Source organism: Sus scrofa, chromosome 11 (genome assembly GCF_054392235.1).
Source record: "Sus scrofa isolate SSC_HxYL_T2T_F1_AM1 chromosome 11, Sscrofa_HxYL_maternal_Yorkshire_Landrace_v2.0, whole genome shotgun sequence".
In the NCBI taxonomy this organism is placed as follows: Eukaryota; Metazoa; Chordata; class Mammalia; order Artiodactyla; family Suidae; genus Sus; species Sus scrofa.
Genome location: NC_139393.1, coordinates 54,918,548 through 55,204,660, shown reverse-complemented (window position 1 = coordinate 55,204,660; position 286,113 = coordinate 54,918,548). Strand labels below are relative to the sequence as shown.

The 286,113-nt window shown below is 41.8% G+C and overlaps 1 protein-coding gene across 50 annotated transcripts; it reads right to left on the bottom strand.

The window, feature by feature from the left end:
- Positions 1-49,798: 49,798 nt before the first annotated feature.
- LMO7 (LIM domain 7) lies at positions 49,799-271,736 on the bottom strand. Of its 50 annotated transcripts, none has more exons than XM_021065682.2 (33): positions 271,367-271,736; positions 196,383-196,453; positions 179,267-179,336; positions 153,281-153,387; positions 116,622-116,652; positions 115,726-115,839; positions 110,892-111,090; positions 107,236-107,488; positions 106,585-106,833; positions 105,961-106,239; positions 105,480-105,683; positions 103,888-104,610; positions 102,874-102,903; positions 93,955-94,072; positions 90,108-90,250; positions 88,393-88,825; positions 86,170-86,478; positions 75,668-75,782; positions 74,435-74,596; positions 73,467-73,654; positions 72,427-72,487; positions 69,850-69,906; positions 67,891-67,916; positions 67,200-67,304; positions 66,508-66,600; positions 65,727-66,079; positions 64,473-64,538; positions 62,794-62,846; positions 59,399-59,612; positions 55,829-56,107; positions 53,221-53,329; positions 51,952-52,054; positions 49,799-50,542 (listed from the first exon to the last, which is right to left on the bottom strand). In XM_021065682.2, exons 1-33 carry the CDS (start codon positions 271,424-271,426, stop codon positions 50,520-50,522), a joined length of 5,400 nt encoding a protein of 1,799 aa, XP_020921341.2. In that variant the 5' UTR covers positions 271,427-271,736; the 3' UTR covers positions 49,799-50,519. The 50 variants fall into 50 exon arrangements, with proteins under 50 accessions (XP_020921341.2, XP_020921346.2, XP_084838077.1 ...); XM_021065687.2 differs by having other exon boundaries at positions 73,467-73,573; XM_084981951.1 differs by having other exon boundaries at positions 105,480-105,680.
- Positions 271,737-286,113: the final 14,377 nt, after the last annotated feature.

Here is a 286,113-nt window from a genome sequence, read left to right as displayed (position 1 = left end):
TTCTTTTGGCTGCCACCTGTGGCATATGGAAGTTCCCAGGCTAGGGGTCCAATCAGAGCTACAGCTGCCAGCCTACACCACAGCCACAGCAATGCCAGATCCAAGCCGCATCCACTACCTATGCCACAGCTTGCAGCAATGCTGGATCCTTAACCCACTGAGCAAGGCCAGGGATTGAACCCACATCCTCACAGAGATAACCTGATGAGCCACAAGAGGAACTCCTATTGTAAGCCTCAATCAACTCCCAGTCATAGTTAAAAATAGGCAAAGTGGGGAGTTCCTTGGTGAATCAGAGGACTATTAAGGACCTGATATCATCTCTGCGAGGATGCAGGTTCAACCCCTGGACTCACTCAGTGGGTTAAGCATCCGGCATTGCCACAAGCTGTGGCATAGGTCACAGATGCAGGGGGATCTGGTGTTGCCATGGCTGTGGCGTAGGCCGGAGCTGCTGCTCTAATTCAGCCCTGGCCTGGGAATTTCCATATGCCAAAGGTGCAGAGACAAAAAAAAGGGGGGGAGCAAAATAGGAGTTCCTTGGCAGGTTAGTCGTTAAGGATCTGACATTGTCATTGCTGTATCTCAGGATGCTGCTGCATGCTGTGAGTGCAGCCCAAAAAAGGGAGGCAAAGTGATAGTCAACCAACGGTGGGTGGTTGACAGTAGTTATAGTTATAAAAGCCTGTGCTTCTCTGCTCCAGAGCCAGCACAATCCCCACCTCCCACCTCCACAAGTCTTTCCAAAAGAGAAAGGCATATTTTTCATGGTTTCTACATGCAAGACATACAAGAAAAGAAACAACAACAACAACAACAAAAATGGGTAAAGAGACCATAAGAGCTTGTGGAGAAAGAAACTTCTCATTTTCTTAAGAGAAAAAGGGTCTTATATTTTATTCTTTTAAAAAAAAATTCTTTCCCTATGTAGTCTATATTTCCCACTTTGTGTTGTATCTGATTTCTTTCTGAAAATTTGGAAGTTTTTTTTCCCCTAGTATTAACATTCATATTTATAACAATGCATAATACATTTAATCCTCTGTTTCTTTTGAAGAATAGAGATTTTTAGAATTCTTATAGGTTATACATCATTCTTTTATGGTTTGTACTACAGGATCCTTATTTAATAAATTCTTGCCTACTCAAAGTCTTGGGGGCATTCTGATTAACTCCACACTTTGACCAAAGAGAAATTAGCATACATATTTTGCTTTCTCTTCACTTCCTTCAACTCTGCTGTCCCATTTAGCTGATGATATCTTTTTAGCATTTGCCTTTGTAATGATAAATATAATTGGACCTTTATCCAATGGATTACTAAGGATGAGTCTCTGGGAGCAGTTCATGCCAGGTGCTAGCAATAAGGATGTGCATTATTCTTTAGAAAATTTTAAAACAATAATAAACCAACCACAAGTCAGTCTCGTCGTTATTACTAGAAGGCTCCAGGAATAAAATATCAGTGATAAACTATTCTTTCTCCTAAGAAGAAACTGGCCCACTGCCACCTACCCCCTTTGTATTCTCTATCAGTTGTTTTAACAGCTTCACCTAATATCTTTTAATATTTCACTGTAAAAAATGAAAAAATCAGCCCAATAATAATAAATCACTCTTCTCTCTCATTATCTCTTTCCAGTTACTTGTCAGGGTTTATAACATTTGCATCTTCTTCTATAACCATATTCCCCATATTTGTTTTTGTACCGTTATATAGATTCAGTATGTAACACTTTTTTTCCTATAATTTACCACTTCTATCCTGATTGGCTGAAGCTTATCCTCAAGTGATTTTTTTGAAATGATACATGGAATCAAAATTCCCTGTATTCTAACATGTTCAAAATGTTTATTGTCTTAATATTGGAATAATATTTTAGCTGGGTATTAAATTCTTAAGTGCTGCCCACTCTTTTCCATGAATCAGTCTAAACCTGGATGGTTGCTTAGTGTTTTTTTTTTAACCGAAATTTTTCTTTCAGTCGTAGTTTGTATTTATCATTCTAAGTCAAATGTTCCTGGGAAATAGCATGCCCTTTCAAACTGTAGATTCTTCTTTTATCCATAAAATATTCTAAATATTTTTCTGAATAGTTATCTCCATTTTTCCTCCTGAGGTCACCATTATGCATGTCACATTTGTCTATTATTTTTTCTCTAACTTTTAAAAATTCTTTGCTTCCATTTCCATATGCCCACTTTTTATCAGGCCCCTTATTGAGTTTTCATCAACGTCTAGTCTCTGTCGGGCTGCTAATAGTTTTGCCTTTAGCTCTAGAGTAGTTTGGTTTATATTCTAGTTCTTTTTTGCTTTGACTCTTTCCTGAACACTGATAACTCACAGTTTATCTCCTCATACCCTCTAGCCGCCTCTCCCTGACCTCATATTTCTGCTTTGTCTCTTTTCTACATTGGAGCAATTGCCTTGTTTTATTTATTTATTTTTAAGATATGGTGAAATATCTGGTTACAATTCCCAACTGCAATGTATTTCTAGTGAGTATTCTTTTTTTTTAATGAGTTTTATTTTTTCCATTATAGCTAGTTTACAGTGTTCTGTCACTTTTCTACTGTGACCCAATCACACATACATATGTACATTCTTTTTCTCTAGTGAGTATTCTTTACAGCAATTTGCTTCTCATTTCCTTTTCTTCTTTTTTAGTAATAACTTTACATATATATGCTGATTTTTTTAAATTTTTCGCCATTTGAATGAGGTTAATTTTTCATGAGAGATGATATGAATGAGGGTCACATGGGGTAGGAGCCAGGACATGGCTGCTAGTGTGTCATAGTAGTATGCATGAGCTCTTGGAGCACTTACTTTTCCCTAATTGTAGAGTCTGTCAGTAGTAAATATATTCATAATATAAAGATCCCTGCAGCTCCATCCACTACCGCAAGGATGCAATGCTCCTTGCAAATTGTATTACTTATATAATTCCTCCCTTGTCCCTGCTCTTCATTTCAGAAAACAAAACCAAGCAGAGGGAAAATTTCCATGCCAGCCAGTAAAACTTCTTCCCAGTTTTCTGGCAAAGATCATAATTTTGCACCTCTTCCTAAGGCCCCTGAGAAAAGCACACTGACTTCTGGCATCTAAAGGGACTTCTAATTCTCCCATCTCTCTGTTTGATCACCACCATCATTACACAACTTCACTTACTCTCTCCTTCTAAATTTATGCTATCTCCCACTTTTATTGAAGATAATGATTATGTTCTCATCTCTCAATCTTTTCTTGTTGTTTATGGGTAAGTCAAAAGGAGAAAAGGGAAATGCCAACTTTAAATGGAAGTCACTGGATTTTCTTACAAGAGAACCAATTCTGCAACTAAGAATGACATTTGGATTAAGATGGCAGAATAGAAGGACTGGAGCTCAACTTCTCTCCTAAAAACAACAAAATTCACAACTAAAGACTGAGCACTCTTCACGCAAATGGACTGGAAACCTTAAAAAAGATATACTACTCCAGAAGAAAAAGAGGAGGACACATCAAGAGGTAGGAGGGGTGATTTCATTATATAAACAACCCCATACCTCCTGGGTGGGAAGCTCTACAGACTGGAAACTAACTGGTTCACAGAGACTCACCTACAGGAGTGAGAGTTCTGAGCCCCACATCAAACTCTCATGTGTGGGGATCTGGCACAGGGAGAAAGAGCCCCAGAGCATCTGGCATTGAAGGCCAGTGGGGCTTGTGCACAGGAGCTCCATGGGACTGGGGGAAACGGAGACCCCATTCTTAAAAGGTGCACACGGACATTCATGTGCACTGGGTCCCAGGACAAAGCAAAGTCTCCATGGAAATCTGGGTCAAACCTGACCGCAGTTCTTAGACGACATCCTGGGAAAACAGGGGTGAACATGGCTTGTTGTGAGGGAAGGACATTGAAAGCAAAGTTCTTGGGCAGCTGCCTTTCTCTGGAGGTGGCCATTATGGGAAAATCTGGCCCCACCCATCAGTCAGCTGCTGAGAAGCCACAGGGCAAACAACAACCCAGTTGGGATCACAGCCCTGCCCCTCAGTAAACAGGCTACCTAAAGACCCCTCAGGCACACAGCTGCCTCTAATCCCATCCAGAGACTAAGCCCCACCCAACAGAGGGATTAGAATCAACTCCACCTACCAGTGGGCAGGCATCAGCCCCTCCCATCAGGAAGCCTACAGCAAGCCCCTCATACCGACTTCAGCCACAGGGGGGCAGACACCAGAAGTAAGAGAGGCTACAACTCTATTACCTGTAAAAAGGTCACCACACCAAAATCCTATAAAAATGAAAAGACAGAGAACTATAACTCAGATGAGGGAGAAAGGAAAAACTCCAGAAAATCAGCTAAGCATGGAGGAGATTCTTAGCCTCCAGGAAAAAGACTTTAGATTGTTGATGCTGAAGATGATGCAATACATTGGAAATAAACTGGAGGCAAAGATGGATAACTTATAGGAAACACTGACCAAAGAGATACAAGATATAAAACTTCAACAAGAAGAGATGCAAAATACAATAACTGAAATAAAAAATTCGCTAAAAGCAGCCAACAGCAGAATACAGGAGGCAGAAGAACAAATAAGCGAGGTGGAGGACAGATTAGTGGAAATAACAGATGTGGAACAGAAAAGAGAAAAAAAACTGAAAAGAAATGAAGAGAGTCTCAGAGAACTCTGGGACAATGTGAAACGTACAAACATCTGTATTATAAGGGTGCCAGAAGGAGAAGAGAAAGAGAAGGGGAAAGAAAAAATATTCCAAGAGATAATAGCCAAAAACTTCCCTATCATGGGGATGGAATCACTCACTCAAATCCAGGAAGCACAATGAGTACCATATAAAATAAACCCAAGGAGGAGTACACTGAGACACATATTAATCAAACTGACCAAAATTAAAGACAAAGAGAAAATCTTGAAAGCAGCTAGGGAAAAGAAACAAGTAACATACAAGGGAACCCCAAAAAGGTTATCGGCAGATTTTTCAGCAGAAACTCTGCAGTCCAGAAGGGAGTGGCATGATATACTTAACGTGATGAAAGGAAAAAATCTCCAACCAAGATTACTCTACCCAGCAAGGCTCTCATTCAGATTTGAAGGAGAAATCAAAACCTTCACAGATAAGCAAAAACTGACAGAATTCAGGAACACTAAACTAGCCTTACAACAAATACTAAAGGAACTTCTATAGGCAGAAAAGAATAAGAGAAGAAGGAAAGAAAAAAGAGCAGCAGAAACAAATCCAAAGCAATTAATAAAATGGCAATAAGAACATACATATCAATAATTACCTTAAATATTAATGGACTAAACGCCCCAACCAAAAGACACAGACTGGCTGAATGGATACAAAAACAAGATCCATATATATGCTGTCTTCAAGGGACCCACTTCACTTCTAGGGACACATACAAATTGAAAGTGAGAGGATGGAAGAAAATATTTCATGCAAACGAGGATCAAAAGAAAGCCAGAGTAGCAATACTCATATCAGACAAAATAGACTTTAAAACGAAGAATATTTTAAGGGACAAAGAAGGACATTACATAATGATCACAGGATCAATCCAAGAAGATGATATAACAATTTCAAATACTATGCACCCAACACAGGTTCACCACAATATATAAGGCAACTGCTAACAAGCTAAAAAGGAGAAATCGGCAACACAATCATAGTGGGGGACTTTAACACCCCACTTACAGCAATGGACAGATATCAACCAGACAGAAAATCAATAAGGAAACACAGGCCCTGAATGAAGCATTAAACCAGATGGACTTAATAGATATTGATAGGACATTTCATCCAAAAGCAACAGAATACACATTCTTCTCAAGTGCACATGGAACATTCTCTAAGATTGATCACATCCTGGGCTACAAATCTAATCTCAGTAACTTTAAGAAAATTGAAATCATATCAAGCATCTTTTCTAACCACAACACTATATGACTGGAAATCAACAACAAGAAAAAAACTGCAAAAAACACAAACACATGGAAACTAAACAACATGCTACTAAATAACCAATGGATCACTGAAAAAAATCAAAGAGGAAATTAAAAAATACCTAGAAGCAAATGACAATGAAGATACGACACTCCAAAACCTATGGGATGCAGCAAAAGCCGTTCTAAGAGGAAAGTTTATAGCAATACAATCCCACCTCAGGAAACAAAAAAAAGCTCAAATAAACAAGCTAACTTTACATCTAAAGCAGCTCGAGAGAGAACAGACAAGACCTAACATTAGTAGAAGGAAAGAAATCATAAAGATCAGAGCAGAAATCAATGAAATAGAAACAAAGAAAAAAACATAGAAAAGATCAATGAAACAAAAAGCTGGTTCTTTGAAAAGATCAACAAAATTGATAAACCCCTAGCCAGACTTCTCAAGCAAAAAAGAGAGAGGACTCAAATCAATAAAATTAGAAATGAAAAAGGAGAAGTAAAAACAGACATCACAGAAATACAAAGGATCATAAGACACTACTATATGCAACTATATGCCAATAAAATGGAAAACCTAGAAGAAATGGACAAATTCTTAGAAAAGTACAATCTTCTAAGATGAAACCAAGATGAAATAGAAAAGATGAATGGACCAATCACAAGAACTGAAATTGAAACTGTGATTAAAAAATTTCCAACAAACAAAAGTCCAGGACCAGATGGCTTCACAGGCGAATCCTATCAAACATTTAGAGAAGAGCTAACACCTATCCTTCTGAAACTATTTCAAAAAATTGCAGAGGAAGGGATACTCCCAAACTCATTCTAGGAGGCCACCATCACCCTGATACCAAAACCAGACAAAGATACCACAAAAAAAGAAAACTACAGGCCAATTTCACTGATGAACATCGATGCAAAAATCTTCAACAAAATACTAGCAAACCACATCCAACAATACATTCAAAGGATTGTACATCATGATCAAGTGGGATTTATCCCAGGGATGCAAGGGTTCTTCAGTATCTGCAGATCCATCAGTGTGATACACCATATTAACAAACTGAAGAATAAAAACCATATGATCCTCTCAATCAATGCAGAAAAAGCCTTTGACAAAACCCAACACCCATTTCTGATAAAAACTCTTCAGAAAGTGGGCATAAGGGGAACCTACCTCAACATAATAAAGGCCATATATGACAAACCCACAGCAGACATCATTCTCAATGGTGAAAAGATGAAAGAATTGCCACTGAGATTGGGAACAAGACAAGGATGTCAGCTCTCACCACTACTATTCAACATAGTTTTGGAAGTCCTAGCCACAGCATTCAGAGAAGAAAAAGAAACAAAAGGAATCCAAATTGGAAAGGAAGAAGTAAAACTATCCCTATTTGCAGATGACATGATACTATACCTAGAGAATCCCAAAGACTCTACCAGAAAACTGTTAGAGCTCATCCACGAATATGGCAAAGTCACAAGATACAAAATGAATACACAGAAATTGACTGCATTTCTATATACTAACAATGAAAGAGCAGAAAAAAAAATTAGGGAAGCAATCCCGTTTACTATTTCATCCAAAAGATAACATACCTAGGAGTAAACCTACCTAAAGAGTCAAAAGACCTGTACTCTATAAACTATAAGACACTGATGAAAGAAATCAAAAATGACACAAATAGATGGAAAGACATACCATGCTCTTGGATTGGAAGAGTCAATATTATCAAAATGACTATGCTACCTAAGGCAATCTACAGATTCAATGCAATCCCTATCAAGTTACCAAGAACATTTTTCACAGAACTCGAACAAAATATTTTAAAGTTTGTTTGGAAGCACAAAAGACCCAGAATAGCCAAAGACATCCTGAAAAAGAAAAATGGAGCTGGAGGAATCAGGCTCCCGGACTTCAGGCTATACGACAAAGCAACAATCATCAAAACCGCATGGTACTGGCACAAAGATGAAAATAACGATCAGTGGAACAGGATAGAAAGCCCAGAATTCAACCCATGCACCTACGGCCAACTAATCTATGACAAAGGAGGCAAAGATATACAATGGAGAAAGGACAGCTTGTTCAGTAAGTAGTGCTGGGAAAACTGGACAGCCACATGGAAAAGAGTGAAATTAGAACACTCCCTAACACCACACACAAAAATAAACTCCAAATGGATTAAAGGCCTAGCTCTAAGACCAGACACTATAAAACTCTTAAAGGAAAATATAGGCCAAACACTCTCTGACATAAACGACAGCAACATCTTCTCAGATCCACCCCTTAGTATTGACAGTAAAAACAAAAATAAACAATTGGGACCTAATCAAACTTCAAAGTTTCTGCACAGCAAAGGAAACCCTAAACAACATGAAAAGACAACCCACAGAATGGGAGAAAATCTTTGCAAATGAATCAACTGACAAGGGATTCATCTCCAAAATTTATAAACACCTTCTGCAGCTTAACAACAACAACAAAAATACAACCCCATCAAAAAATGGGCAGAAGATCTAAACAGACAATTCTCCAAAGAAGACATATGGATGGCCAAAAAAAAACACATGAAAAGATGTTCAACATCACTCATTATTATACAAATGCAAATCAAAACCATGATGAGATACCACCTTACACCAGCCAGAATGGCCATCATCCAAAAGTCTACAAACAATCAGTGCTGGAAAGGGTGTGGAGAAAAAGGAACCCCAGTACACTGTTGGTGAGATTGTAAATTGGTGCAACCACTGTGGAAAGCAGTATGGAGATGCCTCAGAAAACTAAAAATAGAACTCCCATTTGATCCAGCAATCCCACTTCTGGGCATCTATCCAGAGAAAACCACAACTTGCAAAGACACATGTACACAGATGTTCATTGCAGCACTGTTTACAATAGCCAAAACATGGAAACAACCTAAATGTCCATTGACAGAGGAGTGGATCAAGAAGAGGTGGTACATATACACAATGGAATATTACTCAGCCATTAAAAAGAACAAAATACCAGCATTCTTAGCAACATGGATGGACCTAGAAACTATCATGCTAAGTGAAGTCAGCCATACAATGAGATACGAACATCCAATGCTTTCACTGACATGTGGAATCTGAAAAAAGGACAGACTGAACTTCTTTGCAGAACAGATGCTGACTCACAGATATTGAAAAACTTATGGTCTCCGGAGGAGACAGTTTGGGGAGTTGGGGGATGTGCTTGGGCTGTGGGATGGAAATCCTGTGAAATCAGATTGTTATGATCATTATACAACTACAGATATGATTAATTCATTTGAGTAATAAAAATAAATAAATAAATAAAAATGACATTTGGAAATCAATCAAAAGAAAAGGAGAAGGAAATTCAGCTTCGCAGTAGAAAATCTATTCTTCATCAGGAAAACCATAGTAATCCCTACACACACTCAGGTTCTAGTTCATTTTTCACGTGGTTACTATTTCGGTCAGGGAAATCCATGACCATATCATCTTGTTTAACTTAACTTGTTAACAAGGAGGTCATGTTTCTTCTGTCCCAGATATTTGTTATTGCAACAGACATGGCAGATCCTATAGCAACTGACATAAGTTTTAACTCATAGAAGCAGAGAATACAATGGTGGTTGCAGGGGATGGGGGCAAGGGGAAATGCAGCATGATTAGTTAATATGTATAGTTTTAGTTATGCAAAGCGAATAAGTTCTAGAGATCTGCTGTTACCCATTGTTAAATATGAGGACAGATTTCATGTTCTTAGCACAAAATACCATAAACACACACAAGAACACAAAGACAATTTTGGAGGTGCCATGTTTAGTACCTTGGTTGTAATGATGGCACCACAGAAATATGCATATGTCCAAAATCATCAAGATGTATACATCAAATGTGTGGATTTTTTGTATATCAATCGTTCCTCAATAAATCTAAAAAGCATAAAAATAAAGCTTTTGTTTAATATAAATGAATCTATGACCTATCCCATCATAGTATTAAATATGCTTATTTTTATTTAAAAGTAAAATTATAAAGTGAGAACATAGAACTATTCAACAGGACACAAGAACTAGCTTCCACCCATTGGCAGTCAGCTTTTTTTATTTGCGGGTGGCAGAAACGGTAGTGAGACAAGAGAATTTTCACCGCTGAGAGCATCGCAGAAATAGCTGTCACACTTGACATTCATGTTAATTGTGGACAAACTGAATCTTCTGACAGATTTTCTGCAGCCAATAATTTAGTAAAAGTGCTCTGCTTTGGAAAGCCAAGAATGTCAGCTAAAGGTCAGCTCCTAAGGCATTGAAAAGCCCCTTTCTGTAACAAGATGTTAAAATTGGACTATTTTCGCCTCAGTCTAGAATTGGAGAAAGCAGACAATAGGTACTAAGTACCCCTACATTACAAAGTGCAGGGCAAGACCACCTCCGAGGAACTTGCAAAGCAAATGATAAGAAATCAGTCTTGCCAATGATTCACGCATCAATCCTCTTGAGGGTAAAAAAGGATTAAAGTTTAGAGGAATTGCAAAATATCTGCAGCCAGTTCTGGAGGACTATGACATTTTCTCTTCCCATCATAGAGGAGGGGAAGAGGGCAAGGAAGAGAAGGGTCTAGTGAATGGCTAAGAGCATTTGACCTTGACTACCCGGCACACGTGGGGGCCAAGACATGTCAGAACCATCCCTGAAAATGTCTGAGGCAATAAACTGAAGCCCATGGCTAAAGAGTAAAACCCTAAGTAGAGAACAAACTGCAATTCTTGGTGGGACAAGGATTTGTGAGCATTTTAGGTGGTGAGATGTGTCCATTGGGCATAAATTTCCCTGGAGCTGCCTTAAACTTTGCTCCGGAGACCTCACCCCCCACCCCTAGTGTACAATGGAAACTTTAAAAAGCTCTGCATATTTTGTTTTTACAGTTAAGTCTATCCTCCAAATTGCACTCTTTTTTGTATGGTGAGAAGTATGAATTGAAGTTATTTTTTTCCCCTTATCTCTAGCCAGTTGTTTTTGTAGCACTTCTTGAAAAAATTCTCATTTGCCCATTGAATTATACAATTGTTTTTGCTGCATGACAAATTACCGTAGGAATTACTGGCTTAGAACAAGGCTTTTTGTTCTTTGGGGTTCAGGGACCTGAGAAAGGGTCTGCTGGAGTTTTTCATGTGGATACACTTAGACAGTTTCATGGGGCTGCAGAAATGTGAAAGCTCAGTTAGGCTCTGTGTCAGATATGGCTCACTCATGTGACTGGTATGCTGGCTGGTGCCAGAAGCTCAGCTGAGAGTGTCAACCAAAATATCTACAGGTGACCTCTCCAGCATGGCAACCTTAAGGTAGGCAACCTTCTTACATAATGAGTGGTTTCCCACAAAAGAAATGCCCCAAAAAAACCTGAAAGAAGGTGCACTTTCTTTTGTGATTTACTTTCAGAAATTATACAGTGTCACTTCTATCATATTTTTCTGGTCAAGGCAGTCCTAGTCCCATCTAGATGCAAGAGAACCCCACATCCTGATGGGAGTTGTATCTAAAAATTTGTAGCCATCCTTAAAAAAATAACATCATACATGTGTGGGTCTATTTATGGACTATTTTCTTCCATCCCATTGATCTGTTTGTCTATAATAAGTGTCAATAATAATATTGACTATAATAATTTAATCAAATAACTTTCAAGGTAAATCTTGAAATCAAGTTCCTTATTTTTAAAATTGTGTTGACTATTCTAAGTTCTTTGCATTTCCATATAAATCACCTCGATGGGTTCTATTTTTAAAGACCACTTGAAGCTCAGTTGGCATTGCAGGACTCTATTCAACAACTTGGAAAGAATTAATTTCTTAATAATAGATCTTGTGATCCATAAGTGGTATAGTTCTCAGTGTATTTAGGTGTTTTACTCCTTTTTGCAATTTTTTTGGTGTTTGGTATAGAGGTGTTACACTTCTTTCATTAAATTTATTCCTATGTATTTTATATTTTTGATACCATTGACAGTGGAATTGGCCTTTAATTTCATTTTCCAATTGTTTCTTGCTTATATAGAGAGATGCAATTGTTTTTATATATTGATCTTGAGTCCTACAGCCTTTCTAAATTCACTTATTAGTTCTAATACATCCAGTACATTGTTGAAAAGAAATTTTAAGACTGAACATCCTTGCCCTGTTCTAAAATTTAAAGAACAAATTTAAATTTTTTTACTAATGTATTTCATGCTTGATCTCCGGCCTCAATCTCACTCTTCCTTCTTCCAGGAACTCCAATTTACGCGTAAATTAGACTGATTAATATTACCCCACAGAGCTTCTAGACTGTTCCTTTTTTCAGGCTGTTCCTTTCATTCATTTAGATCATTTACTGATATTTTCTTCTAAAATGTTTAACCTCCTGTTAAGCCAATCCAGTGAATTTTTTATTTCATATTTTTAAAATCCAAATGTTTCCATTTGGTTCCTCTTTTATGCTCCAATTTATCAGCGGAGATTACCCATCTGTTCACTAAATTGACAATATTTTAAGTCACAGAATATGTGTGTGTGTGTGTGTGTGTGTGTGTGTGTGGTAGCTCTTCAAGTTTTTTTCTGCTAATTCCAACATCTCTATCATCTCTGGGTCTGTTTCCACTGATTATTTGTTTCTACCACCATAAGGAACATTTTCCTGTTTCTTTCTCTAAGGCCAGAGCAGCCCAGCATCTGAGTTGTGGCTCTTCTGGGATTTCAACTGAATACCTGAGTTTCAAGATCTCTCTACTTTGGTTGGCCAGACTTCTAATGCTGCCCTGAACTCTATAATCTCCAAATCTCAGGTCAGCTCACAGTTCCCTAAGTAGTTGCTTGCTGTCAAGCCTGTACATGCAGCTTAGTAGTTGGCAAAGAGTAAAGGAGACCTCATGCAGGTTCCTGACCAGCTTCCTCCTTTCAAATATCCATCCTTACACGTTCCGGCCTCAGCAACCCCAAACTCTGGCTCCTCAGTTCGGTGAGACTATCATACGTTGCTAGGGTTTCAGATCCCTGTGCCATGATCTGAAAGTGCCTCCAGTCAAAAACCTGGGGTAATCATGAGGATCGTGTGCTTTCCTTCTCTCAAGGATCACCGTCCATCGCTGCCTATTGTCTGTCATCTGCAGACAATTTCCCCACATATATTTGTCTAGCTTTAGAGTTGCTTGTGTTACTAGGCAAGTACCAGTTACCCTCACAGCTCAAAAGTCAGTTGGTATTTTACCATCCAAGATTGCCTGGAGACATCAGCATCTGGCTGAGATTTTATCCTAATTACAGAGATGAAATATCCACAGTGTTTGAGATAATGAGATAAATTGGTTTTCTCCTTGCCCCCTATAGCATTCAACTAATTCAGTATACCGGTCACATTACCATTTCGAATTTCTATGTATAGAATAAGACATAGAGTGGAGCACCAGTACTGCACTTTCATTTGGGAATGGAGGAAATGGTGAGTGGTAAAACATTGACTGTGAAGGGATAAATCTGCAGTGGGTCAGGGCAGGGGAACACCCAAGTTTGGACTCATTCCCAGCTCTATTCCTTATTAGCATTATTGAGCAAGTCATTTAACCACTCAAAGTCCATGCTTACTCTCACTGCTGGATTATAATACTGGCCCCTCCATTTAGTCATGAGTAGCAGATATGAAATTGTTTGCAAACTCTCCATAAATGCTAGTGTTCATTGATAGAAATTTAATTTACGATCCATTTGAAGTAGAAAAACGAAAAAGCTGAATCCTAGAATATGAATATAGCTTCTATTCCCAAATCTGTCTTCTCTCAGCCTACGTAATAATACTAATACCCCTGCCTCCTGACACACACACGCCTTTGTTCAGAGCCTACCACCGGCATAGCACTGTTCTGGAGATTTTACCTTATTTATTTTCTCCAACAAACTTGAATGACAGAGATTAACATCTTCATTTTGTAAATCAGGAAACTAAGACAAAGCAAAGTCAAGAAATTTGCTAAGTCAAATGGCAAGTCGAGAAATCAAACTCGGACTCTTGTGTCTACAAAGCCTGAGTTTTTCCCACTAGACCACTTTTCCCATGAGCCATCATCATTTCTCTAGGCCCCTGAACTCTCTGTAAAGTGAGGATTTTCAGCCACATGGTAAGGATTACCCTCCCTTCTTATCTAAACATGTAAAATTGTAACATGATTTTCTAATCACATTAAACCTACAGAGTAAAGAAGCCTAATCTAATTCTCAGTTCACGTACTTGGAAATGTTGAATTCTAGGGGTTTGTTTGTTTTGATTTTAATACTTAGCTTCTGATCTGCTATCAATAAAGACTTCAGCCTTAACGATGATGTCCTTATTCTGATCAGTCACACGGGCTTTGGTGCTCAACTTTTGTTTCTTCTCTATGCTGGCCTTATACCCAGGGCCTTTCTAGCCATATCATCTGCTGTGGCTTGTCACGGAGGAAAATGTCTCCAGAGTGGGTGTATTTGAACAAGAGTCCCCCAGTTTATTCCGACTTGCCCTCCGTCCACTGAGATAATTTGAAAAATATCAGTATGTGTTTGTGTACAGCTCAGGTCATATTGCAAACATATATTATTTGACCTTATGCCCATTAGTGCTAATTATCATTTATTTCTTTGTTTTTGTATCTATACAATCCATGGCAATAATGGCACTAGTTTGCAGAGCTGGCCTGAGAAGGGAGAAAAGGATAAGCATTCATCTCGATCTCTGCTTTGACAGGATTTGAAACGAGTGGGAGGAAGAACACACTTCTGCCTCCTATGCAGAAACAGAGAGGTCAGCCTTTGAGACAAGAGGTCATTCCACAAGCATCAGTGGACAGAAAGCATATTTGAATAAGCACATCAAAATGCCCATCAAAGAGACACTTCCTCCCACCACCTCCTTGACAGTCGCCATCCCCAGTGACAGATGGTATTGCTGGATCTGCACTGTGTATGCGAAGACATTGAAGGAAAGAAAGCATTGAGCAATAAGACCAGTGAGATTGGTTGTATGACGGATTCAGGGAGCGGAGGCAGGTGTTTCCAATATTTCTGCTACATGTAGGGAGGTGCAGAAGTCTCGTCACAGCAGACATTCTCCTGGAATAACCTGGAGATGCAATGGGGACTTAACCTCCCAGGTTTTTCTGGTCCAAACATTCCTTGATATTCTCTAGCCTTAGTCTCTAAAGATGATGAGAAACTGACCAGTAGTGATGCACTATCTGGGCAGTCACCTCCAAAGCAGTCATTTTTTTTCTTTGAATATCAGCCACAAGGGTCACACATAAATCATCTGGCTGAAATGCAGGCTTTTAAGGTGCTCCCCCTCCTACAGAAATTCGGTTGATCTCTAGCTCCAAGTTGACCTCTTTCCCAATCTCTTGAATTTAAAATTAATGCCATATCACGGTTAGTACGTGATCGAAGATTCCAAACTCTGAAATGTAAGCATATGCAAAATGTTAGCAGGGCAAAAGATCAAGGACATGTATAAGACAATTTGACACATGCAGGGGCCAAGTCAAAAAGGCCAAGTCACAAAATAAATTGCAACTAGCAAGGGCATGAAAGAGCAGCAGAGCCATGCTCTATAAATACATTAGCAGTGTGGGCAAGGTGTAGACTCCTTAATTACTATGGTGGGAGGAAAAATACAGCAATAGAGCAATAGACAGCAGCAAAATGGTGGAGATAAGACCATCATAAGATGTATATCAAATGCTTGGAAAGAATTCATATAACTTCAGTTTTGAGACTTCCCCGCCCCCTCCAAAAAAAAAGCCTCCAACCATCAGAAGCCTAGTTCTTACCATCTTTGAAAGAAAAAGTCAGTCTGATTAGAAAGTACTTTATCAGCTGCTTACTAGACACTTCTGGAGGTGTCAATGTCATTGAAACTCTACATATATAAAACGAAAGTCACCACATTTCCATTAAAAATTATTCTTCTCTTGGGATCTGGAACAAGATGGTGGAATAAGAAAATGCTGAGTGGAGTTCCCATTGTGGCTCAGTGGTTAACAAATCCGATTAGGAACCATGAGGTTGCAGCTTCGGTCCCTGCCCTTGCTCAGTGGGTTAACCATCCGGCGTTGCCGTGAGGTATGGTGTAGGTTGCAGATGCGGCTGGGATCCTGCGTTGCTGTGGCTCTGGTGTAGGCCAGTGGCTACAGCTCTGATTAGACCCCTAGCCTGTGAACCTCCATATGCTGTAGGAGCGGTCCTAGAAAAGGCAAAAAGACAAAAAAGGAAAGAAAATTCTGAGCTCACCTCCTCCCACAGACACACCAAAACTGCAACTGCTTACAGAGCAATGATCTTGAACAGTGACCTGAAGACCAGAAGAAAAGATTTTCTACAACTACAAATATACAGAAGGTGCAACAAGAAAATGAGTAGGAGATCCAGAAACTCGTTCTCAGGACCCACAGCCCCAGCAAGGTCACCCACAATTGGGAGAAAAATCCTAATTGCAGAATTTTCCCAAAGGAGCCAGGAATCTGACTCCCCCATTGAGCTATCCAGCCCAGGGGGTTCTGTGCAGGGAAGATAAGACCACAAAATTTCTGGCTCTGAAAACAAGCAGAGTTTAAATTTAAAAATTAATTACAAAATCAGCAGAGGACCTGAATATACATTTTCTAAAGAAAATATATACCAATAGACACATGAAGGACACATCAGCACTAATCTTCAGGGAAATGCAAGTCAAAACCACAACGAGACATTATCTCATTAACAAAAGACATAACGTTAACAGTAACAAAAGACAACAAAAATATCAATGAGGATGTAAAGAAAGGGGAGCCCTTATGCATTGGTATTGGGACAGTAAATTGGTTAGCCACAATGGAAAATAGTAAGGAGTTTTAATTTTTAAAAAAATTAAAAATAGAACTACCATACAATCCAGCAATACCACTCCTGGGTATTTCCCTGAAGAACACAAAAATGCCAATTCAAAAAGACATATGCCCCCTTGGAGTTCCTGTTGTGGCTCAGCGGAAATGAATCTGACTAGCATCCATGAGGACACTGGTTCAATCCCTGGCCTCCCTCAGTGGGTTAAGGATCCGGTCTTGCCATGATATGTGGTGTAGGTTGCAGATGCGGCTCATATCCCGGATTGCTGTGGCTGTGGCGTAGACCGGCTGCTATCGTTTCAATTGGACTCCTAGCCTGGGAACCTCCATGTGCTGCAGGTGTGGACCTAAAAAGACAAGAGGAGAAAAAAGATATATGCACCCCATGTGTTCATCGCAGCATTATTTACAATAGCCAAGATATGGAAGCAACATAAGTGTCCAATGACATACCAGTGGATACAGGAGATATGGTAAATAGATATGATGGAATATTATTCAGTCATATCGACAAGAATGAAATCTTGCCATTTGGAACAACATGGATGGATCTAGAAATTATTATGCTATGTGAAATAAGTCAGACAGAGAGAGACAAATGCCATATGGTTTTACTTAGATGTGGAATCTAAAAAACCAACCAAACCAAATAGAAAAAGGGTTATAGATACAGAGAACAAATTGGTGGGTGCCAGAGGGAGTGGGGGAATGGACAGAATAGGTGAAGAGGATTAAGAAGTACAAACTTTCATTCAGGCAATAAATAAATCACGACGATGTAATGCACAGCATAAGGAGCATAGTCAACAACATTGTAGTAACGTTGTGTGGTGACCGTCTGTCACCACAGTTACTGTGCAGATCGTTTCGTAATGTATGGAAATATTGAAATACCTGAAGCAAATACTTGCATGTCAACTAAATGTCAATTAAAAAATTGTGTCTCTCCCAGCCATAAAAAAGAACAAAATAATGCCATTTGCAGCAACAATGGATGCAACTAGAGCCTCTCCTACTAAGTAAAGTGAGTCAGAAAGAGAAAGACAAATACCATATATCACTTTTACACTGGAATCTAATATATAGCACAAATGAACCTTTCCACAGAAAAGAAACTCATGGACTTGGAGAACAGACTTGTGGTTGCCAAGGGGGAGGGGGAAGGAGTGGGATGGACTGGGAATTTGAGGTTAATAGTTGCAAACTATTGCATTTGGAGTGGATAAGCAATGAGATCCTGTTGTGTAGCATTTGGAACTATTATCCAGTCCCTTGTGATGGAGCATTATGGAAGATAATGTGAGAAAAATGTGTGTGTGTGTGTGTGTGTGACTGGGTCACTTCGCTATATGGTAGAAAATTGACAGAATGCTATATACCAACTACCATGGAAAAAATAAAAATCATTAAAAAAAAATATGTCTCTCCCAAATATTTGCTGTCACAGCCAATGGCACTACCATTTATCTTCCCAAATCTTCAAGCATTGAAACATTTTGACTTCTCTCTCTCTCATCTTCAATGGTTATCACCGCCAACTTTTACTTCCTTCAAAGCATCTCTTCATCTATTCCCTCCTCTGCATTCACTGCTGTCTTTTGATCTGTCATCTTACAATTTAACTCTTACATTATCTAGGCTTGACTCTCAGGGTCCACTAATTTCATACATTACATTTATTATGACAGTTCTTCTCCAAAGCCACAAGAGTCCCCTCCTTTTTTTTCTCATCAATTCTTCACCCACCAGCATAGTTCAACACACGATGTGAAATCTTCTATGATGTGATTTGCCAGCTCAGTTCTCTCCTCTGTTCTCCAATCAATACCAAACCTCTCAGAATTTACAATCCTCTTTCCCATCAAAGGCAGGCTGATCTTTTTTTTTTCAAGCACCCAAATAGATGCAAATGCTCAGTATGAGCAGCGGTGCTGTGCCCTAGACTCAGGGAGCCTGTGCTTTAACTCCTGCTTCCGGTATCCAAGGTCTGATTATTGTTAGACACTTGGACACCTTTGAATTGTGGCATTGAAAGTAAAAGGAGAGAACGGGCAGAAAACCCAGCAGCAGCAGCCCTGATCTTCAAGCAGAATTTAGCTTGAGCCATAGTGCCTGCTTTTCTCGCAGAATAAATAACATCGGCTTTTATAACCACAAGCCCACGTTCTCAGTGATTTAACTCAACAAAGGTTTATTTCTCCCTCATGCCACAGTCCAGAATAAGTCAGGGAGGAAGGAGGAGGAGTGGAGAGCAAGGAGCAGTGAATAATAGGGGGACCTGGACCCTTTTATTCTTAAAGTGGAATTACTTTTCATGTGACTTCTAAGGATGTTGCAACGCAGGAAGAGAGAAGAAATGAAGGTCGTGTCTAAGAGCTTTTTAGGAGTCTGCCCCAGAAGTGACAGGCTTCACTTCACCCATATTTTATTTGTCAAAACTTGCTCAAATGGCCCTAAATTAACTACAAACGATCTGAGAAATGCAGCTCAGCTCCGTGCCTGGGAAACAGAGGCAAATAATCCATCGATATTATTGAAGCTGTGCTCTTTCTACCCTGTCCAAGACTCTACTCATTAACAGCTGCCTAGAACCTATTCTTAGATTTGCTGTCAAATCCAGCTTAAATCATTCTTTCCTGTCAGGGAGCCAATCCTTTGAACCATTTTTATTCACTTTATTTGCTCACACATGTTTTATTATTCCATCTTCTGGAATTTGCCACCTCTGTTTAGTCTTAACTACTTTGGCTTTAGAGCAATACAATGACTGGCAAGTTCTTTTTTAGTTTTCATTTTGTTTTTTAGGGCCAATCCAGCAGCTTATGAAGGTTCCCAGGCTAGGGGTCTAATTAGAGCTGTAGCTGCCAGCCTACACCACAGCCACAACAAAGCGGGACATGTCTGCATCCTACACCACAGTTCACAGCAAAGCCGGATCCCCAACCCACTGAATGAGGCCAGGGATCAAACCCAGGACCTCATGGATACTAATCAGATTCATTTCCATAGTGCCCACAATGGGAACTCCATGACTGGTAAGTTCTACTCTGCTCTTATCCTGCTTCACACCATAGAATACTAGACCCAGATACCGGTGGCTGATTCCTGCTTCTCAAAAGGATAACGGTGATTTTAATTAGTCCAACATTTATACTGTAGTTACCCACATGGAGAGTTTAATAGCACAGACTTCGCAATCAGTGAGACCAGAGTTCAAATCCTGCCCGGCTCTGCTACTATGTGATCTCATTAGGGTATTAACCTCCCTAAGCCTTAGTTGCCTTATCTGTAAAATGGAGAGAGTAGCATCTACATTCAGAGTTGTTATGAGGACTAAATGAAATATCTGGTAGTCACTTAGCACAAAAGTTGTCACATTAGTCAGTTGAATGAAATGAGAAGGTCATTCGGGCATTGTCAAATGGGTGACAAATTCATAATAACACCAAGGAAAGAATCAATAGTATTACTTTAAGGATAGCTACAGGCTGGTGGGGGAGATACCAGAAATTAGGGAGATTCTGTTATAAATCACATATCTGAAACTACTGTACTGAGAACAAGGAAAAAAATATCTGCTTTCATAAAACAAATATATAGCGCGGAGTTCCCGTCGTGGCGCAGTGGTTAATGAATCCGACTAGGAACCATGAGGTTGCGGGTTCGGTCCCTGCCCTTGCTCAGTGGGTTAACGATCCGGCGTTGCCGTGAGCTGTGGTGTAGGTTGCAGACGCGGCTCGGATCCTGCGTTGCTGTGGCTCTGGCGTAGGCCGGAGTCTACAGCTCCGATTAGACCCCTAGCCTGGGAACCTCCATATGCCGCGGGAGCGGCCCAGGAAATAGCAACAACAACAACAACAAAAGACAAAAAGACAAAAAAAAAAAAAAAATATATATATATATATATATATATATAGCGCAATATTAGGTACTATAGATACCATGATCGCTTTGTATTGTGTCCATTTGGCTGGGCTGAACTACATTTCCCAGAATTCCATTTCTTGTGTCTTTCTTGGTTAGAGCGCAGGAAGGGTTACAGGAGATATAGAGAGCAGAGGGAAACAGCAGCCTTTTTGTAGCTCACCCTCATCGTTGCTGATCTGCTGAGTTACACCCTGGGTGTACAGCAGGAGCTGAGACTACCTTTCTCCATCCTGCTGCTGCTTCTCAGTACCTGAGCCATTGACTCCCAGGCCAGGTGTGTGTTTAGATCCCTGACAAAGCACATTGGCTTCTGAGAGACCCTTGTCAGCAAGACCAGAGGTGAAACAATATGTACAGGTTTTAATCCAACCTCATGGGGTTCCAGCTCATGTTGGTGAGTTCCCCTAAGCCCTGATGTCCCCACTTCACTGCCATCCTCCCCTCCAGACCACCAGCATGAATGCTAAGTTCCAGCAAGAGATGCAGATACCATTCATACACACACACACACACACACACACACACACACACATAATTTCTGTGCTTAAACAATGACTCATACAAGAACTCTGATTTTTATACGAAGAGGTTATTTTAGGCAAGGTACTCAGGTAAGTTTCTCTGAGGAGTACCACATGAGTAGAACCTGAATGAGTCAGCAAATGAGTCCTGAAAATATTTGAAGGGAAATTAGCAAGCAAGTGCAAAGGCCCTGGGTTAGGAATAAGAGTCAGCATGTTGGAGGAACAAGAAGGCCAATATGTCTGGATCAGAGATGGAAACCCTCTGGCTACTGGGCAGAGAATATACTGGAGAGCGTTAGATGAACTAGGAAGTCTGGACAGGGGTTGGGACTATGTGGTGTTGGTAGAAGTGATAAGAAGTGTGCAGATTCAGTACATGAAAGAGAAGCTGATATGGGAATTGTTGATGAGATGGATGTGAGTGTGAAGAAGGAGAAAAATCAAGAATGAAACTTGCTGTTTTCCATTGAGAAAACATATGCCAAGCCTAAGAGGATCTAAAAATAAGATGTTCACCATCCACCAGGAAGCAGTCTGTCGGGTTCCTTTCCCCGCCCAGAGCCCGTTCTCAGCATCTCTCCATCTCCAAACACGTCTCCCAACTCCTCATTTGAATAACTGTCTGTCTTCCATCTTCACTTAACTGTGTGCCATAGGAGCAGGGATTATTCTTTGTCTTTTTTGCCCCAGTCCACTTGGTGCAGTGATTTGTGGAGAATAGGGTTTATTTAAATTTCTTTGTTTATGTTGATTCTTCTTGAAAAAGATTTGAAACATACAATTGGTCATAAGCTTCCCTAATTCCTTCAAATCACATCACAAAGTGGCTTTTAGGGTTCCTTTTTTAGAGAGCCAATATGAGGATTTGCTTGCGTGCACTGATTTTTTTTTTTTTTTTTTTTTTGGCAGATTTCAGGGATTCAATAATAGACCAGGAATCAAAGATTACAAAAGAGGAAATCCTTTTACTCCTGCCATTTACTTCACAAAAGAATTAGAATTTTCTTTCACAAAGAACATTCATATATTAGACAGATTTTAGGCAACTAAATTCTAATCGAGCCAACCAAAGCCAATTCAATATCTTACACATGTTGGATATTAATTAACACAGTTAATTAAAGCAATTTAAAATCTCCCCTTTCCCGATTCCATTAGCACTGGCTTTTCCAACTAATAAAGAACCTTTCTTAAGTATTATGAATTGATATGGAAATCACAAATTGCAGAGGCCTTGTGAAGGAGAAATAATTTATTCATTAATTACTAAAATTCACTGACCATAAATTTGTCACTGAAATAAAACTGTGGCATTTATGCCCAGATGCACTCATAAATAACTAAATAATTAAACTCACAGCTTCAGAACAAAAGCCGCACAATGGGCACAGTGAAATTCAAATAAGGATCTTACAGGACAAAAATAGAACATGGAATAAAAATTATGCTAATCTGCATATGACCCCTTCAGAGCGTTTATGCCAGCAGTTTCCAGAAATTCCACTTGACTTTCCACAATTTACTTTGTATTCACTGTTCCTTAAGAGTGACCAAGTATTCGGAGGCTGCCAGGGCAGATATTTTCCCTGTCAACACCATACGGGGTGTGACAATGAGAACTGCAATCTTCCACCTCCCAAAGCACATCTCCTCCTGTCATTGCATTTTACCAGCATGGCCCCAAGCCTCCTCACCCACTGGGCATGCGCACAGGGGAAAGGAAGGAGGAGAGAGGCGAGCCAGCATTTACTGCACACCTACCATTCGGTAGCAAGTGCCTAACTCCTGTTCTAAAAGTCATTCACTTCTGTAGCCCCCGCAATAATTGTTTCCTCCATTTTCCAACAGCAGAATTGATAGTGAAGGTGGAATTCAATTGCCCTCATCACCCAAGACAAGATGTTTTGTACCCAACTCTTTGTGACTCTGAAAAGAGTTCGTATGTTGCCACCTGCATTTGGTGTAAGGAAAGCACTTCGGGTCTCTGATGTGTCCCCATGCTCTGAGGCATCCTATGTGGACAGCTCCCACCCCCCACTCGGAGATCTACAGCTCTGTGTTGGATCCGCCTTGGGGAGACCAGCCTGCTCAGAAGACAACAGCCTGCTTTTGCATCAGGCTGCTTTCCTTGGCAACTTCTTGTCATTGGAGAGTCAATCGATGCATTGAAAGCAGCACAGAGACTTCTGACACATCGCAAGCATGTTGACTACAGGATATTACTCACACGTACTGTGTTCTTTAACATAGTTTGGAAATATAGGGAAAGGACAATTCAAATCAGTGGAGGAAGCCTGTGATGCTGTGTTAGATCTGAGAAAAGTGGGTAAATCCCCAAGAAACCACAATTTCTGTCTCTTCCTACTCTACTTGTTTTTTACAAAAATAACTGTCCTACAAAATTGGATTGTGATGATCATTGTACAACTATAAATGTAATAAATTCATTGAGTAATAAAAATACACATTAAAAAAATAAATAATAACTGGGCTTGGGTCCACAGAATGTCAATGTCTTATTCTTGCTTTCCAGGTACTAGGTATGTTACTTTGCCCAAGACTTTTATCTCATAGAGCCTGTCTCCTCGTTTGCAAAATGGTGTCAATAAAGTCAACTTTGAGCAGTTACTAGGCACTCAAATGAGATTGTACGTATCTGAAAAGAAGTCAACAGGGGAAATGGAGCTCACGTGTATGTTTCATTTAACTAGCAGAGCAGTGTTGTAAAATGTGAATGTGAACTTAAGAGAGGGATGCATCTCCCCCTTGGCTACAGTCCCCACCGCACCCTACTGCCTTCCAACAAGTAGCACCACGCATGGACACTCTTTGCCTGGCCCCTGAAGCATTTACATTTGCATCTTATACATCTATATGTCCTCTGTGAACTCTTAGGAATTATACGAATATTGTAAATATTATGTGTTTCTTTGAAGGCACGAAATCATATCTCAATAGCCTCGGTGACCTGATAACATACCATAGTATGCCAGGCAGATAGTGAACTCTCAATAGAAGCTTCTAGAAATGAAATCATATTCGTGGTTTCTGGAAATGAGATCATCTTAGTGGTGTCTGGATAGAAGTTGGGGCGCTCTCTATAGAGGACTCACCCTCACAAACCCACTTACATGGCAGAACCCTGGTTTCCAGGGCCCAAGACACCAACCAGCCTTCCTTTTTCCTTCCAGAGAACACTCAGATTCTTTTAAAGAAAGCATCTTAAAGTGAGGCTTGGATGGAAAACATATATTTGTATTCTGCAGCAGTGGTTCAGGTCATGGACGTTTTACAAGGAAATCAAATAAGGAAATCAATAGTACAGAAACCGTTTACCCCAGGGCCCATCTGCTACCCTGTGGTTCATTGTAGTACTTAATATTGCCATGATTAGTGTTTATCCCTTGTGAATTCAAGGCATACGCCGTATTTTGAATGTTTGAAAAGCTATTATGTATTCCTCTAAACAATTTCCAAAGAATCTTTACACTCCCTTGAGTATTAGGCATTGCATGGCCCCAGGAGGGCAGGGGGCGGGGGTTCTGCCAGAACCTGAAGCATGAATTACAAGTAGGTTATTACAGGGGAGGGACAACAAGAATCGCTATTTCAGCCCCACTATTCCCAACTTTCTCTTGCAGGCTGGGTGCCTTTATTTTTATCTTCTAGTGAAAGAATGAAATATACATAAGAAAATTGTATGTTCTAAGCGTCTTACCATTAATTTACATAAATGGAAAAAACCCCACAAGTTCACACCACTGCTACTTCCTTATCCATAATTTGACCGTTTTCTCCAGTGGCTTAAATAATACCTTTCAGGCAAAGCTTTCAGTTTGTTCCTTCTTATTAACTTTATTCCTCTCGGTCCCCTATGAGCTGGGTTAATAACAGAAGCACTGGAGCCTTTATGTTGCACATAAAAAAGGGAGTCAAAATGATTAACCCCAAGTCCCTACCCAGCACTAGAAACTGGACGCTCTCCTCTGGCTCTCTTTTCTTAGTCCCACATCCCATTGTTGAGACACAGAATAAAATCGCCAAGGATCGGAGTGGGCAAGATGGGCGCCACCAAATGGAAATCAACACAGACACAGGTAGGAAAGGATACATTTCAGGAAGAGACTTACAAGACAGTGCATCTTGGGGAGCGTTTAATAAGCCACCTACTATTCTTGCTTTCACTCTGCAAAGTAGCAATCCCCAATATGTGGGCCGTGGATCACCTGGAGATTTGGAGAGTTAATACAAAGAGAGGGGAAGTTAACCAGACAGTGAAAGACAAACATTGTATGATATCACTTATAGGTGGAATCTTAAAAAAATATTTACAAATGAATTTATTTGCAGAACAGAAACAGACTCACAGATGTTGAAAGCAAATTTATGGTTTCCAAAGGGGACAGGTGGGGAGGAAGGGTGGACTGGGGGATTGGGATTAGCATATGCACACTGTGGTATATCCAATTTCGGGCCAATAGGGACCTGCTAGATAGCACAGGGAACTCGACCCAATATTCTGTGATAACCTATATGTGAAAAGAGTTTGAAAAAGAATGGATGTGTATATATGCACAACTGAATTGCTTTGTTGTAAAGCAGAAATTATTACAACCTTGTAAATCAACCATACTTCAGCAAAACAAACCAAAAAAGAGGTGGAAGAATCTCTATTTTCAAAGCATATGTCCTCAAATATTATCTATAGATTACATAAATGTATTGCACATACAGCTGCTACTATTTTTAGTCCTATATAGTTTTTATGTGCTGCTCTGACTTATGAAATACCACTTATTTGAAGGGCTCTTAATTTAAGTGTGGTCTTGTAATTACGCATCGCCAGAAAGACTATATGATAAATGTGTAAATAGTACGGTGTTGAGCGTATTAGGGGAAAAAAGCAGTGGGGACATTTAAAAAGCTGGGATCCACTATCCTCAATGATGTACTCAAGTCTGTGTTATAAATACAATTAGAATTTTGAATAATGAATACCTTGAAGCAAACTTTCCACTATTTTTATTCTTCCTACATTTATTATTTCCATTCATACCTTCATATTCCCATTCTTTAAAAGTTTTGTTTCCCAAGAAACACCTATTAACTAATTTATTATTTGGTCTTTTCATAGTAGACATCTTTTTATTAGAATTTTTTTTATCAGAAACCTCTTTCCCCATTCATTATTTAGGTTAGAGATAGCTGGTTGGGAATTGCAACTATGAATTTTTTAAATTGATTTTGAGTTTATTTTTATAGGGATCACAGAATCTCCACCACTGCTTTCTCTGATTTGAAGTCTCTGATCAACACCATGGGTATCTAATCACCATATTTATTTTTAACACTTTCTGACAATTAAGAACATTCTGCATCACTTGGTTTAGAAACAGTCCTATAGCCAGCAAGACAGTCCTTGGAGTCAGAACTGGCTCCAAGCCAGATAAGTATGATTGACTCTTCTTCAGAAAGAGTTTTAGTTCCTGGAGTTTACTGAAGTAATCCCTCAAGAAAACGTACAGCCACAGTGCTGATTTTGGTATAGACTTCCCACTGTCCAATCTATTGACTCAAAACCTGCTGCCCTACATTAGAAAGCCCAAGAAAAGAGCAATTGTCATTAAGGGAATTGTACTGGTCTTTTTCTATCATTTGGGAAGTCTGTGAGAGACTAAAAGTTAGGGAAGAGAAGAAATCACAATTCTCTTAACCCAGGAAAAAAAAAAAAAAAAAAAAAAAACCTGTGGCTGATTGTGGGATTAGGCAAAAGGCTACCTACAACAACCATGAACTTGGCAGCAATGCACAATTGATGCTATAGAGATGGTTTACATGGATCACCATTTTTATTATAAGCATTATGATCTTACACATAAGGAAACCAAGTCTTAAAATATCACATTTTCATTGGGCTTAATTATAGACAAAAAGTCATGTTTCAAATGCATTATATACACACACAAGGATGCCATAAATCCTTCTGAATGCCCTGTGCACACATCACCTTGCTTAGATAACTGACTTTTGTAACCAGGAAAAGAGTCCTGGATCTCAACCAGGAAAGGCAGGAGAAGTGCCAATGAAAAATGACGAACAATAATGGTTCCTCCCAATAAGTTATTTCTCGAACTGATTGCCAAAAATCACCTGGGGAATTTTTAATTTATGACTATAGCCCTGTGGCTAAAAGTTCATTAGGCCTTAGGCAAAGCCCGGGATCTGTAATTCTTTTAACCCACAAATCATCGCCAGGTTTGGGTATCACTTCCCTGACCTTCAGTCTTGGGATGGCCACACATAATTTTATCACCCCCTAGTATTTTCCTAAACACTCACCAGAGTGGCCAAGGGGGGCAGCCAATCCCCGTCTTCTCTGCCACCTGAAGTCCAGGCATGAGGGACCTTCACCGCCTCTTCCTTGTTTGCTAGCAATCAGAGAAACAGAAAAGCAAATGCTTGCTTTGTAGTACAGCAGAAATTATCACAACCTTGTAAATCAACTATTTTTCAATAAAACTTTAAAAAATGAAAAAAAGCAAATGCTTGGACTAACCATATCTCATATTTGACACTGTCTGTATGAGTTGTTCTATTTCAAGATTTTTTTTATTCTAGTAGATTTACAATGTTCTGCCAATTTCTTCTGTACAGCAGAGTGACCCAGTTATACATATACACACATTTTTTTTCACATTATCCTCCATCATGTTCCATCACAAGTGATCAGGATATAGTTCTCTATGCTACACAGCAGAACCTCATGGCTTATCTGCTCCAAATGCTCTAGTTTGCATCTATTAACCCCAAACTCCCAGTCTCTCCCACTCCCTCCCCCTCCTCTTGGCAACCATAAGTCTGTTCTCCACGTCCATGAGTTCGTTAACTATCATCTCTTCTAAGGTCATTGCCTGGACCAGTCTGGCAATGTTTTCAGTGTTAACACCAATGAGGAAGGGACTTGAGAGATGGGCTTGCTTTTGAGAGATGGGCTTGCTTTTCTGCACCAACTATAACAGAGGCAAAGAAACAAAAGAAAGGGTAAGGGAGCCTTTGCTTCTCTCCCTTCCCACCTGCACTCACCAGGTTGTCCCCCAGTGACCACAAAGGAGTGATGGATCATGCAGGTAGTGATCCTCAGCTGGGAACTCGCTTTTCTCCGACACAGACAGGTTGAGTCACTTTAGTTCCAGGTGATACATGATTTTTGCTGTTTGTTTTGTTTTTGTTTTAGAGACTAGCAGCCAAAACAGTAACTTCTGTTTAGCAAGGTGCCCACTCCTGTTAGAGATCAATATAAAATCTGCATTCTCACCATGATGTCTGAATCTTGTCAAGAAACTTGGCCTCTTCCCAGGGTTCCTGGGAGAACGCTGGTCTCAGACCATTCAGGAATTTCAGTAGAATTTATTCAAGATGTCTGAGGTCAGAGAGAGCGTCACACTGCAGAATAAGAAGACTTCCACCAGCTACCCCGTTCCATTTGCCCCATTCTTCTCATCATCATCTGTCCTCCCTCCCACACCCCAGCTCTGAAACCTCAAGGTCAAACCGTACCAAAGTCTGGATATAAGGCAGATAGAGTCCTGGTTAAAGGCAAGAGTCCTGGACTCAGGCTGCCTGGATTCAAATCTCACTCTGGTCAGCACTCTGCCTCTGGATGAGACTACTGACATTAGAGATGTCATTTGCTAACAAGGAATGATAATGGTGTCTACCTTACTGGGGTTTTGAGTGAATGATACCAAACCACTCCTTAAAGCACAAAATACAGAATTGGGAACATAATAGGTGCTCCTAAAAATCCCCCACTGGGTGTCTTGAGGATCCCCTGAGCTGCTGAAATGATGCGCCTAATCTGATCCCTGCCTCATAAAGGAGGACCAGTGAATATTTATTATAATTAACACTTGAATCCCAGGAAAAGTCAAATTCCAGTGATTTCAAGAAATTTACAATCCAGTTAGAAATATATTAGAAACACATGGAAGGGGAGATCTAAGAAGCAATATACACGGCGACAAAATTAATAACACAGAAACGAAAAGCTAAGCAAAGGCATTTCAGAGTTGAGTAGTCATATTCAAGGAAAGCCTTTTGAAGAAGAGATTTTGAACTTGATATTAAAATGATAAAAAAAAGAAAAACTCCAGCAATCCCACTCCTGGGCATATATCTGGACAAAACTTTCCTTGAAAAAGACACATGCACATGCATGTTCATTGCAGCACTATTCACAATAGCCAAGACATAGAAACAACCTAAATGCCCATGACAGATGATTGGATGAAGAAGAAGTGGTATATATACACAATGTAACACTACCCAGCCATAAAATAGAACAAAATAATGCCATGTGCAGCGACATGGATAGAACTAGAGACTCTCATACTGAGTGAAGTAAGTCAGAAAGAGAAAGACAAATACCATATGATATCACATATCTGGAATCTAATATATGGCACAAATGAAGCTTTCCAAGGAAAAGAAAATCATGGACTTGGAGAATAGACTTGTGGTTGCCAAAGGGGAAGGGGAGGGAGAGGGATGGATGGGGAGCTTGGGGTTTATAGATGCAGACTATTGCCTTTGGAATGGATTAGCAATGCGATCCTGCTGTGTAGCGCTGGGAACTATGTCTGGTCACTTATGGTGGAGCAGGATAATGTGAGAAAAAAGAATGTGTACATGTATGTGTAACTGGGTCACCCTGCTGTACACAGAAAATTGATGGAACACTGTAAACCAGTTATAATGGAAAAAAAATCATTATATATTAAAAAAAAAATAAACTTACTTTGCAAGTAAGAGACATGCTATTTGAAATACTGGAGATTGTTGGGAAACACACACTGACGTTTGTAGCCGGAAGGAGCAGGTCTAAGCTAAGGCAAAATGGGGAAGAGTGATGGCTGATAGGAGTTTGTGTGAGGAGCCCCACCCATTGGCAGCTGTAGGCTCCCTGCAGAGAGCATAAGAGGACAAGCTGTCACCTGCCCTTGGGCAACTCAGAGAGAGAACAGGAGAGGATCTGGAAAAGAAAGGCCTCCAGGAAGCAGCAGGCTGAGTGGGAATGTAGCAGGGGGGCCCCAGAGCTCTGTGGAGCCCATGGAAGCAGAACAGGTGAATCCAGTGATGTTCCAGAAACAATGTCATGACTAAATATTTTCTATGGCTTTTTGAAATCAGAATCACTCATGTGAAGAGAGAAATGTCTCCGTGACATCATCATGCTTCTGGATAACTTGAGGATTGTGTGGCATGGACCACGTGGACACCCTCATGGGAATAAAAGCGGGGTGGGGCTGAGGGGCAATCAGACCTACGTTTGAATCTCAGTTTTGCCTGTTGCAGCTGGGTGAGCTTGGGTGAGCTTGGGCAAGCTACCTAATCTTTCTGAGTTTCAGGGTCCTTCTGGGTAAAGCATGAATAATGCCTACCTTGCAAAGTTCACTGTGCGGATTTCAGGCAGCATGTTCAATACAGCAAGAAATGCTAGCCATTATTGCAAGGCACAATACAGGCGCCTGAACCCAAACCGCGTGAACGGTGTAACAGCTGAGCCTCCTCAAAGATACTCTAGAAAACCTGTATATTTTATTTATCTTATTTATAAAACTTCTAAAAATGTATTTGTATTAAAACTTTTCATTGTTTCCTCGTGTGTAAGATGTCAGCACCTCAGGGTTGTATTTGTCTGCCCCCTAGTGGTAAGATAAGTGCACTTCCCCTACGAGGCAAAATATTTCTTACTATGGACTAGAAACCAGAGGCTGGAGAGGTAGCATGACCTCCCCAAGATCACTACGTATTAAAAGGCAGAATTGGAATCCCAGGTCTCATCACTCCTCTCCGTGTTTTTTTCTTTCTATACACCGCAGGCTGGAAAAGGCTGAGGGAATTTAAGCTGGACATTTAGTGCATACAAAATACTGGCAGAGTTCCCTTGTGACACAGTGGGTTAAGAATCTGGCATTGTCACGGCAGCAGCTTGAATCGCTGCTGTGGTGCAGGTTCGATTCCTGGCATCCACATGCCATGGGTGCAGCCAAATAATAATAACAACAACAAACAAAATACTGGTCTCCCTTTGCTTCACGTCTCTCACATAATAAAACTATTTTTCCTTAGCCAAGCCCTCTGGCCACCTGGCTAACCCCCCATGGAGTCAGACACAATGGTTGTTGGAAAAAAAATAAAGCCCATGATGCTTCAGATGGGGCTGGGCTCCTATGGGAAGAAGGAGCTGAGTTAGGGCATATGAAGAAAATCCTGATTTAAGAACCAAAACTGTTTCCTACAAGTGAGCTGGCCAGGGTCGGACAGAAAGGAGGAAAGCCCTCTCATGTGTCTGTAGTGTGTCAAGGATGAAATGCTGGGCTCGTAGCCAGATGAAATGGCATCTGGACTGTGTCTCTTCTTGCTCTGTGGTCTTGAAGCCTCGTTTGAGACCCATAATTGGGGGCGGCGGGGGGGAATACTATATCTGAGCACCACATGCCAAAATTTTCAAAAGCCAAGGAATTTTGCATCATAGAGCTTCATATAAATGCAAGTTGTTGACATTTTCACACGGTGCTTGGAGGGGGTGTAATCTACAACTTTTAAGGCAATGTATCTAAGTCATTAGGGTTCTGAGGGGAGCGAGGCTCTTAAGCTCTCTGAGGCTCACTTTATTCATCTTTAACCATCACTTTAGGGGTTAATAATGACGATGTCTGAATGGTTAGTGTTGATTGAATCTAAAATGAGAAGCACCGACACTTGATTTTCCTGCTGCCATTGCCCCTCCCCACCAACACAAAAAATACACAGAGCAGGTACCAGAGACGACTCAGGTCAGTCTCCTGGACAATTTGGTAGGAAGCTGCTTGGCACACAGAGGACGACTGGGGGGGGGGGGGGCTCTAGGTGAATAAACAGCCTTCAAGAAGCCTGGCCCCATTAACACGAGGCGTCATGGCTGTATTTAGAAAAATATCTGCTTTTTCTTTTGAGATTTAGGAAAGAGAGTTTGCTGATGTTTAGGCTTGCCAAGCTGGGTTCTATGAAACAATCAGGTTTGGAGGGTTCCCAGGATGCCGGAAGAGAGGCATCGTAACATCTGGCAAACAGGTGAGCTTCCGTGCCCGCATCTCTGGTTCAACCTGAACAGCCACATTTTCTGTGACTTTATTTGGAGGGGCACGTTTCTGCTATAGGACAATATTTAAAAATACAAGCTGGCCAGACCATGGCTCTGATGAGGCGCTCACGAGGCCTGATGGCAGGTCCCACCCTGATTAGTTGGGCCTTCTGCCATGTTCCAGAGGTACCACAGTGAATGCCAATGATGGGTCCGTGAGGGTCGAGAAGGAAAAAGGAAGAGGCTGAGCAGGAATCTCCTGGTGAAATCAGTCAGGCCCCTGACAGGTACTGATTACTTCATGCCAAGCAATGACTAATGCCCCAGATTAATTCAGCTAACGCGTGTAACCACTGCATGACATTTGGCGCCAAAAATCTCCACGCTCGTCCTCTGTGCTGTATTGCTTATCTGCACAAACAGATCGGGGGAAGAACCAAAACAATAGAAAAAAACAAACAAACCATCAGTTACAGCGTTGTCAGGAGTGTCACACTGGTAGACAAAGAATCACAGCCCACTACAGATGGAACCTTTAGACTAAATACACATCCCTGAATCTCCTGCTGAGAAAGTTCAAACTGTGAGAGGTCTCTGGTGCTGTTCCTACAGCGGGCCACCAAGGAAGAAGTTTTTCCAAAAGCGTGTTTTTGCCAAAAAAAATTCACATGCGATCTGCACACTTTATAAATGGGATTTACAGATTTAAAAAATTTTCAAAATCAAAATGACAAGTGACAGCATGAAACAACCAAACCTCACCTCCCCTTCACCTTCCACCACCTATATCCAGTAGGTACCATCCCAGAAGCTGCTGGGTTCATCCCACGGTTTCATGTCACCCCTGCTGGTGACACACAACTGTGCAAGGTGGGAAATCTGTCTGCCGTGCCCTGTTGGGTATGTTTTGGAACTTGGTTATATTAAATTATTCTTCCAAACAAATCCCACCCTGTGGGATATTCTCTCCCTCAAGGACCTAATGGTAGGGCAAGAATACCTTCTCATTCTGGAAGACATAGGTTTTCCATGGGAGTTTATGAAGCTTAAGGTTCAAGCCCCTTCCCCGCACAGCCATGTGGCAACACAGTCACGGTATTTTGTAAAGCTTGCAAAAGAAAAATAGTTTATCTATCTACAGAACAGAAACAAATGCATGGACATAGAGAACCAGACTTGTGGTTACCAAGGGGCAAGGGAGAGGGAGTGGGATGGACTGGGAAGCTTGGGGTTAGTAGAGGCAAACTATTGCCTTTGGAGTGGATAAGCAATGAGGTCCTGCTGTACAGCACAGGGAACTATAGGTAGTCACTGTGATGGAGCATGATGGAGGATAAAGTGAGAAAAAAGAATATATATATATATATATATGGGTTACCTTGCTGTAGAGCAGAAATTGACAGAACATTGTAAATCAACTATAATAAAATTTTTAAACAACTTTTTAAAAGAGAAAGAGTTTAACCACAATCAGTTAAGGCCTCTACCTTTTTCCAATCCTGTTTTCCCTCTGATCTATCTCCCCTCCTGTCAGAAGGCAGTGGCGTGGCCGTGGGCATTTTGGGGTCTGGCTAAGGGGGAGTAGATTCAAGGGTATGCTGTTTGTCTAAAGTGTATTTCTGTGGCTTGCAGTTACTTCAGCATGTGGTAGCTGTCGTGGTTCAGGCAGGGCTTCCAGGAAATGCCTGTCCCTTCCATGCAGGCTCACCCTACGATGTCATGATGTGAAGACAGAGGGGCAAAAGTCAAATGAGATACGAATGTGGTTCCGTGGTACCCAGTTTTAAAAGTATTCGGTAGCAGGAGGATAACAAGGTTTGGAAATGGACAAAACCAGAATTTTCTCTGTCAAAAAGTCTTCCAAATCTTAGAGTTCATATTTGGAAGAAAGTTTGGAGATTTTCGAATTTTGAGAATCTTGGAAATACACATGGCATCACCAAAAAGAAGTGTAAAACTGAAATTTATAAACTGTCAATATTTTGTTCAACCATGCCAAAGGAAAGACCAAACGAACTATTAGCTCTGTAAAAGTTATTACACCGTCAGTTATACAAAGACGTGATCAAAGAGTGTGTAGTCAAAACTATAGGAAAAACTACAGAAGTGTTGGGAAGTTAATGAGTATAAATGTCTAGTGGACTGATACTCACACAATTTGTCAGCTCTTACCATTTTGTAATTTTGGGGGATTTTTAAAATTTTACATATTCACTTTTGTACCTAATTGTATATTCTCCTAAAGAGGGGGACTAATTTTCATGAGCTTTCATGAGCTTTAGACCCCATCCATCTGCATCTGCCCAATTATCTCAGTGCCTTCTCACACAACTTCCTCAGAGCATTTGTATCCCCTTCCTTCTGGAATATTCTTACCCTGGAAAGTGGTCCATTTCATGCCCTCATTTCTTCCATGTCTTTGTCGGCTCAAGCTACTATCACAAACTCCTATAGGCTAGTGACTTATAAACAACAGAAATTTATTGCTCATAATCCTGGAAGCTGGAAGTCCAAGATCAAGGCACCAGTCGATTTGGTGTCTGGTGGACCCTCTTACTTGTTCTTAGATGACCATGTTTTCATTGTGTCCTCACGTGGTGAAAGAGACAAGGGATCTCTGTAGAGTCTCTTTTATAAGGGCACTAATCTCATTCGTGGGGGCTCCACTCTCATGACCTAATTACCTCCCAAAGGCCCCATCTCCAAATGTCATCACATGGGGTATTAGGATGCAACATATGAACCTGAGGGAGACAGGAACAATCGATAGTAATGCAGGTGTCTGCTCTGACATTTCCATGCTCAGGAATCCTTTCCTGGCCACCCTATCTAAAAAAGAATCCCTGCAGTTCCTGCTTTGGCACAGTGGGATGGCAGCATCTCTACGGGCTGAGACACAGATTCCATCCCCAGCCCAGCACAGGATCTGGCATTGCCACATCTCTAGCATATGTCAAAGCAGCATCTTGGGTTTAATTAGGCCCCAATGGTTTCTTTTTCTTTTTCTTTTCATTATTCTAGGAGGTGGATCAAACAACCACTACGGAAAACAGCAAGGAAGTTCCTCAGAAAACTGAATATAGAACTACCATGTGATCCAGCAATCCCACTCCCTGGGCATATATCCGGATAAAACTACAATTCAAAAAGATACATGCACTTCTATGTTCATTGCAGCACTATTCACAATAGCCAAGACATGGAGAAAAACTTTATTGTCCATAGACAGATGAATGGATTAAGAAGATCTGGTATATATTCACAATGGAATACTACTCAGCCATAAAAAAGAATGATATAATGTCATTTGCAGCAACATGGATGCAACTCGAGATTCTCAAACTAAGTGAAGTAAGAGAAAGACAACTAACATGATATCACTTATATTTGGAATTAAAATATAGCACAAATGAACCTACCTACAAAACACAGAGAGACTCATGGATGTAGGGAACAGACTTGTGGTTGCCAAGGGGGAGAGGGAGGCAGTGGGATGGACTGGGAGTTTGGGGTTGGTAGATGCAAAGTATCACATTTAGAATGGACAAGCAACAAGGTCCTACTGTTTAACACAGGGCCCTCTCCAGCCTCCCGGCAGAGACCATGATAGAAGGTAGTATGAGAAAAAGAATGTATATGCATACATACATATATATATATACACACACACACACACACACATGACTGGGTCACTTCGCTGCACAGCAGAAATTGACACAACACTGTAAATCAACTATACTCTAATAAAATAGTAAAATAAAATATCAACAATACTCTAATACATAAAAAATAAAAAACTGCTGCTCCATCTTATCCCTGGCCCAGGAGCTCCACAGGCCATGGAGTGGCCAAAAAAGAAAAAAAAGAATCCCCTTCATTTCCCTTTACACCAGTTATTTCGCAGCACTTACACCACCTGCCACATTTACACATACTATATAATACAAGTGCCATAAGAGGGATGACTTATGTGTTTTGGTCCTGCTTTTTCTGCATTGTCGATATTAGTGCTGTGGATGAAAAATGTCACCTGCCATATCAGGAAACAAAGGATGCTCCAGCCCTCAAGTAGCCACCGCAGCCACACCCAACCGAGTATCCTGAAGGATGGAGAAAAGCAGGATAGTGGCCCTAGATAGCTGAGGTGCATATAAAAAGGAATGATTTCAGTGAGCCCAGGCTCATGCATCTTCCCATATATAGAAAAGCACGAAACACATGAATTTGAGGTGCCTGGTTTTTCTTTAATAGTAACCTTTTTTTATCTTTTGTCTTTTTAGAGCCGCACCCCTAGGCATATGGAGGTTCTCGAATGGGAGCTGTAGCCATGGGCCTACGCTACAGCCACCGCAACGCCAGATCTGAGCTGCATCTCCAACCTATACCACAGCTCACAGCAAGGCCAGATCTTTAACCCACTGAGTGAGGCCAGGCATCAAACCTGCATCTTCACAATTACTAGGCAGATATGTGTCTGCTGAGCCACAACGAGAACTCAATAGTTAACAGTAATCTTTTGGTCTTCCAACTGCCTGGTTTTTGTTGTTAACAACTCCTTTGTATCCTGGTTTCTCCCTTACCTCCTGGGTAATAGTTGCTCAGAGCTGCCTGTCTTCCGGGTTTAAGTCCTCAACTTTGCCTGCCAAATAAAATGTTAATTCTCAACTTTTAGGTTGCGTTTTTTGTTTGTTTGTTTGTTTTGTTTTTTCCCCCGGTAGACAGTGCCTAGGTCATACTGGGCATTCCAAACATATTTGTGAGTTGAATGAATAAAAATGTGTTGTGTGTGTGTATGTGTGTAGATATAAAGACAAAGATAGATATATGCCCAAATCCCTTCAAGAGTTCATCTGGCAGATGGGGAACTCAATTTACATGGTGAAAATGTAATTCAAAGGAGGAGCAGGGAGTATTGTCATCGTTTTCTGTGGCCCCAGGGCTTTGCCCAGTTGTGGCAGCTGCATTTTTTAACTGGTGATCATCTACCTTCAGAAAAGCTCCAGGCTAAAAAAAAAAAAAAAATCTTAGAACAATAAAAAATGTTCTAACAATCCAGTAGTTTTAAAATCACGATCTGACCTTCCTGGCAATTACTGACCTCGCCCACAAAGAGAATGGATTGTGGCTGCAGCAACCCCAGCCCAGAGAGAGGAGGTGGCTCATTAACTGAGGAAACATGGAGACTGCTGAGACAGGACCGCCTCTCCAAGCTGGCAGTGCTCCGGGACCGTCACGCACACTCCAGGGCCCTGAGTTGTGAGCTAAAGTGTTCCTAAGCCTATTCCTACAAAGGGGAAATAAAAAAAAAAAAGCGCAGTAACCCAGAGCTTCTCCGCTTGTAACAGCCTGGATTTGGATTTGTGCTCATGAAGCAAGGATCATTTGAATTTCCTGTTAATCCTTCAGCCCCTCTCCTGCAGGATTCAGCACTGGGCTGTGCCCAGACTACTAATACTGGGCTGATCGTTGATTCCAAAACTAACTAGAAAGTTATCAAACAGGAAGGGGAAAGGAGGAAGAAAAAAAAAAAAAAAAAAAAACCCCTGGGTGTTTTTTCCCCCCAATATTGTGCCAACACTGCCCCCTAGTGTGTTAGAAATACATAAAAAGAATGTTATGCTACGAATAAATCTTTAACAGAAATAGGAACATAGTTGCATTCTGCTCTTTTATTGCTGATTTTTTTTTACCTGTGTCAATCCTGTACTATCTCAAAAACTGAAATAAAGTTTTTAGAAGATAGTTTGTTTATTCTTCCAACACTCAGCATAAGCTGTTCAGCTAAAAGTTAACACGCGTTGTTTGTTTCTATTTGCCAACCACTTTTCTAAGCATTTTACATGAATTGCCTTGGGACTGTTCTTGGTCATAGAAGGCTCATAAGATATAGACTATTAGGAATCCTTGTATCATTTTTGTTTTACGTATAAGAAAACTGAGGCACAGAGAAGGAAAGTAAGTCACTCAAGGTTACACATATGACTCAGCACTGTTGTCCCAACTGTCACACCATCTGCCCCTCATTCTAAGTGCTAATTGCCAAGAAGATACCAAAAATTTAGAAAACTTGGATCCAACTATCAAGAAGCTGGGCATGGGGTCGGGGAGTGGGTGGATGGACAAATACAGCTCTTAATGGAAAAATGCAGAATTCAGGGTGAGATCAATTTCTTGCTCTGATCACCAACAGCTTTTCACATGGAGATCCGAGTCCCTGAAAGTTCAAGTTTCTACCCCCAGATATATTATAACCATGTAAACAATAGAATGGGTCCTACTGCCAATGCTCCAATTCTCCAATGGATGTATATGTGTTTTAGGGCAACCTCCTTCACTTAAAGTAATTTTAAAAAGACATTTAAAGGGTTTAAGATGGGAACACCCCAAACAGGGCAAGACCTAAGTTCCAGTCTGGTCTGAGACGCATTCATCAATTCACATTACTTCTTTGGGTTTCAGATGCCAGAACTGTAAACATTTTTAATTCCAACTTTTAAAATCACCTTATTTTAGGAAAGGATTAAAAGTAGACCACATAGCTCCCAATATTAATATTTAATAATAGATCATATATAAGCACTGTAATAGGTTGGGTACATTAAAATATGCTGAAAATGGAAGGTAAAAAAGAGGTAAATATCAAAACAGTATATGAAACTATTTATTTATCGGTATTAAAAAAAAAATCTTTCCTCCCTTGGAGTTCCCAATGTGGCTCAACAGGTTAAGGACCTGAAGTTGTCTCTGTGAGGATGTAGGTTCCATCTCTGGTCTCTTTCAGTGGGTTAAGGATCCAGAATTGTGGCAAGCTGCAGTGTAGTTTGCAGATACAGCTGGGACTCAGTGTTGCTGAGGCTCTGGCATAGGCCAGCAGCTGCAACCCCTAGGCCAGGAACGTCCATATGCCACAAGTGCGGCCATTAAAAAAAAAAAAAGAAAACAAAAACAAAAAACAAAACAAAGCAAAAAAATCCCAACAACAACAAAAACTTTCCTCCCTCAAAATATTTATTTTTCTAGGTATTTTGTGAATCACAATATGATTATATGATTAACTCTTTTTTTTTTTTTTCCTTTTTGGCTGCACCTGCTGCATGCAGAAGTTCCTGGGCCAGGGATTGAACCCATGCCACAACAGTGATCCAAGCCACAGCAGTAATAGCACCACATCCCTAATCCACTGTGCCACAAGAGAACTCCTGAATACTCTGATTTTACAAAATGTCTTCATGATAAAAAGACTGGAAGATTTGGTTGTGGACAAGTGTACCAGCCTCCTGGGTGTGCAAGGCTGGCCCAAAAAGGCAGGTGGAAGGAGTTTGTCCCTGGCAGGTTTACTGAGTCACCCTTAGTAACTTACTAAGTGACTACTCATTCCTAAATGCCTGCTACCATTTTGTTAAAGATGAGCTAGTTAATTCTCCATCCTACTACCTATCACTCACTGACTCTGCCTTTTGTGTATATATAAACGAACTGGTTCAAATTCTGCTAAAAATATATCAATTCGTTTCTAATGAGAATTTTTTATGTGTAAAATATTTACAAGGTTTTTTTAATTTAACAAAACCGATAACAATGGAAACTTTTTACATATTAATTTCTCATAGTATGTTTCCTGCAAAGAGGGACACATATTTTCTTATTTATTTTTAAAGTTACCTTTATCATACAAGATAATTAAGCTTGTTTTTGTATTTTAAATATCTACTAGGAAAACGACAGGCTGCCACTTATCAAGGAAAAGGTCAGCACATTTGAAATTTTTCTTTTTTTTTCTTTGCAAAGGAAAAAATGCAGAATATCTTCAACTACTGCCAAACAAAGTAATGAAAACAAAGCCATCAAACATTGTTGCCATCAAGTGTAGCAAAGCAGTATTTTGTGGTCATTCCCCATCTCATTACAAAATGTTATTTTGATCCAGTGAAGCTTTGGTTTTTAAAGAGTAGAAGAGTAGTTGCCTAGGGCCAGAGCTGAAGAAAACGGGGAGAGGTTAGTAAAAGGGTTATAAACTTTCAGCAAGATGAATAAGGCCTGAGGATCTAACGGATAATATGGAGACTCTCATTGCCAACACTGCATTGTGTAATTGAAATTTGCTAAAAGAACTTCAATGTCCTTATCAAAAAAAAAAAAAAGGGATAACTCTGTGGGTGATATGGAGGGAATCTTTTCACAATGTATACATGTAAGAAACCATCCCATTGTATACTTTAAATATCTGGCAATTTTGTCAATTACACCTCAAAGCTGAAAAAAGACCCCGTTCTTATAAAATTAACCACATGTGCTAACTTCTGACTATAATTTCTGTAAGACTAAAACTTGCCATAAATGATGTAGTAAAAATAGTATATTAATAATAAAAATAAAAGACTAAATATATTCTGAAATCTCTTTATTCTAAAATAGCCCTTCCCTCAATGCAGAAATGTGCCGTTTTACCGTAAACTGTTGTTTTAAATAAAGTAATTTCCTGTGGAGTCTCTGTCTTTTAAAATATTTTTAATGACTCATTCTTTTTTCTATTTCACTGAAACAGAATTTAGCAAATACCACAAGCTGAGACATGATGGAAACACCTGTTATTACATAGCAAACCTCTCACAGAATTATTTGTTCTCATTCTTGTTTCCTCTTGACTTCAGCGATGTTTTCTGTGCCTTATCCAGCAATATTCGCTGGAAAAAAAAAATATACTTCTGTGTTTCTACATTAGTTTCAGTATATTTTTGCAGCCATTTTAACCTAAGTAGGAAGAAGAAGGGGATTCGCCTTTATGCATCTGTTAGTGTTACTTGTAAGCATTGATTATCATATGTAGTGTATAAAAGATTGATTAAATCTTACTTAACTTTAAACATCAGTGAAAAAATTGTAGAGGTTCTTCTTCATGCTTCTCATGCTTAGTTTATAGAAATCTTGCTTGCAAAGTGATGCCACAAGTAAACTGTAATACATGACAACGTGCCAACTGAGAACACCATTGTCCTCATTCAGCCGCCAGGACGTCCACATGCCACACTACAGGTTTTCTGCGCTACCTGTGACTAATGCAGCCACAAAGACAGACGTGTGTGTGTGTCAACCCTTCTATGAAATATTAGAAATGCTTACAACTTTTTCTTTTCAAGCATAAAAGCACATATCAAGAAATGTTCTAATATGTTCTTCTTACGACACAACGGATCATCTTACCCATCATTTTGGAGATGGCTCCCAAAGAAAGGAAACAAAATGGGCAATGCAGAAGTCACTGGCACCACCACTGTCCCACTGAAAATTAAGTCTATGGAGATGACAAATGCCATTGTATTATGTCTTTTAGTGATGAGTACACATTATTATAAATATGATTTGAGAAAAAAAAAAAAGACCTTAGCATTTTTAGTCAGAATCATCCTAAGGAATTCTCTTTAAATAAACAGAGGCAGGAGTTCCCGTCGTGGCGCAGTGGTTAACGAATCCGACTAGGAACCATGAGGTTGCGGGTTCGGTCCCTGCCCTTGCTTAGTGGGTTAATGATCCGGCGTTGCTGTGAGCTGTGGTGTAGGTTGCAGATGCGGCTCGGATCCCGCGTTGCTGTGGCTCTGGCGTAGGCCGGTGGCTACAGCTCCGATTCAACCCCTAGCCTGGGAACCTCCATATGCCGCGGGAGCGGCCCAAGAAATAGCAACAACAACAACAACAACAACAACAACAAAAAAGACAAAAAAATAAAAAAATAAAAAATAAAAATAAACAGAGGCACAAGGGGGGAATAGTAATTCCTGGTTTTAGTGGGTAAGTATCAACGTGATTGTGGTATGCCAGCGATGGCCCCATCCTAATCTCTGCAAGCTGTATGTTACCTTATATGAAAATGGGCCTTTGGAGTTCCCATCGTGGCTCAGTGGTTAATGAATCCAACTAGGAACCATGAGGTTGCGGCTTCGATCCCTGACCTTGCTCAGTGGGTTAAGCATCCGGTGTTGCCGTGAGCTGTGGTGTAGGTTGCAGACGCGGCTCGGATCCTGCGTTGCTGTGGCTCTGGCGTAGGCCGGTGGCTGCAGCTCCAATGAGACCCCTAGCCTGGGAACCTCCATATGCCGTGGGAGCAGCTCTAGAAAGGACAAAAAAAAAAAAAAAAAAAAGAAAGAAAGAAAATGGGCCTCTGCCAGTGTGATTCAGGATCTAGGGGTAGCAAGGACCTTTGGCTGACAGAGCAGCCCTGTGACCTGAAGGAGGTGCCTGTTTGAGATGAAGGCTGACGCTGAACGCAAGGTAGGCTGTGCTGCTGCATGGACCTTCCAGCCATCAACCCCATGGGAAAGTGGACACCCCAGTGGATGCCCTCATGAAGTAGAAAGTGCAGACAGGACAACAGATGTCGCAGTGACCACTGGCATAGAAACCAGGGAGAATAAGGTTCTTCCACAGGCCCAGCATGGAGACACACCTCTTCACCACGGAAGCAAAGCCAAAGTGAGATGCCAATCATGGAAGAGAAGAGGGGATAGGGAAAATCCTGCTTTGGTTGGACTGCAATCTGAAAAAGATGGAGAGAAGCAACAGACAAGACTAGGTTTGGGTCTTCTGCTTTCAGACGGAATGGGGCTCTAAGCAAATATTATTGGTAAATTATAATTTTCATTATAAAAATGCTAATTTTCATAGCTGAACAGTTATTTTAGAGTATGAAGATGTCATGCTTGCTACTATGTCCCTAATAACCCGCATAGTGAATACGCGATGAACACTTGTTCACGTGATCTCAGGTCCTGGGAGGGACTCTTTCCTGTCTTCTCTCTCCGTGTTCATCTGGCTTCCTCTTCAGCGTGAGCTATGTTCCTGACACTTGAACTTAAATGTATTCAGGATGAAGGCAACATGGACACCCTAAATCTCATTATGCATCTGAACTTGAGAGTGACACAAAGTCAGCATTTTACAACTAAGGGATCCCAGGAAGCTGGTCTGATTTCGAGGGAGAAATGGATTTAAGAACACACAGGACTTGCAAACTTGACCTGGGAGTTCTCTCGGCCCTCTCTAATGGATGTTTTCCTGCTACCCTGGAGCAGGTTGAAAGGGCAAATGAGCTTCTGACAGTAAGAGGAACTCTATTTAGCCTGAAATGGAAACACGCAGATCAATGCCTCCCATTCAAGTCTGTGACATTGAATTCATTATAGATCTAATAAAGCACCTAGCTACCAAAAATAACAAAGTTTAGAAGTAATGGCAAGCAGCACACAAAAATAGGCAACTTCAAAGCCTGAGTGAAACCTAGAAAGCACTGCTACGTTCTTTTCTTGATTCTGCTAATTCTTTCCTGTGGAATTTTAAATAAATTCTATTTTTTTTTTCTGGTCTAATTTTAGCAGCAAGGAAGTTTGATAATCTTTCACAGGATTGTTCTAAACTTTGTGATGAAAACTACTCTCCCTGAAGCACTTTGAGGGTCTTTACAGTGTAGGCATTAAAAAGCGTCACACAGGATCATCCAACAGAATCAACAAGGGTATCGCTGGGTCAACTAGAGATATTAAACAATATTATGAGATTACGGCACATAAAAGCCACAATCTAAAGTTTACTCAGAAGATGAGCAAATAACTCATGTTTCCCTTTCATTAATTTTTATATAAGAAACCAGAAAAAGCATGAGACTATTTTTCACACTTTATATTTGCCAAGTATTCACAGATTATCTGCGTTATCAGGTTTCACTTCATCACCGCCGTGAGCTGTTCTTTTATATTTGCTTGAACGGACCAAGTTTTCTCCTGCGAGTTCTCCCTCACTGAAGCCTTGGTGGGATTACGCTTGTCCCCTCTCCTGTTTTCTCTCCATTATTCTTTCGGTTTTCTTTTCAGGGCCGCACCTGTGGCAAATGTAAATTTCCGGGCTAGGGGTCGAATCGGAGCTGCAGCTGCCCACCCACACCACAACCACAGCAATGCCAAATCCAAGGTGCATCTGTGACCTACACCACAGCTTGCCAGAACTTAACCCACTGAGTGAGGCCAGGGATCAAACTTGCATCCATAGATCCTATGTTGGGTTCTTAACCCACTGAGCCCCAAAGCGAACTCCTGTTATTCTTTAAGAAGCTCGCCGACTTGCACTGTTTTAATTTTGAAAGACAGGGTCTCACATCAAGCAAGGATTCCATTTTTAAGAGAATTCATGAAACCAACTTTGGTGCATATCTTTTTTAGCTCCCCAGCATCTATTCCACCAAACTCCCATTAGTCCTCCATAGCATAATGGGGAAGTTGGGCTCCAACATGGGCAAATAACCCAAGCCTGGCCAATGAGAAGTGAGGGGTTTACTAAAGGCCTCTGGGAATGTTCCCCTATACACTTAGGAGCAACGAGAGGCCTGCATCTCTTCCAGTGACGATCAACAAAGAAGCACGGAGGCTGTCTTAGAGCCGTGGCAGTAACCAGTCTTAGGATCAGCCAGCCTTGTCATAGCCAAACAGCCTGCCATGAGTGATACGGGCCTTTGATGACATTATTGAACTGCTGGATGAACTGACCTTCTTGACTTTCTCTCAGGTGAGGAAAAACTTTTTAAATCATTTTGTGCATGTAAATGAACACACTTTTACTATTTTTTAGGGCCTCAACTGCGGCATATGGAAATTCCCAGGCCAGGGGTTGAATCAGAGGTGCAGCTGCTAACCCACACCACAGTCACAGCAACGTGGGATCTGAGCTGCATCTGCGACCTACACCATAGCTCATGGCAACCCCTGATCCTTAACCCACTGAGCGAGGTCAGGGATTGAACCCGCATCCTTATGGATACCAGTCAGGTTCTCAACCCACTGAGCCACAGCGGGAACTCCTGAACACACTTTAAAGGAGGTCACCTCTTGCTATTTAATCCCAAACCTCTACTTCCAGCTACCTTCACCTACTTCTCCTTGTATGTCAATGCTGCATTATGTCCAAAACAGAGCTTATCTCCTCCCTCCAACAAGATCAGTCTCTAAACTACCCGGGCTTGGAGGCCACAGTTCGTCTTGATTTTCTTTAGGCCCTGTCACGTTTTTGAATCACTGTCTCTCATCCATGGACATATTCCTTTTCGCAGCCTCACCACCGTAGGTCAGATCTCCAGCACTTCATGGAGATGTGATCCTAAGGAGTGAATCTAGGGATCAACCCACTCCTGTGAAAAACAGGTCAGCCGTGTATGGTTTTAATGAAAATGCAAAGTAAGGAGGCATCGCTGGGGGGGTTGATCCCAACTCAGAAATGGTATTCTGTCCCTTCAGCATGCTCAATCTGTTAAGATTATATCTGCTCTTAAGGAGGCAGTTCAAACAGCAACTCAGCTGTGAAGTTGTTTCAGTTCCCTGAGTACAGATGTCTCTTGGATTCTCACACACTGAACTTCTCTCATAGCCCTGGGCTTTGCTACCAGGCACTGGAACCCTTTGGGTATGTGCCTTTCCCCTCAGTGAGAATAAGGATTGCTTTTTTTTTTTTTGCTTTTATTTTAGGGCCACGTCCATGGCATATGGAGGTTCCAGGCCAGGGGTCAAAACATAGCTGCAGCCACTGGCCTACACCACAGCCACAGCAACGCGGGATCCAAGATGCTTTTATGACCTACACCACAGCTCAAGGCAATGGTGGATCCTTAACCACTAACAAGGCCAAGGATCGAACCTGCATCCACATGGTTACGAGTCAGGTTTGTAACCCACTGAGCCACAATGAGAACTCCCTGCAATCTACGGTTTGGTTTTATTTTTCTCTTTTTTGGCCACACCCGAGGCAGATGGAAGTTCCCAAGCCAGGGACAGAATCTGAGCGGGAGCTGTGACTGAACCCCACATCTGTAGCAGTTCTGGATCCCTAACTCACTGGGCAGGACCAGCACTTCCACTGAGACAAGCCAGATCATAAACCCACTCCCCACTGCAACCTATTGTCTAGGAGGTGGTCTGTAGTCCTTTGAAAATGTAAGTTGGTTCATTTCAATCCTCAGCTCAACTCTGCAATGTCTCTGTCCTGCTCAGAGTAAGGCCCTGGGCCCACCCTCCACGCCTCCTTGCTCACCTCATTCTCACTTGATGCATCCCAACCTCATAGCTGCTTCTTGAACACACCAAATGTTGTCCTGCCTCAGGACTCATGAATTTGCCGTTCTCTTTATCTGGAATGATTTCCCCTCAAATATCTGTAAGGTTTGCTCCTCCCTCATTCCTTCAGGCTTTGGCTCAAATATCAGAGAGGCTCTAACAACCGCTATAAAAAAGCACCATGGAGGAGCTCCCGACGTGGCTCAGCGGAAACGAATCTAAGATCCATGAGGTTGCGGGTTCGATCCCTGGCCTCGCTCGGCAGGTTAAGGATCCGGTGTTGAGCTGTGGTATAGGTCACAGATGTGGCTCAGATCCTGCATTGCTGTGGCTCTGGTGTAGGCCAGCGGCTACAGCTCCGATCTGACCCCCAGCCAGAACCTCCGTATGCCGCAAGTGTGGCCCTAAAAAGGCAAAAGGGCAAAAAAAAAAAAAAAAAAATCATCATGGAACTTCCATTTCCAGCCTTCATGGAGCCTCCTGATCCTGCTCATTGGTGTCTCTCTCTTTTTTTTTTTAGGGCCACACCTGTGGCATATGGAGGTTCCCAGGGTAGGGTTCTAATTGGAGCTACAGCTGCCGGCCTACGCCACAGCCACTCCAGATCTGAGCCACGTCTGCAACCTACATCACAGCTCACAGCAAGGCCCAGATCCTTAACCTGCCGAGCGAGGCCAGGGGTCACACCTGCAACCTCATGGTTGCTAACAGGATTCGTTTCAACTGCGCCACGATGGGAATTCCCTGCTCATTCACTCTTCACTGCCCTTATCGCTATATTCATGTTACATTTTCTTGCATTTCTCTATCATTGCTTCTCCCCCAACTTGAAATCCAAGCCCAATCAGAGATAAAACTTTGTATTTCCTCACTGCTCTATCTCCAGTGCCTAAAACTGTGCCTGGCACATAAAGTTTGATTAAAAAAATGGTTGAATGACTCTGTCTTTCCTTGTTCCTAGATGAAATAACAAAGCCTCCTGGGCATGTGCAAAGGTGCTGTAAAACCTGTGTCTTAGAAGAAAATCTCTGAAAGCTGTTCTAACAACTTGCAGTAACAAAATGATCACTTAGCAAGATAATATGAGAAATGAGGAAAAAACAATCATAAGAACATGTTGAGAAGGGATGAAAAACAGGGCAAGACGACAAGATAAAAAGACAAAGGACTTCCATGAAAAGGAGTAACGATCAGAAAAGATGTTGGACAAGAAAACTAATAGGATGTAAGAATTCAAGCTTGTACCAGAGGCAGGAACAAGCAGCATTAACAAGACAGAGATCGAAGCAGTGGTGTATTAATTGATTCAGCTATTGCACAGTGAGGGCTACTACATGTCAGGCAGAGAATAAGGCAAAGGAAACTCATTTTCATGACTATGCAGTGACATGGACAAGCCTGTGTGCTGTTAGTGGGAGTGGGAGTCTGAGCTGGTAGCATCCTCCTGGAAGCCACTGTGGCAATATGTATCATGACAGCCTTAAGATGTATTATCTCTGAGCTGACAATCTCATATATGAAAATAATATAAAGAAGTAGAGGAGTTCCCGTCGTAGCACAGCAGAAACGAATCCAACTAGGAACCATGAGGTTTCAGGTTCAATCCCTGGCCTTGCTCAGCAGGTTAAGGATTCAGTGCTGCTATGATCTGTGGTATAGGTCGCACAGATCTGGCATTGCTGTGTTGCAGGCTGGCAGCTGTAGCTCCGATTAGACCCCTAGCTTGGGAACCTCCATATATTTTGAGTGTGGCCTTAAAAAGCAAAAAAAAAAAAAAAAAAAAAAAGTAGATATGGTCATGGAGAGCCCATCATGGAATTTACATTGGAAATATATGTTTAAATAGAATCTATAACCATATGTTTTGTGTATACATATATATATACATATATATATATATATATATTTTTTTTTTTTTTTGCCCTTTTGCCTTTTTCTAGGGCCACTCCCGCAGAATATGGAGGTTCCTAGGCTAGGGGTCCAATCGGAGCCGCAGCCACCGGCCTACACCAGAGCCACAGCAACACGGGATCCGAGCCGCATCTGCGACCTACACCACAGCTCACGGCAACGCCAGATCCTTAACCCACTGAGCAAGGCCAGGGATCGAACCTGCAACCTCATGGTTCCTAGTCGGATTCGTTAACCACTGAGCCACGGCGGGAACTCCTATATGTTACATTTTAAAATGCTAAATATCAGAAATAGTTAAGATGCACACAGCAGAGGAATTACCAACTCAGTATTCACAGCATGAAACAATGGAGCATTATGCAACCAGTAATAAAAATAGAAATGATTTTAAGAACATGGAAAAATTCGCAATCCAATGTTAACTAGGAACACAGGATAAATAACTGTGTGTGGAATGAGTTCAAACATAAGCTCTTGTCTTGGAAGTAAGGAATTGAAAACTGTAGTCCTTACACTTTAGGCACTTGATAAGTTTTTATCAAAAACATACTTTAATATCAGAAATAAAGAATAACAAAGATAAAGACCGAAACTAAATTTTTAATTTTCTCCCACATTAGAGCTTCTTGTGTATTTCTAACCTATCCCAGTACGGTTCTCCTAGCTTAGAATTATCCACTCCAGTTTCATTATTATAAAGGATTCAAGCAAGTTTACATTTTTGCTCAAAAGATGCTAAAGTTTTATATTCTTGCACTCTCACTTCAGATTTCTAAAGCATTTGTAGGTATATTTTTTACTCTAAAGGTTTTCTAAGTGGATAAGCAATGAGCTCCTGCTGTATAGCATGAAATAATGTGAGAAAAAGAATATATACTTGTATCTGTGACTGGGTCACCTTGCTGCACAGCAGAAAATTGACAGAACACTGTAAATCAGCTATGATGGAAAAAATAAATACCATTTAAAAATTAAAAAAAAAAAGATTTTCTACACTTACCGTTATACTCTCCTTTTATCACTGAGGAGGCAAAAAAATATGTAAAGATTTTATGCAAATCATCTAACAAGTGATCATTCACTTCACCTGTTACATAAAAATGTATGCATTCAAAAACAACGTTCCGTCAAAGATAAAGTTCCTTGTTAAAATACTTCAGGAAAAACAGTATAATGATTGCAGTGATAATTTCACAGGTATACACATATGTCAAAATATGTCCAGGTACAGTTTAAATACATACAGTTTATTGCATGTAGATTTATACCTCAGTAGAGATGCTAAATAACACATAATACCAAGAAAAGTCGCACCCTGAGATGTGAGTAAAAGGCTTGGAAGGTTGACAAACGCAGATGCACACAGAAGAAAAAGAGCCGCTCCTTAAATGCATCAGCAAGTTTATTTACAAATGCAGTGGAACAGAAAGCCTTACTTCTTACATGAAGATTTTCCATGAATGAAAAGAAGCAGCTTCCTACTGGGAATTGCTTAGGACAATTCTGGTGAAGAAAACAGAGCTCCCCACATCAAGCAAATAAAATGTTAACATAAGCTAAAAAAAAAATTAATCATAATGTTACATAGATGAAAAGAAGGATACAGAACGCAAACTTGGAGGTGGCGCTTAGTGGAATTTTCCATATGGTTCTGCATTAATTTAGCATACATTCCAATAAACAGAGCAAATGCAATTACATATTTATATTAACTATTTCAAATAATGTTTCAGAACCTTAAAAAAAAAAACCAATAAAATAACCCTCTTCAAAACACCACTAGAAAGTCAAACAAGATCATTATCAGCCTCAAAAAAAATATGCTGTTCTTATTTTTCTCTTGTGCTTTAACGATGCTGAATTTGAAAAAGAGTAAAATACGGCACTTTCCCCCACGCATAATTACCTTCTTATAAATAAACAACAAAAATACGTGTTCTACCAAGATTAGAATGCTCTGGTGTAATCTAAAGAGGCCAGGAAAAAAAGTGTTATTCTTTTTTAAAAAAGAGCGAAAAAGACATACAACATATATTTATAGATCTACATCTGCAGCAACCACCTCCTCTTCTATCTGCAACAGCGCTTTCGTGTGCAGGCTTACATCACATGGCGGTTGGCCGTCCAGCTGATCAGGCAAGAAGAGAACAAAGAAAAGCACTTAGATTCAGGAACACTTGAATATCGCCCCCTGGGGTACATAGCAGGAATCACTCCGAGAAGGACCCCAATGAGGTAGAAAGAGTCACTTTGTTACTCAGGATAAAGCGAGGCAAATCACAGCCTCTGGGTTCTAGAAGTCTTTATTTGAGGAAAAAAAAAAAAAGGAGTAAAAATGAACTGCTGATATAGAAACAAGTTACACTCAACTCTCTATTATTTGTACTGGAGGCGAGAAAAGGCATGGGCAATTTTTCCATGATGATTCCGAAAATCAGTTACGTTTGGCTTTGGAATTCTGATTAAAGAGAGAAAGCTCACACACATACACACGTTTCCACCCCAATTCCATGCCCAGCCTTGACGATCTCCAACCTCAGTGCTGGCATCCAGCAAAGGGCTGGACCAGTGGGGTCAGAAGGCTCAAAACACGGAGACAGATAAAAGAGAGTTGACTGGGCTTAAGCCATGTGCAAAACACTCGTCACATGAAGGCCACATAAATACCTCAGAGCTCAAAAGCATAGGGTTTTGCTGATACCACTTGCAACAAACACCCTTTCGTGGTAAGGAAGAAACACATGTTACCAGCATCGAGGCTCAAAATATAAAAAGGAATAATGGCTGTCTTTATGGAGCTATAAACAATATGCAATCTAATTATGCTAAGGAGCTATAAACAATATGCAATCTAATTACGCTATGCTGTGTTTTACAACACACTTACAGGGGAAAAAAAAGCATGCTTAGCCACAAGATAGCGTTTGAAGTTTTTGAAAAACGCAATTTTTTCAAAAATGACACGTAAATAGGATGTAATGGGAATCAATGCTCTCCTTTTGAAAATCTTGTATTCATTGATAGTATATGATTATGTAGCAACAATGCATTAACTGAATACTCTTTATTACCTTTCTAGACCACAGTTTTAAGTTTCTCATATTCTAAATTGCATAATTAAAGCCCATTGGTAAATAATAGAAATCGGCTAAAATGCTGAGGGGGCCCAGCCTTAGCCAAGAAACCGATAAGCGTCTATACAAAAGATGCATTTTAATGGTCTGCCTTGGTTTATTTGTATCCTTGAGTCACTAGAAGTTTCTCCAGACTCTGAGCAGACTGCACCGCACACCATCCAGACTCGGGCAGGTGACCCTCTCCAGTTCCTCAGCCACCCACCCACCCTCGTACGGCTGGAATCCTGGGCACTGACCCTCTCACGGGACCATCTCTGCAGGGGACACACTGACATTCCTAGAGCCTGGAGTCTTGGGCCAGGGAGCTGGAGGGGGAGGGGGTTGCAGGTTCAGGGAAATGCATGGGAACCCGCGGTCTCCGTAAAAGACTAGAGATTTTCTCCCTGATTTGCTCTCTTACATTTGAATCTGAGATAGCAGTCGTTGCAGTACAGTTGGTTGTTTCGGATTCTGACTTCGGCTCCTGAGGAAGAGCCTCCGAGGTCACGCTCACAGGACACACACTGCAAGACACATGGCAACAAAAACATGAAACATCCACCCTTAGCTCCAGAAAGCTCAGGGCTTCCCCAGCAAAAAGAAAAAATTGAGCAAGATGCAGCTTCTAAGCTCTTAGACGCATTTCAGCAAAGGGGGGGGGGGGGAATGGCCAAAAGATAGGTTAAGATGAAGCCTGACAGACGAGATATTAAAGAATTCATAAAGCCAATTTTAAGAACCAAGATACCATTCCCAAGGTACCAAAAGAATAGAAGTGATGCATTGACTGGCTTAAAGAAACTGAGTCTTCCTTTCTCCCAGGGAAAGGGAGGGGCTCGGATGCCACAGGAAGGAACTGGCAAGGGGCAGCCAACTGGGTTTCTGGCTCTGCTGGGGGTAGGGGTGGGAGTGGGGATCAGAGAGTGGGGGTTGGGGGTGGGGAGGACCACACCCCACATCCCTGCACCACCAATCCAGTGAGTGTTCACATGTGGTGCTTTCTCTTTGAGGCTGCGGATTTTGGTTCCATGTGCTCAAACACTAAGAATTTTGACTCATGCTGCTAAGCCTACGAACAACCAGAGCCAGAGACATACAAGCTTAAACAAGCTGAGCTCTGCAGGACTCCAGGATTGGATTCTCTCTCTGGCCCAACTCAAGTTCAAGAATCAAACAGATGCATCTCTAAAGACAGATACTGCAAAATACAGTAGCAATACAGCCTTCCTTCTTTTCTATGTGCCAGAACCCCTAAGGTGCTAGCAGGCTACTTGACTGTAAAAATATTGACACTGCTTTCCCTTTCAACGCTCCCTATTCAAAGCTAGAGTTTTGGACACTGTTCTATCTGCACATCTCCATGCTGTTAATAGCTTTGGTAAACTACATATTAAATATGCCTACGACAGCATGTTAGAGACAGCATTTGAGCCCTGCAAATGTGACTTATAGAATCTTTGGCTGGTGATAGGAAGTACACCGTGCGTCCAGGTTTAATTTTTGAAGCCAGGGTCCGAGTTTGAGAATGCAGGAGCAGGGGCAGGCAATTTGTGATTCAAAGTGCAGCACAGACCGACGACAAAGGCAGCTCCTAGCTTGTTAGTGGCACATCCATACCCAGCGCTCAAAGCAGCCATGCGCTCTCCCAGCAAAGCGGTGCGGGCCTGCAGGCTGCGTGGCTCAGTCTCACCTTGAAACAATGTAAATGATAACAAAGACCCAGGGACTCGATGATCATGGCAGCTCCTTTGCCCAGAATGTTATTACAGTAGGAGCACACGCGCTTCCCACTGACCGACCTAGACGCAGAACGAGAATGGAAGGGAGGCTTTGATCCGCGTACCTCAAGGTTCTTATTTAAAAATCATGCTCTGGTATTAACATAAGAATTTACGGGAGTCTGTCTGTATCTGTGGAGAAAGCTGTCATTGGGCAAAGTGTGCCCTGATTAGACTGTACCTGGAAGGATCTCCCCGAGGCTCTGAAACCCTTGAAACCTAGTCACATAAAGGGTCGATGTCCATGTACTTAGTCCATCCGGCACTTGATGGCGATATTCCCCTGAGACCCCATCCGTGCTCAGCAAAAGTCTCCTCCTCTCTAATCCAGCCAACATCTTCTGGCCAGATAAACCCTCGGAAGCACAACCTGAATCACATCATTCTGCCCCGCAGAGCATGAAAAGAGCAGCCTCAACCTCTTCCGAGAGGCATGGCGAGTCTCTTCAGGCTACCATCTCCGGCTTATTCTCCCTTCTTCCCAACAGCCCTCTTTCTCCCTCCCCCAGTATTCGAGTTCAACGGAAGCATCCGTGCTTCCCGGGCTGTGCCGCTGGCTGACTCTGGGGAGAAGGACATGAAAACTGCCCGACAGCTGCCATCGAGACAGGTATGGCGAGTTCTCCTTTCCTTTGTTTACAAGTCTTATCTCCTCTCCCAGGTGGGAAGGTGAAGGCTGTGTCTTATCTCTGGCTCCCTCGGGACCCACGGAGCACGTCAGGGATGCTGGAGAGGGCAGAGCTGTGGAGTGTCTCAGGAGAGAGCATCGCATGCTCTAGACAGACCCTGAAGAGGGCAGAAAAGCCCCATCCCCTTTCTGCCTTCTGAGGGCGGGGTTCTCAGTAAGGAGACAGGTACTCTCTCCTCCGCCTTCCCCCTACTCTGTGGCCCTCATCTTCCCCCCAGATTTACCATCCATCCTCCTCCCTTCTCCCAGTTCAAGCTCCCTGATACACACATTATGAATCCTGGTACAAGTACCATGGGGACTGGATATAAAATATCTTCTCTTGGATGGAGTTCCCGACATGGCTCAGTGGTTAACGAATCTGACTAGGAACCATGAGGTTGCAGGTTCGATCCCTGGCCTTGCTCAGTAGGTTGAGGATCCGGCGTTGCCGTGAGCTGTGGTGTAGGTTGAAGACGCGGCCTCGGATCCTGCGTTGCTGTGGCTGTGGAGTAGGCCGGCGGTAGAGCTCTGATTAGACCCCTAGCCTGGGAACCTCCATATGCCGCGGGAGCGGCCCAAGAAATGGCAAAAAGACAAAATAAATAAATAAATAAAATAAAATAAAATATCTTCTCTTAACAAAATCCCTCAGTTTCGAGCTTTAACAACATTCCCAGGGAGTTCCAGTTGGGGTGCAATGGAAACAAATCCAACTAGCTTCCACGAGGATGCAGGTTGTATCCCTGGCCCCGCTCAGTGGGATAAGGACCCGGTGTTGCCACGAGTTGTAAGGTAGGTGGCAGACGTGGCTAGTATCCCGCGTTGCCGTGGCTGCGGCGTAGGCCAGCCGCCCGTAGCTCCAGTTAGACCCCTAGCAGGGGAACGTCCATATGCCGCAGGTGCAGCCCTAAAAAGAAAAAAGAAAAAAAATTCCCAGTATTAATCATTGTGTTTCTGCTCGTTGATAGCTTTAAAAAAAAAAAAAATCCCAATATTAATCACTGTGTTTCTACTTTTCAGTATCTCATTGGCGATGAAAACTAGTAGAAGCCAGTAGAAGTCCCTTCTGGTCTCAACAGAAATCCTGCTGTTTGTGGCCTCCTGAAACCCCACTGATCTGTGTAGAAGCTACCCAGACCTAAAACCCAACAGCTGTTGATATTTGAGCTTCAGCCCATATCAAAAGGCAAGTCGTCGAAACCCACCATCACGACCCTCACACCGTCCCACAGCAGATGGCCTGCAGAATTCGGTTCATGTAATCTGAGCAAGATGCTGACAAACCAGACAAGAGACAAGCCATAGTTCTGGAAATCAAAAACCCAAAGAGCAAAATCTAACTTAAGGTTTTTTGGTTGTTTGTTTTTAAATCCAGCTTGTTCAGACCATGCGGGCTTGGTTATCGTACTTTTCCTTTACACTCAATTCCTATAAAAGGAGTTTATATTATAGTCTCATTAACACAGTCAAACATTTTACAATACTGCTTTTGCTCCTCAATTTGTCATGCCTTCATGAGCTGCCGTGTATTTTCCTGATTCAGCACTCTTCATGCCCCCACTGTGTCTAAGACCCTGACCACAAACCCCTGCAAATGAGACAGTGGCCACAAAGTGAACATTTTAAAGGCCTCCAATGGCTTCAGAAGACATCTGTAAATGGTCTTGGGTTGGCCTGGGAAGGTTTAAGGAAGCCTTCTAAATTGATTTGGTAAAGGAACACTGAATATGATACATTCGAAAAGGTTCTTCTTTTTCACTGGAAAGCTTGGACACGATCTTGGGCAATTTTTGACGCAGAAACACCCCCTGAGACTAAGGAAAGAAGAGGGAAACCGCAAAGGGCCTGACCTGCTGCGCGGCTGGGAGCCTGGCTGCGGAGCCGCGGGGGGATGGCCGCGTGGTGTAGGAGAGGGCGAGGTGGTCTTCACAGAACCGGCTGAAGGCGGGGGGATGCTGGAGGATGGGCTTCGCATGTAGGCTCGGTTTGACGTGGACAGCAGCTGAGGAGGGGGGCGACTGAAGTCTTGGACAGAGGAGGAAGCATAGACCCCGGAAGGCTGATTGAGCCAAGGGGACTGTCGCCAAGAATTGGTTCTTGGGGAATCCAGGTTATCTAGAGATTCGCCTCTGAAACACAGAGAGGAGCCATCAAGTTCCATCGCACATCCAGCTAGAAATGCACTGTTACAGCCACTGAAGTATCTGTGTGACATATTTCACCGAAGCAGGTATGAATGCAAGTCCAGTTACACATCGCATGACCTTGAACGACTAAACTCCCTTTTCATATTCAGTTACCTTTCATTTATTTTCATTTACTTGCTGCTCAGACTACAAGAATACCAAAGTGGAAAGGAAAATATTATAAAAAATATTTTAAAAATAGAATGCTAAGGCAAAGGACACATACAGGCATCCTTTAAATCTTCAACTGCTTGGATCTATCAATCCTCACGTTTAAAACCCACAGGAAAAAACACCTTTTCATAGGCACTTACATATGTCAGGTATTAAGAGGAAACACTGACACAAAAATTAAGTTTACTTCATCTTCACAACACAAAACACAATTTTTTTTTAGATCTCACAGAAGTTAACTTGTCCGTAGTAAGAAGAGGCTGATCAGTGGGGGAAATGCCTGCAAACCAAAGTCTCCCTGATTCTAAAGTCACCAGGTCATTCCCACCATGCAGCCCTCGTTCACTCACCACCCAAAACTCTGAAACCAAACAACGGTCTAATGTCCGCAGTGGAGAAGCGTGTGCCAGCCACTTCTCTTCAATGGAATATGTGTTTAAAATAGGATTGGGCTCACTAACTGATTTAAATAAAACACTTGGAAAACCTCTCTTAAACGAAGTTATGGGCGCTCCCCTTGTGGCTCAGTGGTAACGAACCTAACTGGTATCCATGAGGACACAGATTTGACCCCTGGTCTGGCTCGGTGGGCTAAGGATCCAGCACTGCCTTGAGCTGGAGTGTAGGTCGCAAACACGGCTCAGATCTGGTGTTGCTGTGGCTATGGTGTAGGCTGGCAGTTGCAGCTCTGATTCTGACCCCTAGCCTGGGAACTTCCATATGCTGCAGGTGAGGCCCCAAAAAGACAAAAAAATAATAATAATAATAATAATGTACTTAACATTAATTCTGATCTACAAAGACAGACTCCAGATTAAGAGAGTTTTCTTTCTGACCTTGTCAATTTTGATGTTATCACTTTTAAAACTTTCTCTCTTATCCCAAGTTTGAAATGGGCGGGGTTTTTTTCAAATTAGAAAAGTACCACATCACCATAATGGGACAGACCTACGTCACAGAGCAGGACATGAGGGAAGAGTAAGGCTTCCCCTTCTTTCACTTCTAATTTACCTGCCCTAATCCCCAGAGGGGACCACTGCTAACTTGTGCATCCTTCTAGACTTTTTCTCACATAGGCAAGCACTTATTGACATATATATACAAATGTATATATGTACCTATAGCCATGTTTATATACAGCTGTAACATATGTTCATGCGTTTAACATTCGCAAACAAATGGGATTATTCTATAACACATGTTCTTCCTAACTTGCTTTATATTCCATGTAATACCTATTTTCTCAGAACTTTCTTCATGTCAGTTAAGGTGACAGATGATACTTTGGTGGGCCCTAGTGGATCACCTTCCTGGTATCCATACCTTTGCGTGGCCCCCTCCTACTGATTCTGAGCTTGGCTATGTGACCTGTTGGTCAGTGGGACATTAGCAAACGTGATACAACTGGAGGGTAGATGAGCCTTTGCCCATTAGGGCTTATGCCTCTTGCAAGGTTTCCTCTCTGGATCCAGGCGCCGTGGCATGAGGCAGCCCATGCAGCCCTGTGGCGAGAGCTCTTTGGAGAAGAAAGAGCAGCTCCCAACCCACAGCTCCAGCTCAGCTCTCAGTGGAGGATCTACATCGGGGTCAGCCAGTTCCAGCCCACTACCAGGATAGGAACACGGCATGAGCTAAGGGTATTTTACATTGTCAAACGGTCATGAAAAACAACAGCCAAAAAATACGTGATAGGGGTGTATGTGGCTCACAAAGCCTAAAGTATTTACCATCTGGTCCTGCATACAAAAACATGTGCCCACCCTAGCTCTAAATGACTCTAGTGGCCCCAAGTGCCACAACCAATACCGTGCAAAGAACTGCCCAGCCAACCCTCAGAATTGTGAGTGTAATGAATTCCTTTAACCCACTAATGGTTGCGACGGTAACAGCAATGTCTCTTTAACGCTTTAATAGTTGTAGAGTATGCTATTTATCAGAGTGCCGCCTTTATTTAACGAGCGCTAAGTACACTCTTTTTAGGAGATACTCCATTTCCCTCTTTTGCTATTGTCAATACCATTTAAGTGTACATCCTTTAAGACAGTCTTTGCATACATATCCAGATATACCCAGGAGATAAAATGCCAGAAATGAAACTGCTCACAGGGTATAGGCAAAAACTTTTGCTTAATAAATCCTAAAAAAACCTTCCCATGCAGTTGGGAATAAGAATTCCTGTTGCCTTATACAATAGTCACTACTAGTCAACACTAGATTTAATTAGCCATTTAACTATCAACAACACCCCTACGCAAGGTATACCACTGTTGTTTTAGGGGTAGTGTTGATCTGTTATATGCTTACTGACTTTGTTTTTTTCTCTACAAACTATCTGTTCATATCTCTTTTTTCGCTAAAGTTGTCAGGATGCATTTAGTGATTTACAAGAGCTATTTTTACACTGAGATAATTCCCTCTTTGTCATATGTTGCCAATAATTTTCCTCAGTTTGTCAGTTGTGGACATACTCAATAAAAGTAGCTTCCATATTCTCTTACCCAAGATACATCTGTTTCACTCATCCTCTCATCTCCAATCAACTTTTATCTCTATATTTTCCTTAAAATTACAAAAAGTAGGTTTCCACCTTTGTGAAATGTTCATGATTCCAATCTAACCACTATCTCATTACAAACTGAGGTTTAATTTTTTTTTTTTAAGCTCAGCATCTAAGGAAACACTCCGCTGCATAAATTATTGAAGTGCCTGCATCTCACATCAGAGTTCCATGTGCAGCCTGGCAACCTAGTAGCCACGTGTTTTGTCCAAGTGCATTCCTTGCTGGAGCCACAGCTTCTCTGCATGGAAAAACAGAACTGCTATCCCTGCCTCAAGACATTCCTCCCAAGTTAAGTGAGATGATGTAGACAAAGCGCCTGGCAGGGGCTGGCCACTAATCAGTGCTCCACGCCATGGGCCTGATGACATGTGCTCCTTTTCCCCACTAAATCATGAATAAGAAATGATGACACCTCTTCTGTCCAAAACATCGGCATGTCTAGAAATTCAGTAACTGCCTCACAGTGCAGAAGAGGAAATTATTCCAAAGATGTCTCGTACCTTCTCATAATCCCAGGCAGACAAATGGGCTCTTTATTTATGCTGGAACTGCGCTGTCGGATCCAGCTGTTGTCATCGTAAAGGGATGTTCTCTTCCTCATTTCCTGAAGGATTTGCTGTCTCTCCAGCTCCGCTCCCGACGGGGCTTGTTCCTTCTTGGAGCTCTTCTGTGACGAGCTATTGCTCCCAATTCTCTCTAAATATCTACTGCTTCCTAAATTAAAAACATCAAAAACTCCAGGATTAGCAATGAAAAAAGGGATAGTGGATAAATCTCCAAATACAGTGAAGCAGAAAAAAAAATGTGACATTGGGGGAGTTCCCTTGTGGTGCAGGGGGTTAAGGATCTGGCATTGTCAATGCTGTGACTGACACTGCTTGGGCTGCTGTTGTGGCGCAGGCTTGGTCCCCGGCCTGGGAACTTCCACATGCCACAGGCATGGTCAAAAATAAAAATAAAAATGTGACATTGGGCACATATGTCAAACATTATCAATTCTTAATCAGACTGCTGCCTAGGACACAAAATAATCATCTCCTGTTCCTGGAAATTCCAGATGCACACCCAGAGGCATACCAGGGGACGCACTCAGGAAAACTAAGGAGGCTGCCTAAAAAGGAAACAACCAGCCTTGATTTCAGGGATATTAAATTACAAAATGCTCATCTAGAAATAGTTTCTCTTCCACTATTACTTTCCTTCCTAAATTAAAATCAATTAAGCCCCTGCTCATTGAATGCTTGCTGTGACAGCTCTGCAAGGGAACGGGAAGCTCTATTCTTTCAAAAAATGTACACGCCTCCTGGGGGGAGAGTGAAGACATAAATGAATGCTTCCCTAGCTGACACAGCTCGAGTTTTCATGGTGTAAATCATGGAATAAGTCATGACCAAATCGTAGGAATGAGAGCACAGGCAACCACCAAAATGGCTTTTGTGAAACTGAAAAACAGCCAAGTAAGCAAAATGACAATCAAGGAATGTTATCAGATTTGTATCTCCTCTAAGGAACTGACAGAGCTATAATTTGAAGGCTGAATTTAGGAACGACAACTAAGTCAGGTTTTATCTTGAAGGATCTGTCTCCCTGGGTCTGCTGATTAATTTCTGACTTGGGTAAAACATCCAGAACTTGGAAGTATCCTCCCCATCTTAATTTGGATTAGGAACTTTCCTCTAAGAGTTTTCTTTTTTTCTTTTCTTTCTTTCTTTTTTTTTTTTTTTTTTGCTCTCTAGATACACTGCTATTGCCATTCTTTCCAAATTCATCCTGCCTTAGTTTATCTTCCAGTAAGCAACAAACAAGGCCACCAAAAGTTTCTTCTACATACCTATGTTTACAATGATGTATACACACAGCTTATCAATTTGGTCAGATTTTCAATAAAATGTTCCCTATTTTTTAGATGCCTCACTAGCATAATCAAGTTTTCAACAAAATATTTAATAATGTCCACTGTCTGCTATTCAGGGACTTACAGTCAGTCAAGTGGAGAAAACAGACATACAAAAAAAAAAAAAAAACCAGATTAATAGCACAAGCCACAAATCGTAACAAGACTATTTCAGAGAGCCACACTTGCTATTATTAACAGGTCATGTGTTTAAGTTCAAGAAAGAAGATGATCACTGCAGGTTAAAAATGTTTCATGGCAGACCGAAGTACTTAAAAAATTTTTTTTCCTTTTTATGGCCACAACTGTGGCAAACAGACGTTACCAGGATAGGGGTTCAATTGGAGCTGCAGTTGCCAGCCTACACCACAGCCACAGCAATGCCAGATCCAAGCTCACTGAGCAAGGCCAGATTGAACACGCATCCTCATGGACACTATGTCAGGTTCTTACTCCACTGAGCCAGCCAAATTTTAACACTGGCTTAGGGACAAGTTCAGGGGAGAAGACACTGGAAATCCAAACAGCTAAGACCAGCAGGGACTAGATCACAGAGCTTCTGATAAGTTGGAAACAGAGAGAGAACAATTTGGTTACAGTGAAGGGTTCCTAATGGGGGAAACAGCAAAATAGGGCTGAAAAGTTAAACCAGGACCAGATAACGGAAGGTCTTCTGTGTTAAGAGAAAAGGAATGATCATAGAACTAATTAGAAACTATAAATTCTACAAGCTTTACCCAGAGGTTATAAACTAGCTGCCATCAGACCACTGGGACCTATGGATATTGTTCACCTCACAGAGAAAGGGTTGCAAAATTTTTAAAATTTCTGGTCAAACACTTAAAAGAGAACATAAAAATCCAGACCTTTTTAACTTCTATCTTACAACAGAAAGAGGTGCCAATCGTAGATTTGCATCTTCCCACAGGGCCGTGACAGGCTGGGGCTGGGGTTGGGGGGTGCTGGCCATCTGCCAAGTTCACCCAATCCTCACCTGGACCTTCGTTCACTTATATAACCAACCAGCACCCTGCTTCCCCAAAGCCTGGTGTGCAAACCCTGTCTAAAATGGTATTTCGATTATTTTTTTCTTAGTTATATAACTTTAGTTACATACGCTCCTAGAAATAGACTTTATACTAAAAAAACAAACAAACAAACAAAAAAAAACCCTATGATATCACCTATATCTGAAATTTAATATATGGCACAAATGAATCTGTCCGTAGAAAAGAAATTCATGGACATGGAAAACAGACTTGTGGTTGCCAAGGGGGAGGGGGAGGGAGTGGGATGGACTGGGAATCTCGGCTTAACAGAAGCAAACTACCACATTTGGAGTGAATAAGTAAGGAGAGTCTGCAGTCTGGCACAGGGAACTATACCTAGTCACTTGTGATGGAACATGGTGGAGGATAATGTGAGAAAAATTACATATACGCATGTATGTATGACCAAGTCACTTTGCTGTGGAGTAGAAATTGACAGAACACCATCAACCAACTATAATGGAAAAAATAAAAGTCCTTCAAAAATTAAAAAAAGAAAAAGGCCAGGTTCCAAACTATTTTTGCCAAGTTAGTGAAATCACTGTCATTTTGAATTTGACAATCTGTCATTTAAAAGTACAATTTCAGGTTTATATGTAATTTCAGGTTTATGCGCCATGTCCCTGGTACAGGAAAATTTTCCATCCAGATTCATTGGTGGCAAGATGAGATCTGCTGTACAAAATGGTATCAGCACCACTTTGCAAAAGTTCCACATATTTCCTTAGCTATTTATAACCACTTTAATCTCTTAGTACTCCCTCCGTCTAAAGTAAAGCCAAAATAAGCACAAGATAATTGTGCTCTTATACCCAAATGCTAAAAATCCATAGTATTTTAATTATGCAATCTTAATGAACCTGAAATATCTTGACCTTAAAATACCGATCCTAGGGTGTGATAACATAACTAAGTAATCGTGCTGAAGAATTTTGAAAAAAAATCCAATTACCATTTTTATTTGCAGGGTAATCATCCAGCTCAGTGGTGGATCTGGACTTATTCCTAAAACACAGAACACATCACATACATCTCATTAAGAACGTCCTTTTCATATCTGTGAAGAACACCAAAAAGATTACTTTTGAAAGCAGTTGATTGATTTCCCATGTCTGCTGAGAGCCATATTTACTTTCATACCAAGGACTTCTTCATCTTGCACAAACCAGCAGAGAACAGTGGCGTCTCTAAAAAGTGAAGCGCTTGATGCTAGAAACAAAAGTATATCAAAATCCTCTCCAGTTTGTTAATGGTTAAAGCCTAGGATTTCTCACCAACCTGCATACTTTAATTCTCTCCTCTTCCAGATCTCAGTCTTACCAGGCTGAACAAAGCATCTGTCATCAGAACCACCTAACATCAGTCTGTCAACACTTCCATCATGCTGTCGAGGGCCAAGAAGTCAACTTTGGGGGCACCAAATGCCATCCTAGCACACCAGAGAAAGCCGGGAGCACACGGGCGTAGGCGACTGCTGAAAAGGCCTGACTGTGTAAGATAAACCTTAGGTCTATATATCAACACATGCTGGTCTCATTCTCGCTTTACTAGGCACGATAACTTCAAATATTAGGGATGATCATGAATAATAATAATAATAATATACATTATCATGCAGACAACATATATAATACACCAATACAACCTATAATTATGTTTTATACATATGTCACAACTGTTAGCAACACTCATGAATGGTTTCATTTGTATGAACACAGAAGAAAATACGTTTAATGCATGATGTCTAGCTACACTCCTTAATGCCTCTAGGGCATGCTTTATCACAACTGCCTCACAGTGTTTTTCCAGGATTCCTTAAGTTTCCTCTCCTCAGGCATTCCTGTCATGGTGCAGCGGAAATGAACCCAACTAGAAACCATGAGGTTGTGGGTTGGATCCCTGACCTTGCTCACTGGGTCAAGGATCTGGTGTTGCCGTGAGCTGTGGTGTAGGTCGCAGACACGGCTCGGATCTGGCATTGCTGTGGCTGTGGCTGTGGCTGGCAGCTGGAGCTCCAATTCGACCCCTAACCTGGGAACCTCTGTATGCTGCACGTGCGGCCCTAAAAAGCAAAAAAAAAAAAAAAAAAAAAGGGTTCCTTTCCTGGCAATCTATTTTCTCAAGGTAATGAGTTACATAAATAAAGCTTTTTTAAATATATAAATAAATGCATATCTTTAAAAAAGAGAGATGCACATTTCGATGATCTACAGTTACCCGGAAGCATTCATTATAAATAGGGTCATCCACTACTACACATTTTTCTAGCTTAATGTCAGCCCATTACTACCTTTCTGTCCACTCCTTTTCTTCTCCCCTTCTACTCTGAGCCCTATTCCATCATCCTGATTGCCTGTAGAGATGAGTCTTTCCTTATGTCTAAGGCAAACTTCCAAAACAAGAAATTTTAGCTGTGGAAACAAAAATTAATGGTCAAACACTGGATAAGTCCTCGGTGATTTCAAAAGTGCGACACATTTTTAAATTAAACATTAAATTTAATGTTTGGGGAAATTTTAAGACATCATAAATTTTCAGGTATCTGAATATCTAGGCAAGCCCCCAAATATCCCCCAAATATCCATCGGAAGCCAGTTACTCCAACCAAATTACAATTAAAGTTCTACATACCTGTCACTAGGAAGCAAACCTGAAGATTCTTCTTCTCTCTTTGGTATATCATAGGAATCAACAGGCCTAAAAAAATGGGAAAAGTTTGTGGTCAAAATATTAGATTTTAATGTCTTCCTGGAGTTTTAAGAAATGGATATTAGAAATTCCCATTGTGGCACAGTGGAAATGAATCCAACTGGTAACCATGAGTTTGCAGGTTTGAGACCTGGCCTCGCTCAGTGGGTTGAAGATCTGGCGTTGCCATGAGTTGTGGTGTAGGTCACAGACAAGGCTCGGATCCCGTGTTGCCGTGGCTGTGGCATAGGCCGACAGCTGTAGCTCTGATTCAACCCCTAGCCTGGGAGCTTCCATATGCCAAGGGTGCAGCCCTCAAAAGCCAAAAAAAAAAGATATAAAGGATATTAAAACATTGTTATTCTAGCCTCTTTTATGAGAAGATCTCTGGGTTGACAACTAAACAAAACAGAAGAATTTCAATCTATCCCCGCAGAAGACAAAATCACGACCACCAAGAGACATCTGCCATTCATTCATTCCACAGACGTACACTGAGTGCCTGCTATGTTCTAGTACTATTCCAGGGCTGGGCTACTGAAGTAAACAAGACAAAATTATTGCCTCATAATACATTTTAGTGGAACAGTCAGGTTAACGGACAAGCAAATAAATGCCAAAGGTACAGCAGGGAAGTGCATCCTGGAGAGAAGAGGTAGGGAAGAAGCGTGTATTTCAATTCAGACATTCTGGAAGGTTTGAGAAGGTGACATTCGAGCAGAGACTTAAAGAAAATGAGTTAGCCTTACAGACATGTGAGGGAAGACTTCGCCAGGTATAAGGGATTAGAAAATGCAAGAGTCTCAGGGCAGATGGAGTTGGACATTTTCAAGAAAGACAAAGAAGCCCAGTGTAACTGAGTGGCCAGGTGAGGGGAAGGGTGGTAGGCAGCTGGGTAGACCAGAAGGTGGAGGAGACTCAGCTCATCCACACCATCAGGGTCATGGTAAGACTCTGGATGGTGTTCTAATGTGACACAGAGCCCCACGGGACCTTTAAGCAAGGAAGGAAGGGGATGGGACCAGATGACAATGGCAAGGGTTTCGGTCTGCCTGTGTTCCCCTGTGTAGAGGGGGACAGTGGGGAGCTGGAGGACCAATGAAGTGTCTCTGAGGTGGGGAGTGGATACAGCTAAGCCAAGCCAAATGAAAAAAAAAAAAAAAAAATCACATGTGCCCTTTAGGCATGGGGACCAACCTTCTGTACTGGTATATTTTGATGGATGTTTCCCTCTCTCTCTCCGTCTGGCGCATTTGCTCCTCAGCCTCCGCCTGGCGCTTCTGCTTCTCAGCTTCTGCCTGACGCTGCTTCTGCTCCTGCTCTTCCTGATCCTGCTGCTCCTTCAGCTTCCTCTCCCTCTCAAGGGCGAGCTGTTCCTGCAGTGTCTTTCCCTGGTCCTCGTTCGCTCCTTCCTCCTGCTGCTGCTGCCCCGTCTCTTCTTCGGTGCGGGTTCCTTCCCTATCTCGGGACTTGGACTCCTCACCCCGGGTGGCAATGGCAGGCTCCCGTGCGGCCAGAGAAATGCTGTTTGAGTTTAGGACCATCAGTTCCTATGGGACCAGGGAGAAAAGAAATCCATCCAAATCTGTGTGTGCATTTCTTACCATCTGGTAAAGAGATGTCGACAGTCAGTGTAAAACAATACTGATCAAAGTCCGCCCAGAGTTCCACTTGAAAACATCTTAAGAGTTTTATCACTACCAACATCTCACATGGGTGGTGGAGCTGTAACAAGAAGAGGAAGATGCCTTTAGGGCCGAGGGATAGAATTATTTAGTGATACGGGAGAGGAACTAGGAGAAAGGCTGAATCATCAAAGCGAAATTCGGACAAACCAGCACCCGGTATGTTCAAAGAGCTACGAAGGTGAATGTAGGTGAAAGTGTGACAAAAACCAAGAGAAATGCGGTGCTTCCATGGTACAGAGAATTTCAACAACAAGGTAGAGAAGGAAGAAGAGGGCGTGGTCCAACACTACCTCGTTCAAGTACTTGGAATTCTCTCTCTCAGCCTCCTGCTTAGCCCTCTGCCACTCTTCCCTTAGTTTCTCCTGCTCCCGTTGATATTTCTCCTATAAGACGAGATGGCATATTAGTTAATTAATAGGTTAATGATGTTAAACAATCTCTCGTTCGCAGGTCGGCTCGCTCTACCCTTTACTTCTGTTTTTAAAAACAAGGATATTGGTTTAACCCATCAGATCTGCATCCCTAAAGTAGAACATAGCACATCTTAAGCTAAAGGGCAGACTTGGGAACTGGCAGACACTCAGAACTGAATCCACGTCCACCCTTTACCACAGCTGTAATTTACTGAAGCCCCTTGCTAACAGGAAGGGCCACTGAATATCTCTGCAAGGGACCAAGCATACAGCTGTGGTGGGTGGAGGCCCTTGCACATCTCTACACACCTCATGCATAAGAAAAACCACAAAACCACAGTGCTGCGAACTCCCCGAAATGATACACGGGGGGCTAATACATAATCTGAAAACGTTCAAAATGGAAAAGTCACTATTTCATACAAAAAGTGCAACATATCAAGAGATTTGTTAATTAGGGGTTATTGGCTGTTTTAATTATTTTTGTTTAGGTTGCTTCTCAATCTACTGAGCAGGAAAAGCGGTTAAAGGGGACCTAGTCCCCGCCGAGGTGCACTCCCCTGCTCTACCTGCAGCAGGCGGTCCTGCTCCTTCTGCCACCGCTCCTGCCGCTTCCGCTCCTCCTCCGGATCCCATGCCCAGCGACTCGGGGCACTGATGGTCGGGACCGGAAGCTGCCCAGTTAGAAGAGAAGAGGTGCAAACAAAGAACACGTTACTTCATTAAGTCACCTACTGAAGTGCTTTGCATAATAAATTATTCAAACCACCCTTGGCCCATGCTGCACCGAAGAAGAGGTGGCCTTATGTTTCAAAATAGGTCTCCTACGCAAATGAACTTATCTACAAAACCCTAACAAACTCAGAGAAGAGACTTGTGGTTGCCAAGGGGGAGGGGGCTGGAGATGGTTGGATGGGGAGTTTGGGGTCAGCAGACACAAACTTTCATATATAGGATGGATTAATAACAAGGTCCTACTATATAGCACAAGGGTGTATGTGATAAACCATAATTGAAAAAAGTATGAAAAAGAATACACATGTGTACAACTAAACCGCTTTGCTGTACATCAGAAACTAACACAACATTGTAAATGAACCATACTTCAAGTTAAAAAAATAGGTCTCTTCATCTTGGAAAGACTACTCCTGGATAAACTCTTATGCAGCTTAAAATACATAGTAAGTGATACTACTGAGTGCTGATTCAGTCCCACCAAGGCTTCCCTGTTTATTCCAAAACTCAGTGAATACTACTTACATCAGGCACCACAGAATCGGAGCTTCCTATGTTGCAGTCCGTGGATAAGGAAAGAAAAAAAAAAAAAGTACAATATAAGTCTTCGTTTCTGTGAGATAATTCCTTTCAGGAAGTTGGATCGCTAGCTGTTTCTATGCCAGTATACTAAGTGACATCAGTTGGGTTTTTTTTTTTTTTTTTTTGGTTTGTTTTTGTTTTTTCCAAACAACAGATTTCTCTCTTCATGTGTGTGTTACTCATCTTCCAATCTGAGAGTCAGTAAAAAGAAGAGCAACAGTGGATGTCAAAGCTACACCGCAGCTCTAGATGCTAAAGCTGAGCTGAGTCACTGGTGTGTTTCTAAAGGGTTTCAGGGGTCTTTTATTAACAGGGTGGGTAGTATTCTCATAGTTTGGCCTAATAGAGAAGAAAACTGAATTTTGAATGTTACACCACCTACCAAACCAAATTTTTCACTTGCTGCTTATTCAGTTACACTGTGACAGCTGCAAGTCACATTTTTCAGGTCTTACTGCTAATGGGCCACTTTTCTGAAAAAAGCCACCAACAAACATGTTCAAGAAACATTTCCCTTCCCTCTCCTAGCATGTGAAACACAGTTGCTCAGACTTCATGAGTAAACTTAGGGGCAGAGAGCTATTCTTTTTCTTCTTGGGGGGAGCTACATAATTCTGTGTGTCTGATTCCACAATGATTATAAACATGTAAGCAAATTTCATAAAATATACTATCTTACTATTTTTTTTATTTTCCTGAAACCTCAGCTTTCAAATAAATGACTCACGTATACAATCATATTTTTAAGAAAAATGCTTTGAGATTTAGGAAAATATTCTTCCCTAAAATAGCCTGCTGAAGAAAAGTAAGTGAAACTTAGAATGGAGAAAGAAAAGGGAGTTGTTTTATTTTAGCCAGTTTGAGCTAAAAGTTCCATATGGTTGTGAGTAAATTGCCATAGAAAAACAGGAGTATAACAAAAAGCATTAAAAACACTAAGGATACTGACACAAGTAGGCCCCTTGTACATGCATAGCTGCTAAGCTCTTTCTATTTATGGTCAAAAAGAGATCTTAATTCACCAAAGGAAGACCGCTAGGAGACTAACACAAATGCACCAATCCATTAAGTATCATGTCATAAGGCAAGTTTGTAAAGATTTTTGATAATCTTAAAAGTAAGAAATAATAACATTTTAGACAACAACGGCACTCTGCCCACTGACTGTGCCGTTGCATCTCAAATGTTGGGTATTACTTTTAAGTTCTTGACCGCAAAACACAGAGTTCAAACTGCATTCAGGAGACAGATCATTAAACAAACGTGAAAGTGGAGGAAATGCCACGTGCACAGAGCGTTGTAAAGGAGCGCTGCCCAACTACACCAACATAGAGCATCTCCGAATGCACGCACTCACAGATGCAACCAAAATTTACCCTTAATTTACTTCAACGTCCAAAGAGCAGTCCTATCAAGACTGCAAAGCCACCATCCCACTGGCAATCAACAGCTCTGCTCTTTATTAAGAGCATTTTTTATAACCCCAAATTTGATTCTTTAAAAGTTGGCCAACTGTATGTTGGTGTAATCTCATATTTTGCAATTTTTAGGAAGCAGTAAGGCATAAATGAAATTCCTCATTTCTTACTGTCACCCAGTGGCAAGAAGTGTGTGTTTAAACAGCATCTCAATGTTTTTTAATTAACCAAAAAAAAAAAAAAAAAAAAAAAACTTCAGAGGTATACAAGGGACACGCAAAGACCCATTACCACAGAGGTAGACCCATGAACTGTAAGAAAAGCTGGATGACCCTAGGGAAAGAATGGAAATGGGTTATGTTGCTTGATCATACTGACAGCTGAACTGAAGAGGCTCCATGCCCAGCACCACAGACCATCAGGAAAGAATGGAAAGTGTGAACAATTCCATGAAAGTACATGAATTGTTAGCTTGGTAGTTTACCTTGTTCAAAAAATTGTGATCGCCTTTTTAAGTTTTTCAAAGAAATAGGTTCAGAAGCTAGTTGAAAATACAAAAAAATAAATAAATAAATACATCAATAGTCATGTCATTCATTTTAATCTCTTACCACTGGAAAACTAAATGATACTTGATACAGCTTTCCAATATGTAGCAATATTATTTTTTAAGTGACAAAACTGACAGCCGATAGGGATTATTTCAAGGCACAAAGACGGACACAGTTTTAGTAGCCTATACTACATTCATATTAGTAAAAGGAACTAATATTTTGATTAATGAATTTTAGCAGATAGCATCCTAGGTTCATAGAAGCAGAAGTACCATCTTCTGTGCTAGATCATACAGCTTTTGGGAAATGGAAATTAATTTTTTTTTTTTTTTGCTTAGGTTAATCAATTCAAAATCTCTTCTAGTACTAGGAGAACTGTTTATAACTAAGAATGCTAAGTAAAAAAGGAACTAAAAGTAATGGGGAGGAGGACAAAATAAATAAATAACACCAGAGGATTATGAATAAATTCTAAAATTAAAATGTTTTTCTAACTAGACTATTTTGTCCTAGTCTCTAAGATCTTAGAGCCACAAACTTTAAATAGAGCAAATAGATCAGGAATTTGAGATCATATACATGCCACTACATATAAAAACATAACCAACAAGGACCTACTGTACAGCACAGGGAAATATATACAATATTTTGTATCTGAAAAACTGTGTGTGTGTGTATAACTGAATGTGCTATACACTTGTAACTAACACAACACTGTTAATCAACTATACATCACTAAGAAAAATAATGGAGTTCCCATCATGGTGTAGCAGAAATGAATCCGACCAGGAACCATGAAGTTGCGGGTTCGATTCCTGGCCTCACTCAGTGGGTTAAGGATCTGGTGTTGCTGTCATCTGTGGTGTAGGTTACAGACGTGGCTTGGATCTGGCATTGCTGTGGCTGTGGTGTAGGCCAGCAGCTGTAGCTCTGATTAGACCCCTAGCCTGGGAACCTCCACATGTTGTGGGTGCAGCCCTCAAAAAGCAAAAAACAAATAAATTAATTAAATAAAGCAAATAGAGTTCAATCAGATAATAAAAATATTCAGACTTCTACAGATCTGTCACAAGATTACAGTGAATGATTATTATATGTCAGTTTATTCATAAAATGTAAACGCATTATTATTTGATACTAGTCGGTATTTATCTAAAGAAAAACGCTCAGATTTGACAGGGGCTGCATATCACCCCACGGTCACTACAAAGTGCTCTGCTTGAGTCACTGACAGAACAGGACTTGCACATCTTAGATTAAAGCATCGTAAAGAAAAAAATGTCATGTTCACTTAAAACTCTTTTGATAAAGAAAAAATGCAATATCAAATGTATCTTAAAAATGCAGTCACTTCTAACTATCAGAAATTAAATACAAAAATAAATAATAAAGGAAGGAAAATTCATAAACTTGGTTTGACTTTGACATAAGGTATTAGGAACCGGCAGATGCAGATTCAAAGCCACCAAACCACTGAAAAAACCCAGCCCTGTGCGGGACAGTCTAGTTAGGTTCATGCTAAGAGAAGTTTCCTCTTCTTTGTATCTCTTTCCCTGTTGTGTGGACCAGATTGTTCTTATTTATTTTGTATAACTGGGCAACATCACAGAGCATGTGGTAGCTAAATTATTTATAGACAGGAGGAGGAAGGGAGTGATAACTCCGTAACACAAAGTTTCTCTAGATGCTATGTCTCGTTTTTCATTACAAATGGGTCCTTTTGCTGATGACTGTTACTGTCATTGGTATTTCCCTATTACTAGCGGCTTCCAAGCTTGTCCCTTTCACAGCAATGGAGGGAGAAAGGAAACCACATTCCTTATTTCACCTTTTTTTTTTTTCTTTTTCTTTTGTTTGTTAAGTCCACACCGGCGGCCTATGCAAGTTTCTGGGCTAGGGGTCAGAAGCAGAGCTGCAGCCAACAGGTACACCATGGCAACACTGGGTGCAAGTCACATCCATGACCTACACTGCAGCTTGCGGCCACACCAGATCCTTTACCCACTGCGCAAGGCCAGGGATTGAAGCCGCATCCTCAAGGATACTATGTCAGGTTCTTAATCCGCTGAGCCACAACGGGAGCTCCCACTATTTCACGTTTTACTAAGATTCCCTTTGCCTGCACACCACAGCAAGCACGTTGCTGGCCTCAGGAAAACCAGTCTTTCTTATTTGGTTTATACACACGGGCACTCAAAGCTCCTGGACATGCTGCCAAAGCTTTGTTTGCAGTTCCTGGACTATTCAACACTGGAACTGAAGGCCCTTCCACCTGGCTGCAACTGGATCTGTGTGCTAACCTTTGAGTTTCAACTTGCAGTGGATCAGTTTTGATTTCACTCACAGATAGTAGTTTTTATAACAGCAGAACTTGAGTGATGTTTTTAAACTGATACTGACTATATTTTAAACTGATACTGACTATATTTTAAACTATATTTTAAACTGATACTGACTATATTTTGAAATTAAATTTCCTACATTTAAATTATAACGGCAATGTTTACCTTTTGACTCAAAAGTATTGCTTTCATCACGAATTCCATTGATTTCCCTGGATTCAGTATTCTGGAAAGGATAAAAATGCCAGTTAACAACATTCTCTCCAATTGGACTTGGGGCTTATAAAATATATGTCTCGTTAAATTTCTTCTAAAAGATGAGGTTTTTTTAGGATATTAATGTATTCCCTGCAGCCTTTTACATATGATAGGAACTTAATTTTTCATTATTCTTTACTATTTGCAGGAGGATTAAGGACCAACTACAATCACAGACGGCTTTAAGTTCAATCAGTCAATTAATTTTCCAAAAAAACAGGATGGACCAAATAATCATTAGTCCACTTGGGTTGTATTTATGAGTAAGCAACATAGTCATATAGGGTTCTCTAATATTAAAACTTTTCTTACACAGGTAGCAGGATCTCCTTATTGGATAAAAGGGAGCATCTTAGCATAACAGCAATTATATCTGAGAGTCAATATAAACAGAGTTACTTGAAAATTTAAATTACTTTGATACTTAAAAAAGTTCTACATTATAATTATGTTTAATCAACTAATGTAACTGAGTATCTCTTAACCATAGATGTAGGTCTACCCATCAAATTCACCCACATGAGACCCAAGACTGCTTCATGAGGTTTTAAATTGCACACAAGTACTATACTTATTTTACCAGCAAAGACTAAGGAAAGCATAGAAAATTTATAGTGTATAATTTTACCTAATTACTACTTCACATTCACAAAGATCTGAGAGATGGGTGTGATGATGAAAGATTGATAAGAAACATCTGCAAAACAACACTAGGGGATCTCTTGATTTTTACCCTTATATAGCTCACTATGACTCTAAATTACTAATGAGCAATGCCTTATGATTTTCAAAAATATATTTTATTCTCAATACTGTAAATCACTTATTCAATTATCTATGTTTTTAAAGTAACATCAAAATTGTTCAAACAAAATAAGCTCTTTTTCCCCCACCCACACTTTCTGCAATTGCTTTGATCTACTACTCCCACTTCTCAAAATACTTACAGAATTCTGAAGGCTTTCTGAAAAATCAGTTGTTATTGATAGATTTGAAGATTTTTCTGAGCTGTAAATTCCGGAAGTTGTATCGATCCACTTTGTTTCAGGTGAACCTATAATTTTGGTAGCCATACTGGTGAGATTGAGGGTTTTATGCCGTGTAAATGGCAGGGAAGTCTGGTCTTTGCCCCAGTCTGATTGGCACATGAAGATCAAGAAATGAGCACACATAAAATGTTGAAGTGGAAAGAACAAAGTTACTGGATGAACATATACAAAATACACATACACAAGACACACAAATCAGACAGTGTGTGAGAGAAACGAAGAGTGTAAGCCTTTTACCAACAGATCACCTTCAAAGACACGAGGTTAGAGCATGTTAATAATGAAAAGACTGGCAAATTTGCTGAAACTTTCTGTAAACCAGAACTGGATATTATATGTTGATATCATAAATTCAATGGTCTGGGGAACCTTAATATTCTTCCCCATCTAACTACAACGGAGAAACACAAAAATGAAATACACATGGAAAGTTCCTTGAGAAGGAACAACTGGAATATTGACTCCCGTGTCCTTTCTTACAGCAGATATAGTCTGATGCTGTAGAGACAGTGAAACCACAGTATAATTCTTAATATTCAACACTATATTGTATGACTCCCCAAAGCAGATACAATTACAAGAGTCTTCAGCTGATATTTGCATTCATAGCCAGTCCAAAATATAAATCGGGCAACCAATAATGCAGAATTCAGTAAATTTGCTAGTGAAAGGTTTTCAGACAGAACATCCAAAGACGCATCATTCAAGATTTGTCTCAACAAAACCACAAAACAGCTCTAAGCCAAAAAAAAGAAAAAGTAGAATGAAGAGGGGGAAAAAATGTTATTGCAGCAAACTGTTACAACCGCTTGCCAAAGACCAGTTCCCAATGTAGAAAGCCAAACACAGTGGTGTAGCCAACTCACCAGACTTTCCATAGCGCCTGATATCCATCACCAGGTTTCCGGTTTCCTGAGCATTAGCCATGGCTTCCTCCCACCGTTTTGTGTCCTTATAGGAAAACTTGGTGTTGTTGACAGCAATAATTTCATCATCTACCTGTAGCTGAGAAAATTCTGCTGGGCTCCCTAAATAAAACAAAATAAATTGAACCACCAATTAAAAAATAAAAACATGTTCTACTAGTTGCTGCTTATTTAAATTAAGGCAAAAATGACTTAATCTCAACTAATCATTTCTCATATTTTTTTCAGGGGCAGAAGAGTCACAAAATTTATTACCATTATCAAATATTTGAGTAGCTTTGATACTACAAAGCAACCGAAGGCATTTTTTAAAAATTCTATAGTATGTGTCTTCCTTAACATTTAAAGGAGAAAGGATAAACCCATCTGTTCAATAAAATTTCTTTGTTAACCTCCTAAGGAGGAATTTTTAATTATTTTAAATTAAAAATGTGAAATATACATTGCACTTTAGCTGAGCTTCCAAATCTAAATGCACTGTGGAATGAAGAAGAAAACAGGGCCAAATAAAATGGCTTAAAATTACTATTTACCCTTATCTAATTAAAGCAGCCTTGAAATTTCAAAGATACAACCAGAGTAAACATGCATTTTTATATAGCTAAAATATGTAAATGAGGAACTCCTCGTAAACACAAGAGCTTTCATTTCAGTTTTAGGCCTTGTACTATTTTGCTAAGACTTCCTGGGCTTGATTTGGTATAACTCTGGCTGGGGGAGGGGCAATCCTTTTGTAAAAGTCCCAAAGCATCCTCAGGACTCCATGGACAATAGACATATTAAGATGCTCAGAAAACATCGGTTATATAGCACCTATGGATCCAGCACAAACACAGATGATCAGGGAAAAGTTCTTTCTGAATCTTCAATTAAGTATTGTTTGTTAATATGTCCAAATAGTAAGCCTAGAATTTTGATGAATGAATTCTTTAAAAGCCACAGAATTAAGACTCTTCAAAACTAAAATCAATTAGGCAAGGAGAACAAACAACATGTAATCTGTCACCCCAACTCGATCTCCTGGAAGAGGACACGTCTCTTCACTTTACTGCTGCATTTTTCACATGTGTGTTCTCCTCCTCCCTCAAATAAACTCATTTCTGTGGGGGGTTTTGGAACAGCACAGGATAAGAAAGGAGAAAAAACTTCAGCAGAGCTAAATCTATGGTTTACCTGCTTCAACTGATGCTACGAAGATCCCGGAAAAAGCCCATTTTACGGTAAACCCAAAGTCAAGACTGTTCCCAGGCGTCTGGTTTATGCTGATTCTCATATCACTGAACTGATCCTGAAAACAAACATGAAACGGTGGGATCAAGTGTCCTTGGCATCCACAGGGAGGAAAGTCTATCCTCGAAAGAAGGGAGGCTGCATGCAAGGTACACCTAAATTATTTCATGACCAACCAGAAGCTTCATTCTTTTTTCCTTGGGTTTGGGAAAACCCTAGTTTATGTAAGGATCACTGAGTTTATTCATTGGCTGCTAAAATAAGGGAAACTTTCATAGCCATGGATATTTTTCTTCACAAGAACATGCTACATCAGTTGATTTATATTGATGAAGCCTAGGCTTTTGCCCACCATATAACTGGGTTTTGCAGACCCATTTGTTATGACTCAGTAGTGAAGTGGAAGGAGAAGATGTGGTGTATACACATGTTCACACAGTGAACATATTAATATTAATCAGCCATGGGGAAAGGGGACATCCTGCCATTTGTGACAACATGGATGGACCTCGAGCACATTATGCTAAGTGAGATAAGTCGACAAAGACAAGCATGTAAGATCTCACTTACAGGTGGAATCCAAAAGCCAAACTCATAAAATGGAATAAAGTGGCAGTTACCAGGGGAATGGGGCGGGGTGAGGGGACAAGGGACAAGGCAGATGTTGTTTATAGGTTCACACTTGTAATGAACAGTAAACAAGCTCTAGAGATCAGGGAATAGAAATAATACTTTATTATAATAGAACTTGTTAAGAGACCAGAACTTCCATCCACTAGGAAGAAAGGATAATTATGTCATATGAGAGAATGTTAATTATCACTACGATGGCAACCACACCGCAACATATAAATGTATCAAACTACCATACCGCACGTTTTAAATTTACAGGTTATATTGCAACAAAATGGTATTTTGGAAAATGCAAAAAAAGATTTAAATCATTGATTTTTAAAATGCCAGCATACTTTAAAAATCCACTTTCAATGTTTAACATATTTAGCTGACTAATTTTGAGGGGTTCACAGACACAAAATTCAGCTACTAGATCCCTCATCTAGGCCCGGTACCAGCCCTGAATGGGCATCTGAAATCTGGCAAGGCGGTTTTGCTTGCCCTACTGCTACCTGAAGACTTGGTGGTAAAGGCAGAGCTGCTACATATGCTGCAAAATGCAGAACGAGGTCACCCCTGAGGAAGCACAAGGAAGATACCGAGAGGACCCCTAACTGAGACCCTGGGAGCTCCAAGCCACAGCTCCGTCAGGGGACATCAGCCCACAAGCACAGGATTTCCACCTGCCTCATCACCCGACACGACAATAAATTCTCCGTTTCACAGAATTTTTAAAGCCATTTTCCCCAACAAACATTTTAAGTTTTACAGCATACTTACTATCTTCGTGAAAAATTTAATTATCTCCCATCATTTACATTTTTCTATTCTGGGTAAAACTGCAGACATAAATTTCAGCCTGTGTGTCCCAGACTAGCAGTTCTTGATAATTACTGATCGAAGTGACTTCACTGTTTAAAAAGAAAAATTCCTCCTAAAGCCACTTTAGTTTCTAGAAAAAGGCCTACCACTTCTCCACTTAAACTTGGCAGTTAAACTCAAAATTAAGACCAACTGGGCAATTCCTAAAGCCTTATACTTGGGTTTTTCTACCTCTAAAACAAGTCTGAAATCCAAGTGACTGTACTAAGAAAAAGTGTGCTATTACGGTAAGAGTTTGAAGGAAAACAAAGAGGGCAATGAATAAAGGATCAAGAATCGACTATGTTATATGGACCCAGGCAATAAGAGCTGTAACAATATTCACTTACTGATTTGTTTATCATACACTTATTGTGCATCTATTCTATATAAAACATTTGGGAAACAAAGGTGAATCAGGTATGGTTTCCTCTCTCGAGAAATCATTCCTGACTCTTCAAGAGTGGGTATGGAGTTTAAGAAAAAACATTCGTAGTTAATAATACAGAGGCGTTTTCATCAGAAAGCATGTAAAGCAGCTGAAATATGGGAAGCCAGATGTAAGTAGTGAGAACACGCATTCATAATCAGCTTGATGGATACCAGTCTCCAGAATAAAACTTTGCTATGAATAGAAAAAATTACTGGTTAGTTCCACTCCTTACCCAAAACTACCACACACTTAAATTAGAGATGACTCAGTGAAAATAAGCAATCATTTTCACCACTCTTAGGCCCCCCAAAAATTCTGACCTAAAGCCAGTAAGAGTGCACAATCTACTGCTATATAAGGGCACAGAGACAAATGATGGGTTAGAACCCAAGTCACTAAGTGAGTTTTGTTTTGTTTTTTTTATCTTGAAAAATAAAAGACAGGATGGAGTTTTAACAAATAGTTCCAAACCACAATAAAGAAAACTGTGGGAGATAGGAGTTCCCTTCGTGGTGCAGTGGAAACAAATCCAACTAGGAACCGTGGTTGCGGGTTGGATTCCTGGCCTTGCTCAGTGCCTTAAGGATCCGGCGTTGCAGTGAGCTGCGGTGTAGGTTGCAGATGCAGCCTGGCTCCCACATTGTTGTGGCTGTGGTGTAGGTCAGTAGCTATAGCTCCGATTAGACCCCTAGGCTGGGAACCTCCCTATGCCATGGGTGTGGCCCTGAAAAGACCAAAAAAAAGGGAAAAAAAGAAAACTTTGTGGGAGACAGGAAGCAAACATATCCTTTTCCATCAAACACAGGATAAAAGAGAAGAAGCTTAAGCCTTAGATGGAAGAGTCTCGAAATTGTATTAGACCAGCAGAACTATCCTCCAACAGACCGCTCTTACCTTGGAGATACATCCCCAGTTGAACATAATAAAGGGGCGGATAACCACCTCTCTGAAATAGTTATGAGAGGAAGTCAGCCTTCCTGTGGTAGAGCCTGGCAGCCGGTTCCATGGGTCCTGGGGATGCACCCAGGCGAAGGAGAGAGAATCATGTGAGCATCACATGTCTGTTTCTATCAACAGCCAGGTGGCCTCAGGCATGTTAGAGTCCGGCAGAGAATGCTCTCTCACGATGACATGAATTTATTGCATTTATTAATAGCTGATTTACAACGTTTCTTCAATTTCTGTTGCACAGCAAAGCCACCGATCACACACAGGTCCAATGACATTAATTTTAAAGCTTTGCGTTTTGCAAAACCCTGTTTTCAAAGGAAAACCTTCTGCAGACCCTCCTTCCCGAACCAACACACAGGAAGAATTAAGACAGGTGGTGGCAGTTTTAGGGAAAAGGCCCCAGAGGCCCCACTTGCATGTATGGCCGTCCCCTATGACAGCCCCTCAGGCATCTCTGTGGAATCCTGAGTTCTTGAATTAGATTATCCTTTAGACTTTCTGCAAGTGCATATATCTATAATTACAGTCAAGCATCAACTATGATTCCCGTCAGGATTTCAACTTCCTTCTTTTTCTCTGCCAGATACATGCTATATGAGTATTCTACTCATGGAAAAGGACCCATGCTTTGGAAGATGATACTGTGGGAATTTCCTTTTGAACTGGATGGAACCAGGAATATAAATCATGGGGCAAGGGCAGATCCATGGTTATAGTTGCCTATTCTGGGAAAGAAGGTTATTACCAACATACCAGCATCTCAAATAAAAGTAACTTTCCTCGGAGCTCCCATTATGGCTCAGCAGTTAACGAACCCAACTAGCATCCGGAGGACTCTGGTTCGATCCCTGGCCTTGCTCAGTGGGTTAAGGATCCGGCATTGCTGTGCACTGTGGTGTAGGTTGCAGATGCAGCTGAGATCTGGCCAACTGGACCCCTAGCCTCCATATGCTGCGGGTGTGGCCCTAAAAAAAGACAAAAAAACTTCCCTCAATTTTGGTACAATTTAAACACAAATATACACTTAAAGAGCTGAGATTTTTTTAAACAAAAAAAAACATGGTGAGCTGGCATAGCAATGATCAGATTTATTTTTCTAAGATCTGATGAATTAAGATTCTCCAATCACCACAGATGGGAATTAATGAACAACAGGGTTCATGGAGTTCCTGTAGTGGCTCAGCAGAAATGAATCCGACTAGTAACCATGAGGTTGCAGGTTCGATCCCTGGCCTCGCTCAGTGGGTTAAGGATCCAGCGTTGCCATGAGCTGTGGTGTACGTCACAGACATGGCTTAGATCTTGCCTAGGCCAGTGGCTGCAGCTCCCACTCAACTCCTAGCCTGGGAACTTCCATTATATAGCAGCAAGTCAGACAGTCTCAAACTTTTTTGATTAGATGATTGTGTTCACTTAAGGAAAGCCTACTTAAAATAACACGAAACATAGCTTTGGACCATAAAGTCATGAATAACAGAGTAAATATATAATATTTGATTTTTGTACCCATGGATTTTTTTTTTTTTTTTTTTTTTGGTCTTTTTAGGCCTGCACCTGTAGCATATGAAAGTTCCCAGGTTAGGGGCTGAATCAGAGCTGCAGCTTCTGGGCCTACACCACAGCCATAGCAACCCAGGATCTGAGCCTCATCTGCAACCTACGCCACAGCTCACTGCAACACCAGATCCTTAACCTAGTGAGGGAGGCCAGGGATTGAACTTGCGTCCTTATAGGTACCAGTCGAGTTCCTTACCACTGAGCCACAACAGGAAGTCCCGTACCTATGGATCTTTTGTGTATTTTTTTGGGGGGAGGGGGTCCTTATTGGAATGAGAAGAGAGTGAGTAGCCCTGAAATCATGGCGCTGCTCTGGCCCGGAAGTTACTCTCCTTCACCAAAGAACTTATACTTACCCCCTCCCCTTCTCCAGTATCCATTCCAAAGAAGCAGGTGGTATTTCCAGCTCTACCACTGGACTCGACACATTCCTCAGCTTCTCTCTTACCTACCAAATCCATTTTTGGCCCCCAATCATCAAGCACTACTAATCTCTCTTTTGGGAAACAAGCTTCCAAGACATCCCTTATTCCACTTTCTTTGGCCTTCTTCCTCCATCTCCCCGGCCACCTCACAGTGTCATTAGTGTGTTCCTCTTATTTCTCTTGCCCTTTTGCTGTTGTTCTTCCCTAGTCGTCTCCCCACTTTTTGAACACATGCTTTCCCGAGTAAATTCATGCATGGTCATTGACTACTATCCAAGCCCAACATTATCAAAATTAAATTCATTATTTTTCCCCCACCCCAAACCTGCTCTTCTACCTCTTATTTTTTTTTTTTTTCATATATTGGTCACTATTTAACCAGATGCTCAAGTTAGAAATACCAGGGTTTTTTTCTAGGCTTCTTCCTCCATTCCTCACCTAACTGCTCCCCACCCCACCACCACATAACTGTGCCCCCCACCCCCAACTATGTGCACTTTATAAAGGGCTAGCAAGTCCACAACCCGTAAGTCCATCTTGATCCACCCCATCCTTCCATTTTCCTTCGGGTTCTCATCTTAATTCAGGTCATGGTTTCCCCTCTAAAACGCTGTGGGTCACCTCCTAATTGGCTCTCTTGCCTCCAGCCTTTCACCACCTCCACCTCCGCCCCATCTTCCACGTGGCTGCCAGAACTTTTGTTACAGAAAATGCCAATTATTAATATCACGCTCTGTTTTAAAGCTTGTTGGCAGCTCCTTATTGCCTCCTGGGTAGATTTCAATGTCTGCATTTCAGAATTCGATTCAGTTTTGCTGAGTTTCAATAAACATCTACCTTTCCTCCAAACACTTTTAAGAATGATTTTCTCTTTATGAACCAGAAAATATTTCAGTCCACACTGGCTCTAAAATTCTAAAGACATGGCAAAGTTAAAACAAGTCAACATTGGGTGTTTTAATTAGGTACAAGACAGTTCTCAAAATTAAGCATGTCATATTTCAAAAACGATATGGGTCACAGAAATAGCAATAGTGGCCTAATTAAGCATTTAACTTGCCTGGGGCATGTTACTTAACTCTCAAATCTCAAGTATTTCACAGGTAAAAGTAGGGATGATACCACTTACTCTGCTAGGTTACTGAGAGGATTAAATGAAACATTTAAGGTGCCAAGGCCCATGGTTGATGCCCAGTAATTATCTTCTTTTTCCCACAGACGCAGTGTTACACACAGAAATATATGCTCATCAAGCAGTTTCCAGATCAACGAAATAAAATCCTACTTAACTCTCATAGGCCTCACTCTAAAGCTGGAGTTCCCATTGTGCTTCCATGGGTTAAGAACCCGACATCGCCCATGAGGGTGTGAGTTCGATCCCTGGCCTTGCTCAGTGGGTTAAGGATCCAGCGTTGCCGCAAGCTGCGGCATAGGTCAAACATGCAGCTTGGATCTGGCATTGCTGTGGCTGTGGTGTAGGCAGGCAGCTGCAGCTCAGATTCGACCCCTAGCCTGGGAACTTCCATATGTCGCAAAAGAAAAAATAATAGTAATAAAGCCGACAGAACTGTGATAAAGTAAACCCTGCTACCATTTAACACGGTGCTATCCTAAGCTTGGACTTTAGGGCGCAGACATGTGGAAAAGCGTCCTTCCCTCTACAGGGATTATCCTACTTCTGGGTGCTGCTTTGAAAACCTGGGGCAAAGGTCTTGAAGGGTGGAGCTGGATGGGATGGAGAGCAGAGGGCTCTGACAAAACAGAAACAAATCAAAAACCCTATAGGCAAGACCCATTTGAGGGGAAAAAAACAAAATTTGTGAGGCTGGAGGACTCCAGGAGTCACGTGGTCTGTCCCCTCTTGCCCAGGGTCACCCCCAGAATGGCCCTGGCAGCCCGGATGGGCAAGGGAGGCAGAGAGAAGCAATACCACGAGGGAAGTATGGGGGGAAGGAAAGCAAGAGAAATGAAAGTCCAGATCGACAATGGAGATGAGAAAGAAATGTCTGGGCAGATTTTAAGTGAAGTCATTTCAGTTCCTCCAATAAAGCTTTGCTTCTTTATGCCATTAACTCCCTTCCAACCACAATTCTGTGACAGGCTCCCAGCCCATCTCTGCCCCCAGATTTTACTTCCTTAACACAATTCTATACAACACCATAGTGCTTACACTCCTAAAACACCCCTTTATCTTAAAATTCCCACATTAAAGAACCTATAAGGACCTAGATTATCTGCTGGACCAAGTTCCTTTTTCAGTCTAGTAACCAAGGCCTTGAATATAATTCAGGTCAGTAAATACTTAAGTGCCAACTCCAGGTAAAGGCTATGGCAGGGGTCGGGGGGTATAAAAAATACCAGTGAGGGAGAGGACTTCCTGTCATGGCTCAGCAGAAACAAATCTGACTAGTATCCATAAGGACGCAGGTTCGATCCCTGGCCTCGCTCAGTAGGTTAAGGATCCGGCATTACCATGAGCTGTGGTGCAGGTCGCAGAGGCAGCTCAGATCCTGCATTGCTGTGGCTCTGGCATAGGCCGGCAGCTGCAGCTCTGATTTCGATCCCTGGCCTGGGAACCTCCATATGCTGCGGATGCAGCCTCCCCAAAAAAAAACCAGTGAGGGAGAAATGAACATATGGAACAAGGAAGAATTCAGTGAATGAAATTTTCAAGGGTAAAAAATTGAATCCCAATAGGAGGGAGGAGAAACCTTGGTTCCCAAAGGAAGTGACCCTCCTGGGCTTTGAAAAGGAAGCCGTCAAACTACAGAGGAGGGTGACATGAACATTTTAAAAAGAGGGCAACAATAAGAGCAAATACATATATGAAGTGTTCATGAAAGTATATAATATGTTCCAGAAGGAGCAGGCAGTCTTGTGTGACTAAACATCACCCACTTCCCCTCTCTCACAGCACCGAGTGGTGTAGACAACCTGGAGTCAGACTGCCCAAGTTCAAACTCTGACTTCACCAATCGGTACCCTGCGTGGCCTTGGACAGGCCACGTGAACACTCCCTGCCTCGATCCCACAGCTAGGAAACAGCAATAAAAGGGTCACTATGAGAATTAAATGAAATAATGCCTGTGAGGCCTGGTTGGCCCGGCCAGCACTCAATAAACATTAGCTGTTGCGGCACCACAAAGCTGCTTGGGACCAGTCGTGAGGGACCTGAGTGTGTTGAACTTCACCGAATAGACCACCGTGTGCCCCTGGGGGTGTGGAGGCAGAGAAATCGCTGAGTCCAGCCCGGCATCATTTCATTTCATGCAAATGAAACTGGTGTCTGCCTTGTGTAGAAAGCTCTGGATGGGTGCTGGGTGCCGAGAGTGCCGATTTACAAAGCGTTTGCACAGGGATGGGAACGGGCCGGAAGTAGGGGGGCGGAAGCAGGGATAGAAAAGGGGTAACCGCATCCAGGGAGGTCCTGCAGGAAGAAGTGAAAGGACATTCCCAGCACAAGGGTGAGGTAAAGAGGGGGCCTGAAGAACTCTCTTACAAAGCTACCAAGACACTACCTGAAGCTAATATAATATTGTGGGTCAACTAAGCCTCAATTATAAGAGAACGACATCTAGCTGTTGAGCTACACAGCGTTTTTCGTATTTCCGGTCTCTGAACCAATAGAATTTGAGAGTTTGGGGGAGTGTTGCACACGCCATTGCCGTACTGATCATGGGCTGTTCTGTGCACGCTCAGCCTTTTCCCAGCCAGTGAGCTCCTGTTAAGTGACAAGGGCAGGGTGATGCTGCTGCACGAGCAACCTTCCTTGACCTGCAGAAGTGGTCCCACCACGCATCTCAGGGACAGGCGCGTCACTGGATGCTATCCACATCTGTTCAAGAATTCCAGCTGCTCCACCTAGGAAGCCAAGCCTAATTTCGCCTGGTCCCATTCCATTTCAAGTCGGGTGATTGGTGAGCATAAATCCATTAATGATGAGAGCTGAAACCACGCCTTGTTAACTCAGGATCCTCTGAATTGCTCTAACCTGGAACAAATCCCCACCCACCCTTAGCCTCTTTTTCTTAATCCACGGATGCAGCTAGCCAGCTGCCACCCTGAGGGAGTTACCACCACAGAGCACACAGTACATTAATCAGGCTGTTTCATGGGATGTGCTAGTTAAAAAGGTGAAGGCAAACAGGTAAGCCCATAAAACAAAAGAGGCCTTGCTTCTCTTTTAATTTTTCATCTGCTGGAACCTCATGTTCCCCAAGTACAACAGAGGCTATTGTTCTCATCCACTGAGACTTATGAGGCTAATCATATATTTCTAATTCTTTAAAGTTGAAGTTTAAAAAAAAAAATAATTTACAACGAATGATTTCAGCAACCTGAAGAAATTGTTTTTAGGTATGTTTGTAAATATGCATAGGAAAGCTGAAAGAAATAAACCTAACTGTTAAAGAATCTCTCTAAATGAGAGGGTCACCAAGTGATTTTTACTGTGTATGTTTTCCTGCATGTCCAAATTTTCTCAGGCACAGAGTATTTTATAATCACAAAGGAAAAAGCTTACTCTAAACTTGTAAAGCTTTCCCGTACTAATAAAAACCAGTTACACAAAGATGTGTTATATCGTATTTCACATAAAGGTATTTCACTACCATAACCTAGGCCAAGTTACATACTTGATGTTGTGCCTTGGGAAAAAAAAAAATACACTCTAGTAGGGTACCAGAGAATGTTAAACTAAGTCACAGGATCACAAAAGCAACTTCATGCTAAGGGGTTCATACAGCTATCCAACTGCTTAATGAAGATTTTTTTCTAAAAGAAAAGCTTTCTTTCTAGTCTCTCAACAACCAACAACCCTGTGGCCTACACATAAAACACAATAAATGGACTTTCATTACCTAATAATTCTTTGAAAGTCATCTACGGGATTTTAAGTAGGAAAAACTACAAATGCCCCCAGTCATCCTTCATGTGATAGGATATTTTGTTTGGACTCAAAATGTTAAGGAACACAATTGCCATACTGTAACCAAGCCTCAATATGCCCCTAAAAGGCAAGGAAAGGTACAAAATTCTAGGCTTTCCAAAGTACAAAGGAACATTAAAAGTCTCTAGAAGTCTTCACATGGTAGAGAAACAAATTTGTTGTCTCTAAAAGCCAGCCCTTCTCATGTGTACCAGTTTCTCCTTGTGGTCAGTTCTCTCTTCCCTAAGAAGCGGCTTTTATTACCCATTTACCTATTAGACCTGCATCTAAAACCTACTGAGTGACACCTGAACCCCGACTGCTGAGCACTAGCAGCGCAAGACAACAGCTGATGAAACGGAAGTAGAGAGAAAACCCAGCCAGATCCCAAAAGAGACTGGTCCCAAAAGTCTCCGTACCCCCATATCAAACAGGGGTCAGAGGAGAACTACTTTCTCCAAGATCTCATGATGCTATACAGCAGATATCGATGCAACGCTGTAAATCAACTATATTCTTAATTTAAAAAAATAATTTTTAATGAATAAAATTAAAGCAGTATCATTTTCTACATTATCAGCCCAGACTGTAATGCCTAGTGGTTAGAAATATGGTTTCCAGATTTAAATACTTAGGTTTCAGAGCAACAGGTGATAAAAATCCTTCCCAGACTCACCTGAGATCTTGAGACCTCTGTCTGTGGTGAGTGTCTCCCTTCTCCAAGCTCAGACGTTAAATCTGGGCTAGACATTGAAGATAGCGTGTCTTTGGAAGTGGTGGCCTGGTCCTGAGAAGGAGCTGAGAAGGGGGGTGTAGGGGAGGGCCAGCTCAGCCCACTCTCTAGGGATGTTGCTGCCTCTCTTTTGCTGGATAGGCTGGACGCAAGCTGGCTCTTGTCAGGTTTTTGCACAGAGGTGCTGACCGAACTGTTTTGGGTTCTCTTAACGCTGTCCCCGTCTCCATTATACTTCCAAGCGTCATCCATCTAAATAAGGAAACATCATTTTAAACTTGGTGTCCTGTTAGATTTCTGTTAGAAAGTGTACACATTATAGGAATATTTTAAAGTTAATCAAGTAACATATACCTCCCACAGCAAAGTAGTTACTACTTACTTAGGGCTTGGAGGGTGCTTTTTTTTCCCACACTAGCAGATAGGCACATATGAAGTGGGAGTAGTACATGTTTTTACAAAAGTGTCTATATTATAAACAGACCTTTGAAACTTGCCACATCATGCCAGGTCAGTAGATCAAAATCTACACTAAATTCAGTTGCGTCCTTCACAGTATGGCTATCTATAATTTATTCATTTGATATGCATTTGATGTTGTTTAAAGTTTGACAAAAATATTGTACATATCTTTATAACCAGAAAGTTGATTTCCTTTTTTTTTTTTTTTTTTTTTTTGCTTTTTAGGTCCACACCTGAAGCATATGGAGATTCCCAGCCTAGAGGTCTAATCGGAGCTACAGCTGCCAACCACAGCCACAGCAAAGCCAGATCCTAGCTGCATCTGAGAACTACACCGCAGCTCACAGCAACACCGGATCCTCAACCCACTGAGCAAGGCTAGGGATTGAACCTGTGACCCCATGGTTACTAGTCGGATGTGTTTCCACTGAGCCACAATGGAAACTCCCAGAAAATTGATTTTTATAGCACAGATTACCCAAAAGTAGACTTGCTGAACCAAAGAATATTTTATATATATATACTTATACCTTTAAAAAAATGAAGCAATGCACTCCCTAAAGTAATATCTACGAATGTCTGCGTCTGTACATCCTTGGCAACACTAGAAACTGTGAATGTTTTAAATCTTTGTCAATCTGATGGGTGAAAAGTTGGACACCTCATTCTTGCTCTAATAAGAAAGAACATGCTTCTATGTGCTTTATTTTACCAGCCATTTAAATTCCCTCTCCCTTGAACTGGCTCTTTATTTCTATCCACTTTTCTATTGCTTATCTTTTCCTTACCAATTATAAATTAAGGAGCATTTTAAATCTTAGAGATATTAACCCTACAAATAAAATACATTTTACTAAGATTTTTCAGAGGCTATATAAATTGTTTTTTGACTACATTAATGGTGTCTTTCATATAAATTTAATTTTATGTTCCCAAATATGTCTGCATTTATTTAATACAATGGTCAGGAGGTTTTTCTGGCTAGTTTAGGGAAGCTTCCCTCACTTTGAATTTTTTTAAGCAAATTTTTTTCTCTTTTAGATTTTTAGGATTCTACATTGGCAGAGGTAAAAGGAATTTAAACACCGATGTTCTCAAGATAATATTCCTTCCTTTTATACAATTCAAATAGATACTCTCACTTTCAGGTATGTGGTACTGCCTCATTCTCAGCGCAAATGATTCTATATTCTTTAACATCCTAATAAAAATATATATTTTTGAACCATGAGATATGCCATAATAACTACATTCAAATATATGAAGTTCTAATGATGTAGGAAATCAGAAAAAAAAAATGCACATAATCACCTGAAAATATTTAGGTTAAACCACACGCAGTTGCTTGTTTTGTAGGTCAAAAAGAACTAGCCATCGGCAACTTCATGTAGTACAACCTAATACTTTATAAAAGATACATTTGAGAAAAATGACACAAAAAATAAATGTACTGCCTTTGAATGTAGCTTATTTTTTCGCATGTAGCAGCTCCACTTTCACTGAATTTAAAGCTTCATCAGTTCCGCATCGGTGCTATATTTTCAGCATTAAATGTCTAGTGAATATAAACTGCAGAAAATAAACTGGTTGTGTCTACGAGTTACGTACATTTTACACATCGAGTATCTACAATTCAAACCTCTGCCCAAGTTCAGGGGTATTTCGCTCTGGAGAACAGAGTAAGGGAACTGGGAACTCAGTTACCGTGTAGGATCTCGGGAGGGATGAGATTCCCCTTGACTGTGAGCCAAAAGGTCTTGGTGTGACCACAGATGTTAACCTGGCCGTATCAGTTTTCTGGTAACTTCTGGGGAGAGAAGCTGAAACTGCAACAGACTCCATTTGTGTATTCAGTGAATGCTGAGAAGACAAAGAGGCTGGGCGTTGTTCCTCCATAGGGCTTTTAGAAGGAAGCTGAGTTTCATCTCTGAGAGGAGCTTTCCTGTTTGCAAAAGCTGTGGAATTCTGCTTAGGCATGTCGGAAGGGTAAGTTGTTCCCGGCTCCTCTGCTCCCTCACTCTGGGAACTTGCTTCTGACATCATCAGTGTCGAGGGAAGCTTTTCTTCATTCAATCCATCATCAGAAGAATACAGCCTCCTATTCAATGTAACCGTAGATGTCTGATTTGGGGATTCCCTGAGCAGAAAGAAACACCATATCCACAAAGTTACACATCTGACACACAGAGGTAGAGAGACAGATGTATTCTCGTCATTAACATAAAAGAACGAATGGGAATAAAAAGACTTCTAAATAATAATGCAGTATTAACAGCATTTGAAAAGAAATACAAGTCAATTGTTTAATGCCACACTGAGTAAGATTAAGAGCTTGACTTTTTTCCTAAAGAAACTTAAAAAAAAAAAAAATCCTGAAGTATTTGAAATTGTAAAGGGATTTTAATAAGAAAATGTTAATAGAGGATTAGTCAAAGTTTCATCCGCAAGTTTATAACTCTTCCAAAATTATTGCACCACGAATATAACTAATTGACAACCAATTTTAACTATCCAAAGGTGTGGATTTCTTAACAGGGTTGAGAGTTTTTCTATAACAATTTATATTAGTTTAATAAAAACAGAAGATCACAAAAGACTCAGACTTGGTTGGTATATGATTTCGTACAGCTTGATGGAATTTGCATGTACAATGATTGCAGATTAAAAGTCACCATTCATATTCGCAGAGAGGTTGATGAAACAGTCTCTTGGCCACCATTTAGTAAGGAGCACCTTTTAAGCCAACTGCATTGCATTTAAGTGAATGAAACTTTCTTTACCATTGGCTTCTAGGGCACAAAGGAGCTTTGTTTAATTTCACCTGACAGCACATTTCCTTTTTGACATTATCCTTAAAGCATATTTGCCTTCTCCCTGACCTGTAAGTATCTCAAGGTTTCACACATCAACTGCTCTGCAGGCAACTTTAAATTGGACCTTTCTCTGCTTATGCTGCAATGCAAAAAATAAAACCTCACACTGATGTTTATAGAGCTTTCCTTTAAAAATATGATTTTAATTGTACCATGAAAAATAATTTTTTAGACCTTAAACAATTCAGTTAAGAGTGGAAGCTGGTTTTATTCAACCTTTCTATTCCTATATCTATTTTAAAAGGAGAAGAAGTTGTTTATTTTCTGCAAAATACAGCCCAAGCCAGCCAATTCTGCACGTGAATGTACAATGTGAAATGAAGAAATAATGTACATCGAATTTTAAGTATTCATTTCTTTCCTTAATCCAAGTCACTACATAACTACAGCAATACTTTGCTTTTTCACTGCAGAGCAAAATACTCAAAGTTTCGTATGTACTTGATGACAGTTTAAGACTGATACACACAAATATCTCATACGCTTACACAAAATATGCTTCCAACACTGGTCTTTCCAACCGTGAGATGCATTCAGCCTCATTACCTGTCCTGCAGCATTTCATTAAATGTCTTAGATCTTCTCTCCGACTTCTCAAGAGCCTGCTTCTCAATCTCTTCCCTCTCTTCCTTTTTCTTTTGCAGATCTGAAGTGTAGCTTTTTCGACGATCTTTCCATTTTGCAAGGTCCTGTCAGAAGAAAATCACATCAGCACAGGCACACCTGAATTTCTACACACCCTCTCCAGCAGCGAGAGCGCGCCAGAGGATCCGATTACGTCGCTGAAACTATTCCCTCCAACTTGATGCCAAGGTGCCCTAATTTTGCTTTTTATAGCCAGCGTTTCTGTACCAAGCCTTTATCTCACGCTTCTAAAAACCCTGACCTAGTAAGATAGACCCCATTTTTTGTTTTCCCAGAAAGTGCCTGCCTCGTTGCCCATTTCACAAAGAATGCTAAATGCTTGTAATTAGAAGCCAGGTCACAAAGAGCAGGAACTGTTTCAAATTTATTTCCATCTCACTCCAATAATCTGGCTCTGAGGTGAAATGACACGTCTCACTAGTCAAACTGGGACAGAAACACGGTTGTAAAATGGCTACGCGGAGAGGCACACATTTAACAAATACTGAGTTCAATCCCGGCTTTGAGGCAAAGGGACCACAAACACACAGATGAAGTAGATGGGCTTCCCTTTAATGAATGCTCAGGCTGGAGGGGAAAGCGTGACGGGAAAATCAAAGTCAACAAAGAGGAGTGCCCATCGTGGCCCAGTGGTTAACGAACCCAGCTAGCATCCATCCACGAGGATGCCGGTTCGATCCCTGGCCTTGCTCAGTGGGTTAAGGATCTGGCGTTGCCATGAGCTGTGGTGTAGGTTGCAGACCTCAGCGCGCTCAGATCCCATGTTGCTGTGGCTGAGGTGTAGGCTGGCGGCCACAGCTCTGATTTGACCCCTGGCCTGGGAACCTCCATATGCCGTGGGTGTGGCCCTAAAAGAAAAAAAAAAAAAAAGAGTCAACAATGAGTGTGAATGGAAGGCATGAGAGAATGGAGGTCCTACAGAGAGAGTGATTAATGCTACCCCAGGCAGGGGAGGCTCAGGTCAGGAAAGGCTTTAATGGGGAAGCAGCCTCAAGTGTGTGATTTTAAAGAGGGCCAACTCCCCCTAAGGACAGGAAAATAAGGAAGATCACACAGGAACACCTGGACAGCTATTTCCCATACACCCAGGAACTTGAGTCTCACCTAGCTGAGTGACCCCAAGACATCCTAATTCTCCTTTAAAATTGGTCCTAGCACCCTGAGCTGGTTATGACACCCAGGGGATTAAGACAGTATGGATGGCACCAACTTTTCTGTATCAGCAAAACAAGAGAAATTTCATGCTAAGAATTGCCAGTGGTACCTCACTGTAGGTTTGCTTTGAATTTCTCTAATAATTAGTGATGTTGAACATTTTTTTCATGTGCCTCTTGGCCATTGGTATGTCTTCTTCAGAGAAATGTCTATTTTTCAATTGGGCTATTTGTTTTTTTGCTGTTGAGTTGTGTGAATTGTTTGCATATTTGGAATTTACACCCGTCAGAATGGCCATCAGTAGTAAGTCTACAAATAACAAATGCCGCAGAGGGTGTGGAGAAAAGGGAACCCTCCTGCACTGCTGGTGGGAATGTAAATTGGTACAACCACTATGGAAAGCAGTATGGAGATACCTCAGAAAACTAAAAATAGAATTACCGTATGATCTAGCAATCCCATTCCTAGGCATATATCCGGACAAAACTTACATTGAAAAAGATACATCCACCTTTATGTTCACTGCAGCACTCTCCACAATAGCCGAGACATGGAAACAACCTAAATGTCCATTGACAGATGAATGGATTAAGAAGATGCGGTACATATGTACAATGGAATACTTCTCAGCCATTAAAAAGAACAAAATAATGCCATTTGCAGCAACATGGATGGAACTAGAGACTCTCATACTAAATGAACTAAGTCAGAAAGAGAAAGACAAATACCATATGATATCACTCATATCTGGAATCCAGTATAAGGCACAAATGACCTTATCTACAGAAAAGAAACAAACTCATGGACTTGAAGAACAGACTTGTGGTTGCCAAGGGGTCGGAGGAGAGAGTGTTAGCAGATGGGAGTTTGGGGTTAGTAGATGCAAATGACAGTATTTGGAGGGGATAAGCAATGAGATCCTGCTGCATAGCACAGGGAACTATATCTAGTCACTTGTGATGGAACATGATGGAGGATAATGCGAGAAACAGAATGTATATATAACTGGGTCACTCTACTGTACAGCAGAAATTGACAGAACATTGCGAATCAACTATAATTGAAAAAAATAAATGAAGGAAGGAAAAAAAAAAAAAAGAACTGCTAGTGGCACTGCAGCCCAAACAGAAGCCATTTGAGGTCTCAGACTAAAGTAACCTCACCCCCAAGGCACATAAAGTAGGTTTGGTTTATACCCCTTGGGAGCAGATAGGGCCTTTTCTGCTTAAAAACAAACAAACAAACAAACAAAACCTGCCTGAAACCAATGTGAACTATTTCCATAAAGAACAAAAGCAGTGCACATCAGTCCTATAGGATAAGCAGCATGAACTTTCATCTGACTTAACCTCATGGATAACCCCACAATACCTCTTATTTTCATATCCAGGCGGCATGCATTTTGGCAAACTGACATTAAATTCCTGTTTCTTGACAATTACATTGAGTTCCCAAGTAAAAGAAGCCCTGGAATTCAGAATCATAACCCAGGTCGGGGGTCGGGGGATCATCTTCATTTCTTGGTCTTTAATTGCTTTGAAAATTAATTTTGTTCACGCTACCACTCAATTCTCTTCCCATAAAGTAGTCCTCAGACTGCTTTGGGTCTACTCTGTACAGTGTGTCTATTGTATTTCTTTACACTCCCTTGGTTTATAACAATTAACCCTTTTTGTAAAAGGCAGCTATGCTTCCTTCCGCCAGGGACGAAAGATTAATTCTTTATCCAAATAAACATCTGGCCATATGTCAGCTCTGTGAAAACACCTAATGTTGATTCATACTAGATAGATAACTGCTTCAGTGTTTCAACCCAAATATTGCTGAGTTATAGTTCACATTTCTCTCCAACCCTCCTCTATTGACTCTAAGAGCCCTTTCATCTCCCCCTGCTCATGCCCACACTCTGTGCTGGACCTCTGCTCCCCTGTTCCCCCTAAACCTTGAGCAATGTCTTTCCTTTGACAAGCATAACATTCCTATCCCAAATTCAACCACCAAAGCGAGCAGACAACTCACTTAAACTGCAAGGAAGCAGTTTCTCATTTTTGAGAGCGCACAGAAAATATGAGAAAAGAAAACATCCTCTGTTTTTCACCTTGGCCTTGAAGATATGCAACAGTAATAGACCAAAAAGGTTTGCAAATCTTTTGCAAAGGAAGGTGATCCCATTTTCTACAGACCTGAAATCTGGAATAGCAAGGAAAATCATCCCTGGAGTATACCGACCTTCTTTTAAGAGAGGTAAGGAAGAGGAGTTCCCGTTGCGGCTTAGTGGTTAATGGACCCAATTAGTATCCATGAGGATACGGGTTTGATCCCTGGCCTTGCTCAGTGGGTTAAGGATCGGGCGTTGCCATGAGCTGTGGTGTAGCCGCAGACATAGCTCGGATCCTGCGCTGCTGTGGCTGTGGTGTGGGCCAGCAGCTTTAGCTTCAATTTGACCTCTAGGCTGGGAACCTCCATAGGCTGTAGGTGTGGCCCTAAAAAAAAGACCAAAAAAAAAAAAAAGAGAGAGAGAGAGAGAGGTAAGGAAGAGTCACACAAATACATCCTCCCTGCCTCCCCATCTCCCAGTACAGAGAATACTCACATCTTGCCATTTCTGATCTTGTTCTTTTAATTGTGACTTGATTTTCTGCATCTCCTCATAACGCAGCTGACGCAAGTTCTGAACATCCTCGGCGCTGACATCGCTCAGGGACTTGCTCCTGCGACAAAAATACCCGCGGTAACCAAGGTTCATGTGACCAGATTTAAGGTTAAAACTGGAAGGTTGGGCTTATATTTGGAAATTCCATCTAAATTGCTGCGGTACGACCTCGATGCTTTCGTGATACACGTCACAGAAAAAGAGCACTCCCGAGATAAATGGGGTTTTTCCAACACGTGGAAACAAGAGCCTAGCACGCAAGACGGGTGTGAATTCTTTCACAGAATGGCTACATGAACCCTGAACAAGTCTGAAAAAATAATCCAGTGCTCATATTTAGAGTGAAATGCATGAAAAGATAACTTGAGTCCCTAGAAACGCCTGTCTTTGTTTTTCTGTCTCCCCCAGAGGTAATCTTTTAAGGTTTGGCCGCCTTTTCTGAGCACTTATTAAATAATTTAACGATCACCTGATATTTTCTCCTCAAGTTCAATACCTTGAATAAAAGTGCGGCTGCTTCTCAAGGATTCTGTAAGATCTGCCGGACCTCGACACAGGGCTTGGCTTCAGAGGACCACAGGCGGTTTCTAATAGTTATAATATAACCTCTATCCCAGTTCTCTCTTATTAAGGCAGCTTCCATCCATATGTGCCCCCTGCCATGACGATGTCCTGGTTAGGTCTCAAAGAGCTCCAGCTAGAGCAGTTTGAGCAGAGTAGGGTGCTAGACAGGAGGCATGCATGCAGTCAACACGCACATACAAGGGCGAGGTGAGCTACACCGGCGAAGAGGAGACTGAGGGGAGCCTCAGGTGAGCTACACCGGCGAAGAGGAGACTGAGGGGAGCCTCCTGGAAAGTGAGGAGTCAGATCTGAATGTTGAGGCGCAGGCAGGGGTGCGAGAAGAAGAGACGTGGAGCTTTCGAATGCAGGGTGCCCAAAACGCTCTTTCCTCCCAACCTTTTGGGATGCACTTCTGCCTTTATCGCGTGGTAACTGACGCCCCCTTTAGTTATTTCAGTAACTCCACATCTCCTTCCTGGGCCCCTAAATTTTGCCTTCCCCAAGATTTTGCCAAAACCACATTTTTTAATAACATACTTGCCTTTGGCTAGCTCAGGAATTCAATTACAGTCTTTATGCAAATGACACCCAAATCCACAGCCTAAGACCAGTCTGACTCAATTCCATGTGCTTGTTAAATAAACATCTCTGCACGGAGAGCCCCTAGGCACCTCCGTTGTAAAAGGATCAATGGAAATCATATCCAGCAAGAATTCTGTAAATGGCAACTCGCTAATTGAGTGAGTTGATGTAGCCAAACTCAATTTGGTCTCCAAACCCGCTTTTTCTCTCGTGAATGACGTGACCTGCCCTCCCATCATCCACATTTGAAACCAAAGAACCATTTTTCACCTCTGTCTGTCCCTTCTCCCTATGTTCAATTTGTTACCAAGGCCTCTTATTCAGTGTCTTTTTCTTTCCATTTCTGTTGCCAACACCCTAGATCAGGGCTCAGTCAACCCTCACGTAGGCTTTTTAAAAAGCTTCTTAAATTATCACCCAGTCTCTAGGTCCAGCGAAAGTCTTTCCTGAACTCTTCTCTCCAACTTAAGAGCCCTCCACCAGAATATATGCCTCGTTAAATGCCACTCATTCCTCAGGGACCCCACTAGACCCCAGAAGGTTCTCCATGGAAGTCTAATGGGCAAGTCACACTGAACTTATCAGACCAAAAACATGATCGTTCACCCCCACAACCTGCTCATCTCCCATCCTCCTCATCTCAGTGAAAGTCAACTCTATCCTCCCAAATTATAGGCCCCAAATCTTAGATTCATCCCAGAGTCCTCATGCTCTCATACATCATAACCGATCCCATCAGGAAATCCTCTTCCTCCACCTGCTAAAGACATCCAGGTGGCAACCACTTCTCACCACTTCTACCTGGATCCAAGCCATCCTCTCCTACCTCCTGCCTGGATTATGACAATCATCAGTCCCCTGGCTTCCACCTCTTCCTGCCCAACAGTGTGTTCTCAGCACGGCAGCCAGAAGGATCTTTCTGAAATAGCACTCAGGTCTCGGGCTGCCTCCACTCAGCACCCACCAGTTTCTTTCCATCTCACCTGAGTTAAAAGCAGCTTCTTCCAGTTCCTGTCATGGCTCAGTGGTTAATGAATCCGACTAGGAACCATGAGGTTGCGGGTTTGATCCCTGGCCTCACTCAATGGGTTAAGGATCCAGCGTTGCCATGAGCTGTGGTGTAGGTTGCAGACGCAGCTCGGATCCCGCATTGCTGTGGCTCTGACCTTAGGCCGGTGGCTACAGCTCTGATTCGACCCCTAGCCTGGGAACCTCCATATGCTGCAGGAGCAGCCCAAGAAATGGCAAAAAGACAAAAAAAAAAACCAGGTTCTTCCAAGACCTACAAGGTGCCATAATACCTGGCGCCTTGCTCATTTCCACACTTGTCCTCCACCGAGCTCCCCTTCACACACTCTGTTCCAGTCACCTGCTTTAACTGCTCAGGCCCAGCCTCTTGCTTCTCTCCCTGCTCTGCAATCTGCCTGGAGTGCTCATCACCCAGATACCCACAGGGCTTCTCTCTTACCTCCCATTAGCTGCTTAAATGTTACCTCGGGGTTTCCCTCCCTGACCGCCCTACAAGAAGAGCTAATGACCTTCTCCCCCAACGCACATCATCCCTCTTTTGCTCCAAGTCGTTTGTCACCATCTGAAGTGTATGTTTATTTACACATCACCTGCCTTGCCCTGGGAGATTATAAAGCAGGAATTCCATCTGATTCCTTTGCTGCTACATCACTTGTGCCTAAAAGAGTGCCCAGTCCCTGGCAGGTGTTCGTAAATGTCCTAATGATCTAAATAATATCCTCTTGCTTTGATAAAGTCTTCCTCCAAAAAGTGACGCTTTAGCTATTACCTTTCACATAGTTATAACACTCAGCGTTAGGTCGTATGTAACATGTACACGTTCAGCTTCCCTCCCTCAGAGAGGAAAACACATTAACATAGCACAAGGCAAGCAGGACACACTCACTTAAATCTGTGGTAAGAATGAGGTGTGTTGTGTGTGTGTGTATGTGTGTGCTCAGCTGCACACTGCAGCATGTGCAAGTTCCTGGGCCAGGGATCAAACCTGAGCCACAGCTGTAACCAGAGCCACAGCAGTTGCAACGCAGGATCCTTAATTCACTGATTTGTGAAGGAACTCTCAGAATGAGATATATTTTTATCACATTTACTCATGCAAAATAAACTAGCCATGAAATGGCTCAAATTTTGTAAGAAATTGTGGCTTCTCCCCAAAGTTTTAGACAGAAAGTTTTATCAGTTTTACTAAAAAAATATTAGGAGTTCCCGTCGTAGCTCAGTGGTTAACGAATCCGACTAGGAACCATGAGGTTGTGGGTTCAATCCCTGGCCTTGCTCAGTGGGTTAAGGATCCGGCGTTGCTGTGACCTGTGGTTTAGGTTGAAGATGTGGCTCAGATTCTTCATTGCTGTGGCTGTGGTGTAGGCTGGCAGCAACAGCTCCAATTAGACCCCTAGCCTGGGAACCTCCATAGGCTGTGGGTGTGGCCCTAGAAAAGACAAAAATAAATAAATAAGGAATTACACATATGAGTATATATATGAAATTATATATTGAGCTGTCAATGGCATAGATGCTTATCTAGGTCTGACTACATAAAAAATTGAATTAGGAATATAAATTCACTGAAGACATAACTGCAAAGAATAAGGCTATAGGAACTAATACAATAACAGACTCACTAAAAAGAACATTTTTTTTCAGGACCAAAGTATGAGGGGACTCGGGATGCCCAACACATGAGGTTATATACATTCCAGGACAAAACTGGAAATGTTGGAGTTCCCGTCATGGCTCAGTGGTTAATGAATCTGACTAGGAACCATGAGGTTGCGGGTTCGATCCCTGGCCTTCCCTAGTGGGTTGAGGATCTGGAGTTGCCGTGAGCTCTGGTGTAGTTTGCAGACGCGGCTCGGATCCCGAGTTGCTATGGCTCAGGCGTAGGCTGGTGGCTACAGCTCTGATTCGACCCCTAGCCTGGGAACCTCCATATGCCCCGGAAGCAGCCCATGAAATGGCAAAGAAAAAAGACACACACAAAAAAACCAAAAACCGGAAATGTAAGTATTTTAAATAATCTTGTGGTCAGGAGAAGGCCGGACAGTCTCAACTAGCCCAGAACTCTTTAGCCTTCACCCTCTTGCACAATGAAACATCTTTTGAGAAAAACATGGTCATCACAGGCAGAGGCTGCATCACCCTCCAGGGACCCACAGCACAGAGCCTGACACACAGGATGTCCCCCAAAAGGAATGACGCAAGCCAAACACCGGCCAGAGTAGTCAAGTCCCTGTGTGAGGTAGGAACATGAGCCCCTTGTGCTCCCTGGGCTCTATAGTTACATCCAGAACACCTGGCACATTGCACAGAGGCTCAGCCAGGCACCAGCATGAGACAGGAGGTGGGACCTGGCAGCGGCACCAACCTTCACCCCCACTGAACATCACTTTGCTGTTCTCGGCCCCAGTTCCTTGTCCGCTAAGCAAGGGAAGGGGCTGTTAGAAGTGGGTCAGATCAAAAAAAAAAAAAAAAAGGAGTTCCCGTTGTGGCGCAGTGGTTAACGAATCCGACTAGTAACCATGAGGTTGCGGGTTCGGTCCCTGACCTTGCTCAGTGGGTTAACGATCCAGCGTTGCCGTGAGCTGTGGTGTAGATTGCAGACGCGGCTCGGATCCCGAGTTGCTGTGGCTCTGGCGTAGGCTGGCAGCTACAGCTCCGATTCGACCCCTAGCCTGGGAACCTCCATATGCCGCGGGAGTGGCTCACGTAAAGGTAAAAAGACAAAAAAAAAAAAAAAAAAAAAAAAAAGAAGTGGGTCAGGTTATGTTGACGGCATTTCAATAGCCATCGGGTGCCAGGTGCCAAATATCCTTATGAAGGCAAATAGGATCGTGTGGGATCTCCTGCCAATGAACTCCCAAAGCAGTTTGAAATCAGAGAGGTCACCCCAGGCCACACAGATAAAATGCAGAAATTTCTGAGTGTGGGAGTCTCTCAGCCAGATCATGAAGAATTCTTTCCTTCCTTATCACAGTTAACAGCATAATGTAAAACTTCTGAGGGCTTACTGTGCGTCGACAACACTGCCAAGCTGTCTGCATGGATTATCTCCTTGCAGGAAGATGCCCTAGTCTGGTCCTACCAACTCAGAGACTGTAGGTCCTGGGGAAAGCTGCAGCATCTCTTTCTCTTTTTCCACGTCTCTAAAATGCACATAACACCTACCTGTCTACCTCACTGAACTGAGATACACAGCAAAGATACCCCAGGAAGACTGCTTGGGAAAACCATCAAGCATTACTTGGTGCTGGTATGTTTTGTAGAATGAACTACTGGCAAATCACAATTCTCTTACAATTCATTTACTCACTACCTTTGTGTTTCCTTAGTTGGAAAGGCTCCAAGTTAGAACTGCATTTGGATGTTTTCCAAAAGATACAGGTCTATCGTGTTGCATTTTCAGTTGACTAGAATTTTTTTTAAAATAGTATTTAGGGTGAAGAGAGAAAGAAGAGGGAGTTTAGAAAAAAGGAGTGGATTATAAAACAAAACCAATAAAAATCTTATTCTCTTTTCCCACAGGGCTAGAGCTAGTATTATGATGAATATTTCTTTAGAACTCATCTGAGGAAATTTACAGGGGAATATCTAAGTTAGGGCCAACAGGTAGCAAAATGTCCTAAATACAAAATGACTGATAACCTTATATGGCAAATAGAAATTCCCTGATACTAAGTTTGGGGTCCCCAACTTTCGAGGAAAGATATGAATGTATCTACTTATGCACCTCAACCTATATTTCCCAGTTAGGCATTGTAGAAATTCTCTGAGGAATAATCAATACGAAAGCCTAGGTAAGAGGCTTTAGGATTACTTTAAATTATAATGGTGATACAACACCAGAGAATTTTCCTTTATAGGTATACAGCCTGAATAAGGGTCATTTTGGGGCCAGAAAAGTATTTTTTGTAGGGGGAAGTCTTGCATATTATAGGACATTTAGCAATCGCTGGCTATGAAATCACTAAATAGCAGTAGCTACGTCCCCCTCAACCCACCCAGGGTGACAATCAAAAAGGCCTATAGACACTGCTGACTGTCCCCTGGGGACAACATTCCTCAAAAAGCAACTCAGATCAACTTTGCTTTTCCTTCTCTTTTGTTGCCTTAGATGTCCTAATAGTTCTACAGAATTTGGGGGAGGGGGCCAAACCCACAAGTGAAATATACGTGTCTCCATTGTCTTTGATTACAACTTCGTCTTGAATAACGTTCATTTCCTGTTGATACTGGCAGTAGACTCATGGCTTAATGATATTACAAAATCAGAGCTACATACCATTACAAATTTCTGTCACTAACAGCTTCTGCCAAGAGGCATCATAACCAAATTTTCAAATGTCATGGAACCATTAAGACAAACCATGCAACACAAAAGCACACGTAAGAAAATGACTGCCACATACAAAGCATCTTACGAAAAATAAAGGGACATGTGTTAAATGCCAAATAAAAAGCAAGCCAGAAATTAACAATCTAAGCCTGCCAAAGGTAATGCACATGTGGTTCTTACCAAAAAGAAAGCATTCACGTTATAGATGGCTATTTTTCGGTCACAAGGTGTTAAGCAATAGTCATTTTTCCAGGTAAGCATTTCCCAGTTTGACAATATACATGGTGTCCAGAAAAAAATCAGCCAGAAATATCACTCACTTCATGTTTATAATCATTTTAAAACATGTTTATAAACATGAAACAAGTTCTAGACTAAAAGTCTCTACTCAATCCAACTTAAATTTATCTTTTGTTTTCATTGCAGATCAATCTCAGAAAAATGTTGGTAACTGACAGAATATTTTTTTTAATCTCAAATAATAGATTTTGATTGTGAGTGGCCTAAAACACACTTGAGTTTCCTGAAGACACACCTGTACTGCTTTTCATTATTTGACCAGTCATGCATTACAGTCTCAATTTACAGACACCCTCGCTTTATTTGAACTGCATAGGGAACAGCCTTTAAGACAAATAGGGTACTGGGCAAGCAGCAATCTTGAAATAGGCTACAAAAGCCATTTGCTGCTCCTGGCTCTAGCCCAGAAAAATCCTTAGCTCGCCAAGCTTTGGCATTTGGGTTTCTCTCTTCTTTTCTTAACCCAGTCATACAACACGTCCCTACGGGGGAACATGTCCAGTCACTGAAACAGCTGTACAGGCTTACCTCTCCGTCAGGTACCTGTACTCAGTAGCATCTGTATCCCCCTTAAGAAAAACAACCTGCTTACATTAGGAAACCTTATTTCCCAATGAAAGTTCCTCTGACAGTTATTATTCAAAATGTGTGAAGCTGCAAAGATTTTTCATCAAGTTCAAACCACTTTCCCATGATGAACTGAGATTAGCAGATGCTTCAGCGTCATGCTAAAAATTGTCTGGTTCACCCTCCCTGATGGAAACACTTTAAGCCCACATAAGGAACTGCACAGGAGATAACGCGCCTTTGCAAGGCACAAGGAAAGTATGTGAGGCGGCGCCTGATTTTTAGAATCAGGGGCTGAGAAATATTTGCAATCAGTTGCCTGTTGCTCAGTGACATCTTTGACATCTAGAATGGCTATATTGTTGAACAAATAGTTTTTGCAACTTCCAAGATCTCCCCACTATCACCAGGATCCAAAGCTATCAAATTAGAGAATCTTAGAGATGAACTAAATCCCCGTAGGGGAAGATGCTTAGCTACTAAGCTTAGGCAGATTGAAATATTTGACATACTTAAATTTTCTTCGTGATCAAAAAATATTAGCAGTTAGATTGACAAAGTGATAGAAAGTTTGATATAAATATTGAGATATAGCCACCTGATTATTTTGCGCTAAGAATGAATGAGCGTACACAGTGTGTACTAAAATTAAAGATGCGTTTATCTGAACTATTATTCTAAGAAATGGAAAATATTTCCAGCAAGTTATTTTTATAATATTTTAGGTCTACCAGGTAACTAGAGTTAAACAACAGTACAATCACCCCTCCCTATCCAAGGGGGATTGGTTCCTAGATCTGTATCCTGGGATACAGAGGAGCAACTGTAGACAAAAACTGGGAATTAGTCATTAATATAGTTCCTGAAGGACTCTTGCAAACTATCAATATTTTCTTTTTTTTTGGAAGTCTGATTTGGCTTTATAACATAGCCATGTTATAAATCTGAACCCTAATCATGAGTCTTAAAAATGTTTCCAAATCCTAAGTGACAATTAATGCCATTTACCAAAGCTCCCCTTGAGCCAAGAGTTTGCAGGTAATGCCAACTGCATGCATTGCAGTTATGCAGTGTTAATACTCTTCTAAAACACAGATCTTCTCAAACATAGTTGTTTGGGCTTCAACATCTAGAAACGAGAGGTTTGGTCTATGTAGCAATCAGATGCCAAAATAAATATACCTAATCTCAGGCAAGTGATTCTGTTGCTTTTAATCAACTTAAAAAAAAAAAAAAAAGGACCTGAATTTTCAACTTCTAATGAAATGAACTGTTGCTATCATATAGTACTTCATGCACTAAGCACTCAAACAGAAATATGACCATTAGGTTGCAAATTAAGAAAAATTTCCCATTTTTAAAGTCTCATGCACAGCACAGAGCACCCCCCATTTAGTGACATGCCAAGACAGAAGTGCAGTGACATATTGCACAAAGGACAAACAATATGCAGATTTTTTTTAACTGTGAACCACAAAACTTACCCGTTCTCACCATAAATCTTTTGAAAGAGTCTAAGAAATCAGAAAACCAAAAATTAAATCATTCTTTCTAGTTGTGTTAATTTCTAAATATTTAGCATCATTAAGAGTCTCACTAGAGATGGACAAATCTCAAAAGGTTGATTCTTCGGTCACATTCTTGATCATGTCTCATATTTTCATTGCTCTCATATCTCAAGGAATTCAGATTAAGATAAAGGATTTCCTGATTTCCCTTGAACCAACAAAACCATTTTTTTTTTTTTTGTTTCCCGTTGCCAGGAACTAGTAAGTTAGATTTAGATCTACTAATTTTATTTAACCTCTTATTTGTCCATCCCAAAGTTCAACAAACTGAACATTCATCAAAACGGCAAGCTGCATAACACATAAATGCAGATTCGCTGTCAAAATGAAATACATACATGTAAAGGGTAGCAGACAGGAAATGACATTCATGCACTTTAATAAGGTTTGCGCTGAAATTTAAACCATAATTTTAAAAAGTCACACATCAATAGTCTAAGAAACCTGGGTCAAAAGCAAAAATCAAAATCAAGTTAAGTGAATCTTGCAATGCCATATTTTAAGGGAAATTTTTACACAAAAATCATAGACTGCGAACTATGAGAAACACAGAAAACCAAAGTACAACCGGACTGTTTTAGAAATGCCTGGACATGAGACTAAAAGTCTGCAAATAGAATCGGAAACCCTTTTCAAGAAACTTCATACAGCAGAATGGTCATCATAGTCTTGCTTAAGGACAAAGGCAGAGAGTTTGGGCAAACACCTTCTTAAGCAGCTCTCGGAAAGGTGACTTAGAGACGCGCAAATATGGAATTGCACTTTTTCCACACAATGACGAAAGGGTTCTCAAAGCAAAATAAATGTTTTTACAGGCTGCTTCAAAATGGCTCACGACATGCAGAGCTGGACGGCCAACGCTCTCACACCCGCAAAGTCACACAAGACCATCCAGGACAAAGCACAATCCTTGCAGAAACACACTCTGACCTCTCAACCATCAGCCGCTTCTTGTGCCTAAGCCTGCTGGCCTCGCGGATGGCCTCCCACTTCTGTAAGTCTGCCTCACTGCAGGGACCGGGGGTGAAGCTGGGGGGAGGCAGCACGGGGGTCCCCAGCTGCCAAGACTGGATCTTACGAGCCAGCATGTCGTCTTTCTTCTGCCGGTTTGAAGGAACGAGCACTCTACAGCTACTGCTTTGTTCTTTGGGTGGGCACGTCCTTTCAAGAACACACAGAAATTTTGCTTGAATTTCTGGAGGCAGCGTCCAAGGTTCTGGGAAAGGGACTGGCTGGTATCTGTCTGGGGCTCCCGAGAGAGGCACCTCTTTCTTCTGTGCCGGAATGCGGCGAATGATCATGTCATCTTTTTCTAGGTCTGGAAGGACAAGTTCACCTTCCCGACACTGCAGAATGATGTCGCGCTCCACGGGATCCTCGTGCCCGGCAAGCCTTCTCAGGTCCTCGAAAGCCCGGAGGACCCCCGGATTGGCATGGAAGGCCCCCGTCTTTCTGACAAAGAAGTCATCATTCTCTAAGTCAGGATCCAGGGCTGCCGTCTCAAGGTCCTCTGGTCTATACCCTGGTGCAGAAGAGAGCTTCTTTCTGCGTGTTATGAGCCTGGGGCCAGCAGTGGGATCAATTTTGATACTGGTTTCAGAGGACAGGATGTCATCAGAATACGTCTGGAGGGCCTGAAGTAATAAGAACTGACTGAAGCATAGAAAAGAAAAAGGAAGGGAGAGTCTTATTAAGTTTGGGGAGAAAGGGTAGTTAGGTAGCAGACTAACTGGCCGGTCACTGTGGGTGAATTCTCTTAGGGGGCCAAGGGAGGAACTCTTGCTGGGAAGAAAGACTAGCATTTAATGCCATCACCCCTGACTTCCCTGGGTACTATTTAAAGAAATAAGAGCAGAGGGTACTGCTCAGACCAGGTGGCACCCTGGAGGCTAAGTGATGGGGCTGGAAAGGGAAGCGAGGAGACCTCTCTGACACACAGAGAGTTCCCTTTCACCCCTTCCCCATTCCATTGGCCCCAGAGACCTAACTCCCCTCCTGGAGAAGCAGCAATGATCGTGGCAAGTTGCAAGAGCGAGTACTAAGCCCTCGATGTAATAGGCACATGTAGTCAGCAGACATTAAATAAAATGCTCCAACGCTTTCTAAAAACCTCTGATCAATCGTCTCTTTGCTTCTTCCCACCAGGCCTGCCTGTCCCAGAGTCTGTCTGTAAGTTAGTTCCTTTCCCCCTAACTCCACACATAGCACAGCAGTAGAATTAGTCTCAACTTTCTAAAAAGCCTTTGCAAAACGGTTTTCCAAGAAAACTGACTGTGCCACATGGAACTATGCACTCTCTTGAACATGGCTGTGCTAAAGCGTACTTCATCATATGGATCTCCAAGCTCACGTGCTTACACAGAAAGCATGATGTTACACGTTATGCTCTTAAAACTAAACGTTAAGTAGAATAAGGGTTCATGATTCAGCGCATCATGGTAGGAGGTTAAAGTCGCAGCAGAAGTGGGCACGGGTGCCACAGGCCAGACTCCAAGCAGGCGGGCTCATGCAGACAGGTCCACCTGGGCTCATCCGAAGCACCACTGGTTCTCCTGGCTGCATGGGTGTCCCGGGAGTTTCTGGCCCGCTTGGTAGCCAGTTCCAGCAAGAGTGAATGCCTTTGGCGGCTGCTGTCTAGCCTATGATCTGCTTTTTGTCTTTTACTAAAAAGGGCAGAGCTTCTGTCAAAGCCTGAATCCTCATCGTCAGAGTCTGAATCCCTTCTACTGTGGAGTGACGCAGAGAAAGGAAAGAGAAAGAAGACAAAGAATTGGAGAACAATGTCACTAAAAATAATGTCAAGCTGTGGCTCTGTGGAGAAGAGGCTGTTTAAAGATCCAGATCCTAAAGCTTATATTTCAACAGCCTTTTTTTTTTTTTCAGTTACCGGTTCTATAGATGTTGGAGGGAAATGAGCCTCTCTCATAAAGAGCACAAAGAGAGTGCACTCAGCCAGGGCACTGAATGGACACTGGAATAAAAGAAGCATGCACGAAGACAAACCTGAATCCCTGAAATTCTTTATACCACGGTTTGTAAGTTTCCCTTTTTATTCGTTTCCAGTTCACATCTCCTGGGATCCAGCATTTGGGAAGAAACTGATCAAAAGCATTCCCTGGGCTTGGCATGATTGGGCTTAGCTTTCGCACGTAAAGATCATCCTTTACCGTGTTGGGTATGCTTGTCTTTTCTTCTTCCTCTTCCAAGTAACAAGAGGAGTCTGAGGTTTCTTGTGCTCTTGGCCAATGCTCCACATTGGTGCCCCAAGTTCTCCTCTCGTTACTGTGCAAAACATCCAACCGGTTAAGATACGGCGTGAGCAATTTGTGACACAGAACACAAGAGGCATGCTTTCTGTCTCACAAAGTTTACACCCCTGTGAACGCAGCCAATTAGTCCCCATTCTCATCATTCTCATCATTCCGGGTCCTACGACAAAGTTAGGGCATTAAGACATCATCTCATTTTAATTAGAGAAGAGCTTGATACAGAAGGGCCACAGACAACTACAAAATGTGTTAAAGAGAGAGAGAGACACACACATGGCAAACCATCTGGGGCTGTTACTTTATGTGTTAAACATCAACGGCACAGCAGACATTCCGATCCAGGAGAAGCTTTTCTGACCTCGTCAGTTTGTACAGCCCAGTGGCTAATGGGTCAGTGGGAGGAAAAAACCGTGAACCAGACTTAGGAGAGGTGGTTTGCGAGATGACACCCTCGAGCCTCTTTTTCTTGTGGAATCTACGGTTGGCTAAGTCATCCAAAACGACATCAGGCAACCTCCGGTCCTCCTCCGAGTCCGATCCACTTCCAGAACTGTACACCTCCTTCTGATAGGATGCTGGATTCGAAAAATCACACTCTGCTCTGCTGCTTTGATGGGAAAGGAAGGAATTCTTTTTGCATCCACTGAGCTCAATAAACACGGGGGGGGGGGTGGAAGGAGGGAAAAAATGGGAAGAAAGCAACACAGCAGAGCTCACAACGAACAATGTAAGTCATCCCAGAAGCTGAAAGACAACCAGTGAGCTAAAAAGCATGTGTCTAAAAAAAGAACCGGCAAATCATACGCTGACATTCTAAAATGGCAGAAATCTCGTCGAGATACGGAATACCGAAAGCACAGGTAAAACAAAGAACCCTTTCAGTAACGAAGTTTTCTGTTATCTACAAAATACATTTGAAGAACCATTCCTTTTCCCATATTTAACTCTCCCAGTAAACCCGCAAAGCATACTGAATTTAAATCTCAATCATCAGCTCACATCCCAGTACCTTGGAAATGTTCCATCTGCTTCCGTGTAGACCGGGCTTGCCCAGCTTCTTCTGTTATCTTCATTTTTGTCCAGCTTTTTCTTCCTCAAGGGTGCCGGTACATAGGATGGCTGCCTACTCTTGTTGGGTAAAAAGCGATTGAAGGGTAACGCAGACTTTGGTTCAATAGCCGAAATCCTTCGGTAGGACATATCATCTCTATTATGATCCTGCATCTTGAATGTAAATTCGGAATCTGTGTCACTTTCACAACCTATATAAAAATTAAAAAAAAAAAAAAGAGGCACAAGAATTTGCTTTACTCTCCCGATCACTCGTCTAACTGAAACCCACACAGCATGCCTGCTTTGTTTTTCCCTTGGAAACCCAGTGCTTGACTGCAAACTGCGGGGAATATTTTTAGAAATTTGTCATGAAGTTGTGATAAGATCCATTAGGAGGAACTGGCTTTGCCTATGGGAGGCTCAGGCAGTACATTCTTTCACTGGTGCACCTTCTCAGCAGAAAACGTCCAGGGTATGGCTGCACCCCTTTCCTTCCCCATCTTCTTGGCCCTCACGATCTTTCACAAAATGTGTTGAGAGAAGACAAATGAATGAAATCCAGCAGTCAAAGCAAAAATGCCTACAGTGCAATTGAAGTAATCTGAGGAAACTCAGTCGTTGCACATAAAAACATGCAAGTCATCTAAAATTTCTGAGGCGAGAGATATGGAAAGAAAGAAGGAGAGGCAAAAAGCACAAGCTCACAAAGACATCTGAGTGATCCTCAAGGTCAGAGAGTTACAAACCCTAATCTGTTCTCAAAACTTAAAAAAAAAAAAAGAGGGGCGGAGGGGGCATAAGTCAGTCTGTTCTTTTGAAGACCGGGGAAGACACACACAAAACATTACTGCAGACACAAGCCAAGTTGTCTCCCTTTTCTGCCCTCACCACCCCCACCTTGTATTTGGGAAGAAAGTTTGCAAATGCAGCGTGCTTGCCACCAGAGCCCTCAGAGGCTGCCTGTGCACAGTACCTGAGTACCTTCGAGCGGTGCGCTCTCAGCAGAACACCTGCAGGGCTAACCTGAGTCAAAGGCAGTATGGTCCCCTTCCTGCCACCGCTGCCGCCTGGCAAGAATCTAGTGAATAACACTGAGTAGCCTACAGGAGGTAGTGGAAAGCACAGCTAGGAGACCTTGACACCTGAACAGGGAAAGGAGAGTCATGGCAAAAAGGGAGGACATATAAGCATCTATGAGTGAGAGGATTAAGAGTCAATAATCTGGTGCTTCGGTTTTACTGCCTCTTAAGTACATTTTTTGGAAGTAAGAGAGAAATGTCAATGATTCTTGCTAAAATTTTGTACATGTGAAGATCATCCTACTTTGGAATTTCTTTAGGTTAAAGAAAAACGTTGGCATCTAGTACAGTATCACAGATATTCCTTTTTTTTTTTTTTTTTTTTTTAAGGGTGTCTGCAGCATATGGAAGTTCCAAGGCTAATCATTCCCATTTTTTTTTTTTTTTTTTTTGCTTTTTGCTTTTTAGGGCTGCACCCACAGCATACAGAGGTTCCCAGGCTAGGGGTCTAATTGGAGCTATAGCTGCTGGCCTACACCACAGCGACAGAAATGCAGGATCCTTAACCCACTGAGTGAGGCCAGGGATCAAACCCGCAACCTCATGGTTCCTAGTCAGATTCGTTTCCACTGCGCCATGACAGGAATCCAGTCATTCACTTTTAGATGTTTAAATGCCTCTACTACTCGAAAAGGTAAAAGAATTTGGAGTTTTGTTGTAATAATTTGTTGATTAATTTTACTTTTGAATTACAATTTCCTTGTTTTCATGTAAATTTACATTAAAAAACAGCAAATAAAGGTTGAATCTTGGCTAATGATTGCATGCCAAAGCATTTAGGACAAGTGTAATATACTCTGAATGCCTCAAAAAATAAGATGGGTAATTAATGCATAGGGTATGTGATAAAGCAAGCGATAATAAAATATAATGCTAGAACTACGTGGCAGGTACATGGGTTTCACCTAAAATTCTTCCAACCTTGCTGATGTTTGAAATTTTTTATAACAAAAACATTAGGAAAAACATTTAAAATGAAAAATCAAAAGAAACAAAAAAGTAAAATCTCTAACACTACAGCACAAACTCACAACTTTTTTGTGTTGAAGGTGTTAGCACAGAAATAAGTTCATGACACTTCACATGTGGTTTCAATCTAGTCAAATTTGAATTATGAGAGATAGACAGTGAGAAATTGCTGACACCACCCAATAGTCATGGGAAAAAAAGACTTCCAGTTAAATAACGGATTTGACCACAATATTGAGATTTTGTTAAGATCCTTTTCATAACAGAATGACTTTCATTATCGTGTTTCTTTCACACTTGTCTTGCATTTACTTGAACCCTGAGAGAAGCAAAGATGCTTTCTATCACAATGCTCATGTTGTTACTTAATCAATCAAAGTTTAGCATAATATTCTATCACGACAGATATCAATCATTTCTTCTCTTGGGTAGAGATAATTATAAAAATATTTTTCCTGTTTTTTTCTTAGAAGTGTTCTTTCTTTGGCAGAAAAGAAAAAGAAGGGAAGAAAGAAACTTATTCAGGAACTAAAACAGACTTTTATCAAATCTTATTTACTTTCTTATGTTTAGATATATCAGTTATTAGGCCTCAGAGACAGAGATTATTAAACCTGAATCTGGAAAGAAAAGAATTAGGATAGATTATCACTGATGAAACAGGTCATAGTTGGAGTTCCCATTGTGGCCAGTGGATTAGGAACCTGACTAGGAACCATGAGGTTGCAAGTCTGATCCCTGGCCTCGCTCAGTGGGTTAAGGATCCGGCATTGCCACAAGATGTGGCATAGGTTGCAGATGTGGCTTGGATCTGGCATTGCTGTGGCTGTGGTGTAGGCCTGCAGCTGCAAGTCCAATTCAATCCATAGCCTGGGAACTTCCGTGTGCCACGGGTGCAGCCCTAAAAAGAAAAAACAAACAAACAAACAAAAAACAGGTTATACTTAACTGTCTCCTCCCCAGACTTCCCTGAAAATTGAAGATTAAAAAAATGAAACAATCACCCCTCTAGTGGCAATACAGAGGGGAAGGAACAAGAGAGAAAGAGAGACAGAGGGAGAGGGAGGGAAAGAGGGTGGGAAGTAGGAAGGGGGAAGGGGAGGGAGGTAGGAAAGGAGCAAAGGAAGAAAGAAAAGACATTCCCGATTATATTCCAGTATCTATGAAAATCTACCTCTTGATGAAATTTTTGCCTCAATAGTTTTCATCCCATTTTTCTACTCCCTCCCATTTTTTTTTTTTTTTTTTTTGCTTTTTAGGGCTGCCCCGGAGGCATACAGAGGTTCCCAGGCTAGGGGTCTAATCAGAGCTACAGCTGCCGGCCTACGCCCCAGCCACAGCAACGCCAGGTCCAAGCCATGTCTTTGACCTACACCGCAGCTCAAAGGCAACACTGGATCCTTAACCCACTGAGCAAGGCCAGGGATCAAACCTGCAACCTCATGGTTCCTAGTTGGATTCATTTCCGCTGCGCCATGATGGGAACTCTTCTCCCTCCCATTCTTAATTTTCTCTCAATGTGCAAAGAAATAAAAATAAACTGACAATCCAAAATGCAACTCACCTTCACGTGCCCCCCTCAATGTGATATCAGAGGAGCAGCTTGTGAATGACCTGGACCCCAAAGAGTCCAAGCTTTCAAATGAATCTTCTCTATTATAGTTGCCTGGAGGAGCAGGAAATTCTCCTCGCTCAGCACACCAGATATCGCTGTAACCACTGTCCCTGCCACTCCTTTTCAGGCAGCTGGACTCTTCAAGTGCCTAAAGAAAAAATTTTGAAGCATAGTAAGTTAACATAGACTTCCCAAAATGTAATCAGTTACTGCTTGTTGGTTTGCATTGCTCAAGTTGTACTACATTTGACAGGTGAGGCAATGGGATTTCCCTGTTAAACATCAGAAAAAAGTCTCATCAAAATCAGAACACAAATCCATAAATGCTTTTCCCACAACCACTACTTGGCACTTATGTGACAATATGGAGGTGTTCAATATGATGTGATTAATATAGTCTATTTAATGATAAGGGGGAACATTTTAATAAAAGAAAAGCTGATAATTAGAATAACATTTCAATGCTAAAAGCAATTACTATTTACAGTTTTCGGGCAATAAACATGCAAGGAGTCAAAGAGAAAAGCCAGCCTTAATTCTGATATCCAAAAGGAGATCATAAGATTATATTCAGACTACCTTCAAGAAATGTTGGGGGGGGGGGGGTCATCGCTATTACACAAACAAAAAAGCTGTAACAAAGTTCTTTACCTCCCCCCTCCAAAAAAGTTTTAAAACAGAGAGGGGCAAGGATAACAGGTATAACTTCACAAATTAATTTATTTTCACTGATTATGAAACCTAGATCTGGACCAAGGAAAGCAGACTTCTTTGTTTATATATAAAACATTTTCTCTGGGTCTAAATAAAATATTTGTTTGGTTCATCTAAGAGTTATATAGAAATATAGGAAATGCTATTAACCATAAATTTGTAAATGATAGAAAACGTACTAAAGTATTTTTACCTAACACACCTCTAGGAAAATCAAAAGCAAAAAAAACAACTGGACTTTTTAAAATCAGTGTTTCATTTGGGATTGGCATATGCACACGATTGCATATGGAACTGATGGTCCACGGGGACCTGATACACAGCAGAGAACGCTGCTTAACAGTCTACGATAAGCCATGCAGAAGAGCAGTCTGAAGAAGAACAGATACATGCACATGTATAAATGAATCACTTTCGTCTACATCAGAAATTAACACAACATTGTAAATCAACTATACTTCAGTAAAAATTTTTAATGAAAAATAAATAAATTAGCATTTAAGTAAAATTTATAAAGCCTTTAGCATAATCCTAATACATGGTAATCAATGAACAGCTGCTAATTTTACAATTTTTGTAATATGATGATAGTAATTTTGTATCTAGAGTAAAAATCAGAAATGTTACTTTCAGGTGATGATATTAATACAGAGGTAGGAACCCCTAGTTTTCTTTAACAACCAAATGTAACATGTGAACCTCCATTAAACCATTATTCCGATAAAAAGCTGTGAAAGTTGAAAGACAATTGGGAAGTTTTGAATATGGAGTGGATATTAGATAATGGGGAACCATCATGAATTGTCTTTCGTACACTTTATAGCTACATGGAGAAATATTCGTACTGTTAAAAAAGGTATGTTGAGTATTTAGGGGTGGATTAGCTACAATTTACCTTGAAATGATTATGCAAAATCATAGATGGAGGGACACATAAATAAAGCCAATATGAGACAGGTTTAATAATTAAATTCAATGGAATACAGCTGGGTATTCATTGTACTATTCTTTCAACTTTTAATTATCAACATATGAAAAAGCTGAAGAAAGAACATTTACAATGAATAATTTGCAGCTTCTCAGGCATACTTTTGACAAGTACTTTTCTCCCTTTTTTTTTTTGCTTTTTAGAGCTGCACCCACAGCATGTGGAAGTTCCCAGGCTACTCCAATCGGAGCTACAGCTGCCAGCCTACACCACAGCCACAGCAACGCAGGATCCAAGCCACGTCTGCGACCTACACCACAGCTCACGGCAACGCCATATCTCCAACTCACTGAATGAAGCCAGGGATCGAACCCACAACCTCATGGACACTAGTCAGATTCACATCTGCTGTGTCACAATGGGAACTCCCTGTTCAACAAATATTTAAGTGCCAATAAGGTCTAGTAGATTTATCTGAAATTTCATCTATTTTAGAGGTAACATGCACTCCAGAATTAGAGTTGACATCCTGTCATGAACATGCAAGTGTCTACCTTGCACTTGCAGATGGAGAAGTGGGGCCTAGTGCTGGTACTGCCAAAATATTCCTCAAAAAATATGAAGATTTAAAATTCTAAGTAGGAGTTCCTGTCATGGCGCAGTGGAAACGAATTCGACTAGGAACCATGAGGTTGCAGGTTCAACCCTAGGCTTCACTCAGTGGGTAGGGGATCTGGCGTTGCCATGAGCTGTGGTGTAGGTCGAAGACGAGGCTCAGATCCCGCGTTGCTGTGGCTGTGGTGTAGGCTGGCAGCTGTAGCTTCGATTGGACCCCTAGCCTGGGAACTTTCACATGCCACAGGGGTGGCCCTAAAAAGCAAAAATAAATAAATAAATAAAAATTTAAAAAAATAAAATTCTAAGTAAATCTTTAGCTTGATCAGGTCTCTAGACATATTTGTTGAAGCCTTAAAGTTCAACTCACAGGAGATGAGGTCTGACCTCATAAATGTGAAAGTTAATGATGATGTGTCACCAGTTATAAAAGACACTGAGCTTGGCCCTGTTGCCTGGTTCCTCCCCGCTCCCCTCACCACGGACTTTACTCCGCCAAGTTATCTGTCATGAAATCACCTACGACTTACAGGATGACTCAGGTTCAATGGCTTAACAGCAAGTATTTCTTGAATTCCTATTTTGGATTGGCCATTAAGCATTATCCAGTTATGGGAGAAAATTTCAATGAGCACAATGATTTTTATTTTAACAGAACAGATGTAAAACAGACATTCACACACCTCTTATGGCCCTCCACACTCCATAATAACGGAATGGGACCACTGCTATCATTTTACCTGTCAGAAATTCTTTTCAGCCTACTCTGGTTTTCACACTGGTGATGGGAAGAGCTTTCAATAAAGCATTCCCATCAGAGACACTCTACTAGAATTCTTCGACCTGAGTCAGTCTGCCATAAAAAGAACGAGAGGCTGTACAGAGAACACCAATGAAGGAGCCAAAGTCCCATGTTATTTTTAACTGGATGTTTTCTTAGCTGAAATAACTATAAGGCAAGGCTCTGCACCTGCTCAAAGCTCCACCACTTTCATCCTCGCCCTCTGCACTGACCTACCTGTCCATCTATCTCCATCAGACAATTGTTCTAGAAGAATGGGTCCTTTGCCTTGAGTGAGTGTTTTCTCAACACCTAATACAACACGTGTGCATGATATTATCTCAACTATTAACTGTTTTAAGGAATCTGACTACGACACTATTGTGAAGACAATTCAAAAATAAAAATTTAGAAGGGTATTCAAAAATAACCTTCTAGACTCTGTAGTCCCATCTCTCTACATAATGTTATGTGGCTGGGCTCAGGCAAAACTATTTAAAAAGTAGGGTAGTTATAAGACAAAGTGATCATTTTCATCCTGGCCTAAAAGTTCTATCTTCCAATCATAATAACTAACATTTATCACATCTTTTTACAATGTGCAAAGACAAATGCTGAATGCCTGATTGGTACAGTAGCATTTAATCATCACAAAAACCCCTAAAGCAACTACTATTAATGAGATGGTGATATATTGTCTTGATGACATATTTTCTTCTGAGCATCACAAATTCCCCTGCATAAATACCCCCATGGAGAAGTGAATTTTCCCATGTGAAATTTATGAATGAAGATTTGGCCAACTATGGTCAGCCCTGGCTCTTAGCTCTCATCAGCCTTTAAGCACTCAAAAGTTTCAACACTGATTCCAAGATATGAAGGATTAGAAATGTGGGTAACACAAAGGATTCTAACTTAAAAATCTTATCATGTTCCATATAACAGCATTTACTACTCTTTAGGAAACAGAAATAGTGCAGTAGAATTGGGAGGATATTGGAGTACGAGCATTAGATGTAACGACCCACGACAAAACATTAAGACAGAGAAATGAAGTGGAGTTCCCATTGTAGCCCAGTGGTAACGAACCTGATTGGTATCCATGAGGATGCCGGTTCGATCCCTGGCCTCGCTCAGTGGGTTAAGGATCTGATGTTGCCATGAGCAGTGGTGTAGGTCACAGACGTGGCTTGGATCTGGCGCCACTGTGGCTGTGTGTGGTGTGGGCTAGCAGCTATGGCTCCAATTTGACCCCCAGCCTAATAACTTCCATATGCCGTACCTGCAGCCCTAAAAAGAGGAAGGAAGGAAGGAAGGAAGGAAGGAAGGAAGGAAGGAAGGAAGAAAAATGGAATAACTTCCAAACATTTTAATAGCCCTGAAGCAGCTCTCTGCTACAGGTTGAGTTCATAATGACTCCAGAAACAAATCATATAGAGTGCCTGAGAAAGAAAATAAATGAGTATTTTGTTGTTACCTAAAATTAAGACATAAACACCTATACCTCTATCCCATATCCTGGCAACTGCTCAGAATTAGAGTCCCTCACTCCTTGGTGGTGGCTTACAAAGCCAGCAAATGAGTCAACAATCCTCTCTGTTCTTCACAATTAGAGCCATGATATTTGGTATAGAGAGAAGAAGGCAGAGAACACGGGGGAAGGAGAGAAGAACAGGGAAGGGGAGAGGGGAAGCTAAGAAATATTAGTAGAGGGGCCGTCTCATGCAGATGAAGAGTTTCCTTACCTTAGTCAGAGCTTGTCCTAAAAGATTCTCAAAGGCTTTCAAATTAAGATGGGGACCATTATAGTAGGGGTTATTTTGTGCTTTTCTTCCCAGCCAGTACAAAGTTATCAAAACCTTAAAAAAAAAATTCCATGAAGCAAGATCAGTCTATTTATTAACTAATGGCAAGCTCAAATGCAAGTGAGCACTCTAGATCGAGGATAGGATATCTATCTATGGTTGAAAAGTAGATTTCCCTTTAAATTGTGTGAAGAAGGGTCACTAAAAATGTTATTCTTCTTAGATTTCTATCTCTGAGCACATTCTCAGACCAAAAGCCGAGACCCCAACAGGTATTTGTACCCTCTACTATACCAGTACCCACGAAGAAGGAAAAAATTGACCAGAGGAAAATGTAACAAACGTTTAAAGCAATGTGTTTACAACAAACCTACAGACTGGACACTTAAAAATCAATTATTCTCATCTTCCTTAATAAAGATACTGAGCTCCATGTTTTTTAATAAAACCATCATGTTTAGAAACTCTTCTAATACACAGAATATTACAGATGTAAGTCTATATTGGGCAAGTAGCCAGAGTTCTTAAACATTTAGTGTTTTTCCTTAATGTCTGATTTGGTGGTTTCTGACTAACTCTCCTAAAAATCCTATGTCATGTTCATTTGCCTTCACCACATTACTAACATGTAAAGACCCACCCCCTAGGTTTAACCTACCTTTCTTATAGGTCAGAGGATATAATGTTTCACCATACTTAAACATACTTAGAGTTTGTTTCTGGCAAAAACTCCATTAGAAAAAGGACAGAGAATTTATCAGATAGTTAGTTCCCACTACCTTATTACAGAAAATGTAAGTAAAAAGCCATTTATAGTGAGCCGTTAAATATCTTACATTTTTCGCTCTCCTATCAGTCTCTTCTTGCCTGTAAAGAAAAAAGAAAATATCTATTAAGCATTATTATGAACTTTAAATTGTTAATTATTAACGAGAAAAAACTCATTTTTACTCTAAAGTTCTATGAATATTAATACCACCTGGAAGTTCAGAAACCTTAGATGGCACATTATCCATTATAAAGACTACTCCATATTCATTGAGTTCATGAAATATAATGGTCAGTTTTCTATAAAAAGCAAGACCGTCTTTCTTTCATTATTTTTTTATTACAGATTGATTTTCAAAATGTTTTTTGCACTTTTTATTTTCATGTTAAACAATGTTTAGACTCAGTCAAAAGGGGGGAAATAGCAATGCATGCTCACGGCAGAAAAAAAAAGATCAGGAAACAGAAAAGGAAAAAAAAAAAAACTTAAAGAGAGAAAAGTAATTTTGCACTGAGTTTTCTTTTCCATTGTGCACAACAGTTCTTCACTTAAGTTCCCCAGAGACCAAAATCCTGTAGATGTTGAAAGTGCAGCTTAAAAAATAGCCATAAATCTCTGCCTTAAGAGATTTTACTCTATCTCAAGAATCATGAGTCTTCTCCCCCACACCTCCATCTGTAAAAGGGCACGACATTTGTGGGAAAAGTTAGAGGTAGACATTATCACAAGGTTGAAGATGAGAAGGCATGAGTTAATTAACAAAGGGATGGGTCACCCTAAACGTCTGGTGCTTTCCATCAGAGACTTAAGCAGGATCAGTGCTAATTTAGAGATGCAAGAGCCTGGGCTAAAGGACCTCTAAGGTCACTTTCCAGACTAAGAGTCATGAGCAGTAAATTTATAAGAAAATATACAAATATGCACACATCGTGTGTAAGGCATATAAACACACACATGTATATATACATAGGGAGACAAAAGGGGGAGAGAATGAGCATAGAGAGACTTAGTTTGCAAAGAATCCATGAAGACAGCCATGACCATTTCTTCCCATAAAACACACATGAATTGAAATAAATCGAAGAACAACATGCACCTTCTCCCAAAACAGCCTAACACAAATAAAACCCACAAGCTCTCCCACTACTGTGGAAATGTAAATTGGTACAATTACTACAATAAATGTGGTGGCATCTAGTCAAGCTGAATGTATATGCATATTCTATGACCTGGTAATTCCACTCGTAGATACATACCCAAGAGAAATGGTTCCAGGCATTCACCAAAAGTCATATATGAGAATCTTTACAGAGGCACCATTCATAACACAATAAGCTGGAGCTACATACACCTGGGTCTTTTAACAGCAGAATGGATAAACTATGGAATATCTGCACAAGAAATATTCCACAGCAATGAGAACAAAAAACTTGCAACTATATGTTCAATCCCACAAACAATGGGAAGCAAAAGAAGCCCGACAGAGCACAGGCTGTATCATAAATTCAGGTCAAGTACAAAAACAGGGATAACAAAGATACGATGTTAGGAACCAGGAGAGTATTCACCCTTTGGCGGGAGGATGGAAATGATGAGAAAAGGGTGAGGGGCATCTAAGGTGCTGAAAATTTCTTATATTTTGATCTGGAAGCTGGCTACCTAAGTGTGTCCCATCTCTGAAGTTTATGAATTATACACTTATAACACACACATATAAAAAAGACACATGCTTTGAAAAAGTAAATAGATTTCTCAGCCCAAGTACTTAAAGCATAGCTTATTTCTTGAGTGAAAAGAAAATCATCATGTTAAAAAATAAAATCAACATTCTAGAAGGGGGAGGATTACTAGAAACTGATGATAAAAATAACATTTATAGGAGTTCCCATCGTGGCGCAGTGGTTAACGAATCCGACTAGGAACCATGAGGTTTCGGGTTCCATCCCTGGCCTTGCTCAGTGGGTTAAGGATCTGGAGTTGCCGTGAGCTGTGGTGTAGGTTGCAGATGCGGCTCGGATCCTGCGTTGCTGTGGCTGTGGTGTAGGCCGGTGGCTACGGCTCCAATTAGACCCCTAGCCTGGGAATCTCCATATGCCGCGGGAGCGGCCCAAGAAATGGCAAAAAGACAAAAAAAAAAAAAAAAGTTATAAAATACATAGCCTCCTTTTATATTAATGACCAATATACACACCTCAGATATTAACCAAGACACAACGAACCATTAATACTCAATGCAAAGGATATACTAGGCTCAGTGAAAATCACCACACTATTAACATGCAATGCAAAGCATCCCACTTTTCCCATAAGCGCACTGAGGGCAGAGTGCCCTTGAACCCCTGACCTCCTTTCCATGGCCTTCTCTAAAGGTTTCTAGTCCAACACACTCATTTACTTTTTATTGCAATGAGGTAGGGACTATTCTGTATTAAACACTCGCAATAAGCGGTGACCTTGGCACTCTAACCTTTCCCTCATTTCACATTCCCTTCTGAGTGTGAGCCTTTATAACATGCTCTTGAACCCAGGGATACACAGGCCAGCCAAATTGCTGTTCTATCACAGCAATGCAATGCCAGGAATTCAAGTAGTCAATGATTTGCCGGAGTCAAAAGAGGCCAACTCCTGACACACAACAAACACAGCCCGATGCATGGAAGTCAGTCGCCAGGCAACGTTTCTGCCTGCTGTGGCCACAGGGCACAACCCCAAGGCCTTCAAAGACAAGCATGAGGGCGGAGCAAAAGCTCAGAATATCAGACTCCATGATACCGCCCAACCTATCAGAGCCAAAAATGAGACAGTCCTACCTACAAATAGGCAAATTCCCTTCTAACAAAAATTTCAAGAGCTGACGTGGTATATAATTCCATGCTCAACAGCATGGTCTTTGGGTCAGATGTAGGTCCCACAAGCTCTGCTCATCTCAACAATTTACTTAACTCTCAGCTTCAGGTTTGATTTCCTTTTGAAGAAATTGGAAATAATGGCCCCTATATGGGTACATCATGACAAAAGTCCACAGGTACCTCGAGTCCTTAGTCTCATGGTGAGTGCCCATCAAGAAGCAGTTATCAGAGTTCCCGCTGTGGTGCAGTGGATTAAGAATAGGAGTGCAGTGGCTGAGGTGGCTGCAGAGGCACTGGTTTGATCCCCAGCCCAGTGCAGTGAGTTAAAGGATCCAGTGTTGTTGCAGTGGTATTAGAAGTTGCACCTGCAGCTCAGATTCAATCCCTGGCCCAGAGAACTTCCATATGCATCAGAGCGGCCATTAAAAAGAAGAAGAAGAAAAAGAAGCTATCACTAGACTGTAAGCTATGATGAGGGCAGGGCCCATCATACTTACCAAGCTACCCACAAAGCCTTCCTATTGAAATCATGCTGGACCCCAGTACTTAAAACTGTAAGCAGCCTGCCCGAAATCCCCATCTCTCATCCCTACTTTATTTTTGTATTTATAACCATCAAATGCATGCATTCATTTATTATTTATCTCTTGATAATCCAAAAGGAATTTTTGTGACGTTGATTACTGCCATATCCCAAGTGTCTTAAGACAGGGTCTACTATCTGGTAAGCACATAAAAATATTTTATTAAACGTGCTTAAAACTAAGCATGGCACTCAGATGCTCTCCAATATCGGTGTGAATACATCTATTTTGCATACAGAAATATAAGTTAGCAAGAGAAAGCCTGAAACGATAAAAGCTCAGGAGGTTCCTAATAAATATTTACAGGATATTTATATGATGTCAAAGAAAACGTGAATTGCACTAGCTTACTTAAAACACACCCAATTTTGACTCAGATTGTATTGATAGTCACACTTGCACTTCTTTTTTATTTCCTTTAAAACTGGAATAAAAGGGGATTCTTTATAATCATAGGTATTGATAGTCACACTTGCACTTCTTTTTTATTTCCTTTAAAACTGGAATAAAAGGGGATTCTTTATAATCATAGGTCAATAATCCCAAAAAGGCACAGATTCAAAAAACAAAGGCCAGCTTCAAAGTGCTGAGTGCACAGATTAAGGGCTGGTCCCTGTGATGAAAAAGCTCCCCAGCAGAGCTCGGAAAGAGAAACGTCAAAGAATCTAAACTTTCCCTGGAACCCAAATTTTCCACAAAAAGGGACAGACATGAAACATTAACGGTTTGCAAAAAATGCCTGTGTTGAATATGCTGCCAGCCTTCTCTGTGTACTCTACACTGATTTCGAAATTGTGTTTAATATTCAGGAAACAGCAAATATGATATAGATATCATCTTCCTCTCTGTTAATGGAGTAGTTCTGGCAGTTTCTTCACGACCTGACGAAGGGCCAGAAGATAGGTGCTCATCACAGAGCTCTGGCCTTTCTGCCAGAGGCCAGGAAGACAAGTGCCACCAACCCTCAAGTCAGCCCATCCATGAAAAAGACCCCTCTGTAATCACCTTATCCTAACTGCTGCCTGGTATACTCAGCACCAGGAAGCTCTGGGTCTGAACGTTTCTTTGGTCAAAGCGCTTTTAAAATACCAGTCCAAATAATCTGTCAAGAATCAGCATCACAGGAGTTCCCGTTGTGGCTCAGCAGTAACAAACCCAGCTAGTACCCATGAGGACAGGGGTTCGACCTCTGGCCTCATTCAGTGGGTTAAGGATTCGGTGTTGCCGTGAGCTGTGGTGCAGATCGCAGACATGGCTCAGATCTGGCATTGCTGTGGCTCTGGTGTAGGCTGGTGGCTACAGCTGCAATTCAACCCCTAGCCTGGGAACTTCCATATGCTGCAGGTGTGGCCCTAGAAAAAAAAAAGGGAAAAAAAAAAAAAAAAAAAAAAAAGCACCGTCTCTAACCAAAGGACGAGGGAAATAAAATCTACATGGAGGCTCTGGCTCTCATTGGGAGATCCAAAGCCAGCTTCTTCCATGAGGCGGCAGCTGGGTGAAGAAGGTGTAAACTTTAACTAGCTCCACTTTAACTAGCTGTCAGACACGATCATGGTACTTCACTCGGTCTCCACAGTCTTGCTGGGAAACCACATACCCATCTCGTTGGGCTGAAAGCAAACATCCGCAAAGTACTGAACCCAAGCAGATGCGTAAAGGAGACACGTCAAGACTGTCTCCAGCTCTCCATTCCCACCACGCCATTGGGTGGAAGGGAAACGCCCAGAGGGCTCTCATGTTTCCCCACACGCAACGTTTTCCCCCTACAAGAGACATGTCTAGGAAATAGAATTCAAGACACTCTTTCATGTTCTGCTTTCCTTTCCCTCGTTCTCTGGGAGGCTCTGAATAAGAAATTATGCCGAGAGTAAGGTCAACCCAAGGATAAGGCAAACTATCATGGTATCTCTGCTGCTGGCCAAACATCCACAATGGCCTCCAGCCAGCCCTCCTCACCCCGCCTTCACCCACTAGGGACTGCCCTGGCCAATGCCCTTCAATTTTCCAAAATCTCAAAATCTGAGGGGAAAAAAAAAAAAAAAATGTGCCTACATGGACAAAATCTACCGCCCTCATATCCGATAGCACAGTTTGGGAACAGAGTATTAAAGAAAGAGATTCTAGTTTTACTACAGTTTGGGGCAGCCAGCTATGTCACAGGGCTCCATCAAAAAAAAATGCCTTCTGTTTAACCAAAGAGCTAACCCCGGGCCCACATGCAAACACCCACCTCAGCTTTTCCTAGAGTCTCTTCTGGGGGACTGCAACCACACCTGACTCACAACTGTACCCCTGGGGTCAACCAGAGGCCTGGCCAAGAGCCACTGAGCCTTCAAATGTTCATAGGTGCTACTCTGAGCCACTCACTGGGCCAGATCAAGGACAAAGAGATGGAGGAAATTTTCCCCCAAATCAGATACAACCTCATGGGAATGCCCTCTGGCTAATGGGTTGGGATCGGTGTTGTCACTGCTGTGGGTCGGGTCTAATCCCTGGCCCAGGAACTTCCTTCCACATGCCACAGGTGAAGCCAAAAAGAAAATAAATAAATGACTGAATAAATAAATAAAATTTAAAAAAGAAAATAAATGCTAATCACAGAAAAAGATAAAGCTTCACAGAGTTTAAAATTGAATTCCAGGAGTTCCCATCATGGCTCGGTAGAAATAAATCTGACTAGCATCCATGAAGACGCAGGTTCGATCCGTGGCCTCGCTCACTGGGGTTAAAGATCCAGCATTGCCATGGGCTAGGTCACAGATGCGGCTCACATCTGGTGTTGCTGTGGCTGTGGTGTAGGCCAGCAGCAGCTGTAGCTATTCAGTTCAATCCCTAGCCTGGGAACCTCCATGTGGCATAGGTGCGGCCCTAAAAAAGACCAAAAAATAAAAAATGAAAATAATACCGAATCCCCACTTCTCTTTGAACGTTCTTCCTCCATATCTTGATGTCCCTTCTCTTCAAGGTGCCAACTTCTGCACTGGCAGCCCCGCACAAAGAAGACTTCTCACGTTCTGCCCCGATATCACAATCCCCTAAGCACTGAATTTGCCCTGCTCCAAAATCATTTTCTCTCCCCAAATCTGAGCCCCCATGCTGCCCACGCCAACTTCGGGGAAGATCAAATACAGCTATCTCAGTGAAGCATCATACAAGGAAATGTGTGATTAAAAACTCAGGCTGGGGTTTCTGATAGAACAGGAGTAGCTTTGCCCCAAGTGCCCCGGGGAAGACTTCCCTACATCCTAACAGGAAAGAGGAGAGGTCTGGCACCCCTGCCACCATCCCAAGCTTCTCCGGCTACAAGGAACCTAGAATTCAATAAAAGTCTCCAGTGGAACTTCCTCGCCCACGTGGTCTCCTCCCTGCTGCCACACACTCATCCTGCTTTTTGTCCGTAATCCTGCAGTCTCCGTCATCTCCTTTTCTTGGCCCCAAGTAAGCGTCCACCTTTGCTCCTCAGAACAACTGCGACTCACTGGGTGACTATGTCCCTAGGCATGCACTTCCTGAGGCTGCTTCCCAGAGGAAGGCGTGGACCCACCCCTCCCAGAGGCAGTTCTAGCCATGCCCTGCCCTGCCCTGCGAGGCACCAACTGACCGGACTCTGCTGCTTGGGAAATGGGGTTGATGTTAGAGACACTGGGCTCGCAAGACACTTGGTCTCTCTCCAAGCCACTAAGTAATCCCTGCCCTCCAGTTGCTGCTTATGAAGTCTGGCCACCTGTTCACAACTTTAAAAAAAAAAAAAAAAAGGCAAGAAATGAGGTCCTGAATTATGATTTCATAAGGCGTCACAAGCAGAAAAAGCATGTGGACTTTATCTGCCTTCAATCTGTCAGATGTATCTGGGGTTAGGGAGGACACATGTGTGTGGCCGGGGGAGGGGGAACGACTGAGACAATTCAGAGCAGATGCTCTCCTCATGACAGCAGGGGCATCGTTTTTATAAGAAACAAGATGATCTGCCTCCAAATGGGAGGAAAGGAGGAACTATTGGGTTTGCTCAGGATACTGAGTAAAAAAAAAAATTTTTGGTTTTTTTTGGGGGGGGTTGGGGGGGCTGCACCCAAGGCATATGGAAGTTCCCAGGCTAGGGGTCTAAATGGAGCTGTTGCTACCACAGCCACAGCAACACAGGATCTACGCCGAGTCTGCGACCTACACCACAGCTCAAGGCAACGCCAGATCCTTAACCCACTGAGTGAGGCCAGGGACAAACCCGAATCCTCATGAATACTAGTCGGGTTCCTTTCTGCTGGCCACAATGGGAACTTCCTGAAATTTTAAGAAGCACAGTGAGAAAATTAATTTCTCACACTACTGCCTCTAAGGGAAGGCCCTGTTGTTATGCCAAATGCAGGAAGCAAAGAAGGAAGTTAGGAATCAGGCAGTGGCTCCTTTTGCTATTAACAGCCATTTTTATTCATGGAAGCTCATCCTGGCATTGCTTAAAATAGAGCGAATCTTTCTCTAATGACTGTGGAACAGAAAGCGGGAGAGATGTGTAGATGAAAGTTGAAGATGAATTCTCGGAATACTGCACTATTCTTGCCTTCTCTCCAAAACTTAGCTGCAGTTTAGAAAATGAAGTTGAAATTCTTCCTTTCCTCCCACTTCCATCCCTAAAAACGAAACTGTATTCCATTTGACAATCTGCCAGTAATGTCAGGCACATGTGACACAGAGCTTTTAATCTGCCATTGCTACAAAATACAGCTCTACCTGCCTGTGGAAACTGTAAAAATGGCACTTGAGACAACAGCACTCTCTGGAGATAATTAGCGAGCACAAAGGGATAAGCCTGGTGATGCCTGTCCTTACCTAGGTGAGAAAAAACTTCGAAATTCAACAGTTTCTGCCCTGGCAACATAATGCTTATTCCAAACATGACAAATGAGTAAGGACCTTCTCATGAAAAATAATTTGTGATTAAATTTCACACCCCTCCCACACACTTCTAAGAATAGCTAAGTTTCACTTAAAGAGAAAGGGGAAAAAAACCCACAGGCATTCAAAGACACTGGCGCACAGTTCCACTTAAATAATGAAATTGAAGAGTGTTGCTACAGGAGCTGAAAGGTGGGTTTTGTTTCTAACTCATTCAGTGACAGACTCTTTATGTAATTCTTCTATTTCATGGAATATGTTTGCTGGTTTCACAACTGAGACTCCAGCATGCATGTGCCCCTGTTAGATTGGAACCCAGAAAGAGACAATTCTTGATTTAGTAAAGAATTCAGCATCCATTATGTATGTTCTCTGTCCCGAATGGAGTTATGACCTTTAATTATATCAAATGAACTGAGAAGAGACCGGAGGGGGTGTCAATTACAGGCTTCCCCTGTAGGTAACGATGCCAGGTGGCTTTGGATTTACTTATTTCCTTTTTAGGGTCACACCGGTGGCACATTTAACTTCTGTGGCTAGGGGGCAAACTGGAGCTGCAGCCAAGGCCTATGCCACAGCCATGGCACCATCAGATCCTAACTGCATCTGCAATCTACGCTGCAGCTTGCAGCAACACCAGATCCTTAACCCACTGAGAGAGGTCAGGGATGGAACCCACCTCCTCATGGATATTAGTCAGGTTCTTAACCCAGTGAGCCACAACGGGAACTCCAGGTTTTGGTTTTAGACGTAGGAAGTTTGAGACACTCAAGAGACAAAATAGACATGTGAAGAAACTGGTGATTAAGACATACAGGTTGGATGACCAAGCTAAAAATCTAGGTTGGAGATATAATCTGGGGAGTCGTCAGCACAGAGATGACACGTAAAGTCATAAAACTACAATGAGATAGTAGCTGGAAAATTAGTGTAGCTAGAGAAGAGGTCTGGGGATTGAGGCCTGGAAAACCCAGCACATAAGGGCAAAGAAGTAGAGGAGAAACCAGCCAAGCAGACAGAAGGACCAGCCAGTGTGATGGGAGCAGCATGCCAGAGGCAAGGAGATCGAGGCAGAGGGAGCAGTCAAAATGTTGTTGGGTGGGGGAGGAGAAGGAGCGCTGAGGAATGACTATTCTTCTCTTTTCTGTTTTTTGTCTTTTGCCCTTTTTTTTTTTTTTTTTTTTTTTAGGGCCGCACTCGCGGCATACGAAGGTTCCCAGGCTAGGGATCTAATCAAAATTGTAGCCAAACCGGCCTACACCACAGCCACAACAACGCCAGATCCAAGCCATGTCTGTGACCTACACCGCAGCTCACAGCAACATCAGATCCTTAACCCCCTAAGAGAGGCCAGGGATCAAACCTGGAACCTCATGGTTCTTAGTGGGATTTGTTTCCACTGTACCTCGACAGGAACTCATGACTATTATTTTCTTAACCCTTATAATATCTTATACACATACAGACAATTACTAAATGACTAACTACTTCTCCTCAAAGGAAGAAAAAAGAATCAACAAAAATTTCATCAAAACCACCAACGTTGCAAAAGAACACAATTTAGGAGAAGGCTGAGCTAGATGTCCCAGTGCCCTTCCAGACTTTTGAGCCCACATTCAGCAAAGCTAATATGAAATTTGACTACAAGTATCAATCTTCTCGTCTTCAGCATCATGAGAGTGGAACAATAATGTGCCACGTGAAGAACTGTCCAAGTCAGTGTTTCTCAAACATGAAGCATGAGAAGCTGGCAGTTTGTCTCGAGATATTTTGAATTTCCCTTTTGATTTCCTCGTTGACCCATTGGTTTTTTGTTTTGTTTTGTTTTTTGTCTTTTTGCCTTTTCTGGGACCACTCCCACGGCATATGGCGGTTCCCAGGCTAGGGGTCAAATCGGAGCTGTAGCCACCGGCCTACGCCAGAGCCATAGCAACGCAGGATCCGAGCCACATCTGCAACCTATGCCTCAGCTCACGGCAACACTGGATCCTTAACCCACTGAGCAAGGCCAGGGATTGAACCCACAACCTCATGCATGGTTCCTAGTTGGATTCGTTAACCACTGCGCCACAACAGGAACTCCTGACCCATCGGTTTTTTGGTAGCATGCTGTTTAGTCTCCATGTAGTCAGTTTTTTTAATCATTTTTTTTTCCCTTGTTTGATTTCTAGTTTCATGCCATTGTGGTCAGAGAAGATACCTGAAATAATTTCTATACTCTCAAGTTTGTTGAGGCTAGCTTTGTGCCCTTGTATGTGGTCAATCCTTGAGAACGTTCCATGTGCACTTGAAAAGAATATATGTTCTGATTTTTTTTGGATGTAATGTCCTGAAAATACCAATGAAGGCTAACTTTTCTATTGTGTCATTTAGGATTTCTGTTGCCTTAATGATTTTCTGTCAAGAGGATCTGTCCATTGATGTGCGTGAAACTGGCAGTTTGAATGGGGCTTCAGGTCTAAACCTTTTGCAAATTGTTGTATATTTTCATCTTAAGTAAGTCCTGTAACAAGGGATCCATTTCACTTACACTTTGAAAAAGTCACTTTCTCATATTTTTTGGCACAACCATTACTAAAATCTTAAGGGGCGCTAGTGTTCAAGTGTGTACTGTGTTATGCTTAATTGTATCATGTATAGTAATAATAATTGCCTTTATTAAGTTACTTTACATTAATCATTATGTTGACCATACTGCATTATTATCTCCTTTAATCCACGCAACAATCTAATGATTTATACATTAGGGAATTGGGACTTCAAAGGCTTAAAATTTTTCCCAAGGTCACAAAACCATTAAGACTCATTGTGATCCATACTTTCCAAAGACTAAGAGCCATGGACTAAGACCCTGTTTCAGTATTAGTCACCTTTCTTACCTTAATATATTTTAATAGGTTACTTCTTTCTTAATCATGGAAAGCAACACTCTCTGTTATATCCTGAAATGTAAATCTCTCTCAATAGTCCCTCAAAGTGTTGGCTCAAAACCTCCCTATGGCAGCAATAATGTCCTGCCTATATCTGTCTCTCAGACAATGGCAGATCCCACTGTCCCCACTGCCACCTTTTCTAGCACAATTTAGAGATGTATTCTATCAGCTTGAACACACAATCCATTATGGGAGTCCACAGATGGAAAACTGCCAGCATACATTTTAAAAGACTTTCTTCTAAGTAAATGAATATCACAATAATTCTCATCAGGAGAGAATTACAAAGCAGGGATTACCTGTACTTATCACTGCTGAACCTTTATGAATATGGTTTCTATAAGACAAGTACCTATCAAATACAAATAATAACATTATAAATCAACCACAAACATGATTAAATGAGAAAATCTTCTGGTTAGTTTCCTGAAGGTATGTTTTCTTATCTTAAAGAAAGTTTTATCTACCTTTAGGTTTACAAAAATCAAACAAAATATATTTAAAGTGCCTAGCATGTAAATACTCATTTTCTTTCTGATGAACATGAAAGTTCTCTGCAGGGCATAAGGTGTAAATTATTAGTATAAGTGATCATATCATTATACCAATTCTTTAGCTGTAGTTTATATTAAGTGTGCTATGTGTGTCTAGTACCAACTCCATATTGACAAGGTAGTGAATACCAAATTATCAATTCATGCTACACATTCAAAAGTGTCCATATTGCTAATAAGTACATTGTTCCCCCTTGCCTGTGAGACTTGTTTCAAAATTTTAATTTAGACCATGGGAAAAATCAGTACCACTTTTCCCTCAAAAATGCCCTATCCCAAGTTTATCATGAATCTCTCTTTTTTTTTAAAAGGCCACACCCATGGCACATGGAAGCTCCTGGGCCAGGGACTGAATCCGAGCTGCAGCTGTGATCTACACCACAGCTGTGACACCACCAGATCCTGAACCCACTGAGCCAGTCCAGGGATCGAACCCACACCTCCTCAGCAACCCAAGCTACTGCAGGCAGGTTCTTAATCCACTGCCCCAAAGTAGGACCTCCTAGCATAAATCATTTTAGTTCTAAACTTTGCCTGTTTAGATAAGCCTTTCTTATCTAATGTTTACTGAAGTGCTTCTGAGGTTTAATAAAAAATAAATATAAATTTTTCAGGATTTTTTTTAACCCAAAGGATGGTAGATGCAATATAAATCTAGAACAGGGTTTCTTAATAATATTACCATTTTGAACCTTAGAATTCTTTGTTGAGGGGGATTTTCCTGTGCACTATAGGAGGTGAAGGAGCATTCCTGGCCTTCTTCACCAGATACCACTCTCCTCTACGTCATCAGAATCATCAGAAACACCCCCAGGCATTACCAAAGAGCCCCTCTGCAACCACCTTCCCACAGTTGAGAGCTACTGTTTTGGAAGATCTACAAATTTAGGTAATTCCTCTTCACAAAGTATTCTTGAGGCTCCATGGGCCTAAAATTAGCTGAAACCAAAACCGTTCTATCTCATGAGTAGACGTACATGACATCTGAGGAACTAAATGTCCAAGAAAGATAAAACACTAAATCAAAAACATAGTATGATTTAAGTAAGTGAAGTCAGTCAGAAAGCGAAAGACAAATACCATATGATATCACTTATATCTGGAATCTTATATATGGCTCAAATGAACCTTTCCACAGAAAAGAAATTCACAGACTTGGAGAATAGATCTGTGGTTGCCAAGGGGAAGGGGGAGTGAGAGGGAAGGACTGGGAATTTGGGGTTAACAGATGCAAACTATTGCCTTTGGAATATATAAGCAATCAGATCCTGCTGTATAACTGGGAACTATATCTAGTCACTTATGATGGAGCATGATAATGTGAGAAAAAGCAATGTATACATGTATGTGTGACTGGGTCACCTTGCTGTACAGTAGAAAACTGACGGAACACTGTAAACCAGCTATAATGGAAAAAATAAAAATAATTATAAAAAGAAAATATGGTATGATTTATATTCCTTGCAATTTGGATAAAGCTACCTGACTTTCACTAGAAAGTTAACGCCATGTATTATTTTAAATTTCCCATTTACAGATACTACCTTCAGTAGATGTGCCATTGCCTACTTAGCCTTCCACAGAATACTTCAAATTCAGATTATTATCAAAGTATCACCAATCACCCTGTATAAGTCATTGAGAAAGAGCGGACATGCTTCCATGGGCTTTCAAATTCAGATTAATATAAGCCTGCCTCCTTTGATTAACTTTCAAGTTCAGTACTTGTTCAATCCAGATGTCCTTTCAGAGTAGTTTACAGTTATTGCAATCAATTTCAATCTTCTTTATTTGCGAATACCTTTTGGAAACTTCAAGACTAATGAATCTAATGAGTTTCTTCTTCTCTCTCCTTCACCACATTTAGTCCAAACCAAATTCAACTAATACCTTCTAGGCAACTCTTCTCAGATATGCCCTTTATATTCCTCTATCATTATCCCAGCTCGGAATTTAATAAGCCTTCTTAAGTGCCTGCATCATCTAACCCCCAAGCCTCTTCATCCTTCCTTCCACATGCTCCACCCTAGTGAAAGGCCCCAAATTTCAGAGCTGGGAAGCTGAGGACTAAACTAGTCTCCCTCAAACTCTCACCTCCCAACCAACCAAGTCCAATCAATTCTAGCTCCTAAATCTCTCTGGAGTTCATCTGTTTTTTTCTCAGTTGTATTGCCTACCTCCGGTCTTTCCCCACTGCTCCCCCTCCTCCCCAGGGACTCCAGAAAAATCTTTCTAAAAGAGAGTCCTCTTCACGTCACCTACCTTAAAATTCTTATTTCCTGTGGTTCATTTCCCCCGAGTAAACTTCAAAACACAGCATTGGCCTTCATGATCTGGCCCCTCTTGGTGACCTTGTGTCTTGACCTTGCCCAGCATAAACCCAACACTCTTTCTATGAAACAGCCCCAGAACACTGTTAACACCTCTGATCTCTCCCACTTCCACCTAAGAGACAACAGAAGGCTTTCTCTTCCTAGAAGGCTCTTGACTGTTCTCCTCCTTCTTTTGAATAGTTCATCCTTTCAGATGAAACTCAAATGTCACCAGCCTCTGAAGCTTTCCTATCTTCTAGAAGGGGCCTCTCTCATGTGAGCCCATGAATACTCCGCACAGAGTGTGTTTCAAGCATCCCATTATATTATGATGTATCATGGACCTCCTCTCAGTCTCTCCCACCAAATTGTGAACTCCATGAATTCAGAGACAGAATGCTGTTCATCTCTGGCTAAGGACTTAAAATACAGGCACTAAAATATTACTAAATAGAAGAAATTAATCTTGAGTCTCTTCTAAAAAGCTATCCTACCAATCATCTAGAATCATGCTGAAGGGGCCATTTTGACCACACCATTTACTCCCTCTCATTCCCACTAAATTTTAATGGGCTCCCCAGACATTAATCTTGAACATAATTTTTGTTACATCCCCACTTCCGCCTTTCAGCTATTTCCTGTTGTATCCCATTCTGTTCTGACTTTAGTCAAATAAGTCTAGCACAACGGGACCTGTTTATTCTCACACCATAGCTAAACATTCCATTCCTTCAGCCTAAAATGCCCATAATCTGTCACACATTTAACTCCTAAATGTCAATTTCCAGGAAACTCCCACAGGACAATGCCACATCCCTAAAACACCATACTGTGGAGACCCAATAGCTCATATGAAAATAGAGCCAGACATAATTCAACCACTTATATACCCATTACTGATGTTAATACACTCTGTGTATTTGTTTCACTGCCTCCAAAGGACCTCTGAGGATGAATCTCATTTTCTTTTCACAAACATTTTTCACATACAGTTGACTCTTGAACAAAGCTGAACATGTAGAACTGTGGTATGTATTTAATGAAAAAAGTCCACATGTCAGTGGACCCTCACTGTTCAAACCTAGGTTATTCAAGGGTCAACTTTGCTGGGCGGTTTTGTTGAAAACGTATGTAAGATGAAGGAAAAAATATTCTTAGGATAATGTCACATACCTTCTCATTGAATAGTTCTTTTTGATTTATCCCCTAGAACAGAGGTTCTCCAACCATGGTCTCCAGACCACCAGTACCCACACACCACAGAACTTGTCAGAGAGAAAAATCCTCAGACCTACTCCACAGCTACTGAATCAGCAACCCTGGGGTTAAGAGTCCAGTCATCTGGGTCTTAGTGACTCCTCTAGGTGATTCTGACACATGCAAGCAATGAAGAGTCACTACCCTAGAAATACACCAAAGTTAAAACTACAGTTTAACTGAAAGGACAGCTTCAACTAGTTCAGCTACTTCTCTGGAAAAGGAAGTTAAGTTGAAACATAATTCCTCTAGCCTTACCCAACTAGCATTTAAAACAAACAATCAAAAGCACAAAGAAATTCACAGTTAAGTAAGAAGCCTGAAACTACTGCCAATGGTTTTCAAGTGTTGACTGAAAAACCTCAGTGTGCTCCACTGGGCTTAGGTAGGCTCAAGAGGGCACCACAGAAATGCACTTGATTTATCACTGTCACTGCACGAAGCTGGCTCTTAGGACGTCTTGGTCCAGGATTTAAAGGATGGGGAAGGTCACTGAGTTCACTAATTATCACTCCATAAGCACCAACACTCACGGAATCCAGAAGAAAACACCTAAGCCAAAAATCACGCACCTGGTTCACAGAACAGAATGTTTCAAGAAGCACAGAAGTGATTTCTTCTGTAAGGTTTCTGAAAAGTCACCTTGAAAGCCAGTTTTAAAGGCATGGATGCTCGTCCAAAGGTTAAAATAAGTTAACTTTGTTGCAGTCATCTTTAAATTTCATCATAATATCATGCATTCCTATTGTCTGAGTCTCTGAAGAGGGATAATTGGAGAGAAACCCGCCTAGACATATTTTTGTATTACCTAATCTCTAACTTGTTTTCCCCAGAGAAGAAGAAAGTCTGGACTAAGTAACAGTGGAATAATTCATCTAAAATGTGGTGAAAGATTAAATGAGCGTGAATCTAAGGCCATTTAATTAGAAAATCCTACCTACAAAATTGTAGTACTTACTAAAGTGGCTTCCATAAAAACAGTTGGATGTAAACAAAGTTGTAAGATACCAGTGAGAAACACCAGCACAGACTAACTTGGTGAAAACAGGTACAAAACATGGATAAAGACAAGTGGACAGTGGCTGCACAGACCAATTCAATTGCCATTGATAAACTTCCTTCTTTGTATTTAAAAAATGTGCATAATGTGAACATATTCTGGTCTGCTGATTAAAGCAGATGGTTGCCTTTGAAATTTAAGCCCAGCCCTTATTTCACTGAAGTTACTAAATCTGAAATAGAATAATACACTAAAATGTAGATACAAAACCAACATGATAGACAGTCACTCACTGAAATAAGAAAAGGTTAAAGCTATGAAAAATTAAAGATTACTCTTGTTCAAGTCTTTTGCTGCTCTGGTTCAACTGGAGGGTGAGACAGAGGGAAAGTAACTACACCCAAATCAGGAGGTAGAGCTTAAGTCAGGATACCTGTCATGGCTCACCGAGTGGCCTTGGAATAGCACCCCCACCCCACCCTCGACCTCTTCTGGGCCACATTTCCCCTCTTCTGAGAAAGGACTGCATTGGATGAAATGGTCTCCTTAGTACCTTCTAGCTTTGACAGCCTGAATTTCACCTCTTATAAAAGAATATTCCCTCAAAGTATGTTTCTCAAATTAAATATTCCTACTAAAAATTTTAAGTTGATAAGAAAGGCAGCAGAGAGTCACCCTAGAGAGCTTTTCTTGTAAGTTCAAATGAAACCAGTGACTACTCACAGCAACTGTATGACATGACTAAGCATTTCGAGCTCATATCAATAAATATGCCACATGTTACCTGGATTACAATCTGGGACTTATGTGCTCCAGAGTTGAAAGCTGACAACTCTTTGAACACAGACTTTACCTCCTCATAACCATATGTCAATTTTTAAAAGACTTATGAAATTAAAACTTTACTTTTTTTATTTTTACTTTTTTTTTTTGTCTTTCCTAGGGCCGCACCCATGGCATATGGAGGTTCCCAGGCTAGGGGTCTAATCAGAGTTGTAGTTACCAGCCTACACCAGAGCCACAGCAACTCAGGATCGGAGCCACGTCTGTGACCTACACCTTAGCTCACAGCAACGCCGGATCCTTAACCCACTGAGCGAGGCCAGGGATCGAACACGCAACCTCGTGGTTCCTAGTCGGATTCATTAACCACTGAGCCAAGACGGGAACAGCTACTACAAACTTCTTGGTGAGGTAATACCCTTCATGCTTCTATAGTTTTCTTTAATACAACTGTTACTAAAATTAAGAGGACCATCTGCCCATTTATAAGTCTTTAAGGAAATAGTAAAAACAATGACTCCTAATAATAAAAGATTAAGGCAAGAATAAGTTGTTTGTGGGCTATTCGATTGTTTTTGCTTTTATCTCTTTCATGCTGAGAACACTGCTGAATATTATCCCTTTATTTTAAAAAATCCAAATGCTTATGGTTGTTATCATTAGTAACCACAAATATCCAAGGATTATGGAGAGATCATTAGTTAGTTACCTTCCATGTCTTAAGATTAAGTTGGTGGATAGATACTTCTCCATTTACTCCAAACATCAAGGAACAAAAAAGAAAAAAAAACAAAACTACCCTTATGAAGACACACAAGGGTAAGAATATTTACAGGTCCTTCCTTTCCTATCACTGTATGTTGCATAGACTTGAGTCTATAGGGATGTCACCTGGTCACACCATTCTCTCCTGGCAAGGAAGTCACTCTGCGCCCTCTGCCACACCTCTCCTTCCTCCACACATGCTGCTCTTTCTCCTTACTCTATTTCCTCATATAGACAAATCCTTTATTCTCCCTTCAGCCTTATCATCCCAAGGATAAAATTATATTGCTTAGTTCATTCAAGCAACACACCCTTACAATCCTTTCTTAAGACTCACCTACAAATTTCAAACACAAAGGCATTGTTACCTGCATCTTTGTAAGTAAGATACTCCTAGGACTTGGAAACTAAGGTTTTAAACTAAGGAAAACATACAAAATTAATATGACTATGAGACTGAATGATATTGTATATGGTACATATATATCACATTTTATTTTTTTAAAGGATTTTTTTTATTAAAGTCTAGTTGATTTACAATGCTGTGCCAATTTCTGCTATACAGCAAAGTGACCCAGTCATACATACATATACATTCCCTTTCTTATATTATCATCCATCATGGTCTATTCCCAAGAGACTAGATATAGTTCCCAATTCTATATGGTAGGACCTCATTGCTTATGCGTTCTAAATGTAATAGTTTTCTTTTACTAACCCCAAATTCCCAGGCCATCTCACTCCCTTTCCCTTTCCCCTTGGCAACCACAAGTCTGTTCTCTATGTCTTGTGTGACATTTTCTTTATTTATTCATCCACCAGTGGACATTGAGGTTGTTGCCCTATCTTGGCTATTGTGAAGAGTACTGCTGTGAACATATGATTGCAGAGCGCTCTCCAAGATCCTGATTTTAACTCTTGTGGATATATACCCAGAAGTGGAAATGCTGCCATCTGCAACAACGTGGACTGAAATGGGCAAACAGCATACTCAGTAAAAAAAGCCAGTCACAGAAGGACAGATACTGCATGATTCTTCTTAAATGAGGAATCTAAACTAGTTGACAGAGAAACAGACATTAGAATGGTGGTTTCCAGGGACTAGGGGAAGGGAAGATGCGGAACTACTGTGCAGTAGGTATTCAGTGGCAGTTATAAAAGATGGGTATGTCTAGGGCGTTCCCTTCGTGGTTCAGCGGTTAATGAACCCAACTAGGATCCATGAGGATATGGGTTTGATCCCTGGCCTCACTCAGTGGGTTAAGGATCTGGTGTTGCCATGAGCTGTGGTAGAGGTCGCAGATGAGGCTCGGCTCCTACATTGCTGTGGCTGTGGTGTAGGCTGTAGCTGTAGCTCCAATTTGACCCCTAGCCTGGGAACCTCCCTATGCCTTGGGTGCCACCCTAAAAAGCAAAAAAAAAAAAAAAAAAAAAAAAAAAAAAAAAAAAAAAGATGGATATGACTAGAGATCTGCTGGTACAACATTATGTCTATAGTTAACACTGTATTGTGTGCTTAATGATTTGTCAAGAGGGTAGAGCTTATGTCAAGGGCTCCTACCACAATAAGCAAGAGATTCATATGAGAAAAATCCCTAAGTTAACTCATATCTAAGAGAGTCAAGAAAAAGGCAGCAACTCAGCAGCACTTTCTCTCAGCACCTTGGGTCCATGCCCTCTCCTTCTGCATTTCCTGGGAGTAGACAAAAACCATCCCTAAGTGTTCTTTGCTCCCTCCACAGGGTTCCTGCCCTTACCCCATCACCAATCACCACATATTTTATAATTCAATCTAGCTCTCCACATACTAAGAGGTAGGAGTTTAAAAATCTACCATAAAGGTGAAGAAAAGGAAGTGGGAAATAAGAAAAAGGCTATCTTGTAGATGAGACAGACCACGATGTTCACAAAACAGACAATTGGCTACAATTTAAACCTCAAGTATCAACAGTCATTAACAGCTAACACACAAGGGGTATGTTCTAGGAGACGGGCGTCTAAGCTCTTTACTGGCCACAATTCATTGAATCCTCCCGAGGGGCCTGTAGGTACTCGTGCTGTCCCCCATTTTGCAGGTAAATAAATGGAAGGACTGAGAGTCTCTAAGGGGACTGGCCAAAGACCACAGTCAGCACTGGCTGACCTGAGACTAATAACCGGGCATCAGGCTTCTTCTCCTCATGAGGGTGGTCTTCCTGGATGAGGCAAGATGGAGCCTGGCCTGCAAGAATGCCTGTCTCGGGGAGGAAGCTGGCCTTACTGGCTGACAAAGCTTATAAAGAGGGGAAATTCAAATGCAAGTAAATAAGCAACATGTGTTCAGACAACAGAACTTCATGAGTCTCAAGCATGCTTGGACCTGACCTGTGGGTAAGTGGAAGCCATGATGGGCTCAGGAGTGGGAATACATGGTTCAAGTATATGCACAAAATCTGAGGCGAGTCATAGACAAAATATGAAATCTCTTTATGAAAATCAAGTCGAAATACCATAAACATTTAATCCTCTGATCAAAGCTAGTTCCTCGAATTCAAACCATATAAAATGTTAAAAACAATAACTGAACCTCAATTCATTTGTGAGGGTGAAATCTAGATCCAAAGACAGCTCTGGCAGCCAGCAGCCTGCCAGGTGGGGGACAGGTGCAGGGGACAGGCAGTCTCATAGGCACATATTCAGACATACCCCAACCTTCAGACATGAATGGGCCTCCGTTCTGATGCTTCACCTTAAAATACACGGAAGCATCAAATCGGTGAACTTGTTTCAGGAGGTACGTTTGACAAAACTCTTTATGACTGTAATAGAATGTAACATTAATCCCAACAGTTAGTTTTATCAGGACCTTTAAAATCTCCTGAACATAGAATTTTATTTAAAAATATGCTTAAAATACCATAGCAGAAAGAACCTTCCTTGAGCTCCCGCTGTGGTGCAGTAGGTTAAGAGTCTGACAGCAGCAGCTCGGGACGGTGCAGAAGCATAGGTTCAATTCCAGCCTAGCACAGTGGGTTAAAGGGTCTGTCACTGCCAAGAGCTCAGATGCAATCCCTGGTCTGTGAACTTTCATATGCTGCAGGTGCAGCCATTTAAGAAAAAAAAAAGAAAAAAAAGAGTTCCCGTCGTGGCGCAGTGGTTAACGAATCCAACTAGGAACCATGAGGTTGCGGGTTCGATCCCTGCCCTTGCTCAGTGGGTTAACGATCCGGCGTTGCCATGAGCTGTGGTGTAGGTCGCAGACACGGCTCGGATCCCGCATTGCTGTGGCTCTGGCGTAGGCCAGTGGCTACAGCTCCGATTAGACCCCTAGCCTGGGAACCTCCCATATGCCGCAGGAGCGGTCCAAGAAATGGCAAAAAGACAAAAAAGAAAAAAACTTTCCTAACATGCTCTCTCCACACCCTGATTTATTTTGTTCCATATACCTATCACCACCTCCCACTACCTTATATTATTATTCATTATCGTCCTCCCTATTGTAATCACGTCTAGAAATGGCAAAACTTGTCTTTTTCACCATGAAACTGGATCCCCAATCCCTAGAACGACGCCATGCACACAGGAAGAATTCCATAAATACTTGTTAAACTCATTCATTTACCCATCCATCCATTTATTGAAGCAAATTCCCTAGTGTTACCCATGCCCTAAAATACTGTTATTTTTTCAACCTTGATGAACAGAAGTGGAAGCAGTTCGAGGTTATAGAATTCGGTCAGGCTGAATCAGATGTTTTGCAGACTCCGTGGGTTTGTTTTTCAATGCTGTTGCTTGGAAGTAGGGTGCATGGGTGGGGGAAGAAACAGGAAATAAGTGCATTTTGTTGTATGAATCTGTATGCGATGTGCCTGAAATGGTCTATTCTATGGGGGGATTGTAGGCATTCTTGTCTGGAATAGCTGCTTACAAGAGATCCAGAGTTTAGATTTAAAAGATGTTGACAAGGAGATCCCATCATGGCGCAGCGGAAACGAATCCAACTGGGAACCATGAGTTTGCGGGTTCAATCCCTGGCCTTGCTCAGTGGGTTAACGATCCGGCGTTGCCGTGAGCTGTGGTGGAGGTCGCAGACATGGCTCAGATCTGGCATTGCTGTGGCTCTGGTGTAGGCCGGCAGCAACAGCTCCGATTAGACCCCTAGCCTGGGAACCTCCATATGCTGTGGGTGCAGCCCTAAAAAAAAGACAGAAAAAAAAAAAAACTAAAAATAAAAGATGTTGACAAGAAAGAAAAGCAAGGGGCAATTTTTTGCTCATGTAGGAGAATGTACAAAGCAAGTGAGTGGGGTTAGGTATGGCCATTGCTGGCCTGGTTCACAGATCCCACACAGACAGAGGTATTCATGATTTAAGGACCCAAGGCTAGGACATCCAGGGATGCTGGACCGCTAAGCTGATGTGATCTCCAACTGGGTCCAGAGGCCAAGCCCACAGCGTTTGCCATGAGGGCCTGACATTCTCACTGCCACTTTCTACTCCAAAGCCAAGAAGTTCCCAGGACAAGAAATCTGGCCTAACGTTTCCAGAAGGCCCTACAAAAAAACAGATTTGGGACTTAAATAAAAATTTCCTTTTCGTTGGGATTTAAAAGGGGGAAAGACCACGATTTCTGATTAAATGCATTGATAGCTCCTACATTTCCCTTTCAAGGCTCTACTGTCATGTCCAATGCAATGCATTAAAACCTCATTTCCATCTTGCCCCCGAAGTAGCTGCCGTTCCTGCTTCTGCTAATAGTTGCACAAGCTCCAAAGCAAGTCCTTGCTCTTTCACTCTAATCAACCCCCATCACGTCTGCTTCAAATGTCTTGTCCTCATTTATATGTTCACTGCTTTCAGCAGTTGGCATCCTTCTCAAAATACCAGTGAACTGCAACAATTTCCTAACATCTCTCCCAGCCTCTAAGCTAGTTAGTTCTCGAGTCAATCTATTTTACATACTACTTCATGACCCCACCTTTCTAAATCTCTGCTTTTACCATTGCAACCGTCTGTGCCAAGCATTGGGAAATAATCCCACTACCTAAGGGATAGTTCAAACTCCTCCAGTGAGGTACCACTTGAGCTGGTCCCAAGTTACCCATCAGCCTGCCTCCAATCTGCCAATCTAGACTAGAAATTGCACGCCTTTTGCTCCCCTCAAACATGTATAGGCCTCCAAACATGGAGTGGAGATCTTATTGAACTTTGCACTAAATGACTGATTAGAACGTCTTGTCTCTGTGCCTTTGGATGTTCCAGTCTTCCTGCAGTATTCTCCCACCTCACTCCTCCAAATCCACACACACCTTGCATCTCCCGTAATAGTTTATTAAATCCTCACACACATCAGTATGTGAGCACTAGCATTAATTGCCTAAATCCTTGTTCCGCAGAGTGTGGGCCTCATCGGGATGGCCCGGGAGCTTGCTAGAAATAGAGAATCCCGGCCCTGACCAGATCTAATGAATCAGAATCTGCCCTTGGGAGTTCCCATCGGAACAAACCCAACTAGACTACATGAGGATGTGGGTTTGATCCCTGGTCTTGCTCAGTGGGTTAAGGATCCGGCATTGCCAAGAGCTGTGGTGCGGGTCACAGATGCAGCTCAGATCCTGCGTTGCTGTGGCTCTGGCCGGCAGATGCAGCTCCAATTCAACCCTTAGCCTGGGAACTTCCATATGCCACAAGTACAGCCCTAAAAGGTGAAAAAAAAAACAAAAAAACAAACAAAAAAAAGACTTTGCCTTCAAACCAGACGCCAAGGTGTTTTATATGCACACTGGAGTGTGAGAAGCATTTGTTTAAAGCACTATAATTCTCAGTAAAGTCTGGGTATTTTTCTCACCCAGAACTTCTAAAAATTACAAATTCCTCTGCATCTCCAGAACTTCCTTCTAATCCAACCAACTAATCCGACAATCTAATCCAGTGGAGCCCCTATCTGACAGATACACATTAACAGGTCAAAATTTCCTTTGTTTGGTCTTCCTGTCTTTTGTTAGGACACACTTAGAGCCAGGATTGGTGTAATGGAAAGAGCTGGGTTTAGAGTCATCATGAGGGTTCCCACTTGTGCTAATAAGCCTGTGACCTTGAGCGAGCCACCCAACTTCTCAGTTTCCATATCTGTAAATTCAGGCAACCACCCTTTCTTATAAAGAGGTTAAAAGATTTTATACAAGGCATCAAGGTAAGCATTCAAGTATTTTCTTTCCACTCTCCTCCACTCCCTCTCTCGAAAGCAGTATTTTACCTCCTGTTGCTATTTAATAGCCTTAAAACAGGGGTTTTCTACTATTGCACCTAAACTCATCCTACTAGTTATTTAAAAGGCAATTTTTCCTTTGTTTATGTTCTTCTCCTATATCCATATCTTGGGCTACTATTGGTTTCATCTATCCTTGGCTCTCTAAAACGTCACATTCACAACATAAAAAAGCAATAAATATTTCTTCCTACAAATGAAAGATATACATTTAACAACTAGCAAGAAATAATGTCTAATGGCTGGTAGAAGAAGTGATCACTCCATTTGTTGTAAGTCTTCATAAAGGAATTCTTGAAGTGTCTCTGTGCTTGGGTCACTTCTTGGACTTTGCTTTTCTAAGTCACTATCTGATCCCCGAGGAGTTTCATCTTACTGGAATTAGACAGTGCTATTTATTTTTACACTTGGTAATCTGTGTTTACCACCTGTTTCAAACCCTCCAATAGCTACACTGATGGCAGGACTTTGGGTGATGTACTCAAGTAATTTTTCTTCTTTAATTCAATAGGCTGGTAATATGATTATACGTTATCCTTTTGCTTATAGTTTGGGCTTCTAAACAGGACTTCAAATTACCAATCATTAAGGTTTTTGTATAAGATTCAGCAAACAATGACCTAACTGAAAATTAAAATATTATATATATATATACTATGTAACATTTATATGTAAATATTACATTTATTTTATAATATATATTTGAAATATATCATATATTATATAATTATATGTTATATTATACCACATATATATTAAATACATATTTATAATATATTTATGTATTAAATATATATTTATTCTGTAATATATATTTAATATATTAAATTATCTATTTTATATATAATATTTATATTATATACTATTTATATATATAATATAATACAGTTATTTTGTAATAAATATTTACATTGCATAAATATATAAATAATTTGTAAGCACTTACTCCCAGTCAAGGATGTTTGGAGGAGGTAGTCATAATTCAGTGTGATTTTTAACAAGTCAAATAAAGTATCAAAAACTGGTAAATAAATAATTAGAATAGTTAACTTCCTACCAGCTCTATTTCAAAGCTAGGTTCCATGCCAGTGCTATAAAGGGCAAAGTGTGGCAGCATGATCCAGAGCAATTGAGATTAGTAAAGTTTTACAATCCACGGCCTTTAACAGGAATGTTCCATTATCATGGAAAATACAATTGAACATTCATAAATATCTGTGTGGCAATCATAAAACCCATAAGGGCATTCATGTGAGCCATCAATAAAATCCAATTACTCTATAATAGCTCCACCAGCCAGGGTGAAAAGACCACCCATGCAGCACATTTCTTCTATCCTAAGGCACACGTGTCCATTTAACATTCCTAAAATTAGAAGATCTTATAATCACTGATCTTAGATTTGATGGCATATTGTAATATGACATCGATTTGAAGTTACTTAGCTCACAAACTATGGACAAAATTAATTACAACAGAAAGCTATTTGCATGTATCAAGTGAGGTAATATCAACCACACAATACAGATCCACTTCGGGTATAGCTGCCTGGTTAAAGTGTAACTCATACAAAGATTTTAGTCCCATAGCACTAGAAAGAATATCACGTTTTTAAAGGCTGTTCGAGTCTGTTTAGACAATACAATGGAAGCAGCCCCGGCTTTGTAGGTTAAGACATCCCCCGAATTTAAATCCAAGCTCTGTTATTTGCCCAAGGTCATACAGCTAAGCAAGTTACTCTTCTCTCTGACTCCCTTCACTTCATGTGTCAGAAACAAAATGAGAATAACTGGCTGGACTGTTACTAGGTTAGAAATAATTAATGTAAAACAGCTGACAGAGAGGGCTTATCTTCCAGTTTGTCTAAACTTGTTTGAGTATTTCCAAAATACGCTGGACATTCTACTACTATGATGTCCTTGCCTTGTGCCATTCATCCCTCCAAATCCATCATTCCCTTGGAGTTGTAAACTAAAAAAATCTTTGCAATGCTGCTTAAGACCCAAAAGCAAACATTAAGACTGAAGAATGCTCTTTCATCTACACTTAGGGTTTTAAGATCAAGGTAGACAGGAGTAGGTCTTATTTCTCTGCCACCCACCCAAGAGTCAGGGTCTCTACACAGTGCATTAAATATCCAATAGAGGCAGGTGACAAGTCTCAAGATAAAAGGTCTACAGATGAGAGAACTCAACAGCCCTAGGCTACACCTCACATACCTGCCCACCCACCCTTTGCAGTCCATCCAAACTGTGCTGCCTCCAGCCGCCCGAGCAGCAGTCAGCTCTGGCCTGGGCAGCTCAAGGCTTACATCAATTGATGTCAACCTTTAAGGGATTTTTTCCCCTGCCTTTTTCTTGTACGCAGAATGAACAAAGAGAATGGAAATATGAGAAAGGACAGAGAGCTCTATTTCTTAATCTGGGGTCAGCATGCTCTGACCACCTGTATTTAATCATTACAGTATTCCTATTTCTCTTCCAAGATAGGGACTAAGCCCCTCTGGTAAAGTGAATTCTTTACCAAAATAAACAAGGATCTAGGGAGACCCTCAGAATCTCATGCCTCACCCCTTGAAGCCTTTTATAAATTTTCACATCTGTTCTTAGTGTGCATGCATATGTATGATTTACTGGAATTTTTTTTCTTCTTTTTAGAGCCTCATTTGGTGGCATGTGGTGCCAGGGATCAAATCAGAGCTGCAGCTGCAGCCTACGCCACAGCTGCAGCCACAGCAATGCAGCTCCGAGCCACATCTGTGACCTACGCCATAGCTTGCAGCAATGCTGGATCTTTGACCCGCTGAGCAAGGCCAGGGATCAAACCCTCATCCTCATGGATACTAGTCAGGTTCTTAACCTACTGAGCCACAACAGGAACTCCTATTGCAAAACATTTTTGAGGTGAATACACATTATAAAATGAAATAAAACTTGAGTTACCTACCTAGTACAGAATTTTCCTTCTCACTATTAAGTCAGAGGAATTCTAGTAACATGTCAGCCAAATTGTCTACCCAGACATAGATTCTTCTGAAGATTATTTCCATGTCTCAGTAATGTAAAAGAAAAAATGCAGAACAAAAGCATTTCAACAAGTCTAGCAGCCATCAATGTTATTAAAATGAAATGAAACAGTGAAATGTAATAACAGTGATACTTGATATTCAGGGATTTCTTCCCAAATTGCTCAAAATACACAGAGCAAACCCTCGTTAAATTGATAGTGGTTAATGCAAACAGAGCTTAATTCAAAGCAGATACTTCTCTCAGGCCGCCAAGATCCTCCACTTTTTCCTTTTTTAACTTAAGAAAAAGTGGCTTACCTGAAATATGTTCATTCAAAGCATATTTGCCATCTACTTCTTTTTGAATGGAATTTCATTACACTATCACATACATTTAATGTGGCCAGTGTACTTAAATGTATGGGGCAAGTGTACTCTGTTTGCTTAAAATTTTCTCAATAACAGTTTTGGAACATGTTTTCTTAAGTTTACTGTGGATATTTGGTCAGCAGTGTCTGAAGCAATGGTATCAAGTTCTTAAGAAAAAGTGATGACCCATCACCCTGCCTCCCAGGTCAGGAAGGATGCTCAGAAGGTGTGTCTCTGAAGAATGGAGACAGAGTCCATCAGCAGCCAAACCCAGCTGGGGCAGCTGCTCAGCATGACAAATTATACCAGCACAGTGACCCCTAAACTACAACTACTCCATCAACCTAAACTCTTAAAGATAACCAATAAATGCTCAATATCCAACTTTTATGCCTTTTCAACGCTGGATAGCAAGGCTCTACATTTTTAAAAAAACATCGAGTTAAATGTCAAACAAAATGTCAAAACATTAACATGAAAGTATACCTAAGTTTTTTTACTTTTTTCACTGTGTACAATTAGAAGTAAATAATAAGCAGAGCTTATGTCCTCACAAACAGTGCCCGTTGCTATTTATGATTTTTAGTGTTCAAGGTTAAAACTACAAATATTTTAGCTAATATGATCAAGACTTTTGATGCTATTAGCATCGTAGCCTTTTGATGGACAACACAGATGGGAGACGTCCAGAAGGAGCAGCTGTTTTATGTCCAATGGAAAACAGGGCTGCAGTGTGTTTTTTTGTTCTGTAAAGATTATGAACAACTATTCCCCCCAAAAAAATCCATAGACCCTACAAAAAAGCCTTTTGGAGGACAGAGTCCGATCTTGCCTATCCAAAGGACAACCACCTTTCCTCATGACCAAAATGACAAGAATTTTCACAGAAATGAAGGAAAAAAAATGGGTTGACAGAAAGAAACCAATAAACACAGTAAAGTTTTGGATTTGGATTTGTGTTGTAGACTGCTTGGACCCATATGGAATTTTTTTTTTTTTGCTTTTTTAAATATGGAAACAAAAACTTTTAAGGAAACAAATCCAAATCAAACTAAAATATTTGTATTATTTCATAAAATTGAGGACTCAAAAATTTCATAAAATTATACTGGTCCCACATATAAAGGGGCAAGAGCAGCTGAATTAGCTATTTGTTTTCTGGTTTCTAGCCTTGCTAGTTGAACAAAATAGATAAACTGCAAAATGTCAACTAAACATAAATTTCAGAACGACATCTGTTTTAATATCTGCTCCTAACTGAAAGAAGAGATAAGTCTAAAATGGCCAAAATGCTCATTAAAAAACAAAGAGCCTCTAGCTAATCATCACAATTTAAGTAGCCAAGGGGCCAGATTTTGTTCCTCCAGGTTCTTCTCTAAGGCACATGCATCTTCAGAGGGTCAAGAATTAGAAAAATGATCATAATTAATCATTGAATACCATTTTGAGCGCTACTATACGGCAAGCATTATACACCTTACATACATGATTTTATGTAAATTATTACAATGTCCTTTGGGGGTAGGGCTACCCCCAAATGGTATTGTTTGCTAGGCTCTAAAACAGCAGCAATTCCACCTGTCTTATTCGCTGACCACAGGGAGGAAAAGCAACATGTCTACAATCATTCAGCCACTAAGTGACTGAATGGGATAGGATTAAACCCACATCAGGGAACGCCTAAATCCCTGCTCTCGTCTAAAAGGATCACCTCTTCATGACAACTGATGCACACTAACTGAACTCCTGTTCCATCTGGGGTGAAGACGACCAAGAAATTCAGCCTGGGGTGCACTAGAAGCAGTTCAAATGAACATTTCTGTATGCCCTTATTCTTCAAATGATTCTTTGTTGTTGTTTTGTCTTTTTAGAGCCACACACTTGGCATATGGAGTTTCCCAGGCTAGGGGTCAAAACAGAGCTGCACCTCCTAGCCTACACCACAGCCACAACAATGCCAGATCCGAGCCCCATCTGCGACCTATACCACAGCTCATGGCAACGTCAGGTCCTTAACCCACTGAGCAAGGCCAGGGATGGAACCTTCGTCCTCATGGATGCTAGTCAGATTCGTTTCCACTGAGCCACGACAGAAACTCCTTCAAATGGTTTTTTATCGTGTCAAACTCAATCTACAATTTTTTAAAAATTGGTTTGGTGTTTAATGCTGGGCAAAGCTAAGAGGTACCAAGGCAGATGGCTTGACTTTGGAAGAAGCAAGGCTTACTGCAAACTCGCTGGTAACACTTCTTACTAAAGTAACTTTAATGACTTCTCATAAGCTACCGCCACTACCGGTTCCTGCTTTTAAAAACTTCTATTCCTTACTCTTGAACTTCTACAAGATATTTCATCTACCTATATTACTACTACATTTTTCCACTCAGCATTTATTTAGATTGATGATGATAAGAAAACATTAAAATGTTTCTAAAACTTCTTATCAACATAAGCACAGAACATCCCTCGAATGTCAGCTAAAACAATAGTAACATGTATTATTTGCATATCAGCATAATAACTTAAACTCTCCCCTACTACCTTGAAAAGCACATGGTCCAAAATTCCAATTTCAATTTTACTCACACAACTGAGAGGAAACACAGATCCTTCTTTCAAACTATATAAATTTTAGATTATATTTTAATATTCCAAAATGGTAAATAAAAAAACCAATTCAAACCAAAAGAGTGTCTGCTCTGCTAGATCTGTTTCGCAACTTTTTAAAAAATTTTATTGGAGTATAGTTGACTTGACAATGTTGTGTCGTTAGTTTTAAGTGTACAGAAAAGTGAATCAGTCATACATATAAATACATCCATTCTTTTTCCCATATAGGTTATGACCAACTATTAAGTAGATTTTCCTGTGCTATAGAGTAGGTTCTCCATAATCACCTTTTTTATACCGTAGTATGTATGTGTTATTCCCACCCTCCCAATTCTTCCCTCTCCCCAATGGCTTCACCTATGGTAACCCTAAGATTGGTTCTCAAATCTGTGAGTTTGTTTCTGTTTTCAAAATAAGTTTTTTGGAATCTTTTTTTTTTTTATTAGATGCTTTGCAATTTTGAAAGATGAGGAAGAAAAAGAGGAAGATGTGGCAAAGAAAAATCTGTTCCCACCTTCAAAACCTCATTTTAAGATTACCTGGAAGTCTGCATCATTAAAATCTAACTTTCAAATACGCACTTAATACCTAAGGTGTGAGGAACTAAGGAGACAAAAGGAGTAAGAAATACATTATCCCTGCCCTCAAACAGTTTCAAGTCTAAGCAAGAATTAGATGCAAGTGAAAACAAAAAATGCTTTGAAAGCCCAGAGGAGAAACCAAGGTCACTTCCAATGAGAAGTGTTTTCCTGACTAAAGAGCTGAAATGACTGTTCATCTCTATGCTCCCAGAGAACCCTGGGCATTTAACACAATGGATTCTAACTGAACTCATGAGGACATTTCCTCAGTTATAATGTGGACCCCACTAAGGGCAGAACCCCATCTTATTTCTATGTGTATAAGTACCAGCCACAGAGAAGATGCTCAATCAATGCTTTTTGTGTGACTGGCAAGTGAATGCAGCCCAAACGTCCCCTTAGTGGATTAAATGCCACTTGCTACCCTGTTGTTCTAGAAATAAATGTAAGCACACACACCTCACATGTACACCCTTCACTCAAACACTCAGTTAAATCCAAGCAGAAGAGAGCATGAAACTCCAAGAAAAACAATGCTTAACACCTCGAGTTACTGCTGAAGCTCTCATTTTCAAAAATCACTGACAGGACTACAGTAAGATATTAAAGGGCATATAATTGTAAATGTTTGATCAATTCAACATAGGCAGCCCTGCAGCTAATTATGGGAAAGAAGAATGTCTTCAACAAAAATCTCTCTCTTTAATTTAACCTTTTGAAGGGCTTTGCTAAAAAACAAATGCTAGCTGATCAGGGAAGCAAATTCTACCACCCTCCCAGGAACTGACTCAGGACAACTGCTTATCAGATGAGCCACCCAGTAAGATGCTTTGGAGTAATGAATTTCAGATGGGTTACTTGTGGAAGATAAAGATCCTGGCCATAAAAATCTATAACGTGAATTTGGAGCGGATAAGCAATGAGATCCTGCTGTACAGCACAGGGAACTCTATCTAGTCCCTGGTGATGGAACATGAGGGAGGATAATGTGAGAAAAAGAATGTTCTGTATAGCAGAAATTAACAGAACATTGTAAATCAACTAAAATAGAAAAAATAAAAAGCTTTAAAAAAAAAGTCTATAACATGAAGTCTCACCCAGGAAGCCACGATAGAATCAGGCCCCATGGTTCTTTGAGTTTGAGGAAGTAGGGAGCTGAGGAAGGAGGGATGGTACTTAGAAACTTGTCGCTCTGTCAAAGAAAGAAATTAAGAACTGGAAATGGAGAGAGAGAAAGAGTAGAGAAAACTTCAGTTATCCTCTTTGTGTGTACCGGCAAACTCACATTCCACCACTTTTCTCTGCAGCTAAGAAGGCTCTTAGGTATTCAACCTTGGCCATTAAAGGACATTTGAAAATGTGACCAAATCTTTGCTGCTGGCCTTAAACAGGGCTTTGGCAACGCAAAATAATTAAGGTTCCCCTTTCAGTAACTATCCAACACCAGAGAATGAATGAACGGGACAGAGGTGTGTGTGGCATAGTAAGCTTCCTTTCTACTTGATTCTCTTCTAATTACTTGGAAGGAAGAGAGGTGACATTTTTAAATAGTAACATGAATTGACAGGTGGAAGTCCCCATGTTCAAGTTACAGATCCAAGTTTAGATACCATTAAGTTTGCTTGCTTGCCTTTTTTTTTTTTTTTAAACAGATTCAGCTATTGAGAAACGCATTATCTGAAAAAAGAAGTAGTAAAACCAGGTTTAACTCAGAAGTAACTGAAAATTATATAACTCAAAGTAGGCATATTTTTACCTCCATGAATAAAAACCTTAAATAAATACACATACACATTCATATCCCCAGTCCAATGTGGCAGAGCGTGAAAGAGTGCCATCTGGAAACTTGACTCCTAAGACGTGACGTTACAGTACTGCAGCAAAATCAAGCACCCTTTTGAAGTTTTAGAGAACAGTTAAATCCTTAAAATATCATTTCGAGCTTCCTTTATTTTCAGGAGGGAAACATGTTAACGCTAATTTTGCCTCCAGCTACTGTTCCTTTGGCAACCAGCACGTGTAAAATGGATTCTTGATTTCTCTACCCTCCCCTTGATAAACAGATCTTTTCTAAAAGCCTCAGTTTTAAAACTTTTTAAAAGACATTTCGAGTCCATTTTAGACCTAAACTAGTACTATCTCAAATAACAAAAGGGTAAGTGTGTACTACAAAAATAGCTGTTCGTTGCATGACTGAAATGTTGTGTTCAGAGGCACCGCAGTCCTGTAACTGTAGCATGAACAGAATGTACCTTAGGAAGTGCGAAAAAAGTGGATTGAGATGGGAAGGGGGCGGAAAGAAAAAACATGTTTATAATCTGTTCAAGTTCTCAGCTTCAAAATTTCAATATATCATGTGGGGAGAGCAGTGGTTTAAATGTGGGACTTGGTCAAACTGCTCGACATAGAATTAAATCCATTCGTGTTCAACCCTACCTTTCTGCCAAGGTCAGTTCCTCCAAGACAGGACGTCTGGGCTACTCTGTTGAGTTGCTTTCAACGAGTGATGGTTCTGCGCCTCTTAGTGACCAGATGCCACCACAAAGACCAGGACACTTGCTCTAGGAGTGCTCCAGCGTGCTGTGACACGGCCTTGCCGTCACCACACTTGCTCTCCTACAGGCCTTTTATAGTAAGTGTGCAGAGACGGCTCGGTGGAGTCACACCCTCTCTTCTCTGCAGACTGTGTGCGTTTCTAAGTCCAGTATGGGTATCTGGCAAAGGGTTAATAACCATACGATGCAGGTCATCTCTGGCACAGAAGCTAAATTTCATGGCCTCGGTAAACATCTCAGGGAGGACTGGCTCCACCCCAATCTACCATTCATGGAGGCTAAGTCACCAATTTGCTTACTACCCATTGGGGAAGAAAAGGAGTCAAGATAGACCCTCTTCATTAAAGTCAGGCATGTCAACGTGAAAAGTATCAACTGACTTCTGCATATACGTAGTCCCAAAATAAGTGGTGTAATTCAAGCATATCTGGAAAAATTCAAGCTATCACTTTCTGCAAATAAAAGAATTCAGCTACAAAATTCATGTATAATTACAGAAACATCAAGGGTACCCTAGCTCTGTTTGACTGGTGAAAGTTATTAGAAAGTAAATGGTCCATCACAGAATATGGGAAAATAAAGCTTGTAGTTCAGGTCTGGCTTATTGAAGCAATTCAACAGCCATGGCTTTAAATGCTTCTGTTCGTGCCACTCATTCTCACCACACACAACTCTCCTAGGCTCTGTGTGCCATCCATGCTTTTAATCACGGCTGTGCCCTTACCAAAAAACAAACAAACGAAACAAAAAACCTCACATTTGTCAACATACAGGGTATGCCCCATCCTTTCCTATTTGTTCTCAATAAGTCCTGCAAGCATGTATCTTAGAGCACATTTGCAGCAAGACCAACAACAGGTCTGTGAACCATTGATGTGGTCTTAGGGAGTGAGTTTTGATAGGGCATTTGAAATAAGAAATAGTGGGCAATGTTTTTGCTAATTTTACTGTACATGGATGGGAAAATAAGGTCAAAGTAGTCACACCTTACTGCACACTCCAATTACAATGGCTCTCTACATTAAATGAACAAATAACAGAGAAATACATAAGTTATTCTACTAATAAGTAAAAAGTTGCATTTTAGCCAGCAGAATATGAAAGTTTAAGTGTTGGTCAGTATCCTCCCAACCACGTGACTCTCTTGCTGGCAGAGTGAAAAATCTAAAAATTCTGAGTCCGGGCCTCTCAGTCTCAGTACTATTGATATTTGGGGTCAGGAATGCTTTGTCATAGAGGCGGCCCTGATATTTAAAGGATATTTAGCAGCATCCCTGACCCCCTAGATAGCAGTAGCAAATCCGCACACACACCCCCCACCAGCTAGAGCAACCAAAATATCTCCAGACATTGCCAAATGCCCTCTGGTTAAGGACCCCCAGTCTAATCAACATCAAGTCCTTTCAGCTATGAAAAAGGAGAGGACAAGTTCTTGGACCTGTAGGAGCCTCCGCATTACAGAAGAACAGAAACTAAAGAGAAATGTATTACTATTTCTTAAGCAATCATTTGCTTTCCTTCACACCTACTGCCTTTTACAAAAATGCTCTCTCAGGGCATAAGAGCTTGGACCAACAGGTTTCAATGAGCCGTTGGCCAGCTTCCTTTGCAGCAGCCCAGGGTCCCCCCCTGTGCTTTCTGGTCCACCAAGACGGAACTGGCAGGGGCGATGCTTTGAAGAGAGTCAAGGTTCTCATGGAGGCATTCTCGCTAATACTACTTGGACTCCTCTGGCTTTTACAGACTTGTGGTTTCCACTGAAACGAGTTGTTCTGCATACTTCCTACTCCGGCTGTAACTACGTGACCTCCCAGTTTCAGTTTGTTGGTAACTTCATTTCATTGAAGGCTGAGCCCAGATACGGATTTTTCCTAAACACTTTAGACTCCATGTCTCACGAAACAAGCTCCAGGCAAGTTTTGCTTAAGACACCCTTGGAATTAGAAGCCAACAGACACGTTTTACTTAGCCTGTAGCCTACTCGGACATCAGAGTTTCAAAACAGAACGATGTGGGGAGGGGAAAAGACTTTTCTTCTTGAGAGACAGCAACAACTTAAGAAAAACATGCTCAACCTCAAAAATTTCTCTGCCCATCAGATAGGTCTTATGAGAGAATGCTGATGAGGAAAAAAATGAAACAAATTCATCCATAAAGTTATTTTTCATGGAAATTAAACATGACCTCAAATACTGCACAAGTAAACATGCCATTTTGGTGATGAAACCTAGGATCTCTCAAATATCATCCGATTCATCAGAAATGCTGACAGACCCAGCCCTGCTATGCACATATCACTGCTGTGTAGTTTAGAAATGCTTATTCAATAGGACTAGAAGCAAAGAGGTTCAAAATGGCTTGTTCATTAAAAAATATGGAGTTGCTTTTAAAAGAATTCTACCCAGGTTTTTAGGTTGTACTGCTAAAAGACAATGTATACTAGCAAAGATATTTATAAACAGACAGGGTTATTCTTAGGAAAAAAAAAGATTAGCCATATTTAAGACTTATAGTCATTTTTTATTAACTACAACATTCACCATGCAGACTTAGTCTTCAAATTGGTAAAAGTTCATTTTTCTACTTCTATCATTTCTATAGATAGACAGCATAAGGTGTTTATTTTTTTCCCCTTGGAAAAATGCTCATTAGCTTTAAGAGCCACAATAAGGAGGAAGTCATTATGACAAAATTAAAACATTTTCCTGTCCCATTTACCTGGTAGCATGAGTTTATTCTGATCCACTGAAAGCAAATTAGATTTATAAGAAAAAACAAATTCTCACAAGACTTAAAAACCAGATTTCCTCTGAAACCTCACTCACGAACACCATTTTCCATCTAAAACACAAACACCTGCGCACATGTTGGTGCCCCCCCAACACACACACACACACACACACACACACTTTCACTTTCTCATTCATTACTATTAAAAGAGTAAAAAACAGTTCCTTTTGAGAAATCAGCCACAACCGACAAAAGTCATTAGTGTTAACGTGTTGGTCTCAGGCACTGCTGCCTTCCCAATGTTACATCTCTTCGGTCACTGTCCCGCTCTCATTTTTATGCTAGCAATTATGACTTAATCTCAAATAATTCTTTTTACTCAAGCTAGAACCTCTCCATTAGCTTCATGAATACAATGAGCCTGGTCACCATGAGCAACCCAACACTGCCCTGCCGGACAAGCATTAAAATATAAGCAACCATTTCAGTTAGTAGAGAGATTTTAAAATACTATCATGGTCTCGATTAGACAGCTTCACACTCCTGAGCCATTTCTTAAATGGTCTGTTCTGGAATGTGAACAGAGGAAGACAGAGGGACAATTTTTTTCAGTAACCATGAGTGCTCCGGAATTCTTTACGCCTAAGCCACAAGCCCGAAGTTTAAAAAATAAAATAAAATAACAAACCAGTGAGACTTACTTGACAGTGACTCGATTCGATAAATCCTGTAGATCCCCAGGATGGAAAAGCTGGGCTTCTTTCAATCCAATCTGTTCACAAGCTTTCAAAAAAACGTTTATATTATCCTGTGAAAAGAAGTGGAAAGTGATTGCTTAGCCGAGCTGTCTCTCAGACAAAGGTTACCAATTTTTTATGATAGAACTTCCAAGCTTCAAAGTCCAATTACAGCCAGTGAAAAAAGGAGGCAGCAAGACCAATGCATTCACATATTTAAAAAAAAAAAAAAAAACAATAATACATGGGCATGGAGAGCCTTGCGATCTTCCTCCGGAGCATAAACGGCAGTGCTCTCTTATGCCAGGCATATGCTGTTTCTGTGATCTTTGTGACTGGCACGTTAAACATTACCTGTTATAGGACAAGTGCCTGGCCACTGAGCAGTAATCTACACTTTGATGTCAGCTCTGCTCTGCAAACAAACGCCCTCTTCCCAGCTTTGCACGACAAGCCTCACCTCTCCTCTTTAAAAATAACTCCAGCTACTGACAGTCACCCACCCAGAAACTGTTGGCAGGGAAGAAATAAGAGGAGGAACATTCTGTTTCTATGATTACAAATTACAGGACGACGGTGGAATACCACACCTGGAATCTGGGTTTGGTTGCTGAGCCGGCTCTTGACAGACGGGGTGACCGCGCTGAAGGACCCAGGAGGAGCCCGAGCTGCCTGGCTGACTCGCGGAGCTGAGGTGTGGCATGTTACCCACACCCTGCACCTGCCTCGGGAACTGCCTCTGCGGCGTGAAAATCCAGGCTTGCCCTCCTATCTAATTTCAAACCAAAATCCTCCCTTCACGAGCCAATGCTTCTCATTCACGTAAACGGCTATACAAACGCTGACCACAATAGAGACACACATAGGGTGAGCAGAGTTAGCTGGAGCGCCTATCTTTACTCTGCGTCAAAGAAAAAAGAAAACCCTCCATGGGGTTGGGCTTGGGCAGAGCCATGCCACCCTTCACCTCCACTTTGTGAGGTTCTCGGGCAAGCAAGGGAAAGGTCTCCTTGTGTGCCAGCACCTTGTGTGGTCACATCTGCTGGCACCGCCCCCTCTGTGGGGGGAGTCTCTGGGACCCCCTGAAACCTCACCTCCCTCCCTAACAGCCGGCTGTGAGGGTCCAGGAGACGAATGGCCACTTGGAGAGAGGCAGCTACTCTTGTCCCATATTGGGAAGCCCATCCCCACGGGAAGAAAAAGCGGAGTGGGATGGCAGGGGTGGGAGGGGACGACAGGAAGGGAAACAGAGGAAGGGGAAGAGGCTGAATTCAGCAGCTTGGACCCTTGGCGGGGGCGGTTAGGGAAAGGGGAAAGCAAATGCATGGCAGAGAAAAGCAATACTGCCAGGGAATGCAAGGACATTAAAAAAAGAAACCCATTTGTAATGGCAGGAAGTTATTCTAGTGTACTATCAGTAAAAGGCAGCGTGAACTACCTAGCTGAAAAGTGCAATCCATGATTCATTTTAAATAAGAGGTCAAAGATTAAAGGAACTTAAGTCAAAAGTTGAACAGCTCAATGGAAGGCATGCAATCTGACTTTGTGGAGGAAAAAAAGGGAAGTAGAATTGTATTGGCAAGCTTCCAGGCAGGGCAAAAGTGATCATCTTGTTAGGCTCACATACTTTCTTTTTTCTTTTTTTTTTTTTTTTTTTTTTTTTTTTTGGGTCTTTTTGCCATTTCTTGGGCTGCTCCCACGGCATATGGAGGTCAAATGGAGCTGTAGCCGCTGGCCTATGCTAGTGCCACAGCAACTCGGGATCCAAGCCGCGTCTGCAACCTACACCATAGCTCACGGCAACGCTGGATCCTTAACCCACTGAGCAAGGGCAGGGATCGAACATGCAACCTCATGGTTCCTAGTCAGATTCGTTAACCACTGCACCACGACAGGAACTCCTCACATACTTTCTAGTACCTGTACTATCTACCAAATGATTCACATTAATGGTTCTAAAACTGCCCCTCAGAGAAGCAGACAAGAACAAATGATTCAGCCTATCAGTACCCCAAATCCTCCGGGAAGAAAATCTCATTTCAAAAAAGGAAAAATAATTGATTAGGTGTCTTCCCACAGATTCAATTTAGTTCTGAATGTTTAGAATGTTATAAAACATAAGTTAAATTAAAAGTAAACCTACTGAGTTGACAGCCAAAATAATTCTTCACATGCTTTATAAAAACATAACAGCATTCATCCAGTTGACAAATATGTACAGATTGATAAGGAAAAAGCCACACACACCTCAAAACCCATCCACATATTTAGAAAGAAGCCACTTAAAATCTGAAGTGAGTACAGTTCATTGGAGACAAAGAAAAACACAGAATAAATATGATTAAATTCTAGTTTCGAATAAAGCCTTTTCATTACAATGCAGTATCTTTTTAAAGAATTCAGTGCTACTTCACTTTAAAAATGGACCAACTTGGAGTTCCCGTCGTGGTGCAGTGGTTAACGAATCCGACTAGGAACCATGAGGTTGTGGGTTCAATCCCTGCCCTGGCTCAGTGGGTTAAGGATCCAGCGTTGCCGTGGGCTGTAGTGTAGATCACAGACGCGGCTCGGATCCTGTGTTGCTGTGGCTGTGGTGTAGGCTGGCGGTTACAGCTCCGATTTGACCCCTAGCCTGGGAACCTCTATATGCCGCGGGAGTGGCCCAAAAAATGGCAAAAAGACAAAAAAAAAAAAAAGGACCAACTTTATGAACAATGTCACACATGGCCTACACCATAGGAACAGGTTGTACTAAGACCAGAATTGTAACCTACATCATGCTTGCTGGACTTGAGCCCACTGGTAGTTTATTTTCTGTAATTTCAAAGGACAGAGGCAGAGAATGACCTAAGGGGATAGACAAAATTATTAAATAAAATTTTCATGTCTGCTGAAACATCAAGAAGCCACACCCAGCTCCAAGTATTAAAAGGGGAGCATTTAGTCCTCATTGAGTGGAGTCATTTTCACTTGAAACTAGTAAACATAAATTAAAGTGAAAACAAAAGGCAAACCTAAAACAAATCTCATCTCATTGGTCTGGTAGCCAGGACTCCACGTAAGCTGTGCCAATTAAGTGGCTTTGGAAACATTAGTCAACCTTTCTGGTCCCATCTGCCTCATGTGTGAAATGAGGGGTTTGTGGACCTGTAACCCATTACCAAGGACAAACACCTCTCTGTAAGGGGAGGAAAGCCCAGCCCTCCCAGGTCCAAACCTGCATAAAAATATTTCACAGCCCAACTTACATCAAGATCTTCAGATCAAAAACCTGCACTGAACAACTGCGATCCCTACACTCTAAGAACCCAAAGTAAAAAAAAAAAAAACAAAAAAACAGATACCTGAAGAACTGCAACAGCTCCTTTTAGTTTCGAATTTTTCTGTGACATGAATAAAACCAGACACTATAGAAACAGAAAAGCTTGTTTTCTGAAGACATTCATACTCTCCAATCCCCTCTCCACCCGAGTCAACTCTAAGGGCAGTCACAACAGGTGTGGGGTGGAGGCGGCCAGGGTATATGAGAGATGAGTGCCTCTGGAACCGTGCTTGCTAACCAAGGAGGAAGCCACAAACATTTACCAAGATTCCCAGGTCTCTATTAGTCCCCGGGAGTAACCTCTATTGGTTCTCTACAGCTTCGCAGCAAGTGATCCCCAAACTTAGCAGCTTGAAGCAATAGACATTGATGATGTCCCACCAGCTGTGAAGATCAGGAATTTGGGAAGGGCCCAAGGAGGAGGGCTCTGCCTTAGAGGCCTCTCAGCAGGTGGTAGATGAGATGGTCAAATGGGGCATCAGTCCTCTCAAGACATTCAGGGGTTTGCAGGAGCCTCTTCCACGGTGGCTCACTCAATCTGGCCAGTCAGGGCTGGCTGTTAGCAGCAAGTCTCAGTTCTTGGCCAAATGAACATCTCCCCCGGGTTGGTTGACAGAGCAGGTGATTCAAGAGAAAGCAAGATGGAGGCTGCGGTGTCTCATGACCTAGCTTTTCAAGTCACAGTTCATTCTCTCCTCAGTCTCCTGGGGTTTCATAGGTCAGCCCTATCGACGTAGGAAAGACTACACAAGGGCATAAACCGCAGATGGTGAGGCTCTTTGTAGACCATGTTGCGGATGTGCCAAGACGGTTCACTCTCTGGCCAAAAGGATTCATGACCCTCCCCCATGCGAATACACCAACCCCCCCCCCACCCCCGCTCAAGGCCCTGAAAACCCTCATCTCTTTGCAAGGTGAGCTCCAAGCCCAGAATCTCATCATCTCTATCAGATCCAGGTATGCAGGAGGCGCCTCAGGTGTAATTCCTTAAGGACAGCCCTTGATGAGAGGCACTCTCAACTTGAATGCCAGTGAACTAAAGCAACAAGTTACCTGCCCGCGGCAAACCCAACACATAGCGTGAACAGGTGCAGGGCAACCACTAGACACAGTTCAGTTCAAGGAAGGGAGAAATGAAAGGCACATTGGTTCACAGACATTCTGAAACCCTGCAAAGCAAAGATGGGCAGGTCCTTTGTTAGGATTCAAGACCAGGGGTTTTGCTTCATGCCCTGAACACTTGGTCCCACCTTAAAAATCATCTGGGTTTTTGCTTCAAGCCCTGAACACTTGGTCCCACCTTAAAAATCATCTTTCTCTAGTTCCCATTATGGCACAGTGGAAACAAACCCTACTGGTATTCATGAGGATGTAGGTTCAATCCCTGGCCCCACTCAGTGGGTCAAGGATCAAGCATTGCCATTGAGCTATGGTATAGGTCACCAACAGGGCTCGGACTACACATGGCCTATGGCTGTGGCACAGGCTGGCAGCTCCGATTCAACCCCTAGCCTAGGAACTTCCATAGGGCAGGTGCGGCCCTTAAAAACAACAACAACAAAAAATCACCCTTCCATTTCCTTGAAAAGTAGCTTGTGTCAGGAAGTGTCTGGTGCTTGCAACACACTGTGGATGTACTAAATGCCATTGAACTGTTCACCTTAAAATGGTTAATTTTCAGTTATGTGAATTTCACCTTCGGAAGTCATTTCTAAAAGGTGTTTCCTCTAACATGCTTTAAAATGGGTCTGTTAAAGTGTTGGTTTATTTATATCATCTAATTTACACAAGTGGCATTACTGTCCACCTTTTTTTCTCTCACACACTGAACCATTCTGTTCCACCAAAGTCCAAAGCTTCAGGAAAGCATATACCCCATCTCCCTAGGCTCTCACCCTGCCCAAAGCCACTTCTCATTTTTACTTGAAGGATTTTTTTTTAAGTATCTTTAATGATAAAATTTCAAGAGTGGTGACTTTCAGCCTGTGGAGAGAACACGCTGTATCCGGGAACCTTAATGCCACACCAGATGGGCAATGGTCCGCTCCCAAGATCAAACCAGTTAGATCCACTTCTGCAGAAACTTCCCGAGTGTACAAGGGTCCAGGGCTGTCATGAACTAAAATGGGCTCTTGAACTAAAGACAAGACAATAAAGAGTGTTATTACAGAAGCTCTGAATAAGATCAAAATCCTAATTAACTCTGAACGAGAGTGGAGCTGTGCTCAGGGCTGTGACCTCAGAGACACGCAGGCAACACCTTAAAGAAAAGCTCCCACAGCAGCATGATTTGGAAGTGCTTCCCATCAATGAGCCAAGCACTCTTCCCATGCTCATTTTAACCCCTTCTTCCCAGTATGGTTCTATGCCTACTTTAAGCAAGATTTTTCGATTCAAAAAAAAAAAAAAAAAGCCCGTTATCCATTTCCCCCAAAACTGCACACATCATAGTGCAGGTCAATTTATCCTAAGGTCAAAAGACTTGGAGACCTCAAGTCTTAAGTTGTGTTTTTGGTTTCTTTTTTTTTTTTTTTTTTTCTTTTTAGAGCCACTCCTGTGGCATATGGAGAGGTTCCCAGGCTAAGGGTCCAATCAGAGCTACAGCTGCCAGACCACACCAGAGCCACAGCCACAGCCACGCAGGATCCAAGCCACATCTGTGACCTACACCACATCTCACGGCAACACCAGATCCTTAACCCACTGAGCAAGGCCAGGGATCAAACCCGCAACCTCATGGTTTCTAGTTGGATTTGTTTCTGCTGCGCCACGACAGGAACGCCATGCCTGTAATTTATGACTCTAATCTGCTGGCAAACACAGAGAGCTCCAACTTTCACAGTTTTTTTTTTTTTTTTTTGGTCATTTTGGTCTTTTTGCTATTTCTTTGGGCATATGGAGGTTCCCAGGTTAGGGGTTGAATCGGAGCTGTAGCCACCAGCCTATGCCAGAGCCACAGCAACGCGTGATCCGAGCTGCGTCTGCAACCTACACAACAGCTCATGGCAACGCCGGATCGTTAACCCACTGAGCCAGGGCAGGGACTGAACCCGCAACCTCATGGTTCCTAGTCAGATTCGTTAACCACTGCGCCACAACGGGAACTCCACCACAGTTATTTGTGAATAAAATAAGCAGCTACTCTTTACACTGTCCTTGGGTCCTTATTTCTCTACCAAGAAAAAGACTCTCGGTCACTTCCTGATAAGAAAGGAATTGAGGACAAGGAGAGCAGTAGCGTTCTGTCAAGTGTGAAAATAGGAACAGGAATCAACCAGAAATGCTTAAGAGGAATCGCCAAGTGACACTCAGGGCCTGGGGGATTATACATGATAACTACGCCAGCCGCTTGGTGATTTGATTTTTCTCCAGCACTGCTTGGCAGAGCAGGAACCAAACTAGACGAAGACACAGAGAATGGAGACTTAACAAGTGAGGGCAGCAGGTCAGAGGAATGAGGGGCTGAGTGCTCGGGTAAAAGGTTAGTTATTGAAATGCTTAATCAATCAAAAAAAAAAAAAAAAGGAGTTCCCATCGTAGCTCAGTGGTTAACAAATCCAACTAGGAACCATGAGATTGCGGGTTCGATCCCTGGACTTGCTCAGTGGGTTAAGGATCCGACGTTGCTGTGAGCTGTGGTGTAGGTTGCAGACGCGGCTGGGATCCCGAGTTGCTGTGGCTCTGGCATAGGCTGGCGGCTAGAGCTCCGATTCGACCCCTAGCCTGGGAACCTCCATTTGCTGCAGGAGCGGCCCAAGAAATGGCAAGAAGACAAAAAAAAAAAAGAAAGAAAGAAATGCTTAATCAACTCCAGTTACAATTAACTACACAAGAGCAGTAACAGGCTTTGTCTAACTGTAGCATGAATTAAGGTACAGGCACGCATATTATTCCAATTAAACTTTACATCAAAAAGGAATTAATTCTAGGAGTTCCCTTGGAGTGCAGCGGACTAAGGACCTGGCACCACTGCAGTGGCTCAGGTCACAGCTATGGCCCAGGTTCGATCCCTGCCTGGCCCGGGAACTTCCATATGCTATGGGCGGGCCAAAGATAAATGAAGTAATTGTAATACTTATGGGTTGGTTGGCTGCCAGAGGTGGAAGCTGGGGGCACAAAATGGGAATAAAAGAAAACAAAGTTCTGGGAGTTCCCAGTGAGGTGCTGCAGAAACGAACCCAACAAGAGGATGCAGGTTCCATCCCTGGTCTCACTCTGTGGGTTAAGGAGCCGGCGTTGCCATGAGCTGTGATGTAAGTCGCAGATGCAGCTCAGATCTGGTGTTGCTGTGGCTGTGGTGTAGGCTGGCAGCTGTATCTCCAATTTGACCCTTAGCCTGGGAATTTCCACATGCCACAGGTTCGGTCCTAAAAAAAAAAAAAAAGTTCTGACCTCAAATTACCCATATTACATGTTCCAAAACAAGTAACTGCTTAAAGAAATATCATAATGATGCTAAAAATGCATATTTCATGAATCGAGAAAGCATGTTTAATGAAGGAAAACTACCTACTACCTAGGAAAACTCTAGAGGTTGCTGAGAATTTGCGTTCCTTCAGTGTAGCCACTCCACACCTCACAGAGACTCATTTACACGGGATGTGTATGGACCATTAGCCTTTGTTTAAGCCTATCCAGCCCCAGAGACGCCCTGCTTTATGAGGCTGGCTCACTTTTAGTCATTTCAACATCAAAAATGTCCAACGACTCACTCACGGTAATCTTAAAATATTGATCCTCACTCTGCTTAATGTGAAATAAACCTCACCTTTCTCCCAGATAAAAGCCCCTGAGCTCTCCTGCCTCCTACGCTCCATGTGTCCCCCAGCCTCACATCTTCTCGTTAAATATCCCTGGTTTTCTCAGCATCCTTGGTCCCTCATGTGACATGTTTCAGTTGTCATGTTATCCCAACTGGCCCTCCACAGAAGAGCCAATTTTCCTAATAACTTCAACTTCTCATGAAAAGCAGCTTATAAAGTCTTATCATGCCCATCTCATGCCTACAAAAACTGAGACTTTAGAGGTGTGTGACTTGCCTAAGGTCATCAACCAAGCAGTTCAACTCAAGTCCATGCTCTTATCCACTGTGTTAATTTCCCACTGCTGCTCTAACAAATTACCATGACTTAGTGGCTTCAAATAAGCAAAGTTTATGATTTTACAGTTCTGGAGGTTAAAAGTTCAAAAATTGGTCTCGCTAGGCTAAAATCAAAGTGTTGTCAGGGCTGCGTTCTTCCTGGAGGCTCTGAGAGAAAAACTCATTTCCTTTTCCTCTCCAAGGCCCCCCCTTCCTCCATCTTCAAAACCAGCAGCATCCGGCGAGTCTCTCTCTGACTCTCATTTATCTGCTCTCGTTCCCTCTCCCACTTATCAGGAGCCTTGGGGTTATACTAATCCAGGCTCCTCTCCTGCAACCCTAATTCCACCTGCACCCTCATCCTGCCTCGCCTTGCCACACAGTCACGGGTTCAATGGATGAAAGTGCCAACATCTTTGGGAGCCCTCTGCCTCCAAGTACCATCCCGCCTTAAAGACAGGTTCCTGAGGGCTGTGTCCTCCCCTCTCACGGTGAAGCATCTGTAACCCAAACAGGACTCCAGGGGGGTTAACTATCACAAACAGCCATCACTTCAGTGATGACTAACAACAGTCATCTTATAAAATGAGGCTAACGCGACATGGATGCAACTGGAGAGACTCATACTAAGTGAGGTCAGAAAGAGAAACACATATGATATCACTTATTTCTGCTATACAATATATGGCATAAATGAACCTTTCCACAGAAAAGAAAACTCATGGACTTGGAAAACAGACTTGTGCTTGGTTGCCAAGGGGGAGAGGAAGGGAGTGGGATGGACTGGGAATCGGAAGTTAACAGATGCAAAGTATCGCATTTGGAGTGGATAAGCAATGAGATCCTGCTGTATAGCACTGGGAACTCTGTCTAGTCACTTATGATGGAGCATGATAATGGGAGAAAAAGAATGTATATACATACATGTGACTGGGTCACTTTGCTGTATAGTAGAAAATTGACAGAACACTGTAAACCAACTATGACATAAAAAATAAAAATTATAATAAATAAATAAAAATTTAAAACGCATTTTAAAAAGATGAGGCTAACAGAGTGACTGTGAGGACTAAGGCACGAGATATGTGAGTGGCACCATTTCTAGCATAGAGTTAAGTGATCAGTAAATGGAGAGAATGTACCCAACTTCTCTTGTTATAGGCCAAGGAACTTGACATTGTAGCATCTATATTATACTGTCAGCTGAGATCACATACAGTGGCAAAAGCCAGTGGGCAAAGCCATTACAGTTCACTGGAGGACGAAACAGACGAACAGGCTAGTCGATTTTAGAATTTTTTTTTAAAAAGTTCAATATAAAGAGTCTGAATTGAAAATCATGTGATCCTATTAGTGAGCTGTCATGGATAAAGGCATAAAATGCATGATTCCATTTGTGGGTAATATAAAATCAGTGGATTCATGTGTGATTGATTTTTTTCAACTAAAAAATACAGTTAAGATGTATTCCTGATAAATACCCTTTTGGACTGAGGCCTAATCAGACCATTTTTTAGTTTCAGATTTTGATATTCCATACATGAGCTATGCCTCATGTGTTAAGAGTACCAAGATTTATAAACTAAATAAATTTTGCATGTTTTCATCCCATCTTTTTTCCTTTAAATAAAAATAGGTCAAGTATAAGCCCTAAGGCAAACTGCCAGAAACCTCTTTCCAAGTGTATGTGGATTTACATTCCGGTCCTTAATACTGAGCATATTTTTTCAACTATTTAAGATCTCGCCTACATACATTGTTAGCTGGTCTCCTCTTCCATCTCAACCATACCAAGGCCACAACAACAGACGTTTTACAGGAATGAAGAGAGATGCCTAAAAGGAGTTGGTTGGTAATATGAATAAATAAAATATGAATGAATAAAAACGGGCAAAATGTCAAGTGGATGACAAAAGAGCCCAAGAAAAGCAGAGACTCCCATCCTGCCTAAGGGATGCCCCATATACTGGTTGCCTTGGGGAAATGCAGGCCTGTGGTTACCAGATTTATTGGAAACTCCAGAGATGAGGATTTTTATCTAAAATCTGAGGGTATGAGTTCCCGTCATGGCACAGCGGAAACAATCCAACTAGGAACCATGTGGTTGCGGACTGGATCCCTGGCCTCGCTCAGTGGGTTAAGGGTCTGGCATTGGTGTGGCTGTGGTATAGGCCGGGGGCTGCAGCTCCAATTCAACCCCTAGCCTGGGAACTTCCATATGTCACAGGTGCAGCCCTAAAAAGACAAACGACAAAAAGAAAGAAAGAAAAGAAAAGAAAAAAGAAAAGAAAATCTGGGGGTATGTGAATGTTGGTTTAAAATTTTAAATAAGCAAAAACTGTCAGTCCAACAAAACCTATCGTGGGCCATTTTGTGACCTCTAGCCGATCTTGGGGGCCCTCCACAGGACCAGCCCAATGATCTGTTGCTTTAGAGTACTGTTTGTGGTGGACAGGGCTGGCCTCTAGTGATTATTTTCCTTCTTCTTAAATAATCGTAGACCCCCAAAAAAGGGAGTTCCTGTCGTGGCTCAGTGGTTAACCAACTCAACTAGGATCCATGAGGATGCGGGTTCGGCCCCTGGCTTAGCTCAGTGGGTTAAATAAAGATCAGGTCTTGCCATGAGCTGTGGTGTAGGCCACAGACACGGCTCAGAGGTGGCATGGCTGTGGCTGTGGCGTAGGCTGGCAGCTACAGGTCTGACTGGACCCCTAGCCTGGGAACCTCCATATGTTGTGGGTGCCGCCCTTAATAAAAATCATCATCATCATCAGAGACCATCCCTTTAATTATCTTTTCCATGATAGGGAAACAACATCTAAAATGAACAGTGATCACTTTTTTGGACATTCGCAAATGTGCCAACTTAGGCAAACTGCCTTTTCCTCCACAGGGTCTCTCTTGATTCTCTCCTTCCCTTCTGCCAACCCTCTATTCCACATGTATGACATCAATAAACTGCTGACAGGAAAACCCCTGCTTCTCTGCTAACCCATAAGTAAGTCCAATACAGTCTTTCCATCAAAATATTTGGAAACTCTGACCACTTCTCACTATTTCCAATACTGCCACCATCCTCTCTAGCCCAGATACTGCATTCTTCAAAGCTCTCCAGAAAAACAGAACCAACAGGATACATATATAGGAAAAGAGATTTATGAGAAGGAATTGGCTCACATGATTGTGGAGGCCGAGAAGACCCATGATCTGCCCATCTACACACTAGGCACTCAGGAGAGCTGACTGGTGTAGTTCCAGTCCATGGACAGAGGCCTGAGAACCAGGAGGGCCAACGGGATGGAGTAACTGCCAGTTCAAAAGCCAGCAGGCTTGAAACCCAAGAAGAGCCGATGTTTCAACTCAAGTCCCTCTGAAGGCAGGGAAAGATCAAGGTCCTGGCGCATGCACTCAGGCAAGAGTAGCTTCCTGTTAGTCACAGGAGGATTGGGCTTTTAGTTGTAGGCAGGCCTTCGACTGATTAGGTGAGGCCCACCCACATTCGGGAGGACAATCTGCTTTACTCTACCAATTCAAATCTCAATCTCATCCAAAAAGATACACCCACAACGATGTAATAATGTATGGCCAAATATCTCGACATCCTACGGTCCAGTCAGGTTGACACACAAAATTAATCATCACAATTACTAGAATTGTTCTTTACCTGGCTTTTCTTCTTAACTTCCTTCAGCCTATTCTTCACCCACCAACCTGTGATCTTTTTAAAGTTGTATGGAGACATAACTCACATACTATACCATTCACCCAAAGTGTACAATTCAATGGGTTTTAGTGTATCAACAAATAAGTGCATCTTTATCACAGACAGCCAAAGATGGTTAACAACAATTTAAAGAAGCCTCAGTGGCTTCTCACCTTGCTTAGGGTAAAATGCAGTCCACTCACCAAAGCCCACAAAGCCTTATACAACCTTGCTGGTCTACCTCTTTGTCTCACTCAGTTACAGACCAGCTGGAATGGTCTAGCTTGATTGATCCTGCCTTGATCCCCCTCCTCGTTTCCCGGAAAACTCCCTCCCATCCCCATGTCTTTCCACCCCCTCACTTTATTCAGCTCCCTGATCAAATGTCAGCCGCTGAAATAAGATGCCCCTGAGCATCTTCTCTGAAATACTCCTCACACATGCGCTCAATCATTCGCTACCCATTCACCTTATTTTTTTGCAGTGTAATTATGGTAATTGACAAGGTATTACCGAGTCTTCATGGTAATTACTGGCACCTACCAGGTTATTATTGACTTATTAACTATGCTCCATTAGGGAGCAACTCTCTCTGCCTTATTTGTGTCTGTGTCCTAAGTTGCTAGAACAGTAGCTGACACAGGTTGGGTGTTCAGTAAGCAATTTTAGGCAAGGAGAGATAGTTGTGGGCCTAAACCCTTCAGTGACCAAGGCCCTGATCCCAGTCCTACACCTGGGTTCTATTTCTCATTAACCTCATTTGCTCTTCCCTTTCCAATTTCTACATTAAAAAGATGCCTAAAGCGAGCTGTTCCAAGTGTTTTTGTACCTGCATAAAACTGTCATGTATGACATAATCTTACTCTGAATCAATTTTTTTTTTAACTCTACCAGCTAATTATAGTATGGCTTTAGGAATTCTAATTCATGGATGTTTTGAAAAAAAGTTGCCCTCCAGGCTGACAGTTGGCCTATAAATGTTCTTCTTAGATTTAAAAACAAGTAAGTTTTGGAACTCCAGGGAAGTGTTCCTAAACTTGTGCCAACGCCATGACTAGGAGATTATGGCTAGAAATAAAACAGGAATTTCCAGATTTACAGCACTGCCTTATTATGAGGGCACTGGAAGCAACTTCAATGTTGACACCAAGTTTCTAAGTTTCTACTCATGGAGATACTTATCTTTAACTGGGAGTTGGGGAGAGGAAGGGCGGCAAGGAGGAAATCTCCTAAAAATACTTTATATTGTTAATATTTTTTAATATTTTTCTTTTTTCATATTTTCATGAGGAAATTCCCTAAAAATTCATTCAGTCTATTTCCTCAGATTTGGTGACTGGATAACCCCCAAAACATTTCAAAATACAGATGGTGATCCTCAGAAATTCCCATAAAATATACATTAGAAAAAAGTTATTTAAATTAAAATCCAATCATGGACAATGCCATTTTCAATGCATAAAGTGATCTTAATCTTGGTTAATAATTTATTTTTTTCTTTTCTTTTTTTTTTTTTTTTTTTTTTTTTTTAGGGCTGCACCTAAGGCATATGGAAGTTTCCAGGCCAGGGGTCAAATCAGAGCTACAGCTGGTGGCCTACATCACAGCCACAGCCACAGGGAATCCGAGTACGTCTGCAACCTACACCACAGATCATGGCAACGCCAGATCCTTAACCCACTGAGCAAGGCCAGGGATCGAATCGCATCCTCATGGTTCCTAGTCGGGTTAGTTAACCATTGAGCCACAAAGGGAACTCCCAATTAGTAACTAAATTTTATGCTCCAATTTCTTCCACTAGTGTGAATAATACATTAAAAATGGCAACACTGGAGTTCCTGCTATGGCAGAGTGGGTTACAAATCCTATTGCTCAGGTGGCTGCAGATGGCTGCAGAGGTGCAGGTTCAATCCCTAGCTGGGCACATTAGGTTAAAGGATCCAGTACGGCCACACACAGCTGTGGTATAGGTCACAGCTGTGGCTTGGATTCAAGCCCTGGACCAGAAACTTGCATATGACATAGGTGCGGCTGTGTTAAAAAAAAAAAAAAAAAAAAAAAAAAAATTGGCAACACTATGGTATGCTCCTATGTCTTTATTAAGAAGTAAGAAAAAGTACTCCATGTTTTTGTTAGTTTTTTTTTTTTCAGAGAAAATAACGGATTGGCAAACTAGTAAAATAAGAATAGTTTAAATTTTTGTGCCTGAGGTGTAATTACACAGCTTGTAGCAGTGGCTCGCCCTTCCTTTGAAATAAAAACATTTCTTTAATGTAGTCTTAATCATGAGAGCATAACTGAGAAGTTTTAATCAAGTTTATTGATATAATTTAACCTCAACTGTCTCTGTTAGGAAATGAAAGAAAAGAAAAAAATCTTTAACTCAATGAAACCCCAAGGCCTGATCCAACCTCTATGAAATGGTTCCAATACAGTAATAGGTGAGCAATAGCAAGCTATAGAAATATCTATCTATCCTTCATTATTTATCAAGTATGAGGACATCAAGAATATGAAAACTAAGCATTGAGGCAAGAGGAGGGTAATGGGAGGAGACCTCAATGTTGACCCCCATTCCTTGAAAGGTGGGGACAGCGGCAGCCAGAATCAGTGCAGTATGAAGGCTGCTCTTATTGGCTAAATCATCAAATTGGCCAGGATGAGTCAATCACAAAGAATTTGCTTGGCAGAAGATCTCCTTCAACACACCTACCAAATCAGCAATAAAATTCCAGACCAGAAAACAGACTCTATTGATCCTCCCATGAAAGGGTTACCTTAAAGGAGCTCTCCAATTCCATCTTCCCCCTCTTCCCATGCTGTCGCCAGTTATCTGTGCTTCGCCTATGTCAGCATCCAAATAGTCTACAAATCGATCTTGCTTATTACCAGTGGGAATGACATTCTCTGCGAGACACACACTGGAGTGACCCAGCACAGAGCAACTCTCAGTCACCATGCTTTCAAGCAAGGCATGTGTTGATATTGGCTCCTCATCCAATATTGTTTATATTGGCTACTCATCCAACAGTCTAATATTCCCCGAGTATTTTCTCTTCAACCATACCAAATTTATGGCTGCCTCTTACCCAGAAAAGGGCCACCTTTTTGAATGTAATTACATTTGCGCTTGTTATATTACTTCAACTTGGATGAGAAAGGAAAGGCAACAGAAGTAGGCTTTTTTCCCCTGAAAACATTCTGTCCTGAGGTCTCATGCATTGTTTTTATTTGTAGAGAGCTCAAAAACCTCCCCTCTCCTAATCCCTTTGTTCCCCTAACCCTGGGTTTATTTTACTATAGTTTTTTTTTTTTTTTTTTTTTTTGGGGTCTTCTTGCCTTTTCTAGGACCGCAGCATATGGAGGTTCCCAGGCTAGGGGTCGAATCGGAGCTGTAGCCACCAGCCTACACCAGAGCCACAGCAATGCAGGATCTGAGCCGAGTCTGCAACCTACACCATAACTCACGGCAACGCCGGATCCTTAACCCGCTGAGCAAGGCCAGGGATCGAACCTGCAACCTCATGGTTCGTAGTCGGATTCATTACACACTGTGCCACGACGGGAACTCTACTAAAGATTTTTTTTTTTTTAATGATATGAAGAAAGTCACTGCTTGAGACTGGTTTTTAGAAAAGTACATGCTACAACCTGAATGAGAATATTTAAATTTTATAGCTGATTCCTCTAGGGAATTTTCTATTACAACTAGAAGGAACAACTTTTTCAGCAGTGACCTTGGCATAGACTAGGCTGCACTCCTGTGTTGACATCCAAGTGTATAGGTGAGTGAGGATGAACCAGAAATAATTTTACATAGGTTATGAGAACATGGACCTCAATATCCTTCTGAAAAACAGCAGTAAAAAAGGACCCATAGCTTTATTTCTTGAAATAACCATTATGAAGGCAGGGAACAATGACACATCTAACAGCTTTGGCTAGCCGGCATCTTTGCCCATTTCCTGCCTTCGGCAGCATTCCTAAATGAGGAAACAACCTTCCCAGCCTCTATAGTCACACTTTACACATTCTATTCTTGAAGAAATCTGAAAGAATAACCCTTTAGAGAAAAGATGTTCAAATTCAGCCCATATTTTATGCCAGTGTGGATAGGCTGAAGATTTCTCTACTGAGCTCACCGAAAGACACAAACATTCATACAAACGAATAACTCAAACTAAATTTTCTGAACTATCATTGCTTTCCAAAGGCAAACTGCCACTGAAATGGCAAAGCATGAGAAGATCAATCACATCTTTCGTCACTCAGCAAACGAGCCCATGGAAAAGGGTAGTGTTTACTTTCTTGATTCTTCAACTCAGTGTACTTGGCCAGGTATGATTTAACCCCGGGGAGTCACTGGCAATGTCAGGGGACATTTTTAGTTGGCCCAAGTGGGGGATGGAGGGCATGGTGCTACTGGCAACTGGTGAGTAGATGCCAGAGAAGCTGCTAAACACTCTACAATGCACAGGACAGACTCTCACAAGAAAAAAACAAGCCAGCACAAAATGTCAATTGTCAATAGTGCCAAGGTTGAGAAACCCTACTTTAGAAAATACAAATAAATCATTAGGCGTCCAAGATGACTATAAGTTTTAGCGTTAATGACTTCCTTGATGTTTTCTACACATATTGTATTTCATGCATGCTAATACATCGGACGGTAAATATTATTCTAGTTAGAGGGCTCTTTTCACCATCAGAATGTCTTGCCTGTTTCTCAGGGTTTTGTTTTGAGGTTGAGTTTTTCCACTCCCAAATAAAGGTTGGGGTTTGATCATTTGAACATGCCCATGTTTAAGAGCACCTAATGTTTTGGATGACTCAAACTCTTGGGTTAGAATTTTTTTTTTTTAAGCATGGTTTTCTAAGGAAAAAAGAGAATTTCTGAAAGACAGGGGAAAACGTATTTCTTTATAAAACTCAGTCAAGCGAGGAAAGCCGTATCTCTAGAATATCTGGAAACATGATTATTAACTTCCCAAGGAAAAAATAATCAGATAAGCATATGAATGTTTCAAGCAAAATATTCAGCATATTTCTAAACCATCTAAATATGTGTCTCTCTGCTGTCACTGCTCAAGAGATATTCCATGTGTTTCACCCAGGGCCATCTGCCACGGGTAAATCCACTGCCTAGGTTTCAAAGCTAAATGCACATGGCAGCGGTAAGCAGACATGAAATGGACAAAAGTCACAGCTGACAGAAAGTAAGACAGAAGTAATGGAAGAGAAGCCTTGGAGCACTATACTCACATACCTTTATCTTTTTTTTTTTTTTGTCTTTTTTGCCATTTCTTGGGCCGCTCCCACAGCATATGGGGGTTCCCAGGCTAGAGGTCGAATCGCAGCTGTAGCTGCGCCTACACCAGAGCCACAGCAACGGGGGATCCGAGCCACGTCTGCAACCCACACCACAGCTCACAGCAACGCTGGATCCTTAACCCACTAAGCAAGGCCAGGGATCTAACCGGCAACCTCATGATTCCTAGTCGGATTCGTTAACCACTGAGCCACGATGGGAACTCCTACACTCACATAGCTTAACAAACCCTTACACAGAAATTGCATACTTATTCCTGTATTTGACTTAATTTGGTCTATCTACCCCACACAAACCTCATTCATGGAAACCACTTGAACCTACTAGCCCCCTGAATTGAACAAGCCAAAGAGAATGAATACACCTGACCACAGCCTAATTTAGCCAAAACCACTCCCTCCCTCCAGGAACTCATCTACCAGCTCACCACTGACCTATTATATCTGTAGCCTGGAAAGAAAAGGTAATCTGATCCATTCAGGTTCCTCTCTTGGGAAACTCAACTAAGGGACACCACGTCCTGTTAGAAATGGCACAGAAAAAAAGCAATTATATGGAATGCTGCTGCCATGTTTATGCCTGAGCACAAGATGAATGAGAGTCCTCTGGGAAATCCTTGCATTAAAACTCTCTTCATCTCACCTAGCTTGAAAGCCTCTTTGCTCTTTGTTACCAAAAAAAGCATGAACTGCATGTAAAACTGGTGAATCTGATGAGGCTTTGAATGTACCAAATGTGAATTCCTGTTTTTGTTTGTTTGCTTTGCTTTTTAGGGTGGCACCCACCACATATGGAAGCTCCCAGGCAAGGGGTCAAATCGGAGTCGCAGCTGCCGGCCACAGCCACAACAGCAGCAATGCGGGATCCGAGCCGTGTCAGCAACCTACACCACAGCTCACAGCAACACAGGATCTTTAACCCACTGAGCGAGGCCAGGGATCAAACCCACATCCTCATGGATCCAGGTACGGTTCATTAACTGCTGAGCCACGAAGGGAACCCCTGAATTCCTGGTTTCCACGAAGGGAACCCCTGAATTCCTGGTTTTAATACTGTACCAGAGTTAGGCAAGATGTTACCGTGGGGGAAACGACGAAAGGCACAGAGGACTTCCCTGTACTTTTTTTTTTTTTTTTTTTTTGCAACCTCCTCTTGAATTTACATTTCAAAATAAAAAGTTTTTTAAAAAGCAAGGGCTAACTAAAGCATTTACCTATCTGCACAGGTTCCCTACAACTGTCATAACAAAGTACCATAAACTGAGTGGCTTCAAATAAGAGAGATCTATCGGTTCACAGTTCTGGAGACTAGAAATCTAAAATCAAAGTGCTCAACAAGCCATACTCCCATGAAACCCTAAAGGAATGCTCCCTTATCTCTCTAGCTTCCGGTGGTTTGCTGGCAACCTTTGGTCTTCCCTGGCCTGTAGATGTATCACTTCAAAGCTCAGCTGTCACGCGGCTTTCTTCCTGTGTGTATCTGCCTTCGCATGCCCATTTTCATGTAAGGACACCAGTCATATCAGATTAGGGTGCCTACCCTAACTCGATTATGACTTCCCTTCCCATACTCTGAGCGACAACCCTATTCCCAAATAAGGTCACATTCTGAGGGACTGCAGTTTAGGACCTCAATATGCAGGCACACCTTAGAGACACTGCAGGTGACTATCACAATAAAGCAAGTCACATGAATTTTTTTTTGTTTGTTTCCCAGTGCATATAAAAGCTATGTTTAGCAAAGAAACTCATGGACTTGGAGAACTGACTTGTGGTTGCCTAGGGGGAGGGGGAGGGAGGGGGATGGACTGGGAGTCTGGGTTAATAGATGCAAAACTAGGCGTCCCCGTCGTGGCGCAGAGGAAACGAACCCAACTAGGAACCATGAGGTTGTGGGTTCGATCTCTGGCCTCACTCAGTGGGTTGGGAATCCAGTGTCACCATAAGCTGTGGTGTAGGTCCCAGACCTGGCTCGGATCCTGCATTGCTGTGGCTGTGGCGTAGGCCGGTGGCTGTAGCTCCAATTCAGCCCCTGGCCTGTGAACCTCCATATGCCAGGCGTGCACCCCCCCCACCCCCGCAAAAAAAAAGATGCGACACTACAGCCTTTGGAATGGATAAGCAATGAGGTCCTGCTGTATAGCACTTGGAACTGTATCTAGTCACTTATGATGGAACATGATGGAAGATAATGTGAGAAAAAGAATGTATATATGTGTGTGTGACTGGGTCACTACACTGTACAGTAGAAATTAACAGAACAGTGTAAACCAACTAAAATGAAGAAAATAAAAATCCTTTAAAAATTTTAACAGTTATGCTTACAATATCCTATTGTCTATTAAATGTCCAACAGCATTATGTCTAATAAAACAAAATACATGCTTTAATTAACAAATGCTATATTGCCAAAACATACTAACCCTCATCTGAGCCTTCAGAGAGTCATAGGATAACATCAGAGATCACTGATTATGGATCACCAGAATATAACAATAATGGAAAAGTATGAAATACTACAAGAATTACCCAAATATGGCCGAGATGTGGGTGAACAAATACTGTTTAAAAAAAAAAAATGGAGCTGATAACATTTGTTCAAAGTAGGGTTACCATAAACCTTCAAGTCGCTTAAAAAAAAAAAAAAAAAAAAAAAGAAAGCAGTATCTGCAAAGTGCAATAAAGCCAAACACAATAAAATGTGATGTGTATATTGTATTTTGTGGGGAACACAATTCAACCTATAACACTATCCTATCAAAGACCTAATTTTCTAGAGCCTATTATTTCTCAGAATGGAAACCTTGTTCATTTTGGAGTTCCTGTTGTGCACAGTGGAAACAAATCTGACTAGTATCCATGAGGATTCGGGTTCAATCCCTAACCCCGCTCAGTGGGTCGGAGATTTGGCGTTGCTGTGAGCTGTGGTGTAGGTCGCAGGCACAGCTCAGATCCCGAGTTGCTGCAGCTATGGTGTAGGCCGGCAGCTGTAGCTCTGATTCAGCCCCTAGCTGGGAACTTCCCTATGCTGCAGGTGTGGCCCTAAAAAGCAAAAAAGAAAAGAAATCTTGTTCATTTCATTCATTCAAAAGAACTGGCGACCTCCTGTATGTACCAGTCACTACGTTCAACTCTGTGAATGAAAAAAATGACTAGTAAGTAGAGTCTGGCTCAAATTTAATATCTCTCTTCTCTAAGTATCCAAAACTAAGGCTTCTGACACACTGCTTTTGTGAAATTCTTAGAGGTCAACCTTCATGGTCTAACTGCAACTGCTCACGGGTGTGCAACGAAAGTCAGTCTACAGTAATTCTCTGTAGCACATTCACCATCTGGTGCTTTCTTGTTCATTTGTTAATTTATTTGCCCAATCCCCCCCCACGCCCCCCGCCAGTTGAAGGTAAGTTTTTTGAGTGTAAAGCCCCTATGTCTTTGTCCTCTAATATATCCCTATAAACTCCAAACATTCTTGACCTGGTAGGCACTCAACTATGTGTTAAAAGAATGAATGTGTGGCGTTCCCGTCATGGCTCAGTGGAAACAAATGTGCCTAGGATCCATGAGGACGCAGGTTCGATCCCTGACTTCACTCAATGGCTTAAGGACCTGGAGTTGCCATGAGCTGTGGTTTAGGTCGCAGATGAGGCTCAGATCTGGCATTGCTGTGGCTGTGGTGCAGGCTGGCAGCTACAGCTCGGATTCAGCCCCTAGCCTGGGAACCTCCATATGCCTCAGGTGTGGCCCCAAAAAGCCAAAAAAAAAAAAAAATAATAAGATAAATAAACTTAAATTAAAAAGACACGTGTGAAAAAATGTTAAAAAAAAAAAGAATGAATATGATACCAAAGGACATTCATAGAACATCCAGACTATGACTATATCATCTCTTCCCGTGCTCCTAACAGCACTACTAGGTAGATGCAGGAATTCTAATTTGCACTTGAAATTGAGGCTTTAAGAAGTTTTGATAGAAAAACTCTCCTGACACACAAGCATGAGAAGGAAGAATCAAATGACACATAAAAATGACGTCAAACTAAATGCACATAGCTCAGTTCTGTGCCTCTGGTCACTTTTAGGCTCTTACGTCCAAGTGGAAGTCCTCCCTGTCTGTTATTTGGGAAATTATTCTATTTAATAGACCAGAAATACATTTCATTTTAGTTTCCAGAGATAAAATCCAAACTAGATAGAATTTTTTTTAATGTTTTAATTAGCCACACCTGCAGCATATGCAAGTTCCCGGGCCAGGGATCAAATCCAAATCAGAGCTGCAACCCATGCCACAGCTTTGGTAATACCAGACCCTTAACCCACGGCTCCAGGCCAGGGATCGAACCCGTGCCTCAGCAATGACCCAAACCTCTGCAGTCGGGTCCTTAACTCACTACACCACAGCAGGATAGAATTTCTGATACTTGAAATAGAAACACTTGGAGAGACCTTTGGATTTAAATATAAAATACACTGGTGCTTTCATCTAATCATAGAATCAGAAGATGGAATAAAATCTGGAGTGGCCAACCATAATAAACAGCAACAGCTGAAGCGTCCCAAATATGCAGGGTGCTTGGAGTCAAAGGCTAATTTTATTTAAAAGGCATGTAATTGATCCAAGAAATGACAATTTAAAATCTAAACACTGAACTATCTGAGACTAACTCAAGCCATTTGAAAAGACAGAGTACTTGCAATACAATTTATACACTGAATTTTCACAGTAGTTATTTCATAAAAGTTATTTTCATATAAAACATATTTTATTAAATGGAATGTTTCTTCCTAGAAAGACCTCAGAAACCAAACATCTTGCATTTTACTCCTTAAATAATACCTTCTGACTTGCTATATTACTAGAAGTAATTGATATATATGTATACACACACACACACACACATATACATGAAAGGTTTTTACCTAACCAAATTTGAAACCAATAAAAATATGTCAGCTGCTTGGTCATAGAAATAGAAGTGATTTGGTAAGAAGGAAGGAATTAATATTTGAGCCCAACTGCTCTGGGAACTTTATATATAGACAGTTGATCCTTGAATAAAACAGGTTCAAACTGCACAGGTCCATTAACACATGGAGTTTTTTCAAGAAATACACTGGAAAAAAATTTTGGAGCTTTGTGAAAAAAACTCACAGATGAACCATATAGCCTAGAAATATTTTTAAAAATTAAGGAAGAGTGTATATATCTGTCTGACTGGGTCACTTGGCTGTACAGCAGAAATTGACAGAACACTGCAACCAACTATAATAAAAAAATTTTTAAAGAAAAAAAATTAAGGAAAAGGTATATCATGAATGTGCAAAATATATGTAGATAGTCTCCTTAGGTATAAAGTGAGGGATATTTAATATAAATTAATAATGTATTTGTTTTCTGTTTTATAACTTTGCTTTTAAGGAATTACATTAGAGTACACTAAGCCTCTTTCTCATAATTGGAGAAACGGCACATCAGCCTGTTATCGCAGGTAAGTGGGTTTTTTTTATGTAATAATGTTTCTAATACTGTATTATGACTGACTGTAATATTGTATGCCATAAAAATTGTATAATGATTCACTCATTAGTGTATCATAGTCTAGGCCATCATGAACTAATCATATTGCAGTTTGTCATCAACCATGAATTATTATACCTGTACATAAATATGAATTTTTTTTCATATCTTTTCAATTTGATTTCCAGTGTTAGCAATATGTATAACATCTGTAGTGTTTGTATCATAAGACAATATTGACATAAGTACTGACAGATGTATATCTGATAAACAGATGATGCAAACTTATGGTATCCATAAATACAGTATAGTGCTGTAAATGCATTTTTTTCTTCCTTATGTTCTTAATATTTCTTTAGGTTATTTTATTGTAAGAATACAGTATATAATACATACAACATACAAAATATGTGTTAATTAACTATTTATGTTATCAATAAGGCTTCTGGTCAACAGTATGCTATTAGAGTTAAGTTTTGGGCAAGTCAAAGGTTAGACGCAGATTTTTAACTCCTCAGGAGATCAGCACTCCTAACTCTTGCACTGCTTAAGGATCAATCGCATTCTATTTATTTTATTTTTTTATTAAAGTATAGTTAATTTACAATTTCTGTGCCAACTTCTGCTGTATAGCAATAGTGACCCAGTCCTATCTACATACATCCCTTTTCTTATGCTACCTTCCAAAATGGTCTAACTCAAGAGATTGGACAAAAGTGCCCTATGCTATACAGTAGGACCTCACTGCTTATTCCTTCTAAATGCAATAGTTTGCACCTACTAATCCCAAATTCCCAGTCCATCCTATTCCTCCCACCTCCTTCTTGACAACCACAAGTCTGTTCTCCACGTTTGTTTCTGTTTTTTAGATACATTCATTTGCACCATATTTTAGACTCCACATATAAGTGATATTTGTCCTTCTCTTTCTGACTTACTTCACATAGTATGATAATCTCTTGTTGCATCCATATTGCCACAAATATCATTATTTCATTCTCTTTTCCTTTTTTCTTAAGGCCACACCTGTAGCATATGGAATTTCCCAGGATAGGGACTGAATCAGAGCCACAGCTGTGGTCTACAGCACAACCACAGCAACACCAGATCCACGCAGTATCTGAAACCTATGCTGCAGCTCGCAACAATGATGGATCCTTGACCCACTGAGCAAGGCCAGGGATTGAACCTGCATCCTCAAAGACACCATGTCAGGTTCTTAACCTGCTGAGCCACAACAGGAACTTCCTATTTCATTGTTTTTCATGGCTAAGTAGTATTCCATCGTGTATATATACCACATTTCAAAAGAAAATGGCAATTTTCTGATATTTTAAAGAAAAATAAAAGGACAGAAACTGTAAAAACTCCTTCTCGCCTAAACAGATATTTTCTAATAATAAACACTCTGCCACCAGCTTATTCTTGTCAAAACTTTGATGAGATCTTAATTCCAAGTGCAAACTGAGAAATTTTAGTACCTACACCTTTAAGCCACCACACCTTTAACATCTGCAAACACACAGATGACCAAAGAGGAGGTTCATGAATGTATTACATGCAGCCTGACCATGTCAAAGATATCACACACTTTATTTACACTCCAGTTATAAGCTGTATTAAACGTGAGTGTTCTGTTTAAAAAAAAAAAAAATTCTTTTTGTCTTTTTAGGGCTGTATTTGCAGCATATTAAGTTCCTAGGCTAGTGGTCGAATCAAAGCTGTAGCTGCCAGCCTACCCCACATCCATAGCAAAGCAGGATCCAAACCGCATCTTCGATCTACACTGCAACTCATGGCAATGCCGGATCCTTAACCCAGTGAGCGAGGTCAGGGATCGAACCTGCATCCTCATGGATCCTAGCTGGGTTCATTAACCAATGAGCCACAATGGGAACTCCTGTAAAATAAATCTTTTAACTGATTCCTATCATCAGCCTTGATTCTTAGGGATTGCTAATAATGATCCATCATTTGTACCTAACTATAAATTATTTATTTCCAAAGATATAGTCCCACATTATTATTGGTTTCTCAAGGGTCTGGACCCACCAGAGTATCTACATAAGGACAGTGGTGGGATATTTTTCATATACCAAAGTCGGAATTTAAACCTAAAAGGAATCTAAAGACTCATCCATGGTCATCTTATGGATATTATTGTGGCAAAATGGAAGACAGTGACTTGCTCAGCATCACACAGGGTGTTGGCAGGAGACCAAAAAGGATTAACTGAGCTTAAGTATGTTGCAAATACATCCCAAGATCTGCATGGATAATGCAAAAACATGAAGCACCAGAAACAACTCGTAAACCTTGGACAGTTTTTATTTTTTTTATTTTTTATTTTTTTGGTCTTTTTTGTCTTTTTTGTTGTTGTTGTTGTTGTTGTTGTTGTTGCTATTTCTTGGGCCGCTCCCGCGGCATATGGAGGTTCCCAGGCTAGGGGCTGAATCGGAGCTGTAGCCACCGGCCTACGCCAGAGCCACAGCAACGTGGGATCCGAGCCGCGTCTGCAACCTACACCACAGCTCACGGCAACGCCGGATCGTTAACCCACTGAGCCAGGGCAGGGACCGAACCCGCAACCTCATGGTTCCTAGTCGGATTCGTTAACCACTGCACCACGACGGGAACTCCTGGACAGTTTTTAAACTGTGGTCAACCAACCATGTATGCAGAGCTGAGCTTCAGAAAGAACGTGATCCTAAATAAATGCAATCTGTGGCAGAAATGGGCAGGAAAGATGATATACGAAGTTCAAGGGCACAAAAAGCAAAACAAACAAAAAATTTAAATCAATAGAATAAAAGCCTCCAGGCAGAAAGGAAACAGAAAGAGGAACTAAAGATATGAGGAGGAAATCACTAAAAATACTTGGCTTGAGCAGAAGATCCCAAACCAAATTCAATGATAATTCCAGATAAGAGAACCTATTTACGCCCAACTTTTCACATTTCATTAATGAAGAAATCTACTTTGGAAGATAATGTATTACTTACCAAACCTGCTATTGGTGTGGACAGTCTATTGATCTTCTTAATGATACCAGGTTTAAGCTTGTTAATCAAACTAAAAGTAAATAAAGAAATAACGTGTGCAGTTACAAAAATGCCAGTATCAGTTTAGCATTCTTTTTAACATTCTCAAAAATCATATGTGTCCCTCATCCATCCCCAATATTTTCTTCAGGTCCAAGAGCCCAACAGAAAGCAAACAACCAAGAAAATAAGTCAAAAAAAAAAAAAGGAAAAAGGAAAAAGAAAAGCACTACAAACAGTGGTGAATGGGCCTCTTAGAACATCCAGAAACATTTCTACATTCAAAGCCATGTCCTTAAAAATAGTTCCACAATAATATTTGATTCTGTTTCAGCAGTCAGTTTAACAATCTCTTTCATGGACTTCCCGTTGTGACTCAGTGGTAATGAACCCAACTAGTACCCATGAGGATACGGGTTTGATCCCTGACTTCACTGAATGGGTTAAGGATCTGGCACTGTGGTGTAAATCACAGACATGGCTCAGATCTGGCATTGCTGTGGCTGTGGCATAGGCTGGCAGCTATAGCTCCAACTCTAGCCTGGGAACTTCTATACGCCAGGGGTGTGCCCCCCTCCCAAAAAAAAGACCCTCTTTCATCACAATTTAGTTATCTTGGACCTAGGAACACTTTTTTCTATTAATCATTTTCACTGATTTTCTCAAACGGATCCATGTTTTAAAAGGTAACCGTATTTTTTGCCAGCTTTCAAGGGTACAGTGGACCTCATCCACGTAATTAACTAGTCCCCATGGGTAACTCACTCAAGTCTGTGATCAACTGCTTTGTCATTACCCCAGAATGACTGGGTAAAAGTTAAATGCACCCAAACTCCCCTAAAGAGGCTAGTAGTTACCTCAGAATCTAACACTGAACACATGTACGCTGCTGTTACAGAATCTGCAAAGACATCTGTAAGTCTCAAGACTAGAAAACACTTTTAGAACCCAGCTTTGACACGTGAAACTTAAGAGGACAATTTTTGGTTCTAAATCTAGATTACTGCGAAATTTTATTCTTTTTGCTGTGGTGCTGGTTGCTGTGCCCGATAAGAGTACCCATCCAAGCGTAATACTAAACGCTTTTCTATTAATGCTGGCTTGGTGAATTCATCATGAATCACTGCCGGAAGACAATAATCTGAAACTGGTTCTCCTATTCAGGAAGGCTTCCACAAAACAATTCTTCATTCTCTAGCAGAGCTCCAAATGGAAAGCAAACAGAGGAGGAAGAATCAAACATTTTTAATTTACTGGCCTCTCCTTCACAATGGACAACAGAAAAAAAAAAAATATATATATATATATATATATATATCTGACACTTGTGGAATGTCACTCCTTCAACATTCCAGAGATTTATATATACACTTGAGTGTGCTAAAAATAAAAAAGACAAAAGTCTCCATTTAATAACCTTCAGAATGTGGTTCAACGGGATTCAAAACTACAAAACAGTGGCTTATGAAGATTTAGTCTGGGGAACAAAAGCTGTTTTTCTGTTTTCAGAGTTTCTTCACACCAATATCTTCAGACAACTTCACACAGATGAGAGAACCGCCCCTGAACTTCACGTATTTCCCAGAACTGTTACTTCTTGACTCCTCATTTCTTAGTGGTGCATTGAAAAGCACCTACAAAAGAAGGCTTTCTCTTTTCATAGCCACAGTCCTGTTCTTTCATGACTAGCTGAGGAGCCAGAGAAGAACTGAGCAGGTTTATAGGAAATGACAGTTCAGGAATTCCCATCGTGGCGCAGCAGTTAACAAATCCGACTAGGGACCATGAGGTTGCGGTTCAATCACTGGCCTTGCTCAGTGGGTTAATGATCCGGCGTTGCCGTGAGCTGTGGTGTAGGTCGCAGACACAGCTCGGATCCAGCGTTGCTGTGGCTCTGGCATAGACTGGCAGCTGCAGCTCCAATTCGACCCCTATCCTGGGAACCTCCATATGCCGCAGGAGCGGCCCAAGAAATAATAAAACAAAACAAAACAAACTCTTAAAAAAAAAAGAAATGACAGTTCCAATTTAATTCCAGTGGTTCCCGATTAAAAGTATTTCTTGAATTCTGTTATCGGTGGCCTTCTTGCAGCACACAGTACGAATAACTGAAACACGACTTAACAGAAACCAAGTTCTAGCCTAGTGTAAAGCAAGAAACTCACAGCAGTTGGTAGCGTCTTTCCTAAAGGAGCTTGGATCTTAAAATGTCATCTTTCTGTGACATAAAAAGTTGGACACCACTTAGCACTGGGGCACCATATCAAATGTCAGAGAAGTCTGACATTAGTCGTCCTTGTTAAGGGAACAGTGTCGTAAATTCCTCCTCCACCCATTTGAGTCACTGGTGACTTGAGCCATGTCATTCAATTCACCTGTTTACTTCCCTTACAATTTTTGTATTACAGTGTTAGTAATGTCAAGAGAATTGCTTTTAAATACAGTTTCTGGAATGGCTAATAACAGAGACTACTCTCAATTAAGTCAGCTGAAGGAAGCCAGGGACAGAGGTAAAGGAAACAGCACAGATCAATGCTGCCTCCCAATAACGAGTTAATGGTCTCCTTTCTCATCAGAAAGTGCCAGACCAATTACTGAGAAGCAGCAGACACACAGTGGATCAGCGTCCTCCGCTCCTGAGCCTCCCCATCCATGTACAAACATGGAAACAAGCACAAGGAAAAACGACACTCTGGGTAACATGCAAAGGACCCTCTAAAAAGTGGTGTCACTAGAGGGAAACACTGTTTCATTTTGGCAATTGTTAAAATGGTGTCATTTCCAAGCACCAGAATATGGACTCACAGTTTTGGCAAAGAGTGAACATCCAATGTGATTATGAATCACGAGTAAATTATTTTCATCCAAAATTAGAGGAAGAACTTTTAGGATATTTCTTCTAGGGAGAAAAATTAAGTTTTATAAAACTTTTACTTTAGTGAAATTTAAGTCTCCTAAAGGAATAGGAGCATAGTCTTAGATCAAACAAAATATAAGTGACACATGTAAAAGATAGTACTCCCTTTTACAAATGGAACTTGTTTGCGTAGGAAGCATTCTTACGTTTGTGCAATTCCTAAAGGCAACACTGACTTCAGGTCACTGGCTCTATTCAAGAACTATCAGGGAGTTCCCGTCATGGCTCCACAGAAATGAATCTGACCAGCATCCATTAGGATTGCAGGTTCGATCCCTGGCCTTGTTCAGTGGGTTAAGGATCCAGCGTTGCCATGAGCTATGGTGTAGGTTGCAGATGTGGCTTGGATCTGCCACTGCTGTGGCTGTGGTGTAGGCCAGCAGCTATAGCTCCAATTTGACCCCTAGCCTGGGAATCTCCATATGCCACAGATGCAGCCCTTAAAAGACAAAGAAAAGAAATATATCATATACCATGATAACTGTCCAGACTCCTCTGTGCACAGGGAACTAGAGGCAGCCCAGGGACCACTGTATCTGCCTGCATCCCATGCCCCACCCTTCTAATCCTATATAGGATTTACCCCAACTCCCCGAAGCTTTTCCTCAGGCCATGGTATAAACCTGGCTCTGTGCTCTCCTCACACATCACATCGGAGGTTGCTCTCTTGGTAAGATGAAAAGCAGAACAGGAAACACCTACCTAGTCTCTAGCTACCTCCCATGGTAGGGAACTCCCTCAACAAGGCCCGCCTCCCCTCTCCTTCAGCTCATCCTCCAGTTCCCTACTTACTTTTCGCTTTGACCCCAACATGTATTGTCCCCTCCCTCCAAGGGAGCTGATGTATATAAATGCTAGAAAGCTGCCTCTGTTCAGAAAGCTCATCATGAGTGAATGTGACCTGACCTTAAATATAAGTCAGAGGTGATGCTCCAGGGAAACTGCCCACCAAACTCAGTATGACATCTGGCTCAGGTATATAGAAGGCTTTAATGAGAACTGGACCGTGATGCTCTCTCTTGGTCCCTGGGAACAAGTTCCAAATGCCAAAGCTCATTTCCCTTTTATCAGAAAGCTCTTCAGCAAAGGGAGAAAATGGAAAGAGATCTTTCAACTTTCTACTCCCAAAGATTTTTCCAAATATACCAGAAAGACTGACATCAAAGAGTAGATCAATGCAGTGAGAGTCAACTTTTTAAGCTACGAAGTATTTGGTTAGTTAGTCACACGTATGTATTTCTAATATCTTTTGATTGACTCCATTTTTTTAAATATAGATGCCCACATTAGTCAAACTGTCTCTATCAGTAAGTATTTACTTTAAAAAAATAATAAAGATATGACACCTTTCTTTAAAACTGAAAGGGCAATGCCTTGTTTTATCTGTCATTTGACACGTAATCATTTGCCTAGGTTTCTTCTAGATGCAGACTCTGCGTCTATTAAAGACAGAGCCCTGTGATGGAATGAGCCACAGAGCAACCAGGCAGTAACAGTGCTAAGTGTAAGGATGTCTCTCCTTCCAAACACATCTCCCAGCACTTACCGAAGGGCCTGGCATGTCAAATATTTCATAAAATCCACTGTCTAACTTTTTTTTTTTTCTTTTTAGGCCACGGCATATGGAGGTTCCCAGGCTAGGGGTCTAATTGGACCTGTAGCCGCCAGCCTACACCACAGCCACAGCAACTCGGGATCCGAGCTGCATCTGCAACCTACACCACAGCTCACGGCAGTACCAGATCCTTAACCCACGGAGCGAGGCCAGGGATCGAACCCACAACCTCATGGTTCCTAGTCAGGTTCGCTGACCGCTGAGAACAACGGGAACTCCTCCACTATCTAACTTGGAATGTAGAAATTTTTCTGTAACTAATTCAAAACTTCAATCTTCTCTACAGAAATAAATTTAGAAATTTAGTTTCACTCAAATGCTAGAGATGATTTTGTGGTTCTCCCAAAGAGGACACCTCCCCTCTGTTATTTTTTGTTGCCAGACAAGTTTCACTTTAATGGTCTCTCCTCATGGGCAAATGCTGATCAAGAGGGAAAGCTTCCTATGAGATAGATTAATTTGGACTGGTCCTCTTAAGTAAATTCTTCCCTAAGATTTTTAACTATCTCTAGCTACATTATAAGTTGTAATATTTTAAAACTAAAAATCACAGGGAATAGTGATCACATGTCCATGGCTATAAAAGCATATGTCATTTAAAACTTTTGGACTAGAAGAACGGACCTGTGGTTGCCAATGGGGAGGGGGAGGGCGTGGGATGGACTAGGAGTCTGGGGTTAATTGATGCAAACTACTGCTTCTGGAGTGGATAGAACACAGGGAATTATATCTAGTCACTTGTGATGGAACATGATGGAGAATTCATGTGAGAAAAAGAATATGTGTATGTGTGACTGGGTCATTTCGCTATACAGTAGAAATTGACAGAACACTGTCCATTAACTATAATGGAAAAAATTAAAATCATTAAAAAAATAAAGCTCCAAAGCATTCAGTTCAAATATGACCACTTTAATCTTTTCAAAGACTGGTAGTAAAATTAATATAAGCTTCATTTCCAGAATTCCTGTGGTAGTTATTTTGAATATTGCTGAATTAGGATACACCACCACTATGATTAACAATACACGCTAAGAAGGGCAAGTACATGGAATAGTAACAAGCCAGTACCAGCACAATTGACAGTCATCCTTTCATGATGACCAGGACTTTCTTCTTCACCTCACTGTTATGCCTGAAGCATCCTGAACTGGATCGAGCAAAGTCTGAGCAGCCTGACTGCAGATGCCTCTTATTCTAGGCAACCTGAACAATTATAGCACTAATGGATCTTGCTGAGTAATAGGACATTTCCCAGTGCTACATCAAGAGCACAAGGTGTCTAGCAAACGGACTCTGGGTTCCTGTCCTGGTTCTCCTCTTCACTACTAAGTCACATCGCCAAATTCTGCCCCCATCCCTTTATGTGAATGAGAGGATTCTCATAACCCAATTTGGGTCTTTCCAACTTTTGCTACTGTAAAACTGTTTGGATACGTGTCTATAGGTATATCTCTGTCCGTGTTCCTTACTGTTTCTTAAAATCTATTTCTAGAAATAAAATCATCAGCGTCAAGCTCTTGGGACCTGTCTGAAAAGGAATTTGATGATATGGATCAATCTACTTTTGCACCAGCAGACAGCATTCCTGTGCCCTCCTTGTGGTATCATATGACAGCGACACTTTCCCTCTGCATGTCAGCCACTCACTGCACGATTCCCCCGCCCCTGTGCTGCTGCTCCTTGATAAGCACCACTCTTAAGGGATGTAAAAATTTTACCAGGGTCTTACTGTGTATCACATTTTAGACACGGAAATTGGTTTTTAATATTTTCTCCTAGGGGAGTTCCCGTGGTGGCGCAGTGGTTAACGAATCCGACTAGGAACCATGAGGTTGCGGGTTCAGTCCCTGCCCTTGCTCAGTGGGTTAATGATCCGGCGTTGCCGTGAGCTGTGGTGTAGGTTGCAGACACGGCTCGGATCCCGCGTTGCTGTGGCTCTGGCGTAGGCCGGTGGCTACAGCTCTGATTGGACCCCTAGCCTGGGAACCTCCATATGCCGAGGGAGCGGCCCAAGAAATAGCAACAACAACAACAACAACAAAAAAGACAAAAGACAAAAAAAAAAAAAAAATTTCTCCTAGGAAGAGGCTTCATGCACATCTCTTCCTAAATCAGTAGTCTTTTCTTAGATGCCCAAAAAACCCCACAATTATTGGGAAAGTCTTTCATTTTTTTTGATAAATTTGCTTCCATAGCTTGGCTATTGTAAGAAATGCTACAGTGAACATGGGAGTACATACATCTTTCTGAGTTAGTGCTTTTGTTTTTTCAGGGGAAAAAAAAAAAAAAAACAGAAGTGGAATTCCTAGATTATACTGTAGTCCTATTCTTAATTTTCTGAAGAATTGCCATACTGTGTTCCACAGCAGCTGTACCAATGTACATTCCCACCGCCTGTGCACAAGCGTCCCATTTTCTTTATATTCTCACGAATACTTGTTACTTAAGGTCTTCTTGATGATCGCCATTCTGACAGGTGTGAGGTGGTAGCTCATCTAGGTTCTGATTTGCGTTGCCTGACAATGAGTGATGTGGAACATCTTTTCATCGGTCTGTTGGTCATTTGCTATGTCGTCTTTGGAAAAATGTCGCTTAGGTCCTCTATTTTTTAATCGGGTGGCTTGTTTTTATGATGTTGAGTCGTGGTATATGGTGAGTTCGTAAATTAATTCTTAGCCAATTATTTACCCTAAAACTATTCATCGAGTGACTCATCTCTTCTCCATTCTCTCATAGCTCCTTCATGCATAAGAATGTATTTTGGACCTTGCAATTACATTCATATGTACACTTATAAAGCAATCCACATTTTAAATTGCTGTGCTTTTTCAAGTTTGTCATTTGTTCTAACATTGGAAGAGTCTCAGGAATTTTTCCTTTTAGAACCTTTCCTTACCTGTTTATCTTCCATATGAATGTTAATATTCTATTTATTCTAAGAAAACTCTCACTAGATTTAACATGGCTATTGACTTAAAGTTATAAATTAATTGTCATCTGTTACCCTCTATGGAAATAGAGTTTACCTTTTTTTTTTTTTTTTTGGTCTTTTCAGAGCCACACCCACAGCATATGCATGTTCCCAGGCTAGGGGTCGAATAGGAGCTACAGCTGCTGGCATACACCACAGTCACAGCAACGCAGGGTCCAAGCCATGTCTGCAAACTACACCACAGCTTTCGGCAACGCCAGATCCTTAACTCACTGAGTGAGGCCAGGGATCAAACCTGCATCCTCATGGATACTAGCTGGGTTCATCACTGCTGATCCACAAAGGAAACTCCCCCATTTCTTAAATTATATTGTTTACCATTACATTTTTAACATACAAAATAAAAATACCACACACTCCTCTAAAGCAAAGAGTAGACAGTGTTCTAAGCTTTGTCACTATTGCTTTTTTCCCTTAGAGCTCACATGACTTTCTACGATTGTTGGTCAGAATCTATAAAAATCTATAAAAATTCTAATGACTAAGTCTCTCAAATAAGGCAATTACTCTACTTTTAATTGCTGTTGATACCATTATATATTTGGTCTTTTTTTTATCTTTTTTTTTTTTTGTCCTTTTAGGGCTGCACCCACTAGAGATGGAGGTTCCCAGGCTAGGGGTCCAATTGGAGCTGTAGCTGCCACAGCAACACCAGATCAGATCCGTGTCTGCGACCTATACCGCAGCTCACAGGTAACGCCAGATCCTTAACCCACTGAGTGAGGCCAGGGATCAAACCCAAAACCTCATGGTTCCTAGTCAGGTTCGTTTCTGCTGCGCCACGACAGGAACTCCCATATTTGGTCTTTTGCAATATGCATTTCCTTTTTAATGCTTCTCATTGCACAAACCATAATTTCTCTACCTTCACCATTTCCTGACATACCAAAATATGGTTTTCATGTAACTACCTAAGAGCCTTCATTATTACATCAAAAGTCTACTTCAGGAGTTCCCGTCATGGCTCAGTGGAAAAGAATCTCGCTAGCATCCATGAGGACACAGGTTCAATCCCCGGCTTCACTCAGTGGGTTAAGGATGTGGCACTACAGTGGGAGCCATGGTGTAGGTCACAGATGCAGCTCCGATCCCCAGTTACTGTGGCTGTGGTGTCCGCCGGCGGCTGCAGCTCTGATTCAACCCCTGGCCTAGGAACCTCCATATGCCGTAGGTGTGGCCTTAAAAAGACCAAAATAATAAAATCTGTTTCAATAATAACCTCTTTCTGATCAATTTTAATATGGACTATTTATATCACCTTCATTGGCACACAAGCACCCTCATTTATTTTTAGTAGATCATCATTCTCATTTATTTCTTAGAGAACCTATCACCGAAATATTGTGTGCCTGCCTCTTAAGTCATTTATATTTAGGATGAAAAAGCACTGTAGATGGTACCTGTAGGTTTATGAAACAAGACTGAAGCTTTCTACTTTCAAGTGTGAGGCACGATATTACAAATATCTGCAGAATTTGCAATGAGCATATACAACATGGCCATCACTACAGAAGTGAAATTTTTAAACGGATGTTTGCCAAACTGACCTTCACCTTGGTAATTTTTTTTTTAAAAAAAGCGATGTTTTGCTATATGTGGATATAAAATTAGAGGAAAAAATTGACTGTGAAGCTTAAAAAGAGAGCATACAGTTAGCAACCATAAAACACTGCCATGAAGAAAAAGCAGTTTAGAAAATTTTAATTATCTTGATGTTCCCTTCCTGCTTCAGTGGTTAATGAACCAATTAGCATCCATGAGAATGCAGGTTTGATCCCTGGCCTCGCTCAGTGGGTTAAGGATCCAGCGTTGCCCTGAGCTGTGGTGTAGATTGCAGACTCGGCTCGGATCCCATGTTGCTGTGGCTGTGGTGTAGGCCGGCGGCTACAGCTCCGACTTGACCTCTAGCCTGGGAACCTCCGTGTGCGGTGAGTGCGGCCCTAAAAAGACAAAAAAAAAAAAAAAAATTGTCTTTATAAACTTAAACACTCGCAATCTTTATTCACTTGCTACTGGGTTATCAAATAATATGTTTGAAGTTTATGTTAGTTTAAATGAAGAACACTGGAGTTCCCGTCATGGCGCAGTGGTTAACGAATCCGACTAGGAACCATGAGGTTGCAGGTTCAATCCCTGGCCTTGCTCAGTGGGTTAAAGATCTGGTGTTGCCATGAGCTGTGGTGTGGTTTGCAGATGTGGCTCAGATCCCGAGTAGCTGTGGCTCTGGCCTAGGCCAGTAGCTACAGCTCCGATTAGACCCCTAGCCTGGGAACCTCCATATGCCTCAGGAGTTGCTCAAGAAAAAAATAAATAAATAAATAAAAATAAATAAATAAATGAAGAACACTAATTATCATCACTTAAATTTCAAACAGCTATAATATGAACAGGGTTGATAGGGAGTGCTGGCAAGCTGGAGAGTTATAGGAATGTCTTCCTCAAGAGACTGCAAACCAGAAAGAGCCCTAAGAAAAAGCCTTCACTATTAGAGAAGGGCCTCTGGGCTTTACATGGTGCCCTGGCTAGAAGTCCCAAGAACCCACTGACGTCACTGTCCCCTATTGTGTGAGAATCCCCGGCTCTAACAAAGGACAGAGCCCTCTTGCATAAATGAGAAGTGGTGAGGTTCTCTATTCTGTCCCATGTCTTAAAACAATCACCGAATATCCCACTGTAAATTAACAAGAGGTTTTTTTTGTGTGTTTGTTTTGGCCGCCCCAGGGCAGAGGGAGTTTCCAGGGCAGAGATCAGATCCAAGCTACACTTGCAATGACCTCTGTTGCAGCTGCAGTAACACCAGATCCTTTAACCCACTGTGCCAGGTCAGGAATTGAACCTGCGTCCCGATGCTGCAGAGATGCCACCGATGCTGTTGCACCATGGCAGGAACTCCAACAGGAGTGGGGGTTTTTTAATAATTTTTTTCTTCTTTTGAATGCATCTTTAACAAAATATTGACATAAAGATATAAATAGAAACCGAATTTCTCAAACTAATAGGTGAACATTTATTTGCTACACTCTTTCTAAGCTGCAAGCCATGGAAAGGAAGGCCTGGTGACAGAGTGATAAGAGTTTCCTCAATAACATCAGCCATGAGTTCAAAATGACATAAGCTTCGGATGCATGGCTGACTAGAGGCAGACCAAAGACTTGGCATTACTCCAGGGATGAGAAGTAGAGACTGACTAATCAGAGACACAGCCAATAAGATTACCTTCAAATACATCTTCTTACCTCATAAGGGTAATAAAGAATGTTTTCACTTGCATATTTCCAAGATTGCTAACTTAAGATGAGTATCTGTGAAATTACTAACTCATATCACTAGCTAGATATGTCCCAACTAAATATGTTAGGAGAAATAATTCTGTAGAACCACAGAGCAAGAGAGGACTGTGGATATGTATATGGTGGCAAATTTCTAATTTTTTTAAAATAGTAAGGCAATACTCATGAAAACTAACAAATACTGAAGAGAGACAGAGGAATGAATATATTAGCAAAATTCACAGAAAATTATAATGAGGAGCTGAAATCACCTTACAGACTTCTGTCAATTCTTTTACTAATTAGAAAACCCCGCAGATTTAAAAACAAAAAGACAATCTATGGAATACAAGAAAATAGTTTCGAACAATGTAACTGACAAGGTTTAATTTCCAAAATATACAAACAACTCATACAACCCAACAGCAAAAAAATCAACAACCCAATTGAAAAATGGGCAGAATACCTGAATATACATTTCCCCAAAGAAGACATACAGACGGCCAAGAGGCACATGAAAAAATGTTCAACATCACTAGTTATCAGAGAAATGCAAATAAAAACTACCACTTCACACCCGTCAGAATGGCAACCATAAGTTAGTCTACACTGGGAGTTCCCATCATGGCTTAGCGGTTAACAAATCCGATTAGGAACCATGAGGTTGCAGGCTCGATCCCTGGCCTTGCTCAGTGGGTTGAGGATCCAGCGTTGCCATGAGCTGTGGTGTAGGTCACAGACACCACTCGGATCTGGCGTTGCTGTGGCTGTGGCATAGGCTGGCAGCTACAGCTCTGATTCAACCCCTAGCCTGGGAACCTCCATATGCCATGAGTGCAGCCCTAAAAAAGAGAAAAAGACAAAAATGAAAAATAAAAAAGGTAAGTCTACAAATAACAAATGCTGGAGAGGGTGTGGAGAAAGGGAACCCTCCTACACTATTGGTGGGAATGTAAATACAACCACTATGGAAAACAGCATGGAGGTACCTCAGAAAACTAAATATAGAACTAACATATGACCCAGCAATCCTATTCCTGGGCATCTATCGAGACAAATTTTTCCTTGAAAAAGGTACATGCACCCCTATGTTAACTGCAGCACTATTCACAATAACCAAGACAGGCAAACAACCTAAATGTCCATTGACAGGTGAGTAGATTAAGATGTGGTATATATACACACAATGAAATACTACTCAGCCATAAAAAAGAACAAAATAATGCCATTTGTAGCAACATGGATGGAACTAGAGACTCATACTGAATGAAGTCAGTCAGAAAGATAGAGACAAATGCCATATAACATCATTTATATCTGGGATCTAATATACAGCACAAATGAACCTATTTACAGAAAAGAAACAAACTCACGGACATGGGGAACAGACTTGTGGTTGCCAAGGGAGAGAGGGAGGGAATGGGATGGACTGGGAGTTTGGAGTTAGTAGATGCAAACTATTGCATTTGGAGAAAAAGCAATGAGATCCTGCTGTATAGCACAGGGAACTGTATCTAATCACTTGTGATGGAACATGATGGAAGATAATGTGAGAAAAAGAATGTGTATATATATATGTATAACTGGGTCACTCTGCTGTAGAGCAGAAATTGATGGAACACTGTCAGTCAACTATAATAAAAAAATTTTTCTTTAAAAAAAGCAAAACCTGCAGCTCCTGTTGTGCACTGCAGAAACAATCCGACTAGGAACCATGAGGTTGCAGGTTCGATCTCTGGCCTCACTCAGTGGGTTAAGGATCTGGTGCTGCCTTGAGCTGTGTCCAGCAGCTATAGCTCCAATTCAACCCCTAGCCTGGGAACCTCTGTGTGCTGTGGGTGCAGCCCTAAAAAGAAAAAAAAAAAATAGGCAAAACCCCCAGATTAGATTTTGTTCATTTCACTGCTTAATAAAGTTAAGACAGATTACATGTCTAAGGTATACAGTAAAATAATTGTAACAATAGACTTTAACCAGGGGTGTATGCTTTAGCCTTCAATTCATTGGATCGCACACTCACTCAAACTAAATGATATGGAAATGATTTACAGAGGATACTAACTTCAACAGTCAATCAGATTAAAAGGCAATAAATGCATGTAACTACTCTCATTACTCAGGTGTGTATCTTGTCTGAAACCTCAGTGCAGATTTTATACCCAATTTAAATTACCCAAAATGTCAGTACACTGCCAGTCGGGAAAAAGCTAAAATGACCCCTTTCCTCCAACTCTTGACTTGGATATTCCAAAATGCTGGTTCAAAAAGGATAAACTACTACTAATGCATAAAAGACTGCTGAAATTACTACATGAAATAATAACAAAATTCTTTATGGTGACAATGAACTAGGATGTCTAGAGGTTTTTAAAAGACAACAAACCAACCCTATTTCACAAGAATTGGTAATTTTTCTGTAAGAGAACAAAACAGAAGTCAGCTTTTTCCTATAAGAAAATGAATTGAGATTTTTTTTAAATCCTAATCATATTTCAGCTAAAAATTGAGATCTCAGAAGGATAAAATATTCTCAAAGACAGACAGCTTACTATCTTTACATTTAATTTAAAAATCAGGACTCAGGAGTTCCCGTCGTGGCGCAGTGGTTAACGAATCCGACTAGGAACCATGAGGTTGCAGGTTCGGTCCCTGCCCTTGCTCAGTGGGTTAACGATCCGGTGTTGCCGTGAGCTGTGGTGTAGGTTGCAGACGCGGCTCGGATCCTGCGTTGCTGTGGCTCTGGTGTAGGCCAGTGGCTATGGCTCCGATTCGACCCCTAGCCTGGGAACCTTCATATGCCGCGGGAGCGGCCCAAGAAATAGCAAAAAGACAAAAAAAAAAAAAAAATCAGGACTCAGGGTTCCCGTCGTGGCTCAGTGGTAAATGAATCTGACTAGTATCCACGAGGATGCAGGTTCAATCCCTGGCCTCACTCAGTGGGTTAAGGATCCGACGTTGCCGTGAGCTGCGGTGTAGGTGGCAGACGTGGCTCAGATCCTGCATTGCTATGGCTGTGGTGAAGGCTGGCTGCTACAACTCCAATTTGACCCTAGCCTGGGAACCTCCAATATGCAGTGGGCGCAGCCCTAAAAGAAGAGCAAAAAATTAAAAAAAAATTTTTTTAAATAAATAAAAGTCAGGGCTTACTAAAAACAATAAATGAAAGTCCAGGCTTCTGAACAGCAGATTTTGCTTTCCTCTTAGACACTGTAACTACTCAAGCAGATGTGATTAAACAATGATATTTAATCATTCTGTAGACCAATCAGCTAGCTTTTCTTCAGTTATACATTTATATAGGATAGAATTACCTGGACTTTTTTTGTTTCCAACACTGCATCTACTAGATTAAAATGCCTTCATTAACCAGCAGCTACAAACAATGTGATTCACCACTAAGAGAAAGATTTTTTTAATACAAACATCATGCAGTACTTGGGAAATCCCATCATAAATTGCAATTGTTGATTACCAGCTTAATATTTACTTATACTACTTTGGGAAACATTCATTTAAAGAATACTGGGTACTATATAGATTGATCAGACTTGCCTGATAATGCACAAAACCCCAAACTGGTGGCATTTCAATTAGGTAACAATCTAAGAATGAGCTTTTGGAAGTTGTGAAATTAAATGACTTTTTTCAAAAAGCCAACATATCTCTAAACATGCATCCAAATGCTTCCTGTGATCACCAGAGTAGAACTTACATATTTAATCTAACAGTACTGCTTGTGATCACAACAATTTCCTTTCATTTATTTATTTATTTACTTACTTATTTTGGTCTTTTGTCTTTTTACGGCTGCACCCACAGCATCTGGAGGTTCCCAGGCTAGGGGTCAAATTGGAGCTGCAGCTACAAGCCTGTACCACAGCCACTGCCACAGCCATGCCACATCTATGACCTATACCACACCTCAACACCGGATCCTTAACCCACTGAGTGAGGCCAGGGATCAAGCCCACATCCTCGCGGATGCTAGTCGGATCTGTTAACCACTGAGCCACGACAGGAACTCCAATTTTCTATCAACTTTGACTATCCTCACTGGTAGCAATATGCTCATCCTTTCAGGTTGGATACAGTTTTTGGAAATCACTTCAAGTCATGCAAAGCCCAGGCTGCTTCATAAACTGCATTTTAAATAAAACACCAAGGGTCACTACCAAGTGTGTTTAATGACCTGGTTATGGAGGCAAATCCCCCCAAAAGGGGGAATCCCTAACCATGCTTTGAGTAGTAGTTCATCACTGGAACTATGTAACTACAAAGTGGCTTCTTTGAAAAGACTGCCTATTAGTATTGTACGTTCTCGTATAGTCTAACACCACCCTGTCCCACAGTCCCGCTTCCTACATAAACCCACCCAACTCCTACCCTGATTTATGGGGCTGACAACTGACATCAAAGTTATTTTGCAGCAAACCTCTAAATAGTCTATATTCATAGCTAAGGTCGTTTTCAGATCCCATGTGTTTAACACTTTTTTTTTTTTTTTGCAGCCACACCTGCGGCACATGGAAGTTCCCAGGCCAGGGGTCAAATCAGAGCCACAGCTGCTGGCCTACGCCACAGCCATACCAATACTGGATCTGAGTCACATCTGTGACCTTACACCACAGCCTGAGACAATGCCAGATCCTTAACCCACTGAGCGAGGCCCGGGATCGAGCCCTCATCCTCATGGATACTATGTCGGGTTCTCAACTTGCTGAGCCACAACAGAAACTCCCTCCATCTTCTGTACACCTTAGAATGTACAAAATTATACAGTTTATGAACCATGGTAATTTCCTACCCGTGACCAACTCAACTGACCACACGGCCTATTAAGATTAGTTTAAACACCATTTGGCAACAACGACTCCAAATGCGGCATCAGAAAAAGACAAGAAACATTCCCTAAACTTTACTTGTGACCCTTATTTATATGCCTGTCCTACCACATAATAGACAGAATCACATGAAACTGACATTTCTTCAGGTCATAGATGGCTGAATATCAATACTTCATATGGTTCAACATAGTAACACTGCTCTAAGACAAAGAAGTCTGAACGCCTCCCAAGAGAGCTAATGAAATAGACTATTAGCTTCATGGCCATCTTCCAGCAACAACTTCTATTTCTACAAAGTTTCATAGCTTACAGAAACTTTTAATATATGTATTACAGAACTTTGCAACTTTGTGAATTAGGCAGATTGGATAACCTGATCCCCACTTTACAGATGAGAAGAGAAGGCTCAGATGTTAAGTCATTGGCTCAAATGTCCAAAAGTAATGGAGCAAGGATCAGACGTGGGCCCTCTGACTCTCGATCTTTGCTGCAAACACCCTTCCTTTCAAAGGATAACCAAAATCATCTAACCATGAGCACATACGCTCCCTGTGCCTGCCTGTGGGCAGATTCCTTAAATACTTACGTGATAAGTGTCTAGATTAGAATACTTAAGTGCTTTCCCAATGTGGGTACATACTTAAGTACATTCTTAAAATTTATTTGCTCACGTATGCCAGCGGCACCCTCACCCGGGACTTCATCCTTCCATTACTCAGCCTGTCTGTCCCTCACCCCAAAAGTCACCACCCGGCTAACTGTACTCTGCAGCCCCTGAGGAGCAAAACATACACTAAACATACACTGTGGACCTCACACCATCCGTCATGACATCAGCCGATCTGACTTACGCTAACCCAAGGCTGGGATGTGATTCCCAACAACATATTAGTTGAATAAACAGCTGGCCCGTGACTCAAATTGACGGTAGTAATGTAAGGACGCCACTTAAATCTTAAAAGAAAAATGGGCTACAGCCAAAATTTGTCCTACAATCATGACTACTTATTGATGAAGGGGAAAAAGGTTTATACTAACTTCTAAACCAGGTAATTCCACACAGGAGAATATTCACAGCAAGTGACAGAGGATGCAATGTGGTAAGGCATCCTCGTCCGCCCACCCCTACTGGCCCATCAAGCAATAATGGAGTCTTTCCTGTTTACTAATTTAAAATAATACATACTCCACCAGTGCTATCTTTAGATATAGACACTGATAACCTTTTCCTCCTGTCAGGTCCTGTAGGGGTGTCAGTTTGCAGGGATCAAATCTCACTTGTTACCAAGAAAACCTGTCTGTGATTATGGTGGCCATGGAGAGGGGCATGAAGACACCTCATAACATGTTTACACACACACGCACACACACACACACACACACACACACAAACACCCCTTTGCTTTTAAATTATTTTTAAATGTTTTAAATACTTACTCACACAACAGAACACCATTCTCTAGAGAGGCTCGAAAATCCTTTGTTTCAAAATTCTTCTCTGTTACTGCCTGAAAGACAGAATTGGGTATTAATTTTCTCCTAATCAAGGATAATACACAAGTCAGATTCAGTATTAGATTAATTAATAGGCATCTAATGCCATACATGAAGAATGTGCATAGGTCACCAAAGTTGCTTCATGTAAGAAATCCTAGGTGCAGTTCTATGTCACGAAGAGAGAAGTTTACCATTTTAGCATGAATAAACAGAAACAAACAAACAAACAAAACGCGATGAGTGTTTTCTACAATGTAACCATTTTACGGCTGATAAACAAAAGTTATAAGCTTAAATTACAGCATATTTTCTATATTAAAAAAACTTATGGGCAATCTACTCTACTAAGAGTAAATAAAACCAGATTAAGACATAAACTTGAAATACCAACTATATACACACATCGTTAATTTCAATTCCATCCTTAAATTCCTCAGGTTTCATTACAGAACTAAACAGCAGAGGCCATGACTCTTCTTGAATGTATTCATGAAATGGCTGTGATTTGTGTAAGAGCTTTCCTGAAACATCCTAGGGAGAAAACCATTCAATCCTGACATAGAGACAAAAGTCAGAGACGGAAAATCGTACATACTTGAAAGAGACAATTCCCCACATAAGGTTCTTACATACGAACAGGCCACCTACGATTACCACGACCGTTCTTCGTGAAACTGCTGGAAAAAAATCTACCAATTCTGCCTTTCTCTGCCTTTCAGGGGTAGAGAGATTGGAAGGAAAGGCAATTCCATGGGAAAAGAGTAGCAGAGAAACTGGAGGCCATGATAGGGAATAGCTGTGCCAAGAACTTCCTCGGGAGTTTCCATGGTAGCTCAGTGGCAACAAACCCAACTAGTATCTATGAGGACTCAGGTTTGATCCCTGGCCTCAATCAGTGGGTTAAGGATCCGGCATTGTCATGAGCTATAGTGCAGGTCACAGATGCCACTTGGATCTGGCATTGCTGTGGCTGTGGCTGTGTCTGTGGCCAGCAGCTGCAGCTCCGATTCAACCCCTTGCCTGGGAACTTCTACATGCTGCAGGTGCAGCCATAAAGAGACAAAAAAAAAAAAAAAAAAAAAAAAAAAAAAAAAAGAACTTCCTGGGAAGGGGTCCAAGCCAAATATGTGAGCAGATGCAGAGAGACAGCAGCCACCCTAGAGATGGACCCAGCACCTGCAAGCAGGGTCCTTGTTTCACTTGCCACTTAGGGAGAAATCTGATCTCGGAAACCTGATTGAGAAGCCACGCATCTTAAATCCTAGGTAAGCTGCAAAGTTCCTCCTGTCTCTACTCACTGCTGTGAACTTTACAGTCCACCTAGGGTCCCTGTGTACCTTCTTTACCTTTTCTACAATGCCCAGCAGTGCCACAGATACACATAAGAACAGGTAACTGACAAAACACTGTGGTTTTAGAACTAAAGGTAAGCTTCTCATAAGCTGATCCTATAAATATGGGCAAGAGCCTGGGCTGGGAGGGGACACACTCAAATGCAGGAAGAAGTAGCAGCTCCTTTCCTACATAGGGCATTAATCTATAGAAGGGCGGACAGCTGCATGACCCAAAACTCCTCTGCTGAGTGTCTCCGTTATGTGCACCTGCCTGGATACTGGGTGGGGAATCTTAAAAAGATGTGAGTAGCTCACAACCACATAAGTAAACCACAAAGTTTAAAGGTGCAAGAAAACATATCCACATGGGATGGCACATTCCTTCAGGCATAACCTTGACTGGCTCATGGATTACCCCAGGTAAGCTTGAATTTTTCCCAAATAGATCCTAAAGTCAAGGTGAGCACTGATCTCAGCTGGTGAAAACAAAGAACATCTCATTTCTCTGGGAACGCCAACCCAAGCTAAAGCCATGGGGGAGGGAGGGGAACCCAGGAACATCCAAAGCAAATGTCCAAGTCCATTCTCAGAAGACTTATTATTCCCAACTGAAACAGTCTAGAGAATACGCTCCTGCATCAAGGTGGAGCAAATGCAGACACACGGAGAGCAGTGAAGTGATATCAGCAGCACTGGATGGGCCAGTCAAGAGGGCAGTGTAACAAGTGACGAAATGGAAAGAGAAAGGGCTCAAGGCAGACTGAAGCACGTTCAAATGCCGCTTTCATTATCTAAATAGCTGCGTGATCTTAAGCAAGTTCAATAACCTCCGTGAACCGCAGTCGGCCCATCTGAAACAGGGTAACTATCGTGTACTTATTCTTGCAATGGCCAAGATGCTGTGCAATCAAGTACCTGAGGGTGGCTCACAGGCGTATATGCTTAACCTCATTACATGCATTGACCTTTCAGAGACACCCTGACAGCACACTGCCATCATTACACACCATGCAGACAAAGCTTAGATTCAGAATATTAATTAATAAAGTAGAAAGAGTAGAATAGAGAGAGAGATTCAGGAAGCCCAACTATCCAGAATGGTTCATTTTTTCCCAAAGGACTACAGAAAGGCAAAATCATAGCATGTAGCGGATTTCAGACAACCTCTCTCCATATGTCAAAAGATGAATGTACATACACACTTAGCAAAACCTAAATAATGGTGACCTAAGACCAGAATCCATCCACACTGTGTTTACAAAGACAGAACGTAAAAATTAAACAGATTCATAAATAATAGCCTATTTTTTAAGGACATGGGACTCTGGCATGCTCTGCACACTACTTAAGATAATAAAAAATGACACCACCATTCCAGAAGGATGTATGTCTGAAGTCTTAAACACACATACCAGGGAGTTTCCGTTGTGGCGCAGCAGAAACAAATCTGACTAGTATCCATGAGGATGTGTGTTCCACCCCTGGCCTCACTCAGCGGGTCAGGGATCCAGGGTTGCCCTGAGCTGTGGTGTAGGTCACAGATGGGGCTCAGATCCCATGTTGCTGTGGCTGTGGCCTAGGCCGGCAGGTGCAACCCCAATTCAACCCCTAGCCTGGGAACTTCCATATGCCAAGGATGTGGCCCTAGAAAGGAAAAAAAAAGAAAGGAAGGAAGGAAGAAAAAGGGAGTTCCCATAGTGGCTCAGCCGTAAGGAATCCAACTAATACTCATGAGGATGTAGGTTGATCCCTGGCCTTGCTCAATGGGTTAAGGATCCGGCAGCATTGCCGTGAGCTGTGGTGTAGGTCACAGATGCGGCTCAGATCCCATGTTGCTGTGGCTGTAGTGTAGGTGTGGTGTGGTGCAGCTCCAATTCGACCCCTAGCCTGGGAACTTTCATACATGGCAGATGCAGCCTAAAAATAAATAAATAAAAGAAAAAGAAAAAAAATGCATACTCTTGGGCACATTACATGCAGATCCTGGAGTTTATACTAAGGCCACAGGACAATACACAGAGATATCAGTAGAAGAACCACTTCACAGCATTATGTATAAAAGCAACAACTATCAGTATCTTGAATGCCCAACAAGAAGAAAATGGATAAACTGTGATGTAACCATAAAACAGAAAAGCACACGAAATTTGGGAGTTCCCTGGTGGTGCAGCAGTTTAAGGATCTGGCATCTTCTCCACAGCGTTTCTGGTCTCTGCTGTAGCACAGGTTGAATCCATGGCCCAGGAATTTCATACACCATGGGCATGGCCAAAACAAAAGTCTCTCCAAGAGTTTTAAACTAAAAAGAAAGCATACATTCATACCACAGCTTTTCTGTCTATAGCAGCAGCCTGGGCCACAGTTTTTAAGAAACACACAGCATGGCATCTATCACAGCCAGGTGGGGCTCAGGGGCCTGTGGTCTATGGCCCATTTCCCACTTATAACCTTGGACAGGGAGCTTATCCTCTTCCTTTTCACACAGGTTCACTGGGGACAGAGAATTAAATAAGGGTAAGGAATATGAAGCTCTGAGCACTTGCCTGATTCAGGAGGGACATTCCCAAACATTAGCTAGTACAATTCACTTTTTTGTTTCTCTTTTCTTTTCAGAGACACACTTGCAGCATACAGAAGTTCCCTAGCCACAGCCAAGCCAGATCCAAGCCGCATCTGGAATTTATACCACAGCTTGTGGCAACACCAGATTCCTAACCCATGGAGTGAGGCCAGGGATCAAATCCACATCCTCACAGATACTAGTCAGGTTCTCAACCTGATGAGCCACAATGGGGAACTCCCCAATTCACTATTACTACCCATCTGTAAAATGAAGATAAAAAGTTTCATCCTAGAAAAGAAAGTCCATGTTAGCAGAAGTAATGGCCTTTATTTAAAAGGAAGAAACTGAGTTACCATGTTACAAACCTCCATTAGAATACCTCCTCTATCTTGGAAATTGCAAAACAAAAATTATGAAGATCTGAAAAGGACCTCAAAACCCAGGGAAGGCAACTTGTTCCAAAAAACGAAATCATACTTCAAAATGTGAACCCATCCACATCTGAAGCATTCAATACTCTACAAAAACCTCCAGCATTTGTGAAAGAACGTTTGTCTAGTAGTAGGTCTAATCTAACAATTACTCATTGCATTTTTCCATCGTTTTGAACCACACTCATTAGCAAGCTATTTGAGGTGTGATACACTTTACGTAACGAGGTTGTGATTCACAGGAACTAAATGGGGAGACCACGTGTTTCCCAGTGAGTTATCAAAAGTCAACACAACCAGGAGTAATCGCCATGTCGTCAAATAGCCACACCTTGCCTTCTCCCAAAACTTGTTTTCTTCCCTCTTCCTTGTCCCTTTCCACATCTAATGAAGTAAAATAAAATCATTACCCCTGAAATAACTTAAGCCCTACGTCAGATTATACTGGGGGTTTAATCCTGGACCCAACTCACTCTACACACTTCTAGTAAGACACTGCTCAGTTCCCTGATTTTCTTTTCTTTTTTTTTTTTTTTTTGGAGATTTTATTTTTTTAACTCAATGAATTGTATTGTATGTATAGGTGTACAACTGTCATCACGACCCAGTTTTACAGCATTTCCATCCCAAACCCCCAGCCCATCCCTCCCCACCCCAACCTGTCTCCTTTGGTAAATCATGAGCTCTTCAAAGTCTGTGAGTCAATTTCTGTTCTATAACTAAGATCATTGTATCCTTTTTTTAAGATTCCACATATAAGTGATAGCATATGATGTTGGTATCTCACTCTCTGACTTCACCTAGCATGATAATTTCCAGGTCCACCCATGTTGCTGCAAATGCCACTATTTCATTCCTTTTTCTGGCTGAGTAATAGTCCATTGTGTATATATACATCATCTTTATCCACTCCTCTGTCCATGGGCATTTAGGTTGCCTCCATTCCTTGGCTATTGTATAAAGTGCTGCAAAGTCCCCTGATTTTTCAAAGGGAAAGGAGTATTTGCCATATCTAGTTCACGACACATAAAGGATGTGTGAAAACATTTGACTTCTCAAAAAAAAAAAAGAAAAAAAAAAAACCTACACATTATCATCAAGGCCAGTGCTTCCAGCTGTTGTGTCCCCATGTGCGGAGCAGCCAGCCTGTTGAAGAGGAGCTAAGAGACTGGCCAAGCGTGGGGCTCTCAGGCAACATACTTCCTGGGAAGGTATTAGAATCACTCTCCCTGAGCATGTTCAAGGTGGAGCAGCGAGCCAGAAACGCTCTGCACAAACACGGCTGCCAAACCTGTCTTACCACCTGCAGCCTCCAAAGAAAGCCCTTGATAGGAAGTTTTTAAAGGGCATGTGTTGTGGAAGAAAATACCTACCAGCCTAACACACCCGCAGTAAGTGACAAGTTCACAGATTTCCCAAAAAAAAAAAAAAAAAAGGCCATTGCTTTTGCTGTGAAATGTATTAATTTAATAAACCGATGGGAATTATCTTCACACACGTTACTGTTTTGCTTGCAGTTTTGTTTTCATCCTCTCGCTGGATGAGATTTCCTGCCAATATATGCACCAAATTTCTCTAAAACTTCACCTCTGGGTTCCAATTCTGACCGCATAATCCACATGACTTAAATCCCAAACATTCTGGGAGCTTCTCAAAAAATTCTTCATATCAGACTGAGTATCAGCAAAACACTAATGCAAGCAGGCATCCACCTCATTTAAATTTCTCAAATCCCTTTGAGCAGCCATTTCAAAGAAACCCCAAAGCACGGTCTAACATATTTTTGTGTGAATCTCAATGCAAAAATGCAGTGTTCATTTGAGCTTGTTTAAAAGAGGGGAAAGGGAGTTCACATCATGGCTCAGTGGTTAACGAACCCAACTAGTATCCATGAGGATGCAGGTTCAATCCCTGGCCTCACTCAGTGGGTTAAGGATCTGGCGTTGCCATGAGCTGTGGTGTGGGTCGCAGACACGGCTCAAATCCTGTGTTGCTGTGGCTGTGGTGTGGGCCAGCAGCTACAGCTCCGATTCAACCCTTAGCCTGGGAACCTCCATGTGCCACAGGGGCGGCCCTAAAAATATATAAATAAATAAATAAATAAAGGAGGGGAAGGGATCTTTGCTGACAGAAACTAGGCAGTGAGCTTCAATCGGGCTCATAGCTGATTCCAAATTAAGTTGCTTACCAATTGAGTGATGAGCTACTATCCCAGAATATTTAAGATACACAGTACGATCATCACCATGCCAATAACTTCAACATAAGTCATGCCAAAAAGAAAATAATAACACAAGGTACACTGAACATCAGAAACCACTATGGAACATAGGAACCACATAATGAAACAATTCTTTAAATAACAGGTCTGCCTTAATTTTTCCATTCAGGAACATAACCTAGTGTCCACCTTCCTATGAGAGAGCCGTTGCAGGGTGTGGTTTCCACAGAGAGAAGCCCCACGCTGTCACACATCAAGAAGCTACCATGTTTTCAGTCAGCCTCTAAAAAGCTGTCAAAGGAGTTCCCTTGTGGCTCAGTGGGTTAAGGACCTGGTCTTGTCACTGCTCCATAGTCAATTTTTTTAATTACTTAATGAATTTTATTACATTTATAGGTGTACAACAATCATCACAACACCGTTAAATGGTTACTGCAGTGGTGCAGGCTCAATCCCTGGCCAGGGAACTTTCAGATGCTATGGGTGGCCAAGAAAACAAATAAATAAATAAATAAGCAAGCAAGCTGCCAAAGAATTTAAAAGACCCTTCTCTCTTCTTAAACTTCATTTTTGAAGCAATCATTACACAATCCCCATGACGCCACAAAACAGGTCCAATTTTTATAATGAATTCCATGAAATGTACACATTATCTACGATTCAATCATTTTGACAGATCCCACTGGTCACACATGCTAAAATCCTAGAAATGCAAGGATTTTGATACCCAGTCAAGACAATTAGGTAAAAACTAAATATAATTTACATAGAAGAAAATGTCGCCCTCCTAGCTCTTTCCAGATCAAAATTATTGAAAAGGTAATGCACAGTTTTAGAGAAGCCAGCTATCCTGATAAAAACTGGGGGTCAGAGAAGCTGAATGGGGGCCTGAGACACCTTTGCACAATGAGGGTTAAGTCTTCTAATTCCCCCAGGCTTCAGTCTCCTCAGCTATCAAAGAGGCCCCAGGATTAGGACAACCAACACTCACGGTTTCCTTCGGGCACCATCTCCCTGCATCTCCACAGCATCCCTATGCGGTAGACACTCTTACCCCATTCTGACGCAGGAAACCGAGTTACAACACAGCTGCTTGCGTTAAGACCGAGGTCAGTCCCTACCTAACAGGCAGGGAACATCCAATGAGAAAGTCTATGAAAACACTGCGTGACCTTTACGACGTAATTCAGAACCTCCCCGCTCCATCCCAGCCTACTCTGCCTACTCTCCAGGGCAGGACTGCCTTACCCAACTTCTCATTGGCTGAGATACAGCATACACATACTCATCCTTTATGTTAAATCTAATTACTCTTCCTATGAATATCTGCACCACAAACATTTTAAGCAAGGAAGAACAAGACCAGAAAAATAAAATAAAATAAAAAGGCAAAACCAATGGCTAAATTTCATGGGTATGGGAGGAGTGGGGATTGGTTGTGTCTCCGAGGAAGAGCCTGCCTCTAATCCCAAAATCACCGACCCTGGTTTTGTCAACAGCCCAAGAACAAACACATACGGGAGTCCACAGAAACACGTCACTCCAGAGATGCAGCTCATCAAGAGGGAATATTCTCAGATGAAAACCTCAGGGTGAAGAGCTTTTCATACTGATTTGTTACGTCAATTTCTTCCAGACTAAGGAATATATTAGAATTCAACTTTCCTTTTCAATTATCTTTCCTTGGTTACCAAAGGGGGAAGGGGGGGAGAGATATATTAGGAGGTTTGTATAAATAAACATGCACTACTATACATAAAACAGCCAACAAAGACCTTCTGTATAGCATAAGAAACTCAACTTAAGATTCCGTAATAGGAGTTCCCGTTGTGGTGCAGTGGTTAACAAATCTGATTAGGAACCATGAGGTTGCGGGTTCGATCCCTGGCCTCGCTCAGTGGGTTGAGGATCTGGCACTGCCATGAGCTGTGGTGTAGGTCACAGATTTGGCTCAGATCTGGCATTGCTGTGGCTCTGGCATAGGCCAGCAGCTACAGCTCCAATTAGACCCCTACCCTGGGAACCTCCATATGCCACAGGTGCAGCCCTGAAAACACAAAAAGTAAAAAAATTAAAAAATTAAATAAAATAAAAAAGATTCTGTAATAACCTATATGGGTAAAGAATCTGAATAAGAATGGATGTAAGTACATGTATAACTGAAATTACTGTACACATGAAACTAACACAACCTTGTATATCAACTACACTCCAATAAAAAATATTTTTAAATAATGAATAAAATAAATTATCTTTATTACTCTTAACTAAGATACTAAGAAAGTATTAAGCTACTCATTTATTTAAGAAATCATGTGGGAGTTCCTGTAGTGGCTCAGGGAAACAAACCTGACTAGTATCCATGAGGACGCAGGTTCGATCCTCAGCCTCACTCAGTGAGTTAAGGATCCAGCATTGCCGTGAGCTGTGGTATAGCTCACAAACATGGCTCGGATCCCGAGCTGCTGTGGTGTAGGCCGGCAGCTACAGCTCCAATTTGACCCCTAGTCTGGGAACCCCCATTTGCCGAGATATTGTCCTAAAAAGACAAATAAATAAATAATTTAAAATTTTTTAATTTAAAAAATAAAAAATCATGTAATGACAACTGCTATGTGCATACCTGACATGATGCCGGCACTAGGAATGTAAAAGTAAGATGAAGCAATTCTTGGAAATTCCACTTAAAAAGTCCAACCCTGTTTTGAAATTTGTGGTCAAAATGGCATTTTGAGCCTAGGCATCTCTCTAAAATGCGGCTCACCCTTTGAATTTCAGCATGTTCTTGTTTAACTTGTATATTCAGCAAAATAACACTGCCTCAAGCAGCATAATTTCCAAGTCACCAGCCCCTCTTAAGATTTGGCTTTGGACTACATAATATCCCCAGCGTATACCAGGACAATTTTTGCCAATGCTAACATCATCTGATAGCAAAACCAAAGCCAACTCACAGTCTTCCAAGAGTGGTATCAGAATTGCACAGATCACTGAATTCTGAATGGAATCCAACATCTCATAGTGGTCAAAAATCTAAACATTTTCTGCCCTGCTGCCCACGACAAGCCCTGGGTCTCAGTGGCGAGTGCAAATTACTCCTCCCACCTCATCCCCTAGGAAGGGCCCCGTGGCTTCACACAGCCAGGAAGGAGAGACAGATAGAAAAGAACACAGCTCCTGGATAATTAAAAGCCAACTGTCCTCATAAACACTCCAAATTCTCACTCCATCATCATTAGGCCAAATGCCAGGTACACTTAGATGTGGCAGGGGCGGCGGGGGGGGGGGGGGGGGGGCCTGCAAAAAAAAAAATGAGTTTCAACATGATTTCTGGTCCAGGAGAAGCAGCCACATCCTGATACCATTACCAACTCTTAGCTTACAGTCTCCAGTTATTTTTGCTAAACCACAACCACTAATAAGCCACCAATGGAAAACAACTGGAAAGAACTAAATAAAACCAAGGGAAGAAAGGAAGATTTGCTCCAGGGCTGACAATTTTATGTGCCAGGTTTCATCCAGATACAAGATCTAAGACAACCTGAGCCCCATTAGCAGCTAGTTAAATTCACCAAAAACATCACACACAAAAATGCTCTCAGGTTTACAGCTATCCTTTGTTCTGCTAACAATCACAAAAACGACTTCGAAAGAATAAAGTATAAATACATTTTGTCCATAAATACTGGTTCACACTCCAAATTTGTGCTGTTGCAAACAATAAGGAAAATACTGCAAGGGGAAAAAAGTCCACCCAACACCTAGTCTAGTGCATACCTTTTTTCTCCTAGATCAAGGAGCTTTTAAATAAACAAAACACAAGGCGCATGTAGCTGTGAATATCCATTATCAGGATATTTCAAATAGAGTTCAAATGCTTAATATAATCATGGGTTCTCAAGAGTCAGGAGACATCATTGTTCGGTGCAGAAATGTCTCCCACACACATTAGCAAGTCTCAACAATTACCTGCTTATCTCCCAGTGAATTACCATGAGAGTCATCACTGTGGGAAGCATTCATTTTGGGAAACTGTGTGTCTGTATCTCAGGTGAGAGTCACCACTTATTTTATAGGAACTTCAAATTGATAGTTTCATCCCTGGGACTTAGGGTATGCTTTACTCCCCCAGTGTAAGTTCAGTATTAAGGGATGGAGTTGAAGCGACCCGTGATACTGGACTGCCTAAATGATTCTTGATGGATCCTTGCTGCAAGCTGACAATGTCATCCTTCTGGTACCCATTCATTTGTCAGCTTCCTTCCACTTGACAACACATTTCTAAGAAACAAAGAGATAGTTACAGGAGTTCCCGCCGTGGCTCAGTGGTTAACAAATCCGACTAGGAACCATGAGGTTGCGGGTTCAGTCCCTGGCCTCGCTCAGCGGATTAAGGATCCGGTGTTGCCATGAGCTGTGGTGTGGGTCGCAGACATGCCTTGGATCCCGTGTTGCTGTGGCTCTGGCGTAGGCCGGTGGCTACAGCTCCGATTCCACCCCTAGCCTGGGAACCTCCATATGCCGCGGGAGCAGCCCAAGAAATGGCAAAAAAAAAAAAAACCAATGAGATAGTTACAGTTTATTCTAGGTATGTACCCAAGAGAAATAAAAACACATATCCATGAGTTCCCATTGTAGCTGAGCGGAAACAAATCTGACTAGTATCCATGAGGATGCAGGTTCAATCCCTGGCCTTGCTCAGTGGGTTAAGGATCCGGCGTTGCAGTGAGCTGTGGTGTAGGTTGCAACTCAGCTTGGTTCTGGTGCTGCTGTGGCTGTGGTGAAGGCCAACGGCTACAGCTTCAATTCGACCCCTAGCCTGGGAATCTCCATATACTTCAAGCGCAGCCCTAAAAAGCCAAAAAAAAAAAAAAAAAAGATGATTTTTAAAAAGGCCTTCAATACCATCTTATAACCTATATACAAAAGAAGTTCAATATAAATTAAGCTACTGGAGTTCCCTTGGTGGCGTAATGGTTAACCAATCTGACTAGGAACCATGATGTTGTGGGTTCGGTCCCTGGCCTCGCTCAGTGGGTTAAGGATCCGGCGTTGCCATAAGCTGTGGTGTAGGTCACAGATGTGGCTTGGATCCAGCGTTACTGTGGCTCTGGTGTAGGCCAGCGGCTACAGCTCCGATTAGACCCCTAGGCTGGGAACCTCCATATGCCACAGGTGTGGCCCTAGAAAAGACAAAAAAAATAAATGAATATGAATAAATAAATTAAGCTACTACCGTAATCTGCACTATCTCCCTAAATCCCTATCTCCCCTAAAGGTTACATATAATTTCATAGGCCTAAGTCTAAATTTGCGAAGTGAAATTTTTAGCCCACTACCTCACTTACAGAAATGTTCTAATTATACTTCCTTTTATGTATTTGCATCTATTTTTAAATGTATCATCTTTGCATTATAGCTAAACAATTCCATGACCCTAAGTTTTCTTAAGTGTACTTACGACCTTTTTAAAATAAACTTTACTCACATGGTTTCAAAACAGAAAACGCATGTAAGGTGTGACAAAGAGAGCCATAGAAAACAGCTTATATACAGAGCCTCCACCTTAGCCTCTGCTGTCAATTAATTATCATCCCCACAACAGAAGGATTAAGAAATCGGTTTTCCTCCAACAACTTGTAAGAACAAAGTTTCTCCTAGGGCCTTAATAGATCAACAAAGTTCCAGATTATCTCAAAAGTAGATATTGCTGGAGTTCCCTTTATGGATCAGTGGTAACTGATATCCATGGGATATGGATTTGATCCCTGGCCTCGCTTAGTGGGTCGAGGATCCAGCGTTGCCATGAGCAGTGGTGTAGGTTGCAGACACACAGACACAGCTCGGATTCCGAGTTGCTGCGACTGTGGCCCAGGCCAGCAGCTGTAGCTCTGATTAGACCCCTAGCCTGGGAACCTCTGTATGCTGCGGGTACAGCCCTAAAAAAGACAAAAAAAAAAAAAAGTAGATATTGCTGAGGGCTTCATAACATGTCTAATCTTAGTTTAAAATATCCTTGGCTGGGTAATAATTTTACCTCTTCTTATTGGAATGATTTGTTTCAAGATTATAAAATTTGAAGCATTAATAATTTTTTTTTTTTTTTGTCTTTTTAGGGCCTCATATGGAAGTTCCCAGGCTAGGGGTCAAATTTGACCTACAGCTGCCGGACTGCACCACAGCCGAAGCAACTGGGATTCTGAGCTGTGTCTGCAACCTACCCCACAGCTCACAGCAACGCTGGATCCTTAACCCACTGAGCAAGGCCAGGGCTTGAAACTGAGTCCTCATGGATTATCAGCTTCTCTTTTAAAAAGAAAGCGTCTGGCAGTGCTGGGCATGTATTCCCTCAGAGCCACGACTGGCTGCCCAGAGTTAAGGACAGGCGGCCCCGGAGAGAACACACTCTCCAGATGGCGACAGACCCTTCACTCGCATCTGCCACCCCCGCCCTTCCCAGCTCCAGGTCACCACCGGGTTGGCCCCACAGGCATGTCACTTGGAAGCTACAAGAGATTTTTTTCACTGTATCCCCAAGGCCCTGTATGACTCCTGCCCCGTAGGAAGGACTCTCACTCGTTGACTCAGAATTCAGCACATTCTAGAATCACTTGTGGTGCTTGTGATACACGACAGCTCCCAGGCCCTTCTCTAAGTGATCCTGATTCAAACAGGACGCCTGGAAGTCCAACTTCCCCAGAAATGCCCATACAGAGTCTGGACAAGAACTGATAACTATTTATCAGAATGGTTTCCGATAAAGAGTGCTTTAGGTATCTTTAGGTATCTAGAGCTCTCATGAGTCTTGATTTCCTTCTAAGAAAAAAATTGGGACTAAATCATCACTAGAGCCGACAACTCTATATGCTTCCTTTGGTTCTTTATTGGAAATCAAAGGAAACCATGCAGGAAATCAGTTACTGTTCTCTGCTACCACCTGCTGGCAAGTTCCTGGTACTGCAGAAGTATAAACTGCAGCGGGAGATCACTGTCCTCTATTTTTATTTTTTTATTTGTCTTTCTAGGGTTGCACCCGCGGCATATGGAGGTTCCCAGGCTAGGGGTCGAATTGGAGCTGTAGTCACCAGCCTATACCACAGACACAGCAACACCAGATCCGAGCTGCATCTGCGACCTACACCGAGCGAGGCCAGGGATCGAACCCTCAAACTCATGGCTCCTGGTCAGATTTGTTTCCACTGCACCATGACGGAAACTCCTGTCCTCTATTTTTAATGGCTAGATCCAAGAACAATTTTTTTAAAACCCACAAAATAGCTTAAAAACACAACATCAAGCTACATTTGGTGAAAACAAAAAGATAAATATCTTACGATTTTGTCAATTATACCTCAATACAGCTGAAGAAAATTTTTTTAAGTAACAGAACACCATTACTTTGTCTCCTTTATTAATTCTCTAAGAGCTTGATGTGTTTTCAAAATTGATTTGGGAACATACAATAGATTTTGAGATTTGTTGTAGAAAAATTTCCACATTAAAGTACGCAATCTATTTAACTGTATACTTGGGACACACTACATGGAACAACTTTCCACCATAATAAATGGCCCCAAAATGGAATGACCTGCATTTTTGCAGAAAGTAAACTCCTGATGTAGAAAATGTACGGAGACCAAAATATGAGTGAGACTTTCTAAGATTCCTCTCAATACTGTGGATGATTCCTCTCTCCTCCATTAGAGCACCAGGGAGCTCACGGATCTGGATTCTGTGAGGCTCAGGTTATACATGGATCCTGCCTGCCAAGCCTAGAACTCCACTTCAAAAGGGAAATAATATGGGCAGACCACCAAGCATAACAAACTGAAGGCTTGCCTGAAGTTCTGGCAAAACCAGATGCCTGGATGTTTAGGCAAAACCGAGAAGGATCCACGGCAGAGGGCAGCTGGGTGGGACAGAAAGTGCCAAAGGGAGGAGGGTTTGGGCGCATCTAGAAAAAGTCTCCAGGGTGATGATTTCACCCTCCTCGAAACTGTGAAGCTTGACCTGCCAACCACTCCCTCCAAATTCTTCAGGTCGCCTGCTCCCTGCTCCTGCTGCACCTTCCAAACTGCTCACTCAAGGACCACCCCAAGCAGGAAGCCTGAGGCTGACGACCTGGTCCTTCCCCTGAGGCGCCCCTGCAGCCAGGGGAGCGTTTCCTCTTGAGTGACCTTACATGACCACAAAGTGCGCCCGGAAAACAGACCTCACCCTCTCACCCAAGACTGAACGGCCGCGCCTCGATTCTCCAGAAAAATCATGATACCAGCACTGGCCCCGCCACCCAGACCCAACACGAGCCTGAGCCTTCCGGTCCCTCCACATCCACGCCGTGCTCTCCACCCTGGTTCTCAGCTTCTCCTCTGGTAGATGCAACATCTCAACCACCTCCTGAGTGCCCTGCCTTCGCCCCTCCTCATCCACTCTGTACTCCAAGGGCTGCCTACCCGTCTTCAAAAATCAAAAAGGGCTTTGTCACTCACACTCACACACACACACGCACACACACAAGCTGCTTAAAATCTTCCAAAGGCCCATTTGGCCTAGAGAGGACGGCCTTCCTACCCACCTTCATGTCTTTCACCCCTGGATTCTCACACATGAATCCTTGATTCCACATAAACGCCAGAACTCTGTGGCCTCCAGTACCTTCATCCCTCCACCTTAACTCAGAGTTTACCTCCACACTGTCTTCCCCAAACACCACTGCCCCCAAAAGCTTCCTTCACCCTCTGCATCTTCTGTGAGGCCCCACTGCTGAGCTAGAAATTCTGTAGTTACCCCTCTGGCGGTATGTCACCATCATGACGTGCTCTGCTCTTTTGTCCTAGACTGAGACATCGTGGAGGTCAGAAAGCCCCATCAAAGCCTCCTCCTGCCCTCCGCCACTGGGTTCCCTGCACAGCAAATATGTGTAAGAAAAATGCCTGAAGTCACTCCTCCTAAGGGTGAAAAGGTGAAAAGACAAGAGAAAGGGAGGGATACAGAGATGGTTTAATTCAGATTTGGAGACTAAAAGAACACACAGCTCAGGGAAAAGATTTGGGACCTCCCTAAAAACAACTACATGGAGTTCCCGTTGTGGCTCAGTGGTTAACGAACCCAACTAGCATCCATGAGGACGCAGGTTCAATCCCTGGCCTTGCTCAGTGGGTTAAGGATCCGGTGTTGCCGTGAGCTGTGGTGTAGGTCGCAGATGAGGCTCGGATCTGGTGTGGCTGTGGCTGTGGTGTAGGCCGGTAGCTACAGCTCCAATTCGACCCCTTGCCTGGGAACCTCCATATGTTGCGGGTGTGGCCCTAAAATGACAAAAAGGCAAAAAAAAAAAAAAACCTGCAACATAGGCATGATGAGACAGAGAAAGATGAATGAACAGCCACAGACAGTAGCCACACAAAGTGGGAAGAGATGGGAGACAAACCAGCCTCCCTGCCTCTCAGGCCACAGTCCAAAAACAAGAGTCCCGCATCATACAGGGGGCACCTACGCGGGGGAAAAAACACCTGAGAGCTTCTGGAAGCCAGTGAGAGCCCTGACTGAGGTCTTGAGGGCAGAAGGCAAAGTTGAAAACCAGCATTCACTGATTATTTTCCTCCCCAGACAGAGAGGAGTAAAAGCCATCCTACATCCTGGAAGAGAAAATGAAGTCAGAAGACGGAAAAGCTGCAGGAGAAGGAAAACAGATTCGGTCCTGGCAGGGGAGGGGGCCGGGAGTGTCACATGAAATAATTATCACCCCAGCCTCAAGCAGAGCCAGATGGCAGCCACGGACAATGGAGACCCACGCAGGCAATATGAAATTTTGATGAATTCCTTAATGGCCAGACCATGAAAGCCCATATTCCAGAAAGAGGCTAATAATAGAACAAATGTCAGTATGGAACAAAAAGGACACACCCTCACCTGTGTTATTTACTCATCTACATGTGGACGTTTTTCAAAGGGTGGTTGTTTAATGAGTACTCTCACTGATGACAATGATCACAGTGGATGTTGCAAATACTGGGGGTTTTGTTTTTTTAAACCCTAAGCTGGAGTTCCTGTGGTGGCACAGTGGTTAATGAATCCGACTAGGAACCATGAGGTTTCAGGTTAGATCCCTGGCCTTGCTCAGTGGGTTAAGGATCCGGTTTTGCCATGGGCTTGGTGTAGGTCGCAGACGCAGCTCAGATCCCACATTGCTGTGGCTCTAGTGTAGGCTGGTGGCTACAGCTCCGATTTGACCCCTAGCCTGGGAACCTCCATATGCCACGGGAGCAGCCCTAGAAAAGGCAAAAAGACAAAGAAAAAAAAAACAAAAAACCTAAACTGCTGCTCCTGGTCACTGTGTGAACTGTATTACCACAAAAGGCGGGGTCAGACAGCTCCCCACGCACTTGACTTGCCCTGCAATGACAGCAGCAGTCATGGCTCAGGGAGTCCCACACACTTCCATGCCACTTCCGGGCACCTCGAGGGAGAAATCAAGCAAAGTTAGAGCTTCTCTAATAACATACTCACAGCCCTCAAAAGGAACAGACTAATTTACACAAGCGTGTGCACAGTACCTCAGAAACTCTGGCTTGTCTAAGCAAAGCAGGATGTTTCTGAATAGCATCCAAAGTCTGACGTCCACATAAGACTGAAGGTCACTGGTCTTACCTGCTTCCTAGAAAAGCTTTGATGAAATGAGTTAAAGCTCCTAGTGAGGTTACCCTCCGGAAAGACGTTGCCAGAAGAAGACACAGCCATTTGATAACTGGTATGCAGTGAAACTCCAGGTTCAAAGAGCTAAAATTTGACTGGGTAACTCAGAAGGAACATTAGGAGCCAGACGCATGGGGGGCAAGAGCCTAAGGTAACAAAAAAAGAATGGAAAGAACTGCAGCCCTCCTGCAGGTCATAGGTAAATAACCCCTTCATTAAAAGACACTGAGTGGACTAAAGATCCTGAGACGAGGCGAGTTCGTGCAGGTTGCTACCAGACGGACCATCAACCATTGTGTTTTCCCCGGTAGATGTGAGAACACATCTGAAGACACTGTCAAGAAAGTGGCTTAGAATTACACCAGCAGAGCATGGCAGTAGAGACGGGCAGCTGGTAGAATGGCAGAAAGTAAAGGGGTTTTGACCGAGCAGGTTTAGTTGAAGCTGTGAGCTAAGAGGCTGGGATTTAATCAGGCCAAAGTGAAGCCCTCCCAGGAAATAACTAAACCCAAGATTAGGACGTCAAAGAAAAGCAGCTGGAGTAGATATGGAAATGGTGGGGTGGGAAGTGAGAGAACTTGCTGGGAGCTCCCAGTCTACACCGTGTTACCAAGACGAGAGCAGGGTTAAGGCCAGAGGAAAGGATGCGTCAGCTGCTCACGCCGTCAGTGAAGAGAAAGGAGCAAAGTGAGAGGTCAGAGGTCAGCCAACAAGAGGGAGGAACACAGCACAGTCTGACCCACAGGTGGCAGGCACGGCTCTTTCTGAGGGAGCATTTCAGGCTAACTTCTCTGGAAGGGGCCACTTCGTCCAGCCCTGAGGCAGGCCGGGTGGGAGACCTAAGGCCACTGGGGCGGGGGGCTGCACAAGAAAAGGAACACGGGGCTTCTCTTACAGCAAAGAGGTGAAGGGAAGGCTTAGGAAGAGGGCAATGTTGGGGTGTTCACCACAAAAGCGTTCTGGGAGGAGTGGGGCGCGGGGCCCAGAAGCCAAGCGCCGGGCGCCATGTTGGAGAGCGCGAGGGCTGACGGGAAGGACGCGGGGCGGGAGCCCGCTACAGGGGCAAGCTCCGCGTGAAATTAAACATTTCTGCAGGACCTTGAACAGGAAGTAGCCTGGGACACTAAGTCAGGCCAAAACCATACCAATCCTGCAATTTCTGTCTTATGATAAACCATCCTGCGTTTTGAAACTGCGCTGAACAAACATCCTCTCAACACACGCCCAGGAGATGGATGGGATGAATAATACTTCAAACAGGAAGACACTGGTCTATAAACAGAGAGATAGTCTGATGAGAGTCACGTTACCTGAAGCAAAACTAATTTTTTAAAGCTTTTTAAAAACATTCTTCTCAGTCGCAGTTTGGCTCAGAAAAACCTTCCAGTTTTGCTTTAAGGGGACACTCCAAATGAGCTTAACAAAACTCTTCATTTACTAAAATGAACATCTCCAGGTTTTCACTCTAAATTAAATTGTAATTTACAAATACAACATATAGACAATCCCTTACATGGTCTCTGAAAACTTCAGTGAAGCATTAGCAGAAAAGGGAGTTATAACTATGATTCAGCCATTGGAAACTATCATTCATCATTAAACAAAGTGCATTCAAAATAAGTCAACAAAATCCATGTCTATTCTATCAAAGCAACATGGGAGACAAAACAAATTATTAACCTAATTTATTGAAAGCCACGTTTTAAAACCAGGGGTGAGCAAACTAGGGCCTGCCAGCCAAACCAGGGCCCATCACCTGTTTTTATAAATAAAGTTTTATTGGAACACAGACTCCAATTGATTACAATGAGATTTCTCACTATGATGAGCAGAGAGTGTTGAGTAGTCCTCACAGAGAGCCATGGTCCATAAAGGCTAACACAAAAAAGCTTGGCTCCTGGTGACAGTTCCAAAGGGCCTGCCAGGAAGCCCAGCACGTGCACACTGGGCCAGAGAAGACCCCAGCCAGACACATACTTTCCTTAGAAAGGGCAGTTCAGGGCCTTCCTAGCTCTTCGGTGGGAAAGGGTTTCTCTGTCCTACGGAAATAAGGGGTGAAGATGCTCCAATAAACAAAATGGACTATGTTTATAATCACTAAATCCTGGAAGACACCTACAGTTCATGGAAATGCCACAAAGATAGAAATCCTACCTGGGACCTGACCACTGAGGGCTGTGCCCCAGGGGTGGGGTGGGGGTGGGGGGTCATTCCTCTCACAACTGGGATTAGACGGATGCTCTGCCCACCCTCCTGCCCCAGAGCCCAGAGACTTCTGGGTATGCAGCAGGCAGGAGGGATTCCTTTCTAGAGCTTTACCCCTAAAGACTTGAACTCTAAGAAAAGATGAGGAAGTGGCCCATCTGCTTCCTCCAAGCCTAAGGATGCCACACTGAACTCTGAAGATGAACCCTGAACTCAGAGAAAGATCAGATAATTAAATAGAAAAACAAAGCTCAGAGTTCTCTTCAGATGGACCCAAACTGAAAACAGAGGCACATGTAAATGCATGTCAAGCATGCCCTTCTGGAATTTCCTTAAATATGTGGAATTAACTTCAAGAATTGCAGAAAACACATTCCCAACATAACACCCCGACCTCAAAATTGGGAAGGGCAAGGGGCATGGAGAGACATTCTCCAGAAAAAAAGAAAAACAGAAAAAAACTGAAGAATGAAGAGGCCTCTTGTAGGAAACAATCTTCAAATAAAGCCCAGTGGAAGGAACGTATTCAATATTTTGGAGTCAATGACAGGTTTGAAAAAGAAGAAAAAAAAAAGAGTAAGTCAGGCTTCTAGGAACATAGATCAGGCTGTGGACAACTGGACTCTGGAGAATGGCTACCAAAGAGCTCTGTGTACAACTGTCTTAGCCGGTGCCAGCCATAACTTTGTAAAAGCTAAAAAGCAGGCTGAAAATTCACAGGCTGTTTGAGAAAAGAATAAACTTGTATGGAAGCTCCCATCATGGCTCAATGGTAGTGAACCAGACTAGAATCTATGAGGATACACGGGTTCGATCCCAGGCCTCACTCAGTGGGTTAAGGATCCGGCATAGCTGTGAGCTGTGGTGTAGGTCGCAGATGTAGCTCGCATCCCAAATTGCTGTGGCTGTGGTGTTGGCCGGCAGCTGCAGCTCTGGATTGGACTTCTAGCCTGGGAATTTCCATATGACACAGGTACAGCCCTAAAATAAAATAAAAATTAAATTAAAACAAGAATAAACTTGTATGGAGATGGGAAGCAAAGAGTAGATGGGAACCTGAAACAATATGAGCTGTATGTCACTCGGCCAGTATCTTTACAACCTGTGTGAGCTCCACCTGCTCACTTTACTGAAAAGCTTTCCCTGCTTGCATTAAATGTGTCAGGAAACTGAAAGAAGTAGAAAAAAAATAAGCCTATAATTTGGGAGCTAATTATGGATGCTTTCCAGTCGGTTTCCTGAGGAGGGCATGATTGAAAAGAATGAAATGAAGCTTTCTGTTATTTGTATAAGAAGTTTAAGCAGACTTACGGAGGAAGCGATAGGACTTTAACACTTACATTTTCCGATAGTGTAAAATCCATCTTAGTTTTCATCCATTTGACCTAGCAGAGCCAGTGAGCTTCCTACACTTTAGTTCAGTTCAACAGTACTTATTCTGAAACTTTGTTTTTAGATTGCATTTGTGTACAATGGATTAGCCTAAACCCCTCTGCACATATTCCATTAGTCTGTCCTAATTAGATGAGTCTCAACTGACACTGTCTCTGTAAAGGACTTTAATTACTTTAATGTTATAGGCATAATAATTAAATCTTTATTGGGAAGGTGGAGTTGATATGCCTAATAAATGCAATTCACTTTTAGGTTCCTTCAAATAAAATATTTCCATAAAAAAAGAAAAATATAAGAAGTGTGACAGAGATATGTACTGAATGCTGTGGACAAACTCTGCCTGGAGAGAAAGAAAAAGATGGAGAGATTTAAAAATGACATTTTAGTGGAGTTATCCAGGTTAGAGAAATGGTAAGTGGCACAGTGAAGCTTTTTTTTTTTTTTTTTTTTGGCCTTTTGCTTTTTCTAGGGCCACTCCTGCGGCAAATGGAGGTTTCCAGGCAGAGCTGTAGCCACCGGCCTATGCCACAGCCATGCCAGATCCAGGCCACAGCAACTCGGGATCCAAGCCGCGCCTGTGGCCTACACCACAGCTCACAGCAACGCCGGATCCTTAACCCACTGAGCAACGTCAGGGATCAAACCCACAACCTCACGGTTCCTAGTTGGATTCGTTAACCACTGAGCCACGGCGGGAATTCCAGTACAAAACTGTCTTCACTCCTGAGGCTGTTCCCTTGTCCCACAGTTCTCATGTTTGTTGAATGAATACTGCCCTCTGGTGGCCCAGAAGTACTATCCTCTATCAGGGCTTTCTACCAAATGACTCAAATTGTATTGTGGTCTAGAACCTTCCCAAGGCCTTTCCTCTCAAAACGTACCCATCCTTTATCTTCCACTCACTTCAGACTTGGACCTCACGTGACACTGAATATTTCTGACAAAACACATCCTAGTACAGCCAAGTTTTAGCACTCCCCTATAAACAGGAGTCACTTTATAGAAACATATCCTGGAAAGAAACTGCTAGTATGTCCAGAATGGGAAGAAGGGCCTTCGTGCAGGCAGAACCTGGAGTGTGTCCCTTATTCCACACAGGAAGACCAACTGCACTGGTGTTTCTCCAGACCATTCACTGTAAGGATTCATTTTCCGATACGATTTCCACAAACTTCGCCTAAACCCCTCTGCACATATCCATTAGTCCGTCATATTTAAACACCCTCCCACCAAGTCAGATTCAACATATTTTATTCCTGACGGGGGTTTAAAAAAAAAAAAAAAAAAAAAAGGAAGAGGTTCTGGTTTGCCAGAACCTCCTTTCTCAGTAAACTGATAGACCTGGGGAGCCACTCTCACCCTACTTATATAATTACAGCTAATACAGTTAATTCCTACATCAGGACCCACAAAACGGAGGCCACCCTGGTGGCCCAGTCCACGTTACAAACCTAAACTTAAATCACCCTGCACTTATAGGAAACCCTGCCAAGGACACCAAATATACACCCATCACAATCCTCCAACTCAGCTTGAGTGAGCTCACCTCCCCCTAGAAAACAGGACCCGCCAGGTTTTCCAGGAAATCCCTGGCCTCCTGATCCATCAAGACATTTTCCGGAGTTCCCGTCGTGGCGCAGTGGTTAACGAATCTGACTAGGAACCATGAGGTTGCGGGTTCGGTCCCTGCCCTTGCTCAGTGGGTTAACGATCCGGTGTTGCCGTGAGCTGTGGTGTAGGTTGCAGATGCGGCTCGGATCCCACGTTGCTGTGGCTCTGGTGTAGGCCGGTGGCTACAGCTCGGATTCAACCCCTAGCCTGGGAACCTCCATATGCCGCGGGAGCGGCCTAAGAAACAGCAACAACAACAACAACAACAACAAAAGACAAAAAAGACAAAAAAAAGACAAAAAAAAACCAAAAAAGACATTTTCCATGTTGCTGCCTTGAAGGCTCTGGAAAGTTCAGCTTGGCCCAAATCCCTTGGGATCAGTGCTCCACTCCTCATAAGGCACTGGACTCGCTCAACCCATGGATTATCTTCCCCTGGATAAACAACATCAAACTCATGACTAAATTATACTATTTTCTGTCATTTGACACACCCCGCAGATACTTCCTCTATGTCCAGGTTATTGAAAGCTTCCCAATTTCTCTCGTTCTTCAGTGTTTGGGCCTGTCAGTCACCACTCAGAGCCTCAGAGAGCTAGGCATTCAAAGGTGAGCCAGAAAGCAGGGCTGGAAAGCATGGCTTTCACATTCACATGTTCTTCATGAGCTCCCCCCCCCTTTTTTTTTTTGCTTTTTAGGGCCACACGCACAGCATCTCAAGTTTCCCAGTCTAGGGGTTAAATTGGAGCTACAGCTGCCACCCTACGCCACACCCACAGCCATGCCAGATGGAAGCCGCATCTGCAAACTACACTACAGCTCATGTCAACGCCAGATCCTTAACCCACTGAGCAAAGGCCAGGGATCAAACCTGAGTCCTCACAGATGCTAGTCAGATTAGTTCCCGCTGAGCCATGAGGGACACTCCATTCATGAGCCCTTTTGGTACAAACCACAAATGGCTGAGCAGGGAGTCAGTTTCCTGAGGACAAATCCATGCAAATACACCACAGGTTCTGCTGCTTCCTCTCCTGGTTGGAGCCTTGGGGCCTAGAGGCCAACCAACAGGCAGATAAGAAGATTAAAATGCATTGCCAGGCTTTTACCATTTAGCTGGTCTCGTTCTTTGGCATTCTTTTGGAAGACAATAGTGTGGGATGAGGCTTTTGTTTTCTTCCACTTTCCGCAAACAAGAGTCAACTCTGGCTGGAAGGGGGAAAGTACCCTCAAATCTGTGGCCTGGCAGCCTGGTTCCCAGTGGCCAGTATGGCTCACAGAAACTCCAGACCCAGGTTACTCCAGGTCCAGGATGTTTACGAAGTCTATGCAAAATGAAATGGAGGCAAATTCCATGGAAAATCTAAACCTGAGGATAACTGGAGGCAAAACCTTTTCTCATAATCTAACAAGCTCCGGTAAAATTGGGGGGTAAAGGATTGGAAAATTACAGAAAACATGCTTAAAATTTCCAGTATCTCTGCTATTACACAATAATTTACAAAGAGCTGAAGACAGTTGGAATTTACCAGAATCAATCCAATAAATAAAACAAAATCAGGAGTTCCCGTCGTGGCTGAGTGGTTAACGAATCTGACTAGGAACCATGAGGTTGCAGGTTCGATCCCTGGCCTTGCTCAGTGGGTTAAGGATCCAGCGTTGCCGGGAGCTGTGGTGTAGGTTGCAGATGAAGCTAGGATCCCACATTGCTATGGCTGTGATGTAGGCCGGCGGCTGCAGCTCCAATTGGACCCCTAGCCTGGGAACCTCCATATGCCACGGGAAGCAGCCCAAGAAATGGCAAAAAGACAAAAAAATAAAATAAATAAAATAAAATAAAATCATAATGCCATAGATGATCAAACCTTGAAGAGGCCTCTAAGATTACCTAACAGGTAACAACCAAAGCTCTTTGTAAACTACAAATCACTATCTATAAGATGAAAAAACTAGGGCTCTTCACTGAAAGAGACAAAGTAAAATGGTTAATGGCCAATGGACAGTATGCAGTAACAAGCACAAACTTTGGGTCAGACATCTGCCATCTATTTCAGGCTCTGCCACTCTCTAACTAGGTTACAGACTTGCTAAGCCTCTATCTCTTATGAACTAAACTTTCACCAGAAGGTTGTCCAACTCCCATGCCCTTCCCATAAGACTTTCTGCCTTCAGGAGTTCCTGTTGTGGCACAGCAGAAATGAATCCGACCAGGAACCATGAGGTTACAGGTTCGATCCCTGGCCTCACTCAGTGGGTTAAGGATCCAGCATTGCCGTGAACTATGGTGTAGGTCCCATAGCTGGCTTGGATCCTCCATTGCTGTGGCTGTGGTGTAGGCTGGCAGCTGCAGCTCTGATTGGACCCTTAGCCTGGGAACCTCCATATGCTGCGGGTACAGCCCTAAAAAGCAAAAAAAAAAAATTTAGAAAAAAATAAAAAGACTTTCTGCCTTTCATGATAAAAATTTTAAAAAGAAAAGAAAAATGACTGAAATTTCCAAGTGACGAAATGTGGATACACAGAAAATACTCTTTCCCACTACTCCATACTGCCAATCCAGATATACTTGATACTGCTTGTGGGTTTAAAAGTGCTGGAGAAGAGTGCACAGCTGAACAGGAATCTTTTAAGAGAAACAGAAATATATGATTGCATTAGATAAGGATGACAATAATGAGTGCTGGGACATAAATTCTACTCTTTGAAAGATACTGAAAAAAATCACCAAACCACTGGAAGAATTTTTTCAAAACCTAACGATAAAGGACTTGTATCTAGAATTACAGGACTCTAAAAAATAAATAATCCAGCTTAAAAGATGGGTAAGCAATCCGAACAAACATTTCATCAAAGAAGATATATGGATGGCAACTAAGCCCACCAAAAGTGCTCAATATCGTTAGTGTAATAAAGAGAAGGACTCAATGTGGGAAATACTTTGTCAATTTCTGATAAAGTTAAACATAAACGTATAGGAAGACCCATGAATCCCATCCTCGGCATGTATTCAAATGAAATAAATGTTCACAGTGGCTGCATAATTGCCAAAAACTAGCCACAACTCCAATGTCCTTCAAATGGGAATCAGTAAACTGCAGTATTTCCATTCTAGGAATACTACTCAGATATGAAAAGGAATGAAGCTCTGATGCAAACACCACCAATGAGTCTCAAATGCATTATGCGAAGTGAGAAAAGCCAGACTCAGAAGGCTACAAATAGTATAATTCCATCTATATGACATTCTCAAAATGACAAAACCACAAAGACCTATAAGGATAGAAAACAGACCAGTGGTGGCCAGGGACAAGGAGTCAAGGGGGAAGGATCAGCTACAAAAGGTACATAAGGAGATGTGGAGGGTGATGAAACTGCTGTATTTTGATTGAGGTGGCAGTCACACAACTGTATGTTTGTCCAAACTGAATTCACTAAAAAGAGTGAATTTCACTGTAAATTCTACCTCAATTGAAAAAAAAAAACAAAAAAAAAGAGGAGTTCCTGTCATGGCTCAGTGGTTAACAAATCTGACTAGGAACCACGAGGTTTCCAGTTCGATCCCTGGCCTCACTCATTGGGTTAAGGATCCGGTGTTGCTGTGAGCTGCAGTGTAGATTGCAGACGTGGCTGGGACCCCACGTCGCTGTGGCTCTGGCGTAGGCCGGCAGCTGCAGCTCCAATTGGACCACTAGCCTGGGAACCTCCATATGCCGTGGGAGCAGCCCTAGAAAAAGGCAAAAAAAAAACAAAAAAAACAACAACAAAAAAGAAGGTAAGAGACAATGATGTAAAACAGCTATCAGAAATGTTGCCATTGTTCAGAAGGCCTAAATAGATACACAAATGACCAAGAAGCACGTGAAAAGATGCTCAAGATTGCTAATGATTAGACAAATTCAAATCAAAACTACTATGAGGTATCACTTCACACCAGTCAGAAGAGCCATTATCAAAAAATCTACAAATAACAGATGCTAGAGAGGGTATGAAGGAAAGAGTAGCTTTCTGCACTGCTGGTGGGAATGTAAATTGTAAATTGGTGCAGCCTCTATGGAAAACAATATAAAGCTTTCTTAAAAAACTAGAAATAGAGTTGCCGTAATATTCTAGTCCTGGGTATATATCCAGAGAAAAATATAACTCAAAAAGATACATGCACCCCAATATTTACTGCAGCATTATTTACAATGGTCAAGACATGGAAGCAACCTAAAAGTCCATTAACAGGTAAATGGATAAATAAGATGTGGATTACACACACTTACACACACACACACAATTGGAATATTACTCTGCCATAAGAAGGAAAGAACTAATGCCATTTGCAGCAACATGGATGGACCTAGAGATTATCATACCAAACCAGAAAGAGAAAGACAAGATACATGATATCACTCACATGTGGAATCTAAAATACTATACAAATTAACTTAGCTACAAAGCAGAAACAGACTCACAGACACAGAAAACAAATTCATAGTTACCGAAGGGGAAAGGAGATGGGCGAGGGATAAGATAGGAGTTTTGCGACTAGCATACGCGAACTGCTATATATCAAATAAACAACAGGAGTTCTCGCTGTGGCTCAGCAGGTTTCGAAACCCAACAGAGCATCCATGAGAACGTAGGTTTGACCCCTGGCCTCACTCAGTGGGTTAAGGATCTGGTGTTGCTGCACACTACAGCATAGGTTGCAGATGCAGCTTGCATCTGATGTTGCCATGGCTGTGGCATAGGCCTGCAGCTGCAGCTCTAGGAAGTTCCCTAGCCTGGGAACTTCCATATGCCACAGGTGTGGCTGTAAAAAAATAAACAAACAACAAAATCTACCTATAGCACAGGGAACTATATTCAATATCCTATAATAAACCATAATGGAAAAGAATATGAAGAAGAAAAGCTTTATAAATACATGCATAACTCAATCACTTTGCTGTAGACCAGAAACTAACACAACATTGTAAATCAACTATTCTTCAATTAAAGAAAGCAATGTTACCATTATCTCAGCTGATATTAGAAGAGGTTTAAGACAGTGATTCTTCAATTTGAGGTGGTGGGTCCAGGATGGAGGCTGGAAATCTGCAGCTTTTAAAGATTATTTTGATGCAGATGGTCTAAAAACTACACTTCAAGGTAGTCAGCTAGCATGATCATGGTTAAAACCTGATACAAATACCCTCCCACCATTTCTTCCCATGAAAACGTCTTGCTCCTTTACAAGCCTCAGCAACTCCAGCTGCTTTAGGCAAAACCAAGTTTGTGACAAAGGCAGAAACAGCTATGAAGAGAGGGAAGCAAGGTTTTATCACTGGAGGGAGTGAGCAGAATAAACATGGTCAAATGCCAGATGCTCTAGAAGGTCTTTTCCAAACTTTCATCTAAGAGAACTATGGATTTCAGTGTCCTCAACAGTTTTACCAAGTTGGAAAGACAAGAAAGAACTTAAATTCTCAGATGCACAGACAGTAACACGATGACAAGGGTTAATTAGAACATCTACACCACCGTGTCTAAGGCAAATTTCAAACAGAAAATAATAATAATAATTCTCCATTTGCTAACACTCATCCTTGCCATCTATGACCTAAAGTAGAACATTTCTTTTGAAAGAAATACTATGCTGTGCTCCCACATGTAAACCTATAAGAGTGGAGTAGAGCTGGTGCATTTCAAAAGGGGCAGGGTGGGGGCAGAAGACTCTGAACATCACTGAAAATCCATATACTCTGTAAATCCCTTCCCCACCCCATCTTCCAAGGGTCATCACGGAGAACTCTGCTCCATGGGAGCCCCATTAGAAAATATTAAAAAAAAAAAAAAAGTAGTTCCCGTGGTGGCTCAGCAGTTAATGAACGCGACTAGGATCCATGAGGACGTGGGTTCAATCCCTGGCCTAGACCAGTGAGCTAAGGACCTGGCATAGCCACGAGCTGTGGTGTAGGTGGCAGATGTAGCTGGGATCCCGCACTGCTTTGGCTGTGGCCAGCAGCTACAGCTCCGATATGACCCCTAGCCTGGGGATCTCCATATGCCGAGGGTGCGGTACTAAAAAGCAAAAAATTAAAAAATTTTTTAAATTAAATAAATAAATAAAGGTTGCAGGGGTAAATGCAGAGCCTTCTAGCAGGACACACAAGAAATCTAATTTCCACTCTAAGAATTTCAGCAAACTCAGTAAATTTGGCTGAATTGTGTAATAAACTGAACACTTCCCCACCCCATCTTCTTAGTTATTCTGTGTGTTCGTCTGGTTTCCTCACTAATATGTCCCAAACACCTACAAAAGTCATTGGCCCATGGTGGGTACTTATACTGATTGAATGTATGATATCTAAACTTAAAGTAGCTCACAAACATCAATACAAAATACATGCCCAGGGCAGTCAAAATCTGATTGCAAATACCGGTAAAACTGAATGAAAATTATTAATTCTTGGAGTTCCTGTTGTGGCTCAGTGGTTATCGAATCCAACTGGGAACCACGAGGTTGCGGGTTCGATCCCTGGCCTTGCTCAGTGGGTTGGGGAACCGGTGTTGCCATGAGCTGTGCTGTAGGTCACAGGTGCAGTTCAGATCCCTCGTTGCTGTGTCTCTGGCGTAGGCCGGCAGCTACAGCACCAATTAGACCCCTAGCCTGGGAACCTCCAAATACCACAGGAGCAGCCCTAGAAAAGGCAAAGAGACAAAACAAAAAAGAAAAAAAAAGAAAAAAGAAAATGGTTGATTCTCCCAGAAAATAACTGCAATTTCAAAAAACCATTAGGCAAATGAATCTTTAATTAATCAAAAGTATTACAGTAGATTTTTGTAGAGAGGACCCACCCACCAGCAGCCATGCCATCAATCCAAATATGCCAGGTCTTTATTATAGTTTAATGTATATATGATTAGCTATGTCACTGCTGAATTAAATGAAAAACCACCGGGGCGGGATGGGGGTTGATATTGGGCTCCCTCTGTACAATAAACAAGACCTTAAAGGCCATTTCTGAAACAGAAAGATAAATTGCTCTAACCTTGGGCACAAAAATAAAAGCTGAACTACCAGGATTTGATTCAAAAGTAAAACTTCATAGATTTCATATTAAAAGCCTCAATTACAGACTTGAAGTCCAATTTACCATTTTAAACATTTAATAAGCAAAAGGCCCTTTTAAAAGACCTTTGAGGAAATCATCAAAGAATTGCCACCTTATTACAAAAAAAGAATCACCCCCTGAATAGCTGTTTTTGTCTTAAAAACAATGGAGTAGGAGGGGTTGTCCTCGGCTTAGGTGCCTCACACCCTTCTTAATGGCTAAAAGCTTTGCTAATGCAATGTCTCCATCTTTGTGAGCTAGTGAAACAAGGTTTAAATTTCACATTCAACTGGTAGCTGCTGTGGAATGCATTAAATAAGGAATGTTTTATCCAGAGCAGAACAAACCTAATCTTCAGGTGCAGACTGATACAAAGAGAGGGACATTCACTGAATTCAAAAGAGAATCAACACCTCACAAATTCTTGCTCCCCGCCCCGGTGTTACCTTACCAGCTCCAAGATTCATTCCCTCCACTGCAGTCAAAGACACGGAGAAGGTATTCACAGCAATGTAAAGCAGCTGGCTTCCAGGGCTTGGCTTCTCTGGATAATTTAGACCCCGTAGGGCAAGCTCTGAAGAATCTGGTTCTGGTAACTCTAATTCCATTAGCAATCACAGCAATCAATGAGTAGCAACGGTCACTGTGCCATCAAGTCAGTCAAATATTCAAAGGAAGTCACATACTTAAAATTAAGATACTGTACTCGACAACATAATTTTATTCATCCATCCCATTAACATTTATTGATGGTCTACCCTGGGCTAGGTAGGATGCTAAGGATGCCTATAACAAGAATGTGATCCATAATGGCGAAGTGTGTGTGTGTGTTTGTGTGTGTGTGTGTGTGTGTGTGTGTGTGCTTTTAGGGCTGTACCCTCAGCATAGGGAGGTTCCCAGGCTAGGGGCTGAAGCAGAGCTGCAGCCGCTGGCCTACACCACAGCTCACGGCAATGCCGGATCCTTAACCCACTGATCAAGGCCAGGGATTGAACCTGCGTCCTCATGAATAGTCGTCAGATTAGTTTCCACTGAGCCACGATGGGAACTCCTGGCAAAGAATATTTTTAAAAAAGAATCTGTGTGTGTGTGTGTGTATAACTGAATCACTTTGCTGTACAGCACAAATTAACACACAGTGTAACTCAAGTATACATCAATAAAATTAAAAAAAAACAAGATGTGAGCATATCTAACAGTGCCTACATCTTTAATGATAACTTGATTTTGTACCTGCAATCTATGAATCTTCTAACGTGCTGTTTTAGGGAAAACTTTCTAAATTTCCCCATGCATTTTAATTATTATTTTATTTCCTCCAAGAAGCACTGTTGTAAATGACATTCCAGTGTGTGTGTGTGTGTGTGTGTGTTTTATAGGGAGGATAAATTCACCAATGGGGAGGGCAGTTTATAAAATGTTCTTCAATTTTCCGTGTTATAAGCATCGTGTCTCACGGACCCTCTTCCTTGACTAAGTGAATAACTCATTCTTTGTTTAGAGAATAGCATTCCAGCAATGAATGGCTGGGTAACATTTAACTACAGAGCTCTCTCTCAGAAAGCTCACCCACCACCTCCGGAGCCTGCCTCCAGCAACAAAGATGTCTCTGGATTTGTTTCATTTCAGACACCCATCAACACCACCGTGGAGAGAATGTATTCTAAAAGAGTACATGTAAATTTATTTTTGGAACTTAAAAAATGCTAAGATTAGGAGAAAAAAAAAAATCAAGCCCAATTTCCTTAACAAGTGTATTTAAATATTGTTTCATGAAAATATTTGTTTTACAATCATGGGACATAACTTAAACCTGGTTTACAAAAGACTTTAACTGAAAGGAAATACAGGGTACAAATATGCTTAAACATTCTTCTGTTATAACCTAACGTGAAGATAAAATTAAAAATAGCGGGGATCAGGAGTTGAAATCGCCTCTGAAACCAGATAGTCACCACAACTATTTGCTGTTACTGGCAGATTCAGTCCAGTAATTTCAATAAATTATTACTTGTACTTCCTTTATAATTCAATCTCTATTTTTTTTTTAAGATTGGATACTATTTTATTCATTAATCAGGACAGTGTCTGTGAGCTAAAACCAAATGGATTAGTTCCCTTGAGTAGGTTTTCTCTGCCTTTCAAAAATTAGGCTCGGCGTTCCCATTGTGGCTCAGCAGTTAATGACCCCAACTAGTATCCATGAGGACCTGGGTTCGAGCCCTGGCCTCGCTTAGTGGGTTAAGGATCAGGCGTTGCCATGAGCTGTGGTGTAGGTTGCAGACGTGGCTCGGATCTGGCGTTACTGTGGCTACAGCTCCGATTGGACCCCTAGCCTGGGGACCTCCGTATGCCAAGGGAGCAGCCCTAAAAAGACCAAAAAAAATGAGGCTAAAGCCTAATATGAGGCCTTCATATTTCAGTCTAGTTTGGCTCACACCCCAACTCTCATGTGCAGTTTGGGGAAGGCTAACATATTAGGAATAAAACAGAATCAGTCCTGTTTAGCTGCCTTCTTCCATTGCATCTCACCCTCCACTTTGAGTTTGCCAACTTACACACGCACAGAAGCACTCTGACCTCTGCTGCCAGAGATTGGGAATTTTTTCCCCAAGTGTTTTATTTCAGTTACATTTTCCTGTCAAGTTCACAGTATCCATTGCAATGTTCCTCAAAGTACGGACCACAATAGTTCCCCTGATGGCCCACAAACGCCAGACAGCTGCCCTTAGACCCTCATCCAGGCAGGAGAGGTAAAGGATAAAACCAAAGGGTTATGCTATCAGTCTGCCCTCTGTGCCAGCAAGGCGAAAGCCCTCCCAGACGCTCCTCCCCACAGTCGTCTGTGATACATGGCCACACGCAGCACAAGGGTGCCCGAAAAGACAAATCTTTTCATCTGGATATACTAACGTTCTTGTAAATGTCAGGGTTCAAAGAGTGAAGAAAGAAGAATGGATACCAGATAGACAACTTCTGCCATAAGGAGATCACATTTAAAGAAAAAAAAAAAAAAAAGTCACCTGGGTAGCCATTTGAGAGAAAAAGAAAGTTAGATCCATCACTCACGCCTTAGAGAAAGTTAATTCTGGCGTTGCCATGGCTGTGGTGTAGGCTGGCAGCTGCAGCTCCGATCTGACTCCTGGCCTGGAACTTCCATATGGCACAGATGCATTCACATAAAGGAAAAAAAAAATAGGCATAAAAGATGAATCTACAAAATAACCTAAAGAAACAAGGAGTTATTTTGTACTCTAGGAATGAGAAAGGTCTCTATAATACAAAACCCAGAACCAAAAAAGTTGCATAAACTCAACTACATGCAAATATAGTTTCATCACAGGAAAACAAACCTAGTCAAAATACCCATACACACAAAGACACTTGCAGGCCAATAACCAATTTCCTTAATAGATAAATAACTCTTCCAAAAAGGTAAGAATGCAACGCATTAACATAAAAGACACAAATTGCCCTTAACCATATTAAGAGATGATCAATCTCATTTATCAAATGAACACAAAATCAAAATTACACGATACCATCTTCTCCTTTCAGACAGACAAAGAATAAAAATAGGGCTACCAGATCTACTCCTACGTTGTTGGTGGGAGTATAAACTGGAGACCTTCTTAAAAGGAAAACCAATAATTCTGCTTCTGGGAATCATTCTGTAGTTATAACCAGACACATACAAAATGCTGTACCCCCAATGCAACTCACTGAAACACAGCTTCTAATCAGAAAAATCAGAAAACATTTAAGTATCTGTCAAAAGGGGACAGGTTAAATAAATTCCAGTTTGTCTATTCAATGAAATACAATGATTTCAAATATCAGAATGTGTGACTCTCAAAAAATTTTAGAGGCCTTTATGTGCCAATAGGACCGTCAAGCTATATTGTTAAGTACCAAAATCAAGGAACACAATAATGTGTAAACTATGTTTCCAAGTGTACTTTTAAAAAGGAATCGGAGTGTGAAATGGGCAGATTAGCAAAGCATTCAGGCTTCTCAGCAGCCGTGTGAATATTTCTCCCACTTACCATGTGCAGCTGACCTGCACTTTCCAACCAGGCACTGACAATTCAAGGGAAGAGGAAGGCAGTGAGCTGCTCTAGAACTGGGACTTCTAAGTTGATTTGACATATTTCACTCCTTGGCTAAGAGTCTGAGAAGGGTAGGGTCTCAAATGTTTTTACTGCAAATTTACCCAACTATAGATTCTTTTTTTTTAATTTAATTTTGTCTTTTTTAGGGCCACACCTGCAGCAATATGGAAGTTCCCAGGCTAGGGCTAGAACTGATTCTGTAGCTGCCGGCCTACACCACAGCACATTGCAATGCTGGATCCTTAACCCACTGAGCAGGGCCAGGGATCAAACCCAGATCCTTTGGATACTAGTCAGGTTCATTACTGCTGAGCCATGATGGGAACTCCTAGACTCATTTCTTATCAAGTTTCTAGGATAAGAATTGGATGTTGGTGGAGAATTAGCTTTCACTTAATCTTTTTTTTTGTATGTGTGTGTTTTGTCTTTTTAGGGCCGCACCCATGGCATATGGAGTTCCAGTCGGAGCTACAGTTGCTGGCCTATACCACAGCCACAGCAATGCCAGATCCGAGCTCTATCTGTGACCTACACCCACAGCTCATGGCAACGCCAGATCCTCAACTCACCGAGTGAGGTCAGGGATCAAACCCGCAACCTCATGGTTCCTAGCTGGGTTCACTTCCACTGTGCCACAATGGGAACTCCCTCATTTAATCTTTGATCGAAGATTTTCACCATTATCTGATATTATAAGCACAGTGACACTTGACAGCTTCATTAGGACTGGAAGGAAGAAGAAGAATTTGCGTTCAGGCAGCTGACTTGGGTGAGGAGGGAACATTAGGAGGCAGGAAAGTATTCCACTTCTCAGTGACAGAAAATAAAAAAAAGCAATAGGACTAGGCCAGGAGTTCCCGTTGCTGTGGCTGTGGTGTAGGCCAGCGGCTACAGCTCCAATTGCACCTCTAGCCTGGGAACCTCCGTATGCTGCAGGTACAGCCCTAAAAGACAAAAAAAAAAAAAAAAGAGAGAGAGAGAGAGAAAATTAGAACTGGGCCACAATAGCTATTCTTTCATTCCACTTCCTTTTACTTGAAGGACATCAGGATGGGTTCAGAAAGTTACAAAATCTCATTTCCATACTTGAGCCTACTTTTCTGATTCCCATAGTGGTTCAGCCTATTCACCTGGCTTCTCAGGGACCCAAATGTTTTCAGCCTCATGTTTTTCCCTTCTAATCACACATCTCTAGAGAGTTCCCATTGTGACTTAGTGGGTTAAGGACCCAACGTTGTCTCCATGAGGATGCCCATTCCATCCCTGGCCTTACTCAGTGGGTTAAGGATCCGGCATTGCCGTGAACTGTGGTGTGGGTCACAGACACAGCTCAGATCCTGTGTGGCTGTGGTGTGGACTGGCAGCTGCAGCTCCGATTAGACTCCTAGCCTGGGAACCTCCATGTGCCACAGGGGCATCCCAGGAGAGGAGAGGAAAGGAAAAAGAAAAGAAGTCCAAGGGTGGGGGAACGTGGGCAGGGGGTACACAGTCCATGACCACGTACTTACTTCTGGACCCCGTTTTGAAGACCTTTCCCTAAGGGCTTGCAAAGGGGAAACCCTAGACGACAAACCTAGAGTGCTCAGCAACCTGCGATCCCCCCAGGGACCCGAGAGCCTCCGGAGAGAGCTGTAAGGGAAACCTCGCACCAGAGGTGTTCTCAACACCCTTGGCACTGGGACCGCTGTTTCCACCGGATCGTGGCCCTATCCCATATCCTGAAACTGCCGCCGCCAGTGACATCGAGCCTTTACCAGACACTGGGTATAATAAAAGGTGCTCTAGGGAACGAACAGCCAAACCAAAGACGAAAATGAATCCTCGCCGTCATGGAGCTCCTAACCTCTTTGGGATCAAAAGCGGTGACTGCCTGCATGCCAGCCCACATACGCAGCCTCCAGAGTTTGACAGAGAGCAGTTTTTACAAACTAAAACTCTCAGGACACAAGCACAACGGGGACAGTGTGGCCAGAGGCCAGTGACAGACGAGGACAGGCGGGGCACTGCTCTGCTTTTCTTCATCTTACTGCCCTCTATCAGGTGATCTCGCCTCGCTTTATCACCCAGACCTCCTGCAGGAGAATTCTAGACTCCCTGTCCTTACCTCTGCATCTCCATCTCTGATCTGCTTCTCAGTGAACTCCAGTTTGTCTTCCACCTTCACTCTGAAATACCTCTAAGCAACATGCAGATTAAATAAATAGCCTTCGGTCACTTCTCTGAACTTTAATTTGATACTGTTTATTTCAATATTTAACTATCTGTAGGTTACAAACCTTCCTGGATCTGATGAATGCCCTGAGTCCTCTCTCCAGAAAAATCATACACATGCACACACTGCAGAGAGTTCAGAAACCCCCTGAAACTTAACCTTGGACCATCTGGGTCAAGAGATCCTGGGTTATGAACAGCTGATCACTCACTTGGATTCTGCAACAAATTTTCCTTACAAATTCCAGTTGACTTTTGAACAACAGCAGGGGTCAGGGGTTGCCCTCCATGCAGGTGAAAATCTCTATATCCATGTTTTCACATCCATGGAGTCGACCAATAGCAGATCACACAGTACTGTAGTGCAAGTTTAATGGGAAAAAAAAAATCCCTGTATAGTGGACCCAAGCAATTCAAACCCATATTGTATAAGGGCCCACTGTATTCCACTTACATTTTGAATCTCCTTCCTGGGTTCCTCTTCCTATTCCTACTTCTTAGACTGTTCCCCTGGGTTATGAATTCAGGTCAATTCTCTCATTCAAAAATTCCTCCCTTTGGAGTTCCCATCATGGCTCGGTGGTTAACGAATCCGACTAGGAACCATGAGGTTGTGGGTTCGATCCCTGGCCTCGCTCACTGGGTTAAGGATCTGGCGTTGTCGTGAGCTGTGGTGTCGGTCGAAGACGCGGCTCGGATCCTGCGTTGCTGTGGCTCTGGCGTAGGCCGGCATCTACAGCTTCGATTAAACCCCTAGCCTGGGAACCTCCATATGCCATGGGTGTGGCCCTAGAAAAGACAAAAAGACAAAAAAAAAAAAAATTCCTCCCTTCTTCACTCTCACAATCTCCATCATCTCTGGCATGTTTAGAAGTCCTGCATCTGTATCCCCAGTCCAAATCATACCACTAAGACTCACACTTCCATGACCACTTCTTGGTGGATTAACTCTGCTTTCGTGAACCTCATTCCCAACATGACCAGAATCGAAATTCATCTTCCTCCTCTCATCCGCCCCTGATCCATCACCACCTCCTATGTAATTAGGCTGTCTTTCTATAATCTCTTTTTCTCAGTAAGGAATACCAGTACAATATCAGAATTCTACTTGTGGGATGGCCAAGTAGCCTCTATCAGACCAACTCTCTCACATCTGAGAACTATAAACCTAGGACTAATATATTAAAAAAAAAAATGTATGAAGTCTCTGGAGGAGAAATGAAAGCAGGTAATTACAGGAGGTGAGTTGACATGTGAAAGATGAAGACAGGCCCCAGGCTGTGCTGTGCAAGTGGCTAATGTTCTGGTAGAAAACCCACAGTATCACTGGGCTTCAAAACTTAAGAACAGGGTCCAAGACAACCACAGTAGAAAATGAAAAGGAAATCCCGGGATAAAGAAAACTGGAGAAAGGAAGCATAAAACTCCTCCTCAATCTCTGAAGGTCCCTGAACCCAGATGTGCAGGCAGACTCCAAGCATCCAGCCTAAGGGATAAAGAGATGAACTAAGCTATCACCACTATACGAAAAACAAAATTTGCCGTTTGAGTCCAGCCAAATGAAGTACTTACTTTAAGCAAAAAAAGAAAAAAGAAAAATACCACTTTTTGGTAAAATATAACAGAATTTTAAGTTTCCACAACTTATCATTTATAATGTCCAGGATACTGCCCAAATTAGCTGACATAAAAGAACCAAGAAAGAAGATCTCATTTCCCAAAGCAAGAGACTGTGAAGGGACACTTTCAGATGTTCCAATTAGCAAGCAAGTATTTTAGGTACAATACTCAGGTATAGAGAGGAAAAATGCTAATAATAATGATAGACAATCTTGTCAGAGAAATGTAAATTATAAAGCAGAATGACAATGACAACAAACAAACAAAATGCAAATTCAAGAAATGAAAAATAAAATTTCTGCAATAAAAATTTTACTGGACAGGATTAAGAGTAGAAAGGAGATGACAAGTAAAGAGTCAGGGAACTTTCTGAAGACATTAAAGATATGCAGAAGAGGGAGTTCCCATCGTGGTGCAGTGGTTAACGAATACCAACTAGGAACCATGAGGTTGCGGGTTCGATCCCTGGCCTTGCTCAGCAGGTTAAGGATCCAGCATTGCCGTGGGCTGTGGTGTAGGTCTCAGACACAGCTCAGATCCCGAGTTGCTGTGGCTCTGGCGTAGGCCAGTGGCTACAGCTTCGATTCAACCCCTAGCCTGGGAACCTCCATATGCCACAAGAGAGGCCCAAAAAATCTCAAAAAGACAAAATAAATAAATAAAGATATGCAGAAGAGAGATCAATATAAACTATTCAATATGAAAAGCAGAAAGGTAAAAATTGGGGAGAAAAAGTGCATCTTAGGGATCCAAGGGACACTATTAAAATGTCCAACATAATTGCATAACAATTGTAACTAATGTTCCAGGAAAAAAAAAAGAGAGAGAAAGAACAGGGCAGAAAAAAATAAAATATTTGCTAAATTAATGGCCAAAATTTCCTCAAAAATTGGAAAATGCATTTAGTGATTTTTAAGAGAAGCAAATAACAAGCAGGATTAAATATAAAGAAAACAATACCTTGGCACATCAGAATCAAACTGCTAAAAACTAAGTATAACCAGAAAATCCTGAAAGCAAGCTAAGTGATACTTTGCTTACAGGAGTACAATGATTTGAATTACAGCTGACTTCTTATCAGAGACAACAGAAGCTAGAAAACAGTGGAACATACCTATAGAGAGCTGTAAGAAAAAAAACCTGTCCACTGGGTTTATAACACCACTGGCTGCCAGCACCCACATCAAAAAGCTGGGAGTGACTGGACTTCCTCCTCAGCCCAGGCCCTCCCAGGACCACTGATTCTACCTCCTTTAAAATCTCTCCATTTGCACCACCATTTCTATCATACCAAAAGTAGCTTGAGTCCTCGTGTCTAGCAGTCTCTCTGCCCAAGGCTGGCCCCTATGCACTTGGTGTTTCTATCAGCACCTATGCACTCCAAGAATACTGAACATGTCAGCTACTTGCACAAGTCACTCGTGAATCCCTGTCACACTCCAGATACAATCCGAACTATTTAGAGGAGCATTCACAGACATTTGGGTCTCAGGACCCCTTTACCCCCTTAAAAATTATTGAAGGCCCCAAAGAACTTGGATTATGTGGGCTTATCTATCAACATTTACTGTTTTAGAAATTTAAAGTGAGAAATTTTTAAAACACAAGAATCTAAAAGCACACATCCTATGAAACATGAGAATAATACCATCATACACATTGTAGCATCTAGAAAATTCTTAGCATGCTCTTGTAAGAATTACGGTAAAGGGGAAAAAATAAAATCTTAGTATTGTTTTATAAATAGGTTTTGTTTGCTTGTTTTTAATTTATTTTTAGGGCCGTACCTGCAACATATGGGAGTTCCCAAGCTAGGGGTCAAATCAGAGCTACAGCTGCCAGCCTAGGGCTCAAACCTGCATCCTCATGGATACTAGTCAGATTTGTTTACACTGTGCCAAAACAGGAACTCCAGGAAGCATTCCCGATTGTGGAAAAACAACTTTCAAAATACCTTGTTACCATGTTGGGTCAGCAGGAAAAAAATTCTAAGATCATAGGTAAGAGATAAGATGGCGTAGCTCTCAAAGAGAAATGAAAAGGCACTCTGGGAGTCCCTGCTGTGGCACAGTGGGTTAAGGATCCGACATTGCCACAGCTGTGCCATAGGCTGTAGCTGTGGCTCAGATTCAATCCCTGGCCCGGGAAATTCCATGTGCTGTGGGTGCAGTCAAAAAAAAGAAAGAAAGAAAGAAAAAAAGGCACTCTGATTGTCTATGTTTTCCACACAAAGTTTACAAAATAAACAATAAGAAATGCTGAAGAAGGAAGAAAATGGGAGTGACCGACCAACAGCAGAGACACAGGTAGAGTCAGCCCTCCACCCACTGCTGTGGAACCAGCAGATATGGAGAGCCGACCACACAAGGCCACTTTATACAAGGGACTTTGAGCATGTGAAGATTTGGGTATCCAGGGACATCCTGAGACCAATCTGTATCACACACTTGCTTGTCAAGAAGGGCAGCTACAAACAGCTACATCCCCAGGTGTAAATTAAATGGCCTCCATCTAAGTGTTCTCGTAACAGCTTGGGACCGACTATTCAGTGATTCATATCCACTGCTGAATGGCTATGGCTATAAAGAGAGAATGAAAGGGCCGGTAGTCTGCCTGTCCATCTCTGCAGGAAGGCTGGCATGGCCTTAGGAACACAGATCCCAGGGTGGCAGCAACACTGCACCATTCTAGGTGATCAAGGATATTGAATGCCTCATCCTAGAACAAAAGGAGCAGAAATGAGACCGCTTTAGGAAGATCTCTAGCTTTTAAGGTTTCTAAATCGTGACGCATATAAAGAATTAAGACATTGAAGAGTTCCCCTTGTGAAGCAGCAGAAACGAATCTGACTAGGAACCATGAGGTTGCAGGTTCGATCCCTGGCCTTGCTCAGTGGGTTAAGGATCTGGCGTTGCCGTGAGCTGTGCTGTAGGTCGAGACTTGGCTCAGATCCTGCGTTGCTGTGGCTGTGGTGTAGGCTGGCAGCTATAGCTCTGATTCGATCCCTAGCCTGGGAACCTCCATATGTTGAGAGTGCATCCCTAAAAAGCTTAAAAAAAAAAAGAGAGAGAGAGAGAAGAATTAAGACACTGAGAAATCTCACTTTCAAAAAATGATTGCAGTTTCAAATTTAAACAGTCACAGTAATATCCATCTTCCAAACAGAAGCTGGGTTATTGTCAATTTTTAAGATGCATTTCAGTTTAAGTTGTAAGCTTGGTTTGTAGCAATATAAATAACTAAAAATAATTACCAAATTTAAAAAATTAAGTTTTCTTTGATTCCAACTGAAATGAGAAACATATTAGAATATCCTTACACCAAAAATTATTGGGGAAAAAAATCCTAATACTTCATGATAGTTCATCTAACATCCTCTCATAATTTTTTTCCACAGTTTTCTTTTCATAATTCAGAAAATAGAATCTTAAATAGAAAATATACATTGAGTTCAGTAACTACCAAGGCTTGTAGACGTCTCTACCATATTATCTATATTAGCCTTCAACCCTGAATAGTTACAGAACATATAAAACATAGGACAAGTAGATACAAATTACCCCTGAATTAGAATACAGAGTTAATTACTCCACTCAGACTACAATTTCATTGATTTATAAAATAAGAACCCAAAAGTAACAATGCCAAGGGGTAGAGGGTCAGAGTGGGATAGACTGGAGTCTGGAGGTAATAGATGTAAACTATTGCATTTGGAGTGGATAAGCAATGAAGTCCTGCTGTACAGCACAGGGAACTATATCCAATCACTTGTGACAAAATATGATAGAATATGAGAAAAAGAATGTGTGTGTATACATATACAAAGAATGTGTGGAGTTCCCATCGTGGCGCAGTGGTTAATGAATCCGACTAGGAACCATGAGGTTGCAGGTTCGATCCCCGGCCTTGCTCAGTGGGTTAAGGATCCGGTGTTGCACTGAGCTGTGGTGTAGGTCGCAGACGCGGCTCGGATCTGACGTTGCCATGGCTCTGGCATAGGCCAGTGGCTACAGCTCCGATTGGACCCCTAGCCTGGAAACCTCCACATGCCACGGGAGCAGCCCAAGAAATGGCAAAAAGACAAAAATAAATAAATAAATAAGAACATGTGTGTGTATATATTTATATATATGAATGACTGGGTCACTTTGCTATACAGCAGAAACTGACACAACATTGTTAATCAACTATACTTTAATAAAAAAAAATTTTTTTTTTTGTCTCTTGTCTTTTGTCCTTTTAGGGCCACACCCGTGGCACATGGAGGTTCCCAGGCTCGAGGTCTAATCAGAGCTGTAGCCGCCAGCCTACACCACAGCCACAGCAACGCCAGATCCGAGCTGTGTCTGCGACGTAAACCACAGGTCACAGCAACACCGGATCCTTAACCCACTGTGCGAGGCCAGGGATCAAACCCGCAACCTCAAGGTTCCTAGTTGGATTCATTTCCTCTGTGCCACGATGGGAACTCCCAATTAAAAAAAAAAAAATTAAGGAAAACTGATCTCTTCCCATAAAAAGTTTATAATATATCTAAATGATTACTTCTAAATATACACAATATATAAATAACAATTACTATACTATGGGGAAAAGGAGACTATTAGAGCATACTTGTTTCTGAATACTTATTGCTTCTAAAATTTACCTCTATCAAAAAAATCTGAAAGTTTTCTGAAAGCTTGAAATTTCTAAAGAAATTACTAAAAAAATCTAATAGAGTATTCCACCTAAGGATAAAAGTATGAAAGAAAATTGTAAACTACTAGAAAGCATTTAGCATAATTCAGAGTAGCCATTTTATTTCCTTAAAAATAAATAATACTAAAAAAAATTTTATTCCATACACATGTCTGACCCTCCTGCTGTTATGCTAGTTTAAACTAGATAACCGAAAATGCATTTCTACCAACTTTAGAGCCCCAAGGAATGCTCCTGTAAATAAGACTTACCACACTGGCTACAAGAATATGATCTTATACTGAGTTAGCACTATGAATGCAGAATGTATAAAAAATTGGGATGATAACATCAAGAAAAACATAATCTACGTAACATTTCTAAATGTTTGGATACACATAAAAGCGGAATTAAAGGGCTAGAAAACACTTTGTGTGTGTGTGTGTGTGTGTGTGTGTGTGTGTGTGTGTGTGTGTGTATAGTGTGTGTATGGTTTTTAGGGCTGCACCTGCAACATATGGAGGTTCCCAGGCTAGGGGTCAAATCAGAGCTACACCTGATGGCCTACAACAGAGCCACAGCAATGTGGGATCCGAGCCATGTCAGCAACCTACACCACACCTCACGACAATGCCTGATCCTTAACCCACTGAGCAAGGCCAGGGATCAAACCCGCAACCTCATGGTTCCTAGTTGGATTCATTTCCGCTGCACCACGACAGGAACTCCGAAGAAAACATTTTTTCTAGTTCTACAGTGAGCAAGAAACCCAGCTTGAGAAGAGGTCACATTCCCATGTTCTCTTAGCTAAACTGAATAGTAAAATTTAAATCACAGCAACTTTTCAGATTAAAAGGCAGTATTTAAGAATTCAACAGACTTTTTACATTCAGTTTTTTCTATCCCAAAATTCCACTTATCAAATTAAAAAAACAAACAAACAAAAAAAATCAGAAGCACCTCTGGAGAGCAGAAAGAAAATATTACAGAAAAAAAAGGCACTGAAAAAATAATCTTGGCACAGGGAAGAATAACAAGGGAATTTCTAGAATGAAGACTAGCTTTAAAAATGTTTAGGAAGGGGGAGTGCCTGTTGCGGCTCAGAGGAAATGAACCCAACTAGAATTCATGAGGACGTAGGTTCAATCCCTGGCCTCACTCAGTGGGTCAAAAATCCACATTGCCATGAGCTGTGGTGTAGGTCACAGATGCAGCTTGGATCTCGCATTGCTTCAGCTGTAGCTCCGATTTGATCCCTAGCCTGGGAAATTCCATATGCTGCAGGTGCAGCCCTAAAAAAAAAGAGAAACATTTCCTATGTTTAGGAAATAGTCAACACTAAGGAATATATATTTTCAAAATAGATAAACCACATTTTATTCTATCAGTGTGACTAATTCAACAAGAATTAAGTCATAAACTACTTTTAGATTTTTTTTTTTTTTTTTTTTTTGTCTTTTCTGGAGCCGCTCCCGTGGCATATGGAGATTCCCAGGCTAGGGGTCAAATCAGAGCTGTAGCCACCAGCCTACGCCAGAGCCACAGCAACGCAGGATATGAGCTGTGTCTGCAGTCTACACCACAGCTCGTGGCAACATGGGATCCTTAGCCCACTGAGCAAGGCCAGGGATCAAACCCGCAACCTCATGGTTCTTAGTTGGATTCGTTAACCACTGCGCCATGACGGGAACTTCTACTTTTAGATTTTTATACTTACTAAACACAAATGAGGTACATAAATGCTTTTTCTAATTGAAAACACTATTTTTCAGTGATCAGTGTCAACCATGAAACATACATTTTTTTCCCAAAAAAAACTATGAGCAGACACACATACATCAACTGGTGCCTTACAAAGATATTTAGAAATATCTTTCAAGGACCAGAAGTTATCTAAATTAAAATCAACTTTGTCATTGAATTGCACATGTACCATGCAGAGCTTGCAAAAAGAACATCAAAATTTCCACTTGGTAAACGTTAAGTTCTAGAAGGAACACATGAAAACAAAGATATTAACGTTTCCCTAATCATTAATACTTGATTTATTTTAAATTGTAAAAATCCTATGCATGTAAATGTTTCTAATTTTATGAGAGGTGACAGCAGTGTTTTCTATCTTAAACACCTAACACAAAGACCAGAAGCGGACCCCAAACTAAAACAAACCAGTGTTCACTGATGCGTCATTAGTACTGATGCTACCCAAGATTTTGAAACTTAAAAAAAAGGTTTGTATTGAAACATTTGAAAGTCCTATTTTGATCCTTAAAAACAAAAGCAGTAATTAAAATTGTAGTACAATAAATTTTATGTCACTTTTTTTTTCATTACAACCCATTTTGCTGCTGTTGTTTTTACCTTTCTCTCTCTCTCTCTCTTTTTTTTTTTTTTTTTTTTTAGGGCCTCACCTGCGGCATACCGAAGTTCCCAGGCTAGGGGTCAAATTGGAGCTGTAGCCACCGTCCACAGCCACGGCCATGCCAGATCTGAGCCGCGTCTGAAATCTTCACCACAGCTCCTGGCAACGCCAGATCCTTAACCCACTGAGCAAGGCCAGGGATCGAACCCGCAACCTCATGGTTACTAGTCGGATTCGTTTCCACTACGCCACGATGGGAACTTCTATCTTTACCTTTCAAGAGAATGCAATGTCTTTATCCTGTAGTTTCTCAGCCTAACAATGTGTTAATGATTAGCTTAAAGACAATTAAAGGTAAATCTAAACCCATTTTACCTTACAGTTAGCCTTTGACCCCAACCATGCTAAAACTGGTAGGACTCACCCCATCAAAACATTAACCAAGGCAGATTAATAAAAATACCAGCACTTCATTTCGGTAACTTCAGTATTATTATGTACACTGCTTTAAATTCATTTCTCTTAAACTGACAGTTTTCAACATATTAAAACTACAAATTTTTTTTGTCTTTTTAGGGCCTCACCCACAGCATATGGAGGTTCCCAAGCTAGGGGTTCAATCGGAGCTGCTGGCCTACACCACAGCTCACAGCAATGCTAGAGTGAGACCAGGGATTGAAGCCACATCCTCCTGAATACTAGTCAAGTTCATTACACTGTGTGACCAGAGGACTTCCTAAAACTACAAAATGTTACTTCAAAACTCTATTATTTTGGACTAAAGAAGCATGTAATAAGAAAAGGAATAAAAACTACACCTGAACTTTGGGGGGGAGAAATAGAACTACATATTTTACAAATCTGAATTTAAAATACAGATATCTCAGAGGAAACCCTTAGATATGGAAGTCTTAGTAATTAAAAGATTTATTCCATTTGCTATGATCACGAAAACTATATACACAGTCATGAGGGACATTTCAAAAGCTATCAGTAGTCATCAATATTCTTGTTCCCTACATTAACAAGTCATCTTGGTTATCGTCAGTATAAAGCAAATGGAAAACTTGGTGTGTTGTTCCCTTGAAAGATATTATTTAGCTTAAGGATGCTGCAAGTGCTCCTTTAAACTCGCAGCATTAATCAAAGTCAGAAAATGTCCAAAAGGGAAAAAAAAAAAATGTTGGTGGGATAATTAAAGGGCATTAATAAGAGGTCGCCTCCCCCATGAACAGAGTCAGGGCTTAGATTTACTCCCCACAGCCAGCTGGTTTCCTCACAGGAATCTATTTGTCTTCTTCTCTTAGGCACAGACCAGAAAATGCACAACATTCTCTGAGTTAAAATTGAATATTTAAAAACTTTACTACTCCTCTTAATGAACAGCTAGAATAACCCATAGGAAAATACATTCAATTCACAAACCACATTAGAATTAAAGGCAGAGGCCCTCAGCACCACCACTTGGAAGCTGTGTATAAACTTTTTTTTGGGGGGGGGGGTGGCCTTTTAGGGCCCCACCGCGGCATATGGAGGTTCCCAGGCTAGGGGTCTAATCAGAGCTGTAGTCGCCGGGCCTACACCACAGCCACAGCAATGCCAGATCCGAGCTGTGTTTGCGACCTACACCCCAGCTCACAGCAGCACCAGATCCTTAACCCAATGATCGAGGCCAGGGATTGAACCTGCAACCTCAGGGTTCCTAGTCAGATTCATTTCCATTGCACCACGAAGGGAACGCCGCTGTGTATAAATTCTTAAGTGGGCTTCAGCTTCCTCATCTGTAAAGCAGAACTTCGTGTGCCATTCCAACAGAGATGGGTTCTGGAAGGATCAGATGAGAACGCACAGGAAAGTACCCTGTAAGCCTCAAAGCATCAGTATGAGAGACACTTCCTCCGGGACATTCCGTCAACATCTTGGCTCACACAGCCCTCTTTCAAGGGTTAATCATTATCTCCTGGGGGTAATTGTAAAAAAACGGTCTAATACTTCAAGAATGTACAGGTAACTGAGAAAGCCAAAAAGCAGCTGAAAATTATAGTCCTTGTGAAATGATCAGTTTCTAAAAATTCCATGAGTACCACAGAAGAGAACTTTGGGGCATTAAGAAATTTACTTTAACGCATGATTAAGGGTGAGTCAAGGTCAGGCTTGAGTAACCATTCAGTCAAACTGCGTAGCTCTTTACTTAACATTACAATGGCAAGTGAAAAAGAATCTGAAAACCCAAAGAAGAAGATTTAAACTGGCAGGTAAACAAGAACCTGAAGTTAAAAGTTCCATGTACAAAACATTTGGAACTGACAATTCCTAGCAGCAGTAAAGCACACACATTTAAAAAGACAGAGGGAGAGATGGTTCAGCTATCACAGTACCCTCGGTAATGATGACAACGTCACGGGATGGGAAGATGCTTTGGAATGTCTCATAAAACACAGGGTTTTATGGGATGTAAGTTATACCTCCACAAAATTGCTACAATATAAATAAAATAAAAACAAAGCATAGAAGGAGACAGACAGGGCACAGCTGCCCTGTGAACGTGACAGCACTGGCACAGGGACATCTTTCATGCCTCCTGTGATCTGCCAGCAAGCGGAGGAAGAGAAACTAGAAGCAGGTGGCAGTGGCTGCAAGTCAGTCTGGTTTCAGAGTCACTGTTTATTCCTTTGTGCACTCCCAGTGTCTTAGTTACCTTTTCTGGAATTTGGCCCTTTTCCTTACTTCTGGTGTCCACATCTTCTGCATTCCTTCCTTGTTCCAGCTGAAACAGCTTTCTACTTGCGTCATCTCATCTTCCAAACGCCATGAAGCAGGTTTTACTACCATTTTGCAATAAGAAAATTAAAGTGCAGAGAAGTTCAGCCACTTGCTCCTGGAGTCTCCCTTAGAAGTTTGCAAAACACTTGTAAAATTCATAAATGTAAATTTTATTCTTGGCCATCCAATGTCAGGAAGCTACCTTTTCTACAAATACCATATGACATCACGTATATCTGGAATCTACTATACAGCACACATGAACCTTTCCACAGAAAAGAAACCCATGGACTTGGGAGAACAGGCTTGGGGTTGCCAAGGGGGAGGGAGTGGGACGGACTGGGAGTCTGGGGTTAATAGATGCCTTTGGAATGCATAAGCAATGAGATCCTGCTGTATAGCACTGGGAACTGTATGTAGTCACTTGTGATTGAACATGATAGAGGATAATGTGAGAAAAAGAATGTGTGTATATATATACATATATATATATATGTGTGTGTGTGACTGGGTCTCTTTGCCGTACTGTAGAAAATTCACAGAACACTGTAAATCAGCCATAATGGACAAAATAAAAATCATTTTAAAAAGTAAATAAAAAAGAAGCTACCTTTTCTGACTACAATGAGTGTGTGACAATATTTAATTTCATACATCCCATCCTTTTGGGGGCATATACTATACATATGTGTGTATAATATATGTATACACACACACACACACAGAGTACTAAGGAAAACACAGAGATGAAAAAAACAGGGTCTGGCCCTTCAAGTGTTCCCACATTAGGATAGGAGAGGAAGACAAGCAATAATCACTATTTTTTCGGACCATACCCCGTGGCATGTGGAAGTTGCCAGGCCAAGGGATCAAAGCTGCACCATAGCAGTGACAACAAGAAATAAGGCGTCTCTTCTTACTACTCAGGAGGGGGACTCAAAATTCCAAAAACTTCAGGGAATGGGTTGCTAAGGGTAGAACCCATGTCAAACTAAGGGACCAACATTTAGGAAACAAAGGTACCCCAGGGCACAGCAGGTAACCAACTCTACAACCTCAGGGAAACCAGGATGCCCCTCCCCACTGGCAAGCAGAGGGCTCTGAGCAAAAGCAAACGTTGTAAAGACAAGACCCCAAGAATAGAGAAGGGTTAAGAGGCATTGGGTCTTCCAGGGCAGTGACTGTAGGCGCCCCAGGAGCTGGCAATTTCAGAAGCTGGAAAAAGCAAGAGCAAATGCCAAGAAACAAGAAGGAAGATTGATATTAAAGAGAAGGGCAGAGACAGTGATGTGGAAATCCCATTCCCTGCACGCATACCAAAAATGGAAGTAAATAAAATCAAAATGGGTTCTTTGAAATGATCAGTAAGATACACGTACGTCTGGATCGTGTCATGGGATTTAAATCTTTTTTCCAAAGGATAAACTACAATAAGCCAAACACAGACTGAAATAGAGCAATATACAAAAATCTAATATAATGTAGGTGGTTGTTATTTTTTATCTCCCCCACCAAAATGGAAGTAACCCCATGAGGCTAGAAACTCATACCTACTTGTTTGTTGCTGTGCCCCATTAATTACATCATCTGGAAGATAGTAAGTGCTCCGTCAACATTTTTTTGTGAATATGCCAAATTTTTTTTTATAAGAATTTTATAAACTATTAACTACAATTTGAAAAATCTAAAGAGAACGGATAGATTCCTGGGATCTTATGAAATGCCAAAAGAAAACGCAAGAAGAAATGGATTTTTAATCAGTCCCTCCCTTAAATGTGCCCATTTTTAAATGGTCCAAAATAAAAGGACAGGAAAATGTACTAAAGGAAAAAAATAAAATGACCATGAAAAATTTAAGACAAACCTGAAGCTCACTAAAGCTTATTTTTAAATGACACAAGAATCAAGGTTGCTTGTGGGTGACAAAAACTTGAGCAATAATTTTGATCCCCAAACAATGATGAGCTCCTATGAACTGGATACTATTTTAACTTTTTTTTTTTTAATACAAAAGTATACCTTCTTACCAATTCTTTTTTTCTTTTTTGCTTTTTTTTGCTTTATAGGGCCGCACTCTCAGCATACACAAGTTCCCAGGCTAGGGGTCAAATCAGGGCTATAGCTGCTGGCCTACAGCACAACTCATGGCAACGCCGGATCCTTAACCCACTGAGCAAGGCCAGGGATTGAAACCCACATCCCCATGGATCCTAGTCAGATTCATTACCACTGAGCCACAACAGGAACTCCCATTTACCAATACTATTTGAAATCACTAGAGGTCGTTTGTTTTTCTCACAAAAGGTGATAGAAGAGTTATGAGAAACGCTATCAAATCTCCCTCATACATTTCTTTGGTATAATAGGCATATCACCCACTCACATTTCCCCATCCTGATAACCCATATTAACCTGACCAGAAGAGCTGCTGGGTGATCAATAGTGAAATGGGTTTATACTAAAGAATCCAGCAAGATTCTAAAGGTGAGCCAGTGTCACTCTTTTTCTTTGACTCTTAGAGAATATTTCCAGATAATGATATTATTAAAAACTGTATTGTATGATTCAGATACATTGTATCACCTCATTTCCTTAATTAACCCTTTTTTCTCTGTTTGTTTTTCATTTTAGGGCCATATACATGGCATATGGAAGTTCCCAGGCTAGGGGTCAAATCAGAGCTAGAGCTGCTGGCCTACACCACAGCCACAGCAAGGTCAGGTCCAAGTGGTGTCTGCAACCTACACCATAGCTCATGTTAACCCACTGAGCAGGACCAGGGATCAAACCCGCATCCTCTTGGATATTAGTTGGGTTCAGAACCCACTGAGCGCCACAAGGAGAACTTTCCCTTAATTAATCCTTTGAAGTAGGCTACCCCCTCTTCATTCCCCCAGTAGCTCCTTGATCATCAAGCTGCCCTCTGTATGCCTTACTCAATTTGTGATAATGCTACCACAACTCTAACTTTCAAACATACTCCTCTCTGCAGGAAAAGAAACAAGAAAAATCACAGCAAGTATAACTTTTCAAGAACTAAGTGTAATTATAATTTTTAAAAATTACACTGTGCCAAAAAAACAAAAAAAACAAAACCATTGGGGGAAAAGGCTAGACTCCAGAACTGGCTTTCTTAACTTCCACGCTGTCAGCATTTGGGGCCAGATAAATCTGTGGTAAGGGGCTGACCTGCGTGTAATAGGGTGGTTAGCTGCATCCCTAACCTCTACCGACCATAAGTCAGTGGCACCACCTCAGTTGTGACAACTGAAACTGTCACCAGACATTCCCAAATGTCACCTGGTGGGCAAAATCACCCCCGGTGGAAAACCAGTACTCTGGGGATACTAAGACTATCAACTTGGTCCAAAGTGTACAAAAAGCAGTGTAATATTAAACAGGTACCCGGCTCCTCTTTGACTCTTCACTCAAGAAGGGAAGAGAAAAGGGTTACCCTAAAGACTAATCTTCTTCACAGGGCAGTCTTTAGAGAGGCTGCCAATGTGCCAGTCCTGCACTCAGCTTTTTCATAGCCAAGAGAATTAATGTAGCCGTTCCAAGAGCCACATGCTCTACATCCAACTGAAACTTGTTGGCTACAATTTCTCTCCACTGGCTCTAACTATAAACGTTCTATAGTCTACTAACCACAGGCTAAACATGGCATCTCTGAAACCATAGCTATGACAACCACTTAGTGTACAAAATCTGCCTTTTACTCCAAAGGCATAATTTAAGAGAAAATCTTACAGTCCAGCTTTTGAAATGCAAAAACATCTTTATGCACTCAAAAATGCTGAAGTTAAAAACCTTTTATTTATTTTTTTTTTATTTTCCCACTGTACAGCAAGGGGGTCAGGTTATCCTTAGATGTATACATTGAAAAACCTTTTAAACATATTGCAAAGGTGAAGAACCACCCTGAATTGTTGAATAGATGGACACAAACATGATAAATATTAATAGTGCATCTACAAAAAGCCTAACTTTTTTAGTATAATGGAGGTGATAGCATGTTAAATGCAGCCTTTTTTCCTTCCCTACCTCTAAATCCAAGCCATAGATCTCCCCTGGTCCCACAGTTCCAGGCAAGATATCAGGCTCCCCAAGAGTAAGCAGGAGCTGTTACAAGACTATCGCCCCTTCAGCGGAAAGAAATGGGGAACCAAGAGCGGAAGAGTCCCAGGATAAAGCTCTGATCAGAGTGGACCTGAGGGAGAAGTGACCAACAGACAAACCTGGATGCCTAAGGGAACACCAGCAGTTTCCATGGGCCCCAGGATGAAAGCGGATAGGTGTGTTCCCATCAGACAAGGGCAGAAGAACATGAAGAAAGACACCTAAGAACATAGAAGTTTCCTACTGGTGTCTCAAGAAGGAACAAGTACCCACCAACAGATTCACTACCCACCGCATGGAGAGAAACCACCAAGCCTTCCATTCACAAGGTGGCCCAGAAGCTGGACCTGAACTGCAATGAGGAGACCAGGCAAAATAACTACATGTCTATGGGGGTGTAGCAGCCAAAGGAAGAACAGAGAAGAAAATTCTTCCCAACTCCTAATGAAAAAGAGCTCCTGGAGGACTCAGGTGACAACTTGAGCAAAAACAAGCACTTCAGGAAATTCAAGTCAACATCAAAAATCAATAAGCATCATTTTGTAACCTCAAAAATGTACAATCCATGAACTAAAAAAAATCAGCAGATGAATCGAAGCAATCAGCACTACCAAGATAAGTGGCTCCAAAGAGATATCAACCATGGTGCAAAACCACAAACAGAGATCATGAGAAGGTTTTGGGGGGAGCTATTAGAGACCTAAAGACCAACAAAATGAAGTGCATAAAGATTGGAACAATAATTAAACAAAACAAAATTTCACTGAGTGCAATAAAACCTATTATTTTCTGATCAAAATATTACATGAAAAAATATAACAAGCTTCTGGAGAAAAGGAACTAGTGACAACAGACTTCTCACCAACAACAGTGGACATGAGCAGACTGTGGAACATCTCTACAAACTTCTGAAGGGCAAAGTCTACAATCTAAAACTCTAGCCAGACAAGCAATCATTCATAAGGTAACAAAGATACTTCCAGATACGCAAAGATTCAGAAAGGTTTTTTTTTTTTTTTTACTGAAAATAAGATCTAAGGAAACTATTTGAAGAATAAGTATATCAAAGCATATATCAGAGATCTTGAGTCAAAAAGAAGGAACAATAGTAGACCAAGATCCTAAGTAATGAGACCAGGATACATAATAATGTTAAATAAGGACCCTTAGGTCAAAATCCTACAAAGAAAATCCTCAGTCCAGACTTAAAGTTGGGCTGCAAGAAAAGAGAGAGGGAGGAATGAATGCGTCTTCTGCTGGTCAGTTTGTTTGCTTGCACCCTCACCCCAGTATTTTCTCAGTTCCCCCTAGATCTGATTACATCCTCTTGCCTGTCCCCCTGCAAACTACATCATCTTGGCTATTTAGCCAATTAGCCTCTGGTAGGACTTGTCCAATGCGATGTGTCAGATGAAGGTGACAAAGAGTAACAGAAGGATCAGGATTTTTTTCTTTCTATTCCTGCTCACTGCCTCACCAGAAACTTCACAACTAAAACTCAAATCTGCCTGCCCTCTTCAATAATCTCAAATTTGTTCTGATTTTTGGCAACAGTATTTCCTTCTCTAACCTTCTCAGTCACTGGGGAAGATGCCTTCCCACTACTGCTAGTGCCTTGACAGTTCTTGCTGGTTTCTCTTCCTACACACATTAAGAGCTTGCCTTCTTCATTTGAATCCTTTGAGTTTCCTACTAGAATCCTGTTACACATTCTAAGTTTCTTATTGGAGGAAAGGGTAGAAGGAAAGCATAATAATGAAAATGAGAAGTGGGTATTTTTCATATGGAAAAAAACAGAGATCCAGTGTTGTCTTATGATTCCACCACATTCTCCATAGAGAAAGCCACCACGGTTGCAAAGAAAAGGTACAAAATGAATTTTAAGTATTTATTTGCTAACTTTAAGGTCACTACGCCTTATGTGATTAGCAAGATCTAACTTAAGTTCACATTTGAGTATTATATAAACATCGCTAATATTCCTAATGTCAAGTTGTGAGATATTTATTGACTACTGATGCCAAGATTACAGGTCTACATTCACTAGAATAACCAAAAACTATTTATTGGGCTCTGTCATCAGAGACTTGAGTATACTCCTTCTAACCACAAATACCAGCACCATTACACACTGTTTCCAGTTGTACTGATGGCTTTTGGTCTCTTACTCAGCATTTCTTTCCTCCAGAAGTTACATGTCTAAGTCATTAAGTCTCAGGTCCTGGTCAGTGAGAATTTATAGTACCAGTATGATGGGCAAGGTACTAAATTCCAAATTTAGATTCACTAAATTCACTGATTTAGATGCTAGATTCACTAAAAAGTTCCATGCTTTTTCTTTCAAGAAAATTCTACTGAGCCATCATTTAGTGTCCAGACATTGTGCTTTGTCCCAGGTGGCTTGGTAACTCCTCTCACAAAGCTTAGAACATAGCGCACAGCATCATGACTATAATTAATAACACTGTATCATATATTTGAAAGTTGCTAAGACAGTAGATCTTCAAAATTCTCCTCACATGAAAAAAAAAAAAAAAAAAACCTGTGGAGTTCCCATCATGGCGCAGTGGTTAACGAATCTGACTAGGAACCATGAGGTTGCAAGTTCGATCCCTGGCCTTGCTCGGTGGGTTAAGGATCCCGCATTGCCATGAGCTGGGGTGTGGGTCACAGACGCAGCTCGGATCCCGAGTTGCTGTGGCTGTGGTGTAGGTTGGCGGCTACAGTTCCGATTAGGCCCCTTGCCTGGGAATCTCCTTATGCCACGGGTGCAGTCCTAAAAGAGACATAAAGACCAAAAGAAAAAAAAAAAACCATGTAACTATGGGAGATGATGGATGTTAATGAAACTTACTGTGGTGATGATTTCATAAAATATACATATATCAAATCATTTTGTTGTACACTTTAATACAAAGTTAGGTGTTAATTATATCTTAATAAACCTGAGAAGAAATAAATATTAAATCTTTATTTTTTTTATTAAAGTAAAACCGATGTCAGTTTCTGCTGTACAACAAAGTGACCCAGTCAAACATATATATACATTCTTTTTCTCATATTATTTTCTATCATGTTCTATCCCAAGAGACTGGTTATAGTGTCCTGAGCTATACAGTAGGACCTCTCTGCTGATCCTTTCTCAAAGTAATAGTTGGCGTCTACTAACCCCAAATTCCAAGTCCATCCTGCTCCCTCTCCCTCCTCCCTCAACAACGACAAGTCTGTTCTCCATGTCTTTGAGTCTGTTTCTGCTCTGTAGATATGTTCGTTTGTGCCCCATTTTATTTATTTATTTTACTTTATTTTTGTCTTTTGTCTTTTTTTAGGGCCACACCCGTGGCATATGGAGGTTTTCTGGCCAGGGGTCTAATCGGAGCTGTAGCTTCCGGCCTACACCACTAGTCACACCAGATCCAAGCCACGTCTGCGACCTACACCACAGCTCAAGGCAACGCCAGATCCTCAACCCACTGAGCGAGGCCAGAAATCGAACCCGCAACCTCATGGTTCCTGGTCAGTTTCGTTTCCACTGTGCCACAACAGGAACTCCCTTTTTTTGTGTGTGTGCTCCATTTTAGATTCCACATATAAGTGATATCGTGTCGTATTTGGCTTTCTCTTTCTGACTTAAATCTTCATTAACAAAAAAGGAAGATTATAGCAAAGACAGACAACTAATTATAGCAGGTGAAGTGCCATCCTCAGCAAAAGAAACACTCACAGAACAGGTCTCACTAGAATCAACTGTGATGTCAAGGAAAGGACAGCAGGACGCAAGCAAGCATCTAGGAGACAGCTTGCTCTTCCTCGGGTGGGTTACTCAGGCTCTCTGACCTTCAAGTCTCTTACTTGTAGAATGTAGTTGTTTGAAGTGACTGGAACCTAGGTACTCAACCCATGTCAACTTCCCTTTTTCCCTTAAAGGGCCGAGTGTTTTCAGAGGTTTAAGAAAAGAAACTCTCACAATGGAGTAGTACTCAGCCATTAAAAAGAAAGAAATAACAGCATTTGCAGCAACACGGATGGACCAAGAAATTATTATGCTAAGTGAAGTTGGTCAGACAATGTGACACCAACATCAATGCTGTCACTTGCATGTGGAATCTGAAAAAAGGACACAACGAACTTCTTTGCAGAACAGATACTGACTCACAGCCTTTGAAAAACTTATGGCTTCCAAAGGAGAGAGGCTGGGGGTAGGGGGATGGGCTGGGGGTTTGGGATGGAAATGCTACAAAATTGGGTTGTGGTGATCATTGCGCAACTATACATGTAATAAAATTCATTGAGCAATAGTAAAAAAAAAAAAGAAAAGAAAAAAGAAACTCGCATTTACTATTATTATCTATTACTTGCTAGGCACTGTCCATTTTCTTCCCCTATATACTCCCTCCAGGTGAATGAAAGAGTGTGCCTAAAAGCCAGGCTGTGAAAGGCACAGATGGGGCCGTGATTCAGCCTCTGAACTGACTGCTAGAAAGATAAAGTTTATAACCCATTACATATGGCAAAAGCTGCAGCTCATCTGTGGCTTTAGTTTATCTTTCTTATGCTCATTTTCTGCTTGTCCTGCATTAACCATCCCTTTATTTGTGATTTAAATTTTGCCTCATTACAGCATATGGTTTTAAGATTTATCCAAGCCTTCTCAATTCAATTTTACAAGAAGATGGGATTTTTTTTTTAATTTAAATGAGGTGGCGCTTCTTTTACTAGCATGAAATTCACCTAAGCAATAATTATAATCTTCACTCAATCCATGTTTTTCTACTCTTATTCTATGATACACACACACACACACACACACACACACACACACACACACAAACATTCACACCCTGGACTTATGGTTGAACACAATGAACTGACTGCACAGTCCTCTCCATTTCTCTCCACTGCCTCCCCAAATCTCACCAAAATGACAACATGGAAAATTAAGGCATTTACCCACAAAGATAGAATCCAGAAAGAAGTAAGTGTAGGAGAAAACTCTGAATAGACATTTGGGCATGGAAAGGAGATGGACAAGTAGTAACAGACCAAACAGAACAGAGAAATTTCAACTTTGGGAAACACAAGGGCTGCAGAACCAAAGCAGACAGGCTGCAAGACTTTTTGCCCCCAGAAAAAGACTCAGAGTCTGCGGGCAACAGGCCCTTCAAGTAGGGAGGGTGGTGAGGGACATGGCTCCATATACGGAAATTGACAGAAAGTCTAGAGTGCAACTGGACAATGACTATTGGAGGTTTAAGAGAAACATCCCATTTAAAAGAGACCAAAGCCAAAAGGGAAAAAACGTACTTGGAAGAAACAGACAATGCAAGGAGTAAAGGGCAGGGTGGGGTGGGGGGGCCTACAATACCCTCAGAGAGCTGAGACACTAGATTGCAATCATATTAAGGCAAAATGTTACCAGAAAGGAAAAAAATCAGAAAATAAGTGTGGCAGAGACATCCTTGTCAACCCAATACTTGGTCAGAGAACCCCTGCATTGGTGGAAGCAGTGACGTGTCCAGCTAAAAACATTTTCACACTCTTGCAAATAAGGGTGACTGATAAAAAGTTAAGTAGAAATATTTAGGTGGGGTTCCAAGAAGGTACTCCTAGCAAAGAATTCCCGTGAGCCTTCAACTTGATCTCCTTAAGGCATATCATAAGCTTATGCCCCAAAATGACTCAGCCCAATGCAATGTTACCCCAAAATATTTCAGTCGTGCAAGAGATGTTTACAGCATGTTGGCCATTACAAGCACAGAGAGGGTGGCTGTAATTAAACTGAATAATGACACCTTAATTTTAAATGACTTAGTATTAATCAAGGAGCCAGAAACTCATCTGGCATATATGAAGCCAAGAAGATTCATTTCCTTACCCAAGAAGGATTACTGTAATTTGCAGTGTGGCTGTCAACCACATTCTTTTAACCGAACTCAGGCCAACTTTCAAAAGTATCAGCTATTTGGCAAGTTGTACCTTTCAGAACTTACAAGCATTTTCCAAGTCTAAAAATGTTTGCAAATTGGCTTAAAAACAAGAAACTGTATAGTATTATCCTTTGAATAAAACACCTAAAAATGCATTTCCTTTCTTCATGGAAACTATAAAAGCTACTCTTTTCAAAAATAGCTCATTAGGTTCATTTTTTAGGAAGACACCATAAAACGTCCTTCTTGGAAAGATCTTAAAATTGTCTCTTCCAATTGAATACAGCAGAAAAGTGAAAATAATAAGAAGACTCAAAGACACACACAAAAAACATGAAAAGTAACTTAAAGGATAAAAGAAATGCATAAAGAACAAAGAATAACTGAAATAACGGGACATAGAGTGACTTGAAAAAATAATTTATAAGAAGCTTAGTGCATAGAATAACTGAAATAACAGTAATATATAGAGACTTGAAATAACAAATTTATATGAAATGAAGCTTAAGGCAGTTAATCTACATTCCCTATTGTCTGATCTGAAACTTCAAATATTAGCTGAACAGAAGGCAGCAGTGAGGACAGAACATATGGTAAGTATTTTCAACAGTGCAATAAATACGGAATTCTCTTCCTCCAGCGTAAAAGGTCTCAGGAAAGTTGACTACCCTTAGATTTATATCGTAAGGGAGTTCCCACTGTGACACAGTGGGTTAAGGATCCGACTGCAGCAGCCCGGGTTGCTGCAGAGAAACGGGTTCATCCCCTGCCTGGAACTGTGGGTTAAAAATCCAGCATTGCTGGAGTTCCCGTCATGGCTCAGTGGTTAACGAATCCGACTAGGAACCATGAGGAGGCGGGTTCGATCCCCGGCCTTGCTCAGTGGGTTAAGGATCCGGCGTTGCTGTGAGCTGTGGTGTAGGTCGCAGACACGGCTCGGATCCCGAGTTGCTGTGGCTGTGGCGCAGGCCGGCGGCTACAGCTCCGATTCGACCCCTAGCCTGGGAACCTCCATATGCCATGGGAGCGGTCCAAGAAATAACAAAAAGACCAAAAAAAAAAAAAAAAAGATCCAGCATTGCTGCAGCTGTGGCACAGGTCACAACTACAGCTCGGATTCAGTTCCTGGCCCAAGAACTTCCATGTGCCATGGATGTGGCCAACCAAGAAAAAAAAAAAAAAAAAAAAAAAGATTTTTCCTTGTATGTCCACTAATAAGAAAGAATCAACAGCAAAGAAGTGCCAAAATGAACTTGAAGTCCCTAGAAAGAAGATGATACAAGTACCATCAAGAAACAGAATTCGTTATTCATAAGGATTTCATTCTAATGTCAAGTTCTTATAAATGAAAAGATTTTTATCACAATCTAAGAACAACCTATAAGGGACTTAATAAAGACCCATATTTGAAAATCAGAGGTTAGAATAAATAGCAAATTATCTAAGTGCATTGTGGGATTCACACACAGGCACGCATGCTTGCACGCACGCACACACACACACACACCTGCAAAAATCAGCCATTCTAGGAAAGCCCAAAAAATTCATCAGTCATTTTCTGACTATATGCAGATGCAAGTAGAATAATAACATGGGCACTTACCATTTGGTAAGTACTACACATTCTTTTTTTTTTTTCTTTTTTCTCCCTAAATTTTATCACCACCTTGCAATCCTCATTTTAATTTAGGCTTAGCTACATTACATGTCTTGTCTATGGTCACACATTTTACTCTGGGACCTGCCACATACGAGCTATGCCTATGCAGTAGAATCCCAAACCCTGTCCTCTTGCCACTACACCATGCTAGAACACAGAAAAGAAACAGACCCGACATGCCAAAACTGTAGACTTCCATGGCAACGATGTATATCTATATTTAAAAGTTAGAAAAGTTTCATTTCCTTTATTACCATCTGTTTTCCGATAGGACATGAAGCTTCTTGAAGTCATTAAATCAAAACTATTAAGATATATTTATTCTAAATACTGTCAACAGCATCCTCACCAAATTATTATCAGCTAAAAAGCCTGGAGACAAGAGAGGCATTTCCCCTGCTTAGGAAAGAGGAAATAAATTCACAAGAAGATGAAAATGGCTTTCAGATGATCCTTAGCACATCAGGGCCACAAATTTCTAAGAGAGAAGACTGTACTCCAACGTCAGTACTATGCAGAGACCACAGTGATGCCTTCAGACCTGTTCATCCTAGCGTGTATTTCCTTATGTACGAAGGGTTTACACTCTAGCATGTTCAGGCTGAGGGTAGGAGATGGTTTTGTTAACGCAAAGAAAATGCAGATTCCTTGGGTACCTCTTCCCACCTCTTCTCTCCTGGCATGCCTGCCCCCACACTACGACTTTCCAGAAGATTTCATAAAGCTTCATTTGGCTCCCACATGAACCTGCCAAAGCTCTATTTTCAACAAGTGAGAGACTTCTCTTGCCAAATTCAACGGCCTAGTTCCATTTTATTTTTTTAACGGTTTTTATTTTTTCCTTTATAGTTGATTTACAGTGTCCTGTCGATTTTCTACTGTACAGCAAAGTGACCCAGTCTCTCTCATACACACACACACACACACATTCTTTTTCTCACTTAATCCTCAATCGTGCTCCATCACAAGTGACTAGATATAGTTCCCAGTGCTATACAGCAGGATCTCATTGCTTATCCACTCCAAATGCCATTTTCTTTTCCCTTCATCACTTCTTTTAGTCCTGAGTACTGTTGATAATCCTTTTCCTTTCTATCTTTCATGGAATCCACACTTCCCTTAAGATTCCTAACACACTCCTGGTGTTCTGCCTAGATTTTTTTTTTTTTTTTTTTTTTTTTTTTTGGTGGTGCCCACAGCCTGCAGAAATTCCCAAGCCAGGGATGAAACCCACACCACAGCAGTGACCAGTGCCACAGCAGTGATAACATGGGATCCTTAACCACTAGGCGTCCAGGGAACTCCAGCTGCCTGGCTTTTTGACCACAACTTCTCTTTCCTCTTCCCAGAAGATGTTTACGCCCAAGGCACAGGCCATGACCTTCTGTGACATGGACTTTCCCCTCCGCTGTTCCATTCTATCCCATGGGTTCCAACTTCACCTGATGTGACAGTTTCCAGAAAAAACAATTAAGGTCTTTATCCACAATTTGGGCTTGAAATTCTCACTACCTTCAAAAAAGCACCTTGCAGGCTAGGCAGACTCCTAGCTTCATTGTCCTGCAAAGAGAACAATCTCAGGGCCCTGGCACATGCCAGCACCACCCCTACCTAACTCAAATGCCCTGCACATTGCATCCCAACTATTGTCTTTCTGGTCCAGCTCAAGGAGGACCTTCTCTAAGAGTTTCCAAATGCTGTTACCAGCTCCCTGGAGATATGCTGTCCAACATGCTCACACTTATCCCCATGTTGCCCTGGGACGGTCCCTCCTCTGTCGGGGAGGAGCCCCCAGGAAGGAAGCCAGTGCCCCCACCCTCCCCTTCCTCAGCCCCCCCAGTGCCCCACTCTCCCCTTCCTCAGCCCCCCCCCGTACCCCCCCCTCAGCCTCCCCCCCACCCCCACAACATACACACACAGGCTGTTTCTAAGCCCATCACATCCCAACAGCAGGAAGTTATTCGACCATATCTACTTACATTTCAGTGAGTCTTTACACTACGTTCATATTAAGCCTAAGCATTTTCTCATACTCTTTAATTGGGAAATGGGAAAAAAATGAGTGAGACGGAGGCAGACATATGGAACAGGAAGAGTGTGTCTGTGCCAAAATAGCAGGTACAACTTAGAAGAGGGAGAGAAACGGGAGGATGAATGACATGGTCGAGAGCTTGAGCTTTTCTGTTAGAAATATCTCACTTCAAACACGGGTTCTATTGGTAGGAGCAGTGTTGGGAAAAGAAACTTAACTTCTCTGAGCCATTCTCTACTCATCTGCAAAAAAAATTATATTTAGTGGACAGCAACTAGACTTGTGATGATCACCTTGCAATGTATACAAATGTCGAATTTTTTTTTTTTTTTTGGCTTTTTGTCTTTTCTAGGGCCACATCCATGGCATATGAAGGTTCCCAGGCTAGGGGTCTAATTGGAGCTGTAGCCGCCGGCCTACACCAGAGCCACAGCAATGCGGGATCCAGCCGCATCTGCAACCTCCACCACAGCTCACGGCAACACCAGATCCTTAACCCACTGAGCAAGGCCAGGAATCGAACCTGCAACCTCATGGTTCCTAGTAAGATTCATTAACCACTGAGCCACAACGGGAAATCCCCAGATGTCAAATTATAATGCTGTCCACCTAAAAGTCACATAATAAAAATTACATAATTCCTAAGACAGTGAGCAGGAATAACTGCTTAGAAAACCCATGAAGAGAAAGTCAGTTTGCACTATATAGACAAAAAGTTTCAGCTTCTTCTTTTCCCTCATTTCCGAATCTCTTATGGAAGCCTGCACACCTCGGTTTTACCTGCCATTTCAGAACAACACATAAAACTACAGAATGATTCCTGGTATAAAGTGCAGCACTTGGAAAGCATGAAGTAGACGCTGAGGTTTGAGATGCGGCAGAAAGGAGAAGTGTTCTTGGTGTCAAATTTTTAATTATTTCCTCTGCTTCTATACAAGGTGAAGCTATTTTCTGCTTCTCTGTCTCTAGTTAGTTCTCAGGGACGGTCCATGCTCAAGCTGGCAGACACCTGTCAGGCTCAAAGATCTTTTTCATGATGAATCCCCAGAATTTTGTGATGAGGCGTTGTCCCCAGTGCAGATATTCAGCTAAGGAGGCTCATTTTCAGATTTCCTGGGATGTTTATTACCTTCTGATACTTGCTTACCTTTGGACAGCTTTACAACTGGTTGAGCAAAGTCAATCTCTCATGGTCTAAACTTACTTTTTTAAAACCATGCTTTGAACTTGCTCAAGCCAGAAATGAAGTTGAAGAAGAAAAACAAAACACAACAAAACCCCATAAGAGAACCAACCTGTCTTGCTCAGTGAAACACAGCCAGAAAGTCAGTTATAGCAGTTAGAAAGATATCAAGCATAAAGAATTAAAAGTCGGGAGTTCCCGTCGTGGCGCAGTGGTTAACGAATCCGATTAGGAACCATGAGGTTGTGGGTTCGGTCCCTGCCCTTGCTCAGTGGGTTAACGATCCGGCGTTGCCGTGAGCTGCGGTGTAGGTTGCAGACGCGGCTCGGATCCCGCGTTGCTGTGGCTCTGGTGTAGGCCGGTGGCTGCAGCTCCGATTCGACCCCTAGCCTGGGAACCTCCATATGCCGCGGGAGCGGCCCAAGAAATAACAAAAAAATAAAAAATAAATTAAAAAAGTCACTTGTACATTCATCCATTTATTTATCCAACGGATATTTATTGAGTACCTACTAAATACCTGGCACTATTCAAGGCTTGAAAACAAATCAAGTGTTTTAAACCTGCACATGAAACACTCATATTCTTGGGGGAGTAACAGCCAAACCAAAAACATGTATCCTACAACAGCAAGTGATGACAAGTGCTATGAAGTATAAGGGCATGGATTCACCAGGGCAATTACTTTACAGAGAGGGAGACAGGGAGGAGGAGCTTCACTTAAGCTGAGGCCTGGATAGGTGAGGGAAATGTAGTCATACAAAGGGACAGCAACACGAATGCCCTAAAATGAAAAGGGTCCTTGTGCATTTGAGGAATCGCAGGAAGCCAGTGTGACGGAGCACAGCAAGCGAGATGAAGAGTGGGAGCAGAGATGAGATTGGCAAGCAGGGAATAGATTGTGTGGGGCCTTGTAGGCCATGGGTTAAAAATTCAGATTTTAGGAGTTCCCATCATGGCTCAGCGGTCAGCGAACCTGACTCACATCCATGAGGACTCAGGTTCGATCCCTGGCCTTGCTCAGTGGGTTAAGGATCCTGTGTGCTATGGCTGTGGTGTAGGCCGACAGCTGTAGTTCTGATTGGAACCCTAGCCTGGGAACTTCCATATGCCACAGGTGCGGCCCTAAAAAGACAAAAAAAGACACAAAAAAAAAAACCCATAAAATTTAAAAATTCAGATTTTATTCTCAACGCAATGGTGGCCATCATGCAGGGAGGACAGGTGAATGACCATCTCTGGTTCACATATTTAAAGAGGAACCTGGCTGTTACTTTGGAAGTAAAGAGGTGATGATAGATACAGCAGGAGGTAGTCAGATTCTGGATGTATTTCAAGATATGGCCACTTGGATTTCTGGACAGACTAGATGTGAGTGTGATTTAAAAAAATGAAAAAAACAAGGGTCAACAAGGACTTCAAAGTTGGGAACCTAAGCAAGTGGATGAACAGTGGTGTCATTTTCTAAAATGAGAAACCTGGGGGGATCAGGAGGTAGGTGGTAGGAAGAGAGAGGAACTAAGAGTTTCATTCTGAACAAAGTGTGATGTGCCAATGTGACATACAATTGGAAATCTTGAACATGTGTGTGTGTGTGTATGCGTGTGTGTATGCGTGTGTATACACATAAATATACAGAGGGGCGTTAAAGACAATGGCAGGGTTGGGTATATAAATATGGAAGTTATCAGCACACAAGAGGTGTACAAAGCTATGAATTTGAAGATACCTGATACCTGCAAGGAAGAGGCCGTAGACAAGCATTGATGATGTGGGGAGATGAATGAACCCTGGGACAGCTCATATTTACTCATCAACACAATTAGGATTCAGCACAGGAGAGTCAGAAATATTACGTAAAATGAGAGGAAAAATTCAGAAGGCAATTGAAGGAAATATTTCAAGAAGGAAAGTATGACCAACTATGCCCAATGCCACTGGGAGATGTACCATATTTTCTGTAAGCAATAAGATAAAATTCCAAATTGACTAGACACCATTGCAGAAATAAAGACCAAACACTTGTTTATTTTCTCCTTCCTTGGGTAGAATGAAAGACTCTCAACTCTAATGAAAAAGAATTCCAGAATCAAAGTTTATCATAAGGTTGGTAATGACAGTCCTTCCTTTGATTTTTTTTTTTTTTTTTTTTGTCTTTTTTGCCATTTCTTGGGCCGCTCCCACAGCATATGGAGGTTCCCAGGCTAGGGGTCCAATCAGAGCTGTAGCCACCAGCCTACACCAGAGCCACAGCAACTCGGGATCCAAGCCGTGTCTGCGACCCACACACCACAGCTCACGGCAACGCCAGATCCTTAACCCACTGAGCAAGGGCAGGGACCGAACCCACAACCTCATGGTTCCTAGTCAGATTCGTTAACCACTGCGCCACGACGGGAACTCCCCTTCCTTTGAATATTATAATGGTGGTACATGAATCAGATATTTCTTTCCCAGATCCATCTAGTCAAGAAGGCAAAATGCTTTTTTTTTCTTTTTTTTTTTTTTTTTTTTTTTGCTTTTTAGGGCCACGTTCAGGGCATATGGAAAAAAAGAAAAAAAAAATCTGTCCATGTCCCCAGCCCTAGACGCACTGTCTAGGACTAGGGACTGTCATCTAAGTGAGCATCCTGCGCTGCGCAATTAGAAGCAGCAGGGAGAATCCTGCCAGGGAGGATTTTACCAACTTTGAAAGGGCGGTTTACAGTGCTCTGTGGTGATTTACCTGTAAAATGTGCTAAAGCCCATCTCCTTAGAGCAAAGTGGCAGAGTGAGTGTGTTAAATGCCTGTCCTCCAAGCCGTGCGTCTATGACAGCTATTATCCGTATTAAGAGCTTTGAGAACATCAAACGCGCTTTTAAAGAAACATACCCAACAATTACCTTCAGAAAGAGTAAACACAGGTACACATAATTTATCATTTCCTCAGGCTCAAATACATTTTTGACGGTTAATGGGTTTAAGGAGATCTAGAGACAGCCATTAAATCAGCCAACTTTTTGATTGGACCCAAACATTCATTTGCTCAACAAACCCTTGAGAACTTCCTGTTGGGGGCTGCAGGACCCAGGAACAACACAAACAATTCAACCTGCAGATGGTAACAGATGAAAGAGTTCACCTACAGTCTATTTTCTCCAAACTAAAAAAAAGTCGGGTAAATGTATTGATGCTGGGTTTTTTGGGGGTTTTTTTTGCTTTCATATGTGCACCTGCAGCATATGAAAGTTCCCAGGCTATAGCGGTCAAATCAGACCCGTAGCTGCTGGCCTTCACCACAGCTACACCAACGTGGGATCCCAGGTGTGTCTGCGACCTACACCACAGCTCACGGCAACACCAGATCCTTAACCCACTGAGCAAGGCCAGAGATCGAACCTGAGTCATGGATACTAGTCAGATTCATTACCCATGAGCCACAACAGGAAATCCCTGCTTTGTTTTTCAAACTAGTGAAACTAGTTTTCAAACTTTGTTTTTCAAACCTGTTCTCAAAACTATTGCTTTTCTTAAAATGCTCAAATGCCGTTATGTTGAGAAGTTGGAAAATGAAGGAGGAGGCAAAAGGAGCCAATGAGTCTCAACAGAAATCCCTGACCAGGAGTTCCTGTCGTGGCGCAGTGGTTAACGAATCCAACTAGGAACCATGAGGTTGTGGGTTCGGTGTCTGGCCTTGCTCAGTGGGTTAAGGATCCGGTGTTGCCGTGGGCTGTGGTGTGGGTCACAGACAAGGCTCGGATCCCGAGTTGCTGTGGCTGTGGTATAGGCCAGCAGCAACAGCTCTGATTGGACCCCTAGCCTGGGAACTTCCATATGCCACAGGTGCGGCCCTAGAAAAGGCAAAAAGAAAAAAAAAAAAAAAAAACAGAGAGAGAGAGAGAAATCCCTGACCACTTGAGGCTCTCGTGACATCCAGAGACAGAGAGCACTGCCCAGGACAAGCATGGTTTGAGTGCATCATGCCCTCCCTGTGGCCCAGCAGGACAGCACTCCTCTCTCAGCCTTGGGGAAGCTTTAAGGGTTTCTGTGCTTTACAAATGGCCAAAGCACCATCAAGGTGCTCTGCTTCCTTAAAACAGACAATTGCTCTCTTCTTCATCTCATAACTATGTTGAGAACTCAACAGCTCTGTCTCCAAACAACTCCAAAGCAAACCAAGACAACTCAGGAGACACTTCCCCAATGGCCCTACCATGCCCGTGACCTTGGTGACTCACCTCACCAGGTCAGGGGCCTTCTGAACCTTCGGTGACCTCTTTTAGAGGAGACAGAACCCTCTCTGTTTCAGCTTCATCCTTCCTCACTGGAGGAAACCCAAGAAGCCACCTGCTAGATAAATGTTTAACATCATTCGTGATCTGTGAAAAAGTAGAATGTCCATCTTTTATGTATCTATTTAAAGGGAAAATGCAAATGACAATTTTTGATTCTGGCAAGAATAGGGAGAGGCTGGGGTCTGCGAGCCTGTTCATGGCTGCAAATGAGCACAAAGCTTTCAGAGGTAACCCAGTGAGGTGTATCAAGACCCAAAGAATTAGGGAGTTCCCATCCTGGCACAGCGGAAACAAATCTGACTAGGAACCATGAGACTGTGGGTTCGATCACCTGGCTTTGATCAGTGGGTTAAAGATCTGGTGTTACTTAGAGCTGTGGTGTAGGTCGCAGATGCAGCTCGGATCTGGTGTTGCTATGGCTGGGGCGTAGGCCAGCAGCTGTAGCTCTGATTGGACCCCTAGCCTGGGAACCTCCACATGCTGCAGGTGTGGCCCTAAAAAAGCTTAAAAAAAACCCCAAAGAATTGTTCATCTTCTTTGGCCCAGGGAGGTATTTCTCTAGCAGGTTCAAGGACACTGGATGTCATGAAAGGTACAAGTTCCTGGTATTTTCGCCCACTTTAAGAAAAGGTCCATTTCTAGCGTTCAGTGTACCAGTAAATTGGAAGGATCCAGCATGACTGACACTGCTAGAATCCTCCCAGTTCCTCAGGAAATACCTCACCCTATCTGTTTACGCTTCCTGGAGTCAAGCTATTCTAATAGCATCTCTGCCCTGGTTCCTATTTGTGTGAATCAGTTCCTTCCCAAGAATTTTGTGAACGCCCTCATCTCTCACCACCCCTCCTGTCCTTGGAAACTTTCCTAATTGCTAAATAAAGATGATGTGTTCAAGACAGAGTAAAATGTTGCATTAAAAAGAAAAGAAACAAATTGACATCAAGACACTCCTTGGCTGCTCACCACTGCCCTGAGAAATCTTAAGGTAGAATTGGAGTTCCTGTCGTGGCACAGTGGTTAACGAATCCGACTAGGAACCATGAGGTTGCGGGTTCGGTCCCTGCCCCTGCTCAGTGGGTTAAGGATCTGGCGTTGCCGTGAGCTGTGGTGTAGGTCACAGACGCGGCTCAGATCCCGCGTTGCTGTGGCTCTGGCGTAGGTCGGCGGCTACAGCTCCGATTCGACCCCTAGCCTGGGAACCTCCATATGCCGCAGGAGGCATTTCCAAAGAAATAGCAAAAAGACAAAAAAAAAAAAAAAAAGATGCTAGAATTCACAAGATGGGAGAAAGACTGATGTGTCCTTTTGGAAGGAAACTTTCTTAAGTGATGAAAAATATTCAATGCCTTAGTTGGGGTGATGGATACATGGGTCTATACATTTGGCAAAAGTATATCCTGCAACTGTACACTTAAAATCTATGCATTTTGGAGTTCCCATTGTGGCTTAGTGGGTCACGGACCCAACATTGTCTTTGTGAGGAGGCAGGTTCAATCCCTCAATGGGTTAAGAATCCATTGTAGGTCACAGATGTGGCTTGGATCCAGTGTTGCCATGGCTATGCCACAGGCCTCAGCTGCAGCTCTGATTTGACCCTAGACTAGGAAATTCATTATGCCACCAGCATGGCTGTAAAAAGTTTTTAAAAATCCATGAATTTCATTGTATGTAAACATTTCCTAAACAAAAATAAACTAGTCTGAGCAACTCCTGAAAGCTGTGCTGTATGTAACTCCAAAATATCACGACAAATTACAAAGCCCAAGAGGCAAACACTCCACTCCTGCCTCCACTCAAAGGCTTCTCCTCTGTGGTCTGAAGGTGTCTCCTAAACGCCACCACTACGCCCTGCAGAATTCCATCACAGCAATTATCTCATGGCGCTGCAGGATCTGTCTGCACGTCTGCTCCTCATGCAGTTTGCTTTGTCTGGAGGTTCTAAAAAGAGACTAGGAATTTGGCAATTGAATCAATAAGCCCAGCAAGTGCCTGGTACAGAACAGACACACCCCTGGCATTTTGGGGATGAGAAAATGACTGAATGTAAGTTCCCATGAGGGATGTAACAGAAGGCAGGAGTAGATGACATCACTCGGGAACAGGGCTGGGCAGCAGAGGAAATACTGAGTAAACAGGCAGGTACACACTGGGCCCCAGGTCTTCACATCTTGCCCTCGGTCCCAACCAACCGCCAAAGTAACAAGCTCAGCTTTGGACACTGGTACACCTTTCCACTGGGAAAAGGAATGAGTCCTGATTCTTAGGTTTTATGGTACCTACAGCCTTAAGATTGTACTTTCAGGGAGTTCCCGTTGTGGCTCAGTGGAAATGAACCCGACTGGCATCCATGAAGATTTGGGTTCAATCCCTGGTCCCACTCAGTGGGTTAAGGATTCCGCATTGCCATGAGCTGTGGTGTAGTTCGCAGATGTGACTTGGCTGTGGTGTAGGCTGGCTGCTGCAGCTCCAATTCAACTGCTGGCCTGGGAACTTCCATATGCCGTGGGTGTGGTCAAAAAAAAAATTGTACTTTCACTTAATAAGTGTTTACCTGGCACTGTCCAAATTCTGGGGCAAAAGATAAGATACTATTCCTGCCTTCAGTTAGCTTCTAGTCTTATTATGGGGAAATGGATGCAATTATACCACCGAGTGCAAAAAGGGAAACCCATACAAGCAACAGAGGAGAGGAAGCAATGGGTGGGGTGCAGAAAAGGTCTCACAGAACGTTGACTGCAGATCCCAAGTGCAGAGGAATGAAGAGGAGTAACAGGTATTAAGTAAACGGGGAATAACCAGTATTCCAAGCCCAACAGCCTGGAGGTGAGAAAACAGGACCAGTCGGTGGCGAAACATAAGCAAGGATTAGGGAGCACCAACTGCTCTGCAGTCAACATCTCATTCAGCTGCCCAAGCACCACAGGAGGTTCAAAGAAGGAAAGAGTATTCCCTTGGTGGCTCAGCAGTTAATGAATCCGACTAGCAACCATGAGGATGCAGGTTCAACCCCTGGCCTCACTCAGTGGGTTAAGGGTCCAGCGTTGCCATGAGCTCTGCTGTAGGTCACAGACACAGCTCAGATCCTGCGTTGCTGTAGCTGTGGTGTGGGTTGGCAGCTACAGTTCCATTGGACCCATAGCCTGGGAACCTCCACATGCTGCAGGTGCGGCCCTAAAAAGACCAAAAAAAAAAAAAAGAATAGGAAACGGAGGCTCACAGCATTTAAGTAGCTAAGCCGGGACTTGAACAATGATTTGATTCCAAAACTGTGCTCTTTTTTTTCTTTTTGGTTTTATTGAGATTTCCTTAACATAGAGCTTTGTATAAGTTGAAGGTGTACCACCGAATGACTGGACATGTGTTGTAAAATGATTGCCATAGTAATATCCATCTTTTCATATAGTTACCAAAAAAATTATTTTTTCCTGTGATGAGAACTTGTTAATGGGAGTTCCCATCGTGGCGCAGTGGTTAACGAATCCGACTAGGAACCATGAGGTTGCGGGTTCGGTCCCTGCCCTTGCTCAGTGGGTGAAGGATCCGGCGTTGCCGTGAGCTGTGGTGTAGGTTGCAGACGCGGCTCAGATCCAGCGTTGCTGTGGCTCTGGCGTAGGCCGGTGGCTACAGCTCTGATTCGACCCCTAGCCTGGGAACCTCCATATGCCGCTGGAGCGGCCCAAGAAATAGCAAAAAAAAAAAAAAAAAAAAAAGAACTTGTTAAAATTTACTCTTAGCAACTTTCACATATACTATGCAGCAGTGTTAACTACAGGCATCATGAATTGGATGAAGGTGTCAAAGGTGCAAACTTCCAGTTATAAGATAAATAAGTCCTGGGGATGTCATATACGAAACTGTGGTCTTAACCTCCATGCTATCTGGCAACTATGCCAACAGTAAGGGAGAAAATGATCAAAAATATAGAGATACAGACAGAGACCAGATGGTAAAGAGCTGTTACAACGATGCTTCACAGCTTAATGTAAATGTGGGCTTTAAAAATCTTCCTGGGAGTTCCCGTTGTGGCTCGCTGGTTAACGAATCCAGCTAGGAACCATGAGGTTGTGGGTTCGATCCCTGGCCTTGCTCCTTGGGTTAAGGATCCGGTGTTGCCGTGAGCTGTGGTGTAGGTCGCAGATGTGGCTCGGATCTGGCGTTGCTGTGGCTGGGGTGTAGGCCGGTGGCTACAGCTCCAATTAGACCCCTGGCCTGGGAACCTCCATATGCCACGGGAGTGCCCCTAGAAAAGACAACAATAAAAATAAAAAACAAATGAAAATAAAAATCATTTCCTGACTCCTTAGGAAACAAAGTCAGGTTTATATTTTGAAAAACTAATTTTTTTTTTTTTTTTTTTTATAGGGCCGCACCCACGGCATATGGAGGTTCCATGGCTAGGGATCAAATTGGAGCTGTAGCTGCCGGCCTACACCACAGCCACAGGAACACAGGATCCGGCCCACGTCTGTAACCTCCACCACAGCTCACAGCAATGCCAGATCCTTAACCCACGGAGCAAGGCCAGGGATGGAACCTGCGTCCTCATGGATACTGGTCACTGAACCACGAAGGGAATGCCAATATTTTGAAAAACTAATTTTAACTACAACAGCTAGTGTAAGAATTGCTTTCTAATATACAAAATCTTAAATAAGATTTTTCCAAAATCTTAAATAAAATTTTTCTTTTCATGTTTAATATCTGTTCCTTGAAATTATATATAATTACCAGAAATGCTCCTGGGAATTTAGAAACATTTTCGATGCATGTTTACCTTGCTCTACCTACATCTGAAAAGCAACAGTACAAATCTTTGAGACCTTTATTTAATCTACAGACAACACTGATATATATGCGCTGAGGATTCTAGGGCACCCAGCAAACCCTTTCAAATCAGACCTCAGGCTGGAAACCACCAATGAAAGGGACGCGGTTTACAAAGAAACAGGGAAAACATTTACGGGGATTTTGCAAGTATCAGTGGAGGACCCCCAGGGTGCAATTCTTTAAAAACTTAGCACTAAAGACAAATGAAAGTGGTGACCAGTACACATCCGCAAAGGATAAAATGAGGCAGGTGGAGAAACAGGCCAGTTGGAAGTAAAGGGCGAAGGGTACCTATTCTGGTGCCAGGCTCGGCCATGAGCTCAAGCTGGCATCCCTTTGGTCCTTCTACGGGGCGACAGTGATATTGAAAACACTGAACACAGAGATAACAGGAAGGTGAGCAGAAAGGTAATGAATTAAGTGAGCCTGTTCTGCCCCAGTCATAAAAATTACTGCTGTGTTTAAACCTCAGCCTAGATGAGAGCAGAAACTCACGGGCTGGAAATGGGTGACCAACCAATGCAAGGGCAACACACCTACTTTCCAGTCTCAGTGGTATTTTGTCTGTTTATCACAAGGCTTTTAAATGCCCCCAGATAGACAGTGGCTACTATTAGGCACAGAAAATTAAAAGGTGCTACAGAGAAGGGCTAAAATTAGAGGGTCCAGGCTGCATTTTCTACCACTTCATCTCCCACTCTATGACCTTGCTGGAATCAAGCTTCCCCTCTGCCTTTGCCTTCAAACCATTACATTATTTGGCTTTAAACCAGTGTTTAATCATAAACCAACTCACTACAGTATTAATATTCTAGACCGCATTACCAACCAGATAATAATCCAATATCATTATGTTGAAATTACCTTAAAAGGTCACATTCCTACATATGTTTTGACTTCAAATATGAAACTAACCAAGTGTGTGTGTGTATACACACACTTTTAGATCTCAAAGCAAAATTTGAAATAAACAAAAGAGTCATAAAAGGACAAGTGACTGGCAAAACAAGCACTAGCCTTCACTTACCCTTTCTCCTCCTCCTTCCAAAATAAAACAAATCAGACTTTAACTTTGCAGAATAAAGCTACTCAAAATTGCCGGTGGAAACATGGAAATGGAAAGGACATACTGTTATGGGCTCTGGTCATCTTTCAAAGTTTTATAAGGTTACTGGAGTCTTTTGACCTTGAGCTAGTCAATGCTGCAGCTCAGAATAAAGGCAGATTGTATTATATATATATATTACATATAATACATATATATATTAATGCATGTGTTTATGTGTATTATATGTATATACATACATTTTTGAATGTTATAATGATACATGTTTATATATGTGTATTGCATATATATTATATATATGCGAATGAATGACCCACTTATGCCTTAATATATAGAGAGGAAAGCCTGACAGAAATGGAAAAACAAGAAAGACTATTAGTAAGCAGGAGAAATTTTACACTATAATCTTCCTTGCTTTCCAAAATACTTTATAAAATACACTTTGGAATCAATATTTTATCTTCAAATTAGGGGTTCTCAAAATTAAGAGGTTGTGACCATGAGACAGTCATTCATTCAGCTCCTTTTGGCAAGAACGGTATTTTTAAATATGTGCTTTGGTTGTACAGGCCAAGCTAAGGAGACAGATAAATTTGGACACTAACTGGAGAAATAAACCTAATAGTGAACACAATGCTTTCACTTCAATGTCCCAAATATAACAAAAGTATAATATGTGAATATGTAAATCATTCACCTATCTTCAATGAATGTACTGCCTCGCTCCCTGTGGCACTAGGAAAAAAAAAAAAATCACTTAAATTTCATTTCGTGTTAACCTATGTAAATGACATGGCCAAGCCTTCAGAAAAATCTGGCTTTCTGCTCATGATGAACAAAACACTTTACAAAGCTGCCAAATCACTCCCAATAAACACTTTTAGATGGAGTAGAATGGGAGTGAGAAGCTGAGTGCATTTACCATGCACTATGGTATCTTTTTATCATAACACACTTCCCCGAAGTTTATTAGATACAAATTTCTCACAGAAATTTTATCCAATTATAAGCAAGCTACCACAAACGAGGAAAGTTTAGATTTCCAAAAACTGTGTACTATGAAAGAAAAGGATGTGAAATCATCCATATTTACAGATTCCTTGAAGCAAATACAGAACTTGCAGATACAAACTCCACACAGGAGCCATGTTTGACCAAGAAAGCGTTCCCAAATTTCTTCCCTTCTCCCTCTCTCCATCCCCAAATACAGAACAGCAAGTTTCATTTCTTTTCTAAAATTATGCAGAACACAGACTGCTAATGGAAAATTACCTTTGGAAACCTTGACTTTTCAAAGTTTATAAACGGGGGAAGTTATTTCTCTTAACTACATTGCTGGAATTTTTCCACTCTCATTTCAATGCAGAATACAGTGTCGATTCTTCTTCCAACCTCCTCACCCCTCCCCTCACACCTTTCTAAGTCACCTTCAAACCAGCTCAAAATTTCAGTACAAAAAGACACCAAAGCTAATTTCTTAGATTCCCCCCAACACACTATTTAGGGGGCAATGATACTCATTTTCCTTTACTGTGAAAAGCGTAACATTTGAAATTTATTTTTTTTTCCGGTACACACATTTAAGGAGAAATGAATTACCTTAAAATATTGTTTTGATATTCTTAAATATGTTGTTTTTCCCATGGACTCATCTTTAATGCTAACTTGAATTTTTAAATACTTTGAATAAACCAACACTTGGTATCAAGAACCCCTAAATGACTGCAAAGCTGGTAAAGGCAACACTTTTCCAACAAGCAATGGTTCCTGACTCGCATCTGCTCGAAGACGTCTTTCGCTTCATTTAAAAAGTCTTCATTCTCATTCACTAGAATAATGGCTAGAAATCCTGGTGTTAACCTTTTACAGATAAACCTAACACTAAGGAGTTGATGAAAAAACTTCCAAGAGACCGTTCTTTTTAACAGGGAAGAGGCAATGGAAGATCTCCTCCCTGAGGCACAGCTGAGAAAGTTACAACACTTGCGTGAGTGACTTCAGGATATCTTAAGTGTTATCCATGCTGACTTCGGAAAAAGCACGCGCCCTAACTCCCACACCCTAGGCTTCCGAAACTGCCACGGAGAAAGCATCGCTCCAGGTGCGCCACAGGTGTCTAAACTCCTCCATCGGCCCTCCCACACAACACGCTGCCCAAGCAAGTATGTGTCAGTCATCTCCATTTATAGCCACCCCAAGGAAACGCACCCGAGGACGCTGAGCCGTCTCTGCCTTGCAGAGACATCCCCAGTATCCTGGCGCAGACGCGGTCTGATCCACAAGGATGCGCGGTCCCCAAACTCAGATTTTGCCTTGGTGCAGGAACTCTGGGAAAGCCAGGGAGACTGACGAGGTTGGGGAGGTTGAGGAGGGCAGCGCCAAATTTCCCTAGACTCTAAATGATAGGAGACGCAGTACTTGCCGAGTCCCCCAAACTGCGCGCGCACACCAGCCAGACGCTCCGCGCCCGCGAGGTCCCGAGAGGCTACAGAAAGCAGAGTGGTGGGAACCGGTCCAAGGCCGCCAACTCGTGCGTGAAGAAGTAAAGGCACTCACCTCCACCCATCTCTGGGCCTCGGCGAACGCTAGGGCGCAGTCGATCTCCGCCTCCTCCATCCCCTCCAGAGCTAGGGAAAGAGCAGGAAAGAAAAACCTGGTGGACGCGCGAGAAGGCTGGGATCCCGCGCGTCCCGCCGGCCGCCGGGGCCTCTCTTCGTCGGCAAGAAGCCGGGGCTCTCCTTCCCTTTGTTGCGCTCTGCAGTTCGATAAAGTTTCGAACCCACAAGAATTTGAAGACGTGGCTTTCTCTTAACGCCTGCAAACGCCCCCGGATCCGCGGGAACCAGGGCAGCCCGGCAGAGTTCGGGAGGCGGAGAAGGGCGACCAGAGGCGCGCGCTGCACCACCCCGGGGACTGTTTGGACTTCAAAAGTCGCAGCGCGGCCGCCGCCCTCCCGGAATGCCCCGCCCCGGCCCACCCCCGCCGCCCACCCCGGGCCGCCCAGTCGCCGCTTCCGTCCCCCACCCCACCTCCCGCCGCGCCCCGGGGTTCCCGGCTGCAGCCGCCTTTGTGGTCAGACAGTCTGGGCCAGGGGATGGCACCCTCCGCCAAAAGGCCGTGGCCCGAGCCACGCTCTTGCTCCCCAGCTGCCCGCCCGGACCGCGGCCGGCCCCCAGAGAATGCGCCCCCGCGCCCGCATCCTGCCTACATTCTCCCCCCTTGGCCCGCCTGGCCGCCTTCCCTCTCCCGGGGCCCCGGGAAGCGGCGCCCCCACGGCTCGCGGCCGCTTGGCCGGCCTGACATACCAGGAATAGCTGCAACAATTGCACCTTTCCCGGCCAAGAACCGGCCCCCGCGGGGGAGCGCGGCCCGGCCCGCCGTCCTCACCTGCGGCCAGACCCCACGGCGCGCAGCTGCGGCTCCCGTGGAGCCCACCAGCCCGCTCCGCGCGCGCCCGCCCGCCGCCAGGTGCGGCCGCCCCACCCCCAGCTCTCCGCCCCCGGCCGCGGCCCCGCCCTCCTGGTGGCAGGTGAGGGCAGCGGCCTTGGCACGTGCCGCCCATTTCCCCCAGCCCCGGCCGCTCCGCTCCGCCCCCCTTCTAGGTGGGTCAGGTGGAAGGTATCTACCCCTCCAGCCCAGTCCCTCTGGAAAGTGTCCCAGCCGAGGGGAACCTCGCATTCTCCCGCCCTCACCCTGAGCGTCAAACCCGCCACCCTGCGTGGTTTGGAAACACTCTGGGAGGCAGTAAGATGACTGGTTAATCACCATCCTCAGGGGCCCTGCGCAGGGCCGGAGGGTCGGAAGCTCAAAAGCTGGGTTCTTTTCACATACAAATCAGATTTTCCGAAAAGAAACCTGTCCATCTGCCCAGGCTCCCCGGAACCTCGCTTGATGCTCCTGAAGCCCTATCCCGGCCACATGTTGATAGCGTCATCGTTAGGGGAAGGAGATAAAGATGGGTTCTTACTCTAGAAAAGGAAGCAATCCCCTTATTTCCTTTATTGATTGTTTACTCTTTGTGGTGAAAAACGACATCGAACATACAGCAGAGAGACTAGTATAATAACAAGCCAAAGCTTAATTTTGTCTTATTCACTTCATCACCTTTTCTGCTGAAAAGATACATTTTTCCTACTTAAAGATAGATATTGTGGGAGTTCCTGTAGTGGCACAGCGGAAACAAATCCGACTAGGAACAGTGAGATTGCGGGTTCGATCCCCGGCCTCACTCAGTGGGTTAAGGATCCGGCTTTGCCGTGAGCTGCGGTGTAGGTCGCAGAGGTGGCTGGAATCTGGCGTTTCTGTGTGGGCTCTGGCTTAGGCCGGCGGCAACAGCTTTAATTGGACCCCTAGCCTGGTAACCTCCGTATGCTGAGGATGCAGCCCTAAAAAGACAAAAGACAAAATAAATAAATAAATAGAGATCATCATTGTATTTCACCTCTAAACATAACATACATCTGTTTCATTAAAGAATACTTTCCAACATAACCATATTACAGTTTCCACACCTAACTAAACCATAATTATTAAAATTAATTTGTGCTCAGTCCAGACTCAGATTCCTCCAGTGGATTTCAAAATGGCTTTAACAGCTGACTGACATAGACCAGAATCCAAACAATAACCACAGAATGCATTTGATTACTTCTTTTTTCAGCCAAGAACGGCCCCTCCTCTCCCCACTCCGCCCCTTTTTTAGAATGCCAGTGTCTTGTTAAGGAAACCAGGCAGCCTTCTAGATTTGTCTTATGGCTACTTTGTGGTATCTTCAACATATTTCTCTCCCCTCAGTATTTCCTGTTACTTAGAAGTTAGATCTAAAGGCTGGATTAAACTCATGTATGCTTCTTAATAAAGATTAAGATCTTTATTTATCTTAATGAAGATTTCACCAGCATCCTTCCAGATGGGGGTGAATTCTAGAGGATGGTGTTTGTTATATTTATTTTCATTCAACCCCTGTTTCATGGGCATTGGCTCTTTAGAAGAGCTCACAATTATTCCTGGTAAAGTGGGAAACCACTGACTGGATCATCTCCTGGCTGCACAATGATTAGGACAAACCCAAAAAGGGAATGGAAAGATAAAAGAAACTAGGAAGAAATTTCTTTCTGGCTATTCAAGACTTGTTCTACTAAATATTTAGTGAGCGTCTTAGGTGTGTAATTACAAGTGATCCAAAATTTTTTTAATTTTAGACAATGAATCCTTTGGACTTCCAAACCAGTAGAAGACCAGTCATTCTGCAAGCTTCAGGAGAGCTACTGTTAGTATGGATATTATATATGAATACTATACTGTTTAAAGCTACTGCTATGCAACTCAGACTTAAATCTTCGGGGACAGTCCAGGCTTGGGAATCTATGTAACTAAGTCACCAAGTTACCAAATTCTCTGAGCTTCAGTTTCCTTATCTGAAAATGTGGTGATCATAACTACTTCAAAGGGTTCTTGTGAGAATTAGATATGATGGTGTATATAAAATCCCAGGGCAGGAGTTCCTGTTGTGGCACAGCTGAAACGAATCCGACTAGTAACCATGAGGTTGAAGGTTTGATCCCTAGCCTCGCTCAGTGGGTTAAGGATCCGGTGTTGCCATGAGCTGTGATAGAGGTCGCAGACGTGGCTCAGATCCTGCGTTGCTGTGCCTGTGTCATGGCTGTGGTATAGCCTGGCAGTTATAGCTCCGATTCGACCCCTAGCCTGGGTGCAGTGGGTGAGGCCCTAAAAAGCAAAAAAAAAAAAAAAATCCCAGGGCATTGCTTGGCATGGAAGCACTTAATAAATGATGGTTATTTCCCATTAGTCTCTCTCTAGCAGCAGTGTGTCAAATATATTTTTTTTCAATAAATGGGAAATTTATTTATTTGCTCAAATACTCACATGGAAAGAGCTGTAGGCTATTGCAAATTCTGCTTCAACTCATCTCAGGCACCAGCCATTTCTGTCTCTTTAATGCTGTAAATTTGCAACTCAGAAGATCCAAATCCAATTCTTTGCCTCCAATCATCATTCATGAGAATGTTTTATCCTTCCGTAAAGATCTATACAGCTCTGTAGAGAAAGGTAACCTGCCTTCGGAGTTTAAAATGAAATTTACAATGACAAAATATCATGAGTATTATTTGTTTTCAGGAGAATTTGAGGTACCTTTCAATATTTAACAACATGAAAGAGTACAATTGTCCTATTCTTATATATTAGTTTTGAAATGAACTAATATATACCTTCCACAACCTTTCTGGAAGGTAATTTGGCAATAAATATTAAAAGTTTTTAAAATTCCCATGCTCTGCTGCAGCAGTTCTGCTTCTGGGAATTTATCCTAAGGATACGAGTAAAGACATATGCACAAAACGAGAATCTGTGGTGGACATAGCAAGGCACTGGCCAAATCTCCATTTAGAAGATTTAGAACTCTCTAGAGTTCCCATCATGGCTTAGTGGTGACGGACCCAAATAGTGTCCATGAGGACTCAGGTTTGATCCCTGGCCTTGCTCAGTGAGTTAAAGGATTGCCTTGAGTTGTGATGTAGGTTGCAGACGCGGCTGAGATCTGGTGCTACAGTGGCTGTGGCGTAGGTCAGCAGCTACAGCTCCAATTCAAGCCCTAGCCTGCGAACCTCCATATGCTGCATGTGCAGCCCTAAAACGACCAAAAAAAAGTCTGTCTCACCTGAGGTGAACAGCCTCACCTGAGGTCCTTCCCCTGGCAGAGCAGCCTTGGTCTGGTGACTGAGTGATATGAGGTTATAAAAACCCAGTCATTTCCACCCAGTGGAGGACAACCCTAATAGGCCTTTTTCTGCATGAGGTCTGTTGAAGCTGTCAGCCTGTGTCATGGTTCAACCTCTCCCTTGCCCATTCCTAATCCTTCCCTCTTCACTCCACAGGGGTCAATCTCTAATAAATATGCTTCAAATGGCAATCCTGTCAGCTTCTGGAGAACCCAACCTGTGATGGCATTAAGCATGGTTTGTTACAAATGATGATCTCAAAGCAATCTAAACAATAGCAACAGTGTGGAATAAATTATAGTCCTTCTATAGAGTGAGATATCATGCCGTCATTAAAAACGTAAAAGGATATTCAGTGACACAGAGAGATGTTTATAACTATATTAAAGACAAAGTTCCCATCATGGCTCCGTGGAAACAAATCTGACTAGTATTCATGAGGACGCAGGTTCAATCCACGGCCTTGTTCAGTGGGTTAAGGATCCAGCTTTGCCAGGAGCTGTGGTGTAGGTCACAGATGAGGCTCAGATCCTGCGTTGCTGTGGCTGTGGCGTAAGCTAGCAGCTACAGCTCCAATTCGATCCTATCCTGGGAACCTCCATATGCTGTAGGTGCAGCCCCAAAAAGACATATATATGGTTATTTCCCATTAGTCTCTCTCTAGTAGCAATTTTTCCCATTATTCTCTCTCTAGCAGCAAACATATATGGCAATTTGAAAAAAAAAAAGTCTATAAGGAACCCAAATTTGTGATTAAATTTTCATAATTTTCCCACAGAGAACAAACCAGAAAAAAACTCCACAAATTTTAACACTGGCTACTTCAGAAAGGAGATTTCCTACTTCTATCTTACAATTTTTGGCAAGAGACATGACTTTTATAAATGAAAGCATTTGCATGACACAAAGATATGTCCAAATTTGACTTTCTATCTCATCCCACAAACTTCAACCTCCTCTTACCTTCCCTGATTTCTAAGTGATACCACACGTGAAATCTGGGAGTCATGCTGGTCTTCCTCATCTCCCACTCCACGTGGGCCCCATTCCCAGTCCTGTCCTGTCTCCTCAGTATCACTCCACCTGTCCCCTCTTCCTCATCCCCATGTCCACTTTCGTTCAGGCCCTCATTAGCTCTCAGATAGATTTCAGAAATTGTGTGACTTTTCTAAAATTAAATTTTACCATGCTACCAACTCACAACCTCCCAATTAACTCCTCCTTTAAGAATGCCCAGTTCCTAGCTTAAGGGCCATCTGATGGTTGCCAGTACATTAAATGGCATCCTTCAGGACTATGCTAATGCCCTCTTCTCTAACCATGTGTCTTGACCCTTCTTTTTTTTTTTTTTCCTTATGAGAATCATGCTTCTCTCCCTTTCTTTGCCTGGATTTTTCCTACTTATTGTTTCAAGTTCAATTCAGGCCTCTTCCTTCTCAGAATCCTTCAAAAATCTCTGCAGATCATCCTGGGCTATGCTGGGTACCTATTCTTTATGTAATCATAGCCCCTCCAACCACAAAGTATTATACTGTCTTTTCCTCATAAAACAATGAGCAACTCAGGAATAGTCGGCTCAGTGTCTAACACATATCTGATGTTCAACAATTATTTATTGACTGGTGTGCACGTAGGTATAAAATATATAAATCTTTTTTTTTTTTTTTTTTTTTTTTGCTATTTCTTGGGCCGCTCCCGCGGCATATGGAGGTTCCCAGGCTAGGGGTCGAATCGGAGCTGTAGCCACCGGCCTAAGCCAGAGCCACAGCAATGCAGGATCCGAGCCGTGTCTGTAACCTACACCACAGCACACGGCAACGCCGGATCGTTTAACCCACTGAGCAAGGCCAGGGACCGAACCCGCAACCTCATGGTTCCTAGTCGGATTCGTTAACCACTGCGCCACGACGGGAACTCCAAAATATATAAATCTTAATGCACAGAAGTAAAAAAAAATATTGATAGGAGCAGAATAGAAAATACCAATGATGACTGAAGCTAATACAAGAATTTCTTTACAGTAGGGTTTCTTAACAGATGTACTACTGATCACCTGGGCTGGATAATTCTTTGTCATAGGGGATCGTCTTATGCCACATATTTAGCCACATCCCTGGCCCCCACCCTCTAGATGCTAGTAGCAGCATCTAGCTACAGCTGCGACAATCAAAAATGTCTCCTGGGGGCCAAATCACTTCCAGTTGAGAACCACTGCTTTACAGGGAGAGACTGGCCTTGTCAGTTAGTGCTTTGGTAACAGTAAAAGTGTGACTTAGGCCTAAGTTTTTTGAAGCAAGTGGGAGGGATACAGAGGAGAAGAGTTAGGTGAATTAGGGAAAAGGGGTTATTCTCTGTTATGAAAGAGCAAGAGGCAGGAGGGAATTGCGCTGAATGATTTCTGAGGCAAAGATTGTATGAAAGAAGGGACCTGGTGGCTGGAAAGTTTTGTAAGAAGAGACAAGTACAGTGGAAACTATTATAATAAAAGAACTGAGTTTTATACTATGGTTGGATATGGTTCATAAAGATGTCAACACTTATGGCTTCAGATAGCCAACACCCAAGATTGCAGGTATATTTCTCATGATTTTAAAATACCTTTTTTAATAGAAAGAATCATTCCTGGAAGGTAGATGAAAAAATATATTAAATATAAAGAAAAGTTTCTCTGTGTGTAGATATGATCTTTCATAGAGAAAATTCTAAGGAATCCACCAAAAAGCTTATAACTTTTTTGTATTATATTCTTATAATACAAGAATTTAGTGAAGTTGTGGATACAAAGTCAAGATACAAAAATAAGTTGTATTTCTACACTAACAACAAACTATCTGAAAATGATAGAAAACAATCCTACTTATAAAACAATAAAACACTTAGAAATAGATTTAACCAAGGAGGTGAAAGACATGTACAATAAAAACTACAAGGGATTGATGAAAAGAAAATTGAAGAAGACACAAATACAAAATGAAAAGATATTCCATGTTCATGGATTAGAAGAATAAATATTGTTAAAACGTCCACATTACCCAAAGCCACATATAGGTTCAGTGCGATCCCTATTAAAATTCCAATTGCATTTTTCTCATAAGTAGAAAAAACTGTCCTAAAATTTGTATGGAGCCACCCTGAAAGCAATCATGAGAAAGAAGAGCAAAGCTGAAAGCATTACACTGCCTGATTTCAAAATTTATTACAAAACTATAGTAATCAAAATAGTATGATATAAGCATTAAAACAGACACACAGACCAAAGGAAGAGAATCGAAAGACAAAAATAAATTCAATCATAGTCAACCAATGTTTGACAAGGAAATCAAGAATAACTCACTGGGAAAGGATAGTTTCTTCAATAAATGGCATTGGGAAAACTAGATGCTCACATGCAAAAGAATGAAATTGGACCCCCATTTTACACCATTCACAGAAATTAACAAGAAATAACTTAACTGAAAACATAAAACTCCTACTAGACATTGGGAAAAGAAAAACAGAGGAAAATCTCCTTGACATTGGTCTTAGCAATGATTTTTTTGGATGAAACCAAAAGCGAGGGCAACAAAAGTAAAAATAAATGACTTAGACAAAAGCTTCTTCACAGCAAAGTAAACAACCACCAAAACAAAAAAATCTACAGAATGGGAAAAAACATTGGGAAACCACCTATCTGAAAAGAGATTAATATCCAAAATATCTAAGGAATTCATACAACTCAACAGCACACACACACAAATCCGATTTTAAAAATGGGTAGAGTTCCTGAGTAGATATTTTTCCAAAGACATACAAATGGCCAACAAGCACATGAAAAGATGCTCAACATCATTAATCACCAGGGAAATGCATAACAAAACCACGTTGAGATATCACCCTGCCCCTGTTAGAATAGTTATTATCAAAAAGGCAAGAGAAGTGTTGGTGATGATGTGGGGAAAAGGAAATTCTGTGCACTGGTGGTGGGAAGATAAACTGGTACAGCTACTAAGGAAAGTAGTACGGTGAGCCTCAAAAAAATTAAAAATAGAACTACCATACAATCCAGTAATTTCACTTCTAAATATATTTGAAGGAAATGAAAATGAAAATGTTATCTTTTCTTTCTGTCTTTTTTTTTTTTTAGGGCCACACCTGTGGCATATGGAGGTTCCCAAGCTAGGGGTCCAATCAGAGCTACAGCTGCCAGCCACAGCCACAGCCACAGCAACTGTGGATCTGAGCCTCTTCGGCAAACTACACCACAGCTCATGGCAATGCCGGATCCCTAACCCACTGAGCGAGGCCAGGGATCCAACCAGCACTCTCATGGATATTAGCCAGGCTCCTTACCACTGAGCCACTATGGGAATTTCTGAAATCACTATCTTGAAGAGGTATCTGCAACCCTGCGTTCATTGCAGTATTATTCTCAATACCCATGACATGGAAACAACCAAAGTGTCCATCACTGACTAAATGGATAAAGAAAAAAATACCTGGAGTTCCCATCGTGGCTCAGTGGTTAATGAATCCGACTAGGAACCATGAGGTTGTGGGTTAGATCCCTGGCCTTGCTCAGTGGGTTGAGGATCCGGCATTGCCGTGAGCTGTGCTGTAGGTTGCAGACATGGCTCGGATCCTACGTTGCTGTGGCTACAGCTCTGATTCGACCCCTAGCCTGGGAACCTCCATATGCTGCCGAAGTGGCCCAAGAAATGTCAAAAAAGCCAAAAAAAAAGAAAAAAAGAAAAAATACCTATAAATATATACAAATATATGTGATCTTAAAAAGCCAAAAAAAAAAAAAAAAGAACGAAAGAAAGAGAGAAAGAAAGAAAGAAAGAAAGAAAGAAAGGGAAAGAAAGAAAGAAAAAGGAGTTCTCGTTGTGGCTCAGTGATTAAGGAACCCAACTAATGTCCATGAGGACTTGGGTTAGATCCCCGGCCTTGTTCAGTGGGTTAAGGATCCCCACTTGCTGTGGCTGTGGTGTAGGCCAGTGGCTGGAGCTCCGATTCAACCCCGAGCCTGGGAACCTCCATATGCTGCAGGTGTGGCCCTAAAAAGACAAAAAAGAAAAAAACCCAACGCATAGAGATAGAGACTAGAATGGTGATTGCCAGGGGCCTGGGGCTGGTGAAAATAGGCAGATGTTGGTCAAAGGGTACAAATATCCAGATTTAAGATGAATGAGTTCTGGGGATCTAATGTGCAGCATGGTAACTATAGTTAACAGTACTTTATTATACACTTGAAAGTTACTATGAGTTTAAGTGATATAACCACAAAAGAAGAAGACATGATAATTATGTAAGGTGATTATGAAGTGTTTAACTTTATTCTGGTAATCACTTCACAAGTACCTGTCTATCAAATCATCAGGTTGTACACCTTAAACTTACACCATGTAATCTGTCAATTACATCACAATAAAGCTGGGGGAAAAAGTTCATGTAAACAGAAATATATATATATATATATATATATATATATATATATATACACATATATAATGATAAAGCCCTAATCATCTCCTCTATACTCACAAAAATACATTCTTCCATGTTAGTAATTAAAGGATTCTAATGACGTCACTATTTACATCATGATATTCAGAAAGGTAAGTTCCATTCTACAGCTGGAACTGAAAACCAGCAAGAAAAAAAGAGGAGTTCCCATCATGGCTCAGTGGTAACGAACCCGACTATTCTCCATGAGGAGGTGAGTTCAATCCCTGGCCCTGCTCGGTGGGCTAAGGATCCAGTGTTGCCGTGAGCTGCAGAATAGATCACAAACGTGGCTCAGATCTGATGTAGCCAGCCTGTGGCTTAGGCTGGCAGCTGCAGGTGTAGCTCCGATTCGACCTCTAGCCTGGGAACTTCCATATGCTGCAGGTGCAGCTCTAAATGAAAAAAAAAGAAAGAAGCCACAATGGTACAGATAATGATTAAGAAATGAAGGTAAGACAGAAGGATCTAGATATGCAGGAAGCAGAAGCAGGAAAAGTCCTGGGTGAATCCCACATTATATCACACCCCTAAAAGGCAGACAAAGCCAGAGAACGTTTTCAGTACAGCTTTAAGATGATGATGGAGTTCCCGTCGTGGCGCAGTGGTTAACGAATCCGACTGGGAACCATGAGGTTTCGGGTTTGATCCCTGGCCTAGCTCAGTGGGTTAAGGATCCAGCGTTGCGGTGAGCTGTGGTGTGGGTCGAAGACGTGGCTTGGATCTGGTGTTGCTGTGGCTCTGGTGTAGGCTGGTGGCTACAGCTTCAATTAGACCCCTAGCCTGGGAACCTCCATATGCCATGGGAGCAGCTCAAGAAAAAGGCAAAAAGACAAAAAAAAAAAAAAAAAAAAAAAAAAAAAAAAAAAGATGATGATGATGATGATGATGAGTGCTTTGCCCACTGGATGAAGGCAGGAATCCTGTGCCTTCTGAATCTGCGGAAAGGTTAATTGAGGCAGGAGAGACCAGAAGCCTTTGGTTCTTGAGGTCCTCCCCTCTGTGTGCACAGACATCTCATTAAGAGACCAGCAGAGATGGTAACTTTCAAAACATGGGAACCACCCCCTAATTTGAAGAGCAGTGGTTATTTTCTTCCTACTATAAAGACCTTAAAGCTTTGGGGGAAGGGGGTTTATTTTGTTTCTTTTTATTTTCCTCTCTCTCTCTTTTTTTCCAGCATGTACAAGAGTTTCCTATCATTGGCATCAAATTATTCAACGTAGCATCTAAGACTTCTTTTTTGCTGTTGTTAAGGTCCTGCATTCTAGCCAGATTTGCAAAACCACACTATAATTCTCTAAGTGATAGCAGTAAGATCAAAAGGTCTTACCCTAGAATTAGCTTGAAAATAAACTATTGGGGCTTCTGGGAAAGAAAAAAGGAGAGAAAGTCTGTTTACTAAACGTCTCTTCCTGTAGCCCAGTGAAATGAGTAGAAAGAACTCTGTATTTTCCCTAAAAGGGTATCTTCAGTCATGACAATCAAAGATAAAAATAGTCAAGCCCTATTTTCTCTGAAACATATTTATTTTTCTGCATGTATTTATGCTTTGGTACAGAACTTCTACCTGCCCTCTCATTAAGATACTTGAAAATTTCAGAGCAACAACCTGACTGTCTTCAACTTGTTCTGTTTAAGGCAGGAAAACATGTAAGCAGAGCATTTACTGTATGATGAACGTAGACGTATAAGAGCTATTTTTGTTTATATTTTGAAACTGGACCCAGAGAAGAAACAGTCATCTCACAGGAAACTTAAACATGCAAACTACAATTTTTAAAATAATCCATTCACGCTCCCTCTTCTGTGAATACTGGGTGGATATCAGTCATACATTCACTTCAAAGAGGAACGGATTCCCAAACTAAGAAATACAAACCGGCCTGGAAAACAGGAGACCTAAGGGGTGCATCTAGGTTTATCCCTAGTTCTCATCTGGGCCTCTTGCTTCACTGGGTAGAATCACAGGGTCTTTAGCAGACCTGACTCTCACCTCCACGCAGGGTGAAGAGACCTTACACAGAGCTATAAAATCAAAGAGATACCCTGCTTATCTTTAGAATTCCAGCATGGCCAGGAAATCTCAGGCTACACAAAGGGAGTCAGGTGTTCCCTTTAGGGTTGGAAATAACCACAGGAGAGGCCAGCTTTGGACCCAGCTCCGTCAGAAACTTCTTTGTGAAATGAGGCAAAGGAATTTCCTCAAATGTAAGAATCAGTTAAAATGCTCACCGGGGAGTTCCTATTGTGACTTAGCGGGTTAAGAACCCAACATATAGTGTCCGTGAGGATGTGGGTTCGATTCCTGGCCTTGCTCAGTGGGTTAAGGATCCAGCATTGCCACTAGCTGCAGGGGATGGGGTCGCAGATGTGGCTTGGATCCCCTCATTACCTACCATGGCTGTGGTGTAGGCTGGCAGCTACAGCTCCAATTCAACCCCTAGCCTGGGAACCTCCATATGCTGCAGGTGCGACCCTAAAAAGCAAAAAGAAAGGAAGGAAGGAAGGAAGGAAGGAAAGAAGGGAGGGAGGGAGGGAGGGAGGCAGGAAGGAAGCTCACCAGGATCCTGAACAAAAGCAGATGGTCTCTGAGGTAAACTGTCAGTCTACCTGGAGTTCTTGAACTAGAAATGGCCCAACCATGACTCAACCATAAACTCCTATGGACAGAAATATACCAGTAAGCCAAATTATTTCAATCCTATGTGACTGAAATTTTTTTAAAAAATGTCCATGAAAGAGTTCCTGTCATGGTTCACTGGTTAACGAATCCACCTAGGAACCATGAGGTTGCAGGTTCGATCCCTGGCCCTGCTCAGTGGGTTAAGGATCCAGCGTTGCCGTGAGCCGTGGTGTAGGCCACAGATGTGGCTTGGATCCTGTGTAGCTGTGGCTGTGATGTAGGCTGGCAGCTGCACCTACGACTGGACCCCTAGCCTGGGAACCTCCATATGCCATGGGTGTGCCCTAGAAAAGACAAAAAGACAAAAAAAAAAAGTCCATGAAGCTGAGTTTTCTAGGAACAGGAAGAGAAGCCATCAATCTACCGCTCCAGTTCTGCTGAGACAAGTAACTGGGGCGTTGGGGAGGGGGGGCCAGGACAGGAAGCCCTGCCTAAGGCTTTGATATGGATCAAGTCTACACACACACATACACACACACAATTATCCCCACAGATTACACACATCATGTATCTTCTGCTGGATCTTTGAATAATTAATGGTAGTGATCAGGACAATATGGCTAAGTTATTTGAGGAAGTGTTATCATGCGCTCCCTTTTATTTTTGCAGAGATAGACCTCTGGGCATGGTCTAGATAATCTGATGAATATGAGGAGAAAGGGCCTGAAGTTTTTCTGTGTAAAATGTCAAAGGCTGTTTACTACCATCAGGACAAACTCCTTATAAGATGTATGCATTTCAGAGATGTGTTTCCTTTCCTTCATATGCACTTAGATTCTCCAGTCCCTGAAAATAATCATTTGACCTTGGGAGATTTTCTGTGAGTGTGTGTTTTCCCCAAAAGGCACTCAAAGGAGATCAAAGACATCAAGGGTAGCAAGAAAGGTCATGTTTACTTCCTATGGGCCCAGAATCAACATAAACAGTGTTTGTTATGCCGACACGAGGGTTCATTGCATCCCACAAATTTCACTACAACTCAAACCTTGGAAAATGTACTCCTGTGTGCATTCTTGTGTCTAATGAATCCTAGAGAGAAACCAACTCCTGTAGGTAGTGAGGGAAATATTCTTAAAGAAGGATGGAGCTTGGTGCTGTGAAATATTTGTGACAGGTGTTTTCTCCAACAAAAGAAAACAGGGTGGACCTTGATGTAGGGCAGAAAGGCCAGGAAGCTGGATGTACCCACAGAGGGTTTAACTCTTTTGCAGAAATAGTTATGTGCAAAGTATAGGTTGACAGGAGTGGTGGACATTGTTATAGTCTAATTCTCATCTGAAGTATGGAGACCTTCACCAAAGTTGGATGCACAGCCATCTGGTAGAGGTGACTTGGAAACTATGTGAATGTCCAGCACGAGGCCAAGTGCTTCCTGGGAAAGATCAGTATCTGTCAATGTTGAGAGACTGAAAGAGGAATTGAGAATTCGGCCAAAGCATGCAATTGAACCAGAGAATGCTGGAGGGACATTCACTCTTAAGAATCCTTAGGGATATTTGGGGAAGCTGGGATGGTCATTCAAGGCACTTTATCTGAAAATGAAAGGAGATATAACACCCAAAGATCAAAGATTTAGGAACACTCAAGAGACACCTGGGTAGCATCTGCACTTGTGAACTGACTTTATTCTCCTAATAGTGAAATGGGCCAGAAGGATGTTATTTACACATCACTTTACTTTCCAAAATCTTACTACTAATTATACAACATTCAGATTTTTATTTTCCACAGTCAATAAATTTTTATTTTCCTAAAACACATATAAAAATAGATCTAAGAGTTCCCATCGTGGCTCAGCAATAACGAACCCGACCAGGATCCATGAGGATTTGCGTTCGATCCCTGGTGTCCCTCAGTGGGTTAAGGATCTGGCATTGCCATGGCTGTGGGGTAGGCTGTCAGGTGTAGCCATGTGTCTCAGTTTTGCTCCCTGGTCTGGGAACTTCCACATGCCACAGGTGGGGCCAAAAAAATAGGAATAGTCCTTCCAGAATTTCTTTTAATCTCCAAACTTACATCTGCACAAAAATTCATGACTTGGAAAGCTAAAACATAACATGGAGAAAAAATAAAAATTAGTTAATCAGCATATATTTATCAGGCAACAATGAATATTTACTGAGTTGCTAGTTAGCAGAGATAACAAGATACATAAACACTGACCCCCAAAACATCAAACACAAATATGTACCTGATTAAAATGCTCAGAATAGTTTAAACAATTCAAATTTTAGGGACACTTAAGAGATTATTTTTGCTCTTCTAGTAGCTTGTCAAAATTTCACATCATTGGCAAAATAACTGCAACATAAAGTTAATCTTTTAAGTTGCATGACAAAATAATGTTTACAGTGACACTTCATGTCAGAAACATTCTTTGCCAAAGAAATGTT

Coding starts and splice junctions, on each gene's coding strand:
- LMO7 (XM_021065682.2), bottom strand. CDS start 271,426: ATGGAGGAGGCGGAGATCGACTGCGCCCTAGCGTTCGCCGAGGCCCAG. Junction 111,091..115,725: donor TAGGACAAGCTCTGACTAAG/GTAAGGAAACTC, acceptor TTTTTTCTTTAG/GCACTTGAAGAGTCCAGCTG. Junction 56,108..59,398: donor CTGCCTGGGATTATGAGAAG/GTACGAGACATC, acceptor TCTGTGTTTCAG/AGGCGAATCTCTAGATAACC.